The sequence below is a fragment of the Anas platyrhynchos genome, chromosome 11, assembly GCF_047663525.1.
Source record: "Anas platyrhynchos isolate ZD024472 breed Pekin duck chromosome 11, IASCAAS_PekinDuck_T2T, whole genome shotgun sequence".
Lineage (NCBI taxonomy): Eukaryota > Metazoa > Chordata > Aves > Anseriformes > Anatidae > Anas > Anas platyrhynchos.
The window spans coordinates 11,691,522-11,960,366 of NC_092597.1; the positions used below are offsets into that span (position 1 = coordinate 11,691,522).

General features: G+C 39.9%; 5 protein-coding genes across 13 annotated transcripts in view; 3 read left to right on the forward strand and 2 right to left on the reverse strand.

Annotated features, from left to right (window-relative positions):
- The first annotated feature begins 2,062 nt into the window (after nt 1-2,062).
- On the forward strand, nt 2,063-4,806 carry ISL2 (ISL LIM homeobox 2). The gene is made up of 6 exons (XM_027465610.3): nt 2,063-2,250; nt 3,171-3,360; nt 3,459-3,715; nt 3,834-4,117; nt 4,212-4,382; nt 4,462-4,806. Exons 1-6 carry the CDS (start codon nt 2,193-2,195, stop codon nt 4,576-4,578), a joined length of 1,077 nt encoding a protein of 358 aa, XP_027321411.1. The 5' UTR covers nt 2,063-2,192; the 3' UTR covers nt 4,579-4,806.
- A 1,887-nt stretch (nt 4,807-6,693) lies between these two features.
- Nucleotides 6,694-166,346, reverse strand: SCAPER (S-phase cyclin A associated protein in the ER). 8 transcript variants are annotated; one of them, XM_072043465.1, is made up of 33 exons: nt 166,179-166,346; nt 164,015-164,127; nt 161,123-161,198; nt 158,719-158,836; nt 150,063-150,133; nt 145,690-145,884; nt 136,600-136,700; nt 135,377-135,493; nt 132,690-132,850; nt 127,564-127,823; nt 126,878-127,102; nt 125,144-125,314; nt 124,581-124,656; nt 124,002-124,119; nt 123,572-123,683; nt 122,426-122,566; nt 120,303-120,458; nt 117,014-117,156; nt 114,378-114,459; nt 113,034-113,186; nt 110,630-110,737; nt 95,460-95,596; nt 90,337-90,402; nt 80,165-80,291; nt 61,534-61,649; nt 51,465-51,588; nt 45,910-46,139; nt 40,134-40,289; nt 30,176-30,413; nt 26,952-27,101; nt 11,491-11,682; nt 8,798-8,849; nt 6,694-7,120 (listed from the first exon to the last, which is right to left on the reverse strand). In XM_072043465.1, the coding sequence occupies exons 3-33, from the start codon at nt 161,183-161,185 to the stop codon at nt 7,026-7,028; spliced, it is 4,254 nt and encodes a 1,417-aa protein (XP_071899566.1). In that variant the 5' UTR covers nt 161,186-161,198; nt 164,015-164,127; nt 166,179-166,346; the 3' UTR covers nt 6,694-7,025. The 8 variants fall into 8 exon arrangements, with proteins under 8 accessions (XP_071899566.1, XP_027321394.2, XP_027321392.2 ...); XM_027465593.3 differs by having other exon boundaries at nt 126,860-127,102; nt 166,179-166,327; XM_027465591.3 differs by lacking the exons at nt 164,015-164,127; nt 166,179-166,346 and adding an exon at nt 162,844-162,977 and having other exon boundaries at nt 126,860-127,102.
- Nucleotides 166,347-166,361: 15 nt separating this feature from the next.
- Nucleotides 166,362-178,536, forward strand: RCN2 (reticulocalbin 2). 2 transcript variants are annotated; one of them, XM_027465606.3, is made up of 7 exons: nt 166,362-166,617; nt 166,709-166,814; nt 168,541-168,737; nt 171,128-171,241; nt 172,474-172,570; nt 174,811-174,953; nt 177,728-178,536. In XM_027465606.3, the coding sequence occupies exons 1-7, from the start codon at nt 166,510-166,512 to the stop codon at nt 177,878-177,880; spliced, it is 918 nt and encodes a 305-aa protein (XP_027321407.1). In that variant the 5' UTR covers nt 166,362-166,509; the 3' UTR covers nt 177,881-178,536. The 2 variants fall into 2 exon arrangements, with proteins under 2 accessions (XP_027321407.1, XP_027321408.1); XM_027465607.3 differs by having other exon boundaries at nt 171,140-171,241.
- Nucleotides 178,537-189,542: 11,006 nt separating this feature from the next.
- On the forward strand, nt 189,543-243,485 carry PSTPIP1 (proline-serine-threonine phosphatase interacting protein 1). The gene is made up of 15 exons (XM_005025076.6): nt 189,543-189,985; nt 207,070-207,170; nt 209,909-209,983; nt 221,240-221,274; nt 222,700-222,806; nt 224,736-224,798; nt 225,901-225,999; nt 227,882-227,927; nt 228,788-228,867; nt 232,228-232,326; nt 233,038-233,134; nt 236,206-236,290; nt 237,854-237,924; nt 240,639-240,736; nt 242,444-243,485. Exons 1-15 carry the CDS (start codon nt 189,953-189,955, stop codon nt 242,573-242,575), a joined length of 1,221 nt encoding a protein of 406 aa, XP_005025133.3. The 5' UTR covers nt 189,543-189,952; the 3' UTR covers nt 242,576-243,485.
- Nucleotides 243,486-255,129: 11,644 nt separating this feature from the next.
- TSPAN3 (tetraspanin 3) overlaps nt 255,130-268,845 on the reverse strand; it is a 22,602-nt gene continuing 8,886 nt past the window's right edge. The window contains exons 2-7 of the mRNA XM_027465609.1: nt 266,685-266,876; nt 265,590-265,664; nt 262,403-262,504; nt 261,158-261,310; nt 260,826-260,909; nt 255,130-256,085 (exon numbers count right to left, since the gene is read on the reverse strand). Coding sequence (XP_027321410.1) covers nt 255,993-256,085; nt 260,826-260,909; nt 261,158-261,310; nt 262,403-262,504; nt 265,590-265,664; nt 266,685-266,876 — 699 coding nt within the window. The 3' untranslated portion in view covers nt 255,130-255,992. The remainder of the gene's footprint in view (nt 256,086-260,825; nt 260,910-261,157; nt 261,311-262,402; nt 262,505-265,589; nt 265,665-266,684; nt 266,877-268,845) is intronic.

Sequence of the window (268,845 nt, forward strand, 5' to 3'; positions counted from 1 at the left end):
CTGGGTGGAGGAGAGCTCCTGCTCGGGGTGGCAGGAGGGACGGACGGTGCCTGGTTTTCACTACAGGCACTCCCCTCAATTCCAAGCAACCTGAAGGCGGTTTTCCGGAGGTCCCTCCTGACCCGAACTGTTCGATGGTTTTATGATGCGCTTTCCCTCAGCGTCCCCAAAACGATCCGACAATTGACCTCTTTGTAAAATGGGGTTGCAACGAAATGGTTTTACGCCTCTTGGCATCACCAGGAGTCACTTCAAAGTTTGCCGTATAGCACCTACGGGGCGGTTCAGGGCTTTCAGCATTTCCCCGGCAAGTCATTTTTCAGGGTTTTCGACGGCACTGCCTGCCCGGTTCCTACCCGCCCGGGCACACACCAAGTCCTGCCCCACCGTACCTGCCTGCTGCCAGCGCTCGGCTCTGTGCTCACAGCGCTGAGCCTGCGGCACAGCTCTGCCCGGGGTCAGAAGCGTTTGGCTGGCTGCTGCTGCTGAGCTGGAGGGAGGTTTGGGAGGGCAGGAGGACCCTGCCCTCGAGTGGGAAAAGGGGTGATGCAACACGCGGCATCCCTGCCAAGCTGCTGTGTTCTTAGACGTGTCTCGTTCTCCTATCACCCTGACGCTTTATTTTTGCATTTTATTGTTAGCACACGCAGATCCTGACTCACTCAGGACTCGGTGCGTTCTACCCCGGCTGAGGACACCCTCGTGCACCCCCTTCTCCGTGGGAGGTGCGGGCACAGGCAGGACTGCAGGGCTGTCACCTGTCCCTGGGGGTAACCCCGCTCCGAAGAGCCGGCGGCACATTTCCTTTGCGCCCCTCACCTCGCAGCTCCGCTCTGCTGCCGGCCACCGAGCCACAATGCCGGCAGCGGCCGGACCGCGAGCCCCGACGTGTGCTCGCCCGGCCGTGCGGGTGTGGGCGCTGCAGCCCCCCGGTGCCGTGCATCGCCCCGCGGCCGCTGCGATCCCCTGGCGGTGCGTGCCCCTGCTGGGGCGGGCACCACGAACACGTTCTCCCGCTCAGCTCCTGCTCAGTCGTAACCACTTTGCTTTCAGCACCTCCGGGAGGTCCCAAAGGTGCAGCGGGGGCTGCAGCCAGCTGGGGAGCGTGGGTCAAGCAGACAAACCCATCGGTTTGGCTATCGCAACCCTCCTCTCCCCTTTCCGAGCTCCCGGCGTCTCGTACCGACAGGGCGTCTGGCTCAGAAACAAGTGCTTCAGCCGAAAGCCCACCCTGCCCCTCCGCTCGGAGCAGAGCGAGCACAGCCTGCCCTGCCCGGGTCACATTCACAGCCACCACGCTGCCCTACACCCGCCCGATGCGCGGCTCGGACGGAGGAGGTGGCTGCACGGAGGGGAGGGACGGGGCCGAGCCCCCAGGACAGCAGCGGTCGCGATCCCGGCACGGCCGAGCTTTTATCAAGCTCTCGAGCTGCTCCCGGCAATGCGCCGTGAAGTCTCGGGGAATTTAAAGCCGAGCCAAAGGCCGCCGAGGCGCTCTGCCCATTTCGCTGCTAATGCACAGGAAGCCCGTGGAGACCGGGGGCGGGGGGGTTGCAGCGGGGAGGACAGAAAGCAAAGGGGAGAGCCGGGGCTGCAGGGGCGCCGCGGCGTCAGGTGCAGCGCCGCACCCCCGCTTGGCCGCTAGTCCCGGCCCGCCGGGCGGCTGCCGCCGGGACCCGACGGCGGAACTCGGGGCGGCCCCTGGGGCACCTGCGGGACGGGGCAGCAGCGGGGCCGGGGGCACGGGGCTGGGACGGCGCCGAGCGCTCCGGGACGGGGCGGCCGGCACGGGGCGGCCGGGAGCTGGGCTGCCTCGCCGGGGGGGCTGCGCTGCGCTGCCGCCGAGTGCCGGGTGCCCGGGGGGGACCGGGCGGTACCGGGCGGTACCGGGGGGCACCGGGGTGCCGGGGGGTGCCCGCGGTGCCCGCGCCCCGCCGCGCGCCCATTGTTCGCCGCGGCCAATCCGCGCGCGCCCTCCCCGCGGCCGCCAATCGCCTGCGGGGGCCGCGCGGTGAGGTCAGCGCCGCCCCCCCCTTGCCCCCCCCCAGCCGGTGCGCGCTGACATCACGGCGCGGCCCGGCGGGGCGGGCCCGGGGGGGCGGGCGCGGCCCCCGCCCCGCGGGCAGTGGAGCAGCGGCGGCGCCGTCCCGCAGCCGTCCCGCATCGCGCCCCGCGCGCACGGGGCCGCCCGCATGGTGGACGTCCTCCTGCCGCGGCCGCTCCCGGGCGCCATGGGGGAGCCCTCCAAGAGTAAGTGCGCGCCGGGCCGGCCGGGCCCCCGGTGCCGCCGTCGGGGCGGTGACAGCACCGGGCACGGCTGCGGGGCTCCGAGCCTCGGCCCGGGCGCCGCCGGTGCCGCCGCTCCCCGCGTGCCCCGCGCTGCCCGGCCCCGCGGCGCCGGCTCGTAGCGGGCTGCTCCTGCTCCTGCTCCTGCTCCTGCTCCTGCCCGCAGCCCGCGCCCTGCCCGCCCCGCGCCGCGCTGCCGGTCGCTGCCCCCGTCCCTTCCGCGCCGCCGCTCGCCTCTCTCTCTTTCCGTGTTTCGGTTTTCTTTTTTTTATTTCTCTTTCCGTTTTTCTTTCTTCCTTTCTCTTTCTGTTCTTCTGGTTTTGTTTGCTGCTATTTCTCCGTCTGTCTGATATCTTGTCTCTTTCCGTTTTCGTTTGTCCACGTTCCTGTTTCACCTCTCTCTGTTTTGTTTTTGATTTTCCATTGGGTTGGTTTCCCTTTCTGTCTTTCCGTTATCTTTTATTTTATTTCTTCTTTTCTTTCCTTCATTTTTTTCCTTCCTTTTCTTTCCTTCTCTTTCTTTCCTTCATTCTTTCTTTCCTTCCTTCTTTTTTCTTTTGTTTCTTTCTTTTTCTTTCTTTCCTTTTTTCTTCCGTTTTTGTTTTACACTTTCCCTGCCGTTATTTCCCATTCCGAGGTAACACTTTTATTTCTCTTCCCGCGGTCCTTTCCCTCCCTCGAGTTTCTCCTTTAATTTCTCGCTCCTTCTCCCTCCGCTTTCGGCTTTCCTTCCGTCCTTCCCTTTCCCTGGCCACGCTTCTCCTTCGCCTTTCCTTCCTTTCCCCTGCCCACATTTCTCCTCCTTTCCCCCCGTTTCGTGCCCCCGTTCCCGGCGCCCCGCCGCGCTCCGCGCCGTGCTGACCGTGACCCGCTCGCTCCGGCAGGGCGGCCGGGGCTGGCCCTGTGCGCGGGCTGCGGGGGCCGCATCCAGGACCCGTTCCTGCTGCGGGTGTCGCCGGACCTGGAGTGGCACGTCGCCTGCCTCAAGTGCGCCGAGTGCGGGCAGCCGCTGGACGAGACCTGCACGTGCTTCCTGCGCGACGGCAAGGCCTACTGCAAGCGGGACTACAGCAGGTGACCGGCGTGCCGCAACGAAACCGACCCCAAAAAAGCCCCGCGCCACCCCTCCCTACCCCCCCAGCCCCGCGCTCCCTGACGGCGCCTCCCCGCAGGCTCTTCGGCATCAAGTGCGCGCAGTGCCGGGCGGCCTTCAGCAGCAGCGACCTGGTGATGCGCGCCCGCGACCACGTCTACCACCTCGAGTGCTTCCGCTGCGCCGCCTGCGGCCGCCAGCTGCTGCCCGGGGACCAGTTCTGCCTGCGGGAGCGCGACCTGCTCTGCCGCGCCGACCACGGGCCGCCCCCCGACGGCGCCGCCGCCGCCCGCGGGCCGCGCAGCCCCGCGCTGCCGCCGGCCGCGCACCTCGCAGGTACCGGCCCCCGGAGGGCCGCCGCGGCTCGGGGAGGGCGGCGGGGGACAATGGGAGGGGGGCGGCGGGGAGCGGCGGCGGCGGGGCTGACGGTGCGCGCTCTCCCCGCCCGCCGCAGAGCCGGTGCCCGGGCGGCCGCCGGCCCCGCGGCCGCCGGCGCACAAGGCGGCGGAGAAGACGACCCGCGTGAGGACGGTGCTGAACGAGAAGCAGCTGCACACGCTGCGGACCTGCTACGCCGCCAACCCGCGCCCCGACGCCCTGATGAAGGAGCAGCTGGTGGAGATGACGGGGCTCAGCCCGCGCGTCATCCGCGTCTGGTTCCAGAACAAGCGCTGCAAGGACAAGAAGAAGTCCATCCTCATGAAGCAGCTGCAGCAGCAGCAGCACGGCGACAAGACGGTGAGCGGAGGGAGCGGGGCGGGCGGGAGGGCGCGCGTTGGGGGGGGGGCCGGGCCGCCCGGCGCCGCGCTGAAGCCCCCCGGCGTGCCCGCAGAGCCTGCAGGGCCTCACCGGGACGCCGCTGGTGGCCGGCAGCCCCATCCGGCACGAGAGCGCCGTGCAGGGCAGCGCCGTGGAGGTGCAGACCTACCAGCCGCCCTGGAAGGCGCTCAGCGACTTCGCCCTGCAGAGCGACCTGGAGCAGCCCGCCGCCTTCCAGCAGCTGGTGAGCCCCGGGCGCCGCGGCGGGGGGACGTGGGGGCGGCCGCGGGGCTCACCGCACCGCCGCTGCCCCCCCGCCCCAGGTCTCCTTTTCCGAGTCCGGCTCCTTGGGCACGTCCTCCGGCAGCGACGTGACCTCGCTGTCCTCCCAGCTCCCCGACACCCCCAACAGCATGGTGCCCAGCCCGGCCGAGACGTGAGGCCGCCCGGCCGCCCGCCGCCGCCGCGGGACTTCCGCATGCCTGCGCTCCCTGCATGAGACACCCGGCCCCGGGCCGCTCCCAGAGCGCCGGACAAACGCCTTTGTTTTTTAATTATTCTTATTTAAAAACAAACAAAAAAAATACCTTACTGACGGCCAAAAAGCACCGGGATTCTCGCTGCCTTCGCCAGACCGGAGAGAGAGCCCCCGCCCCGGTTATTTCGTTGCTCGGGGGTTTCGCCCCGCGGATTTCGATGTTTCCTTCCCCCGAAGAAACGCGCCTTTCCCCCGCTGGAGCCCGGCGCGCCGAGAGGCTGCCTCGCCCGCCGCTGGCGCTGGGGACGGCTTCTCTTCCCTGGCTGGAAGGGAAACGAGCAGAAAGGCGAGCATCAGCCGAGAGAACGAGCGGGGAGAGGCTCCCCCGGCGCACGCCTTCCCGCGGCCGCGGAGCCGGCCCGGCGCCCCCTCCGCAGCCGCTGCCCGGCCTCATCTCACGCCGCTGCCTCGCCCGGGGTCGCTGGAGAACGGGACCCGGGACCGAGCCTTTGTAACGGGGCCCCCGGTACTAGTGGTGTTAAGTTATCGGTGGACGGAGGATGGATTGTTTGAGCCTTTAACGAACAAAAGTAAGTTATTGCTATTTATTGTCAGTCAGCGGTTGAATAGTGGGATTAAATATTTTGGACTTAATAAAAAAAAAAAAGTAAAAAGAAAAAAGGATTGAAACGAAAATAAGGGACGGGAGGGCGGCGGCGGGGCCCCGGCCCCGGGAGCGGGCGGGCGGCGGGGCGGGGAGGGCCGGGCGGGGTCCGTCGCAGCCCCCAGCCCCCGGCCCCGCAGCCCCCAGCCCGGTTTTGCCGTCGCGGCCTCTCCCCCCCCGCCGGGGCCGCGTGTTCACGGCTTGGAGGCGGAGCGCCGCTTCCCCGTTCGGGCAGCCCCGGGGCCGCGCCCGCACCTGCCGCGGAGCCGGGCCGCATCGCCTCCCGCCGGGGCTGCCCCGGGGCCGTCCCGGGGCTCGGCGGCCCCTCGCACACCCTCGTTCTCCCCGCCCAGCCGCGGCCGGCGGCCCCTTACCGGCCTCTGCCGCCACCCGCCCGCGGCCCCGGCTCCCTCCCCGCTCCCCGCTCCCCGCTCCCCGCAGGGCGGCCCCGCGCTGCCCCCCGCGTCCCCAGCGCCCGGCGGCTGGGCGGGCGCCGCTGCCCCGCGTCCCCTCTCCCCGCACCCCCCTCACGGCCCCTGCGGCCGCTCCGCGGCTGCCGTCGGGGCTCGCGGAGCGCCCGAGCGGCCCGGGCCGCCCCGGTCTCTGCGGGTCCGCGGCTCCCCCCGCGGCAGGGCCCCCGCCTTCGTTACCTGCGGCCCGCTGGGCGCTGCCGGGTGGAGCCGCGGCCGGGCCGGGTTTCGGCTCCCGAGAACGATCCGCCGGGCCCCGTCCCGCTCCTCCGTGGGCGCGGGGCCGCCCTCACACCGTGCCCGCGGCCCCGGCCCCCTCAGCCCGCGGCTCCCGGGCGGGTCGGGTCCCCAGCGCCGCCGCCTCAGGTGCGGGCCGGAGGCGGGGGGAGGGGGGGCGCCGGCGCGGGGCTGCGAAGCGGGGACAGCGCCCGCTGAGGGCGGCCCGGAGCGCGGCGAGCTCGGCACGGCCCCGGCGGCGCCTCCCTGACGGGCCCCGGCAGCGGCGGCCGCGGCTCTGGGGCCGGGCCGGGCCGGGCCGCGCTGAGGGGGCGGCTGGGGCCGGGCCGCGGGGCCCTGCGCGGGAAGGGCGCGAGGCGCGAGAAGAAAGCGCTGAGGCGGGCGGCAGGGCCGAGGGTTTAATGGGGGGGGTGCTGGGGAAGGGCGCCGGCAGAACATCACAACGTTTAAAACAGCGTTATTAAAGGCTTCCCGAAACGTTAGAAACGCGCACGGTTTACAAAATCCGTATTATGCGGGGCGTATCAGCAAAACATTACAAACGGAGGTTCCTCAGAGCCAGTTCTGAGAAATGCTTTAGACGTCTAGGTAACTGGAAGGACATCTTACCCGCCTCGCTTGGCTGCTTTTTTCCCCTCTCCGAGCCTTGTGCTGCTTATCGTAATTCAAACACACCAACATTTGTAATGCAGAAGTCACTCCATAGTCAGAATAAGTTATTTTATTACAAGACATATAGAACATATTTCCTCTATTGGCAATCTTGGTTCTGCAGTGCAAGTACCACCACATCACAAGGTAGAAAGTACCCAAACCATGACATAGATCCATGAATGAAACAAACTCAAATTATCAAAATTACGAAACAGAACTTGAAAGTATCTACAGTACTTATGATATAAATAGTGCAAATTATATATATCTACAGCATAAGTATTTAGAGTATCAAAAATTTTTCGGAATAGCCTTTTAAAGAAGGTAGTCAGCATGAACCAGTCAGTATTACAATGCCGGGGACCTTAAAAACAAATACACCACTTATTTTTTCAAGAAGAACTGTCGAGCTTCTTCCCAGGACTGCCGGGGGAATCTGTTGGACAGCTCAAGATAATCTTGAGAATTGAAAAATTTTTCTGTTGAAGACAGAACATAAAATCACCAAGTTATTCCCTCTCTAGATAAGATGGCAATAAAACAAGAATAATGAACACGCAGCCAATTCGAGATACTTCAAGTCATTTGCTCCCCCTCCCCCTAACAAAAACTTCTCACATCATGGAGTAACGCTAATGCAGAGCTACAGGCATCGAGGCTGGGCTTTGAAAATGTGGGCACGGGGGCCTGATGAGCAGAGGTGCAGGTTTTTAATTTACTGGGTCGGGCTCTCCGCGGCAGGCACTGCGGCATTATGTATGGCTCTACATACTGCGTGTTCCCAGACCCGTGGGGACCCGCTCAGCCGTGCTTGTGCTGGCACAGCCTGGCTCGGCTCAGCAGCCCCCTGCTCGACAAAGCGCTGCGGAGAAGCTGTGCTCCCCGATTCCCCCAAAGCTCGCAGCAAGATGGCAAGCGCAGCTTGTACTCCTGCAAGCACTGCTGGTGACGTGAATGGACTACACATGCGTGCGAAGGTTTGCAGGATCTGACCCCGCCAGCAGCGTGTTGCAGTGCAGCACTGAACAATGGAGAACTTTCAAATTCTTTTCAGAGCAGTGTTACTGTTCCCATTTTTATTTTTTATTCTTTTTTTGGGAGGGGGAAACAACACTGTCTGTCCTTCACATTAAAGTGATATAATAGATAAAAATAATCTTGCTCATACTGCTATTATTAACTCAGCTTTTTGCAACAGGGGAATGTTTAGAAATTACACTTTCATGTCACCACATAGTCATCTTTGTTTAAAAGTTCATTCAGTTTGAATAATGAAAATAAAAAAGCAGTTTTCCACTTGGATTTTAGATATTTCTTCAGCAGATTCTCATGCAAATGCAATCCTGGAAAGTTTGTTTTGCAGACACTGCACGAGGCTGCTTCAAACTAGAAGGTATAATGTTGACAGTAAAATCACCATGTTTATGTTAATTTTAAATTTTGTAATTTATTTTTAAACACAAAGCTTATGTTTTAGACCTAGAACTGCTTATCTTCTGCCAAGCATTCAGCAATACAGTGGTGAACTTCTGCTTGCTATTAGGGAGAAACAACTGTCCAAGCGACATACTTTACGCAAAACGCGGGTGACTCAAGATGATTTTCCCATCAATGTACTTGAATTTCACATTTGTTCAACAAGTAAGAGCTGTCTTAGCTGAGAATCTTTCAAATGGTTAGTCTAAAATGGTTAACTGCATTTTTACACAATACTTGGAACAGAGGAAAAGCTGCAATTCTTCTGCAAACTGACAAACTTTACAGGATAATTACAGGACAGTATTTTACTAATTTTTGGCTCCTCTGGTGTATTGGTATGGCTCCACGGCTTCTGTAACCTAAAACTTTTGAAGGTAGTCTTTGTGACAGCTAATTAAATGTGTGCACGTACAGGATCACATTTTAGGACAGAATACCACACAGCATTTAATAAAGATTAACAGCCTGAATTCCTGATACTGTGAATAGCAGACTGGAAGCCACACACGTTTTAGTCAAATTTCAAGCTAGGGAGCCTTTCCCAAAACTGTAAAATCATTCTGCTGTATTCCTTTCATGGTGAGGCAGATTGAAAAAATATCTCAGTCACAGTAAAATGTATTATCTACATATTTTGTAGCCTAATTGCTACTATGTTACTTTTCATGGATACCTACCCCTCTGATGAGATAACTGATTATCCATTTGGCCTGAACTCTGTGCAAAGTCCTATGAAAAAAAAAACAAAAAACAATCAGGTATTCAGATCTTGCATCTGAGGAAATAGAACAACTTTGTAAGCATTCACAGCCACCCAAAAATACTAATACATTATGAAAACTGTAAATTATCTGTAAATTAACAAACTGTCTTGTTTGCTACACATCATAACAGAGAACTGCTAATAATTAAATTCTATAATATACAGTGGAGTTCATAACTTTTTTTTTTAATGATACTTTAATACACATCACAGAAAAACAGCTTTTCAGTATCTTCTTTGGAAATAATTATCATGACTTTTTAATTTAAGACAATTGATATAGCTATATTTCTTTAAAACAAGTAGTGTTTTAGACTTGCACTACAGAGCCCAAACACATGCTTACAAAATTGTTGAATGATCCCAGTTTGATTGGTTGTGCTTCCCGGTGACCCAGGAGCCTGAGATCCCGATTCCCTGACAGTAAGTGAAGTTTCTCCAAGGATTAACTCCAGGCAATACTGCGCTCGCTGCTCCTACTGGGCAGGAGGCTGCGTCCTCCAGAGTCGGCAAGGACACCGACTTCGCTCTGAACCAAGCAGGATTATGCAGCTCAGCTGCCCCAGTTCGGAGGGGGTTTTGAGGAGCAGATCTCAGAGTTTAAGCTCTCCCTGAGTAGAGGTGGTTTATTTGACAGGAGATACAATTTAGCACATCATAGATACTTCTAAATATGTATTTTTAAAAAGTATTTCAGCCCATCTAGAAACAGAAATAACAAAGAAAGGATGATGCAACCTTCGGCGGGAGGATGGAAATAGATCTGTTGGCCAGGAGGCTTAACGTGGATAGCTGCAAAATCCAGCAATCATTTTCCTTTGATTTACGCTGCACACATTTAACACACTGTATTTAAGTGTTATATTCGTACACACGACCAAACTTTTACGTAAACGGGACTTCTTTTTGCATTCCCTGGCACAGGAAGAATCTCATTTTCTAGTCACAGGGAAACATTTTACAGACTTTACCAAAACTTCCACTGAAGCAAAAGAGAGATTTGCTTGACAAACTGCAGCGGGTTGAAATAAAAGTGCAGGGGCAAGGCTCTTCTGTGTGTACGGGGATTTGAGCATTCCTTGGTTCCTTTCAGAATCGTTCTTTATGTGTGTGTGTGTGTGTTCAACATTTGGGATGAGATTTTAAAAAGAGTAAAATATTGAGGTATCAGCGAAGCCAGCAAAAACTTGACAGTGTAGAGCCCACGAGGATCTTCTGTATTTTAAGGCAACTCTTCTAAAAGCCTGAAGGAATAGCACGGGGACTTGGCATCTGAGATATAAATACTCCTCTAATTAGAAATCGAATGAATAACACTGACCCTTGCAAATATACTTACATTTTGCTGAAGCTACTGGGGATTTAAATGCCACTATTAGACTAAAGGAATCAAGGTAAATAGCCTTAATTATTTGATGGGGGACACTATTCCCTACTTTTTTTTTTTTTTTTTTTTAAATTGGAACACAAATCAAGCTTGCTGCATTTACTGATAATGCTTATTTTTTGCTACTGCACCTTCTAGAGTGAAATCTGTAGTTTCCATATTAAAATGTTTCAATATAAAAGAGTCAAAGATGAATTACAACTTTGTATTTAAACAGAAGTTCATTAAAATATGGCCAATTCTTCTAATGCTAAGTTATGAAGTTTTCGTTGTCATTTTTAATTTGATATGCAATTATTTTAGTATTGTAAGAAGAAAAAGTAGTCCCACTCAGAAGCTTGATAAGTCAGTTACAACTTAGTTAAGCTAAGACTTTTAGTAAACATTTAGTTCTTATGCCCTCTCCCCCAAATCTGTGTAGCCTACCCTTTGACTAGCTGTAAAGCATTAGGAACGAGTTGGAGCAACATTTCCGTATCAACAACAGTAACTCTCAGGTGACTGATAGAGAGTCCTAAAAGCATATTATTCTGTAATAGCAAAGTGTTTATGAAAACAGCATTTATTCATTTGAAGATAGATGGTAAAATGTATGGAAAGCATGAGGCACACGTGAAAGCTGATAAATAAAGCACAGCATATAAATTTACACAAAGAGAACAAACTCGCTGTAAATCCTTATTCAAAACAGTATTTGTAATGACCTCAGTGGCTTACTGTCAAAAATAAAGATTGCAAGATTAGACCGGTAACATATGTTCTGTGTATTTTCTGCATAAAATATATACACTTCTGTTCAGTTCTCCCTGTAAATCTGATGTACACAGTATACAACTGTACATTTATATATAAACAGATTAACATACAGATTTCAGATATGCTGTATGTGCAGCCCTTTTAAAAAAAAAAAAGTATTTTAAAAGAATTGTCTGGTAACAGTATGATCTACACCAAATCTTCTTTTCACATCCAGTAACTTTAATGACAACAGGATGCTGCAGGCGATAGGGAGAACCCAAACTAAACGGTAACCTTTCAGTGTTTTAAGATGTCTCAAGTACAGGCATCATCTGTGGTTTGAAAAGAGCTGCACAGAATCTTAAAGTACTTCAATGCTGTTTACTTGTTTTACCTAAGGCAAGCGATTTCTATACACACAGCAAAGGTGAGAAAAATGGCTGCAGTCTTCCTGTACACACTGCTCTTACTGGCATAGCTACCTGAATGAACGTGGCGAGTAACACACAGCTCATCTCCTGCTCCAGGATGATCTTGTTCTGGGAGTTATTGTAACAAGCAGCTATTAGTGAAGGGAAGAGCACTTTGATTAAACGAGGATCACTGAAATACTGGAAAGGCAACTGGCATAGCTTCTGCAGCACTGTGGGGTGACGGCCAGATTGTACAATGATCTGAAAACACAAACGTAACAAAATTAGAACACGTAGCCTATCTGGTCTTCTCTTCCTGTTAATCATCAAGAGTGTTGAAGTCATGCTAAAAATATGAGCATGGCTGAGAAGAAAACATTTTAGTAAATACTAAAAATAAATCTTAGAACATTTAGTCCAACTAACTTCTGTTTTAGTGTGCAAATATTATTTTTATTGCAGGGGAACACAAAGAAAATAAGGCTGTGAAACTGCTTTTGCCTGTATCACCAAAAAAGACAGTAAAAATAAGAACTGGATTAATCTGAGTATTACAATACTTTTGTTTAAGACAAAGAATTAAAGCAAAGGCACTGTTCTAAGTTTAGGACTACAAAAAAAAACACCCACAAAAACAAAGATAGAAACAACTGCTGCCATTTAAACACAGTAAGCATATCTTTATTGGAAAAAAAATAAAATATGAAGAGCGAGATCACCAGGACCATAAAAGCCTGATGAAGCTTGCTCATCCTTTACTGGAGTGCTCTCTGGCAATCACAGAGGACTCTGTTTCATCATAGATGTCTGCTACGCATTCTCAGGCACAGAAAAGAAAAGGTGATTGTAAGCTGCACAGCAATGAGTTTCAGTAGAGACTCCAAAAGATCCTCCCATCTGTATTTCTTATCTCAGTTTCTATCAGTGCCATTGACTCTAAAAGGAGAATTGTTTAGATAAATGGGACTGTTGTCATGAAGCAGGCTAAGTTTACAACTGTGTACATCTGGAAAAATAAGGCAATGCTATACTGGTCTCTTGCAAAGGAACCTTTCCAATTTACTTGATATTTTTATAAAGTCTTTGTGATAAACTAACAAAAATTCAAAATCAGATCTGTTCCAAGCAACCTCGATTAGACAATTATAATATGAAAGAGCTGTTTGACCCAAAGTTGGCTTTTCAGCATAGGAGGAAGCTCCTATAGGGCTGAACACTGTAAAACTTAGGGTCATGACTGTAAATTGTACTTGGAAAAACACAATTTTACAGGTACACACCCAGACAAGACTGCATTGAAATTAAAACCAGAAGGACAGAAAGAAGCAGTTGAGACCACAGGAACATAAATTACAGGGATTTACAAGTTTTCAAAGCACTTTTAACAATACCTTAAGAACACACTCTGAGTTGATAATGCATTTCAGTTTAAAAACAAGATCAACAAAGTAATAGTTTGCATTTTTTCAGTTCACCAGCCTAAAAGGCACTGAAAACCTTTCAAAATACTGGCAGAATTGTCTTAATGCCCTTAAAGCCAGGAGGAATTTTTAAGAGACAGACAAATACGTGACAATTAAGTATACAGTGCTCTTTTGAGGAAAATATCTAGCCCACCACGAAAGCATTTGGATGATGCTGAACTTAGCTGTTGGCTACCACGCTTTGTGCTTACTGCTGGAATTGTAAATTAATCACACTGGGTATGATCTAACTCTAGGCTTTTCTATGGCAAATCCTACAGTCAGAAAAGTACTTTGAATCAGTCGTAACCGTACTAACGTAACTACAATTGGTATTTGTACAGGACAGAGTGAGAGAACTCCACTTCTTTTTAATGGCCACTGGACCTGAGGAATAGACCCAGAAAAAGCAGTTTTGAGGACTTTTAATTTTTCATTTCGCACTTCACTTCCCTTACCTGTTCTAGAAATGCCATGGATAATTAGCGAACTCTTCTCAAATGAACAGTGCAGACACCCAAACAGCGCTCACAGAATTACTATTTCATTATCTTTTTTTAAAAAAAAAACTTTTTTTTTTTTTTTTAACTAAGATGTTATCAACATTAAAGATAGGGAAGTTATACACAAGAGCTGCTGATTATTTTAATCTGGTATTTATCACACATGGAATCAATTAAATGAGTTCAGCTCATTGTACTAATGCAGCTACACTAAACCTGATACACTGCATTATGTAGCCTGAAAAAAATCATGAAATAACTTACCCCTCACTGGAAAAAATTCCCAAGCAAATAAACCTCTAAGAGCATATTCCTCGTTTCACTGTCGAGTGGCAGAGAAAGTGAAGTCCAGCACTTAACTGAGCAGATGAACATTAAAGAAAACATATGAAAACCTTGTCTATGAATTTTTTACGTTGGAAAAAGTATTTTTTTTTTTTTTTAAACAGTCACTTCCTTCTCTTTGCTGGACAATTCTAGAGAGTTTTGCAGACCTGGAATACTCTTCTCATAAAATCCTCTCACATGAGATACAAACCCCTTACTGCAAGGCTGTGCAGGAATTCCTGTCACATACTAGAATTAGCTTTTCTCGTTGCTCTCGCTCCAGCCTGAAAGTCAGATATGCCTGTCAAACGTAACAAGATCTTAATTAAATCACTGCATTTCTGTACAGCCAAGCACTTAAGCACCTGCTTAACTCCAGATATGTGCCTAGGTCCCATTAATATTTGCTTGTGGTCTTTTTCCGAATTGTCTACCAAATTAGTAAAAGCTACTCTACTGTTATTCAGAGCAGTTCATTCAAATTGCTGTTTTCTGTATTTTACTTAAAGTGTTGCCTACTATTAATTTCAAGATATTCGTATCGCCTCATTAGTTTTGCCTGTGCTTTGCTTAAAGAAATTGCAAAGACGATGAACTTGCTTAGCCTAGGTTGGTTTTGACCCAACACAGTAAACATTGGAAAAACCTTATGAAGACAGAAGCTACATGCAGGTAAGACAAACTGCAATTATGTTTGTGAAATACTATTTCATGACGAATTAATAAAGTTTTTCTTGCTGCTACCTGCCAAACTGAAGACCATCTCCGGTATGTTTCAGCAGCGGAAGTGGAGCCCAGCAGACGATGAGGAGATGTGAGTAACAGACAGCACATGAGCAAGCACTGGCCAGTGGCACACTCTGCTCTCCACGTAAAAGCATGTCCAAAACGAGAAGTTAGAGCATCTCAGGTCCCTTACTGTGCCAGACAGGCAGCCTTTCCACCGCGTAAGTGACAGTTAGGAAGGGCTGTACACAATGCATGCCACTCTAATACTTGATATTGTTTACTTTCAAGCTTCGCTAAGAGCCATGTTTAGGAACAGCGATCTCCACGCTGGGTCTCTGTCTGAATCTCCAGGTTCCAGCTCACATGCTGTGTTACAGAGCCGCGCTAGCTGACTGTCCAGCACAATGACTGATGTGATGACCTGGGGGAACTTTTTACCGAGCAACACCTCTCAGGGTTGCCTATCTGTTATCTTCTGTCACTCCCACCGGTTAAAGCCTCCCGCAGGCCCCACTAATGTACTTCATCTCCAATAGCCAGAGGCACTCGCCTCTTCCCTACCCCACCCAGCAAGCCCTGCTCCCGTGTGCCTCTCGAATGCAATAACCATCCCCATCCACTGAAGCTTACCACTTAGGAAAGAATGATTCCTGTTGTCTTAAGGTGGAATCCATTTTTTTCTCAAGTTTATTTGGGCCAATATTCACTATATAGTATATTGCTTACACATTGCTGCAATTCTTCTAGCTGTGAAAGTCTGAAGCAGTATAAAAGTCAGTCTTTCAAAACAGGCTACAATGACAAAAGCCAGCAATATGCCACACAGCACTTGAGCAATAAAAAAAGGACAATCAATCAAAAAAATTAAAAGCTCCTTGTAGTATTGGAACAGCAATAAAGTTGTGAGGGGAACTCATCATTTTGCTAGGAGATAAGGCTTCTCCTGCTGCTGAAGCAGTGTTTCTGGCTACACAGTCCAGGTGACTGCTAGAAGTCTTTTCCGTCCTGGATCATGCAATTCTTCTTTGTATGCCCGCTGGGACAGCTCCAGCACCTTTCTTTTCCGTTTTCTTTTCCGGCACCTTGCAAAGCAGATCTTCACAGGACTGAAGACCTTTGCTAGGGACCTAATAAATGCACAAGCATGAACCTAAATAATGTAGGTTCAATTTCCTCTGAATAGCTTAGGCAATGTACAGCTCTTCCCTTTCTCTGAGAAGCTCGCGAGACCCAAAAGGAGCTTTCTATGGATCCTGGAGCAATGAGAATCTGGAAGCTGTGACTCCCTTCCTTGCTCGCAAGGGCAGGGAGATAACCACTTGCATACGCAGGGGAAGTCTTTGCATGAGAACTACCAAGAGAAAGACATTTTGGTGAACACCTCATAATTCTTCTTACATACTGTATGCAATATATAAAACATCTGTCTTGGATTCAATCTTTCCCTATATACCTTTTATCATGAAAAAAAATACTTACATGCCTATGCATAAACTTTTGCCAAAGCTATGCAGTAAAATATTCATAGCTAACAGAATCCTGCTTTTTTGATTGATACACGTCAGCAGCTACATGTCATAATAAATAAGAAGTCAAATCTTACCAACTCAATGGCTAATTTTACAAAAAGAAAAAAATAAACCAAGAAACCTCTAGTCTTTGGAACCACACTAGGGTAGCTGAGTTTATAAACATCTTACAAGTAATAAACAGAATTTTCATTGAGAAATCTGATGTGTCAGTCAGAAAGCTGAGGGATGGGTGCATGTAAAATACTGAAAAAACATTACCCAAATTGAGGTGAACTGGTGATTCATATATTCTTTAAGAACTCTAATATCCTGATTTGACTCATAAGTGAAGATGCTTGTGGCTTGGTTTTCAAGAACTAGTTTAATCAAAATGTTTTTTGAAGATTTACATTTTTTTTTAACCCATGAGGAAGTATTGCTGCTGACAATCCAAATGTTTGTTTCCAAGTTGTAACTTCATACTTTCTACATGACAAGCATTTGAAAAAAAAAAAAAAAAGGAAAAAAGAAACTAACTGAATTATTTAAAATTTGCCAGCAACGCTTCAGAGATTTAGAGAAGATTAAGATCACAGATTGTTTTTAAGAGCTTCTATGCACACACACATTAAATATTATCAGATATTTTGCTACAAGGAACAACAGAAAAAAGAAGGTTCAGTCTTACAAAACGATCTTTTTTACTCCTTCTGTAACGCTCAAGGCCAGTCCAGGATTACTAGAGAGTGGAAGTGGTGATTTTCAGAGCAATATTTAGTTTAGTTCGACTGACGGATTTAGGTTTTCTTGTTTCACTTGGACATTTGCAGCTCTGGAAAAGCACCACTCATGTCATTTATTTCTGTCCATACACACCATAAAAACACAGGAATTATCTTTCAAAAAAGTGTAATTAATTTTCTGGTCAGGAGGAACAGAAAGCCTGCAGCAAGCTTTTTGTCTATGCAACGGCGAAACAAAGAACGGAGAAGCAAGTATTCAGTTGATTCAGAAAGCCAGGTTCTCAAGGAACTAAACTGTGCTAGAGCAGACAAACATCATATTGTGAAATTATTATTATTTACCGAGGACTGTATATACCTCTGAAAAGCTGCAAGACATCAATAATTGTACTAGTGAGCAGCATGTCTAAAATTTGTAAGAGTTTTTGCCATTTATTGTTTCCTCAAAGGTTGCTGGCATTTTTCAGTATTTTTTTTTCAGCATTAGAAGTTGTAGCTCTTGCATCAAATGTAAAGTGAGATGAAATTATCACAGCAACGTGTAATTGGAAACAGGAGAACTGGCTTGAATCTTAAAGTTAAGTATAAAATTTCCTGAAGTGATGGCTTCCTCAGCTCTTGCAGAGAAAACACTCCTAATGAAGAACTGTATTCCATAGTCTCTTAGTAACAAATAACAGTCACTGTCACTGCAAGCTTTTTTTTTTTTTTTTTTTTTTTTAAATGAAGCAAAGCATTAAAATGTCCACTTTGACTGTGGTCTTCTGCTGTAACCTATTTCAGGTTCAGACACAATATTCTCCGAACAATGTGGACTACAAGGCTAATGGTTCTCTAAGGGGCACCCCCTGGCACTTCCACAATCTTGCATGACCTACAGTTCTCAACTTGGACATGGCCATTGTAAACACTTGGCTCTTAAAACTGTACTGTTGGTATGGGAACTATTAATGTTTCTTTTCTATTTATAATTTCTATCAAAGTCAGTTCTAATTGGCACAAACAACTAATCGCTTTATTGAACAAGAGCTGAAATGTTGTGCATCGACTCTGTAACTACAGAGAATACATCAAACGGTTAAATGCTTTTGTTTGATGTCAGGTTATTTATAACTTTGTAAAAGAAATAAGTCTTTATATTAGTAGCCCAGAGTTTCTCTTCAAAGTTAGATCTGCATTATTTCTTTGCTTCTATATAAACAGATCCCATACTGCTAGTATTTAATCAGCGGAATATGTCACCACTTAGGCTCTTCTTCTGTTTTAAGGTCAAGCTCTTTTCTTTCCATTTTGCAAACTCTGCTATTGGCAAGGCTCTGAGCAAAGAATGTTCTAAACTCCTTCTAACATTTATCAGGAACCAGAGCGCCATTTCTACGCAAAACCAATGTTCCAAAATGCTACATTCAAATTTAAAAATAAGAATTTGGTCTATTTGAAATATTTCAGTGTTTATTTTCTTAACAGCACACACAAGCTTTCCGAGAGAAGTTGGGCAGATAACAGAGTTCAGAAATAGCATTTGTCTTCCTATAAACCACATTATGAGTGGTGTCCTTTCAGAGCTAGCTCTATGGTTTAAGAGCACAGTGCTTTGTGGTGCTCTGGGCATGCATAAGAGAAGAAAAAAATATCCGAGCAGTTTTTGTAGAATCATCCAAAGTTCTTTAAACATGCAGATAGGATAACAGCAAATATAAGTACAGTGATATGTTTAAAAATGTAAAAATGTCTATCAACAGTGACACTAGTGAGAAACTGAGATGAAGAAGTTCTTGGTGTGAAACTCTTGAAAAAAATGTCACTCAAAATGATAACCAACAAGGTACCTTAGATAAAAGAACAAAGATTATAGAGATTAAATTCATCAATAAATAAATTTAAAATATCAGCTTGACTAAAAGATGAGAAGAGAATGGAAATGATTCCAATAATTTCTGAGGCTACCTGTGAACTCAGCACATGCCCAGGCTACAGGATAAACTGGTTACCTAACAGCCAAACCAGGAAGAGTAGTAAGGAAGAGCTTTACTTTAAAAACAATGGAATTTTAGCATTTAACATAATGACAATAAAATAAACATTTAAACACGTGAGGTTGTTCTCATGCTTAATGTCAAGCACATACTTAAATATCTTGTTAAATTCAAGGGTAACATTACTTTCTAGAAAAAGTTAAGCTTTATAGCTTCCAAAATAATGTAATGGTGGATTTACATGTTTAAGTGTTGGAATAATTATTTATTTATTTTTATCAGAGAAGAATATTATTATATATCAAATGTATTGTGAAATACATGTATAAGCTTAAAAAAAAAAAATCTACCATGTCTCAGTTCCTTAAGTATGGTTCTGAACACTGAAACGATCAGAACTGGACCTTGCAGCCCTGCATTATTTTTCCAAGAATCATCTTCTCATTTAGATAAGATCTTCAACTTTAAGGATGCACCACTTGGAACTTCAAGCTAGTGTTCTAGGCATGACCCTCTACTCATTTAGAGGTGGAACTCCAACTCCACTGATGAAAATGAAGAATTCTTGATTTGAAGCCTAGAGAGGGAACAGGACCTCAGTCAAAAGAAGTTCAAACTGACTATTGGAAGAGGTTTCTGCAATGATCCTTGAAAACAGATCTAGCTGGGTCAAAAAGGTGCGAGTAAATAAATTACTACAGTTTAAAACACAAAAAAATACTTTGTTTCTCTCAGAGCATTCTCTCTTTTCAAAACCAACCAAAAATCTACTTGCAAATAAGCTACACAGTCTTAGAATTTTTACTACTAGAACATTTTGCTTTCTTGCTTCAACAATAAATGTAAAGGCTTTGTGAAAGTATCTGATTGTCAACTAAAAAGACTGAAACACATGGAGCTACTTGACGTTACAGAGCTGGCTTGAGAAAAAAGCTTCAGAGAGCAAGAAAACGTACTTTTCTGCCATGAAAAATATGCAAGATTTTCCATAGTATTCACTTTTGCAAGACTTAATCCATTTTATTTTTTTTCTTTATATTTCAATATCACTTCAATCAAGTGATACTCATTTATTTGAGCTAAATATGATGAAATAGGTTTGGGAGACTTCTTTGGGTCTCTTGCATGTTCCCACCCATACTGCAGCATCCAAGTACTTGGAACAACTGCCAACTGCTGAAGCCCAAAGCTGTGAACAGAGAGCAGGCTGATGTCCTCTCCGTGTGGGGCCAGCGATGTTCAGGACAGTCACTGTGGTTCTGCAGAGACTTGGAAAACTTTAAGTTTATGGGAGAAGCACAGGGAGTTCCTTCACACATGAGGCAAAACAGACAATAGCTCACAAGGCCTGATTAAAGATTTGCAGACTTTAGACTTTGTGTTCAGTTTTGGTGTGAAATTTAGTTCTCATGGAAAAGAGAGACTGTCACGCTCGATTAGAAAGAGGCAGAGGAAAGACAGGCGTCGTGCAAGCTTGTGCAGGCATCTTTGCCAATGCATCTCCACTAGCCAATGCCAAAATATTCCAGGTCTAGGTCTTTGCTGAGAAGAAAGTGCTTACGCCAAGCTTTATTTATTTATTTATTTATTTATTTTTAAGTGGAGATTAAAAACCGAGGCCACCGAACTCTCTTCCTGATCTGAGATTAGGACATAGCTCTCTGGAGGCTGCGACATTAGCCGCTCACTCTCTCCAGCCCTCTCCTCAAGGCTTTACTTATGGATGACGTATTAAGGTTGCTGGAAGTACTGCTTATGATGACATTGGGAGCCAAGTTTATTCTTTGGTGTTTACAATTTAAGAACAATACAATAAGATAAATCCAAATGCATTAATTTCTCATATTAACTCCTACGTGCTCTCGCTCCCTCTCCTACAGGAATCAGCCAGCCATCCTAAACTGAAACTAAATACAGCTGATTTCATTTTAAGTCTTTGCTCACATTATAATTCCTTCCCTGCACTCTCTAAACAACAAATAAAGAAAAAAGAAATGAGACACATTTTGGAGCGTTAGAAATACAATGGAAACATGAAGCGTGAAACATGCAGTCCACCATGCTCACATCGTATTTTATTTGCTTTGTCATCGATCGCTCTTTAAATGTTGTTGTTCATCAGGAAGCTCAAATAACAACAAAGGTGTCCGACAAACCACCCCTGAGGCACTCCCAATTTTCACTGCTCGGCTGGCGAGGAATGCCAGCTTTTCTAAAGCCATGGGTTCGTTTAGGTAAATTTATGCAATTTGACTATGTAAGACTGATAGAGAAAAAGCATACGTTACAACGCTGTTTTCATTTACTCCATTTTAAGATGGTGAGTTTAATCCTCTGGGGGCTGAAGTGCTCCTAAATGGTAGTCAAGACTACAATTTCACATGATTCACTCACTGAAATCAGCTATTCCACAAAAATTATTATAATTTTTTTTTAAAATTAAAACTTATAAAGTTTTAAAAGGCTTTTTGGAAAAGACTTAACTAAACCAACAAGCTCAGTATGAAATCCATACTCCTAAAAATACCCCCTCTGAAAAAAAAACACTATCAAAATCAGAACTAAGTAATTTCAGACACTGTTTGCTAACATAAGCAGCTATTAAGCACACAGTAACTACCAATTCCTGTACCTTTACTCTCGTGTTGTTTTTTTAAACCTCCACCTATCAGATCAAAATTATTCCAGTCCCAGCCTAGCCCTACAAGCAACATGAATAATGGAGGTTTAATGATGGTCTCCAGTAAACAACCTGCATGCAATCTTTCCATAATATTTTATAACCATTCTAAGTTTCCCTGTTATTCCGGTTTCCAAGTTCCATGATTGTTACTTTTTAAAGCTATGTTCTTTACGCTAACACTAGATGAAGCTGGCCATTTACTGGCACAGTCAACTGCACAAAATAATTTCCCTAAAGAAGACAGCTTTTAATCTGAATTCTTTTTGTAATTGTTCTTTACAACTAGCAGTACTTGTAACCGCAGTTAGGGCACATAATATACGTATGTACGTGATACATTAATCAACTTCAAGTTCATACGCACACTACTTAATGAGGGATAAAGTATTCTGTTATTTTATGTCAGAAATAATATTTGTCACAAGAAAAAACACTAAAAAGTAGGAAAATATAAGCCAGTCGTTTAAATAAAAAAGAGGAAAGAATCTATGTTTGGAACCTTTCTTGGGGACTTTCTACCATATATTTTTGTGATGAAAACAAACAGTAAATTTCACAAACCTTTCAGAATTGTGCCTTCCATCCAATTTTATTTCTTTGAAATTATATTTTTATTTGTTACACTACTTGTGATGTTCTATATTTTTAAGACAGAATAAATTCCTCTCCCCAAATATTCTGAAATCTTACTGGTCCTTGTTCCTGTGAGTGGAACAAGATGGCACACCTGAAACATGCTTTGCAACACATTTTCTACATCTATGTAGCATGGATAAATTTCTCGTGAGTGAATGACACTATCAAATTTAACTCCTGCTAATTTAATGTCTACTGCTATTTTCAACTTAAGGATTATTTGATATTAACACCTCAATTATTTCTAAGCTTACAATGAAAATAATGTACTGCTCGTACGGACACAACTGCCTAGGGATAAAAAGTTTGGAGTGACAGAGAAACAAATTAGTTAAACTACTGCAACTGCAAGACAAACTTCCCAGAATAAAATCCCTTCTTCAAAGACATATGGTTTGCATATCTCTTTTCTTCCAGCGACACTGATTACTCTAGTTAAAGTTCCTAACTGTATCTACAACAAACCCTACCTTTTGTAACAAAAAATTAAAAAGCTGCATATGCATCTCCCTAGCTCTTTTACAGACATGTTAGGTTTTGCAATGCAGTACCGCTATGTTTTAGCTCAACAACTTAGAAGTATAAAGTCCTGTGTACTACAAATCCCAGACGTTAGTGAGATTCTGCTGGAGCATTTTCAAAACAGCGTGTCATATGTGCCAAACAGTGACAAAAGAAAAAGCTCTATTTATTTAAATCAATTGCACAAACGAACAATGCAACTTCTTTTGAAGCTTGTCAGACAAAGCCCTGAGCTGGAAGATCCGATGTCTGATGACTTTTCAAATGCAAAATATTCAGTAAGTGCAATGAATATGGAAAGATTCTTATTCCCAGTACGGCAATGTGAAAGAAGCCAAATCATCTGTCATTCATGTTAATTTAATTACAGGACCACATTCAATTATCCAATATAATATGCAAATGAAGTGAGTTGACAGCACATGCTAATTACAGTCATTGTAATAATTAAATCCAAGAAAGGGAATAAAAATGTAATGAAATAGAAGGATATTTTTAATTAACAAGAACATTTTAATTAGCGACTGCAGTCCTCTAGTGCGATTGGCTTATTAAAAGATGGGACATTATTTTTATTACTGTTTTGTTTTACATCTCTACCCTCAGTATCATGGGAACCATTTTGTAAGTTAATAGATTAAAGGGTGGCCAAAAAAGGGTGACCACCAGTTCCTGGATCATACTTCATGCAAAGCAGACGCCTAATAAAGCCGAGCCCCGCTCGGGCATGATTACAGAAGGCCGTCTCGTGGAAGGCAGGCTGTCTAACTCTATAGTAAACAGAAGTTCACGTGCCGATACAAAACAGACAGCGCGGTTTAGGCTTGACTAATGATGTTGAACCATTTAAAATATTAAAAAAACACTTTGCTTTTTGAATTTTTCAGTTTCATAACTGATTTATTTCCTCAGTGACAGCAGCTGCCCTGACAAGGCTTTATGAATGTTAGAACAAAGAAAAAAAAAAAAAGGAAAGGAATATTACCAATATATTACATGTGGGCAGAGTCAGCAAAATCATAGTCTTTCTAGAATAAACAGAGCGAGCACTATCAAAACACTTGGGAATGCATTCCTTCGCTGTCCATTGTCCTCATTGCTCCTCGACAGAACCATGTGGGTCCGGACCAAAAGCTAACAGTGATAAAACCACGAACTGGAACCCAGCCACGGACACTGCACACGTGTGCAGGACCCACCGCGAGACCCTGCCCTTCCTCGGGGCTCCTGCAAGCTGCACTGAAATAGCAGGCTGGAAGACAGGAGACAGAAAGGAACTTCCTTTTTGTGTTTGCCACTTGACTAACTGTAAAGAGCTTTACAGATAGCAGAATGAAACCAGACAAACCTGAATTACATTCAGTGAGTGGTATATGATGCTCTTGCAAGATTTTGCTCTATAATTGTGAAATATTTAGGAAATTGCCCTTCTATTATTTTGACTGCATAGGGGCAATAATTCACTTAGCTTAAATCACAGTACTACTTCAGAAGGTCAATGTCGAGGTTGACAGACTGTAAAATTTCTTTTTTTAGAAATCTCTCTCTTCTCCGAACTGCAAGTTTTTGAATAATTAACACTATTTTTTCTTTTTTTCCAGTATGCCGTTTGGGATATTTTATCTGCTCATGTTGTTGGACAAAGTCACACTGAAAGCTCTAAATAACTCTGTTCTTTTTTGGTAGTTGAAAGGAATGAAAACTTACACAGCTTTGTAATAAGAATTACAAATGCAGAGAGGAAAAGACCTATTTAAACTACAAACAATTCAAAACAAAAATGGATTTGACTGTAAGAATAATGCGAGTCTGCTGCAAAATACATCAGTTATCGACTCCTTATAAAGTCTGTCCAAATAGTAAATAAAAAGAGCTACCAGGCTCTGTGAAAGTTTGGTTTCATAGCTCAAGTCTGTCATATCTATTTTTATGATGCAGTTCTTTCCAGGAGTTCAAGCCTGCTACGTGAAAGCTTTCACTGTGAGACCAATTTTTTATTTTTAGTAGCACTCTGCAGATGATCCACAGTGAAAGAAAAAATTGGAAGCTCGAAACGTAATAAAAAATTAAACCATAAGGGAATGAGTAGAAAGCACTTCGCCTTTTACAAAAGGCATCATCTTTATTGGAAGTCACAACACTAACAGCACCTGAAAATAATGACCATATGCAAGTCTCCCTGCCTGCCTAGTAGTAAAAGTAAAAATATTATTTTATAAGCTTCCCTACATTTTACGAGTATCTGTGTGAGCAGGACTCTGGCCTTTTGAAACTAGCAATGCTGTCAGGAATAGCACAATCCACTAGGAATACAGCTGTAGACTTTGTATGTACACCTGTGCGTATTAAAGAGTCCATGGTGGGCTGAACACTCCCTTATTACTGTTCATTTTGTTAATTCTCATCGAGACTTGTAATGGAGAAAACTTTCATGAACAAAAATGCTGCTTTCTCAGTTAAAAGCTAGGGAATAGGAATATTAAAACACGAATATCAGAAATTAAGTAAGAAGTATGGCGTGACATCTCTGCAGACAGTACCACCAAAGCAAACCACCACAAAGGACTGCTTTTAGCATATGAAAAGTACTAACATAGCACGGTCGTTTTAACAAAGACCTAAACTTGCCTTGCAGAGCTGCCAAAGCTGCCTTTTAATCTTGAAAATTAACTCAGTTTGGGGGTAGATTAGTGACGGCACATGACCTCAACCACAAGTGCACATGCTGAAGACTCCAAGACATTGTAAAATTACCAGCTGGGAAGGATGCCCACAAACAAACACACGATGCACATACTTAGTCTCTTGCCTGCCTGCCTGCCGCCACCATAGCTCGCTGCTGCTGTGGCAGCGTGCCGGCTCCTGACAGTCGGACCTCTGCCCCAGGGCACGAGTGCTGAACAGTGACAGGCACTACAGTGTGCTCTAACAGACATTGCTGGTAGGAAATCCCTCTTCTGTGCTATTCCTGGCACATTTATAGTTGCAAGTCCTCTTTGCAATGAATCACATCTGTTTATACTTGTGTGCCAGAAAAGAAAATTTGAAACTGCAGAGAAAAAAAAACATTGTATGCTGGCACCTCTGGATGCCAGCACAACTACTTGTGCAGCAGTGGGGATGAGAAAATTGCAGCAGTATCACACGGATTTTCAAAACGATCATGCTAAAAAGTACTGCCCACAGGCAGTCCCTGTTCCTGAGAGGCTCTAGACCGTGGTTTGTACTTTGGGGGCCCGACAGTCTGTGTGCTGGGGAACCGCGCCAGCCAGCCCTGAATGGGATTTGGCTCCACAGGGTAGGAAGGCTGCAGGATCCTCCTTCAGGTTGTGGCCAAAACCACAGAAACATTACTATATAATTATATTATATAATTATGGAATATTTTTGACAGTGTTGTCAGCTTTAAGATATTAGAATGTTCCAATTATAGTCAACAACTGTAAGAACATAACTGGACAGCTTTTCTCTAACCTTTGCTGACAAGTTGAACCACATCTTTGTTTTGCTCTTCAGCTGAAATGAGGGGACCAAGCTCCTGATCCTGACACCAGCCCCAAAAACGCAGAAAAAACGGGAACCAACTGCTAAAAGTTTGGAGAAAGAACGAACCCAAAATTCACAAAACACAATACTCAACTGAATCACACCAAAGATGAAGGTGCTATAATGCAGTTTCCACACATCCAGAGTCAGGCTCACACACTCAAAAACATAGTGCAAGTGCCAACCTCTGCCCTGCCTATCTCCCTGAAACGCTGCATGTAAGCTGAGGAAACCAGACGACTTTTAAGACTAAAGTGTATGAAGTAGTTTTCAAGTTTTGCAACTGGGTTATTTAATAAGCTGTTTTCACCAGTACGAGAAGTCACAGAGTCCATTAACAAAAGTGGACAACAATCAGGGAAGCTAGGTGGGGATGTTTACTGTCTGTTTGGCAGAGAGGTTACTTTACTAGTAGAAAGATACAATGAAAAGAAGGTTTAAATGTAAATGAGCTCTCTGGGTACCCAAGCAAAAGGCTATGTTGGCACCTGAGGACATGCCTTCATGGCAGGCTTGTTGGTTGTCTTTAAAAGGTTGTACTTGGATACCACAGCTGTCCAATCAAGCTGCCATGAACTACATGAATTTGCATGAATTACAAATATCAGTTGCTGATCTCTGCTTATCTTGGCAGAGAGATGCTAGTTATGATCAATGTGAGGTCAGCATTGTTGTCTGCATAGAACACAGAGTTTGCTTGCAGCCATATAAAATTAAAGATTTTTTTTTGCTAAGATGTAACTTCAGCTTCTGTTTTGCAAATGCATATTGTAGTGTTCATTGGAATCCCAAGCGCTGCAAAAGCAGTGTTGAGGGGATTTGTTTTTTTTGAGTGATCCATGACTAAATGTGCACATGATAACTTCTGATCCCATTTTCCATTTGCCTTACCTGATTATCTGTGTTGTTTACAGTAAAATAGCCCACACAAATAATGACTTCATGCAGCAATCTTTCACAGGTATGCTGAGAACAGTACCACAGCAAAGAGCTGGTAATATGGCGGAATGCAAGGGACAGTCCTTCGGCACCCACAATAGACTGAAAAAAAGGCCAAGAAACAGAAATTACAATCTAGCAGTATGTTATAGAAATTATGTGAATCACATATGCATCAATGGCACACATTTTGGCGCATAGTACCGACTATGTTCTTTGTTGCAAGAAGTTTTTTTGGAGGAGGACAAAAACAACTCTCTTATTTCATTCAGTTACACCTGAACTGTAACATTAAAAGCCACAAAGATAAGAATAAATTCAAATTTTAAAGGGATGCAGGAAAATTGGGTTCTGCTTAGTTGACATGCAGCGTAGCATTTGGTCAACCATTTCATTTGACTTACATGTTCCAGGAAAAGTTAATGCTAATAATATTTCCTAGTAAGAAGCAAAAGAAAACAAATCATCTTCATTTTTGCAGAAGAGCAAAATGCGTTTTGCATTAATAATTTGTGCTCTGAATGGAATACAAAGATTAATATGAAATAATGACTTTGCAAACATTTTAAAAACACTCAAATGGAGAGAACATTGAGCTGCAAAGCTTTTTGGGATACTTTTTAGAAGTAGGCAAATTGCTGTAACGTGGAGATTCAGAATTAGATTTTATCTGCACAGCCTACAGCCTCTATTTAATAAACATGTCAAACAGATAGAACGACACAAGGTCAAAGGGGAAGACTAAAGCACAAGGAATGAGCAAGACAGTCTACTAACTCTAATGAAACAGCAATGCAGGCCTGTGAGAAAATTTCTTCCATTTGAGAGTTTTCTTGATTTTGTACCTTGGAGTCTGTGTTTAGTCCATTTACATAAATCCCAATCTGTAGTATAGCTTAGCTTTAGCATACTGAAAGCCTACCCAGGAAAAGCAGAATCCTTGAGAATTAAAACAGGCTCAGCTGTGATTATTGTCCATCTTGCATCTCAAGCATTTTGCTAAGTTAGTATATTTTCAAAATGTAAAGCACCAGACAGTGACCATTTACCACTGTCATGTAAATGCCATTTGTAAGGCCACCCTTCTTTAATTAGGGCTGTCCACTCATGCTCTGACCTAGCACTCTGGGTTTAACCTTCCCTGATAACAGCAGGTCAAAGGGCACCCGAGTTTGTGTATAGAAGTTAAACTAATTTTTCAAGGAAACTATGCTTCCTTTTTAGCCAGAATTAATATCAGCTCAGGATCCTGTGTTGTTTCTCACTACCATCTTTCAATTGTTTAGACTGTCAAATTAAATGAAATATATACTCATGAGCCATCTGTGCTAATACAAACTTGAGAATACCAGAGGCTCTTTTGTTAATCAAAAAAAAAAAAAAAACAAAAACCACCCTATTCTATAGTCCTACTATTATGTGATAAAACTATTCATTGGAGATAACGATCTGACCACGCAAAAAAATACAGTTTTTCTCTCTGCTGTCTGCTGCAGCCCACAAAGTCAGGATGGACAATAATTGGCCTCAGGTGTAGGTTGAGCTTTTAGCACTACAGAAACAAACCCTGTTACTGCAGGGAAACGGATGGCTGCTGAGACTACGTGAGTGCATCCGTCCCTCACAAACAGGATTATGCCCACCCTTCCTTAAGACAGCTCAGCAGATAGACACTTCCCTGGGTGGAGACCTGCATCAATGCACTGAACGAAATCCACTCACACCAGTTAGCTGTGTCACACTTTACACAGTAACTACTACCTTACCAGTTTCTACGTAGAACAAACTAATGCCAACTAGAGGATGCAGGATTTAATGCTGTTGGGTTGTTACACGTGCTCAGCTACAGCGGTAGAGGAATAAATACAGGCAGCATCAGTGGAAGCTGACGTTTTAAAAAATTAGTAGTGGTTTCTGGAAACAGCAGTAGGTTGTGGTATGATTCTGTACAGCCCCACTACCAGCCTACGCACCGTAACCGCCCTGATTTGACCCGCACTCTCTGGTGCACATCTGTAACACCTATAGCAGCAAACAAACTTCAGTCCCAAACCAAGAGCTCCTGGGCATGCTGTAAAAGAGAACTACTCTGATTTAAAGAAAGAAATAGGAGTTAATGTTGTGCGTAAGAGTCGTTTTACATGACACTCAAAAAAACCCCCTCTGTGCTCCATTAAAAAAAAAATCAAAAAAAAAAACACAAAACATCCTGACTGGACCCAACCCCACAACTGCATCTGTACAGACGTGTATTGCTACATGTAAACCGCTTGTTGCTGTAATGAGAGATGCTAGATGTACTAAAAATCAAAGTAGAGAAACATAGACTGAAAGAAACATATACTTTATACGAAATTTTTCACTTATGGAAAGCTCTCACTGATTTTATCACATTTCAGATGGAGTCTGTGGTGCAATTCATAAACTTACAACACATTAAAAATGGAACAGAAACCTGGTCTGATGAATAGTGCAAGATTGATATTGCTAAATGTGTTTTGCAAAGCAACACTTTCTGTCAGGTGCTTTATATTAACAAAACAAAAGCTTTGCCAATTTATCAAATACAGTATTGATGAATTATCACTATGGCAAAATGATTAATTTACCCTAGTAACCTCAGACAGATAAGAAAAGACTTACTTAAAAAAAGCGATCTTTTTGATTTTTATGAATAAAAAAATGAAAATATACATACCCTTTTTATCAAAGTTTTACTTTGCTGAAAAGTTTAGATATCAAGTGATTTTCGGCTTCAGATTTACAATCTTAATAATCTTAATGCAAGCAGCCACTTAGTACAGAAAAATGCAAATTATGGTTATTATATAAGCAAGTCCTCTCTCATCAGAAAAAAAATTGCTTTTGACAAATATCTGTTGTTTTTATTTTTGGGGTCTTATGAAATATAAAAAAGTACTGTGCTGAAAAGTAAGGATTTTTGGGCACAAGGAGATTCAGCATTTCATGTATTCGAGTTTTCACTTTTTGGTTGAATTCATTAGCCACAGTCAAAAGGTAGAAATAACAATTAGCAACTTTGCGCAGGAAAAAACATAAACAACTAATTCATAAACATTCCTTATGTAACTAAGACCCAGAAGAACAAACTAAGTCAAAATATATGCAGTAATTAACATTTTCACACTAAGCAAAAGTTGTAAAACATTTGTTACCTGAAAAGCGGGTAGATCAAGAACAGCAAAACTATTGAAGAAACGTAAACTCTGAATGGCAACCTGGATTGTGTTCTCTGCATAGCTGTCTTTAGGACTTGCTGTGTTTGGATCTGAAATGGTCCCATGGAAAAGAACACAGTACAGCATATGCAAGACTCCAACCAGATCCGTAGACTGAAGAACTGCTGTTAGTCCTGTGGGATCCTGACGTGTATTATCAAATATGTTCCAAGATCTGTCAAAGAAACATTAAACTGTCTGAAAAGGATACCAGCACACACTTGCCCAGGATGCAGGAGTTATAAGCCAAATGTTAGCGAACAAGTAAACTGTTAAAAAGGAAAAAACTGATGTCTAATGTGTCAAGAAACCACAACATTTCCGCAAAATACTTTCAATGATCTGGGCACTGTCTCATGCTCTCTTTAATTACAGTGCAGCTGTATTCTTTAAATATCTTTCTCCACATACTGGTGTCTTTGCTTCCCAACTGGGTTCACGATACCAATGCAAGGCTGTGCAGAAAATCGACAGCCTGGGGGCACTTCCAGAGGCTCCACGCAAGCCCCTCTCTGCAGCCAGCATTTCCTCTCCCAGCACCAGCAAGCAGAGGTTGGAGCACCCTGACACTCTCCCTGCCTCAGGGACAGGCAGCAGGCACTGCAACAGCCTGATACCTATGGAGCAAAAGAAGCTACTCGGACCAGATGATCGTAATTAAATCGTTCTGCAGGAATTGAAGAATGAAGTGGTTAAGGAGTGAGGAAAACACACTACTACTTATTTCAGTCAGATGCTATTACAGAAGTCTGTATAGTAGCAAAGCAAAAGTAAGTATGAAATGCTCAAGACAAACCAGCACAGCTTATGCAAACCAAAACTAGGCTTCTTTGGTATCTTTTGGGCATGCAAGTAAAATAGAGAAGAAAATTTTTGCCTTCCTGGGATATCAGGACAGACAAACTACTCCAGATGCCCTTCACATCCTCACATCCAAAATTCCAAGTGCACTTAATGTAATCCCTCAAGGATTTGTACTGTTCCTGTTTTCTTTTTTTTTTTTCCCTTTTTTTTTTTCTTCTTCTTTCCCCTGCATTACTAATAATCTACAAAATGATGTAAAATAGTCACTAACTGAAGACTAGTCACTTGTTGAAGACTAAGACCTTCACCACTCTGGAGGTTAAACAATCTGTAGAAGGCAGGCAAACACAAAATAAAGTGCACGAAATCATTCATCAAGGTTCATACATTTCAAGTCCTAATCCAAACCCACCGCAAAACCCATGTGAACTTCATTATGGAAACACAGTTAGTCTGTATTGGCAATCAAAGGAAAAACTACAACATTAAGATACAAAGAGCAGTAGCACTGAATATATAGTACATCAAAATACTGTTTTTAAGATGCAAACATAGTATATGAGGTAAAAAAAATGTCAATATCAAAAGAGACTAGAAAGATTGATTCTTTTTCCCATTTTTCTTAAGAGAAAATATAACAGGTGATATGAGAGTGTAAATATTATAAAAGGACAAACCAGGCGAGGGTATCTTTCCCTTTTATAAGAACCAGAAGAAGGAATAGAAAAACAGTAAATATAAGAAGAACTAGGAACAAGACCCACTTTCTAAAATAAACTGTAACTTTGAAGACCTCATCTTATAACAGAAAAGACTGGACTCTCAGAAGACTGAGAATACTCCTGTTGACCAGAATCAGCTAGGAGCTTTTACTTGACCAGAACAGCTCTGTGTGATCTCAGTATTTGCCTCCGAAGCACCTGTATAGCACATCCTGTTAACAGGCAGGGCACTGGTCTCCTCATCCTCACGTCACTGCTCTGATCCAGTCAAGATTCCAACTCAAACCCTAGCTAGGTGGACCGACTCTGCTTTTTGTGATACAAACGCCTGTCTTCAACGGAGCAACCAAACCTCCGCAAGTGACAGGTTTTGGTGATCACCTTGCTCTGTCATTTTCCCATCTTCCAGTGAAGCAGAAAAGGAGGCAGGAAAGCACCACCTCCCCAACAGTGGCTATCGATTTCCATTTGCAATAGATTCCTTGGATGAAAGAGAAAGAGCAAAACCAGCAGAGCAAGATGATCAGCCTGCATTCGGCACTTCACCAAGAAAGGCCTGATACTGACTCATTTCAAGCACAGCTTAAATATTCAAGAAGAGAAGAAAACAGCTGCATGAAGCACACCATCTTTACACCTAGCACAGTAAACTTCAAAGCTAGCATCCATGCATGTTCTTGGGGAGACAAATCTCCTGCAAGGTCACATGAGAGGGCACTGAAACCATGACCAAGAGCCACATACTATAAGGCTGGTGGGCAAGTCTTTTTGGTACCCCAAACTCCAGCTGTGCCCCTGAGCACTTGGGGGGGGCAGTGTTGTTACTTGGCAGCTGGGGGGGGCAGTGAGGAGGCTGACCTGCTGCAGGGGATGGTGGTGAGATAGGAGGCTCAGGAAGGTTATTTTAGAATTCAGGCTATGAAATCTCTTGGCACCTTCTTCACAGCCTTTGAGGGGCCTTCTCAGTCTCACCTGCCCCAAGCCCAGGTGAACACTGTACAGTAAAACAGAATAAATGCTGTTGTACTCGTTTTACTCTATTGGTGTGCCTCTGCTTCCATCACTGTCCTCTCACGTCTTTACATTTAGACAACAGTTGCTCAGATGAATCGCTTCTGATTTTGATTAGTTAGGTCATACACGTAAGGAATGATTTTATCTGGAATTAGCATTTACGGGTACCATTTCTTTTAAAGCACTTTAAAATATTTAGTCTGTGAGTAGCTGATATTACAGAGAAGCTCCAAGTACAGCATCCTCTGGTGACACATCAAGAATTACCTCATGTTCCAGTCCTATTTCAGTGACACTTGTGCTGTCCAAAAAGCCCAGGAAACCACCCAATTACTTCACAGATCTTTGAAAGAAGCAATCAGATCTCAGATAAAATCCAGTGAGAAGAAAAGCAAGGTAAGCACGTCTGTTTTCGAGCCAGCACCTGGGCTGTTACACAAATATCCCACTAGTGTCAGTCAGCACCAGGCGTCGCCCTCAGCCCCACATTAGCGGCCAGCCATTTGTAGAGGCTCAGCTGGAGCTTCATGCGACTGAGTTTACTGTACAGGTTCCAAAAACAGGGTGTTTGTTTAGTGCTGGCGGCCTTCAACAACCAACTGGAACTCCCAAGAATCCTTAAGGAAGCTCAGCCCCCAAACCAGCCATGACAGCGCTTCAGAAGGCACCCAGTGCAGGATGCTCTCAAAATATGTGCAATAACATTCAAAAGACAAGCTGAAGTACAATAAAATTATATTTAAAATTATGATTTTATGCCCCTTACCTCCTGCAAGGGAAGGAACACAGTCAGCTTTTGGTTTCTAACAGTCCTAACAATCCCAGCATCTACTCTGTACAGAATAAAAGAAGTGGAAAAAGTCCTAGAGCTTTGTTTTGGGTGGGGCTACGCTGCACAACAATTTATGATGTTCATTTTCTTTTCCTCTGCCTGGAACCTGCGAGAAAGGTTCCCATGACTGGAAAAGCTTTGACTGGAAGCCCTGTGGTCTTTAAGTGAGTGTGTCTGCATGAAGTCAGCAGAGACGCTTCCTGAAACATCACCTAAACCTGCCAGCTGTGTCTTTCTGCAGATTCCTGCTGCATAGTTTTGATTCCCATTGGCACGGGAGTCTGGCTGCAGGCAAGGAGCTACCGGGGACAGCTGCGAAGGGAGGGCGAGCCAACAGCTCTGGGACCACCTCTGTGCACTCACTCACCCCACTTTGTGTTGTGTGCCTGTGGACTCCTCAGGATTGTTCACTGAAAAATTGGTTCTGATGCCCAGTTCTTCACTCTGCAGCATGCAGTAGCTAGCGTGTGCTAAGCGCCCCTGAACTACACCCAGGCAAGCAGCATGTTTATTTCCACAGTACCACAGGAGAGCACGTCTCCTTTTACAGGCGGTATTTTCTGTATTTCCAACTCAGCTATAACAACATAATGAAACAGAAAAACTATCAGTTGAAAAACAGTCATGTTCAAATAAAGACCCCAAATTATTTACTGTACATGATTCCTCACAAAATTTTTTGCAACTACTTACGATGAGAAGATTGACCGATTTTTCTAAAGGTTAAAGTTAGATTCTTTCAACTCTCACTCCATCATTATTTTTAAACAACTCCATATGAAAAAGCTTATAGAGCTGGACAAAATCCTTTTGCCATTTTGTTCTCCTCTGGAGCAGTGAATGAATCAAAACATACATAAAAAAGTCAATTGTAAAAATAACTCAAAATGCAAGCTTTTTTTTTTTTTTTTTTTTTCCTCCTTTGGAAGAGACCAGGAATTTTAAAGTTACACCACAGGACAAAGTTGTTGAAAAAAGTCATCCTGTCTGCTAGGTTTGGTGGGCTGAAGGAACTGTTAGAAATGTTTATTTTTGATTTTGCCTGTATTACAGTTAATTTGTATATGAACAGGCTACTGGCTCCTGTTGGTTTTAAATGTCAGTTATAATCGCTTTAAGCCTAAATGTTTACAATAAAAAGGTAAAAGACGTTATTCATACCAGTTGTGGGCTTTAAAGTAGAAAAAACACATAAGATGTGGGAAAATAAAACGCAAACCTTTGTGTATGCTTCTTTGAGCGATTTTGGTCAAGTCCATAAAACAGCGGATTTCATACGTTTAGCGGATTTTAAAAACCTTTTTGGTCTACCTCAAATGTAAGCCCAATGAAAACTCTGATAACTGGCAGGACACAGACTGAAGTAAAAAGAAACAAACAAAACCCATACCATAAAAGATGTCACACAAGAAACCTAGTTTTTACTTAACTAAGGCTAAGAGCAGATTCCTATGGATGTATACGTCCTTTTAATTGTCCTATTTAAAGGACTGTACTCTTTAACTGTGTTTGTAATAGCTGCCAAGTAGAACAGTCCGAATGGACAAAACCCCTCCAATTACTCTCTGAAGGGAAGCACGACTTACAGCAATTTTTACATTCACTTAACATAGCTGGGTAGAAGGAAAGGCTTTCAAACTTTACTAAGTTGCTACAGTTCACACAGGAAAGCAGGCAAATAGTTATATTATAGTCAAACAACCTGCAGGATCTAAATAAAATAAAATAAAATAAAATAAACATTCAGTGAAATGCAAGGCATCTTCATTATGGGCTGAGATTATGATCATCAGATTCTACCATAAAGGAGTCTCAGGAGGAATTGGCAGGAGTTTTTATGACTGACAGAAGACGTTTAAGAATTAAAAAATGTGGATATATTCACTCCAGGAAAGAAAGATACTAAACAGTGGTACTTCATTGCTTAAAATACACCACTATTTATTAAAACAGGGATTTAATACAGCTTGATGAGAAACAGCATACTCTGTAGAACAAGCATAAAACTACAATTTCTCCAAGCTTCAATGTACGCAAACTGTTTATATCTGAAAATATATTGTTTTAAAAACTGACTGAGCTAACAAGCAAACCTCTCTTAGGGTATACATTATATTGTTTGTACATTTGAAATATATGCTCCTGATTAAATACAGGGAGCCAAATGGGAACATGGGTTTTCAAAAGGCTTAGAATACATATATCTATTTTTCTGTATTATTAGAATTTAAAACCTATCATCTGTATCTTTTACTTCTACATTCTTTCATTGAGAAAGAGATGCTGAAAAAGAGGAAAAAATAATAAAAGAAGTAGAAAGAAGTATTTAGCACCTGTCAGACTGTTATAAATCCCATTATTAAGCTAGGAATCACATTACTGTGTAAAACAGATGATTTGAAAGCCTTCAGTAATTTCAGGAACAAGTTTTAGTCAGTTTACAGTACTTGCTGGATCTGCTGCCTGTTGGAAGCAGTGAGAAGCACACGCCAAATTCAAGGGGGCTTGCATCTGATTTGCCATTCAGCAGCCAAAACATACGTTATCTGAATTACTGTAATAAAACTGAAAACAGACCGGACTACTTCCTTGCATATCTGTGATGTGACAGTCGCTATTTTCCAGGATAAAACATCTACAGCTTTCTGTTACTGCAGCTTGTAATCCACAACTTTGCTAGCTGTTGACACAGATTTATATGCATCCCAGCACTGTGTTGAGATAACACACAACAGTAACAACTTAGCTACCGTTCTGCTATGACATCCTACTCTCCCAGATTAGTACGGGAGCTTGCAGATGTCGCTTGCATCAACGCAATAGCAAATTTTTGTTTAAGTTGATGCCCCAAGAAGCTTCATGATTTGAAGGCCTATTACTTGCAAGATGCAGCCACAGTTATTCTGTGTAAAGTCTACCAAATGTTTTGCTTTCTTTCAGGTAATAAACAGCTCTCTGCTTTTTCTACTCATAATGGCAAGCGAATCAGTTAAACGTTATCATGGCTGCAATTTTTGAATCATAGCAAATGTCAGGTTCATCTTTAGCTCAGCAAACAGAGATACTGATAATCAGACGTGCTGCACTTTATGAAATCTCACTACACAGAGTAAGAGACAATGCCCTATTTTCAGCTCTCATACACTTTTTTTTTTTTCTTTCAACTCTTTGGGGGAAAAGAGCTCTCACCTCTGTTGCTAGTAATGGACGTAACACAGCTTAAGAAAAAATGAGACATCCAGTCTGAAGCAGCCCGTAATGATTCTCATTGCATAACTGATGAGGGCGTAAAAGTTATCAAAACAAGGTTCATGTGGGGTTACAAGTTACTAAGGTTTTCAACAAATGATCTTTTATAGATATTACAGAGTGTTTAGAAAATGTGCTATCACATCCACTGCAAAGCTTCAATTAAAATAATCAATCTAGCATTTATTAGCCAGTACCAAAAAAGAGTATTTGTGAAGATCAATATCAGTTAAATCTTTTTAAAGACCTTGACCACAAATGAAAAGAAAATTATTCTCCTACAATAAGTAATAACATATATTCAGAATGGATTCCCTCATTTCAATAACTTTTTATGATGTTAAAATTGAGAATCCTCCAATTTATGCTTCTATATTAGCAAGACTTTCCTTTATTGTATCTTACTCCATGATTTTGGACTTTTTTCCCCCAAGTCCACCATGGGAATAAAAAATGTATCTTAGTTTATGTCTCAAAATTTTATCTTCTACTTTATATCAATCATACACCTCATTTAACATTTCACGCTGACATACATATATGATAAAACTTGACAATATTCTCTGTTAATCACTATTGTTATGACATGTTGCCTGCAACCACTCCAACCTGTAGATCTTCATCAATTAATGGAAACAGAATCAGAACAGTGAAGGTCATCATTCTTTTAAAACAAGGAGGTGGACTGTCTGGCATGAAGTTGCTGATACAGACCTGCAGGTAGGAACTTGGCTGAAAACTCTTTCCAGGCTATAAAATAGTTTTCCATGAAGTAAGTGCCAAGCAAACATTGGATATCATTTTAGAGCTTGAGTAAGAACCATTTTGCTAAATTTTGGTGTTTCATGAAATAGTGTTGTGGAGAAGACAGGAAAGTCTGGATTGGCAGCTTTTCCTACACCTGAGCTCTGGAAATACACAATTTGTACCCACAGGGCAGGATCTCTTAATCGTTTAAAACCTGAGTTACAGTATTTAACTTCTGTCCCTCTATGGATAGCCTAGATTAGAGCTGCAATAAAGGTCACAACAGCCTGGTGCTGTCTGAAAGCAAGTGAAGAGGATCACCCAGCATTTGGCCATTTCCAGCTTGTAAAGGATTTCATTGGTGCAGGCACTGTGGATGGTTTGAGAGCCTGGAGGTCCAGGTGTGAACAACTTCCTTGTGAGAAAATCCTAGCAACGTCCCACCACACTGCTAAGATCCACACATGGTACAGAGAGCACCATACAAAAATACCCTAATGCCTTTAGTATGGGATGACAACATTTTATGTGAGAAATAACAGCCTAAAGCAGTCCTATCAGAAAAACAAACCAAATGAATTGTGCAGGAAGAAGTTCCCAACCTGGAAACAGTATTTGTAGGGGATACAACAAAAGATGAATTTAAAATTGCTCTTGCAACAGTGGGGAAAGCCTAATACCAGTGTATCTATTTTGGCAAAACTTCTTGTGCTACAGTGTCAGAGAACTGGTACTACTGACTAGACTTCTCTTCCTCTAGATAACAATATCAAAGGCATTATGAACAGATTGGTTAATTACTCCAATATACAGAGGGGTATGACATGGCATGCTGGTTTGGTGCTGAGGAATGTATCAACTGAGCAGAGATTCAGAAATAGTGCATATTCTGACTGAACAGGCTGCACTGCTTCCTACCGCTATTTGCCACAAATGAAAGAGGCAACGATTTCTCAGATAGAGAGCCCGTCTTTTGTGCTACGGATCATGTACCACACAAAATGCACTACTTTGTTGTGACATATTTAAGAATTCAATAAATTTGAACTCTGTTTCTGACGTATCAACCTGTATTTGGCAACCATTTTTTTCTCCATTTAAATCATCCTGAATACTATGGAGTTACTAACATGGCAGAATTACACTCCACATTCACTTCTTCAATGAGAGTGCATCAGGTGATTAAAGATATTTAAGCTGCCTTTTAAATCAGTTACACTATAGCTTTTGATCTAAAAGTGAAAGGCAACAGTTTTGAAATATGCAAGTTCATTCCTCTCATTTCTTTCCATGCTCAAAAGAACAACCTGGAAACCGAGAACCACCAGCACCTTTGGATAAAATCAAAAGCGTTGCTGTTATGTGATCAGACATCTTGATGTGACTGTGAAGAAAAATGCTCAACCCTCGGAAATTATTTTGCTACAAAGTACAGATGCTCTTGAAAGAAGTACTTGCACAGTGCTGTATTATTTTGGGGTCCAAAGATCTCTAGTATCTTGGGTTAAGCATAGGCCTGCTTCAGAAATTGCAAATATAATATTACTCACTCTTGTAGCTAGAATTATTATTCCTCTAAGAGAAAGATGAATTTTTTTAGTATGCATTTGACTTCTGGCAGTGCTGTCCTGGAATGTAAAATGCCAAGTTGGCAGCTTTCAGAAAGGGAAATTTCAATAAGTTGGGATGGTCTCTTTGGGCTCATATTTCTTGTAGTTCTTTTTCCATGTGCCTGTGTCCCTGAGTTACCAGCAACAACTTTTACCTGCAGCTTTGTTTCTTAATTTATTTTGTATTAATTTTTGTTCTTCAGCACTAGCATCACTTCTCCCTTCAGGCATTCATTGTCAAGTTCTGTCAGCATCATCTTCCCTGAAACATGTAACAGTCTAATAGTGGCAGGTTCTAATGCATGGACCTTGAAGCTCTGAAATTTAGACTTTGACAGAGCCAGGCTGTCCAAGTCTGCAAAATTCCAGATTTGCTGACAGAAATGTACCAAATGCACACTCTCGTCAGCCTCAGTTAGGTTCCAGTAATGTACATTTTGCATTAGAAAATTCCGACAAATCTAGTAATACTTTTCTTTTCATAAAATATCATTCCCTTACTTGCAATGGTATTTTAAAGAACAAGAGCTGAATTTGGCTGTGCAAAAAAACAAATCAATTAAGACTTGATTTTAGTTGATAATATCTCTTGAAGTCCTTAGGACTGGTCATTGAAAATTAATAATGACAAAACCCTCTCTGTAACGATGAGTAAAGGAGATAAGGTTTTTAATTCTCATAAATGACTTACAAGAATCAAGACACAGTGTGGGTAACTGAATACAATTCAGTGGTGACAGGGTGAGCAGAGTGAATTTCCTGCACTGTTTCTCTACCAGTTATTGCTGTGCAACTAAGACGGGTTCTGTTTAATAATCTCACCAGAATGCTCACTTCCATGAACGCTGTGTTGGCAAGGAGTTACACCAGCTGCTGCCTGATGAACATATTAGAGATGAGAGACCAAATGCACCTACCTTCCATTGACAGCAAAACACAGTTGACATATTCCATGCAACACTGCTGTGGCATTTTGTAGAAAAGTTGCTATTTTTGGATTCTCATCAATGGGGCCTTGAACGGAGAGGAAACAGCAACACAACTTGTCTATCAATCCTATGTTCACCACATAACTAGAAACAGATGAGAAATTGTATTAAAAAACAGTCCTGTGACAGTTTTGATGACTTTACAAAGTAATTTCTGCTCCTCTACTATCAAATCATACAAAATGTAGGTTATGATTTCTTAAAGGGTTCAATAAAACAATTCAAATTACAGTAACTTAAAATCTGGTACTCTGTAGCTAGCAGTAGTTTTTGTTAGGAGAACTGTCTGTTGCACGATAATTTATATTATACTGTACAAGAAAGATGAATGTAAGTGTTTATTTTACCATAGTCCTAGAAGGACAATGGAATTTTGCCATAGTTAAATGATTTATAATAGTCTTGATAGCTCTGCAGCAGCACAATTTCTTTTTAGCATGAAGAGTTGAACTTGGTAGAACACACTAACTCAAGACGACAATGATGTTACACAGATAACGTTTTATTGCAATACGTATATCATAACAACTACTGCCCAGCTTTTTTTTTTATTATTTTTTATTTTTCTTTTTCTTTCTAGACTATGTGCAACAGTCTAACAGTCTTTTAGTGCAGACTAAAAGAACACACAGGTAACAACCTCCCACTATCAGGAAGGATCAGAAAGCCTCCTCAGGAGCTCAACCAAAACTCAACACAGAGAAAACCATGTTAGTGACTTCATTTCTTTTTTAAAACAAAAAGCTACCTTTTTCTTTCATATTATCAGAGTAGGTCACATCACCACCCTCTCTGTTGATGAAGATTCTTTGAATTTCTAAGAGCTTGGAAACCCATGCCAAAAATTGTTTGTCCCTGTACACTGACACCAAGTTCTGTCTATACCAGCTATTCTCACAATTGGATCATTATTGATACCACTTAAACAGTGCACACGGGTCTTTTTTTTTTTTTCCACATCACTTTGCTGATATCACCTTTTTCTACCACAAACATTCAGCTTCTCAGACTTTACCCCATCTCAACTGTTCATTCTGCTGACTATGTGAGATCAACTTCCTTTGTGGAGACAAATTTCAAGCTTCAATCACTTCTTTCTCCTGTTTCTTTGTTTTTCCTTGTTTTCCTCCACTCCACTTTTAGCAACTGGGAGAAATCTCTTGTCAAAATCTGAAGAACTGCTTTTATATTCTGCGACTCAATCTGACTTCATAGACATGAGGAACTAGGATTGCTTTCAGACACGGATTTGCTGTTTTTACACTGACAGTCTGTTCTAAACCTTCCTATTATTGATATTATTCCATCCTATCAGCTATTCTACCTACTTGCTTGTCAGCTCCACTTGTTAGAGACTATGGGATTCCCTGGGATGGAAACACCATTGTCTGCATGTTTCTACGACATAAAGTGCATCCTGATGCGATTGAAGTATGGAATATTATTAAAGTAATGATTCTACTAAATAAAGATTCATTAGATCATGAATGTCCCATGTGGCTATACAAATACTAATTAAAAAAATTTTTCTTCCACATATCTTACAGTCTGATTTTGAAAAAACGTGGACTTCTAAGATTAGGGAAGAAAGTCTCTCCACTTTCCAGGTATCCTTCTTGCTCAAAGACTAACCTCTCTTCAGGGCTAGACTTTCTGCCAAAGCTTAACCTGCTGACACAAAGCTTTTAGAAGCAATGAAAGTAATTTAGAATAAAAATACACTGTGTGTAAAGCAAGAAGTCAGTCTGCAATACGAAAGATCCTTACCGCTGCTGAAATACAGCAGTTAAAATAGCTCAGGTAAGTTTGATTTTTCTGTTTAGCAACATGAAAGGCTACTAGCATTAGATTTCTTGCAGGTTTTGATCTAAGCAATCCACCTGATCATACAAGTGATAAACACGCTCTCCAGTACTAGCACAGTGATTCCAGGAACAGAGCTGGGTGTTAGATACATCACAGTCACAGAGAAATGCTGAGTGCTGGAAATCTCTCCGTGATATAGGAGGGGAAAGCAAGAAGGAGAAAATAAAATGCAGCTAACATTGATAGACAATTACTTACAAAAAGGCACAAGTATTCTAGTCAATGCTCTTTTCCTTTTTTCCCTAGGAAAAACGTTTGACTTCTACAAAATGTGTTCATTGTCCACCTTACTTTACACCCACACCTGGATACCAAGTGGTGTCAGCAGCCACTCTTTTAGCAGAGAAGAAATAGCTGCCAGCTTTCAGTCTATTGGGACTACTCTCTAAGGGCACCTGGGTCAATGATAGACACACGAAGCACTGCCTTCCTTGAAGCTGAACATACAGACGAGTGGAATGTCAAAGCTCTCTAATCTATTGTCTCCATCTCAGTATTTTCACCCACAGTAGCATAGTTTCAGTAATTTGGCTACTCTTTTGACACCCAGCATGTAAACAATTGTTTATGCATCAGGTCTAGTTTTCCCATATAGGAGAAAAAAAATTGACTTTCCTCTTTCTTCCCCAATTTTCCTAAAACTCTCATTTAATCAATTCCATAAGGATACACGATACAATGACCTGGAGGTGAAAGATTCTCATTAATAATACAATCTGTCTGTTTTTGACTAGTTTGAAATGCCTATTCTTTTTTTTCGTAATTGCACTATTACCTTGTCATCGTGCCTTTCTTTCTCCATTTATAAACAGATCCCTTAAAGTGCCTCAGGTGAGGGACCCAGCTGGATTCTCACATGTCTTCCTAGCTTAAGGGTATACCTGTGCTTGGCCCAGCCAGTGTCAGATGTCTGTTCAGCAGCAATATCAATAAGCAGACCTCCCACCCTCCCATTCCTAAATGGGGAGAATACAACATCCTGAAATTTCACACTCTTTCAAAACCTGTTTGGGGAGAAAGCAGGCTACATAAGAACAATTAAGTTTTAGAGGTCACTGGTATCTATGGCAACTGTTTGTTTTGCTTTCCTCCTCCAGCTGTCCTTTCTTGTATCCATCAGCATCACACCAGACTTTGAAAAGCCTGAAAATTCTTCCTGTGTCACAGTTTCAGTAGCATGCCACCAGTATTTCACTTCAGAAGGCTGAAGATGCACTGATGACTATTTATATTATTTACTACTGAAATGATACACTTTTAGCAAACAGTATATTGTTGAATAATGCATTTCTTACTTTACTTAATAGGCATTAGCGATAAGCAAAGGGATTTGTCTTTAGCTTTATAATGCCTACACTACTTAATAAAATCATAACAAACCCCAAAGCACACTCACAACCACGAACTTGATTGAAACAGAAAAAGAATGGATCATTTGGGTTAACCGTGACACATATACACTGGAAATTCAGTGAACAGGAGCTTTCCATGTGAAGTTGCTGTGGGCCATGAGGCTGTATATAATTCAAAGACTTTAAAGTCGTGATACATTTATTATCATGACAGAGTATAAGCAGCCTTAGAAATGTATTCTGAGCATCTGCTAACAAGAACAGTTTTTTTTTTTTTTTTTTTAAGGGTTATCAGAATAACTACTAGCAATGAGAAATTGCAGGAATTTAGGATACATTAAATGCCACAATGAAAAAGTCAGTCTATTAAAAAAAGTACTTGGTCAGAGTACCTTTTTTAAAAAAAGATCTATATAAAAGTATCTAATTTGTAGAATTTGATGCCACAAGAAGTCATTCAGGTAAATATTGTAGTGGGGTTCAAAAATAAATGGGCTAGCTAATCATACAGCTTTAGGGTGTTTGCAGTCATGCTTACCAAATTTTGAGGTAATACATTAGATTTCAGGCATGCAATCTAATTCATGGGTGTGAGATCATCAAGTGTAAGTATCAAAAAGGAATGCTACAATTTCTTATCGTCAAATTTATACTTTAGAAATAAGAGATTTCAAGATAAAGTAATTTTCTCACTCACTTTTCTGCAGTACTTCAAGAATACTTTACCTGTAAGCTTTACAGTCATGATGTATTTTATTTTTATAGCATCCCTGTATGCTGAGGAGCTGGAATTACCCACATTTTCCATGTAAGAAACAGAAGCACAAACACACTAAATCTATGTATGTCTTATTTTGTGTATTTGAGAGACCTATGATCTTGTTTTAACAGTATTTGGCATTACATAGGACATCATATATTCTGAAGTATAGCTCCCACTGACTTGCTGTTCAACGTGCTCAGCACTACTGTAAATCAAATCCGGCTTTCAAGTTAGGATTCATAAATTAGTGAACATGCATAAAAAGTTTAAGAGATTTTGTGTAGCACTGCATAGGAATGTTATGTCACACAAAGGATTCAATCCCGTTCTCAAACTCAACATTCAACAATCAAACAGAAGTCTACATTTTTCCTTTCTACCAACCTGATCTGTCTTGCTAGGTACTCTCCCACTTTAGCAATACAAGATGCAGTGGTTTTAAAATCAGTTTCCCTAATTATGTATGAGCTCTCTCCTCCTCAGGAGCTGTATGAAAAACTTCATGTGAAAACTGTATGAAAAGCTGTACTCTGAGAACTACCTGAAAAGTAGCATCTAAAATCTAGCCCCAGCTGTACTGTTGATCTAATACAAAGATATTCTCTCTACCTTCAAAGCCTGAGGGAAATTCCTTTTCAATGCAGGCAGCTCATGAAGGCTTTAATTACAAACTTGAGTATACCAAATTAAATAGTTATCATGGGGACAGCCACAAGTCAAAATAACTTTTTTTTGTCCAGGTTCAAGTCTTTTTTTTTTTAAAACCAAAGAACTAGAACGTTTCAAGTAAAAATGAGCAAAACAATGCATTTTCTTTTACTCTACTACTAGATTCACTGAGTTATTTTGATTGAAATTTTACTTAAGGCATATCCTTAGAAAGGAAAATTGCTATTAAAATATAGATCCGTTTTAAGAGCTGAAATCAAATTATAGAAATTATTGGGTAATCTTTGTAGCAGGAAGTACATATTGTATGGCAAACTGACATGAAGGCATGCATGTTATCCAGAATCACAAGGGGAAAGGGCATACAGTCAGGCACAGAGAATTCAGAGAAAATATGGAAAAAAGGAACCTGACTCCATGCTAATCGGGGAAGAAACCTACAGAAAGGACACAAAAAGGAAAAAAAGTATAGAAACCTAAATTATTAGGATGCTATATAAGCCATCCAGCAGCTAAAAATGTTAGGATTAACAAGGTCTGTGGAAACCAAGAAAAAGTGCAGAGTATGGAAGAGATTAACACTGGGGCTCATTTTATTTGTCTAATGGTTTAGATGAAAGAACACAACTGAAGTGATATTTGCTACTAGGACTAATTCCAAACAGCCTATTGATGCACAAAGAACTTCTGAAAGCCAGTGTAAATAAATTCATCTATAAAATGTCACTCAAAAAACAATGCATTTTTACCTTCCACAGATATACAGTAATCCTGATATTTCTCCATGCAGAAATATAGAAATATCTCTTTTTCTGCATGAATATAAAACTTCAGAACTAAAAGATTTCTGGTTTTCTGTATTTGTCTTAATTTTTTGAAGAACTTTTTGATTGAGAATTTAGCACTTCACTAGACTGACTTTTGACTACACTACACACACACACTACTTTTACTAACTTAAGAATTAAAGAAGTTTGTTCCTTTCTTAAATTAATGTAATTTTAATCCTCTGTAATAAAGTAGGATTAAAAACATTTCAAAATGTTTTTTAAACCTGATCAGGTCTTGGACTCTGCTGTTGAATGCTTCCACTTGTGAGGATTTGCTCTTCACTTCCTGTATTATCTTCAGTGCTGTAGAGTAGTTGTTCCCATCTGGGAAGCTGGAGATTAGGCATCTGAAAATCATGGCAGTTATCCTCAGAAGTCCTGTTGTTAGACCTTCGAACACCTGCTTATTTGCACTTCTTCCTGAAGTAGCATTATGGTCATCTGGAACATTAACCTAAGGAAAAAAAAAAAAAGAAAAAGGACAGCTACAATTCAGTAAGAATAACCAAAGTTCATAGAAAAGCACTAAGAAAGTTGCATATGAGTACAGCGAAATTAAGTAGCATATTCTAGTAGTACTGAAAGACGTTTAAGTATTTCAGGTAAAAGAAAAGGTCTATACTCCTCTAAACAGGTACTATCATTTGAAATCATAAATCAATTCAAAATAGCATTTAGTACATGAGAACTGAATGAAGCTTTACAGTGGTAGAGTATTTCATCAAAATGTTTTTTGTACAATATACATACAGTGAATTTTTGATAAGTCACTAACAAAAGATTTTTTTTTTAAATAACCGAATAAATGAACTAATGAAATAGTTGATTTTGAGTACTACATTGTGTTGTCACAAAGACATATGTCTAGGATACAGAAGTGTTGAGTAATAAGAGAAAAGATTCCTCTTCTGTGGAAGGAACAGCCTTCACTGTTGCACAGCCATCCCCTGCTTGTCTCTGGAAAAACAATGTACCATTAACTGGTTACTCAACATCCCTGCAAAAATAACTATTTTGGAAGACATACGTTCTTGTGATAGACCAAACACATCTGTTGTTCTTCAGAGAAAAAGGCAATACACTTTTTGGCAATAGGAATGATCTTTGCAATGAGATGTAATCCCTGATGGACTTGTAGCATTGATGAGGCATATTGGAGAATGCAATTTTTTTCCAGTCTATGAAGAGGTATTCAGTTAGCTTCCACCTTATGACCATTGCACTTGTCAATCACAGATGATAATCACAGATGAAGCACAACACGCAGCTCTCACTGAAGAGACCTCAGAAGAACAGAACTTATTTTTCCCTAATCACTAGTATTTATCTAGAGCCCACTGTTAAAACCAGCAGAGATGTTCAGATGTACAGCATGTAAATCTGAAAACAAATCTATATGCAGGATCCAAACACCTGTGAAGAAACCCTTGTGGAATGTTTTTTGCTTGTTTTCCCCATTTCTGCAATCCAAGATAATTTAGACCAGCTGAAACTCTGCCCTGTTAGACGAACAGGGAGAAACCTCCAAACAGTAAGCGTGGTGTGTGGGGAAGCTGGGCAGTTTTACAGAGAGAGCACTGGCAACACAGCTACATCAATCAAGACACAGGGGTCCCAGCTACGTTCACTGTGCTTACCAGCGCTGGACTCCATGTACCAACAGACTTCCTCGGAGGCAATTTTATAAGAAAACCTGAGACTTTCCACACCATAACCCGTAATCAGTATCGGCTGGAATTTTATTTTCATTCCAGGTTGAAATCATTTATACCTGCTATATATGCGAGTGAGATCACAGGAAATTGTTCCTCCCTGTATAGGTATCAGTAGGGATTTGGTAACACTTGGTGACAAAGAACAACATGCACATTTCTTTATTATTCATTAGCTCTGAGCCTTCTGTTGGTACTTAAAACTCATTGTAGTAGTCTGTTCCTGGTGATAAGCCAAGTGAGCAAGTGAGAAGTCTTTAGCTGCTTATTCAAGTTCAATAGGAAAAATAACTAAGTCACTCCACTAACTTCTGCTGAGCAAAATAATTCATTCATGCCTAATGATTCCAGTTGCCTGCTGAATAGATGGATTAGGCTTTGTAAGGTATCAATCAATTTAAATGTGGCAACTTTGTACTAGGAACACAAGATCTTAAAAACAAGGCTAACAAATGTTATTCGTTGCTTTCTCACCTATGCTAAAAAAAAAGTATTTATAACACATTGCTTAAAAGATTTAATAATATCTTGCAGTAGGCCGTTCCGGTTGCTGTAATGAATATACTGTAAACAGATAAAGTCTGTTTTTTCACTTCTAGTTGGATGTATGAGAACTCTATATTCTAAATATAGAATTCGTAGTTAGATAACTTCATGCTTCAGTATAAAACTTCTCCTCCTAATTTGGAAAATAAATAGATACGACACAGTATAATTCATTACTTACTACAGATCTGTTTTTCACATTTGACTTTTGGGGAAAAATGTGTATATTGTGGGTGTATTAATGCAAAGTGAGAACAAATGCATTTTTTTCTGTGGTGTTATGTCAGAGAGGAGATAAAAGGAAATACTGTTTTACAGAGAATAGGAGAAATTGAGCTTCATTCCTACCTTATTTTCCCTTTATATGAACTCAATGAGCAACAAAAAAAATCAACTCTTACTGAAGAAGTAATTAATAGAAGAGTATGAAAACCTGTCAAGATTTATGTTCAACATTAACTGGGATGCTTGGAAAAAGTGATGTATTACTGCATGTTGATGATTGTTTTGAGCAAGAGGGTAGGAAATCATAAGATGTAATAGTATAATTGTGAAAGCTTTCAAGATCTGATTTGTGTTTGTTGATTACGACAGAAGTTAATGATATTCATAGAAACTATTGTTTGGTTTTGGATAAGTAAACACTAAAACACTCCCCACTTCTATTTAGAAGGTTTAAGAGGTTTAACAATTTAACTGACAAATCTACAAGTAACTACATACCTAAAATGACCTGTCAAGTAAATTGGTATAAAGCATGTTTTAATTACAAGGGAAACACAGGAAAAACATAACCAGTGTTCAGTCATCTGACACATTCAACATCTCATCAGTACTTTACCATTTATGACGACCACCCAGACTGGACATCATCAAGACTCTTACTTGCTTTAAATCAGTTCTTGACACAAAAGGCTCTGATGACCAGATTCTCAGTTCTGGTACAGTCTCCATAAAAGAGTTCAGTCATTCAGCAGAGAATTCCTCTTGTGCAGGGAATCCCTTGTTTGTGCAGAGCTGCTGTCAGCTCTTCAGCTGTGCCCAGCATCTAGGACTTAACCCGGCAAGATGCTGAACAACATGGCCCCAATCCAGTAAAGCACTTAGGCACACATTTAATATAGCTAAAAATGCTACTCCATTCTGACTCATGTCACCACAAGCACTCCTGTATATTGATGTGCCTTTTTTTTTTTTTTTAACTAACAAAAATATACAGTTTCCAGTTAGCAATGTAGAGCTATCACTGAAAACTCATTTATGTTTTTATTTTTCCTGTAGACAGTATAATCCTTCACAGCCATGAATCCTTTCAAATATTGAGCTGTTAAACCTAAATGGAAAGTTCAAGTTTTTTAAAGCATTCAATTGCTAGTCATCACTGGGCTTGCCTCAAAAACATTCTGGAAAGTGTATGCTTTAAAAATAGTATTTACAGGATGTTGGACTTTCAGTGTAATAGCTAGTGAACAGAAGAAATGGAAACTGCATGGGAAGTCTACAGGCTTCAGAAGGTACGGATAAAGCTTTCACTTTTTTTTTTTTTAATACAGTTGATTTTCTATCAATGATCCTTTGGTACCCATGCTCTCATTGGAAACCAAAAATTGTTGTTCTTCAAGTAGTATTTTATTTGAAGAGAAATATATTACACCTGTGTAAAGCAAATGAACATTTTGCCACCAATGAAAAATGATTGTTTTAAATCTGATTCTTTAAAATGGATAGCCCTGAGTTTTAGGAAGTGAAGCTGACATGGAATCATATTTGGAGGCATAAAATAAAAACTATAATCTCCTTATATTACTTGAAAGTAAGGTTGATACTTGCTGCATTTAAGAATATATTTAAAGCTTTTTCAGAACTTGAATCTTTCTGTATTCAGCAAATATTAGCACAATTTGTTAAAACCTTGCAAGTGTATGTTCTCTTTTTTACTCCCAGTATTGCTTGTGGTTTATTTTCCCACTGTATGTAGGAAGATACACGAGAGAGGCAGCACCGTACAGCTCATTAAACTCTGAACACTGCAGGCAGTTAAATGCTTTGGGGGGGGAAGGGGGTGTCCTTTAATATTCTGGTGTTCAGAGTTTGATCCAATTAAAAGAAGTGCTTTCCATCTGTCCTATTCTTTTTCTTAAAAACGGAAAACTCAACCTTGATGTGACTTCTTACATTTTCTAGAGAGAAATTGGAGTTAGAAACGCAGCACTTTATTTATTTTGACTTAAATACATATTTCATAGAATTATGAAGATATCCCAGTTCAAGGGCCAACATTGCCTGAAGAGAACATAAGAGACTTTATGTGCAGGAAAGAAAAGTCCACTGTGGATCAAGGGAAACTTAAGGCTTTAATTACAGTTTTGCTGCAATTCAATGGTAGTGTTTGGCAACAGACTGAGAACAGCTTTAAGCATAGTAAATTTCTTTTATGCAGTATTTCTGGCTTCTCAGGTGGCCAAGATTTTCTTAGAAACACCCTCTGTATTTTTTCAGAAGAAGGACTGGTCATTTGTGCAGTGCTACACCGAGAAAAGGGAAGGTGTCTGGCATCAGAATGAATCTTGTCACTTGTGAAGTGCTGAAGGATTTCATCTCTTGTGTAATTAAGCACAGAGCCTGTGCTCTGGCTCACTCTGCAGAGAGCGAGCAGTGTTGTGACTGGCCCAGCACAATACACGCACCTTTCACTAAGTATATTTGAAATCTAATACCTGGAATCCTCTTGGAAAGATTTGGTGAAGAACAATGAGCTGGCAGCTACTTAGGGGAGAACGCACAGGTTGCATTCCTGTTTTCTTTGTTTGTGCCAAGGACCTTTGGATTATCTTTTTAAAGTGTTCATCAACAGTCCTATGGCTTGTTGAGTCTAACAGCGTCATTTGAATTATTTAAAGTACGTACATAACTTTTCAATTAACAAACTGCTTGGCTCATGAAAATACATACACACAATTTATAAGTAGAAAACCAAGACTAAATATCTTATGATGAGCAGGTCACTATGAATTAAAAATGAGTTTTCAAATAAAATATTTAATGACATTTCAAATTAAATGAAACACTGGAAAATTAAAACTTCCACAGTCAAAGAGTTTTGCTATTTAAATATGTCAGTAAATACATATTCAGCAACATATTGAACTGACTTAGGTTTTTCAGTATTGAAACACAGCAGAACTGGACACACACAGACAATTCGTAACATTCTGTACTTCAAATACTGCTACAGGGTGAATCAGAGAAGAAAGCCCTGAAAGGGGTTAAAGTTGGAACACTGTCCACTCACTGGAGTTCCTGGTATGTATGCTTCTGTAGAATTTATTAGGAGAAGCAAATATATCTGTTTGTATAGAAGTATAGCACATACAGCTTACCAAATACATACAACAAAAGAATCTTATTGTTTTAATTTCAGGTTTTATTCTCATGCATCCCCTGGAGCTCTTACACTCCAGGTACTTTAATATGTTTGTGAAACACACACACAAAAAGTCTAAATTAAAGTGCTTACATACCGTCAACTGGTGCATCAATAGGTCCATTAGAAAAGTGATCTTATTACTGAAAAGAATATAGGTGCAGTTTTCTGTGCAATTACTACAGGTGAGGCCATAAGCATTTACCGTATTGCAGAGTGACCTAAAAGATCAGGAGTAGAGAAAAAAAGGATGTTACTCTTTTCTTTGGTCAATTAAGAGCAAATAAATGGAAGACCACCACAAAACTTCTTTTTTAGTAACTCACATTAGTTTTCTTAAACTTGGGTTCCACACAAAAGTAAAAAAAAAAAAAAAAAAAAAAAATTACATGAATTAAGGGGAAAAATGAAACTTCAATACAGTAAAGCCATACTAGGCAGGACTCTTGCACTGTATGGACTCTTCCATATGCACGGTTTATATCTAAATAACATGCCTTGGAATATATAAATTTGAAAAGCCTGAACTCTTGTGATATGTGCTAATTTAATTTATTTTCATAAGTATATTATGAATATATATATATATATATAATATATATATAAGTATATATATATTCATATGCATTCTCATTAAATGCATGCAGGCATTCAGAGTAGAAACCTAGCAAGTAATGGGCATGCTAGAAAGACATAACAAAACATAGGAAATCAGTTGATATTCTGCATAATTTGGATATGTAATATTCTTTTTTTTGTGGTTTATGATTGTGCCACACACAAGTAGTCTGTGTATGAGGTCCCTCTCCTAGCACAACCTTCTGAAAAACACCTGAACGAAGGAATTCACAATACTCTGGGACAAGCTTCGGAGAGAAGCTACTCTGCAGCGCCCATAAATAAACGCAAGGAATGGGGACGATTGAGTAACTTGTACTGAGTAAGCAAAACTGAGCAGGTGAAGTTCCTGTACAAAAGCTTCTACTGACTTACTATGAACTGCACAAACTTGAAGCGTTGGTGTGCACCTTTGATAGCATCACTTGACCTACACCTGTAGCTGATGGAAGAGGTAACAGGTTTGCAATGAACTGGAAGTCACAAACAACAAGGAACCGACAGCTCCAGGTGTACAAACCATGCTCAGTTATTCTCTGCACCACTTGCACTTACTTCTGCTCAAACTGAAATGCTCTCTGAACAGAATTGGTAGGAAAGCTGGGACCAGTCCTATAAACGTACTCCTAGAGAAGATAAATCTGACCAAGCATAACACCATTCCAGAATAAACACAATATCCATTTCTTGAACTTTGCTTACCACAAAAACTATCACTATTATTATACAAATACACACACGCTACACAAATGCATCATAAATATAGACAATAATAAATACAGAGAGTTAGCAAATCAAGCCGTTTGTCTAAAGTAAACTGAAAGGAAAAAAACTTTTTTTTTTCCTGGACATGTCAGAAAAAGTTCAAATAAGCTCCACAGAAGAAAAACTGTGAGCACTGCCAAAAGGTCCTACAAAAGTGGGACCACAACAACTGACAGGTGGCTGTACAGGAGTGATCAAAGCTGCTATCTAATATTACAGCTGTGGACTATTGGAACTTATTTCTTAAGACAGAGTTGAGCGTGATGCTTTATTTTTGCCTGAAACTTTTCCTTTCATTAAAACCAGGAGGTTATTTACATAATAACTGAGGATGGCTGCTTTAGTGACTGCGGTGTTCATTGGTGTGGCGCCTGATTACACAGTGTGGGTCCCCAGAGCTGAAATAGAAGCAACTCATATGAAATATATTGCATTTTGCAAACCAAGAAAAGCTGCAAATGCTTAGAGGACAGAAAATTCAGAGTAAACATTTTTCATGTGTATTTCTGAAATGTCTTTTCTTCAACTTGAGAAATAATTTTGAATTTACAAAGGAAGCACTACTTTTGCTTTGATCTATAAAAATGTAAGGAATGTTTATACTTTTCCTTTCTTATAATTCTGAGTATCACCATATTACCAGTTATATCCACTTTACTGTACTGGGAATTAATTTTACTGTTCCGCCTAATTAAATCAGTTTCAATCTGCTGTTCACATGACTTGAGCACAATATTAAATCATTATTTATTGATAAAAGGCAGGTTCATTTTTGCCTATTTCACCTGATTTTTTACCCTGCAATGATAACACCCATAAAAATTCAATTAGCATGCTTCATAGGCAATTTTTTAAACCTCCCTTGCAACAAGAGTCTCTTTTCCTGTCCTAACTACATATTTATTTCACTTTTCTCAGTAATACTTTAAAAAAAAAATCATTAGGCACCTCCTTTAACTTTTTATAGCAGATGATTCCCCTGGTTGGGTGGCTGTTTGCCTGGTGAGAAAGATGGAACTGCATCAGTAATTTTTATTTTCAGCTGAAAAGAAAATCAGCACCTTTTGTTTTATGAGCCATTCTGAAATAAAGATGAATCCTATTTAAATATAAACATTGAAGAGTCAAATATGAACTTGGTAAGTTAACTCATTTTCACAGCACTGCAGTCTGTGAGTTGATTTAGTTAACTCCCTGCAATGTTTTTTTCTTTTTGCTATATGGGGATTTTCATAATTGCAAAAAGGGCCATTTATTTTGCATTTGAAAACACTGAAACTTCCCACTTACACACAGAACAAATTCAACTGTAATAATGCATCACGCTTTTCTATTTCCCAGATGAACCTTATGTCAGAAAAGGTATTTGAATTTTCAGAGACTCAAGTAATGGTTTTGAAAAGGTGCTGTGAGCAAATGGATGTCAAATTAATTTTTCACAACAATAAAGAGGGTTCTTTTAATTGATAACGTAAGCTTGCTAACTACAATTCATCTAAACACAGTCTGATCATAGCACGTTCAGAGCTATGATTCAGTTCCACACTTTTTTCTAAATTCCAAATTGGAAGTGTCAGCACAGAAGCAGTCCCCAGGTGGTTTGCAGTGTTAAATGGCAGATTACAGAGAGCACAACTAATTTCTTTACTTTAATCTTATTAAGGACACAACAGCTGTCAACTGTCACCATTTCTGCACAAGGCCTCTGAGACAAGTGCTGAATGCTGTGAATGTCAAGCAAGAACTTTATTTAAATACCAGTTAAACTCTCTGGGATGGAAAACTGAAAGCAGGCAGTCTTTTTTTTTTTTCTTCTTCTTTCTCTCCTGTCTGAAGTGAATTGCTCTGAAGTACAAATCCCGTATCTCAAGAGATGCAAAATTATTTGAAATAGTAAAGGGAGAGCCTCACACGTAAAACAGCTGTTTATCGATTACCAATGTTGCTCTAAACTTCGTATCACACCCGCAAATCAGCTTTACAGCTATGTTAGACAGCATGCACACTTGAACCACAGAAGTCTACCCTCCGATTTAAGGTTTTCCTCTAGAGTAAATCCAATTATAAAAGCACTCCTGATGGTAAACAAACTTTGATCCAATAGAGAAATCTGTCTTAAAACTAGACAAAAACATGCATCTGTGTGTTATTTTCATATTACGTGAATACAATGGAATTGTAAAAGGTTTCATTTTAATCAACATCTCCAAGCTAGATCTCAGCAGTACATATACGATTTTCTTTGATGCCAGCACATCTTCACTGCCAAATTTACCTTATACAAACAAGTTGACAAATCTTAACTTTTATTCAAAATAAAAGCTCGATTTTGCAATTAAATAATACAAACCTAAAAGGTATCAAATTTAGGATGTGTCAATGCCGTTGTAAACGGCTAATTCTTAACCACTTTGAATATTACTAGGCACTCTGGTGTGGAAAAAAGTGAGCAGTGTTGGTATTTAAAAGCAGATTGAGACCAAGTGAGAGGCGAGCTGTTACTGAAAAAGAGCAGGCACAGTGAGTGCATAGTGGAATAGCTAAAAAATCACCAAGGTAAGAATGTGAGTTGAAACAAAAGTAAATAAAAATTAGTTTGAATGTAAGAAGTCTTGTACTTCACTCTTGGGATCTATGATACATTCAGAAATCCTCAAAAGAACTAGAGGCTCATAATCAATTAGTATTTTGCCTATATTTCGCATTATTTACAGATGCCTGATTAAAAATGTGCACCATCTGCAAAGTCTCATCACAAATAGTAGATAAGGCAAAGCTCAGCACCAATTCTCCTTCAAGATGCTTCCAAAAGCAGATCATAGATTCATCCTGAAATTTTACTTTACTTATGAAAAAAAACATTGCATGACAAGCAATAATCAATTCCCATGAGTGTCTGCAAGTATGACAGAATCTGAAAGGCTTCCACAGAAGTTCCCCTGTCCCTGGCTTATCAATTATTTCATTGTAGGATTTGGCTCAAGCCAAAAGCTTCGTAACAGTTCACAAAGCCACTTTCAACAATAAAACTCATTTCTGTATTGCATGGTAAGGCAATATTGCTTTGTTCTTGAGCTCTGTGAGCTTGAAATCCAGCTCTGAGACTGACAGCAAGAATTCAGCCTGCAAAAAGACAGATGCTACAGGTCTCAGATGTTGTTCTTGCAAAGATGTCATTCTCTTTTGAGCACCTTTATGTCCTTATACCTCTATATTCTAGTCATCAGTGAATGTTTCTCTAGAGGGAATAACCTTAGAAAAAGAAAGCTTCTTTTCCACTTCAGGTTAAAAAAAAAAAAAAAAAGTGAACAATCCTACAGAACTGTTTGAATAGTAACAGCACAAGTTACTTCCTTTAATGTGTGCTTATAAAGTAAAAATTACAAAGAATGAGCTAGAAACAGTTCTCAGCTCCCTATGACTTTTACTGGGGAAAAAAACAACACAAGAGTTTATAACAATCCTATCCACAATATTATATAGGTGCTATTTTCTACTTTTTAAACATCTAATTATGGTTCTACCTGTGTTACCGTGATAGTATTTTGCCTTAAGTGAATGATACGAGAAGCTGCATGCAACATCATAATAAAGACAGTTTCTGTTATGTCTTAATTTGTAATAGAAATCCTCCTTTGTTCAGTACAACTACTGCTAATTTGTATTTAAAGGTGCTGGTTACCCAAGGAACTCAAAGTACTTTTACAAATGAGAAATAAACAAATCTTACAAGCCGAGTTTGTCTGCAGATTTGTTACAACTTTTAAGGGCAGTAATGTAGCATGGCACTAAGCGGATAAATGAGTTGCCCACAGCAAATATGCAAGCAACAGGGGGGACAAGAATTGTGTTCTGGTCTTGATCTTAAATCATGAAATTGTTTTGCTATGCAACTCCCATTTGCTTTTCAGTACATGCTTAAGAAAGATATCAAAAGTCCAAAACTCCTTGAAATTTGGTTGTACATTGTTTCTTTTTCTGTGGAGAACTGAGGAAATTTAGGAAAATTACAAAATGCAAGTTTAAGAAATAAGGCAGCTGGACACTAATTTGTATATTAACACCAATAATAAAACCTACTATAATCCATTGCTTTCTCTTATTTTTTTTCAGTGTTTTCTTTGAAGGGAAGAAAAGCTGTCCCAATACCACATGTATCATATGTCTTATAAATGTCACATCTTTTCACAGCATTTGCTGTCCCGCTGGCCTAACCACCAATCTGGACAGTAGTACAGAACAGCAGGCATATTGTTAAATCTTTGATAATAAAGCTTTATCTTGTAGACATGGGATTAAAGTTCTGAGCTGCACCATACTGCCAGGATTTTGGAGAAAGAGAGATGCAGATAATAGCCCACGTAATCTCCTCACCTACTTGTAAATAGCTTAACCTTACCACAAAACAACAGGCATTCCCAATTTAAGATGAGTACACATGGCTAAATTTTGTATGAGCACACAGTTTTCAGAACAGCAGTGTCCTTTAGCAAAGCATAGCTGGCTAAGGGAAGCCAGGAAGGCAATTAATGAAAAGTGTTAATTTAACTTGTTTCGCCTTTAAGCAGAGAAAACTGGTACTTCTTTAGATTCAGAGTTTAAGGAGTCAGGATGTAAATCATTTTAACACAAAGGAGAGAAAAATGTCAAACTCATATCAAAAAATAAATAGGCAATACAAATTATTTTCTTAATTTAAAGAAGCCTACAGAGTCTGATCAGTCTCTGTTTTTGAAACTCCTTCAAACATTCGGCATTGAAAGAAACACATTTGAAGAACCTGTCAAATACTCTCAGTGAAATTACTTTCCATACTAATAAGCATTAACACGCTTTCTCCAAAACAGCCACATTTGGACCCGTTTCAAACTGTTCCCAAGAAGTCACAGCCTCTGGAACTACTGCTTGCTCTTGGCAGTTGAGTTGCAGATTCTGCACAAAATACACTCTTCTATATGGGAAAGAGAACCACGGAAATCAAGCACAGAGGGTCTGCATCGCATGCAGCAACACCAAGTTCACTGCGATACCTCTAGCATGCATTACACATGTATTTTCCAACCAAGTTTTTAATTAATACCAAAAAAAGGTTTTGCTAAAATACTTCCTCCTTAGAAAAAGCTAAATAAACGTGCACTGCATTAGAAATTTTCAAAAAGGATCTGGATGGAAAAGCAAGAAAAAAAACAGTATTCCTGAAATCAAACGTAAGCTAAAAAACTACTGTCTGATAAACCTGCATTTAGATCAAGATTCTGTTTTAAATTATGTGCAACCTGTACATCCTCCAAACATACTTCTACATCTACAATACTTTCAGATGGTTACAAAGCTCACTGTTTGGTTCTATTTTCACAAATACCATGAAACCAAAAAGAAATACAAATCATACCACCCAAATAAAATGAATACTAAGGACTTATGATACACGGGACTATTGAGAAAAGTGTGTAACATTTTCTTCTTTAAAAGTTTAACATTTGTTTAATGTCCAAACTAAAGGCCAACTAACAATACTGTTGGTTGAACTCTCTGTTATTTCTTAAGAAAAAAGCATTTGCAAACAGAATGCATTATGAGAGAGTAATATTTCATTATATCGAAATATTTAAATCAAGCTCAATGCATCAGCTGCTGACAGACCGTCTTAAAAGGCCACTGTCTAGTTGAAATTCTGTTGCCTTAACAGACTTTAGTTTTACTACATTTTTCACCTTTGCATGAAAAATACAGTTTATTTATACCCATATAAAGGAATAGCTAGGGAAGCAGACATATCCACAATTTCCAAAGGTGAAAAGTATCAATGTACAGAGGATTCACACAAAGCATATGAATTCCATTTTGTGATTTCTAGCAGCAAACACCACAGTTATTTTTTCAATAAAGTCTTTCAAAATTTCTATAATGTAGTATGGTTATAATCATTAATCTCTTTATGAATTCATCCACGTGTTCTCAATTGTCTATAGTGATTCCTATATGGAGTATTTTTACTGCTACTTTGCAGCACATGGTCTTGAGAAGTGGCAATAATAAAATAGAATACGAGGAGTCTAACAAATATGAGTGGCAATCATATGGAAGATAATAAGGGGGAAAGCTTATAAGCAATAATTAGACCTACAAACCCATGAAGTGCAAACTGCATGATAACTAGGAAAAGCTTTTGTTAAAAAGTTTAAGTGACCTGAAATTCTATTATTACATTTGAAAACTTCTATTCCCTTATCATTTACATATGTTTTCATCCTCACATTAGAACAGTATAAGAGGATGAATAGCAATGTTTTAACAGTAAGCTCTATGGTATACGTTAGGTACAATCTCCCAATTAGGGAATTGTATTGACTCTGATTTTGGTAACCGTTTCACAGGGGAAAAATGCCATGTGGAAAAGGTATGACAAATGCTGAAAATGTACTGCACTGGACATAAGCCCTAATGTTAAATTTGTTAGTTTAAAGCTAATTGTACACCTCTAAATTGTACTTCTCCAACACGTCTGTTAACAGTCAGAGAAACAGCTGAAGTTTGATACTGGCTTCCATCACAAAAACTGTATGCTGAAAAATTAAAAATCTGCTACTTTTATTTGTATGGGTCAAAGACCCAACAGGCAAATTCTTAGTTTCATTTATAAGATGTCTAAATAAAATCTGTCATATGCCCACCTATTTCATTTACACCTCTGCCCTTTTATTTCATTTACACGCTCCTGCCCTTGGCAGAAATGGGACTGTCCTAATGGTGCCTTGCCGTACGCTTCACAGATGGAAAAGGGCACACGGCTGCAGGCAGGTTTTGCAGCTGCAGCACTAAGAACTGGAAGCTCTCTCTGAGCAGCAATACAACACATGAAAATCATGGTAAAAGTGGAACCTGGCTCATTGCAGGTCTCTATGCTCTTTGTGCATTGCCTACAGAACAAGGGCTCTCATTAACATGCTGAAGAAGCTGCTGCTTACTGCTAAATGACTGCATATGTTCTCTTAAAACAACTTTGCTTCAGAGTCTTTTGGGACATTTGTACTGATTCAACGAATAGAATGCTTTTCATATTTTTCAGAATATTAGCATTTAAACACAAACAAACAGCAGATTTTTTTTGTTCGTTTCAGGCAATGTAAAGTTTCTGTTAAATTTTCAAAGTGCTTTAGTCATTCATGCTAACAAGCAAGGCATTAAATTGGAAGGATGTAGTCTGAAAACATAGCTTAAGCTAACACCCAATAGCAACCGAAATTTTGAAAATGTTTTCCCATAGTTCATAGAAAGGCAAGCTTTATATTTGAGTCATGAATGGAGCAAACCAAAGGTGCTTCACAGCCTTAAGAACAGCAGGAAATGGAATATAATAGCATTAGCTCTACTGCTTTGCTTCTTCAGGAAACAACAGTAGATCTACTTCGCATGTTGCACTTGTTTATAAAAACATCAGTAAGTAACTTATAGCAATTTTTTAACATGCTCTCATGGCAGGAATGAATGAAACTGTATCAACCGCATTCCCAAAACGTGAGCCTTTCTGTTTAAAATAATTTTATTCCTGTTTATGTTAAATTTCACACAGTGCTTAAAAGAATATGTCACTAATTGCAAATACAGTACGTCTCACTATCTGTAAACAGCTGATCTTAATTTGAGGTCTGAGCTCTGGCAGAAGATGATCATTTGGTAGTCCTCCAAGTCACAAACACTTTGGTCAAGAGGTCAGTATAATTACACCGTTATTTAAATGCTTCATTACAGACTGAGTAGTATTTTTCATTCTCCCAGCAGTTACTGCTGAGCTGCTCACTGTAGCACTAATTCACAATCACTCATCAGTGGAACTGGCTAGACCTGCAGGAAGTGCATTCTGCATGGCTTAATGGGAATGTGGGAATTTTGTTCTTTTTCACGAGCAAAGATAGGCTATTAAGAGCACATTTTTTCTTAAGTGTTCTTTCCTAGCACTTTACACCTGTCCCATAACATATAATGGACACTACAGATCTAAAACCACACACTGTATTTGTTAAATTCAAATAATTAGAATATTAAAATACATTTACAAAGAAATGATGACAATGGTACACAACAGAGTATCTCAGGCTTGGTTGTTCTTGTACTAAAAATGTCGCTAACTCTGCTCTGACAGACAGCACAAATGGGCCTCTAAATGTAGACAAACTACAGTCAGAGATTAGGGAGAAAAAAGCATGCTTTTCCAGTTATCAGTTTTTGCAGGTATTCTGTTTAGTCACTACCTTTTTTTTTTCTCAAGGATTAGATATTTCAACCCTTCTGTTCTCATGTGCATAAAAAGGGAATTCCTCTAATCCATAAGAATTTGGATTTAGTTTGTAGAAGCCCTTTCAGCCAGCAGTATCTCAGAACTCTTCACTTTAAAAGTAGTCAGACTACAGTGAATTAGAAGCTGTTAGAAAGAAAATGTAAGAGATCTTCCACTAGAGATCTCTACATATCAACTTTAAAAGATATGTACTTCCCCTTTTATAAAAGGTAGCCTCTTCTGTTTAATTGCTTTCTCTTTTCTCATTTTGTACAATTGAGGATGCCATTGTTCAAACATATCATGGCTAGAAAAAAAGTCACAAAGTTTGAAAACTAGAAGTAGAGTGGAAATGTCTTTCACCTTCCGTGGCAGCACAGAATAGAGCATGCTTTTTCTTTGAAGTTCACCATTGGACTATGAGAAGAAGCACTAATGAAGCAGCAGATGTGAAATAAATATTCTAGTAATATCAAATGACCAATGAAGGACTGCTAATACTTACTTAAAAGGAACCCGTGAAATTGCATTCAGGTTGGTGGGAGAAGTAACTGCTTGAAGAACATGTTCAAGAGCCGTCAGTCCTCCTGCAGCCCGAAATGCTATTTGATCTGCTGTGTTCTAGACAAACACAAACACAGAAGAAAACCAATAGAAATTAATAAAATTCCTGGATATGACAGATGACTGGAAGACTATTGTCCTGAGTTTTCATATCAGTGTAGGAAATCCTTAATATGTGTGTTTATCATGTTGAGAACTTCTGAAAAAGAGCAGTGAAATGCCCGTGCACAAGCAAGAGTATTTTTAGAAGGCACGGGAGTTGAATTTCCCACATTACTTTATCAAAGACAACACATCCATACTATGTACTATATAAAGATAACACTTATAAATGAACACTGTAAGAATTTTCAGTAATGGCAGAATGTTTTAGGGATTTCAATGAAGTTAATCTTTACCTGTTACTGTTATTTTTGTAGCTATACTTCAATGCTTTTCATATGTTTTAATGAATACGGACAGTATCTAGATGGGTACTTCCTCTTTCTTACAAACTTTTTTGAAAGGAGACAACCACCAGACTTGTTCCCTGATTTGTTCTAAGTGTGCATAAAATCACTTGGACAGATCACATTAAAACGTGAGTGCCATCATTACGCTGATGATACCAGGTTTCATATTTCACAGCATGTGGACCCTGCAAATTCAGTCCTTGCTCTGGAAGAAAGTCTGACAGCATCACCAAGCAGAGTGTTATTTTATCCTTAAACCTTTAGTTTTGTACAGTATTTTGCTAAAACACAAGTATACTTTGCAACCCCCAAGTCTACATTGTAAAGAACTTCCATTACTACTAGCTTTCTATCAAGCTGAAGTGAGTTTGTAATTTCTCCCAGTTTAGTATCATTCAGCTTTAATCCCTATTATTCTCCTCTCTAGATTACTTAATCAGCATTTTGACATGTAGCTATCGTGGAAATAAATCCCTAAGTATGCTCATGAAAGGGGTGGGGGTGGAACTTAAATAAGAGGAAGAAACACAAACTGGAAGCAAAGCTGGGAAGGATCCTTGAGCAAACTGTTCACCACGCTTACAGAGGTCTGTAAAACTGCCACCCAGAGATTAGGAGCATGCTACTGATCTCACTGGCTTTTGGCATGCTATCAAACATATTTATCTCCAAGGGTCCTTTCTGGATGGAGAAACCCAAGAGCTTTTAGCCCATTTATTGAAACACAATGCCGACTACAGAAATAGCTGCTGGCACACGGTGCTTGTGAGTATGTGCCAGTACGCATGCGCCACGCAGGCACCCTTCTGCCAACAGCCCCTGCTGCAGGGACAGCTCCTCTGCCTGGCCTTGGGTCAGCACAGGTGATGGGAACTGCTGGGAAAGCATGCCCCAGCCACAGAAGAGCAGAGTCACTTGAATATTACATCACTCATGTTTTCAGAGTAAATGCTGTGTGACTGTGCCATCTGAGAAAACAGTGAAAAATGCACAGGCAACTCCTCAGGTACCCACAATACGAGACCTCAGGTAGAAGACAAGCTGTGTGTAAGGAAAGAACAGTATTAAATCACCCAAGGACTGAAAAATATTGCCATACTGTCCTGAAATACAGCAGCCAAATAAATTCAACATGTTTTTAAGACATCTGAATTAATTTCTACTTGAGATGGTTTTCAAATTTTGAAGTATTTACATATTCATCTGAAGAAATCTTTCTTAAAGCATAACCACATGAGAGCAGGATATCTTATTCAATTTGTTTCTAACATTAACCTACATCCTTCAAAATACGATCCAAATTCACTTGATGTTCTGTAGTGTTAAAGCTTCACGTTAGCTGATGCGTAGTAAAACATTAGAAGTAGGCTGAGGCATAGAAGTTACTCAAAGCCCTTGCTCAATAATTTTCTTTTTTAAATTGTATGCAGAAACCGAAACCTGTTACTAATTGATGCTCACTTATCATTCTCTGTTGCTTTGTATTACCCACTGACCTGTATGAATAAATCAAAGATTTCAGTGTGTCTGAATGAAAGACCCGTTTGGGTAATTACAACTTTTACTTTCGTAGCAGCAAAAGCACCGAGCAGATCAGACACCACATGAATATGAAAAATGACAGATCCTGTCGCGAGATAACATTAACTCCCTGCCTGGAAGAGCACAAAACAGCATGGCACATTTTTGCTGCCTGAGAGAATTCTCCAGACTTCCAACCTATTCTCTTGAACTACTTCGCTAGATGCTTATGAAACTGTTTCATAATTTCACTATAGAAACTGTTCCTTCAGAGTGGCCACACAGTTAGATCAGGAAGCTTATTCAGCAAAGGCAGTCAATACAATGAGGCTTATGTGTGTTGAACATTAGAAAAGATATTTAAGTTTGGTTTTCAAACAGTGAAACTGCTTTGCCTTGCTCATGCATACTTTCACAAATACGTAACTATTTTAAACAACATTTTAAGACAACCTGATTGCATGTATAAAAGGATTTCAAAGCTCTAAAGCTACCTTGTCATGCAGGAGAACAGGGGCAAAAGAACATGTAGGGAAAAAAAATGATTATTACTGTCATCTAAGCATTTCTTAACAGAGATTGGAGAAGGCACAAAAGCCATGCAGATGCCACCTAAATTTGTCTTAACCATTAAAAAAATAGCATTGGAGATGTAGTAGTCAGAACAGATGATGCTGCACTCAAAACTAATACAAGAAAAAAAAGTTGTTTTCTTTGCTTTTGTTTTTCTTTGCATCATTGTAAAATACAGTAGTCTTGTTTGTACAGGAGGAAAGTCAACACAGCTAACGTGATATTAAGTGTGCATTTGTGATTTTTGGACTACTATACACTTGTCATTTAGAGCATTCGTTAACTAACTTCAACACAGCAGTGTATGAATCACGTAGCTCTTCAGCACAATGTAGGCACATTAATGCACACGTGGCAAACTGAACAGAAACGACAATGAACCATGTAACAATATTAGGGATTAATTATGAACTAAGCATTTTAATAAAGTTTTAAAATTACTCTTTTCTTTTTAAAATCATGACAAACACTCAGGAAAGCTCCCTGCACACTCCCACCAAGTGCGGCTGATTTACCTGTTACAACACCTTAATGGATTTGAATTCCCCTTTTCTCCTCTCCTATGGCTTGAGTGACAACTGACTAATAGGATTACAGGCTCCATTCCAATAATACAGCTCAGCAACATGCCAGCAAAAAATGACAGCCTAAACCTGAATTACATGGCCTGGGAATCCATCCAATTATTAACTAAAGTAACTGTTATTACCTAACCTAATCAAAGGAGAAGCAGCTGTTAATCTTTGGTGGCCTGCAGTGTAGTAGCGGTCAGACTGGATGAACTGTCTTTGTACTTGACTCCTCTACAGACAATAATTACGTCCTTTGTGATCAGGAAGGAAGGGCTTCCTAACCTTCCAGACAGAGGCAGCAGATGGGGAACAACTGTCTGTGTGTTCATTAGCAAGACAGGGTGGATTTTATCAGGGTTTGGCATCTGTGGCACCTTCAGAAGCACCACTTACCCAATGATACCAGTAGATCTGGCAAAGTCAAGAACTAGCAGGCCTAATACAGAGCTCAAAAGAACAGTTTCATCTCATCATCTGACATTTCACAAAGAAAAATAAACACAGCAAAAACAAGTCATTAATACATATGCCTCACAATATCCAATTACTCTGCTCAGATACACAGGCAACAGAAATACGTAAAGGGCCAGTAGTGCTATTACTTTGCTGGGGTTTGATTCATTTGTTGAGGTAGCTGGATAATATAACTGTACGCCTTTGAAATAAAATCAAAACAGGAGAAACATCTTCGAGTTATTTATACATTTCAGTGGGTACACTAAGTAACACAGAGCGAAGTAAAGTGAACATCAATTAGTAACACTTTTTGATGCCTACATAGAATATTCCAGGGCAGAAGAAAAGCCAAAACTGCTACCCTGCTCTGCTGTTCCTGCTTTAAACAGGCCATTGGACAAACTGGAAGGTTTATCAAACAAGCTTGGAGGCCAGAGAAACCTGTCTCAACGTGAGACACTATGGAAGTACAATCTATTGTATGTCAGGGAAAGTAAAAATATGACAGGATCACCGGATGGAAGCACCTGAATGGGAAGACTATTTCTGATAATGCACAGTAACAGCTGGTATTTAGAAGTCGAGACTGGATGAATTCAGATAAGAAAGTGATTTTTTTTAATGCCAAGAGTAATTAACGACTACCATAATATACTTAGGATATAGTCGACACTCAATCATTTGAAGTTTTTAAATCAAACCTGATTATCTCCTAGAAAAATATGATCCTAGTTAAATCATAATTTATTAATTTGGTGAAAGAGTTATTGGGTGAAATCCAATGTCCTGTACCAAAGTACTCACTTCCATACATTTCGCCTGTTAAAGTACTCTTATTATTTAATATACAGAGAAGAACCAGAAATAATGCAGACCTTTAACATCCAAAATGATTTCATGCCAGCTTTAGCATCTCTGTTCCATGTAACTTCAGCACTTCTGTTTGAATATCAGCACCTGTATCGGAAATCTTTTCAAACTACCTTTAAAAATACTGCTGTGCAAACCACCCCACAGACAGGCATCCATAATCAATATTCTGATGTTGATTAAAAAACATTTTCCTTCATCATCCAAAAGAACGCATTCTGCTAGTCCCACCCTGTATGTGTGAATAAAAAACTAATCTGAAAAGACATTTTGAGGAGACCTCAGGAACTAAAACTGTTAAGATGGAAAATATTTGTGAATCAAACCCAAGTACTTTGAAACTTTGATTTCTATTTCTAAAGAACACACTGAACTTGTGTGACTATTCTGCATTTGTTAAACTGTTTTCTGAAGGAAGAAGTAAAAACTAATTAGCAAAATGTAGTTGAAATCCATCTTTAGAGTGTTCTTCTTTCGTTTTCTTGGGTGTTTGAAGATTCTTAAATGCCAGGGGCTAAGAAATACAGTTCAAAGCTGCCTTGGGAAAAGAAGCCAGATAACTGAATCCTGGGCTGGATCCTCTTTTTTCTATTTTTATTTATTTATTTATTTATTTTTACCTCCTCCCTTTAAATAAATGCATCATTGTATCTACAAGCACATACAAAATCACAGATACATTGGTCAGCATATAAAGTCCACACTCTTGTCAGTCCTCCAGGAAAAAGTGTATTTAGTAAGAATCACTAGAGAGAACATAGCAAAATAATATTTTCTACTGAAGTACTCAATTTTGTTTTCTGTAATAATTCTGTCTAGTGAAATCAGTACTACACTAGTATAATAATGCCCTATTCACATGAAAAATCTTAAACTGGTTTTCAAAATGAGTGACTTGACCTACAACAGAATTTCAGGCACTGCACATAAGTAGGAAAAAGTAAATCTGAAACTAGGTGTGGGATTCAAGTACAAGACAAGACTGGCTTAGCTCATCTGTGTACCATTATGGGGAGGCATTCATTTGCATTAAGGACATCTAATAGGCATTTGTTCCAACTCCCCCTTCAAGAATTGCTCACGTGTTAAGGCACCCAAGCTCCTTAGGTTATACTACACAATGCCACAGAAAGGAGGGCTTGAGTAGTGCTCCTTTGCACAAAGCAAAGAGCAGAGCTAGCTGATTCTGAAGCCTTAAAGATAAACCAGCTCCTCTAATTTCTGTGTTTTCATTCCAAAACAACTGATCTCAGCATCTTCATCTAGGTGAGGATGCTCACCTAGCATCTGCTTAGATCCTGAGATGGTAGGCAGGTAAATCCAGGGTACCTTGGTACCTCCCTGCATGATGTTCAGTACTTCCACACTCCCCTGAAGAGCTTACCATGCAGCCTCTTAGCCATTTGGATAATACTGTTTTGGTGGTGACTTTTTTTCCCTTTTCTTTTGTTTTCTTTATTAATAAGCTCTATTAACTGCAATTACATATATTTAGCATAAAGGAAGAAAAATACATAGGTACAACGAGAAGAAAGGCTGAAAAGAACAGCTGTTGCTACACCACTGAAATATAACAATAAAGATTAAGCTTTCTTTGTTTTCAAATTAAATGAAAAGTTAAAAAAAAAAAGTCATTTACTAGTATACTTTCTATAAGCACATTATGACTGTCATAGATTACAAGCTACTTAAAATCAGTCTAGGTCTGTTCTGAAGTCTGTCTTGCAAACACTAAATGTCACGTGTTTATAAGTTTAACTTCTGCCTATGCACATTCTTTAATCCATACTTCTATTTCCTAATGTTGTTCCATATTGTAAGGTAAACCATACTGAGTAGGGTTCCTTTTTGAATTACGGCATTATCCTATTGAGGAAGATGAACCTTATTCCAACAATCTTCCAAGTTCTGCAGTTTCTTTTCAGTTCAACAGTAAAATCACAGAGAGGCACTCTATTAATGACTGCGTTGATGTTGAGGACAGGACTGTCACAATCCTGTTTGTGAACTTCCACAACCCAGTGAAAGCCAAAAAGCAAAAACAGGTGAACGTAGAACAGTGAACTCCACGTTATCTGTTTAGCTGCTTTCACTCATTCTAAGGAGACTAACCAGAAATAGGCAATATTGTTTGTGAAAATAAGATGTACTTATAAATATTAAGACAGCATCGAGCATTACAGCACTTGTGCTTATTAAAAATAAAAATGTTTACTCTATTTATAAATAACTGGACATCCAATGAGTGTATTAATTCAAAGAAAAGCAAGGATAAAGGTTCAACCAGCAACAACTGCTCCTAGATCTCTATGGATGACTCAGTTAGCTAGGGCCATTTTGACAGTTCCCAAACAAATATACTAAGCACCACTTGTGATCTTCTCCTGTTCTCTCCCAGGAATTTTTTGGATAAGAAATTGTCCAGTGAATAGAAACGTTGCAGATCTCTTGCATGATTGATTCATTCTTAAATCCCTATTGCTGACATTTCATTATTGAAAACTTTTGGCCACAGGAAAGCAGCAGTGACTCCAGCTGAACTATGAAAACCAGTGCAATCCAGCAAAACTAGAGATATTAAAATTAAATGGGAGGAGATAGAGAGAGGGAGCTACGGTTGTTTGTTTGAAGACCTGCAGGGCAGTCAAAAACTCTTGAATTCTAAATACAGCTTTCACGCTGATTGCCTTGGGTACTCTCTTGTAACCCCTTGGACTATTTGCCCATTACCCCATCCACACAACAGTAACAGAAGACTGCTGTGTAGATAAAAAACATGGGTTTGCAAAGTATTTCAGACGAGAATGCACAACAAAAGGCATCTCTAGGTGATATGGTTTCAAGTCAGAAGTGGAATTTAAAAAAAATTGAGCATGTGTGTTAACATATACCAGCAGACTAAATGAAATAAAACCTTCAGTTCTTCAAAAATATAAAAGCACAGAAAATAATTACTTTAGCCATGATCTCTATCTAAATTGGCACCTGCTCATTAGCAGAAATGCCTAGGGGATTTTCTTACCACCAAATGCTCACTGCTGTGCCTGCACTCAGTGCTAGCACTGGTACAACTGCATGGATGCCCCTACCACAGGCAGACAGATCGGGTGCAGGAAAACACAATATGAAGAAAATAATTAACTGTGGTTATTTACTCTGGTTTTATGATATTAAAACAGATCTCTTGTCCTGCAAATACTTAATGAAGAAATGACTGCATATGTTGGAATGTATTCTGATACAAATGGACACAGAAGAAAAAGGAGCACCAGACCGGACAGCAAAAGGCCCCAACTAGTACAGCGTTAAGTGCCTTGGAAGCTAACAACATCTAACTGTGTATCACAGATTCAGAAATCAACACAGCAGTTTTCAGTAACACACTCTGCAGAGTAAGTTACCCTCCCAATAATCTTGGAATAATAACAGTGCAGAGCTTATCTGTGAATTGAACTTGCCTTGTAATACCATTTCCAGCAAACAAGTTAAAAAATAGTCTGTGGCTGACCTCTAGTAACAAGTTCCTATTTATATGTTCATCTTGAGAAAAAGGTTAATCCATAGATTACAGAAACTCCAGGCAAACAAATTATTGATGATATAAAGCTGCCTGGTCCAACTCGCACGAGGCAACACACATTTGACCTATTGACTTCTTCCTGGCAGTGACAAGGAATGTCTGCTTGGGCAGAAAATGCTGTCCTAAGAGCTCCTCCTGTGTTTGCATGCATCTTGCTCTTTGAACAATAGCCACCAGGGTGTAGCTACCCTGCCCACCACCACTGCTGGTCGGATGAGTTGACATTTCTGCAACTAGGAGTAGTTTGTACCACACGGAGTTAAGATGGCTGATGCAGTGTGATACACCACACTTCAGTCTCTGCAAGTTGCTGAACCTTTTCACACCATGTGCTTCTGGCAACATGCTTCACTGACGCTCAGAGCTCAATATTCACACATGAAGAGCTCCTAACCTCCCAATTAAAGGCTTTATAGTGCTGAATTCATTTTGAGTAGGGTTACTTAGATCTCAGGTTTTCCATCAGTTATATCCATTTGATCAGATGCTGAGTTCGTGCTCTGGACGCAGTATTCTGTATTTTCCTAAGGACAGCTTTAGCCTTGATTTACACTTAGAGCAAAGGAAGCATAAATACAGAATTCCCTGTTATGTTCTGTGTTCACAAAATTACTAGATTTTTGTGGTAAAATACAGAGATCCAAGGGCCTGAATTCTAGTTTTAGCTGGTAAAAAAAGACTTGTGTTTAAGTTTTAAAATTCTATCCACTTCATAAACTTTGGATTTTGACTTTAAATCATTTTTAAACTGCTGTAATTCAGCTTTAAATTTGATTAATGACTTCCCTTCCCCAGACATCACAGCAGGCTGAAACTGGCTACTGCAGGAGTATCCGAAGTTGAATACAACTTGTTGAATACAACTTATATTCCACGGGCCACAGGCACACACATCCTGCAAAACAGGGAGCAAGACAAAGCTTATCGACTGTGCTGCCTCTTGTCCCTAACCAACCTCACCCCAATCCCTGCCAGCTGGCTGATTTAAGGAGGGTATTTTGTATCTTAAAGAAGAGACAAATAAAAGGTAAATATCCTCACTGTCAAACACCAGCAGCCAGACACTTGCACTTTTTCAATAAAGGACCTTCCAGGCCCATGAAAGAGAGCTAAATCCACTTGCTGATTTTACACAGTAAAATCAAAGGTGGCAACTCTCAGTGCTTTCTTCTTCCTCACTGATATAAATCCAAAAAGCAAGGAACTTGCCCTTTACGCTCAGCAATTGCTGTCACTGTGATTATGGTGAATGCCTTTAGGGCAGAAAGTAGGACTCTACTGATACAGGACTACAGAAAAAAACATTTAAGTCTCACACAAATCAGAATAAATATGGCTCTTTCAGAGGCATTATAACTAACATTAACTTAGTGTGATCTCCTGGATCAGATCACCACAAGTTTCTATCTTAATTTGGTGTCCATTGCACCAAGGTAGAATGAGGCCAATACAGAAAAGGTGACTGCTTCCCTATCCTATGGCACCACAAAATAATCCGAAATATTCCCCAAATTTATCCTCATTTCATGTTTTGAAATTTGTAGTTTACCACTTGCTACAAACACAGTATTTTTTCAAACAGAAAATAACTTGATTTTTATATTCCAAGAGAAAATATTCAAATTATTCCAGTAATTTCAGCTTCTGAATATACTACCAAGGAAAATATTTGGATGTTATGACTATGATACAATCATGAACTTTATGACACATAAAACAAAACTATTACAGATATTTGACCTGCACTGTTAGTTTTTATTGAAAATAAGAAATAAATTTAATCCAATCTTCAATACAGAACATATAATATGTTCAGCTAAAATGAAGCTTGAAGTTTTAACTTCTGATTACCTTTAAAAGTAAGAACAGCAATTGTTTTCATTAAGAACAAAGCCCCAGAACTTGGATGAAAGCAAAGAAAAAATTAAGACAGAATTTATTTTTTAAACACTGTGGCTACTAAATGCCCACTGCCCAGCGTAAAAGAAAGCTTTTTGCTGTAAGCGAATGAGCTGCGGATCACAATCTTTGTATGGCTGCGAGCCAAAAGACACATATCATGTCCCTGAGCGAAGGCAGCAGGTTACAACATGACAGCATCAATGGCCCCACAGGGTCCCGCTGCGGTGCTGCAAGGCTGGCGGAGGAGCGGGCACGGGGCTGGAGTCAGGGCACATCTCGTCCCAGTGCCCTGCATGGGCCGTGCCAGGGTCAGTGTGGCTGTGGCCCTGTGGCACTGGCCTGGCAGGAGGGCGCAGGCAATGGCTGCTCGGGTACCAGAGGCTGGCTGCCCCTCACCTGCTCTAGGGAGTAGCTTCAGGCATACATTACTCAGCTACATGCCTATGTAACTGTAGGTGTGTGCCACTTTGCTTTGTGTTCATTTTTAATATGAACACTGTGCATGTTTTTTTTTTTTCATATGAACACCCTAAAACGTGCAGTCAACTTTAAAGTCCCAACAGTCTATCTCCTGTTTACCTGAGTAAATATTCCATATATCAAAACCAGGAGGCCTGCTGCTCTAAGGAGCTGAGTGGGAAACGAAGCTGTGCAATTTCTAAGCCCACATGTGTAGTGTCAAAGGACTGGCAGGAGCTGCTGCCAGAAAGGCCGAGGTATGCTCTAGTGACAGAAGTACCCCCACTGAACAACACCGGGGCTGGTTTGTCCCATACAAGAGTCACCAATGCCTGAGTTCCTGTTCTGATGATAGCCATAATGAAGTTCAGTGCACTTTGAAAATTAATGGGGAAACCAATTTAGCAGGTAACACCTCTGGACCTAGAAGTCGCTTCAGTATTAACTAGATTGAAATCTCATCTAAGCATTTTTTCTTCCAAACCAGAATTTGACTTAGATGTAGAGCTTAGGGATATGGTTTAGTAGAGGACTGGTTAGTGTTAGGTCAGAGGTTGGACTCGGTGATCTTGGAGGTCTCTTCCAACCTAGATGATTCTGTGATTCTGTGATTCTAAATAGCGCTGTGTTACTTGTAAGGATGAGGGGACGTGCCGTTGTTTCTGCCCGTAGTGTCCTCTAGTGGGGAAATGGGAGATGGTAAGTAAATGGGAAAACAAAGCTCTGCATCGCAAGGAAAAAAACAAATCCCTTCAAGGAGAAAACAAATTCCTCTCAATCACAAAACACCTATAAAAGCCTGGCATTTTGACTGAGCTTTTCATTACTATAATAATGTTAAAATGTCGAAGTTTAAGTAACTTCTGAAAGATTCACTCAGACTGAGAAATTACGTAGTCGTGAGGCTGTTTACAGGAACTGGCTGAGGTGCACTTCTTGTGCTCACACACCACTGTGCCTCTGTGTGCACACATACATAGATGTGAGATCACAAAATACTGATGGTGGGGTATGAGCTGGGTTACGTCATATGCCATGACTTCAGCAGAATCCCTGCACCAGTCATTTTCACCATTTCTCACATACAATGTCCTATGATGCTCATTGTGATTCACCAATTTTTGCCACCATCTTATTACCAGCTGACCCTTCAATGCTTCAAAAGCAATTATTAATTCTGAAGAAATTAATGAGTCATTACTTCCCCTTCTAACACTCCTGCTTTCTTCAGAGATAATCATCATCCTTGTCCCTTAGTAGTCTAACTAACAAAACTAAGTTAAATCAGGATCATTCATTTTTAGGTTAAAAATTAGGCTTAAAATTTTCTACTTCTATTTCATAATGAAGAAAACTTTCAACTGCGAATTAGAAGTTAAACAGCAAGCTATGATTTGCACACTCTAAATCTAGGCTAATTTTTCTGAACACATAATCTAGCATAAAATATACTACCTTGTCATGTTACTTTTGCTTAGCAATTCTAAATTCCTTCAAGAGTTTGGTATCAAATTGCAGTATCTTGTCTATTATTCATTCAGTGATTATGTGGAGCAATGATGCCATATCCAGTTAAAACATACCCAAAAGTAAATTAAGAAAAGCTTAAACATACATCATTGCCTTTTCAGCTGGTCCGGAATACTTCTGAAAAATAAAATTCAGCTGTTAAATTCAATGTCTTTCAGTCCTTTTGGATGGCTACAGTACTCCGCTACACTACAAATAGGCAGCTACCTAGGTGCCAGAGCCAGCTTCACAAACTACTGCAGCATCAGAACCAAATGTGGAAGAGACAGGGAATCACAATTCTTGTGTTCTTACATGGTACCCTAAGTACGTAACATTTGTGAATATTTGCTTCTAAAATCTGTTTGTCTGCATATACGCACTTTACACACACACGTACAAGAACAATTTTAAATATTCGTGGGGAGGATTTTTAAGAAATTTTTCGCAAATGGTACAAAAGCTTGCATGTTCCACTTACCATTGCCAAAGAGCTGATACACGGAGCAAAACCAGTTTTTAATCTTACTGTTTAAGTTTCTGGTGATTCAGTTTCTGTTATTGGGGAGGGTGTGGGGGAGAAGGACGAGCTGGACAGACAGCTCAATGTGCCTTCCAAAAACTGGCCTATGAACCTTAACACTGGCTATGGTCACCATACCCAGTGGGCCTGACAGTTTAGAGAACAAATCATAAATAGGCACCCTTACTGTGCTGCTAAGGCCAGCCATTTCTGACAGTCTTTACAATGGCATAAACACTGTCTCCCTATAGTTTGCATTTGAAAGTTACCACAAACATTTTCCTGAAATGTAAACAACTGACATCATCTAAAAATTGGAAAAACAAAAACATTGCCTGGCACTAAACAAACCATTAATGGTCACCAGGAGAGTACTTTTTCGAAGTTACAAGCATTGAGAGCCTTTTTAAAAATAATAAAAGTATTGAAACAATTACTAGCTGAGATTCACACATTTTTGAGTTATAAAATCGCATCTTTCCTAAGTGAATGCATTTCTTTCCCTGAAATCCCTTCTCAGGATGAGGACTATTCCAGCTTACTAAAAATAAATGCCGAGAAACTTAGTCTACTGAAAAGCAGCTACTGTTAGAACTGTGCCAAGAGAGCTGAAGAGTAGGTATAAGCACCATGAATGTGGCTCTATTTGTTGTAAGCCTCCTCTTCTATCCACTTCAGATCAGTTTTAGTCCCATACTTTAATAAACTAATTTGCAGTATTATTTACTGCACCTAGGATACCTGAAGGAATCCAGGACACACCTATCATCAAAACAATACAAAATCCTAGTAATTTTATAAACATCAGAACCATGGAAATCTTGCTTGTTAGGGCTTTGTGCCTAGTGATAAGTGTGAGCTTCAAGCTTTAACATTTGCTTAGGCTGGGACATTTATAAAACCCCTGTTCTTCCCCTGTAGCTCTCTCCTCAGCAGCACATCTGTAGGATGTTCCCCATCAAATCACTTAGGTTAGAGGAATTGTATAACTTGCGTTGTGATAAATACCATTTTCAAACTCGTGGTCTGATGAGAAACGTTATGAAAAAACCTGCAGTTAAGCAGATTAACTGTTGCACTTGAATTCCAAAAATCCTGAGGTTCCCTTTGTGATCATACCAAAACTGTGTATGTCACATTCCCAGTCAAGAGGATGTGAGATACATTAACAGCTTGTCTCAATGTCACAGATATGTATTGAACACATTTAACAGCAGTGATCTAACTGCAGTGTTTTAGCTGCAGCTGAGCCAGGTGAAAAGGCTGCTGCCCTCGGCTGCTTGTCACCACGCTCCTTCCTGAACGCAGCATCCAGCATGGTCCTCAGAACAGTGGGCTGCGTCAGCTGCAGTACCATGAACATTTTAAAGTAGGGCATTTAAAAACTGTATCAAAACAAACTAACCAAAATAAACCCCACCAAAACAACACAAAGCTAAAAACACATCAGGGAGAATTTTAGGGAAGTGATGTGTCAGCAGGTCTAGGAAGACCATCTGAGTGAGCAGCAGTCACCTCTGACCCAGGTCAGGTTCATAGCCTCAGAAATACACATACTGCAGGCAGCAGAACACACAGCAATTACACAGTAGAAAACAGTGGTTTTGTTTGTTTGTTGTTTTTAAATCAGTAAAGACCACCTCTGTACACTGAAGAAAATTAATGATGTAAACATTAACAGCTTAATACTGTATCTGTGGTCACACTGATTTCAATCTGCTTGTTTCTGAATTCCCTATTACAGGACATTTCTGTATGAGTGCTCAAGTCAAACTTGAGCTGTTAATCCTGGGCTCCCTGCATATCTGAAACACACTGCTGCCTTTGATAATGGAAGATTAGTTCTGTTGAAGAACGGTCATGTATAAACTCAAAAGCAGAAAAAACTGTGGCAGGAAAACTGTTTTAGTCCTGCAGTTCTGCCTTCTTTAAGAGGCTACATAAGTTTTTGTCAGCAGTGTTTTGTTTTTTGTTTGTTTGTTTAAGCAAAGGCACATTCTTAAAGAGTATTTAAGATCTGATAACGTTCAGTTTAAGATCTCAAATAGTCCCACGTGACAATTTGCCAACATCAGGCCATGGCATTTTGGTAACGTTTGCATGCATTCTGCTATTGTGTTTGTGTGCACGTTTTTTCTTTGTTTTGTTTTGGTGTTTTTGTTTAATATTTTTTTAAAACAAAGTACAGGTGAAAGTGAATACAGCTTCCTTTCAGGATTTCTGCCAGAAAGGATGAGAGACTGCACAAAACCTAAGGACTGCCTTCCAGTAACCTAGAGCACAACCCAATCAAAGCCTTAACACAGTGTATGCCAGATCCAGGGACAGCATACTGGGCACATACAGCGCCATCCAGCTTTGTACCTCTGGACTGATGTCACCAGCAGAAGCAAGGATGCATTCCAAAGGGGCATTGGGCAGGAATCTGCTTAAAATTGGAACAACATTGTGGTTTATGACTTCATAGCACTGTCTATGTTGATTTAATTAAAATGCATGTGTGAACCACAGGCTGTGGGCAACTAATGGCCACACTTCTTGTCAGATCCTCAGAATCTGCACTTCAACAACCTGAGTATCTAGAGAATAGGCTGATGCAAAACCCCTTTAAACTATGAACAAACGCTTCCTGCTGTACTGGTATTCTGCTCTTCGTAAAACAAATCTTCATTTCCCCAGGGAGCTAGCATACACTTTTTTCAGTCAATGTAAGCTACTAACAAAAGAAAAATTAAATGTTACAGAGTATTACTGGTGGTGTTTTTTTTTTTTTTTTTTTTAATCAATTTTATTTGACAATACTTGTGCATAACTTTTTCTGAGTCTGAAGAATTTCTAGTAAGTGGCAAGGATCTATTGTTGTTAACTCTGTCCTCCCTTAGGGCAATTCTTTATTCAACCCAGGCCATTAGCAAGGGTAAATCACTGTTATCAGCTCACACACACTGACAGCTTGTGTGGTTCCCACTCCCCCATTCCTCCCCCTACATTATGGTATATTTTTATGCTCTCCAGGGAAATTCAATTAACAGTGTCAGTCTCCTCCTCTCAGTCAATGACTGACAACATCAAGATTCTTCTCACCGCCCATTGACATGTAAGATGTGTCTGCTGATTTCTTGACTCACAAGTTAACAAGAGAATTACTATCCACTTCTATAAATGACTACCTACGATCTGTGCCGTAAACACAGTGACAGCTATTGCAATCAATCTTTCTTGACCTTATCGATTAGGACACTCAGATGTAATAAGACTTCTCCAGCAGAAGAATAATGATTTGAGGGTAAAAATCCAAATCAACAACAAATAATGTGTGTCTATCACCAAATTTACCTTTTATTTCCCGACTGCAGGCTCAACAAGCAGTAACATTACAAACAATTGATGATTAACATTTAGCTGCAATTCATGTCATATTTAAAAGAATCTCAAGAAGCTACAGTTTCCTGTAAAAAAAAAACTACAAAAACTACACAAATAGATAAATCTTTTTAGAGACCTCATGCAACAACGGATTTTCTATATTTTGAAATAAATATGAAATTAATATTTCAGTAATTAACACAAACACTGCACAATTCAAAATGTTGGAAGTCTTTCAAAACTGCTATTAAACTTGATCAGCAACTCAAAGTAACTAAAATAACACACAGGAGAACAGTATCCCGGCACTGTTCAGGATTTAAAAGTATATGCTATTAGAAGCTGTGTTTCACACTGAGTAAGCTGTGAAAACTTTCAAGCATGGCACTTATTTTTACAGAAACTAACTCTGAACCACAATGATGAAACCCCCTCCTCGGATTTTATTAACTTGGTTTCTCTCAGTACTAGTTTTCAGGATGTCGTGATTACAGATATGAAAGAGATCTTTTCTAAGGGTCAATGAGAGAACAATATAACCTTCCTTTGGAAAACTCAAATACGGAGGTTCTAACAGTGTAAAATGTTGAATTACAAGGCAAATCACTATGCCAGCAGGCCAACCGCATTGAAATAACAATAAAGATGAAAATTCTAGTCTCTCAATTACAAAAATTCAGCACTTTACCTTAAAGCAAGGCAGGCTTTATAAGCACAGCACTTAAGAGAAATTTCAAAACATAAAAACATATGATATATTCGCATACCACCTCAACCCTCCACTGAAGACCAACCCCAAGAAACAGGCTTAGCAGTGTTCTGGGAAAGCACAACAGCTCTGTGATGTGGGACCTTCCTGAATTTCTGGTTGAGGAAAAAGGATGCCACCAGGAACAGCTGAGGCACCTTTATGCATACTCTAACCAAGCACATTTACAGAGGAGTGAGGGAGCTCTCATTTCTCCTGGCATGACACTGCCAACTCCTGTCTCAAAAGCACCCCCAGAGCTTTTCAGTTCTTTGGTGCTGGGGGACATGGAAGAAGTCTTAAGACTCAGTCCTGTGAAAACTTGCTAATTGGAGTGCAGAGTTAAAAGACTTCTAAAAGTGTAATTACATGGCTCAAACCATTAACAACATCCAGTGAAATATTTAGTACTAAGATGACTATTTAACCGTCCTTTCATTTGTTCTACTGCAAAAGCATCCTGAGGACAACAGGCAGAAGGACAAATTAAAGTACAACAGATCAGACAAATCACTTGTAAAATATTTAGCCAGCTAAATAAAAGCTTATTTATAATATAGTAATTATGTTTATAATAAACCTTATTAAACATATAAAATCAAACCATGATAGCCTGAATGTAATGAGAGTCTTATTTTAAAATAGTATTAGGCCAGATCTGTAATTTCAATTAAATCAAACTACCAACTTATGTCAACTTCTGTGCAACTCTTACACTGTGAATAAGCAAAAAGATCTCCTACTTACTCTTAACTGACCACTTTCCTCCTATGGGTGAAGTGCAAGCCATTGCAGCTGTAGGAAGCAAGATGAGAACAGAAAAAAACACAACTAGCCAGTCTGGGTTGCAGCCAGACTCAAAATATCTTTGAAATACCACAGCAAAAGCTGTTCTAATATGTGCTGGGTCTCCTGGCAGAACAGAGCTGGCCTCCTAATTAGAAAGCTCAAAATCTTCCACTGGTTCCTTTGGTTGTACCAAGAGGACAAATGGCACAGGATAAAGAAGTGTTTATCTTCACTTTACCAACCTTCCTCTACTCCTAAGTGCAACTCCAGTTATTAATGTAGGTTGGTATATGTTAGCACAAACTGGGAAATGAACAGCACTCACTTTATTATACAGAATTATGTCTTTTACTTTACATGCATGTTTTTACTAATCTTTACACTTCAGTAAATGTAAAACGAAAACCTATTTGCCACAATCTAATATAACAAAGTTAAACTTCATGATACCCATCACAGAAATGTTCAAGCTTGAATCAGCTTTTATAATTCCAGAAATACAAAATCACTTGCCTGGTCTCATAAAATTAGCTTAAATTCTACTTACATCAGACGGTTTTCTAAAATACCAGAGAATGTAAGTGGAAAACAATCCATGCCAAATCCACTTGTTTAAATGTTGTTTACTTGTGGTAGAAGCATAGACTTATCTAGAGTTACTAACAGATCAGAAATGATGACACTAGAAATCCCATGTAAACAGACTAGGAAATTCATACAATCCTGTCGTTGTTTGATTTAAAAAAATGATATTCATATTCTACTAGTAACTAGAACACACCATACTGCGTATGCATCAAGCTCATAGCAAGAGTCCTGAACCTACCTGATGAAAAAAGTATTTGAGAAAGAAGAAAAAGAAAACTTGCACTGTTTTTCTCTTCAAAGCCTCCTTGTCATTAAATTTAACATTTAAATAAAAAATTGAATCCTGAAGTACTGATACCTAGTAACACATGAATTCCAATACATATTTATAATTACTGCATTTTATTAGGTAACTTCTCAAAATTAGTAACAAATGCATTAATTAATGCACAATGCTAGAAACAGAGTTCTCTTGTATGAACAGAGTTCTCTGTTCACTTAGACAGTTGAACTCCCTTCAGATACACTCTGAAACTTCCAAGCTTCTACTATAGTAGTCATTAGTATTCATCAATACACATCTAAAACATTCCCAAATCCAAATTGATCTTGAGGACAACACAGTTTATAGATTAATCATGTCAGACAGTAATAGTCACAATACCTCTTTTTCCAGAATACGAGAGATCTCTCCTAAAGTCCGGTCCAGAGCAGAAACCTTGTTGTTTGCCAACAAACCGCTATCCTGCATCTGGAGGTGCTTGAAAAGGTCTTTTGCTAATCGCTGTAACCTTCATGAAACAGAAAACAAAGAGCAGTTAAAACAACAAAAAAGTCTCCAAATCATGGAAAATTTCATCTTTGTAATGATACTCCAGTAAATACATTTCAACAAAACAACAGCGAAAATCGGTGTAAAAATATCATCTATACTGAACAGCAACTAAAGTGTGCAACACAGCAAGCAGGCACTGTCAGCTTTGAGTGTCTATGACTTTTCACTATCAGCTGTTCTAGGGAAATGGTATGGAAATAATGTGAATGGTATAGCCATAAAGGCAATTCTTCATTAGTCCTACGTTTATTTATTTATTTATTTATTTATTTGCTCAAACAAGTTAATTTCCCTATTATCCCTCCACAGTTTATCCTGCTAGTTTTTGTCAAGGAATCACAGAATGGTTTGGGTTGGAAGGGACCTTCAATCAAGATCACCTACTTCCACCTCCCTGCCAGTAAATAATTTATTCCTAATATCTAATCTCAATCAACCCTTTTTTAGTTTTAAATCATTACCTCTTGTCCTATCACTACACTTCCTGACAAACAGTCCCTCCCCACCTTTCCTGTTGGCCCACTTTAGGTACTGGAAGTCATCTTACTTTTCAATATGCCCTTTTCCTCCATTGCTCAATTTTTCCTGCCCACTTACCCGAGTAGTTCCCTCTTGAGATGAGTAAGAGAAACAGAACAGCAGACTACTCGGCTAATTTCTTATAGGCATCATAAAAGAAATAGCTGTTCAGGTTTATTTGAACACGTGAAAACTAGTGACTCTGCAGGCTACCTCAGAAAGGGCATTCCATTAATGAGGGTCAGTAATGAAGCCAAAATGCAGAGGTGGGAGAGATGCACATACACGTGGATTCACACTCATTTCAATTTTACATATCTACCTCTGGGCTATGCTCTCTTGTTGGCAGTGAGGAACAATACACAGTTTCAAGGCACCACTCATCTCTTCCTGGAGTGTAAAATAAAGCACACTCAATACATTTTTCCTTGCCCTGAATATGAAATCAGTAACTAGCTCACATGTAGACTTCTATATCTGTAGAGGCATTATAGGCAGGTGATAACAATGCTAAACAGGGTCCCTTACCATGGGATTATGAGAAGCGGTGAGGAAGTATCAGTCAGTACTTGCCACTATTTGCAAGCCACTGTCTTAGTGCTACTGGCAGCTCTGCTGCACTTGCTGGACCTTTAGTTTGAGCTAATAGAAAAATTTGTACTGGAAGTGGAAAGAAGCTGGTAACTGAGCAGCATGAGAGAAAGAAAATACTGTCGTGACTAGAAGTAAATACAGACCTACAGGAAAGATATCAATGTTTATCATAAAATGGGACATCAGTGTGAAAGGGCCAGAAAGCAGTCACAAAGTGACGACAGAGTAACAGGAAAAAAAAGATTGCCTTAACTGTTCTAGAGGTGAGACAGGAGACAGAATGGCTGGAGAATGAACCACAACAGTCATGTGTTTAATAAAAAAAAAAAAACAAAACACAACACAAAATACAGAATATTCATTTGGGACAAGACTTGAACAGAGTTTCTACTTTATCAGTGGGAAACAGGTACTCTGTATCTTTTCTTTAAAGAAATTAAGAGATTTGTAACAAGCTTTCAAAAGACACTGGAAATACATATATGTTTTGAAAGTACAAATAAAAATGATTTGCAGAATTTTGTGTTTTGGACTTATCATCATCTGGTCAGCTGACTCCACTAATATTCAGCCTGTGGATTTTTCTATGACAAGAAAAATAAAGGGGTACTAAGGCCAACAAAATTTTCTGCACGGTTGTTTCCTCTGTGGAAAATGAAGTTGGAGGAAACACTCTGTCTAACACAGTAAACCAGGAGCTAAAATGGGAAAGAAAATTAGAAGCCAAATAACTGCAGGACTTTGACAATAAATCAGATGACCGCTAACACCGCTGAGCTTAAGGAGTGGATTGTAGCACTGATGAAAAACTGAATTGCTGCAGTGCAGAAAGACAACCTAGAAGGTAGGTATTTCAGGTATTCTTGTGGGGTTTAAAATAGCTGTTTTCTTGGCAATATCCTGGTGCGTTAAACAAAAATAAAGATGACTTCCCTTGGAAACATCTACCCAAATTCTATGATTAAAGCATTTATAAACAACAAAAATAACCACCAACATACTATACTGTGTGCAACTCCATGACAGAAGATGGCAAGACAGGTTTCCATTTGCTCCATTTAACATCAGAGGAATGGAATTCAAACAGGATTAAGCACAGAGGCTAAAGAAAGGGACTTTTCCTAATCTTAGTATTACAGAGAAAATAAAAACTCTTCTCCTACATGACAAGTCTGAAACCTCTTTTGATGAGACAGAAAAGATGTTTCATCAGCCATCAGCATACAAAATGTGTGTGGTTGATCAAGGCATTACTAAAAAGGACTTGAATAAAAAATAATTGTATTACATTGCCTTGTCTGTTCACAAGTTCCCTTTCCCTTCAGTCTTGGAAAGAGCTTTCATACATACTGAAATTCCTGTCTTTCCTCATGCACCAGTGGTCACATATTGTTGTGAGAACAAATAAATACTTCATTTTGCATCACGCTGAAGTTAGAAAATGTTAGAAAAGTGAGAACATATATCCTCTTTTGCCAAATAATACTTTGTTAATTTCTCAAGCATTTCCCTTTTCTCCAAATTAAGATACTATCTTAAACCAGTTTCTTCTTCTGGAATGATCTTCACTTACAGAATTGACATTCTTGAGCACTAATAACAAACTACTTAATTATTGGAACATCTCTTCTTTCCAGATGCTGCATTGAATTTTTCTCTTATACCCATCCCAAGATTTGCACACGGTCTAAGACAAAAATATCTAGATTTCTTAAATGATTTTATATGCACAATTTTGAAAGCCTATCTAATCAATGAAGTAGAATTGATCAGGTTCTTGATGTTTTCTTTGCTGAAAAGCTTTTACCAACAGACAAACTTTGTGTTTTCAGCATCAAAATAAGAAACATGAAGAACAACATTTCCAGTTGTGCTGCATTAAAGAATTACTTCTTACATCTTCGTATCATATTGTACGTTGGTCTTCTGCCAAAAAAGGGTAAAGTATGCTTCATGATCATATGGGGAAGAGATGGGAAATAAAAAACCCTCCTCTCACTGAGTGAGTCTTGGAGAAATTATTTTAATTTAATATCCTTTACACTGACCTCTTGGCAGCATCACAGAGAAATAAGAATTATTTTCTTTAAGACTGTTTCAAAGGACTAGAAATCTATGCAAGATGACTTGTACTTGGATATAGAATTAATCACTGCCACAAACAGATCTGGAAAGAGAACACCCTTTGTTCATATAGTAGATTAATACATCATGGTATCAACACCTGCTTCAAGGACTATGAGGAAATATTGCTGAGTCCAAATCCAAACATTTTTAGAACAAAAACTTAATTTTCACTCCATCTCAGAATTTGCATTCCTCCAAGGTTTAATGTGCCATGGAGGGAACAATAAGTGAGTGAAAATTTATTTGGCTAAATAAAAGGGAAAGTTAACATTTATGCCTTTTTATCTAAAATTATTTACATCCCACTAATTAAAACGTTATAGCATTGCCTCCAAAGAAATAATTCAGAATGTGGAAGAAATATCCTAAAAGACATAAGGCACAGATTGGGTTTATAATGTTACACTCTGATAAATAGCATGTTCAGCAAATACAAATACATGATTGGGTCTTTTTGCACTGCAAATAGAAAAATGATGGATAGTCAAAGGTTTATAGAGAAAATATGTAAATAAAGTTACAACAAAGTATTGTAAAATTAAGGGTTTGGTTTTAGCATAGGCTAAATATTTCTAGCAGGCTTAATATATTTTATAGACTAAAGGAAAAAGATCTCTGTCAATATTTATAAGTCACATTTAATCTCAAAAAAAACCCCAACAAACAGAACCACCAAACCACCTTGAAATAACATCAATGTATTTCAGCACTTCCCCATTTAAATCCATGATTTCTTGGCTGCGTGCTGAATGTATGCCCGGAAGGATCAGTACAAGTGGCAGAGACTGGTTATTCCTCCTGTGCGCTCCTGCTGAGGGCGGCCAGATGCCAGCTGGACACACAGCCCCAATTCTTGCCCGTGCAGCGTGTGCCTGGAGAGAACTGAGAAAGTCTGTGGCAGTTCCTGCCCAGCCCAAACCCGAGTTATGCTGTATCCTCCTAAAGCAACATACAGCCCTGCACTATTCTGTACTACCCCTGCAGCAAAGTAACATACTCAGTGGCATACCTGACACATTCTAATTGCTTTAGGAATGCAATGGAAAACACCACTCTACTTAACAACATAGCTAGATGCCTAAATATGCAGCTTTGTACATCTTCGTTAGTCTCAAAAATGGAAGCTACCTGAAAACTGGTGGCAAAATTGCTAAAAAGATTTGCTGAATTAATTTCATTTGCTATAAGAATGCTCCAGCAGTTCTCTGAAAATAGCACCTGCCGTCCATCCAGAGACCAGATATTTACCTTTGTTTAAATTTAACTGAATTTTATTTTATTTATACTACAGCTCTTCTATAGATCATACAGCTGTTTAAAAACAAATTTTGCACAAATATTTCCAGTTTCAGACATTTTTCCCCACTAATCAGTATTGTGGCATAATATTTTATAACAGACTCAACTGTAAACTAGACTACTGTAAACTACAACATCCATTTGTTTTGTGAACACACTGATATACTGCACACACACACACACACACAAAGAAAGAACTATGTCATTGAAGGCATTTATCTTTGAGGCTCTGCAAGAACAAACTCCACACTACATTCCTGACTCCTCTTTTTGTATTGCAGGACTTTCTCAGAATAGTGGTTCTTTCAGATCATCTGAAGTGCCCCCTTTTTGTAGTTTAAAAAAGGAGGAATTAAAAAACACATGAAAAAAAAAAAAACACAACAACAAATCAAAACAATTCCTTCATGAATGAGAGGAAAAAGTGGCTAAAGTATTAGATTAGGGAGGTTATATTTTTATTTTAAAAATTCCTGCAATCCTGCTAACTCCCATTAGGCAATCTTTCATTACCTTACCTTCCCTGCTTGTATTTATGGATTACATTTATGCTTTCCTAACTGCAGACTGCTTTAACACTCAAACATACAGCTTTTGGAATAACAGATATTAAATAAATGCAACCAACACTCTTACTTTACAAAAGCTTTTTCCTTCCCTTTTAAAAACCTGCTCTGATGGATACCAAAGGATGCTGCAAGCAGAAAGAGCATGCATGTTTTGATGGGCTAACTTTGTGGACTGGACACTAAATAATTACCTTCAGATCAGTTCCCAGAGAATCAGAATTAATACCACAAATGCATCAAGTGTCCACTGGCTTTTATAAAACAACCTAAGTGCAACCAATGACCAACCAGCTAATGAACAGTTGAAAAAAGCCAGGGAGCAACAGAATGGCCATTCCCAAATGAGAATGAGTGCAGCACTTTTTCTTGAAAGGGCTTTCTACGGGAGATTGGTCAGAGAGCAAGACATCAAGCAAGTAAAGCTGCATTTGGATCTATTTTTTTGCCTACATTAAGGAAGAAATTTTTTGGGGTAGTTACTAATTCGAAAACAAAACAAAACAGCAAACAAAACAGTTTCAGGCATCTTCCAGAACTGTTTCTAGAAAAGAAACACGTAAAGCCTTTTACAATCCCCCTCAAGAAGCAGTATATTCCGTACTCAAACTGGAAAAGGCACATATACCATGTCTACCAAAGCAAGATAAACATTCTCTGCTTTTTGATATTTGTATTATTTGTGAGGTTTAGAAAGCACTTGAATCACTGCTTCCTCAGTGAATGTTTTTATAAGCCCACAAACCATACACTAACAAGAACTACTGAAACAATCTAGGAGCTGCAGCAGGAAATCAGTGGTCTCATAATATTAAGGTGGCTTAATCTTAAAGGTGATCTAAAAAGGCTTTTTACCTGCCAAAGACTAATTCTGGGTTCTGTCTTTCTTCTTTAACAACTGACATGGCTAACAACTAAAATCAGATAAATTGCATTCCATAAATTGTTTTAGTTGTTTACAAAGACATAATCAGGGCTAGGAGGAGTTAAAGAAATGTGACATAATCAAGGAAACATACCAGAAAGTTGCATTTAATGATCTCATTCTAAAATTAGTTTGCTTCTGTTAAGTGAACAAACACATCTACCAACCGTGTCATGTTTTAAATGGAATTTTTTAATTATTTTTTTTTCCAATTCTAAGCTCAGCCCACTGACAAAAAGTTGTTTCTTTGTTCACTAGTAGGCTTCCACCAAATTTGAATACATCAAACCTTCCTTCCAAATAAAGAAAACATAGTGGCATTTGTTTTGACACAAAGAACACATTTAGCCTTCTTAGTTTTTACACCCTTTACCCTGTATCATGACTTTTCTCATTAAATTTGCAGATCTTCTCAGAGCACATGTTGGATAGCTGTTACAACTCCTAGTATTGGCAAGGATTTGCTCTGTCTCAGCCAGGTACAGTAGCAGTTAATATTAGCTCATAGTAGTACACTGTGTTCTTGCTAAAAAGGCAACTGTTAACTATTTTATAGCTTCTCAATACAATAACATTTCAGTAGAGATCTAATACTGTTTCAGCGACTTCTTGTTATTTTTCTTAGTTAAGTAGGATCCTGTACTTAGTTCCGTTAAGAAAAATTATTCTTTCCTGTATTCATTTGTTTATCCACATAAACAGATATTGTCTGGTCTTAAACTCGTAAGATGTCTTGTCCTCTCACTCTATCCTTTACAAAGAGAGAGAAGGCTACTCTTCACTTCCATACTTCCATTTTATATTATCTTAGCTTTATGATGAAAGCAAGCTACAACGTGGCCACCACAGTAGTTTATTTCTAACAGGGTGCAGCCCTAACAGGTGCTGGTGCAGCAAAAGGCATGCAGTGCTACAAGCAGCCAAGATATGGACCATGTGGATCTACTGGTGATTCTACTTGCACTTACCCTAGGATCATCACTTTGAAGGGGCTTGTAACTCCAGCCTCCCTGCACTCGGAACAGGGCCAGAACTATAAACACCCTCAGAATGTGAGACAGGGCCTCCTTACCTCAGTGATTCATCCAGAGGCAGGATGCATACAAGAAATGAAGAACAAAAACGATCTCACCAAATGCTATGGTTGCAAAATACTGCAACAGGTTACCTTATGGACATGTGTGCTCAGAGTGCAACATGCAAATTAAGTCCTTAGCTGTAATTACATTTCAGTTCTCATATTTCTTATTTTTTAGATTATGTCAGAATAAATGTGACACTGGTTTCAAAATAGAAAAATCAATCCACTGACTGAGAAAATAAATAAAAAGTTAGGAGGCAGCCAAAAGAAGGATCCACAAACGTATTTGAAACCTCCCCATATTACACCACCTACTCCATTCAGATACTGAGAACATGCAGGAAAGTTAAGGATGTTCCAAAAACAGATGTAACAAAGGAAGGCAATAAAAAAAAAGCAGGTGAAACAGAAGATTCTGCCTGAAAGTACCTTAGCATTTCACTGAGAAATAAAAACTATAGATTGAGTATTAGTCAAGATATAACAAACAAAACAACTTGCTTGAGTTTCTGTTGCACTGCTATTGAAACAACTGAACAAAGCACGTCACTGATGATAATCAAAAGTCAGAAAGAAACTAACATGGAAAAGCTACAGCTTTTCAGTATTGTCGGTTGCTTGAACACACCACATTTCTGCTGACAACTAGAACCTAATGTTTTTATTTTCTGGTAGCAAAGAAAAGCAAAAAATAGAAGCTACAAATTTAGAAGTCCTAATCCACCATGAAATTAATCTTGAAAATTGAAGTGCTGATAATTAAGAAATAAAGCCAACAGAACCTTCTTTCCCAATGTGTTTACGCAGGTGTGCCATCTGGTGGAGATGTTTCATTTTCCTATGTTAAACCTCAACAACGTTTTTGATTAAAACACACACTGAGATTCAGCAGCAGGTTTTCAAACTACTAAAAAGACTACGTGAAAGATACTGTTTACATGTTAGTCATACAAGCACCAGGGAAGCCTAAAAGAAAGGATCTGAACATCTTAAACAACAGGAACTTCTAAAAATCACTAGCTTCAAGTGTATCAGCAATTTACAAATGACGGAAGCAACAAGAAAACATACAGAATCTGGTACAGGTTATTACCTCATCCTGAAGACAAACATCCCCAACCCAGAAAGTCATCATCATTTTAGGATGATGGTATTTAAATCCAACTGTTGAGCCACTACAGCCTGACTGACCTTCCATAGACTTCTTGAGCACAACTGTAGGAATGGTTTACCACCTGCCTGATACCCTAACAAAGAACTGTATATGGATGCCTGAGGAAAACTAAGAACAGGGTAAACATACATAATCCTCTTTACTAATCCTTTTCTTGCCCCCCATTTTCAGTTTAGGAATATCTAGAGCTGGATGTTGTGTCCTTGAACTGCTATGCATGTGAGGTAAACTTTGAGCATCTTTCTGTCGATGAGTTCTGTATATCTAATTACACACAACACTAAGAACCACTGATCTTCATCCCATGCTCCCTCATTCTGGCCCTTGGAGGGACAGCAATCAGTCACCACCCATCTTTTCCATACTATTTATGACTTTGTAGATCTCCGTAACATACCTCCTTTGTAACTTTCTCTCGCCATTGCATTTTTCTCCAGAATGAGAAGTACTCAGTCCCTAACAGAGAAGTTATACCAGAAGTTATTGTTTCCTTTCTTTCTCTCTGTGAACTCTCAACAATTCCAGTATATCTCTTCTGAGATAAAGCAGCAGAAATGCACATGGCATTCAAAAGATGCAGATGATTTGTACATAATGACATTCTTTATTTTGTTTTTGCACCTGTCTAAATAATTTTAATATAGGATTTGCTTTAACTGCTAGGAGTACGGAGCTAGTATTTTCTTGGAACTATGTATCACTTCTGTAGGTTCAAAGCCCATCAGTTTATATGTGAAGGTAGCATTGAGTTCCTGTGTCCCTGACACTGTATAGCCCTTCATACACAGTGAATTTCACCCGCTGCTTTACTGCTTTGTTACTGTCTCTCTTCAAAATTATTAGTCAGTATCAGCTCTTGTCCCTATTATCCTGAGTATCTTCACAAAGTGGCCAAACAGTGCCATCTCACTGTTTGCCCTCTGGTCCAAGTCCTTGTGACTACGTTGAACATTGTAGGACTGCTGAATTCTACCAGTAACCTCTCTATTTGGCAAAGACTGATCAGGCATCTCCACTTCTTTTCAGTTTTTGAACTGATTCCTACTTACGCCAAAGCTATACAGATTCCTCTAAAACCTTTGGCAAGAAAGAACTTGTCAAGAACTTTTTGGAATCTAAATATTCTGCATCTTTTGCCAAACAGCTTCAATGCAATCACACAGAAAAGGCTGACTAATTTTCAGTTTCATCCTAAGGAAGAGAAATCTGTCAGTGATAATTGCTTGTTTTAATTTTACCATCCACTGCCTTCATCTGTGCCTTATCTTCGACAATAAATAGTCTACTCTTTACAAAGCTCAATGTCAGATTAAGACACCTGTGCACTAAAATACCTGGGTTCACCATGTGAACCTTTGTTTCTGACCAAAGGGAGGTAACACAAATTTTTCAGTTCCATAATTCCAGTACTGAACTTTCACAATCTGTGTTGAAGAGTACTAAGCTGGAGCCTTCTTGCTTCTAGGTAATAAAGAGATAATGTATGCTCTCTTTCTATTGTATCTTACATGGTTTAAGATATACAGTGCCTCCAGAAAAAAAAAAAAAAGGCATTTATAACATCTGACCTTTCGTGTTAGGAATTATCTGTAATTCAATATGACAGTACATTCCATATTGAATGGGAACCTTACCACACTCCACTGGAAATTTCAGAAGCACTTCTGCTACAGACAGGAAAAAAAAAGTCTAAAATACGTAAAGTAAAACGCTTACTTGGCTTTAAATGGGGAATCGGAGACGGCATTTTTTGCTTCCATCAAACTCTCATATTCCTTTGCCCTGGAGGAAGAAATATTAATCATTTATTGACTATCATCTAAAGCATACCGTATGGAATATCAGCAAGATAATTCTAGCCTTTGCAATTTTTCTGTTCCATAATAAGTCATGCCATTTCTGACAATTCTGCCTTACCATAATGCATACACATGTTTAACTACTAGTCACTAACAACTAATATTTATTAATACTATTTAGTATAACATTAGTACACAAATGGTGGATTTAATTTGACCTTCAGTATGGTGACAAATGTTAAAACACCATATACAATAACAGGGAAAGAACTGTAGAAACTTACTTCATTATAAAATTAACTCATTTGTCTAATGAAAATATTAGTAATTTAGACAGGTGGTGTAGATCAGAATACTACAACACAGACATTATAATTAACAAATTATTTGTTTTATTTACAGCTATAGAGGTATTTTTAATGAAATTAATGTCCATTTTATAACGGTATGACCCTTGTTAGGCATACAGCACAGAAATAAATACTTCCACTAACGGCTCTTTTACTGTTAGAAATGGAAACAGGACCTATAATCACATACCTGTTTAGACACTTAAAATCTTATTTACACTGGCCATATGCCAAAATGCAGGAAGACAGAGACAGGACTTCTTTTTCACCACTTGTTTTGACTGCAACCAGCCTAAACTAGCAGGTGAAAATCATCATCAGCTCATCAACCAAAACAGGACTCAGAGTGGTAATCCTGTAACACTTTATAACATCCCCCCAACTTCATGAAGTAAAACTAAACCACACACCACAGTGACAAGGGAAAAAATAAAATTTCAGAGCCAGAGCCTTGTGAAAAAAACATCCAGCAGACACTAAAAGCATCTGGATGTTAAAAACATTTGATCCATTGAAATTGCTCTTTCAATTTTTATTCTGAAATGAAGACCTCACAGATACAACACAGACCTCTGGAGCCTTACGGCAGAACTGCTATTCAAGTCTGTTGAGGTTCTGTTCTCAGATGAATGAGTAGCACCTCATTCACAGCTGGGAAAACTCTTCACAAGTCAGGACTTTGGCAAGCTGTACCCACACCTGAAGGAAACCTCACTGTCATGCTGGACTAAACCAGATATGTGATTTGTCTCTACCAGTGGCACCCATAAGAATCCCCAGAGGAAGGTGCCAAAAGTCCCTCAAGACAGAAACAGAAAACATCTGCTTCAGGTCAACTTTGACCCATAAAAACGCTGTTTAGTATTAATTTCCTAAGTATTTTGAACATTAACCATTGTTATTTGGCATTCTTGCTAGCTTTACAAACATCCAACTGTTTTCTTTTCTTGGTGGTTTGTTTTCCGAATCCAAGATTTTGTCAATGGCTTCCAATTGGAAATGTGTTTTATTGCTCCACTACAAAACACCAATTTAGTAAAGATTTAATTCCTAATAAATCCTAAGCATTGATTTCATTTACTATTGTATCAGGTCTTTCCTCACAACTTCTTAAAATAAACATTCCCAGCCTTTTTGTCTTTTCAACTTCTCTTCATGAAAGCTATTTTTTTTTTGTAACCTCATAATCTTTTCCTGTATTTTTCTACTTTATCAAGGTCCTTTCAGCTAGGTGAGACAATGTTCTACATCATTTTTAGAAAAAAAATCATCAACATAACACAGCAACATGACATTTTGATTTTGGCTGTAACTGCAACTGTTCAAAGGTCTTTACTAATCTCTAAGTAACAGTCATTTTGTTCCTAGGGTTGAGAGTGCTCATTTAAAACCTAAAAGTTTCAGAAATAGTTCACTCTTTCTCTCAGATACACATACTTCACACTTCTTTATATTCTCTCTTCACCCAAGATCAAGTTTTCCAATGCCACTCAAATTTTCCCTCAGCTTGCTTAACCTAAACAACTTCTGCCACATGCAAATACTGTTACATTAGTACTAGTTCTGATTTGTGGATCATTAATAAAGCTATTAATCACAAGTGAATTTAGTATTAAACATGGAGGTGAGATTCCCTTATTAACCTTTTGCCTTCCTTCCTGTCTCTTAGCCAGAAACAACATATTTTATCTTTGAGTTTTGTACAGACGAGTCAGTCAAACATGAATAATCACCTAAAATATCTGTTACCAAAGAACATGACAGAAGTGCTTTAAATCCATTGCAGAGCTTATCTCAACTGTATGCACTTCCTACTTGGTAACTCCACCTTTGTTGCTGGGGGTTAGGTTTCAGCAGGCCTCAGTTTGCCATGCAGGCACCAATGTATTCTTCTCATAGCAGCACATGTGTGTTAACCTGAGATAATTTATTTAGCTATATATCAGTTGTTACCATGGCATCAGTTTAACAGCTTAGGGTTATAAATATTATTAATAAGACTAACAAAACTTCTCAACATATCTAATAACCCAGTGATGACAATTTGTTCCCTCATTCACCTTTGCCCTTTGTAGCTTTCATATTGTTATATTGATTTAGGAGCAAGAAACTCAGGAGAGAAACAGGACCTATTTTAATGCAGTTAGTTATTTCAAATTTTAAATATCACAGCTTCCTCGGAATGGAAATGAATGTGTAATTTCAAGCCATCAGGTGTAGGAGGGTTTGTTACCACTACTTCTTTAGAAGAAGAAGAATAGTTGCAAATATGTGCTAAAACACAGCTTATAGATAACCACCCACAATAAATTATTAGGGACTTCATATATTCCATTTAAGTTCTCAGTTGATTTTATAGAGTAACTCCCAGCAATCTGCTTGTATTACTGTTCAGATTGCTGAGCAGAAACATAGTAGACACACTCTAAATTATTTAATTTAGCGTTTCATATTGTAATTGTGAGATTATTACTTTAACTGCTTTAACAATCATGTAATATCCCAAAGGGAAGGGACCCACAAGGATCACTAAGTACAGCTCCTGGCTCCACACAGGCCCACCCCAAAATCAAACCTTATGTTTGAGGGCCTTGTCAAAATGCTCCTTGAACTCCAGCAGGCTTGGTGCTGTGACCATGTCCCTGGGTTCCTGTTCCAGTGCCTGACAACGCTCTCACTGAAGAACCTTTTCCCAATATCCAGCCTGGCCCTCCCCTGTCCCAGCTCCATGCTGTTCCTTCGGGTCCTGTCGCTGTCCCCAGAGAGCAGAGCTCAGCGCCTGCTCCTCCGCTCCTCTCACGAGGGGGCTGCAGGCCGCCATGAGGCCTCTCCTTGGCCTGCTCTGCTCTGAGCTGAACAAACCAAGGGGCCTCAGGCGTTCTTCACGGGCCTTGCACTCTAGGCCCTTCACCAGCCTTGCAGTCCTCCTTTGGAAGCTCTGTAATAGTTTTAGGTCGTTCTTATATTGTAGCGCCCAAACCTACAGGCAGTACTTCAAGTGAGGCTGCAGCAGTACATAACATAACGCTTTATCATTTTCTGATTACAGCAAACCTCCAAACATCCAAGGCCGTAGTTGTCATTACTAGGCCTATTACTATTACTCAACTGTCAATTATACTAACTGTAGAAGACTGGCAAGCCTCGCATGGTTAAAATTAATCTCCTAAATGGATTTTATTTTTCCTCATCATTTTTTTGTTTGAAATAGAACAAACTTTGTTCCATTTTGCTACTGGACATCTTTATTAGTAAGCTTTTTTGTTAACGTTACATGGTATACATAAATTTCATGGTGAAATCGTCAATTTAATGTTCTCTTCAAGGAGAGCAATGAAAAGTCAAGTCACTCTTAGTCAACTAAAAACAAGCTTAAAAAATGTAAATTTCATGCCTCTCCAATTTAATTCCTCCTAGATTTTGAAACATCCACTGTATTTCTCATTAGTACATCTTTGTAAAATGATGTCTGCTTTAATTAAAATTTTTATGACAGCTATGCTGACTCACCCAGTAGTCTGAAACATCAGAATTCAAAATGTTCCAAAACCCTTTTTCAACACCCAGTGCCAATAACAAACTATTATTTGAACTGTTACTCCTAGGTCTGACAAACCTTTGACTAAATTCAACAGAAGCAGGTCTTGAGAAACAATTAAAATTGGACCCAATAGCTGCATTAATTCAACAGGTAACATGAATGAAAATCCACCCCGAGAAATTAGAAACCTGCAAGAACTTACTATCCAAATTCAACAGTGTGTTCAAATGTGAAGTTTAGACACTAAATTTGATCATCCAAAGAGGAAAAAAATCAGAAATGATAAAAATTGTAAAATTTTGTATTTCTGAAGATTAATGTATCATTATTAACTTTATTATGAGCTAACATACTAATTCATTTTTACTTTTGCTCTAAAAACCTATACTTTTTTTTTTTTTTCTAATCTGCAATGCTTCCTCCTTAAAAACAATACAGAGAATATATGTAACAATGCACTTTACCACCTGAGAAATATTTTTAAGAGATAACTAAATAATATAACGTATTTTTAGATTTAAGTATTTACTTCAGCTGGGGTCTCCTCAGCTACAGATTGACACTGCAGTTCATGATATAATGTCATCTTGCATATCTTACTGATTTGGAGATGTCACTTTTTAAGCTAATAACAAATTACAGGTCTGACAACTCACTTTCCATTTTAAGATATTTTTAACTTTCTTTCTGTTGTGACAGGCAACAAAAAATGATTAAATTTAGTCATGGGATTTGACACTACAGCAGGCTGACTTCTATTTGTTGATTACTATTGATTTTCTTTGATACTTCATTTAAAAATCAATAGCTAGAAAGAAAAATAGGCATGGTTTACACAAATTTAAACATGCTATTGTATGCTAGAAGATGCTATGGTTTTGGCAGGGCACTGGCATCCAATTATGAGAAAAGCTCTTAACAGGTGAAACCAAGGGCTCCAGATCGATATTCAGTTTTCTTTCTCAATCAGAGAAAGTGGCCATAAATTAGGCTCATCAGTATTATTTTCAGGACACTCCCAAAGCAAATAACTTATTTTTTCTTTTTTTAAGCCTTCCATGGCACTCATGCTAAAGGACAAAAAGTAAAGTTCAGAATAAAACTTAAAACAGATAAACAAACAAACAAAAGAACAATAGCTTTTACTACCTGGAGTTCATCCGTGCTTTTAACTTTTTGGCTTTCTTTTTATTTTTTTGTTTTTCCTCTCCTTCTTTCAGTGGTTCCACAGGAAGAGAACTCTCAATCACAATATCCACAATGTATTTTTTCAATGACAGGTGCTCCTGCAGAAAATATTGAAATATTTAATCTTACAGTACATGGTAGTGTTTATAGTGTTTATAGATTACCTTCCCAGAAATAAGTAGTGGAAAATACTTAACAAAAGGTGAAGAAAATTAATAAATGTAAAACTAAATTTTAAACACTAGAAACACTTCCTCTGTTTATATTCCAGAAAAATAACAATACACTCAAGACAATTACGAGCTAACTACAAAAACTTCAAGTGAAAAAAAAAAACAAGACTTGAAAGAAGAGGTGGCGGACAATAACTGAAAAATGCAGTTACCTCACTATTTTACTGGAAAATGTTACATACTCTCCAACACTAAACTCTTTATCTGCAGAAAAATAGGAAAAAGCCTGTCCTAAGGTTAGAACAGAAGTACCTAACTGAGGATGACCATGTACTTCTAAAAACAAGAAACTACCCTTCATTTATTCCCGTTTATTCTGAGGTACTTTCAAGCTAGGTTACCCCAATACAGTTCAAAGTCTACTTTTGAAATAAATATTTCTAACGTTGATGTGAAAAACTGAAAAAGCTATTCCCCTGGAGTTGTCCCCAATTTGGATTGACCTATGCTACCTATGCATGGACACTTGAATCCTTGTAATGATTCCAGTGACCAGCAGGCTGCCCAGAAACTGCACACTTAGACAATGTAAAACATGCCCAACACCTCTAGAAACACTGGTAAACTGCTCAATACCTTTTTTTTTTTCCTCAGTTCCCTCAAGCCAGAAATTTGCTCAAAGCACTTGATGCATCAAGTTAGTTTTCAATGGCACAGAAGAATTTCTACTCTTGTCCTTCTAGACATACTTTCCAGTTTAATGTGCATTACTTAATTTAACCTCTTCTGAACGGTGTACTCCAGATCCTTGTCAGTGCAAGAAACTTATACTGATTTAAAGATATAAACATTAAAAGTGACCCACTTAAACCACTACAACATCCTCAACTAGTCCATTTCAGCTGAAAAATACGTGGCTACAAAACCCAACTTTATCAGGTTCATTTTTATAATAACAATCAAATAACAAGAAGCAAATATTTTCATGCCAGTTACTAGAATATACTTACTACATTTTTAATATAACAAGGCTTATATTTGTTTTTTTTTTTTAAATAATACTGAACACATTATGAAGTATAAGCCACCACTGCTCATTAGGATAATTTATGCTTGAAAATTAGTGCCACAATGAGAAGCTGTTATTCTTTTTTTTTTTTTTTTTTAAGTATACTTGAAATTCAAAGTAAAAGTTGAACTGCTAAAAATTTAAAGACAATATTTTCAGAAAATAAACTTTTTTTTTTCCACTGGTCCTTTCACTGATTCAGGAAAGTATTATGCTTGTTGAAAACAAAATAAATCTTTGTGAAATTTCCTGGAAAAAGACCTTTTAGTTTTTGTAATGCATTAGAGCATGATATAACCTAGCAATATATATTTGGTCAAAATAGTAATTGAAATTTCTATCTTAAATCATATGAATGCAAGATGAATACTGAATGAATATCAGACATAAGAAATAAAGTATAAAAATCTAAGCAATTTCTGAGACAGTGCCTTTAACTTGGCTATACTGCCTACCCTGTCCAACTCCCAGTATATCTGAGTATTTTCCCCCAATTTATTATCCAAGTAATTCAATGGAAACTGTATTAGTCACATGAAACAGCAAGTCCAACAAACTTTTATAAGAATTTTTCCCGTTAGTCAGATCAAACATTTCTTCCCCACTAATACTATCAACATCATTTTAGCAAGAATTGCTTCAAGGAAAACTTTCTTAAGGCATCTCAGAAGGCTGCCCCCTTAAAGCATGACACAGTATTACAAGAGAGCAACACACCCCGACATCTGATGAGTTAGTTCTTAACCAGTTCAGAGATGCACACATTAACACGCAGTGCTGGTTACAAAGCTCCAAGTTACTTCTGTCTCCTCAGAGATGAATACCCCAGTTGAAAATAGCAGTCACTGACTGAAACTTCCTTACGACAAACATAAACCTTGTCATGAGGCTCAAACATCACAGGCAATTGATGGTTTCAAGTTTTTCAATATTAAGAAAAGAACAGACTTTCTCAGAGCAAGCTATGTATGATATTAATCAGGTACTAAGCTTCACAGTACTTAGCTGCTGGCATTTTGAGGGTGTTCACTTATTCAACAAGTCTAACAAGATGGGATTCGCATGCACCCCTGAACTAGTACCCCTCCACAGGGTTGTTTCCTAGCAGTTTAAATACATCACATCCTATGGGTGTGATGAAACACTTAAAAAATGATCATGAACATTAGAAGAAATGTTCTATATCTTTGTTCAACAGTGAAACTGATTTTTTTGTTCATCAGGTCTTCAAACTATTTGCTGTATCCTTTGAGTGACAGCCAGAGCAAAATGAGGTTAATATTGCCCTTTGAAATGGACACCACGTGAGAAATGGGGCAGAATGTCCTCATTCAGGTGCAGTCAACTTGCTGTCTTCATGCTACACAAGAGCAACAGCAAACCTGTCATCAGACTTCTGACAGGCAGAAACGAGGAGTGAGACAAAGCCTTGTAGTATCCCTCAGCAGACACTCAGATCTGTTTCCCAGTCTCATCCGTGGCTTCAGAGAAGACTCACAGAGAACCACAGCATTCAACAAGCACATTTCATTTATCAGCCTGGGAGGGCCAAAAGAGGTCTTGCTGTCAATACCACAAAGGGTGGTTACAAACCATTTTGTTCACGTGAACTTACTTTTGTGAGGATGTTTCTCAGAGTTCTCAGCTTTCAAAGTGTGGCAGTTTGAATTAACATCAGACTTCATACATACAGCTCCTGAAAGTTGGACTAGAGTAATAACACCTTGTGTCACAAAGCCCATCACTTTTTCAACATACTGATCAAAGCACAGGACTATCACTGCAGGCAGATCACTACTCAGGTGTGAAACAAGTACACGTATAACTAATAGCTCAGCATTGAATGACAACTTGAGTCTGGGCAGATGGCTGCTGCTGATATTGTGCTTCGGTGCAGTGCAGAAATATTTATTCCCAGGTATCACAAAGCTCCTACTCGTTATCTGGAAAAAGAAAGGCCTTTAAATCCCCTAAGCCATGTTCAAGTACTGTGTGTTCAACCCTTCAAATTAAGTTCATGAATGATTTGATTTGCATAATCATCGGCCAGACAAGTTAACGTACTAAAAAAGTAATTGCTCTAAGTGTATGAAAGTGAGTCAAGCCAGTACACTGCTTAGACAATAAACTAACTTCATCTTCTGAATGCTTTTATTTAAGCAACAATTTCATCACTGTGTTTTGGTTATTTTTCTCTCATTTCTAATATAGGTAATGTAGAATAACTAGGTAATCTATTCACTTCTTCCTTAAAGCTTTTTACTTATTTAGAATTAGTATTATACAAGTAAACAGTAAATCCAGTAAGAAATATTAAGACTAATTTACCCACACCATAGAGGCATTCTGGGGTTTGGTTTCCAGACAGCATGAATGCACATTACTGGTCTGATTCTGTGCTATGCTGAGCACATTCTGACAGATAGTTAATTACCTCAAACCCTCAGATACTAGTAAACCATCAAATCTTTGGAGATGTTAGGCTATTATAAATGCAAAGCTGTATTATGTAAATTCTCTAATGAAAGCTTGCTATTAAGATCTGTATTCACACCTACCACAAAATCAGGTGATTTTCTCTGCTGGTGTAGAAACCAAGAAACCACAATCTCAATAGTTATGCAGATTCTCAAAAGCTTTGCTTTCAACAATGATGCAGAATATAGGACTAACCCAGGAAAACTACTAATGCTAAACTTCTTTTGATTCCAAAAATAAAAACAGAACCACAGCTCACCAGTGAGCTGTGATGGTCATTAAGTATCAGCTTTCTGACATCATTTTTCATACTTGATAACTCCTGCTTTAATTTGCAGCGTTGGTATCAATTATACTGCAAAGTAAGGTATTAACTTTCATGAACCTAGAAGAATCTACACCACAAAGTGGCAAAGTTGGTCTGCTCTACACTGTGACGTACAGCTGCAAAATAGGGAAAGAGGAATTGAATGCTGGTATATTTCTTCACAATGGTCTGTACAATTCCCTCTGTATATTCTTGTATGGTGGTACCTTGATAATGCAGTAGAGTAGAAATGCTCCTGCTACTTCCCCCCAGTGTGGTGAATTAGTGAATGCGTTCACCTAAATTAAAGGCTATTTTTGAAAACCTTAAAGTATACTGTACCTGTTTCTGAGGAGGAGACTCTCTAACTGTTAAAGCTTATGATACATAAAAGTAACCTGATAAATACATACAATTTGATATTTAATGGTACTCTGTACATATACATGCTAGTATTTGAGGTCTTTAAGAATTGAGCCTTACAAATTTTAAATAGTTTTAATATAACACTGAAGATCTCTTTAAATCAAAATAAATAAATTTTCTGTACAAAATGTCACTACTTCATTTACAAGCAAAGTGATAGAAACTGACATGAAATGCACATGTAAAACTGCAGCCTCAACACAGCAGAGGATAAAAATAGATTATTTACCAAAAGCATCTTTGCTTTTCCTCTCCTCTTCCTGCATCTCAACTGTTTTGACTTCTAGTCATTGAGAATCCTGACACTTTCCAAATGCAACAGATGGACCTCATCTACAAACTCCATGAGAAACTGAGTTGCCAAAACCATAATATAGCTAAAACTAGTAAGGTCACCCATGAAGTCACATTCTTGCCGGTTATTGCTTAGTCCCATTCAACTGTCTGAAACAGGAAAAGCTACCCAGTTCTTTTCCTATCTTAAAGATGATAAATTATAGTTGATGAAGCACTTCTTATAACCAAACTTTTCTCTATACACCAAATTAAATCTCTTCGTTATATGACAAGCTTCAAGTCCAAGGATTAAAGAATTACTATTATTATTCTCTAAAATCAAGTAAAATTTTCAGACTCCAAAACAAACATAATTGAAAAGTTTTTCCATGAACACTGCACCAAATCTACAAAATGGTGAGACATTACATAGTTGAGTACACCGCACTTTAGACTGGACGAGGAAAACCACACCATAAAGAGGATTCTGAATCTTGGTGATCTATCCAAAATACAAGAGATGGGGAAGAAATTTTCTAATTGACTCCCTCTTCCTGCAATACCCATTCACATGACCAATACTCTTGTCTGCGTCCTGATTACAGCAACACCACCCATGAGTCTGACCTTGATAGAAGAAATGCTGCATATATCAGTATTTGTCAAACCAGAACACAAGCAACTCCAAAAATTATTTTCCTACCCAATCTCTTTGACACTTCTGTGTCAAGGCTGCTATTCATTTGCTAAAGCCTTTTCCTAACCCTGTCTCTGCACATGATAGACAGTTCATAAAAACCTCTACATTACCTACAGTGTTTGTCCCTGTTACTGCCACATTACATTCTCCCATAACCAGTTTTCTGTTTTCTCATTCTTCACACACTGGATATCTCAAAAAATTGCAGTCTTCCCAACTTTTTCTTTCACACCCTCACTTAAAATTCCTTAATCATAATCCATAAAAGTCAAAAGCTACCCTCTTGAATGCCAATAACTGTTTTCTTTCACGTTTCCATATTCGTCTGTGTCTATTTATTTTGCTTCACCTATTGACTGTAACCCTTCCTGTGATGAGACGACATTTTGTCATGTGGCTGCAGAAGAGATGCCAAGTCCAAGCTGCATACGTCTGGAGCTGCGTGCGTCAATGTACGTTATAATTTGACTTAAAGCGTGTAAGCTCTGTACTTAAACAGTTTTCCAGCATCAGAAGATTATAACATAAAATGCTTCATTACAAGAAAAAAAAGCCTGTTCTTAGATTAAGGATAAAATTAATACAGCAACACCACCAAGGTATTAAAAAACTATGGGACACTACTTTTCATTAAAAAATAGCAAACAGGGAATACAAAGAAACATTTTCCAATAAACACATCTTAAGTCAGTATATTTAAATTAGTGGTAAAATCTTACCGAACTACAGAAAACAACCAAAATATGAACTACATTTACAGTAGCACTATTAAATTGTGATGGAAGATGTGCCAAACTGAATTCTTCCTAAAAAAGTTTGCTCATTCTAAAATTAGGAGTGAACATAACACCAACACTTATTTTTCCTATCTTTTCTTTTTAAATAAGCCTTGTCATCTTATGAATTCTGCCAAGGATGAGATTGTGTAGGTAGGACAATATTATAGTAAGCCATCTGGATTTGCTCAAGCTGAGAAAAAATGACAGTCTGGCATTTGTTGCTGTAGGGCAGTCATAAATTAAGATCCTGTATTCTCTTGAGCACACATTGCTCCACGGTAGCTCTCATGAAGCACAATATTCTCCCTAATATGTAGCAGTAGCAGCCAGGGAAAGAAAACACTGAAAATCCTCCCATCTGAAGCTAGTCAGGCATGGACAGGAGTTGCCAGGATCATCAGACAGTATATCATGTATTTTCTGCTGGTTTCTGTAAGCTCTGGAGGGACCTGTGCTACCACAAACTAGCACTGCAGTTAGATCCTGCTGTACAGCAACACGCATGTCAAAGCTTGACCCTTCCAACGTTTAGCCCATTTTATATGAAAAATGACCCAGTGCTTCATTAGCTATGTTGCCGTTTTGTGTCAGCTAACCAATTCATGTAAGTGGTAAACCCATTTGGCTATTGGACTTCCACCTCCCCAAAAAATGAGCCAAAATGACCTTCTTAAAATCTGAAAAGTTTATTTTTTTTTTTCTCTATTTCTTTTCATTCTCATTCCCATCTACATTTCTGGGTCCTGGCCAGGACTGAAGCTGAAGTGACAGAATACCCTAAGACTAGTTATTCATATTATTTTTGTATTCTTTCCAACCTTGAATTCACAAGTTTGGAAAGAAAAGGCATTCTTGTAAGTTTTCTAACCCATTTCTGCAGACCAAGGCAACTCGAAAAATATCTGACACTAGCTATTTATTGAAATTTGATCTTCAGAACTTCCCAGCACTTTTTGGTTTTCCTCTCATATCAATAATAAAATAATACAAATGAGGAAGATTATTAAGAAATACTTGCAGTAACTTAGATCACATCTTAATTGATGTCATTCATTTACCACTTCAATGAAAAAGTCAACAGCAAACTGAGTATTTTGTACAACTGTAAGCTACATAAGGCATACATTCTATCACATCTATAAGCAACTATTCTGAAGCCCATATATATCTTTCGGATTAACTCGCAGAGTTTCTTTACCTGTTTCAAAATAAACAATTTTCTGTAACTGCAGAATATAATTTTAAAAGGTTTTTGATATTTATTACCAGTGCCAGGAAGAACAGCTTCTTACTTGTATATAATCACTTAAAAGATGTACTTGCCAAATTGTGAGGAAATTTTTAAAGGTTCAATTCTAAATCACGTTACCACAGGAATATTTTTTCACGATTTTATTACATGCTTCAACAAAACTCCTCAATAGTCTCATTTTTTTCCTCACAGCTTAGGACAGTATTTAATATAGAAAACAGATGCTGAAGTAAATTGAGTTATATCAAATGCAAAATTCAAATCTTCAACGTTATAGCCTATGACAGTCATTAATGCTGAAATATAATTGTTTGAGATCAAATATTGTTATAATACAAGTGATGATACAAACTCAAACACAGGAAAGATTCAAAATAAGGAAGGTATTTACCTGTTACCATTCATAAGAATTAAGACAAGTGTTTTGTATGCACAGAAACACATACAAAAATTAATAGATATTCCAACATTTTCTCAAAATCAGTATTTTAATTATTCACTCTATTTCTGCATTAGAATGTGCTTTAGATGATCAGTATAGAATCACAGAACCATTAAGGTCAGAAAAGCCCTCCAAGATCATCAGAGGCCCAACCATCCCCTTACCATCAATGTCACCCACTAAACCACGTCCCTAAGCACCACATCCAACCTTTCCTTGAACACCCCCAGGGATGGTCCCAACGCCTGTTTGCTCTTTCCGAGAAGAAATGTTTCCTCATTTCCAACCTGAACCTGGCACAACTTGAGGCCATTCCCTCTAGCCCTATCACTGTTTATCTGCGAGAAGAGGCCGACCCTTGGCTCCCCACAGCTTCCTTTCAGGAAGAGAAACAGGAGAGCAAATAATTGTAGAGAGCAATAAAGTCTCCCCTGAGCCTTCTCCAGACCAAACAATGCCAGTTCCCTCAGCTGCTCCTCACGGGACTTGTGCTCCAGGCCCTTCACCAGCTTTGTAGAGCATTAAAAAAAAAAAAAATCATACAGAGCGTTAAAAAACTTTTTTTTATACATTCAAAACTGAAGACTGACCTTTCACTATAAAAGTTTTTTTTTTTTCCCCACTCACTTCTACAGTTTAAAAATATTTATTTTTTTAAAAATAAGGGACTACTTTTTTAGTGTGTCCAAAGTAAATACTATTCTTACCGCTCACACTGACTGTACTTTTAGTCACCTACTTGCCCATAAATTCAATGATATGACAGCCTGCCATTAAAATATATAGCAAATAATGTTCTGAACAGTAGGTTCAGATATTCCTTGTGACTTTCAATACCATTCTACTTGTTATTTCAAGCTGTGGGAGCAGAAGGCAAAGTAAAGCTGTTTCTTCCAAGAGAGGGAGAATTCTGCTCACTGGACATGAAAAGCATGGCAGAAAGCTGGAAGGCACTGATGTTGTCACCTGGCTGCAAGGGCAAGCAAGAGAAAGGGGAAATGGGAGTACAGTTGGCCTTGCCAGCAGTAGTTTTTTTTGCTGGCTGTGAACATTTGAGATATCAAAGCCAAAAGGAGGAAGGGTGCAGCTGTTGGCAATGATCTAACACAGCCAATAAACAATTAATCATGTAGATTTTTGCCAAGAAAAACACCACTTCATAATATATTAAATGCAAGAAGCTGTTGCTGCTGAAAGTACAAAAAGCTAGTCGATGTATGGAGTACTGAGAGATCTGCAAGCTGCATCATGGATAGAACTTCCTAATTCCCTGACAAATCATGACAGTTTCTTCCAGGCAAATGCATCCATGGCAGAATTATGAAGCCCAAGAGATCCTGTATTGAACGGACTCCAGTTATCCAACAGGTATGAAAGGTCCATAAACAAATTTGGACCACAGATGCTTGGCCTAATTCCATTCCTCTAGCCACATACAAACCCTCTAAAAGAGAAACGAAAAGAGAACATGAGGCTATATTGGTCTGGGCAGGTTTTACTTGTAGGTGATCTGCACTTTGTTTCTACTGAGCAACAGAGAAGACAAATGGGCTACTGTAAACAAAGTTTTGGAAATATCTTGTCTAGATTAACTCTAACAGCACCCTGTGCACTGAGCTTTTCAAAGCTTGCACCTGCTGCTTCCCTCTAGTATATGTGACTGCAAACGCATCCTCCAGAGCACTGTTCTCCAGTGTCTCTGTGAAGGCTCCTCTTACAACCTTTGCACTGGATGGAATACCCAGCACTGCAACTGTCATGAGTTTTATCCCCTCAAAGAAAAAAAAAATGAAACAGTAATAAATGGTGGCTGGAAAACTATAATCAGATGCCAAAAAAGTGTGCATTTGCAATGGAGCCTATATTAACTCTGCAGGTAAAAGAAACAGGAATCCTGTTCAGTATTTGATCAGGGTGTAGGTACCGCTGCATTACTCAGAAATTAGTTAAGTACGATATACCACCAGATCTGAGTCAAGGTCACCCCCTTGTATTGCAGTGTTGGTATCTGATCACTGAAGTCATAACAGATGTTTGAAAGAGACTGGAGTGCAAATACACGGCAAAGTAAGACCCAAGCTGCACACCTTCGGCACACAGAGCTCATAGCTGAAAAAATCAGAGCCACATGAAAGCCTTTGAGTAATTAACTACGACAGGAGAGCTTAAAGCTGAATGCTGAGAACTTTCATTAGCTTAAGTGAAACTAAGTATTAAGATAGCTAAAAACACGCTTAGCAACACAATTCAAGCTGACATTTAACATACATGTGAAAGTTCAAGAGGAAAAAAAAGATATATTAATCTTATATAACAATTTTGAAAGACCACAGACCCACAGCAATAACTACACCAAACCCCTCTATTAGATTAAATGAAAAAATTGGTCATCTTTACTGCTATCTTTTTCCATTTTGCTTAATTGTATCTTTTGGAAAAGTTAGACTAGGAATTCATAGGACAGCACTGTTCATTTGTATAAAAAGTGGAAAGCACTGATTCAGAAAGAAAAATGAAAAGCATTTTTCCCGTTAACGTTAAGGCTGAAGCTATAAAACAAAGATGGATAATTTAATTTTTAACAAAAACCTAAAGGTTAAAAAAACAGCAAAGTCCAGGCATCACACATTCTCTAGACAAGAAAATCCCTTTTAAATACAGCAGAAAAAGAGGAAAGGTCAGGCATGAAAACACTCCCACATCTCTTTCCTTCAGTAATTTCTTCTGTAAAAAATACTGGAAGCAGCATACAACTTTGAGAAAACAGCTTGACTTCTTAAAGAAAAACAACCCCACACCCCCAAAAAGCTTTTAGGAATGAAAACTACAACATCAACTCGGCTGGTGTGCTGCACTAGCTATAAACCTTACATGGCTGCAACAGAACTCGAACCAGCACAGTTCTGCTTTTCCAGGCAGCCTCTTACCACATCCTGGCAGAAGAACAACCTTGCCAGTGTAACAGTGTCCGTACCAGGGGAACGCGCCAGAGCAGTTCGGCACATTGTAAATCAGACCCCACTACAATCTAGACAGACCTATGCCAGAAATCTTTTGCACTGCAACCCCAGCCAGCCTGACAACCCACACAGCACAGCAAGCTGTAGTCCATCGGGCTGATTTTTTCTTAAAAGGTATGTGGGTGGGCTCCACCAGCCATGCCTTTCTATAAACCCTCACATCTTAACACTGTCAATCTTCAGACAACTGCTTCTCTCCATCACAGGATTGTATTTTCATTTGACCTGATCTCTAAGAAGTTCTTTATTTCATCCTTATCATGGTAAAACAGTTTTCCTCCCTGATAAATAAAAGCACACATTTTTCACATATGCAAACACAAATTCATTAATATTCCTCCATTAAACCCCAGCATTCAATTCATACAAATTAACCAAACCCCTGCCAGTTACCTATTTTGTTCGTTTTTTAGAAGTACCCTTCACTTATTAGAAACATTCATAGACTGCATGGAATTACATGATTTATACTCTTAATGTCGCCTAAAACCATGCTATTTAAATGACAGGAGATAGAGACAAGAGATAGGATAACAGTTCAAAGAAGGAAGCTAGGATTACTACTGTTAAGAGTACTTCTCAAAGCAAACTAGGATAGACAAGACAGATAAGGAAAAAAAAGGAAAGAGGAACATAAAAATGAATCCTTTAAAAGCTACAGGTGGGAGCAAAGCACAGAAGGTCCCCGAAGAGACCTACTCCTCAGTCTGATCAGGTAGCGTATGTTGTCCTACGGCTTTTTGAGTGGGCACTGTTTCAGTCATGTTAGTGGCCTTTGTATGAAAAGCCCAGTGTCTCCCACAGGCTCTGATTCAGCAAAAAAAATTAGTCATAGCTTGATTCCAGTGCCATCGATGAAACCAAACTGCACACACGGTTCACGTATTCTGCGAGTAATATGAACAGTAAGGCAGGGAGCAGGAAATCAATAGGATAGAAAAAAGCAGTGTAAAAAGAAGGTAAAGCTGTAAGTTTGGTGGAACAAAAGCTGCATTTAAGCGGGCCAAAAACTACACAGAGCGGGAATGTAGGCAGGACATTGTTACCGCCCTGAAGATAATGGTGAAATGACACGGGGCAATGACAGCACTGCAGATTTCAGCAGCGTAACAAAAGAAAGACAAATCCTACCTTGTTGAAAGAGCTTTACCAGCTACCTTAATGTATGTATTTATACGAGACTGAACTAAAATTAAAAGTTAAAAAAAAAAAGTGAATAGAAGTTAATTTGCTTTCATGTGATAAACACAGTTTCAAAAGCAACAGAATTTTGCTCTAAGAGAAATCTCAATCCTTTTCAGCTGGAGACTGATAAATCCCCAAAAGAAGAAAGTCCCAAAAGCAGAGATAAAATAAAGCTGTCACACAGTCGTAGAAACGACTTCATATTTTTAGTATCTCCATTCATAACAAAACTATTTTCCACATTTCACCGAACAAATCACATTTACACGTGAATTCATCTTATTGGTTAAGAACTAATACTACCTGTCAGTACTTGCACAATATATGCTTAATTCCAGAACAGGAAAAATTGCTACAGTATAAAGCATACTTTTATCTCTGAAATTGTTAAAGAACCTACAGATAATAGCAAAGGAAAAAAATCTAGAATATAATTTTATTTTATTTTTTAATCTGGCAAGATTAACTAATTAGCACCCACCTGGCCTAGAAAAAAAAAAGTGTCAGTACTGTGACTTTTAACTTTTTGCTTACAGACAAATCAACCAACAGAACCCCTTACCGTACCAAAGCATACATGTATTGTACAAGCAGGCACTTAAATCAGCTCCCAAAGTCTTAAGGAGCTATTTAAATCTTACCTTCTGCATTACAGATATGGACAAAACAAATACATTTAATTTCCTTCAAGCAATAATGAAGAAATTCTATGGCCAGATTACAATAAAAGAATATTTCTTTCTAGGCAGCTACCTATTATGCTTAACAAGCTTAAAACAAAATGAGTCAAAGATCAAGAGTAAGTTATCTGAGGTGTCAAGTGCATAACGTTAAAGGTGAAATTTTATTAGGTCAAAGGTGACATAAATAAAATCTTTTATGTCAAAGAAGAAGGGTCACAGACAAGACGTATATAATCGAAAGACATCACAGATGACAAGCAATAACTTTAAGTACAAGTGTGTTCTCACTACAGATATCTTCACTGATTAAAAAACTGAAAACAGTGATGAATAACTAACCAAATATATTACAGTGCTTCACTGGACTGCAGTTTTACTTCTACATGATACTCTTGAAATTTGTTTTAATGTACTTCAAAACTTACATAAAGTTACTGAGTGCTTTTACTTGTGGAGGAGACAAAGTCTGATATTAACTGCACGTGCTGAATAAAAAGGTACACAAAGCAGATTGCTCTGAGAAATAAAATAGCTTTTCTACTACTTTACAGTAACCAAACCTCTAGCATGCATGTCTTACTTCTGTTCCTTGAAAAGAGAAAACTGGGGTGGGCGTCAGGCCAGGGAAATGTCAGATTACAATACAGTTCAGAATTGTATACTCAGACAATTTAAAACACAGATACAAATTAAAATATACATACATACACACACACATATATATACACAAAAGAATGGAAGTATTGTTATGTTGCCAGTATGTCAAATACTACACACCAACTAGATTAAGGCTATTTAAAATCTGCTTCTGTAATTGTCAGACTGTTCATTCAGTTAAACCGTTCTCTCCTTTTACTCCTGCACTAAGAACTCATTCGAAAAGTCTCATATGCTGAACCTTCATCTTGATCTCAAGCTCACATTGCTGAAAAAGCAGCGGATTTAAGCATATGGTGTTGGACACGACAAAAACCGAGATATCTGTGCCCTCTAGTGGAATTTCTTTTTTCACCAACTGGGACAAATGCAGCTGTTATAAGATGATCCCTGTTTCTAGAAGACAGAAGTGTTAAGCTGCCAAATCTAATCTTGCAAATTGCATATAACTACCCTCAGAACAAAGAAAAAGTTCGCCTTTTTCTTCCATATTCATCTGAGGCAGTGGAACAGTAAGAACCACTCAGAAGTGGTTAGCTAGATACAAATAAAGACTAGGTAGCTGCATGAAACCTCAGTGTTACCAATTGTCCACTCCTTGGTGCATGCATAGACATGAAAGAATTCTGGGAAATCTCACAGCTTACATTTATTTCTAGGAAGCTAGATGCAGTATGAAGGCTTCTCCCTTACATCCAACTAGATAAACCCAGTACCTAAAATCAAATTCAAAACAAAAGAAATTCCACTAACCACTCTAAAAGAGCAGAAAAACAGAGAAGTATGTACTTTCACTGAAGTTAGGAAGGGGTAGGCAAAATGGCAACTCCACAGAGGCTTTCAATTTTTCCAGTGATAACTGCCCCTAGGGATTTCAGTACCTCAGTGATTTAACTTTCCAAAGCTTTTTGAAAAAGAAAAGAAGGTACTTGTGGCAGTGATGAGCTGTAAAGAGAATATTTCTCTAGGAAAATAGTAACAAGAACCGTGCAGGAAAGAACAAGACAGCAAGTACTTTAAGTACTGAGCAGTAATATCTGAATGGTTGGAAACCTGCTGCAAAAAGACAGTGCGAGATTCTTTACTTCCTCCTCAAAAGCTATTTGGAAGAAGCAAAAGATAAAGGGAAAGGAATAGCTATGGGATTGTCCAAGATGCTAACAAGTTAGACGTGGCCAAGGTGAGATAATAAATAATAGCATTTGAGTTTAAAGGAGACTTCTATTTGTTCTAGTACCTGGAAGGTTCATCCTCATGGATAAGCTATTTTACAGCTTTACTGAAGTGGGTTTTATTTAAAAGCAGTGAAGAATATTTACTATTTGGAAAGGTATAAAATGAATGAAAATAAAGACCACTCATGGAACATAACACATCAGACTTTTATGACAAAAAGATAAATACAGTGATATGAAAAATAGCTTTGGATTAGTAGTAGAGCAATTAGTCACAGTTTTATACACAGTCTATTTCAAACAGAAATTGCCTTTAGTATTTGAATCCACTGTTTGTTTCATTCATTTTCATTAGTATACTATACCCAAAAAGGCACTGTTAAACCCATGCTAACACAAACAGTTCCATTCCTTCATAAGAATTTTAAAGACTTTCTTAGGCTACTCAGCTGGACGGTATTATAAAACCAGAAGGAAATTGAAATAGTAAAAGTTATTACACAACATACCACTTCTTCATCTGAAAGCTCCCGTCCTTGTATGCTACTGTTTTCTCTCACAGCTTGTTGGTGTTTTTTCCCTTTAATGTGGCTAAATAGGTATACTTCCGATGAAATCTGTAATGACAATGAATTATTAGTGACTTTTCTCCTCCCTTGATAATACTATCATCTATAAATAGCAGTATTTTACATGTAATATATACTAATTTGTCAGAAGTAGGTTCAGAATCTGCCACCTAATGGAAGTACTATCAGTTACCTTTAACATCTTTACAATTGTATTTATTTATTTTACTAAAAAGAATGTTTTTTATTTTGTCACATAGAATTTCATCACAAATGTGTTAGAACTACCAGGTTAACTATATATTGCTCTCTACAACTACCTCAAAGAAGGTGGTAGCAAGTTGTGGGTCCAGTCTCTTCTTCCAAGCAACAAGCAGTAGGACAAGAGAAAAAGGCCTCAAGTTGGGCCAGGGGAGGTTTAGGTTGGATATTACGAAAACTTTCTTCACTGAAAGGGTTGTGAAGCATTGGAACAGGCTGCCCAGGGATGTGGTTGAGTCACTATCCCTGCAGGTCTTCAAAAAATGTGTAGATGTAAAGCTTAGTGACATGGTTTCATGGTGGACTCGGCAGTGCTAGGTTAATGGTTGGACTGGATGATCTTAGGAGGTCTTTTCTAAACTCAATGACTCTATGATCCTGTACAATTGTTAACTGTTATTGAAGGTCACCTGAAAACACTTAACTGACAAGAGAGCAATAAACACCCTGTCACCAGTAGCAAGTTAAGGGAGCAAACTATGTTGATAAGGAAAAAATGATGCATTTTTTCATTTCTGAAGAACTATTTTAAGGTTATTTCAGCACACCATTTTCACTGTGTTCTCATTAAGAACACAAACTGTCTAGACTTCTTCACAGCAATTAATTCCTACTCAAAGGCTGGCATAGCTGCCTATGTATTAACCCACAGGTTTTGTTTTAACGTAAGATGTGATACAAATGCTGCAGCTTAAATGGTGATACCAGCAACAAATTGGCATAAAGATGAAGCACATAGACAGGATTTCAAAAATCCATAAAAGCAATATAAACAGTGCTTTTTCTTTTTTTTCTTCCTTTTTTTTTTTTTTAGTGCACAGATGAATCAAAAATACAGTAGAACAAACACCACTAAGATTCAAACATGGCTCTGTATCTCAACTTTAGCAAAATCACACTGTTTTTCTTGTAAATATACACAAGTAAAGTTCTTTGTAATGGATTTCTATATTCTGAGAGATGGGGGTGTTAACCGTGTCTATTTAAAAACATCTATCCTAGACTTTGTGATCTCTCTGATGAATAACCCAGAGAACTACTATATTTTATGTTGTTCATGGCCTGATTATGGCTAAACTTTACAAGTTCCAATTACAAAACCTGTTTTAGAATAATTACATCAGTAAATTAAGTAATTGTTGAAAAACAATCAAATAGAAATAAAAAAAAAAACAAACAACCCGAAGCAGCACATTCTACTTCATGTAACCATGAAGAATTCCAGCTGATTGCCAATGGAGTAGACTTCCGGGTTTTCAGAGCTCAAGCACAGAACTTTATCCCTCAGCCTAATTCACATAAACATCTTTATTTTAAATTACATAATGATTTGACAGCCAATTTGCAGTATAGTAAGAGACTTTAAAAAAAAAAGCCTCCTTGGCTTCTCATCTCATTTTGACTTCTATTTGACTTCATACAATGAGCTTTCATTCGGAAAGGCATGCTAAGTGAATGTACAAGACTCCACTCTGCTGAACCCTCAGTTTCTGTTCCAGCACTGCCTGAAGTGATCCTGTGTAATCTTAATTAATGTAGCAATTAAAGAGAAATAATGCTTATATAATTTCCTAGCTAAGACCTAAGATTTTGTTCAATAATGCCTGGCCTATGCAAGTCAGTAAAAACAATTATCAACATGAACTGATCTCCCTCCTTCCTACTCAGTGACTGCACGTCTCCCTCTCTTCACCGTGCCAGGAGCACAAGAAGAGACACCCAGTTGAGACCAAACATCTCAAGAAAGGTCTGCCAAGCAAAGTACCTGGTTTCTATAACTTGCTTTATGTCTAGCTTTTAACCAGCTTCATTTGATGATCCCTAATTTTTGCTTTTCTTAGAAAAGAGAGCTAGCAACTGTGTACTGTCCACACTTTTCTTCCTGTGATTCTACAATTATTTCAAATCTTCCCTAAACCACATAATTTATAGACAGAAGAATCCAAGCTAAGATGCAGTTTCTCAAGAGCAGAGCAAGGACACAGCACTTATGCAGTACTCTCATCTGAATGAAGCATAATTTGTAGCTCCAAGGCTTAGGCTAGTCTTGCAATTCTGAGAGCAACCCCTCTGTTCAACTTACCATTACACTGCATAATGAGCACTGTTTTTTTCGTTCATATGGTGTAAGTTTAGGAGCATAATCAGTATTAGCATGTCTTCCACTGCTTAATTCAGCTGCTTTCTCTTTTCTTTGTTCAATTTGTTCCATGTGTCTTCTAATACTTTCATCATGCTGAATGCAAAGTAACAAAAGCAAAGAAAAAAATGGTATGAAACAAAAGGTATTAAGCTGTCCATAGAAATACTGTGAGTTACCAGTTGGGGTTAGGCATTAAGTCATCACACATCAGAGATTTAACATTCTGCTACGATTTAAAAATCAATCAGCACTATTTTTGTTTTATAGGTGATTATCAATTCATAAATTCATAATCTGACAATTTCATTGAACTTCATAGAAATTCGCCTATTTCAAACTCTTTGGTAAATCTTTTTTGTTATATGTAACATCTCACTTATTCTGTTTTTATTCTCAATTGAACACTCCAGAAGTGCACCTATCAAGGTACAGCTCCCTGGATTCTTTCAGGAGGCTCATACACTTAACCCTCAAGAGAACGGAGCAAATTTTTAACTATTATTTAAGATCAGAGACTGGGGCATAAGCCTGTATTTAATGTCAAAACTGCATTTTACAACAGAAGTAAATGTACCTAAGATCATAAGAACAGGATCAGAGGTAATAAAAATATTAAAGTGAAAAAAATACTTGTACACAAACAATTCTAGAATAAAAATTTAGATAACTTAACAAAACGTGAGACTTCAATATGTAGCTCTACCTCAGAACCTTACAAATACGATTTATCATTTCAGAAATGTTTACTTTTCTCAAAAATAGTGGATCATTTCAAAATTTATGATACCTTTGTTCCCCACAGCTGAATGCCTGACCTACAAGGCCTTATGCCTCTTTCATGAAACCACTGTAGCCCTCCATGGAAGATGCCACGCTCTTGATGGCATCAGTTTCAGTACCATTAGACAGGACCTTGCATGACTGACTGGCAAGTCTTCACTGAACAGTGTGAGAGTTCCTAATTACTAATTTCCCTCACGATTTAACTCAAAATTACGTGTACTTTCCAAGGGAAGTTGAAGTTTATTTGTTCTCACATTTAAAGCTCTGAAATTAATGTAATTCAACAGAGCTCAGTCCTGTTCTTTCCAAATTACACAGTGCACATTATACAGCAAGGTCCTGTTTTTAAGCAAAAGTATGAATAAAAATCTATTGTAAAGTTATGTAATTTGGGACACAGAATACTGTAACATCTGTACTAAATAAAACATACATACATAAACTATTTTACAGAAATTCTACATTATTGATTTATTTTTCAAGTGTAGTATGTTTTTATACCTTCAGCTGAATCTTCTTCTGCAGTTCTTCCATGGCTTCTTGTTGAGCTGCAGTAAGAGCTGCCAACCTCTCTTCTCGATCTCTAACCAAAAGATAACAAATATAGGGGGAACATTTTAGTAATATAAAACATGCATTAATATTGACAAGTTAATGTTTGAAACGGAGAACAAACGTCCCAAAAAAATGAACCTGAAGGTGGCTTAGTGGAAAAGACAGAACAGAAAGCACTTTAGTTAACACAGAATACAGATGCTTTATTTTTGATAATTTAATAAAAGCAGGCACTTGAACCTTTGCAGCAGTACCTGTGAACATGCTTTAGAGAAACCAAGAACAATGGGAGTTAACGTAAGACTGCAAAATAATCTTGAATGTTGTGCCCTGCCACCATTAGTATTCTGCAGTCAATGACCGTTTCCAGTGAACTAAAGGGGAGGAGTACAATGGCAAATCAAAGAAAAACATGCAGCAGTAAGGGCAGTGTATTTTGTAAAAATTATGATCACTGAATGTTTGAATATATAAACATACAGAGAAAACTTTGACCAACACCAAATGATACCAGGTATCAATAAGATTGATACCTAAATTGATGCTCTAAAACATTGCATTTCCAAATGTTCTAGATACCTAAGGATAGCAAATCATACTGTTATCTTCTGTACAAAACTGAAGAGTCAGGAACTGGTTTTGTTCACCGTACCTCTCTGCACTACATCCCCATCCCCAAAACCGAATCATGCCTCAAACATCAGTTTTCCACTTCTAGGAATCCTCCTTCCCATCACCAGCAAAGCGCCAACACAAAATATAAAAGCCAACAGGAAAGACGACAGGGAAGGAAACAAGTTTAACTATATATAAACACTAGGCAAACTCTTCCAAATACCACGGTTGTTGGGGGTGGGTAGGGGGGAGAGGAGATGACAGATGTGAAGCATTGTGTACTTTGTCTAATCTCCCAAGGAACGCACAGAAAAACTGAACTACAGTCTTTGATTTTGCCTTTAAAGAACTACTCCCTCACACCGTGAGCTAAAACAAATCATAACTAACATGATCCAAACCCAAAGCCTATTTTAGTTATTTCTTTCAGTATACATTTTAAAATACTTGTTTAATCCTACAAACTATGACAAATTAATGACATTAATCCAAAGCATGCAATGATATTTGAAACAAAATTCTCAAGTTTCCATTTATAGAGCATCAATATTATTCTTGCCCAGGCCCTTCTGAAACACATACTTAGCACGATTAGCTTACATTTTACACTTTTATGATTTCTATTGACAAGAAAAAAAAAATCTGTGTTAGGGATTTCAATTCTCTGGAATATAAAACACTCAAAAATTACATCTAAAACCTTACTGGAATCAAGTTAATGTACCATAAGAGCAGAGGGGTTTTAAAGTCAGTTTTAAATAAACTAACCCTTTCATACACATGCTTTAATCACCACCAGATGCACATTTATATAAAGCTTATACTGAACAAACTTTAAGCAGATATTTCAAAAATGACTCACTGAAGCAAGTATCAAATCTTTGGGATAAGAGTCAAATCTCAGCAGAAGGAAAAATGAACAAAAAAACAAACAAATAATACTTGCTGAGGTTTCAACAAACTATGTTGAAGACAAAGACAGAAGGGACAGTACAGACAGCTTCCTTTCAAGATCATCTTCTCACTCAACTTCTGAACCACTGCACTTTGACTCCTGCTCTAACAGTACCACATCAGAGAAATCTCGGGACTGTTATTAAGGAGACATAAGACTCTGAGGCCACTCTGAGGTACCAGAATCACCGGATTATAAGGCACCATACACACATCCTTTCCTATTCTTTCCCAGAAATTGAAAAAAGAAATAAAGGAAAGAGAAAGAACACTATATAATCAGCATCTGGCAAAGAAAAACAACTGCAAGCACAGTACTGCAGTAGCAAATACAAAGCAACTGAAAACTAGGTGCCACAGAGCACACACAGCCCAGTGCCACCCCCTAAACCCAACAATCCATATGCTTCATTCTCTGTGCACCTAGCATTCAGCTCAACTAAAACAGAGAGAAGAGCCCATATGGAAACCCCTTTGTGAACTTCTGATTATGGGCATAAACATAAAGCAAGTAGTTCATAGGCAGCAGAATTAATGAAGCCTGATTTCCCGGCTTTATGCTTTACAAACGTGGCCTCTGGTGTCTACAGAAAAGGTGAACTCATATTGATGCCAGTAAGTCCAAAAGTTACTGAAGAATGGAGGAAATGGGGAACATGAAAACATTAATCTTGCTTCCTTTGAAAACTAAACTAAAATATGAAAAAGGCAAATTGTTAAAAGGTCTTGTTAGCAATAAAACTAAGATGAAGTAATGTTAACAATATAAAATATAGCATAGGATGTTATATTGCGTATGTACCTAAGGAATACAAAAATCTATTACAAAATTTATGAATACTCACTTGATTTCTTCTTTCTAACTATTCATCAAAAACATCTATTAACGTTACTTTTTAAAATACTATGCCTGTAGGCTGAAGAAGGCACTGTTGTTAATATAGAGAACCTGCAGTCTGCCTGAAAGAGTAGCAGTGAAGGACAGGGACCCAACAAAATTATGGCAAAGTTACCTTGCTCTTTCCCGTGCTGCATCTTCCCGTGCTTTTTCTTTCTCTTGCCTCTGCTGCTCAATCCGTGCTTCTTGTTCTTTCCTCTTCATCAGCAGCTCTTCAACTCGGGCCTGCCGTTCTGCTTCCAGGGCTCTTTTGCGCTCCTGGTTGAAGAAAAATAAATTCTAACTTATCTTTTGCAAATATAAGTATATTCACAAGTTTGAACATACACTGAAGCACAGTTGCATGAACTAAGCTACATATTAACTGGCCATATATTTTGCTCAGACTGAAGATGACTGTCCACTAGAAGTCCACCAAACTGATCAATGAGAATATCTGAAAAATATTTTGAACATCTACAAGGACATATGTGACACAGAAACAAAATATGCTCCCATAGAATATTAATACTTAAATCATGACTATTAAACAATGATTTAAATATTATTCAAATGTTGTTATAAAATAAAATGGATTTTTGCAGTATATTTTTGTTCTATCATTGAACATGCAATTCTCCCACTGCTCAATTTTTACTTTTTTCCAGACTTAGAGTTCTGAAGTCATGCATGGTATTGTGAACCCGACAGAATGACAATTTGAAACAGCAACAAATGTAAAAAAAAAGAAAAAAAAAGTACATTTGAAAACTCATACTCTAAGACATTTATGAGTAGGCATATTGAGTTAGTTGAGTGCTACTGAAAGGAAATACGACTACTTGAGTTAGCTGAACAGTCTGGAGAGAGATGAATATTTTACATGTTATTCAAATTCTCATCTTACAGTAAAATTAGTCTTTTGTATGACAGATTAAATAAAAAACAGACACTTCAATCTATTTTAAATATATACTTCTTGCATCATCTCCAGCACTGTAAATACTCATCACTGTTCCAGCAAAAAGCTATCTTCCTTTAAGGCAACAGTATGAGGTTTCATTAACACAAAGCAAAATTTGCTGGAATGATAAATGCTTTTACATGATTAGATGAGGGCCCTGTACTCTTTAAATATTAGCTTTACAAAAATTTAGACATAAAAAGAAGAATACATTAACCTTATATTTCATTTTCGTCAAGAAATGAAGAACTACAAAAATAATTGAACATTTTTGTGTCATGCAAAGCATTTTATGTTAACGATGCTAACTGCACAGTATTGATTTTCACAGGCAGTACAGCTTGAAAATTGATTATCAAAACTGTGGCTTTCACAGTAACCATACTTTTCCCAGTGTAAAGTTTCACTAACAGCACTGCATGAATACATTGATTTCCATCTTAATAAAACAAATAAGACAAGATACAGCACGCTTTACAACCATACTATTAAAACAGGCAAGAATACAAACTGTTCTATAGGATACACCCAGTGCATCATAAAAAACAAATGCCATTTGTGCTGAACATTCCTTACAAAGACCTTTAAGGTTGCATTTGAAAATGGACCAGAATGGCTTGCACTTTTTAAATTAGGTACCAGTGTCACTCAACAGAAAAGCACGTAAAATGTGGATGGAAAAAACAACAACAAAAAAAACCTGTAATAGATCCTGTAATTAAAAAATTAAAATAAGGCTGATGGAAGAATGGGTTTAGAGGTGTGAACCTGCAGAATTTGGTGCCAAAAAGAAGCAACTAGGTTTTACTGAATAGATCTGTGAAATACCTGAGGCTGTCAAAGACACCGTTCAGGCAAATCAGCAGAAGCAGGCTAGGCTCCATAGGTACTGACACAAGACAATTTTTAGAACCGTTGTGATTCTAAATGATGTAGTTGTACGTATAGTGAAGTCCCTCACTGTTACAGTACATTCAAAGTAGTTACATTTACAACGTAGTTTGTTATGTTTACAAAGTTACGTTTACAAAGTAGTTTAGGTTTATGTCTGATGGGGTTTGATTTTTTTTCCTATAATTAAATTCATACTTATGGCTCAAGAACTCATATGATTCATTTTCACAGAATCATAGAATATCCCGAGTTGGAAGGGACCCATAAGGATCATCAAGTCCAACTCCAGTTTTTCAGTTTACTTGCACTTAAGTGGAATTATTTGTTCATATTTATACTAACTGCTAAATAAGTTGTTATACCAGGAATGGGTCCAGATCCACAACAGTGAAGGAAAAGCTCTCCTGTGAGGAGGACAGCAGGGGTAGATACAGCATACCTTTACATTTAGGGCTTTGCTTAATTGTTTCACAACATGTGTATGGAAAAAGCATAGCAGGAAGCACTAGCTTAATCCTTGGTATGGCAGAAAGGATATGGGCAGGTAAATTTGGTGATAAATAGAATTTAGTACTGAAAGCTTGTCTGAAGTGCTTGTTCTACTTCAACTACAGTACAGCCTAATGCCTATGTAACCTAAGAAAGGAGCAGAACTGTGGCAGAGATGAGAAAGAATTAAAAACACCCCAAGACCCACGAACTCCAGAAAAGCTCCATTCTAGAATAAGTAACTACAAAAAACAGGCTCCCTGGGGCAACAGGCTTTTTGGTAAACCATATGAAAGGTACGTTTCATCAGTAATAATCAATCCCTGGAAATCCAGGAGCTTTTAATAACAGATTCTTGCTCAGGAAAAAATATAATTCAGTACTTCTGGGGTACCTTCTGTCTGTTTTTGCTTCTGAACAAATAAGGTCAGTAACATGTCACATTTTTCAACAAGAAGATAGAATCAGGTGGTAATGATAAATAATAAGCCCTGAAGCAAACTCAGTTCTCAGGTCAACTATAGTTGTGTTGATCTCAGAAGAGTTCACATAAGAAAACATGTTTTGGATTCTAACATAGAGAATAGTGCCAACAAGTGGCTGCTTGAGGTTGGGAAAATTTAGCATTGGAATTTTTACATTCAAATTAACAACAACAACAAAAGAATCAAGGATTTCAGGAACACAAAGACATTTCTGTTATAGTTTTCACTGATCCTGTAAAGTGTATGAAAATTATGACATCACAGGCATATAAGATACATTTTTCTGTTTTCTCTCAAAGTTTCACATGTTACTAAAACATGATTTTCTTATAATGGAGTAACTTTTTTAAAAAAAGAAAAGTTTAAGACAAGCATGACTCATCCATATGACCTTAGCTATGCAGACTCTTTTTTTAAAGGAAATCCTTAAGACTTACTTTTCTCCCTCCTGGTGCTGAAACATAGTAAGGCAGAAACACACTCAAGTATACTCTCGAGTTGAGCAATGGATTTAAGACAAAGAAACAAAGACTGCACAGCCAAAATTGGAAACAAATGCATATTTCCTTGTCAACCTGCAACTACAGATATACCTGAACAGCTTCATCACGTGCTTGCTTTTCCTCTTGCCTTCTTTGACGCTCTTCTTGCAATTCATTTAAACGTTGTTCATATTCTTTTAATTTATTCAGCACATCATGACGTTTGTTCTGAGCTTCCAAGGTGTTTATAAATGCGATTTCATTTACCTGCAAATAATCAGAAAGTATAAGAAAAGATCTGTGAAGTTCAAGTTTTATTCTCAATGAATTCCATCCATTTGTTGATTACCCATTTGATAATTAATTTGATGGGTTATTTCTCCAGAATTGTCTGTAAACCAATGCTCAACCAAGCTGAACATAGGGCTTTGTCTTTTTCCTACTTTTGTTTGCTCCCCCCTTTTTATTTATTTTTAATAAAACGGATAGTCCACGGCATATAAAACAACAAAAAACAAAAGGAAGTTGAATTATACCAGAAATCAAGAAACACTGGGTAAATGATGGGAAAATATTCCCAATCTTCTCAAAGAGACTTTATTCGTCTATTCTCTCCAATTCACAGAACGTGGAATGCTAAGACCCATCTGTATAAATGTGTAACAGGTAACAGAATACAAAAGGTCTTTCTATTTAACTCTAACAGTATGGGTATTAACTGAATACAAAATGTGAGAATACATGTACTGTGAATAAGAAAACTATTGAGGTCATTATCTTAATATTAGATTTCTTACTAATACAGCCTATTTCATAAAGACAAGTACTATTTTATTCAACCACAGGTGGACACTGCAATACACAAGAATAAAATTTAAAAAAATCATACAAAAATGCTTACTTAAAAGTACTTTAATCAATCTACTACAAATATCAAAGAATATACTTTTCTACTGAGGTTCAGGAAGGTAATAATTCTTACCAACTCCAGGCTTTAAAATGCAAATGTTTTAGAAATTTATATGGATCTGGAAAATGCAAACTTTATTTAACTTATCTCTCATTTATCAGTTTGCTGCTCAATTTGTTTGAATCCACAAAAGACATTAGTGGAAAGGATAACTGTCAAACAATGACACATCACAGAAGTTGGAAGGCTTTGTTGTTGGTTTCTTTTGCTTTAATGACTACAGAATGAATTTCATAGCTCAGTAAATAGTTAAGCACTAGGAATTTGGATAAGCAAATATGCAGCAACGGTTATCATGGCCTTTCAGCTTTACTCATCAGCTACTATTTCTCTAAAGCTTTTGACCCAATTAACCCTTATTTCCATAACAAAAGAATCTCAAAAGGCAGATCTTACACAGTTGAACACAGACAATACCAAAAACGTCTGTTTAGCTGGGGAATTACACTAAGTGTGGTTTGGTTAATATGATTATAGAAGTCACACCATTGTAATGACATAATAACGAAGGTATATTAGACTGAATTAGGTAATCTGGAAACTACTTTATTCAAAGAAACAGGAAGAGCAAGTGAGAAAGCTAAATCAGCTTTGTTGTGCTCATCACATAATAAGGATGAACAGCTGCATCACAGCTGGGACACATGCTCATTATGTAATTTTAGTCATAAGAAGATACGTATTAGTGTTTATCAGAAGAATATGATTTAAGCAACCAACAAAATAAAAACCATTCATTGCTCACCTTACAAAACCAGGTATTGAAGCCAGAAGGGCAGTAGCAAAATACTTGTTTTCTAGTAATTGTCCTGTGTTAACTGTAGGTTTCTATTTATTTCCAGCTATTTAACAAAATTAGTAGTACAAACCACAGCAGGAGAAACTCAATGAGCTCTCCCAACTTTGCATTCAGCTGGAATATCATGAGATCTGCTACCCTTCCAGGAGCACTGTTTATCACCAAAAATGCCTCCATACTCACAGTGAAGAAGAGCAACAACGCTATCAGCTCTTTATTTCAAACCATCTTTTCCTCCAGTACAGCCCACCATGATAACAGGTCTAATAACAGGCTCATTAATTTTAAATTAATTTTAGGGAAAAAAACTCCCTTTTAGAGATTGACATTTATCTGTTTTGCATGTGACACATGCCCATACCTGACTTCCATTATCCTTCACAGTATATTCCAGAGCACTCCGCGGTACAGAACTTAAAGAAATATTATCATTGATTATTTTCCCTTTAAAACAAAATAACTTACCTTAGCTTCTTCCTCTTGTGCTTTTTTCACAATTGCTTGTAGCTGCACTTCACGTTTAAACTCTGCATGGAGTAATTTTTCCTCCATCATCCTGCGTCTTTGATCTAATAACTCTTCTTTCCATTTCCGTACATCTTTCTCCTATATGTAATTACTGAATTCATTACTAATACAATAACTGGAAATAGGCTCAGAATTTTCTTATTTTTGAAGCTTTATTTACAGCAATAAAACATTTTGATGCCCTATACAAACCCTGCACCCAGTTTAACCCAAAGTGCACGTATTCGCTAACTGCTTCACTGTTAGATATGCTTTACAAAATTCATTTCAGTAAATTCTGATCCTCTAAAAGTAAAGTATGCAAGTAATCATAAGTTAGACTTATAGGATAATCAAGGTTGAGAAGGAACTTAGGAGATCATCTAATCCAATCTCCTGCTTTAAGTACATTCAACTATGGGGTCAGACCTTATCGCTCAGGAAAACCTCCAAGTATGAAGAAGACACACAACCCCTGAGTAACCTGTTCCAATGCCTGACTGTCCTCACCATGAGAAATTTTCTGCATGTATCTGACTAGAACCTCTCCTTTCAAAAAAATCTATGCCCATTGTCTCTCAACCTACTGCCATACAGCAGTGTGAAAAGCCTAGCTCCACTCCCTTGATAATCACCTTATAAGTATTTGAATGCCCCCAGTATTGAGTCCCTCAATCTATCCATCCACACAAATAAGCTGATAGAGGGAAGAAAATAAACCAATACAGTATTGTGCCTTTCATTAATGAACTCTGAACACTTTTTTCCATTTCTTTGCTCTATTTTCCTTTTTTTTTTTTACTGTAACCTTTGGCAGATCATCCGCATCTTCTGAAACATGTATATAGCCCACATCACAACAGGAGAATTGATCTAGAATGAGATCTTCTTGTTTTGACGTTAACAATATAATTATCTTAGTTTAGAATAAAGCCATGTCCTTTCTGTGACGCACAAGTCATCTGACAAAGCCACGTGAACTCAGACTCACAGGAAAATTTCATTCTACTCCAAGTTTTAACACCTAACATTTCTAGATCACGTGGGGAAAAAATGTTTTCTGAAAGGCAGCAAACTGCCTACTTTGGTTTACAGAAGGCTTACCCTTTCCATTAATTTTTGAAGCTTCAGCGTCTTTTCTTCACGTAACTTTTCTCTCAGCTGTTGAGCTTTCATCTGTTTCTCTTCATGTTTCTTTTTGGATTCTGCTATTGTTCTTTTAATTAAAAACACAGCAGAGCAAAAACCAGTGAGACAACATCAGCTGACAACACTGCAAACATTTCTATGACATTTTCAGTAAGAGAACATAAACAGGCCACTGGACTGCAATTAAATGTAAATATTGTTCTTCTAGTCTTCAAATATTTATTTCATGGTCAACTAGCATGAACCTAGTTCATTATGAAAATAATACATTGATTTATTTAAAACTTTCCACCCACAGACTTAAAGTAGATTCATGAGCAGTTTCATACAGCCATGAGCTTGGTTGTTTTCACTGCTCAGTCCAGACAGGTAACAATTCTAAGACCTTTTGCGTGATGGTGACGACAGTTTCTCGTGCATGTGTATTCCATGGCCAGGTGGACGTGCAGGCTCTTCTTCCACTCTGTCTCCCCAAGAATTACTCTGGCGCCATGACTCCCGGGCTATACATTAAGAAACAGACTTTTATAATTTAAACACACTATCCTGGGAGAAGTACAATTAATAAGGCTTTGGTCCTCCTCAAGTTCCCTCTCAAATGGGTTGCCTTCAGCCTAGGCAAGGTGCAAACTCAGACTGAAGAATCTCTAATCCCTGCGCATTTTCAATGCTTGATTATTTTACTAGACTTCTAATCAAACGTTAAGACAAAACTGGATAACAACTTTTAAAATTCTAATAGAGACATGGTAGTAGAGAGCTAAAGAATGACACACAAAGCTGAAAGATAGCTTGAACACAGAAGTCCATCTTTCCTAAGGAAACAACATCAAAAATGACACAACTTGGAATAATATTTAGATGTTAGGGGCATCTTCCAAATTACATAGGCATAAGTAAAACAGACATTTTTCTAGATTTTGCTGACATTTCAAGTTAAACACAGTAATATATGAAAACGTACCTTCATAATCTGCCAAGACATCATTCCAATCCATAGACATACCGCAAAAAGATATGCTTCCATTGCCCATACTAGCCTGAAAGTTAATGATATGCACAGTAAAAACATAAAATTTAACACACAGACAGACACATACATTAAACAGTGCCAACTCGATGATATCTAACAATGTTTCCAAATTCAATTAGCCATCTCAAAGATGCTGTTCCTGCTGATTGTGATAGTAGGTAGTAGACACTACCACTTCATCAGGAGTAGCTCCTGTATGGCAGCAGTACCACACCCCAACTCTCCTATGTTCCTACTCAAAAGCAAGCAGCACGAAAATGAGGGCAACATCAGAGGCTCTTTATCACTCAGCAGCGCTGTGCTGTTGAGTTTACTAAGACTAAATACTCCTTAAGACACAACAGTAACTACTACCTGACACTATGTACTTCCATTTGCATGTAATACAGGTTGCATTAACACACAAAGAAATGATTAACAAATTCTACATTAATACTCTGCTGACATCCAAGACAGCTTAAAGTTGGGTACTTTAAAATAAATCAAACACTCACAGAGAAATCACTATCATTGTCAGTCTCAATATTAATGTCATTGTTTTCCTCTGCTTCAATCTCTCTAGTTAATTGCTCTTCTTCTGCAATAGCACTAGCAATAGCTTCTTCATTTGCCTTTTCCAGGCGATCTGCCAACTCTTCTTTCTTAGCAAGGACTTCTGCCATAGACTGTATAGGAAACATGAAACCAAGAAACACCCACAAATCAGATCCAGGCACAAAAAAGTTGTTTTCAGACAGTTAATATGAATTGTAGGACATTTTGTTCAACTTCTGATTACCTGTAGATCCTTCCTACTATATTTTGTCAACATCGCATGTGAATGAAATATAAAAAACATTAAAACTGTTAGCAATTATCAGCTAATTTAAGGGCTAAATAAACCAATAATCATTCACACAATTCTTAATATTTTATACAAATGTTGTCATTAAAAGCAACCAAGACAGTTTGTCTCTAATTTCTATCTTTTAAATACCTAGCCTTAGGAACTAAGCAACGCATACACTGAAACACTGACAGCATGTGCTGTTCTATCTTCAGAAAAGAAATCATGCTTTGAAGTATTATTTAGAAGGCAAAAATGGACCTGCAGATAACCCGTATCTAGAAACTTTACTGTGCTTAGTACTACTAAATCTCAGGCTATGATTGTTTTTCAACATGAATGGCAACATAGTTGGTCAGGAATGTTAGCCTGAATGTGCTGATTGTCGTCATCTTCTCAAATGTCCAGTAATAACTAGTTCATTTCCACTCTAGATACCAAGCAATGTGCCAAAATGCACAAATCTGAATTTAATACAACTTAATCTGGATTAGTGAAATGCTTCCAAGAGAAAAGATCCCAAACTGTTAGCATCCTGAACTGTTAATAATTGAGAATCTGAAATAATGTTAGTAGATGAGGTGCTAGAAATCAGATCTTTCTAAAAGCAATCAGATACCCAACTTGGAAATTAACATCATTTACAGACAAGACTATTGCTAGGTAAAGGGAAGGTGATTCACAGGAAAGTTCTGTAAATCACAATACTAATATAGTTTCAAGATATGAAAAAAAAAAACAAAAACACTAGACAATTGGATTTTATGTGGCCTGTCTGCGACTCTGCTCAGAGAAACCCTGAAAAGCAGACACATCGAAACCCACAGAATCCAACAGACAGGAGAAGACATTCTTTATAGGAATCCACATTAAAAGAGAATATTGACTTGACATTTGTTATTTCAGAACAGCATTTGTCATCATTGCTAGTTGTATGGGAAGACTCAAGAGAGCAGTTTAGTTAGCCTTAAAAGGTAAGGAGGTCTATGTTTGTTTCTAACAGAATTATGACATCCTATGTCTTTCCAGTTTGGATAATTAGCAAAACTGGAGTAAGAATTTAATAAGAAACTTACTATTAAATGACTGATAATGTAAGGAAATGAGAAACTATGGCAACCATATGTAAGAAAAAAAACAGTCAGAGCACACTAATACTCTTTATTCCAAATAATGCACTTATATATTTCTAATTCCAATTTAGAAACTTCACTGAAATTCAACCTATAAGGATGTGTGCAATACATTTTTTTTCTACATTAAGTCCTCTATAGACTTTTTTTCAATTTGTACAAGAGGCTAACGCTAAACACTGTGCAACACAGAATGAGAAAATTAAGGCTTACAGTTAGTATTTACTCACAAATCTTGTAAGATTTCTTACCCATCTGGCAGCACTCACATTTGAAATATCTGAGGGATCCATTTCAGTTTCAGTTCTAGCTTTTTCTGTCTGAAGTTGGTCTACGTCATCAGGGATCACAGAGGAAGCTTCATTCATCTGGGGAGTCGCTGAAGTACTGTCAGTATTTGTGAGAACTGGAGGCACCTCAGAAACTGTTTGTAAGGAATCTTCTTGCGAGAGTGTGCCAGTGCACCCCGTATCTTCTGATGTGTGTGCTGTGAACTAGTTGGAGACATTTGCAAGATTAATAAGGTAATACTGATTTTTGAAAAGTCACCAAAGTGAAAAGGATTTTAACAAAATACCTGGCATCCTTGCAGTGAGTGATATAAACAACTCCACTTACAAAGATTTCCAGTGAGTCATAACTTTGCAAAAGTTGGATCTTTACCTGAATTGCTCTTTGTATGAAATGTGCCTAATGATGAGTTCTTGGAAAACAATGGGAAGCCTGTCCAAAGCATTGTAAATCATATGGTTCACCTTATGATTTTTAACTTACCTATTTGTGCCAACATATTAATGTGTTCTCACAAATCTAACTGAAATAAGTCATCATTTTCAACCCTCTTCTAATCTGTTTAGTGAATACGAACTCTTGACAATACTACCTTCAGAAAATTCTCTAAAGATAAAGCTGCAAGACTTCTTAAAGCAAGAAAATGGTTCAAAATTTTACTGACCTGAGTCCTCTCAGTAAGAGGATGTTCAGACTGATGTAAGGGGTCTTTCTGTGCAAGCTCTGTGCTTTTGGATGCACCATCGTCAGAGACTGAACTTCTACTCTTACTCTCCGATGGTGGCGAAATGACATTTTCTTTGTCACTGTCACCTCTGGGCTTCAGTGATTCTGCAACTACAGGTTTTGTTGACAAAGCCATGGATCGAGATCGAACAGGCCTTCCACGCTGAACTGTTTCCCAGCCCTCTGCATCCTTTCGATCTACATTAAAAAAAACCACCCCGTTATAAACAACTGTTTTACTACAGTATTATGCAAGTTGTGTGATAAAAATGTTCTCTTTAAAAATAAACACCAAAAATCAATGGAGCATTTTAAGCAAAGCTTTTTACTTTCAAGTGCTATCAGTTTCACAAAGACTGAACAACTCTCTTTGTGGATGGCACCAATTCTCTTACTGCTAAGTTACTTATACACATAACCAGGTGAAAAATGACACGTACTTAAGCATTTTACATCTACACTGCTAATTCACCAGATGGCGTATGCAGCAACAGTAACATTAGAGGCCTTTTGTGAAAGCACACATCTCTGCAAGTACAGACGTAATTGCAGGTTTCAATGAGGAAAGTGCAGTCCAAAAAGTGGTTTACTATTGTTCCAGAGATGGTTTGGGGTTTGTTTTGTTGTTGTTTACTTTTTTTTCCAGTTGTTTCATTCTGATATTTAAAATACGTTAATCAGTGTCAGGTTTGAGGAAATTTCTTCTTCCAGAAATCCAGCAAGATTACAATATGAAATTAGAAGAGTAGTTTTCTTCCATTTACTTTAATGACTGGTTAAGTCATCATTTACTCTAAGCTGGCTAAGTACAACTTTCTGACCAACCTTTTTAATCTCTAATCTTGATGTACACCCACAACTCCTTCAAAATTACATTTGTCTGCCTGAATTATCAGGTCTTAGGCATAATATGAGCATATCTAGCAACTCAAGGTAAACCTCTTCTCTGTATGTAATATTTCTGTAGCCTCCAATTAATACCACCATGCAATTTCTCACACATCTTGAAATGACTGGAATTCTTTTGAGACTTGATGATAGCTCAGGAGTAGAAAAGCTAAGCTCACAATGTCTATTTGTAGAAGAAAAGCTCAGGTGACCAATGCCACAAAAAGAAGCCTAAATTTAACTCATTTAAATCAGTTTTAGTTTCAATAGATACGATCCTTTCTACAATACCCACTTTCACAAAGAGTATAAACTCAAAGTATCTCAAAATTTAGCACTTGAATAAACAGTATGGCACAATAAATCATGAGAACAGGTGTTCTGTAAAGAATCCTAATTTTCAAAAAGCGTAGCTCCATCTTTATGAAAAGCACGATCAATCTTTTTATTTTAAAACAGTTAAGAATAGCAATGTACCGCAAGTTTACAAAACAAAATATTACAATTTGGAACTAATCTATTACTCAAGGGAGAGGCAATAAAACATCATCATTTAATAAAGTACTGAAATTATGGAAGAAAAAAAGAAAGAAGAGCTCAGCATAAGAATAAAATCTAAATGGCAAGCAAAACTCAAGAATTAGCAATTTCCAGGCATGTTTTTACAGAAAAATTTGCAAAGCCAATACATTTATTGACACTAGATCATGTAGCTCCTAATCTGAAGCAAGGGTAACACTCATTAGGGCATCATCCTCCCTTCCATTTTTTTGCATACACCTGGAACTCTTTTCATATAGCCCAGTAGCCATCTCCACAAGCTAAGTATCACATAGTGAGTTTGACTACTTGCCGAGTTTTGTTAATGAATAATTTATTTGACTACCTTGATCATTCTCTAGTTTCTCTTGAGCTTCCCCATCCCTGCTTGCTCTTGTGTTACAGGGAAGTGACAAGCCATCTGTTATCTTGAGGCCCTTACAGCCACCAGGGCCTTATCCTTCCCAGGTTACTCCACCTGGAAGCACTGGCCAAGTAGCCTTATCAGCAACATCACTAAAATAAATCTAGTCAAGTTAGTGCAAAACTCTTAGGAGTCCTACCTTAGGAGATGCGTACCCCTTCTTAAAAATTTACTTGCAAGTAATATACTACCGTAGTGTATTTGACCTTCCCCATTCATTATTAAACCTCAGCACTTTTTTTTTTTTTTTTTTTTTTTTTTTTTTTTAACTCTAAGGTAACATTACTGTATCTGAGAGGCACTTTGGAAAACTGATTATTTGAGAAACAGGAAGCAAATCCAGAAGTGTATACTCAGATGAAACAGTTACAAGATAGAATACATGAGAGCTGGGAAAAAGAAAAATAAAATTAAATGTATCAGTCTGTGAAGTAGTGAATTTACAAACTATAATAAGAAGTGGTGAGTTAACATGCAAGACTTTTTAAAGATGTAAATTACCAGACTACTTTTAATGATTGCTTATAAATACATATGAATTATTTTAAAAAGAGAATTACTGTAAATTTTCAAAAGAAATTGGGTCTAAGAATTTGAAAACCCAGTCAGGAATAAAATGCTCTTTTCTGTTTGTGATGGCATTTCCTCAATTTGTTCTTAATTCATGAAAGTTATGAGTTCTTCCATAAGCCCATACTAGGACAGTTACTTTAGAGGACCGTATGTCCTGCAAATCTGAAGTACTTGCTACATGACAAAGAAAATCAATCCACAACTATGGACATGAGCAACTAATATGGAAAAAACAATTATTAATTAAATTTCAAGTGCAAATGTGGAAAAAACACATTCAATATTTCTGGAAAGTGCACATTTTCTTAACTGCATATTCTCCTGAATTACATACTAACAACATACAACTGTTAACTGTAAGCGCTGATTCCCAGTCTTAACACATTCTAAACCAGTATCACCCATCTTGCCTCTTACCACTGACACCTGGGAATTATTTCCCTGGTAAACTATGTTTCATTTTGTAGAAAAAAATTAAGACTGAAATACAGACTTATTTTTTTTAATTATGAAAATATTGAAGGTAGCAATGTTTTTAATGAAGGAAATCAGATAAGATGATATAACTCCCATTTAAACGTGCATCCAGAAAAAAAGAAAAATCATTTAAAGAAATACCTGGAGAAACCGTGCATTTTCTCTCTCCAGTTAAAATTGGAAATCCTATCAACCTTGAAACAGATACAGTATCATACTGCTTGTCCATTTCACAAAAACATTGTGAGGCTTAATGGTAACACTGTTTGAAGCCACTGAAGAAAGTGTTTTAGGCAGATCTTGCCACTGGAAACCCCAACTGGGCTTTAGAGTAGCCAAGAGTGCATTATAGGATAGCAGGAGGAAGTCTCCCACAAGGCCTGAACATACCTAGCAGCTGTGCAGAGTGCATTAGCTGGTGGACAGGCAGAGCAGATGATACACAAGCCTCATATCTACGTCAATAATGCATGCTCCAGTCAGCAAGATCAATTTGATTTTACTCAAGAGATTCTACCCTCCATATGAAGGAAAATGCACTCCAAAAAGCATCTGGTTTCTTTTATTAAAAAATTGCAATTCAGCCATGAGAAAATCATTGAAGTTCTCCAGCGTTAGAGATAAGAGATTCTTAATAAACAAAGTCTCTACAAGGAATGACTGTTACTTCTATATGTGAAATGTTTCAAGTCTGACTGTTATAGTACATTTAAATTAAAAATTACTGAAAGCTTACAGGCCAGTACTATAGGACCTAAATGGTTTTGCTCTATTTGGAGCTCATCAGCTTCAAGTAACAGCCATTAACAACACACAGAACAGGGATTCTTCAGTCCTTTAAGTTTCTAAAGCTAACATACGAATAAGGTCTTTTGTTTTCCTTTTAGCCTCTAAAGAAGATGTTATCCATATGGAAGAGCAGACTGCTTTTATTCCCTGCATAGTTAATGAAGTTGTCCATACTTTCATCAGACATTCTTGTGGGTATTTTAACAGCCTGTAGTCTGCCACTTTAGTATGAGAGATAATCAATAGAAAAAAATTTATGAATAATTTCAACAACACACAGAAGTCAAAAGTGGAATTCAACTTACAGTTACAATGCTGAAACTTCAGCAGACTTCTACTACACTCAAACCAGCTCACTGCAGCTTTATAGATCAAGATGTTGTTACACAAACAGCACTGATCAAATCCTATCCAAACAACCACTTCTGGAGTATGGTTTTGATTGTTCTTTCCAAGCATAAAAATCTGCATGCTACTGACTCAATTACATTAACTTGCAAGACACTTCAACAAGATTTTATCTCCTTCATATATCACGTATCTGAAACACCATACAGGATTTCTACTACCACTGGATTGAATGTACCACTATGCTAATACGTATATTCTCTTCCAGTATTTTCTCTCTTCAAAAATAAAATTTAAAAGATTGTTCACAATTTCATCTGAATATTGATTTCTACACCTTGCCTGCTGGTTTTGTAGAAAGTCAACAGGTCCACACATGGAAAAAAAAATGGAAAAAACGCAGTTTTCAAAATAATATCAGAGCTCCGGTGTGTGCAGAAGTTGTCATCTTGTATTCAAAGAAAGAAAAACCAGCCACCGTCACCTGAGTGTAGTTCTAATCATGTTGTCTCCCTGATCACATAAAACTACTTTTGAGCTCTTTTACAGAATCCTGGACACGTATTGTTGTTCAGAGATGATTTTTTTTTCTTTTTTCCCTGGAAGTCACAGCTCTTTGTTTTCTCCTATGATCCTGACGTCAGTGATGAAGTATAGAAAACATACACAGAGGTTTCATGCAAAGAAATTTTGTACCTCCGACTCACTCTGTTAGATTATCAGCTTGTGACCGAAGATTCTTCTTGGGGTGTTATGCACTAATGTTTTAGCAGATCAATTTATAGTTGCTGGAAGTATATTAGCATGCTACCTATACTCAAAAACACAACTTTGTCTCAAAAGTCTCTCTTAGCTATCACAATGATAATGCATACCTGCAGGAATATTTTCTCTCCATCCTTTATTCCAATTTTAATATTGTGATACGCAAAATTGGACTTCATTTTGATTTGAAAATAGGTAACATGCTAAACTAACTTTATAGCACGTGCTTTGTGAAAATAAGCCATTTAAAAAAGACTTGCCATTTTTTCGTGATGACTTCTGTGCTGGAGTTGGCAGGCAGGTTGGCGGTGTTGCTAGCTCAGGATTAGCAGCTTTAGTTCCATGGTTGGCTTTTACCTTATCAGCCCAACTTACACCAGAAGGAGCCAGGCGTGTTGCAGAAATCGTCACTGATGGGTTCCTAAATGGAAGTCATAGCTATCATTAGTGTCTAATCAAAGAGCACAATGGTTCATTACAAAACTTTTTCTCATTACATCCCTTATTTAATCTTGGTCTTTACTGACTTAGATTGAGATCTATTTCCAAAAACTGGAACCTATTTTCTCTCTCCCAAGTTTTCAAAATCTGTGTTCCTTGAACATTAAAAACCTCAGTAGATGCCTTAATAGAAAAATCTGTACAAAATTCAACTCATTAAAAAGGTACACATAGCCACAGAAACAAGGACAGAGCAACAAATCAGCACGCGGAGGTATCAGGCACTACCTTGATAGCCTCTTACTTATTTCCAGTCACACTGACGTCAGAAGGAGATACCAAGCAGTGCTGCAGCTGGAGAAAAATCTCCATGTGAGATTCCTTATATGTAAAAGTCAATGAAACCAAATTAACAGGAAGCTAACTTCTCAGACTAAAATTTATAAATGTCAAGAAGCAAAAGTAACATGCAACACCACAGTGATGTAGAAACAGTTGCCACAAGAAACATCCTCTGATACCAAACCGTAATGTCGTAACACTAAATGTCTGGTGCCTAGTTACAGCCAAGTATAACCGCTCTTCTATTGCGTCTTCCCAACTCCTGCCCAGTCACACCAGTGAACTGTACAGAATGGGCTGCAACCATTATGAATATGAGTAGTCAAACTATATGTACAGAAAGTCCACTGAAGTGCAGGTTTAATTATAAATGTAGATGAGACAAATCCATAATGTACTTTGTTTCACTAGACAGTTAAGTAAATAAATTAATACATCTATTTTCTCTTACCTCCTCCACAGAAATAAACTAAGTCTGGAGAGCCGTCCTATTAACTTCCAGAAAGACCTAAATGACTCTGCTAAACTTTGAATTTCTGGATGGACAGAACTGTAATGGTTTTTCATTTTATTTTTTTCTTTTGTCCACCACTTAGAGCAAAACCACAATACTTTATTCAAATGAATGCTACCCAAATGATTTTTATAAACTTGAAAACATTAACATCCCTTCTGTTCAAGAAGCATCCAGTTCTTTTCAGTGACAAGGTTCACTTTATCTGCACCACAGAACCAATTTCTCTTCCAAACTTTATAATGCTGAGTAAGATGGTCCAACAAATCCAGCTGCGTCATTAGCTAAAGCAAAGATAAAGATTTGGAGATCTTGCGAGTCTCAAGCAAATATGTAGAAAACCCCTACATAACCAGACCACTCACTTATTTTAAGCCAGTGGGATATCAGGTGGTTGTATTTCCCATTTTTATCAAGTCAGCCTTCCCATTTTTATCAAGTCAGCCATCAAACAGCTATAAAGAATAATGCCATGAAACTCTAGCTAGTTTTTACAATCCCCTCTGATCCTGTGGGGATGCAATGCAACGTGAGGACATCAGAAAAAGAGGCCAACCAAAACCTCAGGCTGCATTAGGTTACTTAAGTAGCTACAAACTACAGTAGATATTTACAAAGCAAGCTGTATACAAATGAATAGTAAAACTGTCAAAGACCAGACTGTAAATAGAAAAAACTTAATGGAAAGACATTTTGCTGAGCTTTTTTTAATAAAGAGCTTTTATTTCCTCCATACTCAAATTTTTCGTTTGACTGCTTGCACATATTTTCCTCCAATCATCATGTATCTAAGCAGAAAACCTCTCAAACACTGTCAAGTAGGTATTAATGCATACAAAAACACTAGCACTGTTCGTGTAATTTTTCCACCAGTTTGTAATATCTTCATAGATTCTGATATTCAAATTTTAAACACAACTGAACACTCAGAGGTCCTGACCAAATATTCTAACGGATCTCTCAAGGCCACTGTCACTACTTACGGTACATGCTCTAGAACTCATCAATACTGAATGAATTAATAACGCAGTCTGAGAATGATTTAGATTGGACACGTGCTCTCCAGAATTGAAACAGCACCAGACAGTGCTGCTCTAAAATGGTGCTTATACATATTTTTGTTGAGCTCCTTCCACAGTCATTTTCATTATAGCAAAGTGAAAGATGTGCTATTCTAGTATACAACATGCTCTATACTTAAACTTGTATCAATTTTGCTGTTCAGAGTCATAATAAACTCAGTTTACATTCATTCCTTCTGATCAATACTTGTGCATATTCAGCTGGCCACTTGCATTGTTCATACAGGTAATTTTAGAATTACAATTACACAAATTTTAACCTTAGTTTTGTAGAAGGAAAGGATTACTAAATAGGTAACATGAAATATACCAACTGGTCATTCCAAAGACCTGAACATAAAATGCAATAGTTAAATATGTAATAAAATAAGTTAAAAAAAATTAAGTCCTTGATAGTTTTTTTTCTTTACAGAACATATGCTTTTCTTCCACTAATGCAATTGTTTGTAGGTATGACTTAATAAATAGCAAAGCAGTATATTGATTACTACAGAAAAATGCCACGTTCATTAACTCAGCTTCAAATAAATCCTTACTTTAGCTTTAATAGACTTATCTGTTTTCATACCCAAAATTTAAACTTCTTCGAGCATTTGACGTCACATTAATTCTATCTGTTGAGGGACTTGGTATCACATGGCGTCCGGGAGACATCTTCTTTACTTCCCAGGCTAGTGAAGTAGGTCTGCAAATTCAGGAAAGAAATGGTTAAAAATAAAATTCTCAATAACTATTCCTCTGTCACCTTACCATGATCTGTAAATGCTCTATAGTATTATGGAATACTGCTGAACATAATCAGGCATCTTAGCAATTGTTTCCACACCGAATCCAAACCATACTAGCCAGGCTGAGATCAAAAATCATTCACTTTTAAACTACAACACTTACTTTAAATTTCAGTATGGGACCAAACATTAAACCAACCAGTAAAAGGAAAATGACTAAGGGTAGAACTGGAAATACCCTCTAGTTCTAGTGACTGTAGCAATGCACATAAAAAGCCCTGACAAATCAAGAAAGGAACCTACGTTGTCTTATACCATATAACAGACCATTTGATAGTATTTAAATGCAGCTTTGTTTAATATATGTAACAAATATCTCCTGGTACAGGAGAAAAAATAAAAATAAAAAATGAGAACTAACCCAATATATCACCATCAACTCATTCTATTACACCACTGATGTAACAAACAATCTGCAATAACATTTACTGATAAATGTCTACTAGCAAAGATAATTGAACAGGTTGAATTAATTTAACTGCTACTAACATAAAGTATTCTCATCCAAAGAGACAGAGCATGAGATGGAAACCAGAACTGCAGTTTTATTATGCCTCTACTTTTTTTTTTTTCCTACTTTTAATTCTTGCTCTTGAAGCTAATCTGATTACATGGAAATTACAACCGGCAATTAAGAACAAAATCAAATTTGTAGAACCCACTGTTAGGGAAGAAGGGTTTAAAAAAAATCACATAAGTGACTTTAACTGTGCCTTTTTTAAGGCACAAATTGTGATGATGTAAACAGCTTTACCTTTCTAATACCATCCTTCCAAACTGGCTTCCATTTCCAGCACCACTATTCCTTGATAACTCTGAAAGGCAGGAAAGAATCCCCACTACATCCTCACATGAATTACCTCCAAAAGAAAAAAATTCTTCTGGGTTCCCTACAACAGCTATTAAAAGTGGTTCTATTTGCTAAATGGCTGCTGCAGAATGACTTTTATCATGAGTCTGCATTTTGCATATAGATAAGAGAAAAAAATAAAAGTCTCATTACCTGCTTTGAGCATCAGCCTTTTCTAGTTTCTCCTGTAGCTGTATCCAGTCAATCAGCGCTTTGAAGTCCCTTACATAGTTATCAAGCATCATCAGGACTTCCTGAAAAGCAACCATTACATAAACCTTAGTATTTCAAAAACAGTTCCTATGACCCCAAAAAGAGAAGTGAGTAGAAAGTAGGAAAGTTACTGGCCTGCATCATCTTTCCTATCAAAAATAAAAACGGGGGGGGGGGGGGGGGAAGCACAAACAGTTAAGATTTTTATGTGAACAAACATTAAAACACTAATTCTATCAAAAACATGTTTTCCAAGATCTTTCCAAGCACCAACATCTAAGGACAGAAGAGAAAAATCTGGCAAGAAAATAATTCCTAATATACATAGATACTACTGTTTGAGGGTTGGTTTGTTTTCTGTCAAAATCATTATCCTTTAAAATACTTCATCCAATAAGTAAAATAAAATAAAAATGTATACATCCTTATAGACCTGTGGAAGAAAAAAACACACTGCTGGTGATTCCTCTGTCTGCAGAGTGAACACCAAGTTACACAATAGCAACTGTATCAGATGGAGGGGATTCCTTCTGAAGAATCCAGAAATCCTTGCATTAGAAAAAATTAGTTCTTGAGCCCTGAAGTACAGCCAACTGTACCTTGTTCCTATGGTCTTTCAAGAGTGCAGATCTTTCAAAGGGGGCACAGATGGATGCCCCTGTGCTCATCTGGGTTTGTGACAGACATCCTACTGCCACATTAGATTATCAGCACTATTATACTGATAAAGGAACTTTAAGGAGAATCTCATGGCGCTATTTTGAGAGACAGAATAGAAAGGATTGCTGCATTAGATCTGGTTTATAAAACGACTGCCTTTGACAAAGTTACTGCGAAATAGACAAGATGACCTGCAAAATGCCAAGCTTACATTCTCCTCTCTGATTAGTACACATTAATAAGTGAACAAAAGTCTCTAATTGCAAATCCTCCACTACAGAATGATTACAAGCCCAGACCCTACAATTGCAATACCCGGACTATTGGTATTACAATCTTGACCATTACAAACCAGTTAGTTTTCTACCATTCTAAAAGTTATTTTTGAACTATAATGAAGTTGCTGAAGAATTTACCCATTTTTACGTGAGTTAATCACACAAAAAAAATGCATTTGTGAACATATTGTATGGCTTGAAAGATTTATATACTATAAAATAATACAACTGGAAGAGATCTTAAGAGCAACCTACTCCATCCCATAGCTCTTGGGCAGGTTTAACCATTCCCTGTCAGAAATGATGTAGGTGTGCTGCAGTTTCATTCAGAACATTGCAACATCTTGAAGTTAGAAGAAGATTGCAAATTATGTGTTGGTCTCTATCACACAGAATAAAAACCATTAGTTAAGTGTATAACTAAAAATCTTAAACAATAAAAAAAAAAACAAAAACATTTAAAACAGTAAGAACTCTACTACAGTAAAGCCAACTAATCCCTATTTTTGTAGCATCATTTCCTATTCGCTTCTAACAGAAAAAGGACCTTTTATACATGCAAAACTCTTTTCTGTTCAAAACGTAAAGATGATTATTCATGTTGTTTAACACATGCAAGTTTAAAAGCCAGCTTTAGTTTGCACAGAAGTATCCTTTTAACTAGGATGTACGACAGACCTAGAACATATGCTGTTTGTTATAAAGGAGAAGTCAGAAGGAAGTCAAACATAGTACCACTGCTGATCTGAAAGTTGCTCTTTGTTTTGAAATACTCCACAAAAAAGCAAGCAAAAATCTTTCTTACAAGGCAGTTAGTTTACAACACTAAAATAATTTGCATGTTAAAGTCTGCTCCAAAAAATGAACAAGTCAAGTATTTTAGCCAGCTCTTTTTTTTCTCCAGTTTTGCTAATAAAATTTCAGCTTTCTAATTCAATTCAAATACATTTCAGTTAGCCTACACTAAGTTGTGCTGACTGTTATTAACAATAAGGGCATAGAAAGCAAAATTTAATTCTGAAGCATTTATTTTTCAAGTCTGCCACTGAGATATTCCTCACAAAAACATGAATCAATCTGAATATGAGTTATATTTCTGAAGTAAGCTGGCACATGAAAAAACTACAATAAATGGCTTACCCTATTTTAAGGAATGTTTAGCTGCACATTATCAGAAATGATCAGAGCAGAACCATGCAGCTGTAATCCGAGTCATGTTTTACGAACAAGGGAATACAAACAAGACAAGCAGCTGGAGCGGCCCCATATTCACTGATGCACATCTTTCTCCCTACAGCTATGAGGGCCATTTTGTCAGGCAGGATGAAGCAGAACAAAAGTGGCTCTGAAAGCGCCGTTACAGGCATCCAGATAACTACATATAGATGTACAGCTAAAATTACCAATTAGTTTACCAATTGGCTGCAACGGATTCGATTGGTTTGTAATTAATTCTAGTTACTGGCGCATACAGCAGGACGGTTGGCGCCATCCCTTTGTCCTACTGACACACAATACCGGCGCACGGGGCTCTTGGGTCTTGGACATCAATACAGCTCTCTAGCTTACCTGCAGTATTGCATGTAGCAGATATACCCTGTGGTGCTGAAGCAGTGGAAACTCGTACCACTTGAGAAGGTGCTGACAAAAAGGAACCTTTATGGGGTAGAGTATGGCTGCACTAGAGTCAAAACAATTTTAAATCCCATTATTTTTCAAGGTCATATCTATCCCACACAATTTTTAAAGAACCAGTTCAAACTAAAAAAGAAAGCAGTACTGTTAAAAAAACAGCTAAATGCAAAATCAGTGACACACAACTAAAAACACACAGAATACAGCTCCTGTTTCCTCCATCATTCTGATTCACAGCCCTGCACATTAAAAAGCTTTTTTCTGTGCATTTCCTTTTCTCCAGTTCGCAACTATTGCTTCAGCTTTTATGTACATACGTATATTTAAGTTGTGCTTCACACTCTTCAGTTGATCATATTAATGCCTTTCCAATCAGAAAGGCTCTCTATAAATAGAATAGCTGTATTAGAATAATCCTGTATTCCTGAATCAGAACCATCTTGACTTGGGTCCTAGCCAGGTCGATTATAGCCTTTAAAACCAGAGGTTCACTTTGCCTGGAAATCATGCAGCTGCTTTGAAACTTCACCTTCTCCACTTATCCTCCTATTCTCAAACAAGGAAGGGGAAAAGAGAGAGAGAGAAAAGCACAGAAGATAGCATGTTTTTTAAGTCACTACAATTCTAAATTGCAGAAAGTGTGAGAGAGGAACTTAGTCACCACATCTGTACCGCAGCTTATTCTCATGGATAGAAATATTTTACTTTACAAATTAAGCATGCTTTGTTTAAATTATCTGTGCTGAATATTTTAGATTATGTATTTAGCAGAATAAATTCCATTTTCATGTACTCCAGTACATTTTAGCTGGCAACATAGGTTCCTTCTTTCTTTCAATTTATGTTTTTAATATTAATCAGGTGTTTTAGTAATTCAGTGCAAAATGGCTTCCTTGTAGATTCCTTTGTACTTGGAACTACAAGCACTTAAAGCCAGCTCTGGGTTAGGTTAAACAAAGATGCATATAAATATACGAATATTTATGTATATAGATAGCTGAAGGGAGGGTGTCAAGAGGATGGGCCCAGACTCTTTCCAGTGGTGCCCAGCAACAGGATGAGATGGAATGGGCAGAAACTGAAGCATGGGAAGCTGCATCTGAAAATGAGAAAACCCTTCTGAACTGTGAGGGTGACAGCACTGGGACAAGTTGTCCAGAGAGCCTGTGGAGTCTCCTTCTCTGGACATATTCAACACCTGCCTGGATGTGTTCCTAAGAAGTGTCTCTGCTATGGAAGAAATCTTCCTCCAGATGTCAGAGGACACATGCAAGAACTTAAAGCACACAATTTATTTACACAAAAGCAGTATATACGTTATTAAGCACAAAGGGCCAGGAATAGGATCATCCAGACTGCCAGTCTGAAGAGATGGTGGCTTTTAGTAGCTGGCTATCTATTCCAAATCTGCTCTAAAAACAATAAATTATTATCCTGAAATACCTCAACCACTTCCATCTGTGAGGCTGAATGCCCAATCACTACCTGATTTTCCTATCCCTTACTGTTAGCTTCAATGATTTTCATCCATCTGCAGAAGATGACAACAATGAAAATTTAAGTGTCCAAAAAGGCAGGAAGAATGGTTCCAGAATAGATTTTCACTGGGCATTGGCTGTCACAACACAGCCACAAGGTATTTATTTAGGAAGAAATATACACATAACTCTTCCTGAAAACTTCACTCTCAGAAAAAGCATTTTCTTTAAAACAAGAGAGAAGCAGCAGACTGCTGTACTCCTGATGTATTCCAACTGCAGAGTTAGACCTTCTCAAATAATATGAGAATGTTTCAAAATGTATGTTCCATAAAACTCTATTGATCTGAAAGACTCAGTCTTGCGAGAAACATAAAAAGAATTATACATGTTTTAAGACATAAATCACTGTCTTAGGCTTTCAGGGAAACTTGGTTTTACTGAATAAAAAGAAAAGATATTCCATCATACAAAACAGACGTTACTTCATGCTGAAATTCTCCTTCTAGCTGGAAATGTTCCCCTAGATATCAAAAAAATGAATACCGGGTTGTACAGATGTCTTAAGTCAATGTCCAAAATGGTTATGAAAGTGACAGAAATACAGTAAATAGATGACACTGATAGAGACATAATTAGCATTGATTAGGTGTAGAAAGCAAGAGATGCTGAGTAAACAATAATTAAAAACAAACAAACAAACAAAAAACCAACAACCTCGTATTCTGCACAAGTTTGGTTTTGCTTCTGTTTTTCCAATTCCTTTGCAAAGCCAAGATATTTTTCACTCAGAGTCAAAGAAACCAGGACATTCTAACAAGAATAATGTATCTAAACAGAACACTCAGAGACCTGCGTAGAGGAAATAAGATGCTTCATAACCCTTCTTGGGAAGGGTTTTCTTGAGATCTGCAGCACTACAAGGAAAGAATGGAAATTCATGTATAACAAATCATTTCTCCTCAAAAGTCAGAAGTAACAAACTCAGATTCTGTATTCTGCCTCCACCACCACTTCCCTGGCAACAGGTAGATGCAGCTAGAAAATTGAAATGTACGAAAAGAAATAAATAATATAAAACCTTATCTTCCAAAAAGTAAGATGGACAGGGTTGAACCAGCTCTTATGAGTGAAAATGCAGTCAAGATCTGGTCTGAATTCACTTGACCATTATACTGAATCTTTGTAGATTCCTTTCATTGAAGTTAGGAAAGCCTCGTGTGTTTTTTTCTTCCTTTAGCTCCAACACATTTAGAAACAGTTTTATTTTCTTAGCTGTCTTGAAATCCAGTAATCAGCATGGATTACTACGGGTCTCAGTCTGCACGCAAAGAGATTGAAATCATAAGAATTAGCATATCCTGAACCAAAACCAGCCCTCACGAAGCATTCTCAGTGAGAGCCCCTAATGAAACAAGTTCCTCTCTCCTTCAGGGAGGCCTTCAATCAACTGAAACTATGGTAAATCACTCACAGATATCCCCCTGCTTGGAAGACCTTCACTAACGTTGCTTCAGCTGGTTCTTCCACGTAACACCGCCATACAAAATGTCAAGACTTAAGGAAAAGGCTTTACCTACCTCTTTACAGTGTATCTTGTACTTTTTCCATTTTGTAGGAGGGCACAAAAATCTCAAGAAGAATAAAACTTTTTTAATTGAACCATACCCAAAGTGGACTGATTTAACAATGTATGTGAGCATTACAAACAAGGAGAGAAAGTATCCTGCTCAAAATCTTTAGAACTATACCAGTAAGTAAGGGCTAGGTGGAAAGATAAAAGTTTGTACAAGTATGAAGTAATGCCAAACAGAAATTTAAAAAGAACATTGAACTAAATTTTTAACATCTTGAAAAGCAACTTTTTTGAAACAAAAAGCAGCTGAAGCCATTAATTCATCATGGGAGGAAGAAAAAGACATTCATTGAATTTCAAGTAGTTGATACTCTCCTAAACTTAAAGTATCCTTAGCTACTGGATCCAGTTGCTCAAACTCTAACACATACACACACACACTTTATGCATATATATATAACTCTTCTCCCTGTTGCCAGTTGCTGAGACACCTAAGACCATCAATCAATTGCAGAAGTTCTGTTACATTAACCAAAATTCCACTGGCAATGGAACCTGCCTTATTCCATCCCCAGATAATTTGGGGCTTATTTCCTTTTAGGAGACAGAAAGAGATGCAAAGGGTACTTGGCATTACTAGTATTTTTGTGCCTAAGTTCACCATCCAAAACCACAAAATACTAGGTAATAGAATTTCATGTAAAGATTAGACATAGAAACCTAGCTAACGTATAAATATCCAGTGCATTCACATTTTGAAATGCCCAAGGTTATAGACAGATGTATTAGACTATAGCTCATCACTGTCAGATCTATTAGACTACAGCATCACTGGACAAACTGATTCATGCAGAGAAATACTTAAGCTTGGGGATCCTTTATTTCTTTTACAAATAATTGAACAATTTTTGTTATATCTTTATAAGCAAAGCAACAAAGCCGTATCTATGCATACAGTTTGGGAGTTCTCACAGTTAAATCAATAGCAAATTACCACCTACAACAGTGCCCAAAGTTGAGAGAAAATACACACCACCACTGCTGATCTTACACACACTTCCACTGTTTGTATCCTTACCACAAACCTTTCATCTGCATTTTCAACCACAAGCAGCCACTAGAGCCCTTTCCGATTTGGGAGCATCAAACATTATCTCCAATGACAACATAATCAATACAACTATACCAACTGTAAGACTACAAGGGAGCAAAAAGTACAAAATCAAAAATGAACACCTTTATACCAGGTTAATGGGAAGGTTTTAAATGCCTGAATTTGTCACATTTCATTTTTACAAAGATCTTTTAATATGACCTTCATACAACTGCAATGTTTAAATAGAACAGCACGTGCCAAGACAAAGTTGAGGAGGTATCACTTAGTAGTTGAAATGTGATTTTTTTTTTTATATCACAGATTTATCTAAACAGAAAGGATTCCTTATTTAATATTGTTTCTCACGTGTTCCGCAGTAAAAATAAAAATAGTACTTCATGAAGAGTTAGCAAAATATTCTGTCAAATAAGTTTGATAAGTAAATAGAAAAATGTAGCAATATGGAGTTCTCATTTATCAAAATCCTCAGCTCTTTACTTACAGCAGAAATACATTAAACCATTTTCAACTGAGCTGAATCGTCTGTTGGTATTTTTTTGGTAACATTTTAACCGACAGATATTTTTACACACTATAAAAAGTTGCCCCCCCCCCCAAAAAAAAAAAAAAAAAGTACATAGAAGTAAAGCTATTACGTTCTTATTTGTAGCATGAGCTTTAATAAACGTCTGTAAGCAGAATTTCCATCTTAAAATATTCAGGAGACCAGTACTGCAATACTGAAAATGGAAAAAGCCTAAGAATGACCTGAACTCCTCCTGTCCAAAGGCAGGGGTGAGTACTGATTTACATTTAACAGCAATCTTTAAGAGAACATGTCACAAACAAAAGACCACGTCACAAATGAATATTCCAGCTGCTCACTTAGGGCACGTTCTTTGTGCTAAAAAAGAAAACATCTTTTAAAAGTAAAAGCAACACAAATGTTATACAAGTTTTACAACATCTAACACTGGAAACCCTTGTTTACTCATTTTTGTTTTTTTCCACCCATGTTTAGCAAACAAGTAATCTGATGCCCCTGGATACACACATCATCATCCAGTGCCTACGAAAATGAAGACTTTCCACTTAGGCTATGTAGTATCTCCATCCGAGAACAGATCAAGTAGCATGATTAAAATGCTGAATGATATCTAACCCCTAAAATATGTGATAATGATACAAACACACTTCTGTTCTTTCAGTCACAGAAGTTTAAAATGGTAATCTAATTACAATGCAAGGCTGACTGATTTTCTTAAACCAAAAAAATTCTTCAGCGAAGTTTCCTGAGCAGGAAGACAGCTCAGTAACAACATGTTAAATTGTGTTAGAGTAACCAACGGTTTGGAAGCCTCTAGCTACTGTTCAGTTTTCAAACCTGCTTTCAATGAAACCTACTTGCACGCTAATCTCAAAGTCAATTTGGCTGTGCCTGATTACAGTAGAGAACTAGATACGTATGATAAGAAAATGGTTTACTTAAATTGATATAATTTTTTACAGTGATTAGATAATCGTTTCCAGAATGTGTTGAGTTTTCAGCTATGTTTAATATGAAAACCAAAAAAATCTTAGCTTTCACAATTCTTTGAAAGCGTATGCTTCTGGCTTCTATTAATGCTTGAAACGAACTCCATTTCTAAAAAGTAAATTATATTTACTAAATGACAATGGTCTTTCTGTGGATCTACTAGAAAATCATCATAGTCTGTGCATATTTTATGTCTTATTACAAATACAGGCTATCCAAAATTAGGAAAAACACCTTACATTCCAACCAGACATTGTCTATGCTTGACCACTCATCTCTCTCTTATCACCCCAGAGTGAATTAGAAGAGTGATAACTAATTCACTGAAACAAGGGAGTAATGTATAATTAAAGAACTTAACATCAAGCCAAAGAAGGGGAAAAAGGCTAAATCTCAACAGTGCCACCTACAGTAGGGAACACGACGGGGAAAAAAGGAAAAAAAAAAAATCAGCATTCAGCTAGAAAAATTAATAAAGTGAGAACTTGATAAGACAGATATTGATTTAATTAAAAAACTGAGATCTAACAACATGATTACGTGTCATTAAGTTTCATACACCTTAAAATAAGTCACTGCCTAAAATGAAAGCATCTTCTTAAATCTAAAGAAATATACCATCAGTTTTACTATTTATAAACCTCCATTATATAAACGCATGAAATAACATACTTCTGATGCTCTAATTCCTTACTGGATTTTTTGTAAAGAGTAAAAAACAGCAGTAAGTGTCATTTGATAATAGGCAGAAAGAACAGCTGAAAGCTTACCTTGCATTCTACTACACTCTGATCCGATTCACATGTAACATAGATTTCATCAACTGCCCGTCTAAGATTGTCAAAAAGAAATGCCCAGTATCGAGCTCGCAGATCAACTTTTCGAGGCTGTCTTGTTTTTGTTGGGCTTTTGTCAAAGTTTTTATCTCCAGCTGCTGCAGTTAATTTACAGTCTATGGTAGTGTTCTAAAGAAACAAGATACAAAGGAAAAGGAGAACAAACAGAAGTACAGTAAGGGGTTGGGCTTCTGTGCAATGCATTTTTTCAAACATATTTAAACATTTGTAAAGATGACATTTTTCCACTGAAGACTACAGCATCCCACTGATTTAAGTTTTTACAATAAACTTTTTCATCTTAAACAAATGCAACCGGTATTTAGAACCAGTTGGTTTCTTTACCATTTTAACTCGACATTCACTTTGCACAATGCATGATATTCTCATTTGCAAATGATAAAGTTACGTTTTCTGACTACATACATACCCCGTAGTACTCAATGTGACAAATACGTACATCCAAAGATGAAACTAAAATTTTACTAATAATCAAACCAGCAATGTGTCATCGTAGTCAAATTACTACCAGGGCACCACATACAACTTAACTGTTTTTAAGCACTTGTTCTAATCTGTGAGCAGTAACATCAGAGAAATGCTTGTGTGGCTAGCCCTTTGCTTGATATGTTATGGCTACACTTCAGAGAAGATGCCAGCATCTTCTCTGACGCTTGAATCATCAAGAATGAGTTACAAAGGGAAGCTTTCCTACTCGAGAAGACTACTTGCACAAAGATTTCCACTCACCATACTGCTAACACTGCAAGCTCAATTCAACCTTTGCAAATGCTGTGCCACTGAATCAAGTTGTTTCTTATGCCAAGTCTGAAATTGTCCTTATGCTGCTCTAAGTTGTAATTTAACAGCTTTTCCTGCAACAAACCTGTTGTTTGATTTTCAGTGTTAATATGCAGGCTAATTGGTTTAGTACTACTTTGCTGCACAGATGCAGAGGACTGCCAACATGCTAAGTGCTGTGAGAGCGGAGGGAGAGCATCCAACTGTCTGCAGGAAAGCTGGCATAGAGAGGGATCACAAATACCTGCTTGGAAGTACCACTATGTCACTTCAGTGTTATGTATCCACTCACCTTGTGTCTTCAGCTTAGTCACATGAAGACAGCTACTCCTTGACGGATACGTGCTGTCACCCATCTACAAATTGTATTCCAAAGGATTCTGAAGCACGCCCATTTGGCTGAGAACACCAAAGCAGACCTTGGCCCCACGACACTGAGCTTATTATTGAAATTCTCCCATAACAACAAAAAAGGAAAGCTACCGTGCCAGAGAAGAACCTCCAGGAAACACAACATAAATCCCAATTGCGTACCATTTGTGATAGAGGTATTGTATTAACTACATAGCTACAGTAGTCTGCTTTTTGCCTTTGTGTGTGCAGGAAAAGATGCAAATAAAATTAGAACATCAGGGCAAATTTAACCCCTATTTATCATCTATAAAAGTAAACTGCAACTTAAGTCCAAGTTTCCCACATACCCAAAGCAGTGCTGTGGAGGTAGTCAGAAGACACAACGTAGTCACAGAAAGCTAAATAACTACAAAGAAAAAAATGAGAAAAGATTCCTGCCTCCTCCAGACTCAGTAAAATAGGCAGGGGATTATATTCACAAACCATTTCCTTCTCTAGTAGTTGTTCTAGTTTACTTTCCCAGATGGGAAGTACTTCGGTACTCCTGTTGCAAAACAAGTCTGAAGCAGTTCTAGTTTATGAGGTCGACCTCTGTGGTGGTTTTACTGTATGGGCTGCTGCAGGGAAAGTTAACATCCCAGCCAGACACAGTACAACCTGAAGTCCCACCACAGCAACCAGGACACTTATTTTTGCAAGATCTGACACCTCGCTGTGTTTCTACTAAAATACTGAAGGACAATGAGAACAGTAAGAACAGCTGAATCACAGAACATTCCACCGAACATCTGAGTCACTCCAAGTTCAGCCACGTATCAGAGAGTCAACTCTCCAACAAGAACTCAGAACAAGGCACATATTAACTCATTGGTAGATTATGCTTTTTCAGAAGCCGTGCCTCCAAATCCCCTGCAGGAGTAACTCTTCCCTAATTTGAAACAGGAGAACATATGCCAGCAGAACACCTTTGACAAGATACAAACCACCAAACTATAAAATGTCTTGTAAACACAATCGCGGAAGCAGGAAAGCACTGAGTTGGTGGTTAGGCAGTAGAAAGATTAATTAAAATTCCCGATGCATGTCAGTTCTAACATTATGCATCTGAATTTGTCACAGCCTGGCATCTGCCACTCAACGAAACAGAAGGGGACTTTGAGACAGGAACCCAAATCATGTCCATTTTTTGCCACATCAGTCTCCAGATCCTCCACGAAGATCAAACTCCAAAAGCTATTTTCAAACTTAACTAAGTTTGACTGGCACCTACTTTACTGAAATGCAAGCCATTGCTAACTCAAATTTAAGAGTTACAGCTGACAATAACAAAGACTACTTTTACCATAAAGACACAACTAGTATTTTATACGGACTGCATTAAACATTCTGTACAAATGTTTAATGCAGGCACCAAACACTACCAGGATTTCTGAGTTAATCTACACATTGTTCAGCAGAATCTTTACCTGCAAACATCCTTCTGAATGGACAGCTTATACAGACATGATCTAGCAGACCTACCCTGATGCTTGTCCTCACTAAGGCAACAAAACCCACTCAAAAATGGCACCGATTCTGACAGGCTAGTTCATACTATCCCACTTGCACTAATAGTTCAAAAGCTTCAACTGCAGAAAATGTATGCTGCCTTTTAAGTTAAAAAACATGGGGATAGTCTTCCTCACATCTCAAGTAACTCAATATGGATGAAGAAAGTGATTAAAACTAATTATTTTTTTTCCCAAAAATAATTTCACTATGTTGCCTTGAAGTTCTGTGAAGTATGAAGTGTGTATTTATTCTCGAGATGCCAAAATTTATTGAAAGTAGACGTGCCAGCACCCTGGTGAGAGGAAGATGAGGTTTACAGGATCATATGAGAGAGTTTTTGTACATTTATGTTCTTGAGCCTAGTGTCCCATTTGTATGTAGAGGAAAATGAAATCTGAAGGCTCAACAAAAGCAAAAATAGAAGAAGAAAGCCACCATTTTAAAGCACTATTTAGTGCCGAAAATACAGTAGAAAAAGAAGTGCTGGATGCCAAATTAAAGTGCCAAGATACACAAGCACGCAGCAGTCCATTTCAAACCTTAATTGGGCCCACTAGGAATGCATTATGTTCCTGCAATATAGCTTTAATACAGCAGTCCCACACAGAGCCACTGACTAACAATAAAGTATTCTTTTGAAAACACAGTATTGACGTAATCCGAAATGACTCAAACAGATGGAACTCCTGCTGCATAGCACATTACTCTTATCCAAAAGGTTCTGTGAGGGTAAATCAACTTGGAGCCCCAACCACCTCGTTAAAATACCACCTTCACAGAATAAGTAAACTAGGATACTAGTAAGATACTAGTAAGAAAGGAGGGACAAGTTGCTAAACTCATCTGCGAAGTTAACATGCCTATATCTTAGGGATGCAAACATCCCTACAGAAGCAGAACATCTTTTTTCAAAAAAAGAGACCAGCTTCTATGTGCTATATTGTCAAAATCTGAAAGGCTGGCTCAAAGTATTTGACAGCTGAAGACATACTAGCAGCTAAATCCATTAATCAAAGAAAAGTAATGGTTAAAATATTAAACACGAATAAATAACGAGGTATTACTTTATTAATATAATAAAATTCACATAGGAAAAACATGAAGAAGCGCCCTTTCTTCTTGATACTTGTCATTTAGACTCGTTTCTCAGTTGGGACTCTGAAACTTTACTCACCTGGACTGATTTTTTTCTTCCCAAAACAGTATGCACTAAAACTTTAAACAAAAACTTCTCAGCTGTTAACACATGAGAAAATAAAGCATTTCCTTAATTTCGGAAATTTGGCAGAATGGTAGCCTTTGTATAAGCACCACACTTACAGGAAGAATTAATTGATTGTTGAACCGCACTGGACTTAAAATAACTTTAATGTCAAAAAGCCACACATCCAGAGGCTAAGAAATGCCAAAAATAAAGACTGAGGAAGGCAGTGAAAATTCTGGCATTTTAAAACTTCGGAATGCTTGACTTTGCAACTCATATCCTTTGACAATACAGTATGTGCACTTTTGTATATGTATTATTCAGCAAATAATGTATCAAAAATCATTTTTATGTTGTAAATTTTATGTCATAATCACAATAAAAAATGAGCAGATACCTGTTTTGCAGTCTTGTGTGTTCCTTGAGTCACCCTCTTTGTTTTTCCGCCAGCTTGCCATTTGGATTTTCCTATGGGAGAAGCATTTTTCATCAAAAATAACGCTTTTCATTAGATACAGCATTCTAAAATGCACATATCACATCTTGTGATATACTGACATCGGCACAATTAATAAGTTTAAAAGTTCATAAAATTTTACATTCCAAATATATATTCAACAGTTCAGAATGAGGATGATGCTAGAAGACATACAGAAAATGAAAAAAATTGAGGAACTACAGACCTTATTCAACAAGGATAGCCTACTTGCAAATGCTCAGTGCCACTGAAAATCATATCACTACAACCGAGATGTCAGATATGACACCAGTTTTCTATATACATTTTTAAAAGTCTGCTCTTGAATGATTGTTTAATAATAATGAGATGTTATTACAGAATTAAAACAAGAGATATCTTTCTCAGAAAAGAAAAATAAAATCATTCACTTTTTCTGGAACTGTTCTAACAACCCTACCAGTAGATTAAGATATTTTCTGCCAAGAAAGATGGTGAAAAAACAGAACTCAGTTCTGGATTTAGTTCACTTACAGTTAGGTAGGCAAAAAAAGAGGGAAAAATAAATAAAAATATTTCCAAAGCATGAGACAGTCTACTCAAGATCTCTCAAATTTATTCTCAAAAGCACTTGTCTGTTGCTTATATGAAACGCACTTAACAACTATGCTTCCAAGATCAGTTTAAAAGCCCACAGTTAGGATGATTTCTCAATGTTGTCTGGGGCAATTTCTTAACTTATTAAGAGTTATCTTTGCAAGGCTCTAAATTTCTGTTCTCCTGAACCAACGTGACACACTTATATTTAATCTTTGATATCTGCTCAAGAGTAATTTCCAAATTTGTTTATTTTTTTTATTCCTCCAACATGAAAATCAGAGCATTTAATTAACAAAAATATAGTGTTTTGTCTTACTTGCTCATGACAAGAGTACTCTCTAGCACAGATCTAAATAAAAGTTTCAAGATAATTTAGCTTGATGAAGCCAGGCAAATGAATGAACTAATTGAATATAGTCCCTTCACAGATCACGGAGATCATTCCTGAATTTCAGAATTGTTCAGTTTTTAGCAGTACTTAGGCCAGATTCCCTAACATAGTCCAGCTGTTTTACATTGCGCTGGTTATGTAAAGCAGCTGTAAACCTGTTTTAATCAAGCAATTGTCCAGCTGGTTTGCATCACTGGCTGTTCTAGGGAACAAGGTCTTTAATTTTAAGGCAAATTAAAAATTATTTGCTTGATAATGAATTTTTGAATTGCTACATTAGTGAAAACAACAGGTACAAATTAATATATTGAGATCAATTTAGCATCATTCAGGAAAAAAAAAAAGATTCAGCTACCAAATGTATTAAAACTTCTTATCAACTAAAAAGCTTAAACCGTGGACAAATTCTATGTCATGGTTATGCTAACTGAAGAATTTCAAGCACGTAAGTCTCTACTCTGAAATAATTTACATTCTGAAAAATGTAAGAGCTGCAATGCTTACATTTGAGTGCAAAGGCACACAGAACTTGCAGTGAAAAGACTTACAAACAAATACAGGTGTGTTAGAATTAAGATGACAGATGGATAAAAAAGAGAGTTACTGTCCCTAGATTCTACCAAAAAAAAAAATAAATAAATATAAATCCATCATCTACAAACTGGGAAATGTCTGAACAAGTCACCTGTAAAGATAAAAGCAAGTTTTCAGGCACCTTCTGTGTAAGGCATACATGTAGGGACAAGAAAACTCACATAAACACTGTGTGTTGTGGACTTGAAAGCAAATAATATGTGGCAAGGACTAATTTTTCTTCAACAATTAACAAAATAAACAAATAAACAATTTCTTCAAGGTACGGGCCAAGAAGTTCTGTCTCTCATCAGCAATTAGAGTTCCAAGCTTTTCCCTCTTTCTGCTAACAAATGCCTCTGGTTATTAGAAGATTACTTCCTTTCTGCTTTTGTCCCTCTATATTCACAAGCAGTGACGACAGAAGCAATGTTCAATGGTTATGGATATACTGTGTGTAACTGTACAGTACCAGCACTGCTAGCCAAGGCACAGGGACGCAGCAACATGTGAAGGGCATTACATATTAGGCTTTTACTGAATTTTAAGGAAAGAACAATAGCGACAAAAGCTGATCATCTCATTAGCTATTAAGTTGCCAATATGAAATATATAAAGCAGCACAGTTTTGGAGCATTCAGGGAGCCAGTCGTATTTTATACTTGAAGTCCATTTCCTCTGTCTGGTAATTAAATATCAGACACACCGGGTTTATGATTTGTGAAGACTTCCTGTCACAAAATGCTGAACTGTTAATATCTCCCAAAAAAGGCTACCGATAAACTATTTTCAAAAGCCTTCTGTTACACTAACAATCACCCCTCACATCTCTGTTCTTTTTTGATGAGAGAAGTGTGAAAATCAGCTTTATATTTCTTAAGAGCTGCAGCCATCTCTGTTCTGAGACAGACATCTCTGTTGTTTCACTACCTTTGTTTATTATCTGATCTTCAACAGAAATTATAAAAATTTTCAATTTTCTTTCTTTTCACCTCTCTGGAAAAATCTGAGGACACAACCGGGTGATGAACCATTCTTTTCTTTCCCTCCAGTTCATACACATGGCACAAGCGATGTACTTTGTCACCTCTCTTCCTCCATCTAAGGAGCAAGGTCTATACTGCAGGACTAGTCCTACATTTCACTGAACTGTACTCCACAATCTCTCTTACTAGCTCCAGCTGATGCATTTTTCCATCCTGAGAAACATTTTTGCAAAGATGAGGCATGGATAAGACCTGGTTGTCTGAAGTTCACTTCAAGTAAGACAAAGATGTTTCCCTGGAGGAAGCAACTGGATGATACTGATTACATTCAACCCCTTAACTGAAAAAACATACTGAAATGCATAATATTGCTATAAATCAGTTCTTAAAAGTTTATATAGTAGTAAATACAATTTTTCTAACCGTACAATGCAAAAGAACTGGAGAAACTACTTTCAAGGATGGATATAGTTAAAACTCTCCATGTTTTTCCATCCCAGCCTGAGTTACAGCAATGAATTTTGTATGGAATTTTTTTAAAACAAATTACTGTCACAGTCTCAACCAGAACATAATTGGCTCAGTATTCATGGAGCAGCACGAGACTGTATCCCATTCATTTCAACAAAGTTCAAGGTCTGAAACTAAGGCGTCTTCAAGAATACCTTTCCCTTCACATTATATTCTGCCAGTTACAGTCAGATCCAACGTTGCTAGCGCTTACACACAAGGCTTTCAGTCATGACTCGTAGACCTCCTAGCTTGGCCAAAGAGAGCCAAGCTTCGTCTTTTTCATCACACACTGCAAAACCTACTTATTGCACCAGGCTCTTGCTAAAGGAGTGGATTATTCTGCAGGCTCTCTAAAGTGTGCCAGGTATCTTTCAACCAATAAAATGTGTTTCCTTACACTGAAACACTTAATCTACAAGCGATTCCTACATGTTGAGAGCCAAAATGATTTTAAACAATTAAGGGAACAGTTACAAATACAAGATTTTCCAGTTTTTGACACATCCCTTAAGTTATAAAGGTACCCTACATTTTGTTAACGTTTAGATGTCAAGCTTCTGAGACATTTTAACTGTCACTAATACCATGGTTTAGATTTTGTAAATAAAATCTGTGTGTGGTGCATAGCAGCACACAGCACCTCAAGTTTCATGCTGGGCATATCAAATAATTTAAAAGGAAAAGCTTCTGAAGTCCTCTACCAGAATGATCACAGCTTTCCGAAGAGGGTAAGATACAACAGGTGCCTGTAATGGGCGATTTGTGGCCATGGATTTGGAAGGCCAATTTTAATTTTCGAGACAGAATATCATACTACTTGATTTTTTTCACAATTCTACTAGCACACAAAGTCAACTGCATTGTTAGTCCATCCAAAAACACAATCTGCTGCAGATTGATGAATTCTGTGAAGGAATACCTGAAACACAACAGATGAAACGTGTTATTGTTCAATACCTCATCTAAACTGTTGTCATCATGTTTTGAGGTGGATTTTCTCATGTCATCGATCTGTATTCATAACTAGAATTTCAGATCTGATACAAGGGTGCATGCTGCTCCAACACACGTTACTGAAGTGCTACCTACTGTTCCAGAAACTTCCCTCCTTCTTATGGTATTATTTCTTATTGACAGGAATTAAGTATTTCCCTTAAGGAATTAGAAGGTTTGGATTGCAATTCCTGTCATCATTGCCCTCTTATCCATGTAAAATGCTGAAGTCTTTCAGTGAGAAAGTTAAACAGCAAGAACACAAGCAAATAAAGAAATCAAAAAAGCAAGGATACACAAACAGAACAAATGAATCCAGCATTTTAAATTTAATAAGCGTGTGTAACACTAACATTAGCAAATGGCCATATCTTCACTGTTTCTGCAGAAAAAAAAATCATCCCATAATTAGTAACAATATGTAATATAAAATGTTAAATCTCACACTATTTCTGCCAGTGCAGTATCTCTGACCACTACCAGCAGGAAAAAAAACAAAACAAAACAAAAAACAACAACAACAACAACAACAACAAAAACTCTAAGACAAAATTCTGCTTTGCATTTAAGTTGCAGGATCGGCTGAGGCTACCTGAACCTTTGGCCTGATTTACACAGCCCTTGAATGAGTACGAACTGTCCTAATTCATAATATTGATGTATTGTTCCTCTGGGACAAAATACATATTGAAAGATCAGCATAAAATGAATCAGAGCTCACTGACACCAACATATGTGCCAAGACAAGGGTCAAGAGATAAAGGATCTGGCTCTGCCAGACTCTCATTAGCCACAAGTTCCTTTCCACAGGGCATTTTTCCATCAAGCAATTATCACCACATTCCTTGTGCAAAAAGCTCAATATATGATTTACTGAAGAAATTTTAAAAACAAGAAAGCATCACTGGCAAAAAGTTTAAAAATTACAGTGGTGCTAGTAGGCTCAGAAGAAGGAAATGATTATAGCTACTTGAGTTTTAATGCCACATACAACTATTTAAGGGCAATATCTAAAAAAAATAAATCACTTCTACTTTCCTCATGCTGTGGAAGAAAATGTTATACTCAGAGCAAACATTCTTCTATAATTCTCATTTACCAATTTTTCAGGAAGAAGTCTTCCTTGAAACTATCTACAAGAATAGCACAAGCAAGGTAAAAAATGTAACAGACTAAACAAAAATTGAACTAACTCACAAATAGCTCAAAACATACTCTGTGTTCCTTTCACCTCTACTCATTCACACTGCTACCTTCCCCAAAAGTAAAACGTACTATAAATCAGAATCTGTAAATACTTTAGGGCCCAATTCTACTCTGCTTAAATGAATCACAGAATCACCCTAGGTTGGAAGAGCCCTCCAAGATCACCTAGTCCAACCTCTGACCTAACACTAACAAGTCCCCCTCCACTAAGCCATATTGCTAAGCTCTACATCTAAACGTCTTTTAAAGACCTCCAGGGATGGTGACTCCACCACTTCCCTGGGCAGCCCATTCCAATGCCTAACAGCCCTTTCAGTAAAGAAGTTCTTCCTAATATCCTACCTAAACCTCCACTGGTGCAACTTTAGCCCATTCCTCTCCCACCCCCCAAAAAAGAAGCACTGACACAACCCCTGAGAATTGGCAAGAGCTGTTTATTGCTGGGACATCTTGCAGGCAAACCTGCGGGATGTCTGTGGTGTTTGGTAGCTCCAAGCTAATGCTTGTGATGGAGCCTGAGCAATGAGTAGGGGGCTCGCTGGGCACTCCTGCGATGCTGCTGGTGCTCTCGGATGGCAGAGCACAAAGACGTGCCGCAGTAGCCCCAGGTCTCTTCTGGCTGAGGTGGACCTACTTCCATCCCTTCTTCCACATCTGGTGGATCCAGCTCCATGGGCTCTGTGGTGTTGGGCAGAAGGCTAAGCCAGTCCTTGCCCGGGACTGCCCAGACAGGATGCCTTCCGTCCGGAATGTTCTAAGGCCACGGGGCCAAACCAGGGGATCGCCCAGTCCCACGCCTCGGACCCATGCCACCGTCGAGTTGATTTTCATGCATGGGTCTGATGGTGCTGTCTGGTTTACAGCCAGTGCTGGGTCCCGCACCAGGCTCCAGACCATGGGCACGCCTCTGCTCCCCACGGCTGTCTGTCTCATGCTCCCACCTTCACCCCACGTCACTGTTGCTCCTGTGGTAAGGCCCAGGCCCCCTGTCGCTGAGTGTCTGAGGGCCAGCCTGTTGCCCGCATCATTGTGGTGCCACTGGTACCTCCTGTACCTGTCTGTAGGCTGGATGCCAGAGGTCCCTCGGGCACTGGTGTCTCTTGTGACATCGGTGCTATCCCTGTGCCCATGACACCTCTCCTTCTGCTCAGGTGCGTTCCTTCTTGGTGCTTCACTGGACAGCATGGCTGTCCTCGCACACCAAGAGACCTGCTGCTTGCCTGGCTCTCCTGGTCTCCTTCCTGCCACACGAGCTGGCAGTCAGAGGGCTGAGATGCTCAGCGAGTGGTGGGCCAGCTGCAGTGGGCCTGTTCCATAGGGCCCACAGCAAAGGCGGGGCAGTGGTGGCCACTGCGACCTCAGTGAGCCTCTGCGATGGAGCGGCCCACGCGTGGCCAAACGCGGCTGTGTTGGGAGCGGTCTGGAAGATGCCCTCATGTGGACAAGGAGGAGGTTGGGGGGGCTGAGGGCTCCTTTTCTGGGGCTGGCTCCCCTGGGCCATTTGGCTTGCCAGAGAGAAAGGCTGCCCCTCAGCCGTGGGGACTGCCCTGCACCTCCCATCCTGTGCCCTGGTTCCAATAATACCAACATACTCGAGAATGTGTAGGCAGTTTTAAGACGAGTAAATAAATAAATTCATCTTCTGGAGACTGCTACACGTGATCCAAATCTGTGTTCTACTGTGTGTGTTTTGCTTTGGCAGATTATGGTTAAATCTTAAACTGTTTCTCCTATTGTGTCACATCTTTCTATCTTACCTAAAAAGAAACCATGGCAGCTTCATTGGTTCTGCTTGATCAAGAAACCCATCATACACTTCTTGACAACTGGATGTTGTTTCATTTTTTCTTCCTACGTAAAGCTAGGAAAGATGCACAGTGCATGTTTCTCTGCTGACCAGCTAGTGCTTACTAGAAGTTTCACTCTACAACAGCCCTGAGGCCATCTGCTTTGGAAAGGCAATCCAAGGCACTTGGTAACTGGGACCATGCTGAAGTTTACTTCAGGATCAGAACCCGAAACCAAAGCTTGTAAATGCGGATACTTGTGATTAGGTTTATAATGTTTAGTTGATAAATACATGCTTACTATCATCCTACTTGTCACTGTTAACAGAGGTACAGCTCTGCATTCTCAGCTGAACACAATTTCCTTGATGAAACCCATACAGATGCCCACACACAGACAGCTGAACAGGTTTTCATGAACTTCATTCTCTCATGTGACTTCAGACCTTTCAGCTTTAAAAGGAAGGGAAAAAAAATCACAAGTACACCTCCGAGCATAAAGCAAGCCACAAAGACATTTTAAACTTCGCTTTGGTTTGCTGCAGACAGAAGGTTAATTACTTTGTAACACAGGCATAACTGATCCTAGAAATATTTTTTCCACTGGCCAAGTCACAGAATAGCTGAGGTTGGAATGAACCTCTGGAGAGCACCTAATCCAACCTCCCTGCTCAAAGCAGGGTCAGCTACAGAAGGCTTCCCAGGACTACATCCAGTAAGGTTTAGAGCATCTTCAAAGATGAAAGTTGCCCACAGATTCATCGGGGAACTTATTCTGGTGTTCAACCACCCTCACAGAAAAACAAAAACAAGCCCCACCACTTTTAGACACTCCTGCCCAAGTCTCAAAAGCAGCAGCACCCCCACAGGGACAGGTGAGCTACAAAAGAAATTGAGATGAGGGCCTCAAAAACAGCTTTCTGACATCTGGAACAGCTTGAGCAGTATGAAAATCCAAAGTCAATTCCTGTCTGCTTAAGCCATCAGGCCATGAGAGAATACTACAACAGTAACAAAATTGTTCTGAGGACTCACATTACAGAAAGCTGTCCCCAAATATTCCCTTTCTTAAAGGCTCTTCACAGATGTTAAACAGAGACTGAAGTGATAGTAAAAGAAACGACTGAAGTTATTTGATTTAGAGCACAGAGAGCAATTTGTTGGATTGCTCTAAGCCATTCCTACCAATCTGAAACCCCAAGTTACCCAAGACTGGCTTTTAATAACCTTTTCCAAGCCCAGTATTTTAAGATAACATTATTATATTACATAGGTATCTTGATAGTATCAGCAAGACAGGACAGTCTTAGATGTCTGTTACAGAAAAATAAAGAGTTTATCTGTTACTGAACAGGTTTTATAGTGAACTGTCAACCGCAGGGTATACATTTAAAAAAAATAAATTAAAACTATGCTATGGACATGAAGCATAACCTTTTGTTTAAAATGCAAAATCCTACATCAGAAACATGTTTCCATGCAAGCAACTCCAATGAACAAAGGGACAGGAGATAAAAAAAGTTGGGGGAAGACAGTTGAATACTTACCATCATCATCTTTGTTTTCCAGTGGAACACTCCATGCGATTAGGTTCCTTGCTGTACGTCCCTCTTCTGCAACTATTTTCCTCACTTTATCATGGCTATTAGAGCGCTGGAAAGAAGCCTGAAAACAAGAAATACAGGAACAGAAAATGTGTGTGTATGTATATGTATACAGGTACAAATTTTTGTTTTGGTATGTTAATTTCATCCAGTATGTGGTTAAACCATTCAAAGGGAGTTTGCAGATAACTTATTTTCACCAATTGTTCAAAATGTACTTGTTTTCACAACCGTTTTTCTATCTGATAAGCAGACTGATTCATCAAAATGACATGAGTTCCTACCCCATTGCTTGGAATGGGTGTCTACGCCACACTTTTTTTTTTTTAAGCTCCTTTTAACTCATCATCAATTCCATAAGAATATCACAGCAGACTTTAAAATGCTTTATTTACCTTGAGTTAAATAGAACTAATTAATCTAGAAAAAAGCTACATAGTACCAAATACATGTGCTAGATGACTGAAAAGAGCCTGAAGACAGACATAGGATTTATCAGAACCATCTAAAATAAAATAAAATAAAATAAAATACACTTCTGTTTCAGAGAAGACAAGAACCTAGAAAGTATTTCCTGGCAACTACAGTCAGCTGTTTTTACTAGAAAGCTGCAACGATTCACAGAAAATGAGAGGCGCTGAGGATGAACTTCGCTTACCTAGGAAACACGTTCTTTGCACTTGAAAAAGATACCATCACAAGATCCTTGAAACCAAACATGTTAAGAAATATTTGTATCAGCTGACAGATACCAACTAGACAAAATCTTGCCTCTTCTAGACTGCAAGTTATTCCTCAGAAATTAAACTGAAACAAAGCCAAGCTATATACCATAATGTGAAGTCTATACACAGCGATAGCACAAAGCCACTGAGCAAGGTATCTTTAACCCTGACAAACTTACATAGATCTGAACGTTGTTTTACACACTAATGGACTGATTTTATTCTAGTCAGAAGACGCATTCCTCTTTTCACTCTTACCATCATATGACTCAAGCCTGCAAGCACTTTGTTATGCACGTGCACTAGCACATCTTTGAAAGAAAATGCCGTAAAAATGAATATAGCAGATGAGTAGTTATAATTTATCAGGATGGTAGAAAATGCAATAGAAACAAAAAGCTACTTTTACTTGAATGCTTATATAGCAACGTTAGGCTAAGTTTCTCTCATTCATATGCCCTCAATTGCTCCTTTCAAAGCTGCAGTGTGCCACCTAGTGCCCCACTGAGCCACCTTGAGTTATTACTATGTAATAATAGAAAAAACACAGCAGAACTATTAAGTGGACTTTTGAAAAAGGTGATGAATAAAAAAGCAAATTTTATGGTTTGATCCAAAGAAACTCAAGCAAAGCACATGAATAAACCAGATCTACACTACATTGGTTCTAGTCTATTCTTGTTCTATCTAATTGTCTGTTCTCACTAGGAAATTTTAGTAAGTGACCATTTCTTTGAATCATGTTTGTTTGGGGTTTTTATTCCCTTGTTGCTTAACAAGAAACTTTTCATCATCAGAGAGTTAAAGACTCACAAATGTCACTTAACTGTTTTAAAATCAGCTTAACTACTGTATAAATCCCTGATATAAATACCTATGGTACCTTCACAACTGAGTCAAACAATTTTGATTTTTCTTAACGTCTCTGAAATGCACAAATGTCTTAAAACAAAATAAGAATGTTCACCTGCATTTTGCATTAATTTATCCTCAACTAAGAAAAAAATCACTCTCCTTACCTGGAAGTAGAGATAATATAGCATCCTGCTGCCAAAAATGGAGTAAATATACATATAAATCTTTCCTCATTTACTGGATCTTTTGAATCCTCCACCAGCAGGCAACATTCACTCTGCATGATCTCTACAGCTTTCCTACATAAAACTACTCATTCTTGACACACACAGGGAATTTGAAACCATTTGAATTTTCTCTTCTTCCCCATTATTTTTACAGTTATTTTCCATTCCATTCTCCATCGGTCCTCCCATCTTCCAAGCTTATTACTTCTACCCCTTTAGTTTTCTTTCACACATTTTCCGCATCTCAGACTTCAAGTTTTCTGAATCTGAGCGCCTAGGGTTTTGTTTTCAAGACTGTCTCTAACAGATTCACATCTTTCTTTGAGACACTATGTCCAAAAGCAGATACTAGTACTTCAGTGAGGACTTTTTCAGTACTAAAAACTGTGCATAGATTATTCACATCTTACAGATGGTACTCCCATTTCAACATCTCAAAATGACATTTTTTTATTTTTGCCATATATTATCTTTTCATTACTTATGATATAATAACAACAGGTACGTATAGCATACCAGTACAGTAGCTGAATGACTTACCATCATGTTATAGCCTTCCTCCATGTCAACGGGCTCATTTATTACGTTTTTGGATGACCCCATTGAGTTTTCATATCTGTGTCAAAATAAATGCAGTTGATCAATTTTACTTAAACCATCTATGAAATTAATTTTAGCTTCTTAGCAGCATCTATGTCAAGGACATCTAACGAACATTTCAACATTTTCAGAGGACAGTTATTATAGAGTATTTGCATAACTCCTTAATAAAAACAGCCCAAGAAGAAATCAGAACAGAACGGTCCCATAGAAAAAATATATGCACATGTAGTAAGATAGTAAACAGTACAATTAATTTTATGGGGCTCCAAAACAAATCACTGCACAGACTGCTAAAGAATAGTGGAAGGCAACAATGATCTTTCCTGTGACAGAGGACTGAGCAAACTATTTATAGGTTCAAAAAGAAAAGTGAATCAGAGATACTAAAAATTCATAACAGATAATTAGCAGTGAAGCAAAGTAAACCCAAAAACTTCTGTTCTCAAAAAAAAAGAAAAAAAAAGTGACGGTTCCTATGTAAGTTAATTATGATCAAGTAAATAATTTTAATCCAGTATTGAACTAGGGAACCACTGCCAAAAATGGAGAAGTACACTGGATTAAATGTTTATAGGTTTATCACAAAAATCCACAATTGCTGTAACAATGCTAAAATAAAACTAAATCCTTGGCTTCAGGGTGGAAATAAATCCCAGCCAGCTTCTGATTAGAGCAAAAACTCTCCTGCAACAGTCCTTACATATTTTTAACATTCAGATGCTAAACAGAAGTTAAAAGCACTTCTGAAGTTCCAAAAATTAGATCAGAAAACAAGATTAACGTTTTGCCAGATCCCAGGGGAGATTTTGTTATTGGTTATTATTGGTACTGCCCTAACCGGGATGTTCGCTTGCTCTCAGATTACAGCTACCACCCCACATGTTGCTGAGTTTTCTGAAAAGCCAACAGCCAAAACCCATGCCCACAAACAGCCAGCTGTTACGGTTTGCACTTGTTTGCATGCCTTAGGACAACCTCCTGAGCCTAAGAAAAAACACTGAAATAATCCACACTTGGTTGAAGGAAGCTGAGTTCTTGAAAACAAGGTCCCGCTGTATTTCAGCATTACTTAGGGCATGAGAAGCAAAAGGAGCCTTCAGCCCCGAGCCGTCTCAGCAAGCCGCTTGTGACCACCCCGCTTCGCTCGATTATAATCGGGGTGTAATAAAAGCTGGCACAGCGAGGTGCGTATTGAAGGGGAAAAGTCGGGCCCCACACAAACTTCCCGGGAGTGCAGGACACAGGGATCTGTTAGAAGGAAGGTGCGCAGAGAGGGGAGAAGCTGCCAGCCGGCGCGCTGCAGGTTTACTGGCACATCAGGCTGCGCAGCGGGGCTTTCCCTCAGCCTGAGGAAACACCCGGCCCGCCTGGGGCCCCCCCTCAGCCCGGGCAGCCCCCGGGCCTCCCCTCAGGCCGCAGCCCGGGGCAGGGGCCGGGCCCCTCGCCGCAGGGCCTGGGCGCTCCCCTCAGCGCGGCGCCCCCCGGGCCGGGCCGGGCCGGGCTGCCTCAGGCCGGCCGCCCCCTCAGGGGCTCCGTGGTTGCCTGTAGCAACAGGCCCCGGGGGGGGGGGGGGGGGGGGGGGGGGGGGGGCTGGCCCGCCGCCATCTTGCCCCGCCGCCGCGCCCCTCCCCGGCCCGGCCGCGCGCTGGGGCACTCACGCTCTCCGCCGCGCCGCGCCGTCCCGCCGCGGTGACGTCATCGCCGCCCGCCGCCTGGCCGCCCGCCCGCCCGCCGCCCTGCGCGGCCCGGGCCCCCCCCCCCGCAGACAGACACACGCACACCCCGCTGCTGCCGCCCGCGCATGCGCCGTTCGCGCCGGTGAAGGCATTGCCCGCACCTGGCTGCCCGCACCTGGCTGCCCTCAGCCCGTCAGGGAGCGCCGAGGGGCGGCGGTGCCTCCAGCTCCTCCTGGGGGACCAGGAGGCGGGCACAAACTTGCGGGCACTAATAAATAATTATGTACATACCCTGCGCGTATAGGCGCCCAGCGAGATTGTGCCCTGGGGTTTGGCACTGCTGGGGCACTGGGCTTGAAGCCGGGGCCTGGGCAAGCGGTGAGGAAACGTTGGGCAAGGGCACTGCTTAGCCAAAAGGGAAGGCAAACGGGGAGCGGTAGGAGTGCCCAACGTGTAAAAGTATGGTTGGGAATGATCCGTTTCCTAGGGGATAGCAACGATAAGTAAGAGGCTGAAATTCTACCCGGGATGATTCCGGTTTCCATTTGTAAAACAGTAAACCTGTAAAACTGTAAAACCAAGCATTGGTATGGGTTGCACGGGAAATCACACGTGCCTCAGCTGCTGTCACAAATAGCACAACCACCTCTCAGGAATGACGCACGTAACTCTGGTCCTGTGCTCAGAGCTGAGCCAGATGGCCTCTGGAGGTCCCAGCCCAGCCCTGACGCTGTCCTTCAATAACAAGCTCATTTATTGTGCCCGGGCAGCTGTCTGAGTGTCCCCAGCTGCCTCTTTGGGCTCCTGTAGCTGAGCTCAGCACCATGGTACAGGGCTTCAGAAGCCTGTGACAAATCCTGGTACCCTGATTTGATGCCAAATCAGATACTGCATCAGAAGTGTCCTTTCATAACCTATTTCTTCACATATTTATAACTGCGCTAAGTGCAAAGAAGTAGAAAAATAGGTCTGTAAAGTCTGCAGAGTCTAAAATACTTCAGGATAATTTGTGAAGGAGTTATTAATAATTAGAATGCTCACAATGTTGTATTTGGGTACTACTAAAGCAAATGATGGCCATTTTGAAATCCAAGCACATGGCACTTAAACACAATTGTCTTTAAATTGTTGCTCAGGTTGGTTTTTCCCTTACCTAAATTCACCTGTTGAAAGCCAGCAACTTTTAAAATGGAAGATGGAGGGATAATCTCTGCATGCAGCTCTTAGATACTCTTCACCATCTTACATACAGCTTATAATGTTTACCTGTGATGAAAACAAAATTAGGATATGTCAAAATTGAAAACTGTCTAAATTCACTACTGTGGATACACTTACTCTGAAAGAATATAAATGACTTGCATTAAAGAAAATCACAGCTCATACAAGTTGAGTAGTGCTTTATAAAATTAAAATGTAGAAGTGTAAAAAAAAATGTAGTGAACATGAGGCAGATAGCTTCACCTGCAGGAAACAGCTGTTAAGGAATGGCACTTTCCATTTCTGGACAACTGCTCTCATGCTGACAGTTTAAGAGGAACAGATTTATATTTGCTGATGTTTTAGAGAAGTGGTATCATGGCTTCAGTCAAGTCATTAGAAGGAGGCACAAATGAGCCAATGTATTGGAAATCTGTGTTGAATGTGATCTTCTAACATTAATTCGTTTGTGATTGAAAAAGTAGCTCCAAACAGATTTGTGAAAGACTGTATGCAATTTGGCTAGAGGAGAGATTTGTCAGAAAAGTCAGAAAGTTCAGCACATAAAAAGCTTTTTGTATGACATGACTTGCATTCTGTTTTTAAAATAGCATCACTAATACTCGCTTTTTATTTGCAAGTTACAATAGCAATGCATTTGCTATGTACTTGGTTAAAAATATCGAGAGAATGTAAGGCCCTCTTTCATTTTCTTACATCCTTACCAGAACAATCTCGAATTTATGATATGACTGGGTAGCTGAGTGCTAGGAAGTGTCTGGACTGCATTTTGACACAGGCAAACTACGGAGTGAAGAATATGATTTTCTATGCTGTCCTTCTTGCTGAACTTCAGCAAGTGGTGGTTGGGTGTTGGTTTTGTTTTTTGTTTGTTTGTTTGTTTGTTTGGCTAGTTGGTTTTGCTTGCTATATTATTCCAGCTATTCTTATTCCCTGCTGCTATCTTCAGTCATCTTGGCATGTGAACATATTGTTAATAAACTAATAAACTTGCTCTGTGGAGGCTATTACAGCTGTTTAGGCACAGATATGTATAATCTGATATGTATAATCTAATCTGTATAATCTTTCAAGCCTTGAGATATGCAATAAAGAATTTATCTGGAGTGTTAGTAATGCACTGAACAAAGAAGACAAAGTATCTTCAGTACTATTTTTGGAAATCAACCAAATCTTATTTTTGTTTTGATTGCTTATACGATTTGCTTTATCTACACAAACCACAAGCAGCCTGACTTCGCTCACACTTTGTATATATGATTTCCATAAATACTGACAGGAAATTTGACATCTAAACCAATAAAGCATATTAGACTTAAGTCACTATTATTTATTTATTTATTTTAAATGGAGAGACATTTCTTATACGGTCAGGAAATTGCAGTAACACATTTACTGATTTATTACAATATTGTAGTCTCACATCTCCCAAATGAAGTGTCTTAGCTCTTTGCAGTTAATAGAATTTGAGGTTAACCAGGGAGCAGTACATCGCCGTCATCACCGAGGATGAGGGACAGTACACCAGACAAAGCCCCATTAATTGAGGGCTCTACGTGAACACCTTAACATCTCCCTTTCTGGAATTCCAGATAAGCTGGTATCACTTCTTTCTGTTTGAAAGAGGACTTCCAGAAATAGACTAATCTTGAAAGGAGAAGTAACAAATCCAACACCAACCTTATGCAAATCTCAATTAAACCACTGAGAGTGATTAATTTGACCTCAGTGGGCTCTGGATCTGAGCAAGCCCAATTTCATGTGACATCTCTCAGTTACAACGTTCCTGCAGAGCCCCCCTGATCATTTACTGGACATAATTTTAGTTTGCCTGAGTGGTAAATGAGCTTCAATTTATTTTACAGCTTTTCTTTCTATTACCTGTGCCGAACAGTTATGACCATCTGTATTGATCCACCTTGCTAACCCATTTATAACGCACTTTTCCCTTTGTGCTGTGTGACGGTCAGCTCAGGCCCACACCAGGAGCAAGCCTTCCCCCTCTCTGAGAGCAAACCTCCACGCTGCCGGCTTCTCGATGACCTTCACTGCGGCACGGCTGGCTTAAAACAGCCCCGAGCTCTGACAAAACTCACCCCGGCCTGCCAGGCTTGGCTGATGCCTGAGCCGAACCACTTTCTGGAAGTGAGAAACCGCCGACCTATGCTGACAGCACTTGGTACCTTCCGCTGCCGCGGCACGGCACGCCTGGGCGGCAGAGGCAGGACCAAACTTCGCGGCCCCGGCCCCGCGACGTGCCCGACCCCTCAGCCGGCACCGCGCCTCGCCTCGCCCCGGGGCCGGCCGCTCCCAGCCCGGCCCGGCCCCCAGCCGGGGGCAGGCGGCGCCCCGGAGCCCCCCGCGGCCCCTTCCCTTCCTTTCCCCTTTCCCCGCCCCTCGCCGCGGGTCCCCTCGGCGGCGGGCGCGATGCGGCGGCGGCCGCTGCTGGCGCTGGGCCTGGCCCTGTGGGCGCTGGGCGCGGCGCTCGGCCAGCACCGCGCCGACTACGACCGGGAGGCGCTGCTCGGAGGGCAGGTGGGCGGCGGGCAGGGGGCGGCGGGCGGCGGCCGGGGCCGGGGCCGGGGCGGCCTCGGCGGCGGCTTCACGGCGGTTCCCTCGCCCGCAGGAGGAGGCGGAGGAGTACGCGCGGCTCAGCCCGGAAGAGCAGCAGCGGCGGCTGCGGGCCATCGTCAGGAGGATCGATGCGGACGGCGACGGGCTGCTCAGCAAGGGTAGGGCGGGGGGCTGCGGGCTGCGGGGAGGGGGTCGTGTCCGGGCGGTGGGCCCGGCGCTGGGCCTCGCGGCAGGCAGCGGGACCTCTCCGCAAAGGGAATCGCCTCGAGAAGTGTGTCAGAAATGCCGGGAAAAAAAAAAAAAAAAAAAAAAAAAAGGGATATTTCAGTCCCCAAGGATTGTGTTTCCCATGACACAAGCGGTGAGGGCCATGGAAAGCAGGCAGGAGAGCCCTTCCCACCTTCCACAGCAGCAGTTTTGTAGCTGCACCTCTCCCTCGCCTCTGAAACCCCCTGGAATCAAGTGCTTTTTGAAATCCTTTTTGTACAACTCACAGAGCAAGGAAGAGGTGAAGAAGGTACCTGCAGACATAACATTGAATGCATACGCTTGAACAGCTGCTGACACGGAGCCACGCTGTGGGATCATACGTGCTTTCCATCACAATATAGCATCAAATGTCATTTCCCAGACAAAGGTTTTACTAAACTAGTAAATTCAGGCACCATCACAACACTTTCTTCATCTGATTGTCAAATTCATTATAAAAATGTCTGTTTGTTCTGCTGGAGCTTAACAAAAAAAAAAAAGTAAGTGTCTTGTGAACGTGCACACAGAGCCAACAGAATCCTTGTTCAAACTCCAGAACCGTGATACGTCGTTGACATGATACCAAGCATGCAGTAAGCTTTCTGGGTAGGAGGAAGAAATACAGTTCTAAAGATAACTTCAACTCTACCTCTTGAATGTCTTCCACTGGATGTGCTGAATTTATTAATCAGCTGCACACTTGGTTCAGTGTTCCTGTACCTGACTGAGCAGAGGTGAGGTACTATGTGACTTTGTCAGGGTGGCTAACTTGTAAAATAAACAACAAGCACTTTGCAACATGAAGGCTCTAGGAGAAGAGGTCTAATATGTTAAAGTGCAGAAATTCCCTCTGCACTCAGTCCTGACAATACATATTACATCTGGTTATGTTCTTAGTGTAATGGAAACTGGCTTTCCCTTCCCTTCCCAAAGGAAAATCACAGCGGAATGCTTTTTTACACTAAGAAAATTAGAAATTGATGGGAATGGTGATTTTTGGATACAAATTTACACTTAGACTTTTCTGTATTCAATTACATTTTCATAAAGCTCTGAAAAGAAAGGTTAAATGATCCTAGAGTCGGATGGCTTCAGGTTTGAAAAGCCCTGGCCACATAATCATTTCAAGCTGACATAAATGCCAGCAGCCACCGAAAGGGGCAGGCTTGCATTGTTCAGGCCTCAGTAAGCCTGAAACAAGGGTAACTTCTCAGCTGAAAACCAAGAATCTTCCTTGCGGGATAAGTTCCTAGTTGATCTAGTTTGCTGTGCAGCTGCATGAACACTCCCTGTAATCATTTCTTCTTAACCACTTCCTTTGTGTGTCAGAAGGATGCGTCACCCTTCTTCTGGCAGCACCAAAATACACCGGAGTGAAGTAACCATCTAACTCTAGCCTGAGGGAATCAATAGGGAAACAGTATGACAGAAGACAAACTAAAAGCTGTAGCTGTAGTCTAATCTCTTGAAAAAAAGGCATAGCACAGAGGAAGGCTTTTTAACCAACCTCTTGCCTACATACTTGTATCTGAATTACAAAGTATATTCTGAACTGAATAGACCCGTGGTATCTTTACAGTTTTTATACTATAGATTATTCTGATTTTTGTTTGTTTTACTTTATTATTTTCACAGATGAGCTGAGCTCCTGGATACAACAGTCCTTTAAACATTATGTCACACAAGAAGCTAAGCAACACTTCCATGACTATGACAAAGATGGTGATGGATTAGTGTCTTGGAAAGAGTACAATTTACAAATGTATGATCGTGTCATTGATTTTGATGAGAACACTGTCCTGGAGGATCAAGAAGAAGAATCATTTCGACAGGTAAAATGTTTCAACACAGGTTTCTGAAAGCTGCTCGCAATAGAAAACAATATGTGTTTACTGACAGAACAGGATGGTTAGAGAAACCGTAGCAGCTGGCACATGTTTTAACACTTTCATTTATCTGAGATAGGGGAGTAATTATTGAAAAGTAATGGAGTATTAAACTTGCTACCAACAAAACACAAAGAATGAAACTGTACCTCTTGGGTACATTTTGCTAGCTGGGTGGAGTATAAGTCTACTGGCAGTCTTATCACAGAGCAGAGCATCCAGCAAATGTCTTAAAACAAGATGGCAATCTATTAAATTAGGTCCATGGCCTAACCAGTGTCCTGCCTGTAGCTGGGGCCAGTAGCACTGGTGTTGGTCAGCCTTGTACTCTTCTTTTAACCACCCACCTTGCACTGCTTTATCCACTTTTCATTCATTTCTGAAGTACTTGGTGTGGGTGGTCAATAATGTCTTCTTTTAAATTTTTCTGTCTGCTAGAGATCCACAGAGAAAGCAATAGTAATTCAAACATTTTTAGCAATCCAACCCTAGTACATAAAACTGAATGTATAAACAATCGAAGTTACAGATTAATCTCATATATGCAAACAAATACTTAAGAATGAAAAGAAAAAGGCAAGAGGGACAGAGAAGGAAGGACACCACAAATCTACTATAGTAAAACTTGCTTGTTTTCAAGTTAGACATTTATAAGTACATGTAAATATTTCCCAAAAAGAGAATAAGTGAGTTATTAGACTACTCTGGCCTGAGTTTTTTTTTGTGAGAAGGAGTGCTTTGGTGGCTACTTCTAGTAAAATAGTAGTCTTGAATATAGTGTTTGGAGGTCACTTAATTACATAGCTTTTAAATAAAACAAGATTTTGAATGGAACTACCAGTCAAAATCTGGACCCCATGTTTGAGATGTTGCCATTATATTATGCTGAAGTAGAACTTCTGCTTATTTGTAATTTGTGATGATTGCTTGCTTGGTTTTCCTACTTTCTGACTTCAACCTATATTGGCAAAAGCAAGACTAGCAGCATTGCACCAGCATCATGTGTCAGCTGTCTTCAGCCATACTTATGTAAATTAATGATCCTGCTCTAGTTAAAACGGAAAAGTTGGACTTTGTTACTGATTTAAATTGACATAAAGTAAACATGAATTTACCAGAGGGTGGCAGTCTTGTTCATCACATCTCAAAACACTGAAAACAAACCTCCCCTCAACAGTTCATTTTGCAGTCTAGTACTCTCCCTAGTCAGTCTTTCTGAATTGCGTTCCAATTTAACTCTTAGCTAAAGTCAGCTTTTCTTTAAACACAATTAATTATTTTGCAGAATAGTTAAGCTCTTACACTTTATTTGTTACACGTGGTCTGCATGAGTCAGATTAGCCTAACTAAACTGAGAAGATTCAATAAATAGGATAGAAGCTAATAAGTACAGCTTCAAGTGGTTATTTTGAAAGTATTTGTGATCTCTGGTTTGCTGGCCACTGCCTTATCCAGATCAGAGTCATACTGTTAGTCCAATACACTCAAACATAGGACTCCAAAATTTTCACAGCTCACATCGCATGCATTTTGAGTAGAGATTTGTTATCAGTGGTTTGGGTCTTTATTTTGTTTGAAGAGACTGTACAGAATGCAACAAGGGCAAAGAAGAAGGGTTTTGAACATTTAGAATACAGAAGAAGGAAGTGCAAGACATTCAGAAATAGTAACTTGCCTGTTTATTGTGGATATTACCTCTTTTAAGAAGGCATGCTAATATTTATACTTAACAGAGGGTACAGAAGTGACTTTGATTTGAAATAAATTCATATGTAATGGACAACAGTCTTGTATTAAAGGAATCTGCCTCATCCTTCAGCACTTAAAACGGCTTCAGAAAAGGCAGTTTACATATATGATATTTGAAGACTTTCTTGGAACTGTGAGGAGCCCTTGATGTAAGTGAGATATAGATTCAAAAGGTTAAATGTCCTGAAAATGTAAATGTTAGGATTTGTGATGGCCACCTTAACAGTAATTGTACTCCACTAGGCTAGTTTGGGAATTGGTGACTTGTAGAAGTGGAAGCTTGTCTTTATACATGACTTCTTGGTCTTTTCATCATCTCCCTTTCATGTTTTTGAAGCCTTGACTGAGAGTGTTTCAAATGTTCCTAACTGAAATTAAGGAAATTTTTATGGGATTCTTAATAAAAACCTTCCCTCAATTAAAAGTGCTATTCTCATTGCTCCGGATGAGCTCTTCTTAGTGAAAATGAAACACCAGTATAATACAAGAAAGTAATGTGAAACAATTAATATTCTAATGAGTTTACAGCTAACTACTATAATGTTTTTCCTTTTCATTAAGCACTCTAACTAAATCTGTTTTCTAAGCTTCATTTAAAGGAGAAAAAGCGTTTTGAAAAAGCTAACAGGGATGATGTTCCTGATCTAAATGTGGATGAATTCATTGCTTTTGAACATCCCGAAGAAGTGGAGTATATGACGGTAAGATTTAGGAGGAGGTCTTTATCGGCCTGTGTATATAGAGGCAACATCTTTTTAATGTCCCAGTGCTACAGGAAATGTGCTTTTGGGCGGCCATGTATATTGCTTTTCCAGACCAAATAAAAAATCAGATGGTATGTTGTGAATTCAGTGCTGGAGTTCAGAAGATGGAGCAGGAGTTCAGTGCTTTTCTGGAAAATGTATTTCAAGAACTAGTATGTGTCAAGAAGCGGTATTACACAACTACCTTAAACCTTTAAGATTAGGCTGACATAACTATCTCTAAAATTCTGTTAGGTTAGAAACATATCAGTAAGATTTCAGCTTGAGAAAATTGCAAGTTCAGAGTTCAATTATTGTTAGAGGTATTCACGATAAAGATGTTTTGATGCAGGAAAAAGGTCAAGTGCCAGTTATCTTCACCTTACTTAAAGGGCCACTATGGTCACTTTTCTGGTAGAAAAACACAAACAAACAAACAAACAAAAAAACGTTTTGAAACTTTGACTTTTCTGTGCTCAGAGTTTGGGGGATTATTATTCAAGTCAGGAGCACTGTGGCATTGTTGATGTGTTTCATCACTGCTGTGACTGTTGGTGTCATTCCAGCTCAATACCCACAGCTGACCCCAGTTAAAAGTACACTGCTGCTTTTCTGCAACAGAGTCTTCAGGTTTGGGTCTCTGATGCTGCAGAGCTAACTGCCAGCAGGAGCTCAGTGCAAACATAGCCTCTGTTTGTGTTGACATAATGCTTAATTATGAACAAACAAGAACAACTACAAGAACAGGCATGCTGGTCTCACCGGGAAACAAAGGACCAAGACACAAAACAATTTTTCCAACAACTTCAAAAAGTTACAAAATGCAAAGAAATTAGTACATCAAAAAAGAAATAGGATTATAGTTTTGTGCAAATTCGTGTGCTTATATAGTTTCGAATTATATTTAAGGATTCCAACTCTACATACACCCAACAGATTTGATTTTCATAAAACCTGACATCCTAAACTCTTAAGAATGGATCCATTCTGTGGCACAGGAACCAGTTATTGCACTAGTTCACGTAAAACAGAGAAGCAGATTTGAAATGACATCTCATTAGTTTAAAGGACATTTACTTTCTTTTACATACTTTCTTGTATTTATTGTTCTAAAATGATTTATTTCTGTTTCTCTTGATTGCAAGACTGATAAATTGATATTTTGCCTTTTGTTTGTATGTATGCAAAAGGACTTTGTCATTCAGGAAGCTTTAGAAGAGCATGATAAAGATGGTGATGGATTTGTCAATCTGGAAGAATTCCTTGGTGATTACAGGAGAGACCCAAGTAAGGAAAGGGTTGGGGAGCAGAAACTGAACAAAAGTTTTTGGAATGGGATGAATTGTACATTCCTTCGTTTTCAGCTTTTAACACCTCCACCTACAGGTTCCAAGTGACATTTTCCTGTTGGTCAGAATAATTCAATTTCCTGGTACTGTGCCTTGTAGATCATTATTTCAGTCTGCCCTGCGTGTATTTGGCAGTAGTTTATGTACAGCCCACTGTTCCCCTGTAAGTTACTTCTTTTCCCAAAGACTGAAGCATAATCCTCATCACTAGGTATGTAGATAAAAAAAGATGCAGTTTTGCTAACTGAACGCATCTGGGAAAACAGCCAGCATGCATATAAGGTTAGCCTTTCCTAGTCTTGATCGGCTTAAGGCAGCTGTCAGCCTTGCTGCAGAAGGACTGAAGTCGTGTGTATTTTAAGAGAGGGAGAGGGGAAGTGTAAGCAGTCCCTTCACGGTACCAGGTATTGAAAGCCCATCTGCTTTCGCTTTTTTTTTTCACTCTTGCCCTTCCTTAAGCTTGCTCTATTCCTGTGTTAACAAAAAAAAAAAGAGAGAGAGAGAGATTATACACTGTACTTGACTTGCTACAAGATAGGGCAGAGAACTCTCCTGGTTCCAAAAAGACCAGTGGCTTGATGCACGTGAAAAGTCTGCTTGGTCGTTAAGGAGTGCAAATTCTGAAACATGGAGGTTTTTTTTTATATCTTTTTCCTACTTGAACTTAAAAAAAGCCTTTCCAAGCCAGTCTATCTAAAGTTATTAGAAAGGGATGAAATTATTGTTAGGATTCTTGCAGTAACAGAAGATAGAACAGCTTTGCTATTAAACATTTTTATCAATGATTCAGAATCATCTGGAACTGTAGAAACTTCTTCAGGTTTTCTCCAAATGACCTTCTTCTGCAGACAGTGTTCTTGCTGCACACTCTAAAATGACTAATAAGCTACAAGGTGGGTCTGGTTTCATAACCGCCTTGTGGCTTTGGGCAGCAGTGTATTGCTGAATTGTGACATCAAGAATAACTGAGTTGTAAACTAGGTGTTAGAAAGGAAAGAGAGAGACTTAATCTTTTTTCTTTTATAATAAAACCTAATTATTTTGAACTGTTACTTGTTTGCCTGTCATGTCAAATAATTTCGACTTTCATGAGGTTTAGGAAGTCTTACAATCTGTTAATGTTTGTTCACAGTGTTTATCAGTGGTGAACGATCACTGTGAATTGTCTCTTAATTTCTTGAAGAGTTAGAGACAAGTTAAAAAGCTGGTTAGGTTTCAGAGTGCAAGGTCAGAATACAGGGTAAATATAGACCAGGAATACAAAGAAATACAAGCAGTAAATGGGACTGCTTTGGATATATTCCAGCTATTTTTAGAAAAATTACAAAAAATAAAAACTGTTTTGAGAGCTTACAGTACTGTTCAGAGTCTGTTGAGCCTGCACTAGGTAGGAGCTTTGTCCTCTCTGTTAGCTGTCACAAATGACCTCCCTGGCTGTTAAAGCACAGGATCAGACAGTAGAATGTTAAAATTTTGGTATCGCCTTACAAGTTTCGTAATTGCATACACAGCACAACCCTAGTTCCCTACCTACTTTTAGGACACTTGTTGATTTAAAGCTTTTCCCTACTTTCCTCAATCTGTTAAGTGCTGAGATGACCAGTGACTGAGAACTACAGTATTGCTCACGTTGCTGTCATGGGATACTATTAACATGCTATCTGCAATGTTACTGCTATACAATGGCTATATAATAGGAGAGAGTAATCTTAACCCAGTCAAAGTAAATAATGTCAAATATCTCCATCATCCACTTAACTTTTTCCTATTGGTATGTCAGATGTCCCAATAAGTAGGAAACCATCCATTTGGCAGCACATTTTATACATAGTATGATTTCTCCCCCATTTATTTGATTAATTTTGGTTAACATTAAAATAAACAGCTCAGTTGATTGTAACACGTGACTTTAACGTCCCCTTAGTTCAACTGCAAATTTACAGTCTTTACATTATCTTAGCTTTAAGTTCTGTTTTAATCTATACAAATATTTTAAATGTTTGTGTGTTTTTTTTTTTTTTTTAATATCCTTGGACTGGTCGGTAAGGTCTCTCTTTGTTTAGTGAAATCGCTTTTATGTTATGAGACTAAATTGCATTAATTTGCTTACAAGAAAAGGTGAATGCGTCAATTTTAAGGAAAAGAGTGGTTTTAAACTTGCTAAATGTTTCTTACTAGCTGCAAGGGAAGATCCAGAATGGATACTTGTTGAGAAGGATCGATTTGTGAATGACTATGACAAGGATAAGGATGGGAAACTCAGCCCTCAAGAGCTGTTGTTTTGGATAGTACCTAATAATCAGGGTATTGCACAAGAGGAGGTATGTGTTTTGACTGGTTTAATAATTGCTGTTTAGATTTTATTTAATGCAGCAGAATTCTGGAGGTATCACAGCAAAATGATAGATAAATTCAGATTTACCATATTTTAGTAGTTGAAAATTAATGCTTAGTAGATGTTTGCATATCTTTTTTAGCCCTTTTTTCCAGTTTGACAAAGAATGAAGGTCCCCAGTCTGGATAAGGCAAATGTGATGTCATTTTAAAGTTACAGTAGTTAAAGCTAATGAGGTATACAAATAAAATAAGCAGTTATATAAAGCACAGTTATGAAAACAAAAATGGATCATTCTTCTTCTTACTGGTTAAATTGCCATAATTTGTATAAAAATTGTATAAAAACCTGTATTTGCGTAAGTATAAGAAAATAGACATACTGTATGATTCAAGATTCTGTAAAGCAAACTTTAAAATGAGAATGATAATTGAAATGGTTTAATCAGCAGTAGAATGCCGTAATAGGTTTAAGTGGATTCTCATTTTAGTTGTCTATTTTTTGTAGCAGGTAGTAGAAGCACTGAGCATACCAGACCAGCCTATTTTTATGAACGTTAGAGTTGCTGACGGTAGTAGAGAAGGTTTCTGCCTTTCTGCTAGTAACTACTTATCTTAATTTGTGCAGATCTCTTTCCTTTGCACTGAAGGGTTTTGGTGTTCAGTATGGCAGACACAAACAGGTTCTCCCGTGCCTCCATAATTATTCTTAAAGTTGGGAAACTCTTCAAAATAGATTAAGATAGCTCATCTCCTGTGACTGGACAAGTCATTACTGAGCTCCCACCTCCCTGCTATTTCAGCTCTGCTGATTACAGAAAAAGCAGCTTGGTTAGCATGCAGCACTGGCTGCTCAGGTACCTAACCTTGTAGGAACCTAAGCTACAAAATTGCTATAGGACTATTTTTGTAAATGAGCATCTGTAAGCTTTTGTGCAGACTTTTTTTAAACATCTGACTCTTGAGGGTTGTTGGTTCTTATTTCACAGAAAGAATACTGATCTAACTGACATGAGTTCTGTGTGTTGTTGAGTCTATACATACCTGTTCTGTTTGGTTGTGTTTTCTTTAATCAGTTCTTCACTATTCATTCAAATCTTAGCTTAAAGCAAGGCCATGGTGTACTAATATCTCAGTTCTACAAGGTTAGGGTTTTTTATTTGTTTTTCTAATGTGCTATTTTTTTCTTCAGTTAATGCAAGGGCTTAGCAAAGTCCCCTATCCTAAAGAGAAGGTGGCATTGACTTGCATCATAAATTGCTGTTTGTTTATATTACAGTTTGATTTTGTCATTTAAAAATGGCTTGAGAAATCTGGTAGTTAAATAACATAAAACAACAGAAAAATACTATGCATTCAGTTTTTAGGAACTGATACATGTTTACCAAGATGTTTTTCTTAATACTCTGTTAGCTTTTGCCATGCAGAGTGTTTTTGAAATCTGTTTGGCTGATGTTACTACCTGTCATTTTCTTCAGCCCTCTTTGCTGATGTAGTCAGCTTAAATGTAAGTAATATTTCATTTTTAATAAAGCCGCTAAGCAGTCACATTGAGCCAAACCAATCAGAAAAAGCAGAAACGGAAGGACCCTGTAAATCATCGTATTTGTAGATATTTAGTAAATAAAAACCCAAGCCATGTAAGACTAGGAACTCTGCTATTTCTCAGTAATAACAGCTGCAATAGAGCTGTTGTGCTAGCTTGGTAGCTTTGAGATGTGTAATTCTCATGAATAACATACAACTAAAGTATTCCACATTTTTTGTTTCACTGCGGAATTTCCCTCCTTCTATAATACATAAGCAAGCAAAAAATTGAGAACTGTTGTAACTCACAGTTTCATTTGACATTGTGTTTGTCTTTTTTTTTTTTTTTTTTTTTTTTCCAAAAAGCAAGCTTTGGCTTTCAGGAAATGGGGGAGATCTTTAATTGCTATCCAAAGTTGATGTTCCTATGCATGCATGACTTACCTCATCTGCTGTTGAAAATACAAAATCTTTTCCATGGTTGACATCAAATACTTTCCAGTTAAGTTTAAACCATGAATTACAGTTAGAGAGCTATTTTTGCAAATCATAAATAGATACAGAAATGGTAGCAGAATAGATGCCTCCAGAGCTAAAAGTAACAGCACCTAAAGTTTAAAATGAGAGCTGGAAAAAGATACCCGGTCAGACAGAGGGTTCATTCAGAGATAGAGATAACCGTATCTGGTACACACCTATGGAAGAGCATGCTCAATATGAAGACTGCACTGGTTCAAATCTTAGTTGAGGTCATGCACACCAAGGGCCATAGCTGTTGCTCTGTGGCTGAATGTCCAGAAACAGAAAACACACAGCCTCTAGCCGACCTGCTAAGCTTGCATTTTCTGCAGATCGTATGCTAAAGGTATGTATGGCATCAACTAGTGGATTTCAGAGGCTGCTGGTACTTCCAGGAAGACGATCAATCTTTGCTTTTTTAACGCTGTCTTCAGAGTAACACTGCCCTCAGAGTAAAGCAGTGGGTTTGACATTTATTTTTTTGGTTTAGAATTGATGATGAGGTTAGAAATTTGATATTATGACTTTGCCACTGAATAAAAAAGGCAAGGGGAAACAAACTGAGGCAAGAAAGATTCTGTTCTGAACGTTAATGGCATCTAGCTTGTTACAAATAATGGTGCAGTGGCAGGACTCTGACAGTGCCATTCCAAAAGTGTATTTATAAACGTTCCTACCTATTAACTGTGCACCTGGTGTTCCATTTATTTTAAAGGCTGTTCACCTTATTGAAGAAATGGATTTGAATGATGATAAAAAGCTTTCTGAAGCAGAAATTCTTAAGAACCAGGATTTGTTTCTTAACAGTGAAGCAACGGATTATGGCAGGCAGCTTCATGATGAACGTTTCTACCACGAAGAACTTTAGATTATTTATTTTGTAATCTGTTTTTCTTCCCTTTCTTTCATTTGGAGCTTTTGTTAAATGCACCCACTTTTCAGCTATGTTGCAAGTATTATGCTGTAATTACAATAGACTAATGTTTGTGTAAATACTTTGCATTCAAAATTAAATTGCCCTCCCGCAGACTTCCTTGGGCCTCTTCTAGCTTGCAAAATTAATCTTAAATACTTACTTCCAAAATTATATAGCAATGGGAAAGAAATTACTTAAGGTATTGTACTGTATTGTGAAGAGTTGTGTGACTGTACTTCAACTAAATGGAGAATCTGAATGATTCTCTGAAAGAATTCAAACTACAAAATGAGACTGCTATATTTTCTACTCAGTTTAATTAGGGAGGAGAGTAGGGAAGGTAGGGGAAGATGTTTAGAATCAGTATTAACCGTGTTTTATTTAATACATTTGGAGAAACACTTAGCTTAATGCCTCAATTGTTTAAGAGGTTTCTACTTAATTTTAAATGGTTTCTATGTGTTTTATTGTATTATAATAAAAACTTACTATTTTTACATCTACAGAAAACAATTGTTTTTATGTACAATTCTACAGCATTGACAGTACAATGGTATTGTACATTGTCAAGATCCTCCTCATTTGTTGGATTAAAACTCAAAATATTCTGTCTTTGTTTTATACATTTATTACGTACTGTGGTCACCTGTAGCAACTCCTTGAAATGTGAACAATTTGCAGTAGTGTATTTATTTGGGAGTCACTCCTTCTGAATGCAGATTAGAATACCAAGGGCAACTCACATACACCACGTGAAGGGAACAGTATGTATTCTTTGGCAACATTCTTAAGTTTTATATGCTAAGGACAGCTCCTCGGATCTAGATATTAAAAACGATTAAAAAAAAAAAAGCGTGCATTTAGCATTTTCTGGACATGTTTGCAAAAGCAGTGTTGTTTTTTTTTTCTGAAATTTGGGATATATGGAACTCTAAAGCATCAAGACATCACATAATAGTTGTAATGATAACCTCTAAAAGTTAACTTCAGTTGAAAGCTCCACAATTACCATTCATAAAAGTAAGTAATGTCTCATTAAGTGATTATTTGAAATAACCAGGAAGGTTAATGGCATAACAGATTCTGTTTAGGAAAGTTCATATATTCACTTCTCATCTAGAAAGTCACAGCCTCACAGAATAGATTGTGTAAAATATGTTAGCTTTTATTTTATTTTATTTTTTTAAATTCCCAGGTAACTGACTCCTGTAATGTTTGTGCAGTATTGTTCTTGGCTAATGTTTTCCTTCTTCCCAATTCTGTTTTTAGTAAAAATAAGTGCTGCCTTTTTTTTTCCAATAGACCATCTCTTAATTATTCTCAGAACATCCAATCTTCCTTTCAACGTAAGTGTTGAAGTATCACCATTAGAAAGCTAGCAGTTTTGATTCAAAACAAAACTACATCTAATTTTACTGGATTTTTTAGGTATCCTTATTATAGTGATAGAAATTAAAAATGCTTTTTCAATTTTAGAGATTGCTTTTCTACCCATATTTGTTAATTCCTGGAAAATGTAAGTACAACTATTGCTATGTTGTTGGTTGGATATGATTAAAAAAAGCAAAACAAAAAAAAAAACACACACACACACAAGAAAAAAACAACAGTGTGATTAATTTATGTGTGTCTAGGAATATTAAAATCATTGTTTTCATCTTTGTTGCTTTGAAATATGCCCGAAGTTGCTCATTTGTTATTATTCTTTTTGGCATTTTAAAACAAGTCTTAACAGAGTCAACTGCATACTCAGCATTAAAAATGGTGTAATCAACTGGAAAATTCAACTCTTAAAGAGAAAAAAAGGATGCCTCTGGAAGGATGCCACTATCGTTTGCTCTTTGACTCAGCTTGGAGTCATTTGCGGGATTGCTGTAATTGCAATACTGCATAAACCAAAGGTTATAGCAAGACCAATAGAATACCAAACACCACAGAATGTACACTTCACATCTCAGAGTCTGTGCAAAACATCCAATTTGCTGCTCATTTTAGTCATTCTGTGAGCAAATTGTGTTAGGTAGTATTAGCGCTTAGCTCTCTGCAAGAGAGAAATGGAGCTGCAGCTTTCGTCACTTTGTAGCTCTTAATCTAATTTTATGGGCATAGAAAACCAGTGCTTCAAAAGGAAACTATAATTGTTCATGTAACCGAAATGTGGATTTGGAGAAGTGCTAAGCTCAGTTTCCTAATAATGCTGTATTCTGTTGAATGTTTCAGTAATTCCTAGAGTAAATTAACGTAGATTTCTCTTTTGATTTCTGATAATGGGTTTGAAATTTGACTTGTTTTACATTAAAAGCCTAATAATGCTTTCACGATCTTAGATTTGTGGCTTCTGATAGCTTAATCTAGTGTTTAGGTTGTCAAAATTGGCAATGCACCACTTCTATTTAATGATGTCTATCCAAATATTGTAGAAATTACATGAAAGTGGCACAGGTATTTTCAGGGTTATGCACTGAAAGGGTCTCTCCCTTACCTAGCATTTTGCAACTATGCCGAGAAAGTGCAATGAGATAAGGAACTTGAAACTATTTTACTGTAGATGGAAATTAAATAGAAAACTTTTTTAGTGGGTTAGAGCAGAGATTATCACCACTCCAGTGTGGCATGACATATATATTTATAGAGGGAAGTGCTATGCTGAATCTGGGATCACCGGAGGCTGCTGGAGTCACACAGAGTTACGCCAAGTCTTTTTGTTTCCTGTAGGAACAATTTGTTGTAGTACATTCAGAGTTTCTTTGTATGGTGAAGGCTGGGAGCAATGTCTAGTAGCTCTTTCCCCTCTGCCAGATTTTACAAAAGGTTTTGCACAACATGCAAGCTTTGGATGTGACTACATGTGCTGAAACATGGACAATGTTTTGAGAGAAACAACGGTCTCTTACACTATTGTTCTGGCGTGTTCAACTAGTGCTGTTTTGGAAAAGCCTCCACACGTGGCATCCTACAAGTCAAACAGATCTCTAAAAGGCATGCTAAATTATCATGGTTTTCCTTATCCATCTCTGTACCTACTCCAGCAACACACAGTCAAGAAGACAGAAAAAATAGGGGCCTGCTTGTGCCTGCTTTCTTAGGGATGCAATACGCAGCAGTCTGTGTTTCTGCCTGTCCCACCCCTACTGTAACTTTGATTCTTTTTTGATTTTCTCTCTAATCACAAACCTAACAAACAAAAACAAGCTGCAGGGATATCTTAGTAGCCAAGAGCAAATTCAGCTAATGCTACATTTCACTCCAGTATCCCCTCTGGAAGTCACAGGCTGTCTGATGGCATCACTTCTGCCTTTTTTATGAGCACAGCTCAGGTTGTGGTCAGGTGGGACAGCCCTAAACAGCTGGGCCAAGAACAAAACAAAACATGCAAGCAAACAAACAAACAAACAAACAAAAAAAAAACCACCAAAATTAAACCGAACTGAAAATTTAGCTTGGATTCACAGGAAGAATACAAAGAGATAGAGAAGGCCGAGTGTCACTTTGTCAATAGCTCGTGGCTGGAGGGGAAGAGATGTCCTTCTGAAGGTCCCTCGCCTGTTACACCTGACCTTGCTTTGTAAGCAGTGTGCTGAATATTCCCAATCCAAGTACCAAAGCTGACAAAAGCACTTTGTCTCCATGTAATAACCACTCAGGTTTCTTAGAGGCTGAGATTCTTGTTGGCAAGGTAACCTCATTCCCCAGAGAGGTTCCTGACATCCTCAGCGCCTAACTCAGAGGCAGGTCTGGGGGAATATGCATTAGGACAGCTCTTTGGACAGTGTCTAAGTGAGAGAGACCTTCAGAGGAACAAATACTAGCTGAACTCACTGAAGAGAACAAAATTCCTCTGCTTGTTTCAAAATCCTTCCATTTATAAAATCAAGGATCCAGAAGATTGGATTTCTACACAAACACTGCATGTGAAATGTCAGGTGAAGAGCACAAAGGGAGAATAGTATGACAGCGAGTAGATGAAGAATCAATATCACAGAGCTCAGCTTTGCAAAATTTTTCCAGAACACAAAGCATCTCATCCACTTAAAACGTACAAAAACACATCCTACCGAACTTACAGCTCATCTCAAGGCAAATGGCAGGTGACAGAACAAGCCAAATCCCATTGCTGGTGTAAACAATCCGGACCTCTCAGAGATGCACAACATAATGTCGAGGCAAGAGTCGCAAGTTCCAACAAGGGAAATTCTGACTAGATACAAAATAAATTCACAGGAATGGTGGTGAAAGGGACCAGGAGAGGCTTTTGGAGAGTTCCCCTCAGGGAGTGGTCGGAGCTCAAAAAGGTCCTGGGCTGCCTGGACCAACTTGGAGGTTAGCCCTGCTGTGAACAGGAGGCTGAAGTGGAGACTTGTGCAGACCGTGAGGCACAGATAATCCTCTTCAAAGGGATCCTGTCTGAAACATTTGGCAAGTCTATTAAGCAAGTCTATTGGTTATTTTTCAATAGATTGTAAGGTATTTTGAGTATGCAGCATTTCCAGCTACAAGCTATCCCTTCCTCCCCTGTCTTAAAAACAAACAAGCAAACACCAGAGCTTGCCAGAAGTAACAAGAAAAACCTCTCAATTATGATTTTGAGGTAGAAGTTATTTTTGTTATAACATGTATATATTCCTTCTCTCTGCAGTAGGTAGTGTCCCATGCAAAATGCACGGTGCCCTTCCCACAAGAATAAATGTCACACTAAAGGGTAATACCAACGCAAACCACACAAGAATTTGGTCCCCAAAGGAGAATCCTTTGCACTGCATAAATGCTTCTCACATGGATGTGTACTGCAACGCCTCTGAATGCCACTAGTGTGAAGGCATAAGGAGACACTTGGTTACAAAGAATGTCATTTTACCAGCCTATCTGATCTATCAAAGTGAAGATATTGAGAAACAATCCACAAGGAAATCACTAAAAAAATATTTTTATAGTATACTTCGAGAAAAACTACTAATAATTGTTTCAACATTAACAGCAGTAGAAAAATAAGAATGAGCAATATTAAATATTAGCCAGAATCACTTACAGAGCCGAAGTGTGATTCAGCTGATCAGTATTTCTGGCATTTCAGGATTGCAAATAGCACAAATGCTACAGACGCTTTACCCAGTCCCCCATTCCTCTTTCTAGCTATAGTAGTAGCAGTGTGTGACAAGGGGGAGGAGGATTACAGCTCTGACTGGGACTCAACGGCTAGCTTGTCAGAGCTGTGAATGTTACATTTTGTTTGGAAATTAAAACAACTACACCTTAGTATTTCAAGCAAGGTAAATAATAATAAACATACAACTAATTTAGCTTAAAAGTTTTTTTTTTTTTTTTTTTTTTTAATTGAAGATCTCTCAGATGTTCATTGCCGACTGCTACAGTTCTGCAATTCTACTCAGCAAAAAAGCGTATTAAAACTTCCGGGGATGTTTCTAAACAAGCAAATACACAGAATATTTGCTAAACATGCTAAAGGAATCAGAACTGTTGCATCCCATGATGCTAAGCAGCTCACCGTGTTACTAAAGGAGTCACAGTTTGTACAAGGATTGCCCTGCTGGGGATGGCATTGACCTGCTTTCTTTCCAGAGCTGCAGCATGCAGAGCCCTTGCTGGGAAACGCTCTTTGGCGCTGCGAGCACTGCCTAGCTGGTTAGCAAAGGAGTAGTGATTTCCTTTCAATTAGCAGGACTGAGAAAGCAAGCAGGTTTGTAAAACATCCAAAAAAAAGAGAGAAAAAAAAAAAAAAAGAGAACTAAAAAGCAGCTCTTCACAGCTACATCATGCTGTGACAAAAAGGGGAGAAAGAAACCCCAATCTTTTCATTTTCTCTCCCACCACCTGGCTATACTTCTCTCCAGAGAACAACCGGATACCTCCTGGGACATAACACCTCCCCCCCCCCCCCCCCCCCACACACACACACACTTCTCTGTGTCCTCTTTGAAACACTTTCAGGGGTCGGGTTGGTAGCTAACCGTGTTTAGGTATGTAACACGCACTGGAGGACCCCATTTCTGTGATACAACCAGTCATTTTAGGATATATGTGGTAACATGATGTTAATTTTAGAGGAAATCCAACCATGTGCTTCTAATTATGGAGACAACTGTTATTTTTTATTAGGTAAAACCTCAGGGCCTGGTCTACCTTTCAGTGAAGGCCTCCGTTTGAAACCACCCCGAGGCAATAGATATTAGTTAAGAAAGCAGCGCGTGCAGTCAAGCTTTATGTTGGCAGTTTTACAGCAGCAAAATGGCAGCAGGACTGTCTCACGCTGAAGCAGTGCTTTGGGAAGGAGGGTCAGACAGCTCCTGCCAAAGGAGATGGGGGGACGAGCTGATGTGGCGGGGCTCAGGAGCGCAGATCGCTCTCCACCCACCACCACTGGGTCTGCAGGAGGCACGTGGGGGCTCCCTGTCTGTTTTCATGGGAACACAGCTCGGCTCCTTGCAGAGGGAAAGGTGACTTTTTATTTATTTATTTATTTATTTATTTATTTATTTATTTATTTATTTATTTAATAGGCTCACTTGTGGCTAATTTCAAGGCCTTTGACATTTCCTGCACTGAATCTCAGCCTGTACGGCAGCAGCCCGGCAGCTGTCACACCTGCACGCTGCTGCCGTGGTTTTCCTCTGGGAGCGGTCTCATCATCACTGGTGTTCTAGGGCTGAGCAAGAGGCCAGAGACTGGGCTGTTTCCATTTTGAACATGACTAATACAGCCATCATTGTGAAGCTGCAGCTCTTAGATTTAATTTTAGAGAGGCCGTAAGGACTAGGCGAGGTGCCTTCTCTTTTCCAATCACAAAGAGTAATTCAGAGGGACTGCAATATACTTGAGGGGTTTTGAAAAATATAATTAGTTTAATATCCAAATTATGTGGATATTCAGCACCTCTTTATATACTACCTTAACAATTTTCATAGACTTCCTTATCTTTTTTTCTGTGTAGAATGAAAGGTTTACTGTCTGTACTGTCGGGCTACTTGAAATCAGAAGCACAACTGTTAAGAAAATCTTACTGGAAGCCTTGAATGAGTACAATCCAGCTTGCAGATGTTATTTTTGTGTTTTAACTACTGTCGGGTCCAAACCTGCTCCCCAAATCCCAAATAAAAAACTTTGCTCAAAGCAGTATGCAGTTATTAGAAGACAAATGAAACTTTCATTCAGACGCATGCCAAAAATTGAGACTTTCTAATCTGAACCTTTCAAATATAAAAAATCTGACTTCTCATTGCTTTTGACTCCAGAATAGATTAAATGGTACATTCTGTTGCCACACAGTTTCAAGGACTAATTTGATAGATTAAGCAGAGTATATTATTGCTGAGATTTAAGTATTACTTTTAACAAATAAAAACCAACTTCTTTCCCTTACAGCCTTTTCTACTCAATTTATTATGAACATATAACATGCACTTAGAGAAAATTTATCAGACAATATGAAAGAAGACATGAAAAAAAAATGGATACATAAATCCAGAGAGTATACAGCACCTGATTCTTCTTATTGGCAATTCACCTGAAGGCATTGTGGATATGGCTACCCTCAGGTTAATGCATCTTCCAGGACAAACATGCACTGATGGATTTTTCTTACAGATATCAAGCAGGAATTGCTCAGACATAATCAGATTTTTTCTTTCTTTTAGTGTTTTTATTTATAAAACACAGAGGAGTACTATTTCCTTAAGTGAGAATAAGAAACAGATTAAGGACAATATTCTCCTCCAGAAACTGCACATGTGTTTGGGAGAAGGTGGGTAGATTTAGGGCCACAGCTGGAACAAAACAGAGCCAAGTACCCACTGGTTAAAGTACCCAGGAAAATGAAAAACAAACAAACAAACAAAAAACCACCCACAATAGGAATTATGTTATAAGATCAAAATGAGGGATGCTGAGGAAGCATCACATGAACCCCCCTGTGAAACCTCATGGCTAGCCTCCCTGGCAGTGTGGTGTCTGTGGGAAGGAAACCCCAAAACCCACATAAGGACACAGCAGAGCATTGCCCCGCTCCCATGGGACCCTCAGCCCCGATGCAGAGCCCTCCTTCCTGTAATGGAGCATCCTCTACCTTCCCATCCCACCTGCAGCAGCAGGAAGGTGAGAGGTGAGGTAGCCTTGCCCCAGAGACAGCTCTCTTTTCTCTCAGGTCTCACACATATCACTATCATTTTTTCCCCTGGCTCTCCTTTTGTACGGGTAGTTTCCATATAGAGGAATGTCAGTGCTAGTCAAGGCAGAGCACGTAACGGCAAGCACCATCAGCAAATGCTGTGGCTGCAGAGGATGATGAATGCTTCGTTCTACCTTCACCTCGGCTGCCATCCATTTGTGACCCGCAGGTCTGGTTACTTGTGCTACCTACCGTTTGGAAAGACATTCAGCACCACAAACAAGGAGTGTCAGGTGCGAAACTCCACCTTACATGTGTATTGGTGGTTTTTTTCCTCCAGTGCCTGGTGCCACTTTAATCACCTTGTGCCCAACAAGGACGGTCGAATCACTCTGCTATCCTGAATGTTAGGGATCCCCCCACTGAAACACAATTCTCAGCCAAACGCTGATACCAATGAAAGGAAGCGACAACTCGACCCAACAGTCTCCTTCTAGATCCTCCACACACCATTGTCATGAGAACAAGGGCAGGAGCAATAAAGCAGAGTGGTGTTAATGAACAGGAAAAAAGTGTGGGGAGTTGAAGCACTTTTCAGAGGCAAAATTCCTGCAGTTCCCTGGCAAGTGAGACGTGTACCCACATTGTGCTGGAGTATGTGCTTTGGTTAGGCTGTGAGTGCTGAGAGGCTTTTCAGGGAGACAGGCTCTTACTTGTCTTGCTGTGGAAGTACAATCATTCTACTGACCCAGTCCAGTGGTCTTTTTCATTTTTTTAAGAGAATCTTTGTTTTCTGAAGCTTACATAGCTTTTTGTTTCCCCATTACTACTTCCCTTCACTCACTAAAGAAAAAGATGTGTAAGAAAGATTCCATTCAGAACGGCACAGAACAGCTCACTGACTCCTACAGACGTGGGCTCCCAAATGCCTCTGTGACTCCAGGCCCTGCTGCCCTGTGTGTGCTTCTACAAGGTTAAAGCGAGACTTATCCTAGAGGATATCGTGCTCAAACCATTTGAGAAGCTTCCTATCCAGCCAGGCACTGGCACAGCTCCCAAGCTCACTGAGGGCATTTTTACTTTGGAAATCCCAAACCTGCTCTCAGTTGCATCCTGCTAACCAGCATTTGCAGTAGTTCAGCTCCGTGTACATTCAGTTGATACCTACTGCAAGGCATTTATGAATTCTTTGCTGTTCTGGCTTTGGGCAGAAAAGGAAAATCAAAGCTCCTCACGGCCAGTTTTGGCAGGATACCCTGGGCTCTGCAGGCTGCTGTTGGTCAGCTGCAGCATGCCCTGAGCCACCTGCAGGGGTATGCTTTGGGGTGGGGACCAGCTGAGGTCGTGGAGGAAATGAGCTGAGCATTTGGGGTTGTGGACTCCGTGCAGATGGCAAACAAGATGTCACTCACACCCTGCAGCTGCGAAGCATGGCCACCTGGAAAAATCTCCCTGATCAGTACTCCAACCCCTTCCTTCCCAAGCCTCCACCTCTAACACTGACAATTTTGCCACCACCATATGCTAGAGGTTTCAGTTTCTTCAGCTGCAAGGGTGAGGTCATTTCTTTCCTCCCCCAGAGCCTGGCTGCCCCTTCTCGCTCTGAACACAACCCAGGTGCGCTGGGACAAGTGGGCAGCCCTGCGGTCACAGCTCAGACCAAGCACCTGCCCAGCAGCTCAGAGCCAGGGACTCACAGCATCTTTCAGACAGCTCATGGAAATGCCTGGGCTAGGAGAACGGCTGCTCAAGGCTCTTCTGTAGACAACAGCAAGAGAGAAACATCCACGGAGCACAGCTACCTGCCTGTGCTGGCAGCACGGTGAGCAGGGTGAATCCCCAGGTGCTGTGCTTCCAAGGGAGGTTACTGAGCACCGCTGCTGCGGTTCAGAGGGACAGGCGGGGGGCAGAGGCCAGCAGGAGCCTCAAACACTGAACTGGCTTTTTGGTTCAGGGCTGAACGAAAAGTAAGGAGAAAGCAGCAAATCGTTCTGAACGCCTGAACTCATCTCTCCATTCACTTGATGCATATTCTATGAACCCCAACAGCAGCAACTATCAATTTCAAAACAAAGCTGTAATTTGGAAATAGTAAGATGACGCATTACATTTTAGAAAGACTGAGACAAAACATCCTTTAAAATATCTTTTCCCAACAGATCAAGTGTTATGAGCAGTGCCCATGTCCTCAAAACACACTCTTTTCAGGCAGTTTTCACTGTGAAAGCAAGCTCTGCTCACTCCTCAGCAGGGACCCCCTGTGTTTCTCTTTCTCCCTCCCTGCACGGTGATGTTTTTTTCCTGCCACTCACGACTACCAAAGCAGTTTCACACCCTGCAAACTCTTTGGCCCTCCTCTGCTTGCACTTCATTTTCCCTTTCTGCCCATTCCTTGTGCCTTGTGCTGCTCCTCTTCAGACCCTGGGGAAGGAGACGCGCCAGCTGTGCTGTCCTGCACCCAGCCATGACAAGTTGCTACTTCCATGGCCACTGATAACTGCAGGCAGCTGCTGCTGCAGATCTCTGAAGAGATCTCTGTGTCCCTCTAGAGCTCAGGGAAGCCGAGAGGCGTCCTTCCCTGCTAAAAACCTGCACATGCGGCTTGTGCTGCACGGGCACTAAGAAAGAAGAAAGACCAGCAGCATCAGTAGCAATGCTAATTAGCTACGGCTATTAGTCCTGACACGTTCTTGGTGGGGAAGGATCTATTTCTGCATAACAAGTTTTTTCCTTTTCTTAACATATAAAAATATCAGTGTGTAATTAAAAATAGCGTACAGAATCTTTAAAATCTCCTAGGGAGAGGGACAAAGTCACTTGGAGGATGGGTATTTTGAGGAGGGTTTCAGAGAAGCAGCAGACATGTTACACATTGTCAATTCTTTGCAGCTGTGCTGTAATGAATCAGTTACCTTATTTAACTGTTGGAAAGGCTTCATTTCGGTGCTGCTGGGTGCGGTGCTGGGCATGCTGCCAGTTCTTGAATTTGCTCGTTAGGCTTCACTTCGGTTCCTTGTACTCTTACCTCTAACTCTTAGCACAAGTGTTTCTAGAGTTCAGATTTTACTTCTAAATTTCAAATGTCTTGCTTATTCATAGAAACATTTACATAAGAGGATGCAAATCGGAACTTTTCTCTCTACACACACACAAGTATCTCTACTCGCATGTTAAGGCACCTGCACATTTAAAACGTCCTTGGTTTAACCAGCCCTGAAAAGCATTTTCAGTTGCAGAAGGCAGCTTTGCAGCCCCAGTTCCCATGCACCAACATACAGGTCCATGCTACTCCAGGAGGTACTGGAGAAACGTGGCACACGCATACATTTCTTTCATTGGGTTTGCTACTTTTCCTTCACAAGACCAGAGCGTTATACAGCAGTTTGACTCTAATTTCCTCCCCAGTTTATCTTTGTATTGTGCTGGTTTCCTTTGCATGTTAATTGCCCTCTCTCCTCCCATAGCCGATCAGATCAAGCCACTGAATCAACTTTTCTTTCTCTTTTTCTACCCACTGCTCGCATGCACACATGGCAAGGAGCAGACTGACACCATTTGACATCTCTTTGCTTCCTCATTTCAATATTAACTGTTTACCAGAAGAGAAACTGGTTTGGGGGTAGGGTGCTGAGTGCATGCATGTCTCTGTGTGTGAGCAAGAGCTTTTTTTTTTTTTTTTTTCCCCTCGGTACCTCCGCAGCTATAGGTCATTACACAGAGCTACCTGAAACTGCCTAGTGCTAGTTTTCACCAGCCTGAGCTGAGAAGACATTTCTGTGGATGTGCTCCCCATCCTGCCTGGGCTGGGGTACAGCAACAACTGCAGGGCTCGGTGCTGCTGCTGCTGCTCTTGTCTGAGAACCGACGTGCTGAGGGATCCCTTCGCCCTCCCCAGAGTGAGCGCAATGACACAGCTGCAGTTTAAAGATGCGTTTTGGGTAAGTGAGCTTTCCCCCCAAGTTTCCTCTATCGAATAAGTCTGTATTTAAATATCTTCTAAAATACAACCTGGCTCTAAATACACTTTGGAGCTAACTTAATCCTGCTCTGTCTTTTAAATTCATCCAAATTTGTCTCCAGGCAAAAACGTACTGCTCAAGTGTTTGATGGTAGGCAGAAGGAGACACTGTAAAGAATTACATCCAAAAACCAGCAACTTTTCCAGTTTCTGTGCTAGGTCCAGCATCTGCTTTTGAAGGGGACGTGGCTTTCTCTGTCTCACAGTCCTTAGAGCGCTCGCTTGCAGCAAGTCTCAGGCTTAGGAGTGGCTCCTCTTAGCAAGTGAACTGTTACTAATTACAGTCTGAATTCTCTAATGTTTGCTTGTAAAATGCAACAGCATCAGCAAAGCCAGCCAACCGTGTGCCAAATGCTGTTGCTCGCCCACCTATGGAGTCTGTGCCCACTTTTATGTGCAAAAGGGCATGCATGAGAGTGTGTAGGCGCCCAGCTCCCCTACAGCAGCACAGGTGGAAAAACTAGTAGTGGTGCTCGAGAACTCACAACTGGCTTAAGAAGTGTGAATACTAAAGCATTTGGCTTCCAGTTGAATAACCTTTGGGCACCTTGTTTTCAAGCTCTTCTTCTGCAGTTACAAGGTAAAAAGACCATAGCGGTTTATCTCTTGGGTAATCTGAGGTTCCCCTGCAACTGCTTCTCATGTGAAGGTTTTAAGGGGAAGAAAAAACCAACAGTGCAAAGTTGAGTAAACCAGGGTGTTAAATGGTTGCCTCCTGTCTAGGCAAACATTTCTCCAGCATCTAGAACTGACTTAAATAAGACATGAAGACGTACAAACTCTTCCCACCATGTTCCTACCAAGCTAATCAGAGCAGACTCTTCTCAGGATATTTTCTTTCCATGCTTTCTTTCTATTCTTTGAATTTCTATCCTTTGATAGAAAGAAAGGAGATTACCACTTCCTTCAGGGTAATCTCTCCCAGTATAAAACAGACAGACAGACCCAGGAAGAGGTTTCAGAGCAGCATTTTTCTCTAGGCTCCTCCAGGAAGCCAGCCCTGCCCCCACTGTAGTACCAGGTTTAAAGAGTTTAAAAATAAATAGTAATGGGGAAATAAATATGGTGATTTTGATGTTAATCCTAACTGTGCCAGAGCAAACCTCCACAAGGTTCTCGCCTCTTCTTTTATACAAACTGCATGGTCAACACACAGAGTAAAACATAACTGCAGCCAAGTGCGACTGCGAGAACTTCAGCTTTTGCATTTCTCAACTTCCCTCACCAGTGTGCAATCCAAATTTTAGAACTGCTACATTTTGTCAATTTACTTTCCAGGATCTTGGTCTTGAGCTAGAATACATGAGGCATGCTTCGCGGAGCAGGGGTAGGGTGATTAGCGCCTCTTGACAATCTGGCCAGGCCAGTTCTTCATGGCTCCTCTTCCCCAAGCTTCTCTCCTGTGCTTACTCATGCTAGCATGAATATAATCCTAGCTTGCCTTTGAAGCTACCACCGGCTTTAAAGGAAAGCATCTTTGTTTTTAATATTGCTTGGCTCGGAACATGACATTACTAAGCTTGATGAACAGGGCAGATTTATATCCAGTTGTGCTATGGTAGTTTTAGGTATGCAATAAGAAGTTTTCTAAAATGAAACCTTTCAGGATATTGCACAACATGGCAGAAGAGTACAGCTTGCCCCCAAAATCACAAGATCAGCAATTATTTTTGCATTCATAAGGTTCTGTTATGCCCATTAGTGAGCCAGAAATATATTTGCCCAGTTTACTTCCGTGAGCAATGATCTGCTTTATTAATTTATACCATGAATGGAGCCTGTCTCCATGACTGAAAAAACAAGAAGTGCATTTACGTCACAGCAGATCGCTCCTTACGGGCTCCTGATCTCTGAGCCCTGCCTAAGGACACCACTGCACCCTCTCCCAAGAATTCATCCTGGTGATGGATACCCAAGCATCAACTCCCTGCCCTTACCATCAACTTTTGGACAGGCAGAAGTTTCTTTAGTGAATATCACAACATAAAATATGCACATAAATCCAAAAAGCAGCAGATCCTCCTTGACTAGCATGGAGCTAGACTAGCCTGGGAAGGAACTAGATCATACATGCTAGTTCCTTCCCAGAAGGAGCTCCATTCATTTTTCTCTGAAGTCCCTCAAACTTAATCATGCGTGCTGCCTTTCCAGAGAATGCAAACTGTTCCTCATAGCTCATAAGAGTTTTAATATCTCTTTCCACTATTAAATGTAACAATGACAGGACTATTCTAAAACTTTCACACTTCTGCTATTTTTTTAATTGTCAGTGTTTCATGGCCTGGGCTGAAACCACTATATTTTTAATTACTCCTTTTGGTTTTATTTCTTGCACACACACTGTAATGATTTAAGTGAAATTCACTTAAAGCATCCACTAAGATACACTTCTTAGTGAACGTTTCCTATCCTCAGTTAATATTTTTGGAAAATATTAATGAGATGAAAATGTGAATCGATTTTGATAGTGTAACACATTAATAGTCTGCTGGAGTACTGCACAAATGCAAAACATTACCTGTCTCTAACATTGCATGAGATGGGTAGGTAAATGCCCAGGTCAGTGGGGAGCCCGTTCATGGTACCACCTGAGTTTCATGTTAACAGGCTTAAGACAACAGGAAGAAATAGGAACAACATTCCATTTTTTGTTATAACAAGTATTAACCCAGAAAATCTTTCCTTTTCTATCACAAATACTTTATCTTTCTTGATTTCCCTCTCTTCTAGATAGGCACTCGCTGGCATCATTTACTGGCTTTGTCTTAGCCACCTGAGAAGGTGGAATGAGGAAGATATTCAAAGGAGGCATTTAATCTTTGGCAGGCCCCAAAGTGCCCAGAGCTGAGAGAGAGCAAAGCTATTCCCTTTGGCAGCTTGGACTCAAAATCAAGTGGCCAAGTCAGTTCTGAAAAAGTGTCATGGAGCGTTAGTGTGCTTGGGAACTTCAACAGAGCTGTAAAGTGTGAAGTGCTCCTTATTTCTTAGGTGTGAAATGAGCTGAGGGCTTGTGGATTCTCCTAGCTCAGATTTAAAAGCATGCATGAGCTGGAGATATGAGCCAGCAAATATGACACAGGCCTTGAACTTGAGATAACAAGAATTAGCTGCCAGTCCTGCTGCAGACTTCTCTTTGCTATATTCCTTATCTACAAAATACCCAAGGTCATGCTCAGACACCGCAGTCCTGAGAGCCGTGTAGGTGTTTAAGATGAGCCTGATACAGACAAAGATGCTTTTAAAATCTTTCTTTTTTTGACTTAAGACTATATACTACATCACGTTTAATGCAAAACCTACCTTGTAGTTGAACCTCTCACCTGTTCTGGTAGCTTTTTGCATAATGATGCATGTTATACACCCAAAAAGATGTAACTAATTTTATAAATAATGTCACTTATTATGAGGGCAGAACCGAGCGCCGGCAGGGAGGGAAGGAGCCACCGAACCTTCTGTGCTGGCATCTCAGCTTTGCAAGGGGCTCACCCTCTGACTTTCACTTGGACTGCACTGTACTGGTTGCAGCTGTCTTTTCTACATGAGGCAAATTAAATGAACAATCTCACCACCCACTGGAGCACAGACCAGACCCTCTGTCAGTATGTATCACATCTCTCCGGGCCACAGAAAGTGTGACTAGAGACGGGTGCATGGGCACCATCACCATGTCCACAGTGGCCCTGCTTACATCCAGGGCCTGTCCTCACTAGTGGATGTGTGTGGAATGGGGGACAAAAGGGGAAACAACTTGGAAAAGTCCAACTAATTGCCCAGCCTAAGTCTGTGCTTGCTGTGTAGTCAACTTCATCTCCATGGGAGATGCTGCTCCATTCCTCTGTTGCATGTTATTTCCTCCTGTGTTCCCCTGTAACAGAAAATATCCGACCTGGGCAGGATGCTTTGCTCACTGGGGCAATGAGGAGCACTCTGCAAAGGGAGTTGCCATCCCAGAACAGTCCCTGAAGCCTCAAGAAATCACAAGACAAATACTTGATCAGTTCTTGTGCCTGCGGAAACACTGGTGTTTCAGGAAACACGTCTGAGCAGAGCACAACAATTAAGATGAAGCTCAAATGAATTAATACTCCCAGCTCATACATTGATAACGAGGCAAACACACTCACAGCTTCTTCCATCACCACATCCCTAATATGCTACCCTAGGAGGGTGTGTGAGGAAAGCAGTTACAGCATATTCAGGCGGTTCATTTCCTTGGTGATGAGCTGAAACGGAGGGACTGCAGTTTTATGTTTGCAGCTTCTGGTTGTATGCTTAGTCAGTTACGGCCTGAATGTGGTGTATCAGGCTGAGCATCTTCCCTGGCAGGAGAAGGAGCACTTGGGGCAGAGGGAGCTGGCTCCAAGGCCTTGGAAGTCTTTCCAGACCAGGTAGATGAATGGGTTTGTGGAAAGCTCGTTTTAGGTGAAATGAATTTGGTCATTTCTGATTAAAAACAATTAGATTGTTAGGTTTTATTATTTTTTTTCTTATGACCATGCTGCAGCTGAATGCTTTATCTAGAGGATTTAATGGCTTGAAATGGGTGATCGATGCTGCCCCAGTGACAATTTTGTTAATATTTTTACAAAGGTGCGTCTACTTTGTTTTAATCCCTCCTGCTCTGCAGCAGTTGTTTAATTTTACTTGGACTCAGACAACTGGAGAATTTCTATTTAGGCCAGCTCTAACTGTGCCAGGGGTATGCATTTTTGATACGGAAGAGGTGACTCAGAGATTCCCTTTTCACTCGCACACACAGGCAGCTAATGAGCAGCACACCGAGCCGAGAGGGTGTTTGTCACACGTGGTGCGAACCAGATCCTGTGGATCTGCAGCAGCACCTCAAGCATAGACCAAAGTGGGTGCCCTCTGGTTTGCTAAAGTAACCCGCAGAGGTGAATTGCATTTCAATACCTCTCCCCCCTAGAACCAGGTGATTCATTACCAATCCCCTTCCTCCCTTGAGACTTGCACTGCCCGCAGTGCATCAAGCAGTCACACCACTTCTCTTCTCCAGAATTTAGTCTCTGACCAGGGACGCTGACCCTGTGCTGCTTAGCAGACAGAGTGGAAGATTCTGAATTTCAATCCAGTTCTGCTTATTCCATACTTGCTGGGAAGGCAAATTAGGCCGCTCACAAAAGAGATATTTTTTTGTTATCCTTCAGCTCCATTGAGCACAAAAAGACCTTTTTCTTTTCTTATTGTGCTTTCATGCCGTACTGCAGCAGGATAGATTCTGGCTGGCAGATGGCGTCTAGCTTTTGTAACAAAACGTTTCTCAGCAGCCACAGCTCAGTAACCTATGAAGCTCCCTGTGTTGTTCAGTAAGAAGCTGGGGGTTGAGGCTGAGATGAGGTGAGAGCCGGGGAGCACAGCTCTGTACTGGGATCCCTCAGTGTGTCAAGGACAAGAATATAGGAAAAAACAAAAACAACAACAACAAAAAAAACACATTGAAAATATGCATCCAGATCCTAAAAGCTTTCCAGTTCACGGAAGAATTGCTCCTTTACTATGAATAGAGCTTACTGCTTCTTCAAAGTGGTGCAAAAGCACCACTCAACAGGACTGAAATTAAAAATGTGAACTAGGTGAGAACTGACCAGCAACGATCTGTTCTGGCTGGTTTAGAGCTTCTATCCTTCCATTCAGTGACAACAGCAAGTAAATAAGTAAATCCAAACCTTTTCTTTAAAGTACCGGATTCACACAGTATGATGCTATTTTGCTGCTGCTCTCAATTTTGTCCTAATCAATTCCTAAAAAGAAAGAAAGAAAGAAAAAAAAGGTGGAATCAAAGGGGGAAAAAAAAGGTAGATGAAAGCTATTGGGGGAAGAGACAAAACGGGAAACAAAGTATCCTGAAGTCTCATTCTCCCCTTACTCCCCACTCCTCCACAGCAGTGACAGAGGCTGCCGTAGCAGTTTGAGAGATAAATTCACCTTTCTCCTGCTCTCAGGTGCTTTTTCATGTTACTGAGCATCCCAGGGAGTCCTGGCAAAATGAGATCATGTTTTGAATGCTTTATCATGCTCAATGTAACAAAAAGGGGGGGGGGGGGAAAACAACTCATCCCTATGTGGACAGTGTGCTGGTGTAGGCAGCGGGGTGGCTCAGTCAGAGCCGCTTGATTCAGAACAAGTTTCTCCTTTACCTAAATGTGAATGACTCATTTCACTGTTGTTTGTTTGTTTTCATCTTCATCAAGACATGAAACATGGACTTTTACATTTAAATTTGCAGGGCAAGAAAACTATTTCCTACCCTGCTGTAGAAATATTAGCCATTTGTTTCGTACAGCAGAAGCCCATGAGAAAACAAAATGCTCCTGGGCAGATAACAGTGAGGCCTTTTGCAAGCACAACAAGATTTCCGTTCTTGCTGGTTAAAGGACAAGGCATTTTCGAGTGAACCGACACCCCGTGCCTGACAGCGGGGCTGAGGTGACAGCTTCAGCCACTCAAAGGCCTCAAAAGCTGCTGTAGCCATGCTGGTGTGATCCCTCAGCATGCACCCGCTTGTATAAATCTTGCCCATTTTCTATGCCCTAGGAGCCTGCTGAGGAGAAAGGAGATGCATCCAACTAAATACCCCATTGATCCATCAATTCCTACAAAAACATTATCAATCCCCTTTTTATTTTTTGCATAAAAATTAGAGAAATTAATGCAACTGTGAGCCAACTCAGAGAAATGCTTCCCAGAAGGAAACGCAGCACTGGTAGAGTTGTCCTGCCTGAACAAACATCTAGAATTTACTTAAATTTTACTTAAATAAAATCCTCTTTTATGAATTTCTAAAAGCCTAAAGTTGATTTTCACAGATCACAGAATCACAGAATTTCTAGGTTGGAAGAGACCTCAAGATCATCGAGTCCAACCTCTGACCTAACGCTAACAGTCCCCACTAAACCATATCCCTAAGCTCTATTTTCATCTCTCAGATTGCACAATTCCCTAGGACTTGGTGATACATCATACTAATGGATCGTAAGAACATGTTGCATCATATTGAGTAACAGGATATGTAGAAAATGATTATTTAAGCAGCAAAGATCTCTTGTAAAATGGAAATGACAATATATAGCTATTGGAATAGTCCTCACTAAGGAATGAACTCTTACAGCAGAACTCTGGGAAGATTTCCTGAAGCTTAACTCCCCTTTATGCCAGGAAAGATGACCAACAAAATGCCCTTTTTTTTTTATTTTTATTTTTATTTTTATTTTTATTTTTTTTATAAGGGCCACTGGAAGTGTGGGTGCAGCAGCACGTCATGCTCAGTGCCATTTCAGGACTAGCAGGAAACAAATATAAGTTTTCTAAGAGAGGGAGGAGAAAACCACATAGCTCTTTTTAATTAAGTGATGTACCAACTAGGCAGGTCTGGCTCCAGGGGCTGTGGATGACCTCCTGAACAACTGTCGCTGTGCCTGAGCAAGTCAGGATTGTTTCACGTCGCCCTCTCCTTCCCCCCAGTGCTTGCAGGAGGAGAGGAGCTCTCTTTGCAAAAGAGACCTGGAAGCAGAAGAGCTAAAGAGGAATAGAAACAAAAATAAACTCTGAACATTATTCTGCATAAAACAGAAGTATCTTCTGCTTTAATATTCCATTTCTCCTTATTTTACTTCCAGTTTCTCTTGTGTACCTACTATTATACATTAAGAGACTGAAATAACATCTGATCTCAAATTCAATGTGCTTATTTATCTGGCTCCAGAAGGCACCACGGCTAAACGGTGCTGTGGTTCAGCCCCCAGTTAGGAAAAGAAGGTGCAAATGCTCACAGCAGATCTTTGTGTTGACTCCTGGGAAGAAGCCACCTTACTTTGTGGATTTAGCCTATGTCCAAAGTCATCACATCACAAAAAAAAAAAAAAAAAAAAAAAAAAGTAAAAGGAATGCCACCACCTCAAGCCTGTGTCAAATAGCCACATCAAGCTCTGATTTAAAGCTAAGGAAGGATGTGTCCCATTGCTCACTACCCAAGGAAAACCAGAACAAAACCAAACCCATAAAATGTTGCAATCTTTACAAAATTCAGCTACAGTTTTTCTTCCTTAAGAAACTTTGTGTACTCTCAGAGTATTACTTAATTATGGAATTAAGGAGGAAAGTTGAAACGGAGGCAATAACCACAAGCAGAGCCCTTCTATTAGACTAGAATTGGAACAAGCCTGTTGGAACAAGCCTGTTCCCTGTGTGCCATTAATTTGCCACCCAACAAACCACCTGCAAAAGTTAAGAGGGTTTTGTGCAGCAGTCACTTTGTGGGTATGCAAATAATGGGGTGACTATAACATGAGAAAAGCCAAACTACAAGCCATGACTACTAGACTGCCTTACTTCCAAGCCATGGGCAGTCCGGGAGGCGGGACAGCAGGGCAGGGGCTCAGAAAGCGGAGGAGCGAATCCCTCTTGTCAGCAGAACCCTGAAACAGCCATTTCCTGCTCCCTGAAACCCACCCGTGGAGTCACAGAGCAAAACACCACTGGGAAATGACGAGTTTGCTCAATGCCACCAGTTGTGCAATACTGCCATGCAGTTTGTGCAATATCACAGAAGCATAGGATACCCCGAGTTGGAAGGGACCCATAAGGATCATGGAGTCCAACTCCTGGCACCACACAGGTCTGCCCAAAAGTGTACACCATGTGCCTAAGGGCACAGTCCAATCGCTTCTTAAATTCAGACAGGCTTGGTGCAGTGACTACGTCCCTGGGGAGCCTGTTCCAGTGTGTGACCACCCTCTTGGTGAAGAACCTCTTCCTGATGTCCAGCCTAAACTTCCCCTGACTCAGCTTAACAGTGTTCCTGCGGGTCCTGTCACTGGTGATTATGGAGACTTGATCGGCTCCTTCCCCTCCACTCCCCCTCGCGAAGAAGTTGCAGACCGTGATGAGGTCCCCCCCTCAGCCTCCTTTTCTGCAGGCTGAACAGGCCCAATTTCAGCTTATTTCTGAACGCCGTAGCTTCTGCAGAATCGCAGTGTAATGAGGATCTCTGCTTTCATTTTAAGCTCTCCAGCCTACCTCGCTGAACGGAGAATGGGAGCTGGCGCTCTAGCAACTCAGTAATTAAAATGCTACAAGTGCAATAGTTTTTCTCCCCCTCTGCTTTTCAAAGTGCCCATTCAAGATATGCATCTATCTTGATATGCATCTATTTCATCTAAATAAAATTTGCTCCCCAGGAAAAGTAATCTGCATTGCAGATTCAAGTAACAAAGACAGTAGTATGACTGCAAACTAAGCTTTATGTTAAAAACTCCCGAGTCAGATCCTGAAAAGGTTACAGAGAAGACCCAAGGTAGCCCTCTACACCTGTAGTGAATGTTTATGTTCCTGCAGTGCAAAAAGTGAGTTTACAAGCAGGGAAAGAAAAGTTATATATCCAGCTCCGGCCACCTACTCTGCATTGTTTTTTTCCTCCTTGTATTATATACTTAAAAAACAAACTTTTTTTTTTTTCTTTTTCCCTAATGTTTGTATAAATTCTGTAGTCACATCACACCAGTCTCCAAAGGCACGAACAGCCAGTTCCTTTCAGCCCATTCCAACCACTTGCAGACAAGAGGAAAAATGAGCTCTTACACAATAATGCATTAGACAGTACAGATGTACACTTTAAACACACTAAAAGGTTTGTTATCACATGAAAGTTTATAAAAAAGGACTCGTATCACACCTAGCATTGGTCAGAGGAACCTGCTTTGCTTACAGGCGTCTCCTGTAACATCACTCTTCTGGAGGCTGACCACTGTCCCCATTTATGTGCTCACCAGCACAGCTTTTTTTTTTTTTTTTTTAACCAGCATGGCTAGTTTTTCAGTGGCTAACACAGGACAAGGCAGCAGAGGGTCAGGCTGCAAACCTGGGGTTTTGGTATGATAAAATGCTCTTTCCTGTTTCACCAGTGCGGAGCAGATCTAAGACAGCATCTCATGTAACTGGAAGCAATACCTAACAGCTTCTTATTGCACCAGGGCAACCCGGAGCCAGGCATCCTTCCTCGGTATCACCCCATGCAGCTGGGTAGAGCTGGGACTTGAACATCAGATTGTGATCAGAATAGTGGTACTCATGGCTATCCCATTGTATTTCACGGTTAGGGTAGCCTATGTGGCACAGGAGGAAACATTCTAAACTACAGACATGTAGCATATTATCATGTGAATCTATCTGTAGAAACACTAGGAAATTGTCAAGGATCCCAGAAAAAAAAAAGGAAACCAAACCAAACAATAATAACAAAAAAAAAAAAAAAACACAAAACAAGTGATTCACTTGCAGTGAATTAACCTGACATGATAGGAAACATGCAGCCAAATGTACTTTGAGACCATAAAGTTTGTTTTTGGCTGTTGACTACCAAATCTGCCTGCTGCTCTCCTACAGCAAATATTAAGCCCGTAGAGCACTCAAAAAGGAGACCAGGAGATCCAGAGATCAAGATCACTGTTTGAAAGCAGTGCCAGTGTACAGTGTTATAATTTGTTGATATAACTCAGTAAGAGCAACTTAGGTTCAACCCAGGACTGAGGTATCGTGTACTGTACAGCTGTGGACAACAAGGATTTATTTCTGATGGTTGGAGAAGACACTGGCAGAATGATGCTTGTTCAAAACTCACCTGCTCTCTCTGAACTTCCTCCTCACAGCCAGGAGTTACTTCATTTCTGAACCAACAAAAATGAATTTTAAGTTTTTGTTTTACAAAAATTGTCATGAGCTTACCTTAAGTAGGCAGCGTAAGTTATGATGCAAAAAAGGTTGGAAAAAAGATACTCATAGCAAATTCAGTTTCCTTTTTTTTTTTTTTTTTTTTTTCCCTCTCCATTTTGAAAATCTGTATGAATGCCTTATTTAGAAGATTTAGCAACATCTGTCATTTTCAGTTCAAACTTTATAATACTTGATAAAAGTCTTGGGTAAATACCATTAAGAACAAAGACAACAAAGACAAGGGATGCACTAGAATAGCTAACTATTAAGGTATTAAGTTTTTTTTTTTTTTTTTTTTTTTTTTTTTTTTTTTTTTTAATATTTGCAGATAATACATTTCAATTCCCAAATGAAAGACAGGCAAAAAGGATGTCTGATGGCCATGCTGAAGGTGCCACATTCGTACTGTCACTGCTTGCACTAGGCCCACCTTAGATGAGCAAACCAGGTAACATGCAGGTTTTGGTGCAACCTTTAACACTACGGTAGCTCAGAAGCATCGTGCCACATACCAAGCAATGCACCAGGAGTCTGCTAAGTCATTATTTCCTTTCCAGCCCCTCTTCCCAGCCAGGACAGGATAGCCATTTGCTGTGTTGTGTCCTGGGGGTTACTTTCCCTGTGTACCAGCTAGGACACAGTTCCTTGCAAAACCAAGCAAGCGGATGTTGCTGGAGGAGCTGGAGGAGAGGCCTTTCTTGTTGTCAGCTGGCACTGCAGCTACCCTGAGCAATGCAGCACATTCAGGTGGAGCTGCAGCATCCATTCACCACACAGGATGTAGAGCTCCAGCTGCAAAGCACTTCCCTGGGGAGATGCTGAGCTGCAGACAAGCCAGCTTATCCTGCAAGAGCAGGCAGAGATATCCATTGTGGCACGTAAATTACCTCTTAATGAAGTTCTGGGTGGGTAAGCCAGGTCACTAACAAAATGCTCCAACAAAAACAGCCCCAGGAGAGGAGCCCACAGCTCCTACAGCAAAACTGTAATGGCTTGAGAAATTCACATCACTCTCTGAATAATAGCAGGTGGACAAAAAAGGTTGTAGAATGGAGGTAGTGCTTTACACTCAAGCCCGGATGGTTTTGCTTCAGCTCAATCCTTTCTAACAGCTATTCACCAAACCCACATTTTAGTTACCAGTACAGCATTTTAGTCCTTCCTACTTGATATTATTGCAGTAGCACCCTTGTGATATCAAAACAGATTCATGCTCTTCAGAAAGCCTTGCAGCCTCATCTCTGGAGGGAAGGGCATTGCTCATTCCACTGGCAGGAAGCAACTCTCAGAAACAGGAGCAGGAGATGAAATGCCCCCTCTCCGTTAGCTGTGCTTCTCCTGATGAGAAGAAAAACCCTGGGCTCCAGGGCAGAGACAAGGTGCATGGGAATTATTAATGGAAAAATCTTGAACAATACAAATCTGCCTGCTACACAGGTATCCCTTTGTCAAACACCTTCTTACCAGGGATTACAAATCTGTTGGACAACCCGGATTAACTAATCCTTTTTATTAAAGTAACAATGCATAAATTCCCTTTCGTAGTCACACATGCTTTGACTAAGTGGGATCACTTTCTTGGCAATGAAACAAATTACTGCTGGTGATTTGAATCACTCTCTTGAAAGCATCTGTCTCTTTAGATTTGTTACAAGCAAATGATGTTTTACACATTTAATGAATATACTTGTTATCTAATTAGAACTTTTTTTCTAGTTTCTGAACAACAACAAAAAAATAGTCCTTTGACTTTTCATTAGTTCTTATGATCACCACAAAGTCCCAGCTGAGAGGTGCCCAAGCACCAACTGAGTGGGGCAACTTTAACAGCCTCTACAAGAATCAGTTGATGCAAATGCTAATTACAATGCAGAATGGTAAATGGGAAGTAGAACAAAGGCAAGACAGCTTATCAAGGCGAAATAGTTGTTTAACATGATATAATCTCGCTGTCTTGACAAAGAAAATGTGAGGTCAGTTGTACTGTTACACAGGAAATCCTAAAGAAACCAGAGAAGAAAAACAAAACAGGACTTTGCACAGACACAGCAGGAGAACAAGAAGCACAAAGTAGGTGAAGGGCCTGTTCTGGAGGAAGGGTTCTTGAGAGCTAAGGAGTGAGTTTATTCAATATATTCTCTGAAGATACTGGCATAAAACAATAAGGATGGGCTGGGAGCAGCTGTTGTTGAAACAAGTGTGTAGAGTTTATTGTACTGGAGGTGTCTGATAACCTGCAAGCCCAGGGTAACAGAAAGCAGCTACAATTATTGTTTTAATGCAAAATGTGCAAAATCAGAGTCAGAGACCAGTAAGAAGAAGGTCCAATGTACTCTGGGACCTCACTAATTGCAGTGGCAGGAAGAGGAGGAAATGGCAGGAGAGGAGGAAATTTCAGGTATATCAATAGATCATAGGTAGATCTGTTAGGTGCCACTGGGATTATTTGATAGTGCAGGAAGGCAGATATGACCCTCTGATGCATCAGAAGTGTTTCTTAGGAAGAAGACATCCATGCCATAGTATGAAGCACCAGCTAGCATCACAGGAGCGGCAGAGTAGGATCCTTGCTCAACAGGGATTTATTCAGCCTTGGGCAGGTACTACAGAAACACAGAGGAAACAATGGAATGAGAAACCAGTGCCATAGGAAGCAGCAAAGGGGGTTTGTCTGGATTCAATAAAAGACTGGGAGATGCTGTAGGTGTACAACATATTAAGGAAGAAAAAGAACCAGTGAAATGAAAGGGAAATGTTTGTGTGAGAGGACTTACATGTAGGTCTAAATGCCTGTGTTGTGGTTGGAAATTACAAACCAACATTGTAGGGTGAGAGCATGTAGCAGCCTAACCTTGTCCAAAAGTGGTCTGCCATCTGTCTGTGCTTTCTTTCCCTCCTTGCTGAGCCCGTGACATGCCAGGGGCACGTGCTGTTAGGTGGAAGCCCCATCGGCTCCCTGAGCCAGCTGCCCGGGGGCCGAGGCAGTCCTGCTTTAGGGTAATGTCAGCTGCTGTGTTGCTGAGATACAGCTTCCATGTTCTTCAGGAACACATTGGGAGGACAATAAGGCAAATTTTGAGATGGTTTCCCCCAAGTGAAGAAAGATTAAATGAGATTCAGCTGGACACCAGAAGTCCTTTTGAGACCTGCGCTTAGCCAGAGCCAAATGCCCCTGTAAGGGGCAGCCACAGGGACAAATGTTAAATGAATGTCCCCGGCAAGGCCAGATGCATCCCTTGGAGGAGATGCCAGCTCATTCTTCTGTGGCTGCAGCAGCTCCATTTTGAACACATTCAAACCTTACTCCTGCTAGGAGGCAATGGCCAGGAAGCAGAGCAGTGAGTAAGGCACCAGCTATTTTGTGCCTTATGAATGGTTCCCAGAGGTACAGCCTGTGCTGTCCTTTCATCACCGCATTTGCGTCAGTCTAAAAGAGGTGGGGGTAAGACACTGAGAATTTTAGCATTTATTGTACAGAGAGATATGTTGAACAGGAGCAGCAAAGTAACATTAAAGTGTGCTTATCACTCTCCATTGGTGCTTGTAGCAGTATGCCCAGCTACTGGGGTGATACAAACCCATGTGATATTTCCAATTACCTCTGAGCAGCATTTCTGGGACAGGGAAGCTGTGTACACAGCCACGGGATTTGGCTAATTGGATCTGAAAATATGCAATCAACATTTTCGGGCTGTGAGTTTGCTGTGGAGGGTCTCACTGGAATGTTTCTGACAGGCAGAGCGAGCAATTAATGAGGGGTTTTAGAGGAGCAATGCCCTCTGCCCTTGGGATTCCTCAAAAAAGAGAAAGAAATAACGGAGTAGGGAAGTAACAGTCTACTGCCTGGGTATTATTAAGAATCTTCCTCATTTCCTCCACGAATGGCAAAAACTCACTTCTAATTTATTTCACAATAGGATCCCTCCTCAGGATCCGCATTCTAACTTGCCCTTAGAAACATTAGGAGAACGGATGTTTTGTTTTTAAAATCCTGTTGCCTTAGGGCTGATTACACGCATCAGATGAGCATATGTAATCCTATCAGCTTCCTGTGGTTGCGACAGTGCTAAGAGGGAATCCATTTGCACTCTCTCCATCGCCTTTTATCTACGTTATTATTTTGCCTGGCTCTATAGAGCAGACACTTTGATGGTAGAGGCATTTGACTATGTCTCATGTGAACCATTATCCCACTGCCTTTCCTTTCTCCCCGCTGCACATGACAAGAGGGTCTATTAGGGAAGAAGAAAATACTGTCATCAAGAAACTGTAGCACTGGGAATATTGCTATGACCTGTAGGATTTCCAAAGATTGTCTGCAGAACTTTTCCTAAATCTTAATGATGCAAAAACCACTCTCAGCTCTACAAAGCTGCACAGAAGCCCTGGGGCAGGGGTGAGTGGCACAGACACAACCGTGCCTGCCACCCGCCAGCACGTGGCCACCACCATGCGTTGCCAGAGCTCACCCTATTTCTCTCCACTGAAAGCACTGAGGAAGCAAACCAAAAGCTCAGGTGTCCAACTGCTGCTTGCCGGGTGATCCTTCTGGAGACCCAAACTCTAATATCTGTCTTCTTCACAGTTGTGGTGGAAAGCAATAAGCAAATACACTTATTAAATTATAGCTGCTTTGAAGACAGTGGATAAATGCATAAACCATATTCAGTTCGTATATAAACACCTACATATAAATTGCTCGAGGGAAGGACCACATCCATTCTCTTTATGGCTACAGAGTGCAGTTTTACCATAACACTGTAACATAATGCTCACCACTATGTCTTCAATAACATTATCACCATGTACTGATTAACCGAGGCTCTCAGTGTAAAAATGGCTTGTCCCAGTCCCACTGCAAGGCAGTGGGAGGACTAGAAGGAAAACAAATCCTCTCTGTGCCACATTCTGAGCATGTCACAGCTTTATTGCCTTCCTCTTCTGCGCTCCCAGCATTTCCTCAGCTCAGCAGCACCAGCTTCTTTGTGACTCTGATTTACCTTTGAGGCAGTGCAAATCTGAAAGTTAGTAAAATTATTAAAGAAGTGCAAAGCTAATAGCCTAGGCACTAATTATTTTTCTTCTCACTACTCAGATTACTCATGCATTTTTGTCTGAGGTGCATGGAGGTATGCTCTGATAGATGGATAGCATGCACAGGGATAAGCCTGGCACAGGGGCTCACAAGCTGGGGAGGGAACTGCAGTCCTAGACCACAGCAGAGAAACACAGCCCCAAGCAGCACAGAGCTCTGTGACAAGCAGGAGATGGGAGCCCTGGCTTTGGGGCAGCAGACTCCACCCAGCTCCATGACCTGGTCCTCCAGGGGTGTCTGCCTGGAAATCTCACATCACCTTGGCTGGCTCCTTGTGGGATCATGGAGCAAGACAAGCTGCAGTGCTCTGCTGCAAAAATACCCAAAGGCACATGCAAATCCCACGTGTTGCACAGGGGATTAGGCAGTGAATGAGAAAGCAAGGGAAGCTGCCATCCTTGGACAGTCTCAGAAATACACATGTTCAGTTTCCAGCAGGTTCAATGTCCAAATTATCAGGCTCTCTGCATGCTTATGTTCTACTTACAAACAAACCCCAAACTTGTGTCATGTTGAATTTACACCAACCAGACCAATTTCAGCAATGACAAGAGCTGTTACAGGTACAGCAATCCCCAAGGGAGGCATAGCAGCACAGGAGAACTCAGCGTTGTCTGACAGCAAATGGTGTCCCTGTGTTACACACCATCCCTCTGAAACAACCCACCACCAACCAGGTGGCCCAGCCACTACCTCGTGGATTGATGATATCCATCTGAGCACAAATTCCTTCACCTTTCCACTTGCACCTAGACAGCACATTGCTCTCCTGTGGCACTGAGCTGACTCCGACCTCTCATGTTAGAAGACAAATGGGAAGAGGAGCCACTCTACATCTCCGCTGTGCAAAAATCCCACACTCAATACTAACCATGACTTCCCCCAAAAGACAGCTTGCACTGCTTTTGGCACAGCAAAAAGCGCGACCCACTTAACTTTTCATCATTAAAAAAAACAAAGTCAATTTAAACAGAGATTTTACAGATTTTCCTCTTGGAAAAACCTTGCCCATAATTTCTGCATCCTTAGCCCTGTCCCAGATGCCATTTTTTGAGGCAAACCTAAAGGTCCATATGGATTTTCCAGGAAGCTGATTTGTTCAGATGACTGACAGTAGGTGTCTGGTAAGCCTGCAAGCAACGTGCACAAACGATCTCAGCTGCTTCTCTTTCTGTCTTCAGTGCAAGGAGTTCACCTTTCACACTGGCTATGAGGTGCTTGTGCAGCGACTGTTGGACGGGAGGAAGATGTGCAAAGACGTGGAGGATTTACTTAAGCAGAGGTAAGAAAATTGGAGTGGGAAAAAAAGAAACAAAAAAAGTGAATAGCTTTCATTTTGTCTCCTGTTTTGCATCTGGAAAGGCATAGTAAGCAGTTTCCAAATTCAATAATGATCCTAGTTTACACGGAAAAACCTGTTTGAGTTGAATCCTAAAGTGGTCACAACAGCTGAGTCAGGGACCACGCAGTCACCTGAACCAACGGTGACCCATTTCTGGTCCCTGTGCTCCTCAGGGCTGTTTACACAGATCTAAGTATAAAGTAATTTCAGGCAAAGAAACAAAACAAATGAGAATTTGGTGCTTGTTATATCTTATGAAGGAGGAGACAGAAGGTGAGTGATGGAAGTGAGCAATGAGAGTGATTATCAACATCCTAAAACTAGATGACTTAGCACAGCTTTTTGCCATGCCTTTTTTTCCTAGCCTTTTTACATGATTTGGAAAGGCAGACAATCAACGGAAGCCTGAAGGATACAAGGAGAGAAGAGAGGGGTGAAAAAATCAGAAATCCAGAGCTCCACTAAGGCTCAGGTGGTTACGGGTCCATAATCATATGGTAGCAGAGACATCCCAACAAGAAGCATTACTAAGTTTACCCTTTCAGTGGGGAAAAAATGACTTGCACTTTTTTTTTTTTTAAGAGAGTGCTGCAGCCACATGTAGCACTTCAGTTTCCTGTAACTAACAGGAATGGGCCACCCTTCAAATACAGACAAAGCTACATATGATGCTATCAGAGCCCCTTCCTAAGCTTTCAGAACTGCCCACATAATTCACACATCTCACCACACTTTGAGTAACAATGTCGTAGTTTATCTGCATCCCCTATGTGCCTCCAAGGTGCCCTCAACAACAGCTATGGACAGCTAACGCTTTTGTGGGTGTGAAAGTACATATTACACAGCTGCTCTGACTGCTTTGCTATTCATTTTTGTACTTCTGACTTAGAAAAAAGATCTGAAATTTTGGTTCTGTTTTAAAGTGGCTGAGTTTCAACAGTTGCAACATGCAGCATGAGGCACATACTCACGCATGACCTGTAAGAAAGCCCCCACGCTGTGAATTACATACCCAGCAGGTGATAGTAGAGCAGTTCATCACAGAACTGTCTCCTTATGAATATCACTCTGCCTTCATCGATCACAGCCTCCTTTTTCCTCTCACGCTGCCCCCATCTTGTTTTTGGGTTACTTTTCTAAAGGCTTCTTTTCAAGCACTGGGACTTTCACAGGGATGTGAGCTGCCAAACTGAAAGCTCATTATTTCAGACGATGAAGAGTCTCCCATCAAAATCCAAAGCTATCTGAATTGCTTTTCTCTTGATCACATGTGGAAGCATATTTTATTGCCACGTGTCACAGAGTCCTGAAGTCACATCACTCTGATGGTGGCTTAGCTCTGTTTAAAATAGCTCCTTTGTGACTCATAACTTACCGAGATGAGAGTTGTATTGCAGGCTTCGGGCAGACTGCACTGCAGCGTGCATCTGACGCTATACAGAGCCGTGCTTCTGCTCAAAGCCTATCGGAGGGTTTTCTGCGAGCTGCGGGACAAGGTTCTTTCTGTTTGTGGTGGAGGCAGAAAGGGCTTTCCACAAAGGAAGAAAAAAAAATAAAAAAAACATGTAGAGTCATTTTGAGCACCTGAAAGCTGCAAGAACAAGTGTTTCCATGAGGTTTTACACAACCCCAAAACTTCCCAGTGAGCATGCATATGCCCATATGTTTGTATGAGCACGTGTGCTAGGGGAAGAGGAAGAGGACAAGAGACAGGGCACTAAATACAGAAAGAAGGTGTTATTTGTAGCTTATTCTTGGAACTTTGTCCTCAAATCATTCACAGGAATGATGTAGGAGGAGGACAAAGCGTGGGATGAATCCCTGTTCCTAGAGGCTGCCTATGTCAGGGATTTGAAGCCAGAATTTCAACAAGGAGCCCTGCAGCAGGTGCCTCAAGTCCTGACAACAGCTGCTTTGGCTACCCTCACCCTTTATCAGCTTTCTAACCAGATCTTTTGCTCCCAAATACCCCTGCCTGATCCAGAGGAGGGCTGAAGAGTTTGGGGAGTGAGAAAGAGGTCATAGATTAGATTTACATTAGATTTAAAGCACAAAATATGTTCCAGCTGTTGGCTGCTGCAGGGAAACCTAGAAGCTGTGTGCAAGAGTGCCAGAAAATGGGAAAGGCAGCACACCAAGATGTGAGAAGATGGTGTCAGCCTCCTGCCAAACCCTGCTGACCCAGGCTAGTCCGGTCCCACACGTGAAGTTTCAGGAACACTTAACGCAAGAGTTTTGTGGGAGCTGGCCATTCTCTTTTCCTGTAATATACCCTGTACAAAGCCAGTTGCAAACCTGCAAGTGGGATTTCACCAGAGCCACCAGTCCAGCTGGCCACAGCACGAGGTGCTCACTGCCATCACACGCAGAGGGACAGGCGAATGGGGAGCCAGATACTGTCAGACAGAAGTGTGCCCAAACTGCTGCCCTGTGGCGGCACTGAAACTTGTGTTAGCACACCATAGTCTAGTCAAAGCCACGAGGATGAACAGTTGTTGTCCCTCATTTCTTCCACAAGTAGTTCACCCCAAATATTTTAGAGTTAATTTAGAGAAATTAAAGAAACTCTGTTTCTTGTGTTTTGTATCTCAGCTGCAAAGGTAGAGTTGCACAGGAAGAGTTTTGTTAACTTTATGCTGATTCCACTAGGAGACACTGAGAAATTTTTCTTTTAACAGAGCACAAGCAGAAGAGAGATATGGGAAAGAGCTGGTTCAAATTGCCCGAAAAGCAGGAGGACAAACAGAAATCAAGTAAGCAATTCTTCTATTTTTGGTACAAATGTAAGCATTTTGGAAGCAATGTCAGACACCTGCTTTGCTTATGAATGGGGTCATAAGCTGCTCACTTCAGCACTTCATGGTGCTGAAGAAAATGGGGAACACCAGGGTCCTTCAAAACAAGACTCAGAAAATCTCTTTGGGAATTGCCAGCAGTACACTGAGAAAATTCTTAATTTCAGCACTGCTAACAATGTTTAATATTTGCTTCCAAGAGCAAACTGAGCGATGGGGAACAAGGAAAAGGAAGATGTTGGTAAATGTTTCAGATGCTGGCTTGGCTAACCCTAACCATAACCTCATAGAGACTGACAGAACAAACCCAAAGCACAAAGACACCAAAAATTACCCTCTGCAGCAGGAAAAATGCTTAGCTTAGGAATACAATCTTTAAAACTCTTTCAAGGGATTTTACTTGAGACAAATCAATACAGCTACTGAGATACACTAGAACGACATGTTTTTCTCTGTCTCCAGTACTACTATTTTAGATCATGTATAGATTGTGTTGGGAGAGGACGATATATGTTGGCACAAAATTTAACTTAATAAACACTGCTGATAAACTGCTACTATTATTGATGGTAGCAGCAGTAATGAGACATTTGGTCATTACTGTAACAAGTAATAACACAGGAATAAAGTGGAAGAGGATGAATATTTGGGGTCATAGAAGACACAACTGAAAGAGACCTCAATCTAAACAAAACAGTTTTATCAATTGAGGGGCCCACTACCCTCACCCACCCCACAGCTCATTTCTTAATCACCCTCTCCTTTTTACATCTATTTATCACTTTCTTTTGCTATAAGCATGGTTTCCTGCTCATATTTCACTATAAAACTTGACCCCAAATCTTCGGACCATCATGACATGCAAGTGCCAGGCAGTCACCTGTAGCACTTGCCACTGACTTGGTAGCGCATCCAGGCTGATGGGGAACTGGTGCATTAATCCAAGTGCTGGTAGTGGAGAGAGCACCGGGGCTCACTCCAGAGCACATGCAAGCCTCTCTGTTTCCCTCGTTACTCCATCTCCAACTTACCCTTGAACAACACATTACAGTATCACAGAGGCATAAGGAGAGGTATAAAAAGGTACAAAGAGACACCTTACTGGTGTCTCAGTACAGAGACTTAATCAGATAAAAGGAAATTAAAATAACAGGTTAAGGATAGATGGCTTCTTTCCAAAGCAAATGATAATATTAGCAATTGGGGATTACCAAAAGGCTCCACCTAAATTTCCTTACTGGCAATTCAGAGCAGGCAGAGCAAACACGTTCAGAAACAGAGAGCTTTGGCTGCTCTTCTGTGACTTAGTGGATAACTCACAGGTCTGACTTTTCCTAAGGGATTCTAATGGCTTGATTTAGAGGCAGAGGCAAGCCCCAGGGCTGGGATATGGATCCTTGTTCTCCTGAAGTTAGAGGAAGTTTGGAACCAAGCCCAGCTCCAGTTTGATCCAGCAATTTTATAGCTTGGCATAGAAAGAAGGCTGAATATACCAACAAGGCATGTTACAGAGCTGATTTACTGTGTTTCCATAAACGCATGCCTGGCCTGGGTAGGGACTAGCACTGCAGTGATATATATTTTTTATTTTATCAGAGCGAATGTTTCATAGTACTTATTTCTGAAGCACTTTGCTTTCTCTCTTTCAGCATCCCTCTGGTTGTTTAAGGGGTTACACAGATAGGCAGTGAAAGACTTTTGTCCAGAGTACACACTTTAAAATCAGAGAAAAATGAAATCTATTGAGGACTGGAACTATTCATGGATGTGAAGTATTTGGTTTTAATGCCTTGATATTTTTGACCTGGTGTGCAGTTTGTTTGTTTAGATGGCATACATTGCTGACAGCAGCGCTGCTCCCAGGGTCAGTCCTCCAGAGAGACTGGAGGCAGGGAACTCACCTTCTACCCTTAGTAAGAGCTTGAGAGGTTTGTCCTACAAGTAGCCCCCTGTGTTGCACCAAGTGCTTCCTCTTTTTTAGGGTTCCCTATTATTCGATAGCACAGTGAATACTAGTAGTATCACAAATACCTGACAGGTAGTATTACAGATATCTGAAAGGGGCTATTCACATCTTTGAATGTATCTTTGGGTAGCAGTATTTCTCAAATGAAGTCTAACTAAGGTGTTGTGCAGGTATGGATACCTAAAACTTGCATTCAGCAATCACCAGGAAAAAAAAGCAGCTTCCTCAAACCCCTCCCCTTCCTTTTTTTTTTTTTTTTTCCTTCTCAGAATTTTACAGAACTCCCTATGCCATGCTATATATCACAGAGGAGCAAGAATTATTATTTTTAGATCACTCACTTATTTCCTTGATAATGCAAAATTATCCTCTGGTCTGAATTTCAGTCACCTTTTAAGTATCTCAGTTGCTAAAGGTTTCTGTCACTTCTCCAGGAAGTCATTTCACATTCCAGTAGTTCTCATTATCAGGAAGGTGCCTGCCTGCCTTTTAAAAGGTTGATAAAAAGAAAGAAGACAACTACTGATAAACTTTCAGTGCCAGAGAACTCCCAGAAAACCTTAAGGGAAACGACTGCAAAGACAATTAATTCTGCTTAGCACATTATAAACAACTGCTGAACCTAATGAATTGGCTCCAAAAACCTCCCATCCCTCCAGCAGGTCAAATTGATGCTCTGGAGCAGGTAGGGAAAGCAGCACGTGGCAGAAGCAGCACAAACCTGGGGTGAACATCTGCCCCTGTCTAGCGGTCCAGGCAAAACATCGGTGGCAAACCCATGCTTTCCTTCACCCCCAGCTTTTGTTTGGCCTGTAGCAAGTTGCTGAATTCATCTGAATGTGTAAATAGTTTCTGCTACCCATCTTTATTTACTGAAATGTACAGATGAAGAAAGGTGCTGCTGACTCAAAAGACGAGTAGTAGGGAATGCTCACAGAAATGCAACAGCAGCGCTGGGACCACTCTCTGTTGCTCTTAGTAAAAACGTAGGTGACAACAGACATTGGGTTTCCACCCGTATACTCTCCAGTGCTTGTTCTTCCACCATCACTACAAAAGTTTGGTATAGAGGAAGGCACAAAATGTGCTGCTGGTAGCCAGGCTGGGTGCCTCAATAGGATGAGGAGATATTGGGGACCTGTCAGCAAGCTCCTGATGGGGGAACTGACCCCTCCGGCCCCAGCCCCAGTAGTGCTCGGCAGAGACAACTACGGTCCAAAACTGTAGGGGGACACTTTACTACTGCTGATACTCAGTAGTGAAACATCTGAATCTGGGAAAAGGTCTGCCTGCACAGTCCTTGGCACTAGAACTATGAGGAAGGCACTTTGACCTGAGAGCTAGCAGGGCATGAGTTTTCAGCGCTGCTTACCAGAGATGCAGTTTGCTGCAGTTGGTTCCTCACTGGTCCTGTTCTAACTGCTATAGGAAATGGCTAAGTTTAGCCTACAGCTAGAGAAAATTTTCCTACAAAGCAAGACAGGGAGATGAGGAACAACTTTTTTTTTTTTTTTTTTTTTTTTTTTTTTTGAATTAAAAAAGCAAAGGCAGGACTTCTAAAAGCAGTTGATGCTGGTTACCATGGGCACGGCAAACAAACACTGCAGATCCCATCTCAAGAAGTAAAAGTTCCCTGAAAGTGCTGCCTAACAGCCAAAACAAGCATCCATTCAGCCTAGTTTAAGCAATTTTGGGCATTCTGTCTTCTTGCCCTTGCTTCAGGCACTGCAGCTGGTAGAAATTATTTCCGACAGGGAAGAGAGATATCCCCTTTTGGCACATGGCACAGACCTAACTCAGCAATTGCTGGAAGCCTTGGGAAGTTCACTCTCAAACACAGAAGGAGACATACACTTAAACACAAGTTCCATACTGCAAGAAGGGTCACGCATGCTCAGACCAAAATCTGTTCAGCCTAATATCCCGTCCCTGGCACCAGATCTGTGTGGAAGGGCAGAACAGACCAAGCATATGAGAAAGTTTCTCCTAAGCAATCTGACCTTAACAACTGGTGGTTCAGGGGCTGCCAAACCAGCAGCAGCTTTATATTGAATAGCCCCCAGCAGAGTTTTCTTGGGCCTTGATCATATTTGAAATCCTGAAATGTTTTAGCATCCACTGAATCTCCTAGCAAAGCAACGCACTTGCCTGTTACATGTAGAAGTGCCTTTTTTGTTGTTCATTTCTAACCTGCCTCACCACACTTGCCACGTTAGCTGAGACATCACAATAGAGGCAGGTTAGCATCCTTTTGGCAAGGTTTCTCAAGGCGTGCCTGTGGTGGTAAGCTGCAGTCCCCCTGCTTTTTGGTCTTACACACACACTGAGTACCATAACACCATCGAACACCTGGAAAAGGCTGGCTGCTTCTTTCAAGGCAATCACCCGGCTGTCCCAGCGCAGCTGTGAATGAGCACTGTATGTGGAAATATGGGAAGCTGGGGAGTCTTAGGGAAAGTGCTGGGAGGAGAACAGCTATCTGAAGGGAACGTCCCTCCCTTCAAATAGCAGTGCAGACGTAACTCTGGGGTGGGTCAGACCTAGGGAGGGACAGGGCAGAACCTGAGGAGTGGGAAAAGCGTGAGGATTGCAGCAGTCAAAGTAGGAGGATGGACACTGCCCAGAAACAGACCTCTGGAGCTCACCTATCAGAAGTCAGGGTTAATGGGTATTTTAAAATATAAAGTAGAAATGAAGACATTTAAGTTTAAAGCTCTGTTAACCCACTTTTTTTTTTTTTTTTTTTTTTTTTTTTTTTTTTAGTTTATGTATTGAAATTTCATAGTCTCTAATTATCCAAGAAATTATGAGAACGATGATTACAAAGCTATAGCTGTATATTCTTGGCAAAGCACAGGTTATGCTGATTTCCAACAGGGGAGAGGGAACTACATATTATGAAGTTTAAACTGCTGTATCTTTTTATAGCCTCCATATTCTGCATTGCACACATGGGAAAGGATGCACAGGGAGTGAGGATTTTCAGCTGAGTTACAAACTGAGAACAAATTTGCAAGTGTTTACTGGTAGCGCTCCCAGTAACAGATGATTCTCTTCAGAGCTCCTACCTTTCAGAGGAAACACCTTTCAGGCTGCAAGGTGACTAGGAATTTCCATGCAGTAGCTTTGGGTAACTCTTCAGCAGAATATGAAAAAAGTATACCACAGAGCCCAGTTTTCAGACACATCTTCTGCTTCAGCCGAAACAGAGCCTCTGGGATCTCAGCTCTTCTGTAAAGTAATCGATGTAAACACGCGGTAGCTGGTTAAATCTGCCTCGTCTGACAACTCCTGTTTTTGTCATTTGTCCTGCTTGTCTCTTCTTGTGTAGATGATTTCCTATGTTTTTCCTTCCTTCTTTTCGACTAACATCTCCTTCAGACCTTGAGAAAGGGCAGTTCTTTCAAACCTGTGCCTGCTCTGACCTTCTCCACAATGCCTGAAACAGAATATTTCAGCGAGCATGGGGTGAGGGCACCTGTAACGAAATGCCAAACTGCTGTTTCCTGTGTATAAATATAGTGTGTCTGCCACATAACATACACAATCCTCTGTATTATTCACACAAAGCAAATATTTTTAAACTGAGGCTAAAAACCTTTTGGAAGGTCACATTCTTCCATGGTTAAATATTTTCCACTCAAAAGTTCTGAACCTGCACAGAGTTTATACACTCACACTCTCATATCCTGAACTTTCAGGATGCTGTGAAAATAGATCCAGGCATGTGCTTGAAAGAAGTGTGCCTCTGCCCAGTTGTTAAACCCAATCTAGACATGCTCTCTAGTGATGAGGACAGGCATTTTTGAGCAGGAGATGGAGAAATTTAGTCTTATGTGAGAGGTACATGAATTGTTTCCATTGTTTTACCCATTGATTGGAATGCCATAGGTCATTCTGCAGTCACAAGGGGTCTGTTTGCTCTCTTGTCCCAGCAAAGCCTGGGGAGATTTGTGCGTGCTCCCAGCAACCAGCCCTGAGAATGATGGTATCACCCTGTTCCCATTCAGTCCGGGGCTGCTTCCGCTTCTGACACTTATCTGAAAATATGTAAGTAGCAACAGCAAAAGACGCATGCAGACTTACCACAGCATTGGAGGAACTCTCCCCATCTGTGGCTATTTTTGTGAAAGACACGGTCCATCCCACCTGACACCGAGCCCAGCCTGCTGCACGCTACAGCCTCCCCTAATGGCTGGCTACTCATGCTGGAGCCTTGCTGCAGCTAACTTGTAAACAGACAAAAACCTGGGCTCCAGCAGACAGAAAGGTGCTGCTCAGGCCTTTTCTCCACTGCAGGTGGTTTAAACATCACACCACAGCTGGTACCTGTACAGAAATCTTTCTAGTTGCACAGGGTGGTTTTGCCTTTCTGCTTGAGGACAAGAAGAAAACATCCTGGCAAGCGATGTTAGATGTGATTCTGGCGTGCAATACTCTGCTATGTGCCTGGCATCAGGCTGGGTAGTGAGGTGTTATCTCCCTGGTTAAAGAGCACAACTTCCCCCTCCACACCCACACTTCCCTCTCCTCGACCCTCCCCAAATCCATCCCTGCAGAGACCCCCCAGGTGCACAGTGACTGAGACTTTTGGACTTGTTTCTCCCCACTTTGTTACCGCCACTACACTTCACAGAAAAAGTGTTGGTAATACCACCTTAGGTCTATCCTACATGGCAGGAGCAAGGACAGATGTTAACCGTGGCCTCAGAGGGGGCAGGCAGTGAATGGGTTTCTGAGGCAGTGGGTGAACAGGACGGCTGGAAAGCGCTCTGCAGGCAGGCTGCATCTGGCAGAGACTTCTCCCAGCTTCAGAAAGAATGTTTAAAACCAAAACAAAACCCCAAAAACAGTAAGAGCAGAACAGTGTAGATTGGATTGATGTTAAAATGTAAACTGAGCAAAAAGGAAGACTGGGTTATTTTAGAGGAAGGTGGGGTTATTTTCCACTTCTATTTCACCAAGCAAAGATAAAAAAGAAAGAAAATTTAAAAAGAGCTGTGGTTTTCCGGTTAGAAGAGCTTATGTTTTACTTTCCTGTGTACAAGATGTAGAGGGACTCTATGAATTACTCAATTAAATCAGTCTCTAATTCAGTGAGGAAGCAAAGTACTGAAAAAAAATGCCCAAGCCAGCAAGCCTACGGTTACAAAAGAGCCATTCACCAGGGTATGTAGTGGCCTCAGCACTGCCACTGAGAGCTCTGCTGAGTGCATCTCTGGTGCCATAAAATTCAGCCTGTGGTGACTCTGAAGAAGGTACCAGAGCCCCATCTGCAGTGCATTTCCTAGCAATCCTGGTGTCACACCAGGCTGCCCAGCACAGTCTTCCCTCCAGCAACAGCGCAGCTCCCCAGCAAAAGCAAGGTCCAAGAGACCAAACAAGGGGAAGCAAACGCTGAGAGCAGCTGGGACAGGTTCAGTTTTAAATGTTGCCACCCATGCTGTTCCAAACCCTGTGCTAAGTTCCCCTCCTGGACTGACTATAAGAAGATTTTGCAGTGAGTGAAATGAATTTATGATCAGACGTGGTGGTTCCCCGCTACTTCTCACACTGCCAAGCGAGGCCCCTCTTCTCAAATACAGGATGCATTTCCTGCCTTGAAAACAGAGGCAAGTTCTGCTGAGAGAAAGAAATCAAACCGAGCTCTCTAACGATGCATTCCATAAATGCCTATCCTCTTAGAGGAGAGCCACAGGGACCTGCGGTCAGTACCCTAGGGAGATTGGGTTGCCAGGTAAATTTGGACAAGTCTGCTTTGGAAAGGATTTTGAAACCTACAGAGCTAAAAATGCTAAATAATGAGCTTTACTGCCACATGCTTGCATTCTCTACACCTCTCCTTGGCTGCCCAGTTCCTCTAAAAGCTGTTAGTCTCCTTCTACCAATCCACTTGGAAAAACAAACACTGAAAAGTGCATATTTTACAAGAGCAGTTCAGTTCTGCTGTGCTCGAGTCAGAGGATACTACAGTACCAATATCTCAGCCACTAGATGGCAAAAATCACCAGAGGTTGCTGCGGAATGGCTGTCAAAATAGCTCTATCTGTTCCCCATTTTTCCAGGTTCAGGTTTAATCCTGTCTGCACCTGAAATTCATTTTGACAAATGTAATCTTTAAATGTCCAAGGGGGAGCCTTAACAAACAAGCACAGCAAATTCGTGTCCAACCCTATTTCACTGAGACGCCCGCAAGGGGCTGCATGTAAAGATGCCCAAAGGTGTCTTGTCCTTAGCTGGGGTGGTTCAAGTTTTCCTGAACGGGCATGGAAACACCAGCTATAAGGAACTTAAAAAAAAGGGGGGTGGGGGGAGAGAGGGGGAACTGTAGTTTTCCTTGAATTATTTTCAGCCTCAGGTTTTCTAATTTGGCTAGAGAAAAAAAAACAAACAACAACAAAATAAATTACTACCGCAATGCCAAGCAGCACAATATACTGTGAGGATAAAGCACCGTGTAGAAGTGTTCCTAAGAGCAAGACATCCTCATTTCGGTTGCTTTGGAATCAAACTCTTACCAATCTTATTAGAGTCACACCCCACAGAAGGAAGAGGCAATAGGTACTGTATATACAATGGTCCCAACTGAATTCAAACCCTTACATACGTCTGCTACATGGGATGCTTCCAGGAAACTCTCCAAAGTGCTGACATTATATATTTCACTGGCATAATCTGAGCATCTAGCAGCAGAGAAAAAAACTTTTCTGTAGGATTGCTGCTGCTGCAGCCAGCACATCCCTGCAGCCCAGAAAGCATAGAGGAATACCTGAAGGATCTGTGGGTCAAGATTTGATTTACTTGTCCTCCCCCCCACATCAGCTAGCACAACAACATGGTTGCTACTCCAAGTGCCACAGGGATGAAAGATCTGATTCACTGATTTCAGAACGTTAATATAAAAATGGGGAAGGAAATGGCTTAAATCTATTTCTGTCTTCTTAGGGACTGTGGCCTTGCCCTAACCAGCAGCTAAGGAACTGCCTGTGCAGATCTTTTATGCCAGGAGCAAAAGGCCACTTAGCTTAGTTGCTATTTCTGAAATAGCAACTAAAGACCATGTGGGGGCAAATGGGTGTCCCCAGCTCATAGCCAGGTGCGTTATTATACCAGAAAACCAGCAAAACCACCTTACAGAAAGCCAGCAAAAATGAGAGAAGCTTCCTGTATGGCTTATCATGATCTACTCTGGTAGCTCTGATGTCTGGAAAACAAAATAAGCAGCAAAATGCTTTTGTCCTGGATATGTATTGATAATGATTTTTTTTTTTCAGTATCCATTACAGCAGCTTTTTCAGCCTTGCCATAATTCAAATCACCAATATTGATGAAAAAATCTCTGAAAAACAGATTAATATGTCACACAAAAACAGTGCGTGCAATTTGCAAGTGTCCTCTGTTTTTAAAATGTCAGTATTTACCTATTTCTAGCACGAAGTTGCTAGCATATTTCCCACATCCCATTGGACAGTCTGTAATAAAAAAAAAAAAAAAAAGGAAAAATATACTTATGGAATAAAATTAGCTTAAGTTTTCAAAATAATCCTTTAGAACTTTTAGCAGGGGAAAAGCTAACTCAGCTACTGATATTCAACTTGGTTTTTGATTTCAAGTTTTTAATTAAATGAGCTGTAATTAATCCTGTTTTTTTCCATTGTGTTATGAAAATTGAGTTTCCATCAAAGTTTCCACTCCAGACTCACTTTGTGTGAACAAGGGTACAGAAGGAAAGGTGACTGAACCTTCAAAATGACTGAATATTGTGAGGATGATAATCTGCCACCAAAAAAAATAAATTAGTTTACCATAGTTATTTTCTTGAGAAGATACTGAAAGAGTCCAACAAGTAGATGAATACACATGTTTTCTGGCTGAAAGCCTTTTCCTTATATTTCCACGGACAGATACGAAGCTAGATTTGGAAGCACATTGCAGGGCAGCAATCACTGGGGACAGTCCCAGTCTTTCCCATCCTCTGTGCACTTTTCTTCTGCCTGGTAATGTGGTCTTGCTACTTGGACAACCAGCTTTGATTAGGAAACAGATGTCCACATAAATTAACACAGGGCAATTAGGACGCTTCACACATCTCCTAAGCCTCCTGGAACACCCAGGAGATGCAGGATTTCCCTCCCCATCTGCAGTCACACATGGCTGAGGAGTGATCCGCATCCTCTGCTGGGCTCTCCCAGTAGCCAGGCTTCAGCCAAGGAGATTTTGGAGGCTTTTCCCCTGGCCTCCTGTCTGGGGCAGCTGGGCACACTCTGGAGAGCCCAGAGCTCTTTCCCTCCTTGCCTCTGAAAAACCTCAAAATCACCACACCCACTGTCTTGGCTTCTGTATATGCAAATGTCCTTCCAGCCTGCGAACTCGGAGCTAGAGCTGATTAAGTTGAAAAGGCCCCTTACAGACTGTGCTCTTTCCTCTCTTGTCACCTCTATACTGGTCTTTCTGCTGCTTTCTAAAAGGACTCCGGTTCACCAAAAAACAGGACATCAGGTGAACTACCATTACCCCTTTGCATCCTCCTGCAACTCCCCACTGCAGGACTGCTCTCCTCGACGCGCGGGTCCACCGGAGGAGCAGTGCCAGCTTCTGGTCACCTCCACGCTGTATATCACAGCCTGAGGCCTCATTTTACAGCACGGGTTATTCATGTTGTGCTTCTGGGATGGTCGGGGCCCCTGTGAGCAACACTCTCACAGCTCTCAGCGCCTCGTGTCCTTCCAAGGACGGCGAGCTGCACCACACGGGGGTGCTAGGAAAGCGCAGGACGGAGATGCTGCACAGCGGAGCTGCTCCGGCTTCAAGGGTGACCAAGTAGGAAAAATTTGCTGGTGCTGCATTCAACACAGAAGGCGGGGCTGGCTTCTCCCTACCCTTCGGGCTAGCGCTCTGAAACCCAATTTCCCTTGACCATCTTTATTTCACTCAGTTGACTTGCATCCGTTGGCAACATGCAAGAACAGAGAGATGTCTGTTAGCGCTCAGTTACAGATACAGATTAAAAAAGAGGGTGCACATAAGGAGCACTGCAATTCTTTGCTTCATGGAGCATTTTATTGCGTTTCCTAGTGGTAACAGATTGATGCTATTGTGTCTCTTAGCATGGGCAATTTTTATCACAGGACTATTAAGAGCTTTTTTTCCTGGGTGGATCTTTTGTTTGAGGGAAAGTTTTTCCTCTAGATTCACAATCCACCCTTCGAAGCCTATGTTAACAAAGCACACTTGTTTTTGTCTCACAGCACGCTGAAGGCAGCATTTGAGAGGCTTAAGCAACGTAAGTATTTACATCTTTCTTTCTGACCTGGGTTAAGACAGACACGTGATTGTGCTTGCCCTCTCTGGGGTTTTTCCTTCTCTTCCCCCTCACACTTCTAACGTTTCTGTCCCTGTCCATAGTGGGGAGAGTGGAGGGAAAGGGCACTCATTAGAGTCCTTCTCCAAAGCTGGGCATCAAATCCAATCTCTGGAGGCACAGAAAATCACTTGTTCCTCAATCTGGTCCTACCTGGATAAAATCACATAACATTAGCAGTGTTCCCAGCTCTACAAACCACTAACATCAAAACAGTGTGCTTGCTTACTGTGCCCAAGGCCGAGCTAAAACCTTTCACACAGGAAGAGCACCACCATAGCCAATAGGACCCTGCACCTGGGTACTGGCACCTGTGTTTGGGATAACAACACCCTTAGAAAAGCAGCTGGTGAATTAAGGTATTCTTAGAGCTTGGGTGGGGGAGTTCAACAGGCTCCAGGGAGACCTTACAGCGGTCTTTCAGTATCAAAAAGGGGCCTACAAAAAGCTGGAGAGGGACTCTACCAGAGAGTGTATGGACAGGACAAGGGGTAATGGTTTTAAACTAAAAAAGGGTAGATTTAGATTAGATATAAGGAAGAAATTCTTTACTCTGAGGGCAGTGAGGCACTGGCACAGGCTGCCCAGAGAAGCTGTGGCTGCCCCATCCCTGGACGCATTTAAGGCCAGGCTGGATGGGGCTTTGGGCAGCCTGGGCTGGTGGGAGGTGTCCCTGCCCATGGCGGGGGGGTGGAAGTAGGTGATCTTCAAGGTCCCTTCCAACCCAAACCATTCTGTGAGTCTATAAGTTTTGGAAAATGCAGGGCTCCATTTCAGAGCCACCAAAGCTGACAAATGCAGAGATGTTAACCAGCCACTTCCAAGAGCATCAGCCAGGTGGCCTGAAATTCAGCCCACCTTAGCTGGCCCTTGAAAATCCTCAGCTTGCAACCACCTCTGATGATGGTTGTGCAAGGCTGGAGGCAAATGGAATATCCAGTGCCATAGAAGGGGGAAAGGCAGACTCCAAGGGGACGATGGGCATCAGTTCCCTCCTTCCCTCACCCCACAACACCTATGGCTGGGGTAAATGGGGCTGTGAAGAAACTCAGCCAGCCTCTGCATTTGCCAAGGCTGCTCTGAGTGGGTGCTCCAGTTCTGCAGCAAGCTGTTGTGCCCATGTATGTGCAAGCATTGAGAGGACCTGCAATAAGCCCTGTTCAGGTTGTGTGAATCCTCAGCAATGTCAGGCTCCCTGTGTTTCTGCATGCACTTTTTTTTTTTTAAAGGCTGCTTTGCTCGTGGCAAATTGTACAGTGTCCACATCTCAGAAATATCTCCTGAAAAACGTGACTTTACATTTAAAGACCTTACCGCTGACTGCATATCAATTCTGATCTGCTTTAGAAATTGAAAGCGTTGGAAATTCTCACATCCAGCTGGCAGTCATGCTGAGGGATGAACTGAAAGGAATAGAGGAGTTCCGAGAAAGACAGAAGGAGCAAAGAAAAAAGGTGAGGAATCAGCAAAACTTGGAACCATGTTGGGTCAGCGGGCCATACTGATGACCTGCCTCCAGCCATAGACTGGGAATAGTGCAAAAGATGATAAAATGTGCCCAGCGTGTCCTGTTCACTCCATGTACTAGACTGTGGAGGAACGACTTTCTGAGCCCAGCTACAAGTTAAGTAATTCTCTGAACTCAGGAAACAGAAGCTTTAGTCACTTCCACTGTCTCTGTGTAACTGCAGATACTATTCTTATCCCCATAAGAACTTAATCCCTCCTTTCCTCTTTTTATACCTGCACTAAGTACCTTGCTATGGCATGATCCTGCATGATCTCTAACATGCACTAAAATAAACACAAACATCTAAAATCATAAATGATCGTAATTAATAATTTATGATCATAAATTATCACAAAATCATTTTAAATTCATAAAATGAATGTTATGCTGAATGCAGCATACATGCTGAATTACAGATACTGGGAATAGCATCTAGCTGATGTTATATAATAAAAATCAGAGTATATTTAAGGCTTTTTCATCCTCTAGGGTCTTATTCAGCTCCAAGTCACTTGAAAAAGCAGCTCTTCACAGAGACAAGTGGTCACTTACTCCTCTGGTTCCACAGGCTTGAAGACAAAGAGCTGACAGTCACTTAACACTGAAAACAATGACTTAAGGAGCAGTAAAAATCAAATATGCAGTCCTTTGCCAATTTCAAACAAATGAAAATATATATGGGCAGTGTCCAATGCAACAAAACTCGTATCTACAACCCAGACACACAGGAACTTGGAGCAGCACAGAACCGAATACGAGAGTGGGTAAAACCAGCTCTGCTTCTGACTGTGCTGCTACTGAGCTCTGAAGTTCACAACAATCCGATAAAGCAAATTACGCATGCAAATACAGACAGTGTGCACCTCAGTCATCTGCATTCCTCTCCCACACCCACACTTCACTACTGGGATCCACAAAGAGAGAGCTTCTCTCTCCTTTTGAAAACGATAAGCTTAATACTCAAATGGGAACTGTTATAGGGGCCTGGGGAAAAGGTAAAATCTCCTTTGGAGTGTCAGGACCCCATTGCAAGCTGTTCTCTCTGTCTAGCATTGGCTGTGAGGAAGCCAACATCAGACATGCTAGGAGGTGTCAGTATTTGTGGTGATCTCACAAAACACTATTTAGTGTTTGTGCTGGCTCTGCTGTAGCTGCTTTCAGGACTGTGCTGTTCAGCCTGATGTCAAGCAAGCCTCTGGGTGGCCCTGGAGGGAGTTTTGCTTGAGCAGAATATAAAGATCAAAGGACCAGAAGTCCCACTGAAGAGAGCCAGCCCCTGCCAAATAGGAGCATATCTCACTGTCACACATGGCTGGGCACACCACAGTTAAAGCCATAAAAGAAAATTCAGCGCTGTCTTCCCAGTGTTGACCAGATTATGTCATGGAAATCATATTGCAGAAAGCAAAAATTTGCCAGAAGCAATTGAATATAAATTATAGAGAAACCGTTTGAGTTCAAAATGGACATGTACCCTTGCTCACATGGGTGAGACATTGGTTTGTTGTGCAAAGACACGAGATCAAGCTCTTGAGCCAGCAGATGAACTCTGCTAGCAGAGCTGATGGGCACTGTGACTAGGTGTTATGCTTAATCTCCTTAAGCGGGGGGGGGGGAAAGAGGCAGAAAATGAAGACCTGCATCTCATGCTATTAATGGAAACCACTGAGGCAGAATTACCTTGGATTTTTTTTTTTTTTGTAACCTGATACTGATGCTCCCTGTGTCACTTAGAAACCTGTCAGTTATAAAAGCAGAGTGAGGTAATCTTCCCCACAGGCCTGTGGCTCATAGGAAGACTCTGACAATGACTTTCCAAGAAAGGGGGAGAAGTCCAAAGAAAGAAATGCTCACTCCTGTGTGTTTCTTACAGTACGAGTCTGCAATGGAGCGCATGCAAAAGAACAAGTTGTCCCACTATAAGAAAACAATGGAGGTAAGCAAGGAGCTCCTGTGCTGATATCTCAGTGCAAACCAGCTCCAGTCATAGACAGGGTGAAATCTGTATCACGTGCACCTCCCTGTGAAGAAAAGTCAAGAATGTGTGTGTGAATGTAACTGTGTAAGAGCACAAGTGTGTGTGTGAGAGAGAGAGAAAGAGGATGTGATTCCTGCCAGGAGGAGAGAGCTAATCTTCCCTGCCAAATGCTCTGAAGAGTCCAAAACAGACACTCAGAAAGGAATTAAGTTAAATTCAAACAGGATTTGACTCTTTCTAGGTGAAAATACTTATAGGAGAAAATGTAATTCCCCAGTCTGTGTAAATAGCATTTTAAAAAAAGTGAGGGAGTCTTACAAACAGAAGGTAACCTCTCCATATGGAAGTCTCGCAGGTACAGGAACTGCAGCCTGCTGGGTTTGGTTTCCAGGGGGCAATTGGCTCTAAGGAAAAATCGTTGCAGACCTATCGGTGCTACAGCTGGAAGGGTACTGACAACTTGTATTTAAATATGGCTGTTGTACCAAATGAAGCTCTAAGAGAGCTCTTTTGGAGCAAATAAGGATTTACTTGGCTTCTGAGTACTCCCTTGGGGGGGTTACTTGTGTGGGGCCAGATCTGCCTCACAGCTTGGAGCAGCGGGCAAGACACCCATCGGCCACCCGATGCTCCAAGTCACCCTGGGGAAATGACAGCCTGTTCCCACCCGTACCCTGGGGAGCTTGTGCTCTAACCTGGGCTCCGTGCTGTAGCTCAGGCAGCTGCCTGATGCACCAACCTTGCTCACTCCGCCTGCACACCCGTGTGGAGCAGCCACGGCAGGAGATCACCTCTGCAGGGAACTGGCTGAGGCTGTACAGAGAGAACAATTTCAGGGCTGTAAGAAGAGGGCCTGATTTATGCTGCTAGCATAAATCTGACTTTTCCATTCTATTTTTAATAAGCACCTCTTTATGGTGTCACAGGGAGTTTCCTCCTTTGTCCAAGCCTGGGCACTGATTTCTTCCCCAGCATGCAAAAGAGAAAGTACCTTGAATGTCAAGTTGGAAACAACCCAGCTCTGTTCCCTACCCTCACATATGATTTCATTTCAACACAGTCAAAGAAGACGTACGAACAGAAGTGCAAGGAGGCGGATGAGGCCGAGCAGTCCTTTGAACGGACAAGCGCTTCAGGCAACCAGAAGCAAACAGAAAAGGTACCTTTGATGACAGACCTTTGGGGTGATGCCTAAAAGGGAGAAAGCTGGGGGTTTCTTTTTCAAGGTTCAACAGACCACAGTTGAACAACTCATTCCACAGGGTGCCAGGTGTTGCTTTCCTTCTAATTAACCCATTAGAATCAAAATTAAAATGAAGCACCTTCCCAAGGAGACCTTCCTTCACCTTCTTCAGTAGGGCTTGGTAACCCTGATCTTGTCCTGTGATAGATCAGGGGTTTTAAAAAGGCAGGGGAGGAACTGAGTTATCTAATTAATTTTATTTATCCCAGGCTATGATTTAATTGCTTCATGAGTTCTGAAAGCAAACTGAATGAGATTTTTCTCCAAAATTATTCATAAAAAAAAAAAAAGAAGCAAGTCAGAAGTATGTCACACAGTTTAGTTTTGCCTTTTGGTCGCTTACATTTAGTAGGCATAGTATCTTACATTAAAACACATCTATTTCATAACATTTTTCTTCTTATGGTTAGTTTAATTCCAAGTAAATTTACAAACTCAAAAATAAATCATTGGAAATTAAGGCACTGCAGTCCTTCATGGCATCGTCTGCTACTTGTAGCTGTCAATTTGCTAACTTTTAATGGGAACGTTTCACAGCAGAACAGATGGAGAAAACAAAATAAACGAACTCCCTTTGGCTCAATAAAATCAGTGCAGTGTAAGCAAAAAGGATCAAAAATCATCTCAAGGAGTGGGGAGATGGAGGCTAAAATCAGCATCAGAAGTTGACATTTTATTTCTAGCATTCCCTTATCTTTGATGAGCAAAACCTTCCAGCTTAGCCATGAAGAGGGGATGAAACCCTGGCCCTACTGAAATTATGCCAGAGCTCTTAGCAACCTCGATGGCATCAAAATCTGACCCAGCTCCTTTCGTGCAGAAGAATCCCAGGGTGCTTCATTGCCATTATTTCCACACACATGCCAGCACATTTGAAATGCACAGGGGCATCTCACAAGAAACGTTGGCTGTTTAATTCTGCTCAGCACTTGCAAACAGTTTGGGTCAGGACAAAAATAAGAATGAAGCTTATGTTCCCAGCCTGCTACACATTTTCCAACCAGCTGTGATGAGGAATATGGTCATGAGAACCCCTACCTGAGCATTGTCTTGAAGGGCAGAAAGGGAGAATGTGTTATACTGATGTCTAGAGCTGTGCTTTAATGTACTGTCTTCACCATCTGTGCAGAAAGACCTGGGAGAACAGAGCTGTCAATAATATCTGTATTTTCATTTGTTTAAAAGCTGAAGACTAAAAAAAAAAAAAAAAAAAAAAAAACCTGCTTAGAGTGAATTTAGAGTGAATTTTGCTTTTAGACTTCTGAGTTGTTATGGGAAACAGACTGGCATTCGCAAAGTGTTTCAAAGGCTGTGTTCTTTTCATATGTGTATTATATGAGGAGCTTGGGAGATGGAGATTTTTAACTGCCATTTTTTCCTGCTTATAAGTATCTATTAGAAAAGCACGCTGGACATCATAAAACAGCAACTTGGCCAGCAGACACAAGCTTCAGGCTGGGTCATGCTGGCACTGAGCTCCTATAGCAGGCATCCCTGAATGGACTGGTATAAGTTGCCAGTTTTCCCCTGAAGCCTGTAACTTACAACTACATCTGTGAAATTTTGGTCCTTTCTTCTGCATAATCCATGTTCAACAGAACAGGTGGTTGGACTTGATGATCTTTGAGGTCTTTTCCAACTTAAATGATTCTATGATCCTGAAGGCAGAACAGCCAAGAAGTATTTGTACTTTGAGCTTTACCTTATGAGGGGAAGGGGAGGAGGCAGAAAAACATGGGGCTAGGAGCAAAAAACCACAGCAATTAATTTGGGGTGTTTCTTTCTCTTCCTGTTTCAGAGTCAGAACAAAGCCAAGCAATGCAGAGATGCAGCAAATGAAGCAGGTGATACTCTATTTGTCAAAGAACTATTTTTTTTCTCAGCAAAAATCTACCAGCACACTGATTTTGATAGATCACCACCCGAACCACCCAAGCTAGCCCTGTTTGAAGTCAGGTTTCGTGAAGTCACCTATCCAAAGACTAATGGGCAAGCTTCCAAACAACAGCAAACCTGACAGACATTTACTTTCACTTGTGGACATGCAAATCTCATGCTGTCATTAAAGGTTTTATAGAAGACTTTCTGTAAGGACTTCACCCAGGAAAGAAGAGCTCTTCTTTAAGCAAGTTTGAAAGCACAATGACACTCAAATTGCCCCAAACCAACCCAAAACAGATAGAGAGGCCCCAGGTTCCCTGTACACGAGCACGGTAGCTTGACTACCTTCTTCAGCCAGAAACACTGTACGTGTCCAAAAGGATGTGGCCAGAAACACCTGAGCCGGCTCATGAGATCAGACTTGTCACTCACTGCTCGTGTAGAAGCTTGCACTAAATCACAGGCTCTACCTGACCTGCCCAGCAGGGAAAGAGCCTAAGGACAGTCAGTGCCTAGGTACGACCCAGGTTCTTGATCTCTCATTTGCATCGTCCCTGCTGTAAACTTTACAGATGATCTACAAACCATGCACAGAATCCTTAGTCTACCATAAAGTTGCAAAGAAAAAAAAAAATATATCTCCTTGCTGCCCACCAGTTTTAAGCTCATGTAGTCTTGTGATATACTTTAAGGCTGTGGTTTGACAAAGTAAACATGGCAAAAGCCACAGCAAAATCCTAATGGGAGAAAAAAGAGAAAGATGGTATCATTTTTTTTTTCCCCCTAACTGTTGGGTTTCTATTATGTGTGTCTGTGTTTACAGAGAACGTGTACAAACAGAACATTGAACAGCTGGATAAGGTCAGGACAGAGTGGGAGCAGGAACATATCAAAACCTGCGAGGTAAACATTGACTTTTGCAGCAATATATTTGTGTGCTCTTTATTTTATCCTAGTTACAGTTATCGGTCTAAGACTTGAGATATTGTCCCAAGGGTTTTGCTGTTTGCTATACACCAAGTCTCAGCGTAAGAGATGTCTTTGCAAGAATGCTGCAAAACCTAAAGTAGATTTAGACATAATTGCTGGCTGTCTCACTTGCCTATGTGCCCTTTGCTTGCTCAGCATAAGTAAGTAACTACACAGGAGGGAAACAACTGCAGAAGAGCAGTATTTGAACTGGTACAACCCAGTTGCAAGCTTTTCTTGCCTGTTTTCAACTACATTACTTAAGAACCCACTAGCTTTAAGGATGGTTCTCTATCACAGCCAAGATAAGACTGTTTCTCGAATAACTGCTTTGTGACAGAATGCAATTCCAGTAGAAAATGAACAGGAATATATGAAAATTCAGTTTTAGCTTAAAAGATACATTCCAAAATGGAGACAAAAAGAATTACATTAATCGATGTTGTGGTTTAAATTACGTTAATCCATGTTGTGGTTTTAACCCTGCTGGCAGCTGAGCACCACAAAGCCCTTCACTCACCCTCCCCCCTCCCTCTCTGGGATGGGGAGAGAATCAGGAAAATGAAGCCTGTGGGTTGAGATAGAGACAGCTTATTAGGACAGAGTAATAATAATAGTAATTATAATAGTACTACTACTAATACTGTGTACAAAACAAGTGATGCACAATGCAATTGCTCTCCACTCACTGACCGATGCCCAGCCTATCCCTGAGCACCCTGACTAGCCACCCCTATATATTGCTCAGCACAACCCCATGTGGTATGGAATACCCCTTTGGCCAGTTTGGGTCAGCTGTCCTGGCTCTGTCCCCTCCCAGCTCCTGCTGTATCCCCAGCCTGACTGCTGGCAGGACAGAGCAAGAAGCTGAAAAGTCCTTGGCTTAGTGTAAGCAGTGCTCTGCAACAATTAAAACATCAGTGTGTTAGCAACATTCTTCTCATCCTAAATCTAAAACATAGCACCCTACCAGCTACTTGGAGGAAAATTAATTCTATCCTAGCTGAAACCAGGACAATCCATTAGAAGCAAAGGAAACATTCTTTTTAGGTAACGTCTTTCAAGAGGTTTTCAGAATAGCTTCTTACTGTAACACAGGACACGTTTGAGGGTTTGTTCTCCTCCCCCCCTCCCTTTTTTTAAAAAATAAAATAAATAAATATATGCATATATACATATATATCCCAATGTTCAATGATGATTGAAAGTAAAATTTTCTTGTCAAGCTAAAAAATAATGTATTGTAGCATTCTGAGAGCAAACATATCTAAGCTGCTCAGAATCTTTATTTTGCGTAGCATGTTATATCCACCTGCATTTTCTCTGTGCCTTGGAGTAATCTTCCAACTGAAAGGTGATGGCTGGGGGAGAAGTCTCTGTTTCCAGTGTGCTGAGGATGGACACAGAGATTTGCATTTGGTTCGTAAGTTTTGCACAATTTATAGGAACTGGTTAACATCCAAATCAGCCACACATTTGGTCATAACAATCCTTCAAATTCATTTGTCTGTCTGATAAACTATGTTTTTGCTATGTTTACTTGCTTCAGGCTTTATTCCCACATAAAATAAAATGCCAGGAGAATAGCTTTCCTGTTCTCCATTTCCTCTTATATACTACCTGTCTGGGAGCACTAGAAAGTCCCATGGCTGGCACCGCAGACATTCCATGGAAATTCTGCCAAGCCTTAATTTTCCCAAGATGCACATTCTCCCCTTCTCAAAAAGCCAACAAACAAGCAAAACATCCCACAACCTGGAACACTTTATTTCTCCCACATGGCCAAAGCCTTCATAGCCCACAGGGCTTCTGGCCTGCCCACCGCCTAGTTCAAACAGCCAGTCATGAAGGAAAGGCATTTTTAATCCCTTCTTTAAACAGTGCTTGTAGGTTGAACTGGCAGATTTCTTGAGACCTACTGAAGTACTAATGAGTACAAAAAGGCAGCTGAAGATCCCAAACTTCTGACTGCACAGCAGGGAGGAATCTGGAAGCACTCAGGTTGCTGAGGTCTGTAGCTAAGCGCTAGGCACCCGCAGCCTAAAAGCCTGCCTAGCAAGTGGAAGCAAGGGGAAAACCTTTATCACAGGGCTGTGCCATCTTCCCTGGCATGAGAATCCCTGGTCCAGAAGCAGTCTGTTACACAAGCTGGCAGGGCACGAGGGATATGTCTAATACACCCTAATTTGCAAAGGGCTTTACAACCCTGAGTCACTGCACTTCTCTTTGCTGAGCTGCATTTCCCGACTGGACACCATGTACCTGGAAAACTCCCAGCTAGCTCTCTGCTATTTCAACAGCCCTCCAGGGGCTGTGTCTGTAGGCTTTTTATTCTGCGTGGACATCGAACTGCTCCTTCTCTACCCTTCTGGTTCTCTTTAAAAGCTACTTCTCTCAGAAACTGGTCCTAGCACCAGCTGAGTCTCCCTTGCCTGAATCCTGACTTTTTTTTTTTAATCTGATAAGATATTCAATGGCAGGCAGCTCACCCAACTGAATGTTCTGCTGAATATTGTATACATTTATGGTGTTCTGGACATAATTACTAGCAAATGGAAGGGGAAACAGATGGCTGGAAGCATCTGAGCTTTTCACACCTCATAGAAAACCAAAAATTGATGCTCTACTTATAACAGTATAACTTAGATATCTTTTTTTTTTTTTGAATTTATTTTAAGTTTTTACAGAAAGTTCATCTGCCTCTTCTCCATCTCAGTTCACTTTTTTCCTCTTTGTTCCCTTTCACTCTCCCCAAATCTAGTCAGCTGTACAATATGAGAAGAATCAGACAGATGACGGAGAGAGAAAAATGTAAAATGCCTTCTCTTTACCAGGAATATAACCTTAGAAATTTGCAAAGGCAACCCCAGAGAGCCTCAAATAGATCCAAAGGAGAAGCTTGGAGAGGCATTTTAGAGAGCAGAGCTAGATGTTTTTGGCTCCACCCCTAAGATATATACAACCCTTTCATGACAATACTCTACTGATCTGTTTCACATCGTTTCAGTGCAATGGGCAGACACGACCCTGACTCTGAACTCCTCAGCAGCACTCAGCATTCCTTTTCCCTTTCTTTTTGTCTGTAAAACATAACTTTACTTTGGTGCAAGCACTTTAACCCTTGAGTACAAGCAAGTAGATGTAGTTCCTCTAGTAGATGAAGAGAGGTCCTCTATGCAAGATCCTTCAGAGTGGTTTGCAGGTTTGCCAGCTGGGCACAGAGGAGCCCAGCCCTGTCACTGCAACACAACTGAATGATTACTGTGATGCTACCTCACGTCTCTTCGGCTGCAGGTCTTCCAGCTCCAGGAGTGTGACCGCATCACCATCCTCCGGAACTCGCTGTGGGTTCACTGCAACCAGCTCTCTATGCAGTGCGTGAAGGATGATGAGGTAGGGGCACCTGCCGAGGAGCTTCACATGCAGAGGAAGAAGTGCTAGAGTCCCTTAGCAGCACAGCTCTGGGCTGGCCTTATCTGCACTTGTTGTCTTCAGCAAAGTGGCTGTTGTGCTGTTCTGGCAGGGAGAGGGGAACTCTTCTCAGTCAAGCTCATTCCCTTTTGCCCAGATGCAAAACAGATACACACCTGGATTTAGGCAGCCTGTGGCACACATGCTGAGTGTGCCTCCTCCCCTCAGTTTGCTGGGGAATGCCTCCAAATACCAGACTACTCGGCTGAGTATATTTGGGCTCAGGCACACCTTTCAGAAAGGCATCTGGCCATGGGCTCAGAATAGGAAGACAAAGGATACATCACTGTGTTGGTGCTTTGCTTTTTCCCCTCAAACTTTTTATCTAGTTGGAGGCTTGTGACTCACATCCTAAAAAGCGTGGGTCATACTCCTCACTCAAGTAGCTCTGTGTTTTAACTCTCAGTGGTTGGTTCCTGTCATTAATTTATCTTCCTCTCATAGAAGGATATTCAGAACACAAATCAACAACTGTGTTTACAAAAATCGCTGTACAGGGGACAGACCAAAGAACCATCCAGATCAGACACGTACCAAGAATAGTTTCTTTTAAGGGGAAAACTATTAGAAAATCATTAATTGCTAATTCAACATGAAATGTTTAACATTACATTCTTGACTTCTGTTTTGTAGTTGTATGAAGAGGTTCGGGTAAGCTTGGAGAACTGCGTTGTAGAGTCAGACATAGACTACTTCATTAAGACCAAAATGACGGGAACACAACCTCCAGGTAATTATTCCGATCGGTCTCATCAGATGAGTCATCCGCTAGCTTTGGGCTGTGGCAGTGCAGCACTCTCCACTGGAAGCGAAGGCAGCTGAAGGAGCCTGCTCGCTCTCCACTCTGGCTATTCATTCCCACCCACTGTGGCTCACTTCCCCCTCACTGTGCTGTCACCACTGCACGGCAAGCGGTGTAAGTGGGATAGCTCAATGATCCACATTAAAAATAAACCTCCCTTCCCCTCCTCCCCCCCCCCCCAAAAAAAAAAAAAGGGAGAGGTCGGCTTTTGTTTTTTCAGTGATGCTTATTTCACAGCACAGCTGAACTCGCACCACCAAGGAGGTGGCAAACTGCCTTGCAAAATAGCATCCTCAATTTCCTGCAGTGGTGACAAGTCAGAGCCAAATTATCATTTAACTGCACTCTGGTGTCCCCTCGACACAGATAGTGCCTCTTTATTTGTAGCACAGAGAAAGCCAGGCCTGGTATCCCATTTTGTTCCACCTGCCTGATGGGGAATAACCTCCTTCATCCCCGCAAGAAGTTGTTTGTATAGGGGCAAGCCCCTAACTGGGGGAAACAATGAAATTGGCTTTGCCCCAGCGTGCAGAAATGACTTGAAGTTCATGGGCTGTCTCTTCAAGGCAAATGAGCCTCTTCATCAACTTCAGTGATCAAAGCCTCTGGGCAGAAACAGAAAGTGGGACAGGTAGTGCTAACAGCAGTTGTAAAATGAAAACACGCTGCTCCGGGGTAGCAGTTCTCCAAACACGCCATCAGAAATGAGCCACCTAACATTTCACCTGACCAAATGCAAACCACACCTTACTTCAGCAAACAATATCCGATATTCACAGGCTGAGTGAAAGCCTGCACTTTCCTGCAGTGCTGCAGTAAACAAGGATTCACAGCCTTTGTCAAAGGACAGAAAATCCCCATTTCATCACCTCATTAGCTGACAATACCTATCTATTCTGAAAAGACCTCCTCTAGTCACTTATTTTTTAGCCCGTGTACAGATACCGTTTCACTTCCACTATCTGCTACAATATTACACCGAGATGTCAAAGAGAACCCCCCCTTAGCGTGGACTTGGGAGTCTCAGCAGAGCTCATTTCCTTTCAGAGCAGGGAATAACCTATACTGGCATAAGAACATTCTATACTGATAAAAACCTTCCACGCTAGGGATTGTACAGGTACAAACATCAGTAGTACAAACACCGTCCCTTGGGGTCATTATCTTGTATGGGAACAGCTCAGAGCCCTTGGATTCCATCAGAGCTCAGAGCTGGCAGCAATTATACGCTAGCAACTTCTTCAGCAGAGATGCTTGCTGTCACTCATCCAGCACTGAGCTATCTAAGGCCTGTTTTTCACTCAGCATTTCTGTCATTATATCCATAAAAATTAAGAATTAGCATTTGGAAGTTTTTTTTTTTTTTTTTTTTTTTTTTTTTTTTTTTTTTTTTCTTAAAAACTAATAATGTAGATGCTGGTGCATTGGATGCCATTTTACTGCTATTCACTAGGGGATTTAAATTTGACTGCTACAGGAGCTTTCACCTAGGCAAAGCTACATTTTCACTGGCAGAAGGGAGAACTGTGCTTTGCAATGGTGTAAAGCAACCTCTGTACGAAAAAAGATTTGTAATTCTCAGCTAGTTTTTTTCCTCCTGTGTGAGATTTCTCATTCTCCGGTCGCCTAGGCAATTTTCTGCAAACAGTTCTTGGCTATGTCAAGACTCATTTCTAATAAAAAATAGGTGGGAACAAACCTTCAGAGCTTTATGAAAGGCAAAGAAACAAGTGATTCTTGCTTTTATTTTTTTGCCACCTTCTAGCGGCAAAAGGTGACATGTTCTGAAGTAACATCCTGGTATCTCCACAGCTCTGGCTAATGGGTCTGCCCTGTAGCACATGGTGAGCTGTTGATCTGATATATTATTTGCAAAACGCAGGGGGAAAACTCACATGGTTTTGCATTGTGTAGGGGTAGACCTCTTGGTTTCTTGATCCTATTGCTCTCTCCCCTCTTCCACCTAATCTTAACACAAATTACAGGCTAGAAATGATAGCAGGTGACGGTCTAGAAGGTTCAGAGACAGAACCTTAAAACGGTCAGAAAACTCCTTAAATTCTGAGAGTTTTACTTGTAGGGACTCTTCACACTCACTAGCTGCACGTGCCTGCTCTGCTTATGGCCTTGGCTAATCCAACAAGTCCAAGCTCAATGTTTTTCTTAATTAACTGGTGTCAGAAGTGAGTTAATCAGGCCTTCTGAATCAGATTTGACTCATATTTATTTGTCTGTAACACTGAGAAGGCAGAAAGGGTGTCTGGCCACCAGCTCTAAGCAACTGCACTGGCAGCTATGAGATGAAAAATAAATCTGTAACTATTTCATCTTTGAAGCTAGACTTGTGAATGGTCTCAATTGCACCCTAACAACACCATAGGGGGAAGTGAAGGAATGGTAACGTAACTGTGTTGGAGAGAGGAAAAAAAAAAACATCTCTGGGTAAACAGCAAATCAGCTCTCAGGAGGTGGAGGGGGAGATATGAAAGGTAGGAAGACACTTAAGTACAAGCACAGACCAGGAAATTGCTCATTATTGCTGCTGGTGAAAACATTCAAAAACTTTCCCAGCTTCAACAGAAACTCCCAACTCAATACATTAAGGAAGAAAAACAAAAACCACTGTAGCCAACTGTATTGGGCTCACAATGACTGTGCTCTCTTCCCTTAAAGCTTTGGCTTTTAAGAAAACAGATGAAACAGTCATGGAGTAAACTGTTCTAAATTAGGGTTTGCCACCACTGTCAGAATGGTTATTCAGGACCTTGATATGGTCCTGAATTTTTACCAAGGACGTATCTGCATACAATCACTTGAATGGCTTTTGGCAAGCCCCAAGTCCCTCTGAGCTGCTCCAAACACGAGACAGGCGAGTGCAGATAGATGTTGTGTTGCATTTTGCTCCAACAGCCCCTGAACTGCTGCACTGTCTGCTGCATGCTGGTAGGGTGAAATAGGTTTTGCCTGATTGAACATCGCTTTTTGTTGCCCTTTTGCAGGTGCAATAGGATATGAGAACTACTACAGCAGAGAACCAAACAGAGGTAACAGCAGCCCAACCCAGTCTTGTGGGATGATGAAGAGGTGAGCGGTACATTTTTGTTCTCATAACTGGTATTTCTCCATTGAAACACAGCAGTGTGTGATGACAGGAAACAGGCCCGGAGAAGTTATTACTTCCTGCATTGTGGCAAGAGGCAGCCACATATCAATAAACATAACTCAACAGAAGAAGTAAACCTATTACAACCGGTGCCAGAATATTTTTACTATGACCTACTGAGAGGGGAGACAAGAGGACATGTTCCTAAAACAATTAGCTGGCCAGTGCTGGAGAGCATTCACTTATTTCCTCTTTCCCAGTGAGCGATGGCACATAACACAAGAACGCTTTGTGCAAGGAAAGGCAAACATGAATCTTGCTGGGAGCGAAGGCTGGGGAGGGCTGTCTTTCCCAGCAATCCCCCCCCACTGAGCAAAACAAAGAACTGCTCTCTGCATCTGGACCAAAGCAAGAAATACTTAGTGGAATAACTGTGATGATTAGGGAGGCGATTTTTGTTTTGTTTTGTTTTTCTTATCCATTTTTTTGCTGGTAAATGCTGTGACATGAATGCAGTTATATCAGCACAAGAGCACAATAGAGCTATTGGTTTAAATATTTTATACTAAAATGGCTAATTTAAGGTGGGAATGGCATCATATTTAAAGCAGAGGAGCTTTGTATTTTGACAAGCCTTATTACATGGCAAAGACAAGGAGCAGGCTGTGTTCACCCATTTAAAGCATGGTCCAGGCTTGTGAGTGGGCTGATAAGGTTTATACATAACATTATGGTTTTCAGTGGGAACAAGATTTTCTATAATAATCAATTCCAACGCTGCATCCTATGTAATTACAGAAGCCAATTGTATGGCCATTTAGAATACAACCATGCTCTGCATGGACGAACAGCCTAGAGATACTTAATTTGTATCAGTTTATCAGAAGCTGTTGAGTTTTAATGTCCATTTTCCTGAAACATTGACCACTCACCAGGTGAAAAATCAACTCCTTTATATACATCTTGAGCACTCAATGCTATTGCTATCTGTGCTTGAGAATCTTAAGCCATATTCTCACTTTGCCTCCAGTAGCTGTCCAGTATCCAGCTGTGATACTGAAAACAACTAGGATAAATTAAAAAAAAAAAAAATCACTTGCAATTTCTAGAAAGGCTTGTTATACAAGCTTTGTGTTTTAAATTATTTTATTTTTCTGTCTGCAAATGAACAGTCATTTCTCGTGAATAACTGAAATTCTCATCATATCAATAGTGTGAGGCAACAACCGGAGTTTTGCCTCATGAGCTTTTGGATCCACAACAAAATACTACATGATGCATTTTGTGCGCCATTTAATGATGGCTGACAATTCAACAGGTTTAGTATTTTTATGATTTTTTTTTATAAATATGTTTTTAGCTGAAGATAAGTATATCTACAGCATAAATGAAAGTAGCTCGCCACAGGAAGAGGTAACATGCACTCAGCACCACGGCAGATGGAGGGAAGGTCAAATCAGACAACCAAGACTTGCAAAGTGTAAGAAACACTCCTACCCAGTCCTGTTCACTCACTTTGTCATTGTCTTCTCTTGGCTCTGCAGATTCTCTGGACTACTGCACGGAAGCAGCAAGAACAATGCTGAAAGCATCACTCCTTCAGCCCCTCCTCTTGGTATGCCTCCTCAGGAAGTACATTTACCAGCTGTGTTTGTTTAAGATCATTTTGCTAAATCAAACTTTGATATGTAGCAGAAATGGTGCAGCACATGTTCACATGTTGGTAGACAATACAAAGAGTAGCCTGGAAACTGATTTAGTTCAGGTTTGTGTTGGGCAGCTTTCCTAGTTTAAAGTGCCAAATCAGCCATGTGTTCTTAGGGTCGTAAGATCTTCAAAAGCTCTGAGTAAGAGTGAACTGTACACTCAGACCAACACAGTCCAGCTAAGAAAATACTTTTCTCTAAGCTTGAATATGCTACCTCTAGAAAGCGCAAGGGGGTCCCTAAAGTTTTTTAAACAGATCAGCTTCATGCCTTATGAATGCAAATATTCATCTCATTTCACAGTTAGATTGTCTTATCACAATCTTTGCAGCCAGGCATTTACCGGAGGACATTTAAAACATAGTATTTGGACTACACAGAAAGGAACAGCTTATAACATAGTTATTGACTTGATTTAAAACAAACATTTTAACTGTGATTCCTGCCTAAAGGAAACAAAAAAAGTTGCTTTAAAACAGCTTTGAAACCTGCCCACACTTTGTGAGGCGTGCCTTGCCTGCTTGGGCACCCGGTAAGGGAGCCCAGACTCTCTTACTTGTTGCGTTTGGTCTCAGGCAGGGGAGACCCTCCAGCACTACCCAGCACCAGCTGGACCTGCCAGGCACCAGCCGCTTTCCTCAGCATGCAGCAGCATCCACACAGATACAACCTGGAGGCATTCAGCCCCTCGCAGAGCTGTGTAACAACTGCAGAAGGAAGACATTACCAAGAACTAAACAGCACTGCTATATCACATGCTGGATTTAACAGTAGCTCTCGACTTCATCCAAGTGAACAGTCAGCATCTGTGGCAGCACCTTGTACTCAGGCCTGATAAAATAGTCTCCCTGTAAGTGCATAAAAAGCCCTGCTGGTTGCCCATCTGTCATTCAGATGTTACGTGGAGCCCAAGCAGACCTTGCTGCACACGTAGCATGTTCTAGTCGTCATGCTTTGGGAACCCCCTGGCTGGTAAGATGGCTTTTTCACCTGGGCTGACATATCAGGCTGTGAGCATGCAGTTAGAGCCTGCCTTCCCCTTCACTTCTAGCCAGGCCCTGTAGATTAGAGCTGTTCAGTCCCTCACTGTTCTCCTCACCACGCAGTCCTTCTCAAAGCAAAAGCGAGCTTTGGCACAGCTGAGGGGGAAGGAACCCCAGTACATGCCAGAAGCAGCAGCTCAGACCCATTTGGAGCACTGAAGAATTGAAGCAGACGGGGATGACACAGCTGAAGATAGTCATTCCTTCTGAATTTCCTTAGGCTAGGGATGGGAAGGGACACTGTTTACTGGTCAAGGGCCTCAAAAATGGTAAGTGGCACCTGCATTCAGCTCTTCTGCCTGCTCCATGGCTTGTGTTTCAAAATCTAAGAAGTCAGAGAACTGATGGTGCTCCTGAGAGCAGAATAACTACACCAGGCATCTGTTGTGGGAAGGGACAGGCAACTGGCTGCCCCATGTGCTGCAGAGCACTGTCACCCTGCTCACACAGAGGAGTCACACGCAGGGGGACCTCTGCTCACCTCCATGGTGGGAGAAGGTTCCCAGGTAGACGCTGGGAGGAAACGTCGCTCTCCCCTTCCCAGCACTAAGCCAACATTCTTGATTGTGACTATGTGCAAACAGAAGCATTATGGTATTTCTCACTTGGTTTTGACCATTTTGTTATGTTGCTTTCAAGCAGAGATGTGTATTTAAGGACTCTTCAAGGAGTTAGGCACACACTGAGTCCGTCTTTAAGTCCTGCAGTATCCTGCTGGCACTGTGTGTCCAGTACTTCAGTGGGGGCTTTTCACCTGGAGACCCAACTCTCATGCTCAGTCCTGCACCCTAAAGCCATTTCCAGAGCAGTCCTTCAGCCAGATCTAAGCTTGTAGTTGCACTCTCACTGTCCAGGGGATGCAGAGTACACTAGGGCAGCCTCAGTGGGGATTGTTGTGTTAACACAACAGCATCGACACTAGCTAGGCTTTGGTGGTTCCATTTTGCTGCTGTGGTCCCAGCACCAGCACTAAAATGAAAGAAGAGACCCAGGTGCTGCTTTTCAGAAAGGCCAGCTCTGTCTCCTCCAGAATAACAGGAGTTTTCCCTCATTATGACAAGCTAGGTTAAAACAACATCTTCCAAAAGAAATATGTTAGTGACAAACAGCTACCTGGAAACTATATAAACTAGTGGAAAACATCTGATGAGCCATCTCAAAGGAAAAAGAAAAGCCCCATGTGAATCTGCTAGAATTTTACACCTCTGGTAGCAAACATTTTAAACCAGTTTAATCACAGCGTTTCCTTTTGGGATTACTGCGATTGTGCTTTAGAAGGGTAAACATTTTTCCCAACCTGGATGAAGCTAAAGCTATTTTCTGGCCTCCCACAAAGCTGAATGGGTGCATTGTCATCCAATCAATGGGACACAGTTTTTGTGCAGGATTTTACCTACACTTCATGGCAGCTTTTCTATACATGTACACCTCCAGGCAGAGAACAGAGACCCTTGTATTTGTGAACTCTTGCATATGATCCCATGCATTTCTAAGCAATGGAACCCTTTATTTGTTTTCTTTCTTTTTTTTTTTCCTCTCTTCTCATTCCCCCCCCCCCCCTTTTTTTTCCCCCCCAACAGAGAAAGCAGATGGGGTCTACGCATCCATTTTTGTAAACGAGCAAGCAAGAATCACATCATCACAGGACTACAGAGTACTTTATGACTACACAGCCCAGGTAAGTAAAGGCTTCCAACTAAATATTTCATACAGTGCCAGATTTAAAACAGCTGACATTGATGCAAATGTCTTGGAAGTGTTAATTCTGTGAAGGAGGTGTTAACTCCACTTGACAGATGGGGACACAGAGACTTGTTGGTGAAGGTCACTGGCCAAAGGCCAGTTGTTGCCACAAATCACTAGGCTATGTTCTCTCAAACATTTTTTGCAAGTGAATACATATTAGCATGCTATACCATTGCCTAAATCACTGTTGTGTTGCACTCTCATTTTAGAGATACAGGGAATTGAAGGGACAAGGAAAACTTTCATTTTCAGGTGGTGATGGCTAAGTAAGCAGTATTGAGCATTTCGAACTTACATTTGCTGTGAAACGTTCTCCTAGGGAAGGTGGCTACAGATTCCTCACATAAACTCTATTGTGGCTTTACAGCAGAAGAACGTGTGACAGATGCTGATTTCAGAACACTTCTCCATGTGATCTCACTTATTATTTGGAGATTCCTGCTCCAGTTTAACACACTGGGCTTTAACTGAGGTCTCCTTCCATGCTGGAGAGGACCAAATCCCCATAAACTATAGTGTGTCCCTGTACTTCAGTGGTGCAAGCAGCAGAATCACAGTGGACTGGATCTATGTCTATGCACCAAAAGACAACTACAAACAGCAACCTGCATCCTTAACCTGGATATTAAACTCTCACTGGCTTCAGACCTCTCTAGGCCTAATAGCATTAGTAAAAATCACAACACTAGTGGGCAAACCACTGCATCAAGTATCAAACAGGAAAATACATGCTTCTCACATTTACATTTTGAGCTGCCCGAAGGAGAGGTAACGTCATCATTCCTATTGTACAAGTTACCTTCTAAAACAGCAGAAATGACAAAAACCCCTCACCTCCACTAAAATCTGAGCACTCGAACTGAAGGACCCAGACAGTTAGACTGCTCAGGTCCTTGATGCATCCTGCCTGATACCTTACTTCTGACAGCAGCCACGTTTCAAAGGATGGTGCAAATAAAACCTACTGCGCATGGGACATGTGGGATAATCTGCCTCCCCTTTCCACCTTGTGCTTTTCACGATTTTATCCACATCCAGAGATAGCTCCATGCCCATAAAAATGAAACTTGAGATTCTTTCTGCATTTTCCTCAGGACTGGTTATAAATGTTTTTTTATTCACATGGATTCTTGCTAAACCATTAGCCTTCCCTAACGGGACTTTCACAGCTTGATTACCTGTCAGCTTAACGGCTCCTCCGCTGGTCACCACTGTTCTGCATTACGGGAACTGAAAGACCTATTTAAGTCCTGGATTAGTGCAGATACTCTTTTTATCTCCCCTGGGAATTAAGCCTCAAACTGTTTAATCGAGCTACCCCTGCAGACTGAGGGAAGGTCACGGCTGGCTGGGTTAGGACAGTCGCATTAACCCCTTCCAGCCTTCTGCCAGGATGCACCAGCCAGGCTGCTCAGGAGGTGACAACAGGGACGCTAGGGAAATTTCTGAGGATCTTAAGAAAATAGCCAGCTCCATAATTGCTTAATCCTTCACTGTCTGGTATTTTGAGCTTATTCCCAACCAAAATGACACTGACAGACTCTCAAAGAAAGGCAGGGTCAAAACCCCACCAGATACATGCTTGAGTCCCCATGTGCTCTCAGGCTAACCATGTTTTCTTTTCCCTGTCTCCTCTCAGAACATGGATGAACTGGACATCAACGAAGGAGACATCGTAGCTGTCATTGAAGAAAGCGAAGATGGCTGGTGGACAGCTGAAAGGAACGGGCAGCGAGGCTTTGTGCCCGGTTCCTATCTCGAAAGGATTTGATGAAGAGTAGTCCCAACCCTCAGACTGAAAATATTCTACTACTGAAAACAAAGAGCATACATGGCTGCTGCAGCTGACCAAGGGCAACCCATAATACTGTCCTCTACATTACCAGTCAGGAGATAACCAACTGACCATGCTTTCTTCTTCCTTCCTACCCTGACCGTCTCTACCCCGGCACCTTCTGGCCTACATTGTCTGCAAAAACTGTCTCCACCTCAGTGAGATGAGGACTTGGGTTTCTTACAGAGGCCCTTCCCACTATCTGCACGCTGTGCTGCCATTAGTGTTACAAGTCTTGGTAAGTCTGGGAGAAAAATCCTGCCTAGAACTTAACTACACTAAAGGAAAAAGAACAAAGAAGTAACCATGGCTCTGCTCTGGACTCTGGGACAGCAAAATAAGGACAGATGATGAGCCCAAGGTCTGCTTTTGTCTTGGTTGGACAGTTTCTCTGACACTTTGCTGGGATTTTTCATGTTTAAAGGAAGAGGCGAAAGATGAAAAAAAAAAAAGAAAAAAAAGAAAAAAAGCAGCCTTCCAGCAGTGCTGCATTGCCCTGATCTCTCTCCTTTAAGTATGGCAAAGAAGTGCCAAGCATTCTCCTTCCAACTTCGCTGTTCACTTGGCTGATCCTTTCCTTCTTCTCCTCCTCCTCTGGCCACAGCTTTTTCAGTCTGACTATCTACAGCCTCTGTACCTCCGGGAGAGCTGGCACAGACCTGCCCTGGTTCCTTTCCAGTTCCTTGTAATGTGTTTGCTCTACAACAAACCGTCTTTAGAGCAGCTGCCTTGTGCAGGTTCATTGTACTTCACAGATTACTGCTCTATCAGTCTTACTAGTCTAGTATTTAGGAATGTTTCCAGCCGCCACTGTACTTATCATGAGATCATTAAATACTTTCTACCACTCCTCCTTCTTCATCTTTTATATATGGTTAAATACATATATCAGCAATTTAATCTGAAGCAGAAAGCGTTAATTCTAGGGCCAGAATGACCTTGCTTGTAAAGGTTTCAGATCTTAAAATTGAACTAAGTCAAGGAAAATGTTAAACTGCTGCTCAAAAAGGCATGTAGCAGGGCGGAACTGTTAGCTAAGACAACAGAAAGAAACAGGAATATAGACAGGAGGAAAAGCCACAGCGTTCAATTCAATTGTCTCAAATGAAACACAGTGAGGGTCAGAAGCACTTCCATTATCTTATTATAATTTCTTGATTCAGAAATCAAATAAAACTTACTGTAGCCCCTTTCTCTTTATTTTCCTGCAGTCCTTTGCATAGCACTCTTGTCCTTCCCACACTTCCCCAAGCTATTATGCAGCACATCTGCATCGATGCTGAAGGGCTCTTAGTACCTCTCATTAGAAGAGGCTCAGAGGTACTGCAGGGACTTGATTGGCATTTATGGCACTAGATTATATGAAGAGTAGTGCTCATTCAGGCTGAGGATGTCAATGACAAGTTTCTGTGAATATATCTGAATTGAACAGTGACAGAAAAATGGTCCACAACAGCCTTCAACTAGGCCACCACATTGTAAATGGCTGCTGCCAGACAACTATGACAGTTCCTTACATACAGCGTGAGAGGAAACCTGAAGTATGAGGGATTTAATCCATTTGCTTCTTGAGCACTGAGTCTTTCACAAAGAGAACTGTAATAAATGGAAATAAAATGATACTTGAATAGGTAGTTATTTGGCAGATGATCTTAATTAAAGAGGAATAAAACCTTCCAAATCTATAAGATGCATCTCGTCTAACTATATACGACACGGACTCTACTGAGGCTCCTCATTTCTCTGGGGCCCAGACGGTCTCACACAAGAGATGGCAATACCCAGTCCTGGTTTCCCTGAAATCCCATTACAGACCATCTTTGCCTACACATCCCATATGGTCTACATCAGCTGACAGGCAGCTACTGGAACAGCGACTACTGTTTCTACTCCATCAAAGCAGTTCATATTTTTGCTATTTAATTCAGGGAACTGGTTTCGTTTCTACCTATCTTTTCTTCTGCCAAGTTAATACTGTTGCATGAGGCTATAGATATTTCAAAGTTTACCCACTGTTGCTGCATTTGGATCCCACATGCTAATTCCAGACTATTCAGGAAATGAAGAAGCAGCAGCAATGTTTGCCCATAATTCAATTCCTCTGCTTTACGCTGAAGAATGTGCCTGATCAGTAGTTACCAAGCCATAGCTATGCAGTTTGCCCATCAGTGTGTCAGCACTTGTCAGAGACAGAACAAAGATACCAAGAAATGCCTATACCCTCTTAGTACACCCACACTTTGGGTGTCATCCACCCCAGGCAGGAGGAAAAGAAGGAAGGTCAAATGTAGGTTTAGCCCTAATAACAATGTCACCTCTCCAGCTTGGTAACACTTTGGTAACAAAACTGATGCATTCATTTAGTTTTCAGGTGAAATTGAAACGGACGGTATCCAGTGGCAGACATTCTTAAACTAAAATCCAACATTTTTGGTTGAAAATCTGTTTTGACGAACACTTCTGATAAGCCTCTACCTCCACCCTGACTACCATTTTTTGGCAAGGATGTACCAAGCAACACTTGTAGCCAGAGTAACAGTGGCACACAAAGCTTTGTTCAGTTAACTCTTAGTCAAGATAATTCCTAGCATGCTTGCGATAAGCAGACTACCTCTTTACTTACGCTGCTTGTGCTCTAGATGGGTTTACACACTAGAACTTGTTTCCAGTGAAAACGTGCTTTTGCCAGCTGCTCTGTAAGGGAGGAGCCTAATTACCCCTTTACAGCCTATGACTGGTCTTTACATAAAGTTAAATTAATTCAAGCAAATTTGCAATAAAGTTACTGAGCTGTTTCTGACCAAGCACTGCAGGGTAGGCTTCACCTTGCACAACAAACAACAAAATATTTCATGCTGAACAATTTCAGACTCGTAACCTCTAGAAATTTTACTAGGCCATAAGAAACCCGCAGGCTTCTTCTTTCCATTAAGAGGGACAAGAAAGATTGGAGTCATTACCCACACAGACCACAACAGAAAAGAAAGGGACTAAGGTTCACACCTGCTGCTCTCCTCAATGGATTTTGCATTTGAGCAATGAGGTCATGAGACTGCTGTAAAGAAGTGTAGCAGCAATCTGTTTTATTTTTCCTTTAGCAAGAGCAAAAATGCTCAGGTTGGAAGTAGGCCCCCAGACCAGCAGCATCCTTAAACCAGACTCAGATATACATGTTATTCTCCTTTACCATGTTGTTATTAAGAAGCTGGAAAGCCTGCTTAAATTAATATTTAACCAACAACACCCATGCACAATTATGAAATGCCTGTAAGTGCAGTGTGAGGCCTATCTCTGCACAAAACAGATTTTAGCTCCTGTGTGTGCCATTAATAGCTCGCAAGCCCGTTGTAAAAACTGGGTCAAACAAAGCAGCATCAGACTGGAAACACAGGGATCCCCGATCCCCAGCTCTGGGATAGCCAGCACAGTCAGGGCTTAACCACAAAGAAAGGACCTCCTGCTTAGCTTGCAGGTCCATTGCTACAGACAGACAGCTTCTGGCATTGTTTACAACTACTCAGCTGAAAGAAAAAAACCACAACCCATCCTACATTAGAACAGTCAGCAACACCAGGAACACAGCAGCTGCCTGAGGTTTTAGAGCGTTTGTCACCTCCTTAAGGAACCTGGATTGAATTTTGTATTAAGAATAATCCCAGCATGCTTCAGCTAAAGCACTGACAGATCACATACCTGAGAAATAAACAGCAGCAACGCTTACCTTGGATTCCTTCTTGTCTTGCTTCTTCAAAGGGTGCATTTGAGGTCTGAGACTCCTCTCCAGAAGTAGTTTTCTAGGTGAATGCTTCATAGTGCAGCTTACTCACTCCCTACTGAATGCAATTGAAGTGGAAACACACAGATGCCAAGAATAGATTCATTATAAGCCAGGCATCAGGTGATATCTGACTGTAGCTTAATTGAGCATTTAGTAACACCTAACCTAAGCACTGGGGGTAAAGAATATGCTTGTTTCTCTGGTACTATGAAATCTCTTGGCTGCATGGGTACTAGCTGGCTTAGAGAACCCAGGATAGTCTACATCAGTAGTCCATAAACACAGCCTGCTGCACTGAAAGATTGCTGTTAACCTTCACAGTAGACTAGCAACAACTCTGCACAGTATAGAACAAACTGCCAAGGCTTGAAAATCAGCCTCTGCTGCTCGAAACTACCTGCTCTCCCCGTGCTTTGGTGCTCTCCAGCTACATAGCTACTAGTGTTTCATGTGACCTCAAGCACAAACTTCACCCAGTGCTAGTGAACGAGGAGAGCAAGAAAGCGCCCCGAGCTTGGCCTTCACTCCTCAGATCCACATCTCCTTGGTAGCATGGGGTTATGGGCAGGAGTGAGTGGCAAGGCCTCAGAAGTAAATCAGAGATGGCTGTTACAAAACAAAATTAAAAGTGTGATTAGGGTCAGTCACTGCTATCTACCAGCAACACTCACCAGCCTCCTAAATTAACTAGAGTTCCCATCACAGGTGTTTTCTGTAGTGCAGCTGTGGTGTTGAGCATGCTCTCTGTAGGGGGGACTAAAGGAGAAAGGATGGCTGAGGAGTTGCTCCATTTCTCTTCTGTTACTAGGAAGTACCCTGTAGAACATTGCTTTTAAACTGTTGGCTTTTGTGCCTCCTCCTTTTTTTTTTTTTTTTTTTTGAGGAAGTAGATAAAGGCCATGACAGGCTTCTGGAAAGTAATTGCTAGGAGTCTGCAGGGGCTGATTGGTAGGTTTCTATAGTGGGGGAAAAGATACTTGTGTGGGATAGATTTTGGAAGAGGAACAGAACTTAGTGTCCTGCTTATGACTGGGTTATTAACAAAATGAAAACGCCCCCTTGATAGAGGTAAAGCTAACACTGGGGACAGAAAAGTACTTTTAGTCAAACTGCTTGTTAGTGATTATCTGATTTCAGTGGCCAACTCACATTTTGGATGACAGAAGCTCAAGGTCACAGTTACCTTCAGACTTACGCACTCCTGGCTCACACCCAGAGCCAACTGGATCAGTTTCTGGAATGGCCAGATAATCATACTTCTATCACATCAGCCCCTGCACATGGTACAATGTTCATCCTGTCTTTCTACCAGCTGTTGTAGGGCTGATGACACCTGACCTGGCAAAAGCTGCTTGGTGCAAAGAGAAGAGCAAATCTACAGCCTGTCACTGTTGTGTGTCATGTAGCTGCAGCATTTCTGTCTGGCACAAGGGCCCCAAAGCCAGATTTACTGTCTCACTGTGTGCTGACCCAAGGCATAGACTGAATACTAGTTTTAGATATAAAACTCTAATAGAAACCACTGACATCTCCCAGCTATCCTTCAGCAACATCAGGAGAAATCAGACTTGACATGCCTGAAATTTCTAAGGGGAAAGACAAAACCCTTCAAAACCAGTGGGCAAATAGAACTGGGATTTAAACGTAACTATCAATTTATAGCCCAGGGTTTCCATATAACTTCTGGATGATGAAGAGGGTATAAAGACAACTGCGGTGGGGTAGAGGGACAGGTAACATATCCTAGGGGGTTCTGTGAAATCTGAAGGAATTTTACTTATCAGATTTAGACGAGCCAATGTTGTACAGATTTGAAAACATAACACAGATTTGTTGCCCCTACGATAATTCAATTAAATGACCAAATCATGGGCAGACATAGAGAAGTAACCAGCAGGTTAAGTGATATTATACTGAGAGAACTATAATTGCATCAGTGGGGTTTTGACAACCAAATCCCGTTTCACTTGACAGAAGACAATTGCTGGCATTTGTTGTAGCCCCTGTCTCATGGGCTCTGGACACCTGGGGAAGCTGAAGAAAATCTAGCCTAAACTTAAATGAAATTTCCTGAGTGGGGGATTACATACACTTTGATTGTTTGAAGAACCCATGCTAAACCCCTTTAAAAACAAAGAAACAAACAAAAAAACAATAAACCAAGACAAATGTATTTGCTTTGTGAAGCAAAGGTGCCTTCTCCAAAGCCTCACACCTCAGTTTACCCATCCATCACAGGGAGTTTGCTGAGTATTTTGACATCATCACCTGACAAGCCTTCTGGCATGCTACGTATTTGTGATTGCTGAGTCCCAGACTCACTCTGAACAAGTGAGCAGTGGGTGGTGGTCAGATCAATATTCACAATAAAAAATCTTGTACAAAAGGACAAATCATGTTACATACACACTGCCATTGCTTGATTTGCAGTGATACCGCATGGCTTTTGGGAAGGGGGTTGCAGACATGAGATAACATTCACAGCCAACTGTAGGGAGCAGGGGGAGGGGGCAGAGTACATTCCCCTCCACTTCACAAGGGCACAAATGCTCAACAGCTGCATTTAAGGAAGAATTGTTCTGAAATTTGAAACTGAGAATGGTCTGTGTAGGAACTTCTTGGGAAAGTGATGAACTTTAACCTTCCCAGGATAAGAGCGTTAACAGAAGTGTGAAAGGGAAAGCTTTCAATGGACTGACAGACATGAGAAATGCTTTGTCTTTAGAGCAGGGCGGCACAACCCTCCTTGTGTCTAAACTGCTGTGAGGAAGTAAGGCATGGGCAGCAGTGACTTTGTTCTGCTAAGTGGCAGCTACAGGTTTTACTGCCATCACTGCTCAAGTCTGGGATTCAAACCCAAAAGAGATGCCATCTTCTAGAGGTAGAAGAAATGCATCCTCCCACTCTAGGGTCCTGTGAAAACCCAGGTTACCTATCAGCATCAGCCCTAAATTTATGTTTTTCCCATCTTGTGTCCTATATTCTCAACACTCCATTTCTTGATGCTGACACCTTTGATTTCCACCCACGTGTTGCAACATTACCAGGTTAAAACAGCAGCTTTTGTGCTCTTAAATGGATATTGCACTCAAAGTGTAAGAGCACAGTGCGGTGCTAGGCTGCTCCTAGCAACAAGCATTGTTCCAGGTATTGGGCATTCTCCAAATCCTGAAAGTACCTTCCAGGAACAGGGCTGCCTACTACTGCTATAGAACCTGCTAAGAAAAAACCTCATCTGTAGCCTGTTTGGTTGAGGCCTGGGTACAGATCTACACAAGGCAATCTTTACCAAGGGCAACTTATCCTTCTCTAGCAATTGAGAGCATTTCAACGCTACCCCACTTCACTTGATTTGCTAGCAGCCTCATTCAGTGGCAAGCATTATTTAATATCTACTGCTTCTTCATTACAGGTGAGAGAATGAGAGAAACACTTCAGAGTTTTGCTCAAAAGCAATTTTCCCTGACTGATTCTGTTCTTGCTTTGGTCTACAAAGACTGCTTTTGCATGCAAGGAATCATAGATGCTCTCAAGCACCTCAAATGTCAGAGATTTGCTTAAGCACTTAATTTGCATGTAGGAAATGAGTTCTAGTTCTTCAGTCACAGCATAATTCTACCAAAGGTCTGACAGCAGCTCATCCTGGGAAGAGCTCAAGTTAATCTCTGAAATGGGCGGAAGCCCATTTGGTCAAAGAGGCTGCTGCTCAAAGCACTACACATTGAAGACGAAAGTAAAGCTGTTCCTTCTCCAGAGTGTCAACAGGAATAACTCTTGTGACCCCACACTACTATGACTCATCAGTTGCAACCCATTTTTGCAGGCTTTCCTCTGGCAGAGAATTTAATCTCATAAAGCTTTGATAGGAAACATGATCACTCAGGAGAAGCTGGGTAGAAGAAACAGGTGAGAGAAGTAAGTGTTATCCATTGTGGAGCACTTAAAGTTTTTGAAACTTTGCAGTAGTCATCCTTGGCTTGCTCTGGTAGGACAAGCTAGATCACCAAATCAATCCCTGTTAAGTTGCCAGACTTGAACTATTATTTGCATGGTTCAAGTGGTTTCCAAAACCTGGCCATGCTTTTAGGCTGTGGGTTAGCTGCACTTTACATCCATCTGCAGTGTAAATACATCAGATGAAATGCAGCTGGAGCCAGGGTCCATACATGGAGGGAACGACCACCATCAGGCACATATCCAGCAGAGGCTATTGCAGCCACACAATTACAGCCAGTTGACCACAGCAGGACAAATACAGATTGGGCTAAGCATGCATCATGAAACAAACTGTCATAGTGAGGAAGTAAATAAACAGGTGGACAAAATGTGCATCCCACATTTACCTCTGGTAACACAGCCAGCTGTCAGGATGTTATTAAAACTGCCTGGGATGTAACATATGTGCAAGCAGCAGCTGCACAGCTGTGCTTACCTAGCACTTTTTTCATTCTAGCAATAAGTAGCCTGGGATTAAACCTTCCTTTTGAGCAGTAATCCTAGTGATACGCTACATGGAAGGAAACATGTTACAGGACTACTTTAGCATTTTTTGGAGATGGCCCTTTCACCTGGTAGTAGGAGAGAAAGGCAAAGTTTGTACCACTGCTACATATGGGTACAGGTCTTTTTCAGGGCTGCGTGCACACAGGCAAATCCTAATGCTGTCATATCAATATCAGATCATACCTAGACTTCCCAACAAAGCAGCAGAATAACTTTTATGTATATTGTCACTGATTTTTGCTCTCTCCTGAACAGTATCACAAAAACCAAGCTGAATGAATAGCAAATTCACAAAAGACAACCCTACAAAGGAAACAAAAGATCACTGCTGAAGCAGGCTATAAATATGAGAGAGATTGTGAGACTAAGGGAAACAGGAAAAGACTGTTAGGATCTCATCAACCAACAGCTGTGCACAGCCCTTAGCAGCCAAATACCATTGCTACTTTATAGGCCACTGCATCAAGCTCAGCAGTTTGTCAGGTAGGGGAAGCTGTATCCTAGCACTATTTCAGACAAGCCTTGATATCAGTTTGCTTTTAGCAGCTTCCCAAGCATACAAAACATTTTAAGAAGATGCCACCCCAAAAAGACTTCCACCTACTCAATGCAGCTCCAGAGGGAACAGACGAGCTATAAGAAGGTACAGATGTACAGCAAGGAGAATATTAGCAAGCTGAGACTTTAAAAGGAGATTTGGAAGTGGAAGTCAGCTTATATGTGGAAGGGGAAGATGCTCCAACCACTGACAATGGCAGTGAAGAGTGAGAACTTCAATACAGTTTGGAGGTTCAAGTGGCAGCCTGCTAAGCACTGCATTCACACAACTACGTGCATATACTAGAGGATGCAGCGCACAGGAAAGACCAGACCTGCTGCACTCAGAGACTTCTAGTGCTTTTCAGCGGGATTTTATCTAAGGCTTAAATTTCTGTTGGTACAAGCTCCACTAACTCTTTATTGCAGAGGCTATCACTATATCTGTTTTAATAAGTAGTCTCTCAAATGTCGTCTGAAACTCCAAGTACAAAAAAAAAAAAATCAAGACCTGTCATCCTCCCACTACCAAGACAGATTTAGTTACTTTTACTAACATTAAGTAGCACGTATCAGGCCTTTCTTTTCCCAGTTAACAAACCCAAACCTGACCATACTTTACAGGACTACATGGCTTGAATGCAGCTCTCAGACTCTCACAAGCCACACATTGCACTTAGAATCATAGAATCATAGAATATCCTGAGTTGGAAGGGACCCTTAAGGATCATCAAGTCCAACTCTTGACACCGCACAGGTCTACCCAAGTTCAGACCATGTGACTAAGTGCACAGTCCAATCTCTTCTTAATCTTCTTCTTCTGAAAGTAAAGCACAGGACTTGCATGCCAAAGCATTTAAAAGTAATTCCAATAGCAGCAAGAAGATAGATTTATGTGAAAGAAAGAACAACACTCCAAAGGCAATTCTAATCTCACATTAAAAAGCTCTGGTTCACATGAGGCTCCCTGCTGCAAGCTACATGCTTGTGTGCTCCATGGAGCACCTACACATTCAGTCTTTGAATAATTTCTTGTGCAGTTTGCACAGGGACCTCATTTCCTCTTCAGCAGAAGGCACCAGACCCAGGTGGTTTGGATGAGCAGCCATTTCAACTACGCAGCTATGGTGAAGTAAATATACTGCTATTTGAAACTGGAGATTGAACTACTGTCAAGCAATACAGAGCAGATCTACCCACGCCCCTTAATGAAATCCCAAACCTTTTGCTATCTGAATCACCCAATGTGGTTAGTATTAACAGTTTCACTGGCTGAACTAACAGTACAAGTAATAGATGCTGAGAAGTGGCTGGACTTCATAGATGGCCTTATCAGTGTTTGACAGTGCAGTGAAACATGACAGTGTTATCAATGTACTACAGTGTAATCAGTCCTACAGAGCTTCTATCAAGTCTACCAATGGGGTACCAAAAGTCATTTATTAGTTCTATATTTCCTATACTCTAAGATCTTACTGCAACAGATCCGATTCCTGGTAGACACTGCGTAAGTCATAGCAGACAAAGTAAGGGGATAAAAACACCCTATTGTGTATTCAAAAAAAGTACACAGAAGAAACCTCTTCGGAGCAGTCAACATAACTGCATTCAAAAGCTCAGCAATGTGACATTCAACTTGTCAAAAAAAAAGTAGAATTGCCTTGTATCCAGCTACAAGATAATTAAGAGGAAACACAAACAGGAATTCCTAGAATGCTGCACTTTTAAACTACTAAAACATATTGATGTTGTGCCTGGAAGAAGAAAGCAAAAAAAGTTAAGTGATACTGAATTTAAGGAGAAATCAAGAATTCAGGTTTAAAATGTTAATGAGCATGGTGCTCATTCTCATTACTCAGCTTCAACTATGTAGCTAGCATACACAGGAAAAAGGCTGAGAGAAAATGATAGAGGATCACAGTGCAGACCAGAGAGATACTGAGCAAGACAGATCAACATGTAGCTCTGGTAGAACCTACACTGCAAACTACAGCACTATTGAGTAAATCAAACTGGCTGTTACTGGAAGCAGTGAATTTGTACTTCATTAAGCACAAGCTATTTTACAGTATTTTTCTCAGTAATATTAAGTAGCTGCTACTAAGCTGTGTGCTGCCATACCTCAGTTCCCTTTAATACTTGAGCTTATTTTAAGCTAGTAGTTGAGTTACCTTTGTACTGCACTGTAGATTCAAGTCCAGTACTAAACAGGATTCAACAATAACAGCTAGATAAACTAGCAACTGAACATCTACCATAAAACACTTCCATCCTGCTCACACTAGTTTACTTTTTTCTTAGATGGACAAGAAGCTATTTTGTTCATTATGACATTGAAGTCAATATTGGAAAATACTGGCTTGAATGTTTACAGGAGCCTAAGTTGTTTCCATGCAACTTCGTTTAAGGAGTTGCAAACCAGGTAACTAAGAAGAAAATCTGCTTATCTAAGTGTTACTTGGCAGACAGACTTGTGCTGTTAAGACCTTTCCACCATGCTCTAACAATAACACAGTTTCTTGCTCAACAGCAAAAGCCACCTAGTCTTGTTGAGATGGGGGTCTTTGACTCAGGTGAAGACTTTTCAATGCAAACCTTACTTACACTGCTCAGCAATAAGTGAAGCAGCAAGGCATAGAGCTTCAGCAGCTCACTTAAGAGAAACAGCTCCTAATAGCATGCTTTTTCCCAAAGGACAGAAATCTGGTCTTCTGCTGTCAGAGCACATCAATAGTTTGTTAAGAACACAGTTTTATTAACAGTAGCACACAGCCTGTAATACAGTAATCTGTTTTAAAACCTGCCCTGGTCTGATTCTTACAACCCAGGGTTATCTCAGTGTCATTAGTCTGGGATCTTACCAATCATGTGTAATATATGGAATACAACATGATGCACATAACCATCATTCATCCACTCTCCTGATATTTGATTGTTAGCAGGCTTATTTCCCACGTCCACTGAATTTAATACTAGAATCCCATGAGGACTTTCAGGTTATTAACCCACATATAATCCTAAGAATGAAAACCTAATAGCTTATTATCTGCAACCCACATTTGGAAATTAACACAGCAGCCCACAAGCATGCTTCTAGAGTACTGAAACATCTCTAAAACTTAAATCTCTCAGGTCAAATTGGCCTTAACATCATTAAGGAAAATCAGAATTCCCTTTTCCTAAGTGATATTTCTTTGGGTATCTGAGAACATTACATTGTCATCAATTTGGTGGAAAAAATGTACTTTGCATGATAAAGCACAATCAACCACAGTAGAAGTTCTTAACATTCCTGTCTTCTGCAAAGAATGTTGTAACTGAAACCACTGAAAGCAGAGCAGTGACTAAGTATCTGAGTATCATAAAACAGATTAATGTGTAATTAAGACTCAGCAGTTACAATATTCATCCCCCACTGCTGAGAAATGACAGATTCTTCCAGAATGGTATTCACAGAGTGTTTCCTTTCCACAAAGTTTAACTGTGTTGTACTGATTCTCTAATATTGTTTCAAATAAAAAAGTAATGTGACAAACAAGCTTCCACCAAACCTTAAATGACCTCACTTAGAGATCTAAGACAGATGCTTTGATGCATGACAGGTTACACTTCCAGCACATGAGGATACCATTTGAACAGATACATAGGAATCTTAAACAGAAAACCAGACATGTTTATAGGGAGGATATACAGAGATTTATTTAATCAGGTTTACTATTTACAGTTGAGATCACTTTCACATACTACTTCGCTACTCGACATGGCTACATTATTTCCAAACCAGTTTAAGATCTACACTCTACAGTTCACTCAACACATAAAACTGCTCTTCATAGAAAAAAATGAAATATTTCATTATAGAACAGTAGTGCATACATTATACTCCTGAAAAGCCAGCTCATATTTTAAAACACTAATGCTTGAAAGGTTTGATCTCTGAAGGTCAAAACTTAGTCTTATGTACCTAAAATTTTGGTTAGTTTTTTTGTTGTTTTGTTTTTACCATTATATATAAAGTTTACTGGACTTAAGTGTTTTTTTAAAAAGTGACACTGGTGATGGGCAAGGTTAAAATATTTTTCAAATTGAATACAGCTGGCTTTTTTATATATATATTTTTTTACAACTTCAGCCAAAGAAGTTCCATGTAGTGAAGGTTTAACAAATTCTCTCTATACTCAAGAATCAGTCAGTTAATGCTTAGAGGTAATCCACCAACATAGGCATACATCCTTTGACTTTCATATCAACCAAATCACACTTAACTTGCAAATGGTTCTGAAATTAGAAAGTTTACTAGCATACTAAAACATTTAGATACATGAATAGCTGGCTAAAACAGTGAAAGTCACAGGTAATTATATGGGTGTGTGTAAAGCTGAGTTGTTTTGCCCATCACCAGTGTACAGTACAGCTCTCCTCATCTGTGAAAGGTGCGCTTTGACTAAGCTTAGGGCAAGAAAGCTATTGCAGTAAACCTGGCCCATTCACCTTCCACACAAGTGAGATAAGATTGAACCACGTTCCCATTCTCTTCTAGGCGTAGGTTCCGCCAGTGATGAGAAGTTCGTAAGCAGGATCCCGACTCCTTCTACATAGTACTATACAGGCACACAACATGCCCAGAAGCTATGGAGAAAAAAGAAAACAAGCTGAGTACAAAGAAGGTACTTCATGATTTAACCTCTGCACAGAAATTGTCGGCATGCTTCATTGCACCATGAATGTCCATAACACATGGCAACAAATGCATTGTTCTTGAAAAAAGCTTCACTTCTTGCTGCAAAAAACAAGGGCCACAAACTTCAGCCTTAATTTCTTGAAAGATCCTAGACATGGGTTTGGTCAGCAACTTGGATGCTGCCTCAAAGAATTCAGATGGAAAAATGACTGATTTCTTCCTGAAAGATACAGCTTCAGATACTGCATGTGTTATGAAAGACAATGAAGTGAAATTCAAATACATGAGCCACAGCTGTTATGATGAAAAATAAAACAAGAAGTTTCATTTTATGAAACTGCTCCACCTTACTTCAAATGCTCAGTGTGTTAGTAAGCTATACTAGAAAATTCAAGGCCAATGTGAATTATTCACTAAAAGTGAATTTCTTGCCATTGAAATCTCAGAGCTGTAACTATGCAGGCAAGTTTGCTAGGAATTTAGTGTTATGATCACTTGGTATACATTTATAAGACCTGAATCAAATGAATATGATCAGGGATTCAGGGTATGATTTTAGGAAGGTTGCATTTTTTTGAGTAGATTTTTTTTTGGGGGGTAGGTATAGACTTACTGAAGTTTAGTGATGTGTTCTGAAGTCTGCAATCATTGGCAATAGCTTCTAGTGATGTAAGAAACTATCTTGATTTCTTCAATATGCATACAGGGAAAAAGACTATTCACAGATAGCAGTATTTCAAGATGCTCCTGTCATAGCTCTGGATTATAAAGCATCACCCAGGCAGTAAGCTATTTAAAAAGAACATGACTTGAATGGGAAGCACAAAAGAATTAAACTGGAGACCAGCCAACCAAGTGTAAAGCATGATGTTTTGTGAAAACACGTCACTTGATGGGAAAATTATTTTTTAAATGAAGTCTGATGCAAATGTCACATGCGTAACAAATTTCAGAAACCAAAGCTTAACTGAATGTACATGCAACTTGGTACTTCAGCATGCTGAAAGATAAAAGAAGTTTTTAAAATCTTAGTTAAGTCTAAATAAGCAGCGATTAAGAAGCATGATGAAATTTTAGTCCAAGCTTTGTGTTTCCTGGAAAGTAACAAGATGTAAAAATTAAAAATATTATTTGTATTTTTTATTCTTTGCATTGGATCTATACCCAAATTCAGCTCAGGTCCAGAAATAGCCTATTGGGAGTAACCTAGAGTATGGCCCTTCAGCCTACTGGTAAAAATGAAATCTTCCTTTACTTTCAGTTAGTACTTGGATGGTTCCAGTTTGCAGGCTAACTCCTATAAATGCTATATGCATTATGCTCATGTCAGAGTAATAGGAAGAACTGAGTTACATGAAAAGCACTCTTCATGGACAGAACCCTTCCAAAGGAAGAGGTAGCATCCACAATTAGAAAAAAAAAAAAAGCTAGACTTGCAAGATTTGTGTTAACTCCCTGTGGCTACAAACCTCTGAAGAAGGGTTGTATGCTACAAGCACAAAAACTTTTTTATGCTCATGAAAACAAGATAAAATGAAGAGTGCTATACAAATGTCTCATTTTTTTTTCCATTAGTCATTCTAGCCATGTATTTCAAATAATAAAACTAGTTCCATCACATTTATAGTTATTCACATATAAAGAATCCTGGTCAATTGACTGAAGACATCCAATTTATGGAGTTGTGTAAAATCCAAAACAATCAAGTACTCTAGCAGACTTCTATGATCAGTTTTTGGGTCAATATCAAAAACATTTATACACTTCAGGAGGCTAGCAAGCATATTCCTGGAATTCACTGTGAGCACAGAATGGGCTCCCTAGTATTTTCTTCACAGAAATAATTCAGCATATAATTTTTAAAAGATGTGCTAGCATTTCTAAAGCCTTCTTTAAGCATTTGATTCTGTATCTCTTCAATCTCTACTTAATAATATTGTAAACAAAATCTTTTAGAATTCTGTTGAGGCCTGATAGATGAATCTTTTAAAGCCTGAACAACATCAAGGAAAGTTTAGACATCTCCCACAGTCAGCGATGTTTTTAATTTGCCTGCTAGCATTAACCATGGCCTATCTTCTTTTACCACATTTATTTTTCCTTTTTTTTTCCCCCTCAAAAAACTCACTGGCTGTATAGATATGCCAAATTTAATATCTCACAAATTATCGCTAACTACAGAAGATATCTTTAAGTATGAACTTTGCAGCTCATCAAGCAGCACTTAGCGTGCTGCAGTACCTTTGCTCCCTTCAGGTTGCCTCCAATTTATTCATAGTTCAGAGCTGTCACTGTGTTTTAGACAAAGGAATTACCATACACTTCAAGAGTAACTGGAACACAAACACACCAGAAATTAATTCTATGCAAAAAAGACTGAGTTTTCCCACAAATTAAAATCCTTAGACAAGTTCTATTCTCATCTTCTCAGTCTTTTCATTTTAAAGAAAGTGGTGAAAGCTAGATTTGCTTATTGCAAACTAGGAGGTAAATTTTGAACAGTCTTACCGCACTGTGTAACATACAAACTGAAAATCCATTCTGAGCGGACTCTATCCAGCATTTCTGGGAGTGGTAATAGAACTGACCAAAACAGATTATTCTTCCTCTGCAGGACACAGCCTAGGTTACAGGCCATTTGCTGAAGTTTACATTTTTATCTACGTGGCAATTATCCTGCAGCCTATTTTGCAGAGAATCATGCTATGTACATACTTCAATTCTGTATTCCAAATAGGAGGATGTCATAACTTGCATCCTAGGTTTTGGGAGGCAACAAAAAGAATTGTTTGAATGTGATTTAGTATTAACTTGTCTTAAACTAAAGCCTTCTTAAAACACGCCAATTTACAAACATTTGAAATGTGGAGCAAAGATACAAGAATATGACCTCCGATAGACTTAAATCTGATTACCACTCAGTGAAAATATTACTAGACAGAAATTTCACAGGTATTCCTAACACCCTGTACTCTATTTTATTCAGTTGTCTAAACCAATACCACAACTTCTGACACATTGTTACACTGCAGCAAAGAAAGAAATTGCTTTGATATTCTTATTTTCTTCCAAGCTGTTTATCCATGCACTTTTGCCAATAGCTTGATTACTGACACTTGGAGACAAATCAAAGCGTATCCACTGCAGAAAGTATAAAAACACCATGCTTGCCTAGAATTGATGACCCAGGAAGAACAGAAGGACACAAGCGGTCAACATTTCCATTCTACTTGTGGTAGAAATTCTGGTCCAATCCCAAAGAGGATTACAATAGTGCTGCACTTTAGAGTAGACCTATGGATCAACCTGCAAACTTCAGCATTGGGAATAATGCCTCATTCTCTCTATTTAGCTCACCCAGCCTCATAACATACGTTTTCTCATACATAAAAATCTGCCACAGTAACTATGGTTGTGGAAATACCTTCATTTTAATTACAGAAATATTTCAGTGTTTGAACAGACTAAATAGATGTATTGCTTTAACAGTTAAAGTTTTAAGAATGATAATTTTAAAAAATCTTCCTTTGGAAGACTAAGCAGAGATGTCACCAAATTTCAAACTTCGTATCTGAAGAAATCTGGTTCTGGACCATTCAACATTACAGCATACACTGTTACCTATGATTACAGCCTTGCAGTGCAGCACTGAAATAGAAATTTGGCTATTTTCACAAAACTGTTTGCGAAGGATTATTTACTTACCTTCAAACATACAAACCAGCTCTAAAGCTGGTTTTGAAAATTAAAGTGCTTAAGCTTCTCCATTCAACAGGAACAATGTTTTCTGAATTCAAATGCTATTAAGGGCATAAAATTACTTTGAAATCAGTTTTTAAATCCCTTGGGATTTCTCAGAGACCATAATACTGACACAAACTGAAAATATGATTAATGTACTAAACCTGCCTGATTAATGAAGGCACAAAATTCTGATTGTACAGAAACGTTTAAGAGACACTGTCATATAGGTTTGTTTTTAATCTTAGTAAATAATAAATAATTAAAAGTAAATAAGTAAATAATGAGATGCACATTAGTTTTATTTCCCCAGTTACTTTTTATGACCAGAGAAACTACAACAATTTGGATTCCTATGAGAGACAGCCTTCATTCAATTTTAAGTAGCTGCTGTCTCTAGCTTAGAGCTTTTTTTTGTACAAGTACAGCACCTTCAAGACAATGCAAAGATCAACCCAACAAAAGCAGAACATGCTATTGAAAACCCTGCCTTATTTTGTGGGTGTCAACATTGTACACATGCCATGAAGCATACTTAAGCTGATGTACCTCTAAAACAGCATGAAGCACAAGCCATCTGTCTCAAAGCTGTAAATTAAATACTATACAAATTCAAGTGTTAAATGCTTTCAGAGCACATTGATAGATACTTGATGCTTACAGATAATCAGTTTTCAAGATGTAGCTTATTTACATTCTAGTTAATTACTACTGTTAATGTCCAGCTGCCTTCAAATCTAACAATGCACATTCTTCTCACAGTAGTTTTTAAACCAGGCTTAGTTGAGAAGTTCTGTGTTAAGGTGTTTAGGTCCTTTTGACTGAGGCTCATCTGTCTCTCAAACCAAGTACAAACCAAAGCTGTTGACACCCTGTACATAACTGTACTAACCTGGACAGCAGTTCACAATTTCATTTGAGTTCATAAATAAAGAATATTTGCTTACCTGAATAGCAGCAAATGCTAGTGCTGCCCAGATGACATACATCATTATCTCTTGAAGCTTCTTTACAACCAGAGCCTCACAGCCCTAAAAAAAAAGTAGGCTTGTTATATATCCTTCTGGCAACCACATTTAGATACACAACAAAAACCCTCAAAAGCATCAAACAGGGCACAGATATAAAAAGTTTTTCTTTAGATGACATATTTATTTCCTATTAATCATAATTCCTTTCACCCCAAACTTTACAGTTCCACTAAACAGAAAATTAAATGATTGTCAGCAAAAGCACAGGACTTGTACTTTGCTCTAAGTTCATGTTTTGGCTGTCTTACCTCAGAATAAAGGTCCATTGGACGGGTCAAACTGCCAGTACAATTGCTGAGAGCTGCTTTGCAACAGCTAAGTGGAACGCTGTTGTTCTTAGTTTGCTTAAACCAGATAGTGTTCTCCCAGTCTGAGTAGTTATGGATCCCACAACAGCGCAGCTGAAAACATACAGGTAAAGATTCACCATGTTTACCAATCATGAAGTTGGATGAGACAGTTCTAATTGCAATACCAAAACCATGGACATGTTAAGGTTTGGTTGACTTTATTACTTCAGTAACAGAAGTTATTTGACAGCATTATCAAAGTAAATCATGGACTGAACGGATTATTAAGTGGCCTGCAGCCTTAAGTCATTTAAGTCCTTAGAAAACAGACTGGAAATGCCTGTTCTTGGGGAACATTCGATGAGCCATTTTTCCTTTGTGCCCCCAAGACAATAAAAGTTATATTTACTGCTCGAAACAGCTCTATCAATAAAGTTTATGACAGATGCTTGAAAAAACCTACACTCTCTGGATGTAGTCCTGGCATGAACCAGTTTGTTCCTCTCACACGACTTCAATGCAGAATTGAAGTTCATTTTATATGGCCACACAGACATGTGGCTATGCGAAAGAGGAAGCCTTCAAGAATGAACCAACTGAACATAAATACAGTTCTGTTCAGAGCTGGAGTTTCATATGTACAGTACAGTCTCAGAGGTACCGCCCTAAGGATTAGTTTATGAGCCTGTCCTTCTTTGTTTCAGGAGGCAATTTAGGCAAAGTATTGTAATTGCTTTCAACATACTAGATATTTAATATACAAATATTAGAATTTTATTGATGCAGTTCGAAGAATGTTGAAAGCTCCTGCATTTTCCATAATTCCCCCCTCCCCATCCAGCAACTCACAAGACTAGCATTCAGCTAGACTCTAGAGCAATTTTCTTCCCCAGAAGGTTCTAGATGAAACTGCACAAATAAGAGCATGCTGCAAAATCCCATTGCAGAAAAACAGAAGTACTAAATATTTGAATACAAATACTGATTCACTGATAACCCCCACAAAGTACACCTTCCCACCAACAATTTCATAATTTTACTAATCATAACAGAGTGCAGTTATCTATTGACTGCTGCTTACTAAGTTTGTCAGAACTGCTGAAGATGTGTCACAAATAGCCGAGTAACATAGCACCTGTGTTTTATGGACAGAAAGGACTGAAAAGCTCCAGTAAAATTATTTCATGCATCTGGCAGTCTCACCTGCCTCTGTACGTAGTCAATGGCACGACTGGCTGCATCAGGATTTGTCCCATTGTATCCATTGTATACTTTCTGAATGCTGTGATCAACTTCATCCTCCACCTGCAAAGCATTAGCAAAGCACCAGCATTAGCACACCAACAAAATAATTCCACTACTAATTACAGAACTCAAGAAACCAAGACAACTTGCTAGTATCTTAAAATAGCGTGCTCTGGTGGTATAGCTTCTTAAAATTATGTCCTGACTTTTGCAAAGATATCATGAGCTTACAACCAAGAAAAAAATGTGCAGCTACATTTGGTAAGATTTTAGACAAAGTAGCTTCGCAATGCATCTCAGAAAGGAAATGATTTCTACTATAACACCATGGGCATAACAGCAGACACTGTGAAGAGAAGAGCTCTCTCTAAGACCACATATTCACCTTTCCACTTTCTAGTCCTTGAAAGTTGCAAACCAAAACCAGCATAACCATACAGGCTAAGTCGTTCTGTTAGGAACCATGAGGATATCATTAAGTCATGTGGCCTGTTCTGCCCCTTCTGATCAAAGCACTGGAATTCCCAAAGACCAGCTCTTTTGGCTCACTATTCTAGCTTACAGTGACCAAGGTCGCTGTTCAGTCCGCCACCCCCATGCTTTCTGAGAAATGTTGGTGGCAGTACATGGTACATAGCAACAGCTACTGGAATAGCTCCTAAAGCTACTGAAGATGAGTCAAGCTGCTAAAGATGCTGTCAAGTACATGTGTTTAAAAATGGATGCCACCCAGTAATCATCACTTGTCCCCCCAAAAGACTTCTGATAATTCCCACTTCAGAGGAAACCTTACTAGAGCCTTTCAAGTAATAAGTTTCAGTATAAATTGTTCCTTAAATGCACAGGAAATTTGGTGTTGCCAAAATTTGGTACTAGAGTAAGATTAGAAAAAAAAAGTCAATTCAGGGCTGTTGCATTCAGTGGGAATTATGTGCAAAAAATGTTCATCTCAGAACCAAACAGGAACCAAGCAAGCATGTTCTTTAGATCACAAGTTATAGTAGGAAGATCTTGCCAACGGATCGTTGCAAAGAGAAACTGTTTGAAGAGAAGAATTTTCTGCAACAACAGCACAAGCTTCATTTCCCCTCACAAGAATGCTGGTTATCTTCACATGCAGATCTGTATCAAGACATGACTTAAAGTCAATCTAGCCTTTGCAGGCAGCTTCTTTCAGACCCATTTGAAATCAGTTATGATTTAACTAACGGTTGTCCTGATTTCAGCTAGGATAGTTAGCTTTCCTCTTAGTAGCTGGTACAGTGCCATGTTTTGGATTTAGGATGAAAATAATGCTGATACCACAATGATGTTCTATTTGTTGCTGAGCTGTGCTTACACTAAGTCTAGGACTTTTCAGCTTCTTGTATTGCCCTGCCAGCAAGGAAGCTGGGATGCACAATGCACAAGATGGGAGGGGACAGAACCAGAACAGCTGACCCAAACTGACAGAAGGGATATCCCATACCGTATCTCATCATATGGTATAATTCATATGGGGTGGCTGGCCAGGATGGGAGGGGACCACTGCTCAGGGACAGGCTGGGCAGTGGTGGGTGAGTAGTGAGCAACTGCATTGTGCATCGCTTGCTTTGTACATTGTAGTACAATTATCATTTCTCTTCCTTTTCTGTCCTATTAAACTGTCTTTACCTCTACCCAAGAGCTTTTACTTTTTTCATCCTGATTCCTTCCCCATCCCATCGGGGGGAAAGAAGCGAGGGGGGCAGTTGTGAGCAAATGGCTGTGCAGTGTGTAATTTCAAGTGTGTAATTTCAGACAGGCTTGGAAAGAAAGATATATGCATCTTCTTCTACATGCTCTGAATCCTGTTAACCAGAGATCAGAGAACTACTTCTCTGTCCAGATCAGAGACATGGTAATTGCTGCACTACACTGTAGCACACCAGCTCTGCATGTATCGGAGCAGAAAGCAATCATTCAAGCTGTCATGTAAGAACTCAACATGCTTCCCTTTCTCCAGGAAGCATACAGCTTTCCTCAATTGCTTCTAAGGACTACTTGCACTACCAACTAGAGTCCCAGCTGATCAACTCTGCCAAGATACTTGAAACCTAATGCAGACTGTGAGAATGTATTCTTAAATTAAGTATCTTCAACAGAACATTCCTGTTGAAGCAATCTATTCTGTAACAAAGATTAATAACACACAGATAAGGGTCTTCTTGTTAGCTGCTTATTTGAAGCAGTTTTCTTTCAGTTAACAAAAAAGGACCAAATTTTTCCTTTATGCTTGACACTGCTTCTTCCAGAAAATGCAAGCAAGCAGGACTGAACTATGGAGTCCTTTGTTGCTTATATAAACGCAGATGGGCTAAAAGAAGGTCAATGGGGCTTTAATTCACCTTGCTATTAAGACAGGACTATAATGCCATCAAAGTATTTCACAGCTATAACTTTTTTCTGCTGATTTTTTTCCTGCAACATTGACATGCAGACAGATACAACAGTTGGTGAAACTGAAAGCTAAACTTTTATTTTCTTCAAACTACATTGTGGTATCTCTAATGGCACATGGTATACTTTTACCACGTTATATTGATAGAAGCATATTTAATTTCATTTTTCTGGCCCTGTTTTCTGAAATTCCATTAATAAAACAGTGGGAGAAGTCAATTTCTTTAGCCACACCCCCATAGCCGTTGCCAACAAGCTGCATAAAGCTAGACAGTATACATTAACACATTCAGTCTATTTGGCTTGATTATTAAGCAGTGTTAATTCATAGATGGTAAGCCAACATTTAAGCTAGGGCATATTGTTTTGATATGCAATATGTTCAAATACTGTGTAACCTAAAACGTGCACTTAGTCAAAAGCATAAATAGGCTAGAAAGCCATCTGGAAAATTGGAAGGTACTAATTACCTACACTCCCTTGTAGTGTTCGATTGTCATTGATATGTTCCATGCAGGTTTTTTTCTTTCCCTCTGAGAAAAGCTGCAGCTTTGCTTTCAGGAATATTGCTGTTCTAAATTTTAAGATACTGATCTCTAACAGTTTTCCCTTAATGAATATCCATTTACAGTTTTGCAATCACATACAGAAAAGGCTGAAAAGGCTACACCTCTGTATTTTGGTCACAGTTTACAACAAAACATTTCTGAAATTGAGAGGTTATTACCTTTGCTCTGTAGATGTATCCAAGAACAACCACCACAACTTCAGTAATAAAAACCAAGAGCAGGATGATCACAAACTGTAAAATACAATCCAGGATATTTATGCAAATAATTTCACACATTTTTTCTAAAAGTCTCAATATAGCCTTTGCTATTTATTATACGTCTTTTAAGGTTTTAACTCAGCAACTAACCTAAAGCAGGCAGTTAAGTTGACCAAATAGGTCCAGAAGTAACTTACTTCAAGAAGCTTTAATGCTCATAGTTTTACCAAGTAATACAACTTAAAACTGCCTAGCCAGGCAAGTGCTGATCATTAAGACCAAAAAAATGTAAATTGAACATTTTAACCAAGTGCTTTTTTCACTCTTATATTAGATAAATAGGACTGCTACAACACACAAGTGACCCAGGCTGTTACTAGAAGTTGTAGATGGATTAAGGAAATGTTTCTTCAGATTAAGCCCTGAAACAACTAGCAGCAATAGCAACCTATGCATTCATCTTGGTATGTTTATGAACACTTAAACTGTTAAAGAAGCACACACAGCATCCAAAAGCAACAAAATAGAGACAGTTTAAAAGCTCTCTCTCTCTTCTCTCCCGCCTAATACACAAACTGAATCTGTAGTTAAAGTATTTGGAAACATATGACAAATTCCTCAAAACTAAGAGTTCAAATTAAGCCATACAGAGAAAATTTAGGCATCACAAGCACCCCCAGTCACTCTCAGTGCAATACACTTAACACTAGAAGGCTCCTGGCTGGCTCATCCTTCTCCTTCTGCAATTTTAGCTTTTCAATCAGAACAGATAAATGAGATTTAATTATCTAATTAAGTCATAACCATTTTTTTTTAAGATGTTCACTGTTCTAACAAGTTGAACTTGAGTCTTCTGCTGCCAGAATCAGCAAATTCAACACCATCATTCAAAACAAAAAAAAAAAAGAAAGAAGGTGGTCAGAACAGAATACAAGGCCAACATTTAAGACAATAAAACAAGACAAAAAAACTTTAAAAACTGTATTTTACGGAATCAATTAAAGAGGAAAGGAACAGATACACAACACTCAAACACCATCATACGCAACTTACTGTAGCAAGTCCACAGCGACTTTCTCGAATTGTGGCACAACACCCAATAAGTCCAATAATAAAAAGAAGTGTTCCCACAGCTATGATAATAACTGCTGGAATGAGCGTGTAGACGTCTTCGAAGAAGTGATCATAGTCGTCATATGTGATGAACACATAGGCTCCCACGTAGCACAGTATGCCTGCTGCTGCCTATAATAGACACAATAACTGTAAGTTTATTTGAAGACTAAACCTTTCTGCAAGGCTACTTTGCAACAATTATTTTATCAAATAACATGAACTAGTGCTTTTACCTTTTTTTAAGGCATCATCACTAGATTATAGCACAGGTTTGTTCAGAATACCTCAAATGGAGACCAGCCAATTCCAGCTTCCAAACTACATTTCATCTAGGCAGATTCAGTTTTGACTGCATTATGGAAGCCTTCTGATGCATGTAGTTAAGAAATGAGGGTAACCAAGCAATGAACATCAAAATCTTGCTCCCTTTTCTTCTCAAATACTTCCCCTCCTGTGCTATGAACTTAGCTTTTTACACTTACAAACTAAATAATTTTGGTAACAGGATTTCAGGCCACTCAAACAGCAAGCTGTTTGTAATTGAACAGCTTTTCAGAACACACATGCAGTTTTTACCTGCCATTTCCTACTACTTATTCCTCCACTTTGCCTTCTGACTACTACCTATGATTTAATGTTAGGACAGAATGGATATATGCATTGTAGAGTAACTTCTGCTAGAGGCAACAGCTTTTTTCCAAGTAAAAGACACCAATTACTGAAAGACTGAATCAAATACCTACATACAGACTTCTTAAACTGGAAGTTCTGGCAGTGACTTTCTAAAAAGAGTCATTGGATAAAAAGGTCTTCTGTTAAACATAGAAAAAAATATCACCTCAGGTTACTACCATTTAATAGCAAATAAGTCCTGGAGGGTTATACGGCCTGAACCAAATAATGCCACCGTTGCTACAGAGTTAAAAACAATTCTACTATCCCTTAAAATGAAGCAATTACATTCTATTGGTTTGCAGTGACAGACTATATCATCAGAATGCTTCATGTTACATACTTCCCTGGTGTCACAATACATACAAATCACACTGCCTTGCTAGGCTGAGCTAAAAACAGCACACTCAGAAGATGCAAAGACTAAGCCATGATCTGGGGAATTTAATCCTGCTATAAAGAGTAGCATCTCCTTTACAATCCAATCCACATCCGAGGCACAGAAGTATATTCAGCTGGAATATCATGCACTTCAGCTCTGACCCGAGAAAGCATACAGCAGGCTGCCTCCCTCCTGCCTTCCTTCCCAGCGGTTTTGTTACAACCCCTACCCATGTGCTGGAAAGAAGAGGGCAGACAGATGTGCACACCTAGCTCCAGCAGTTATACTACTATAAGGCTGCATCATACTACAGTAGAATCAAAGAACCAATAAATAATTCAGACCAGAAGGGATATCAGGAGATCATTTAGTCCAGTTTCCTGCTCAAGGCAGGGTCAACAATGAATTCATACCGAGTGGCTCGAGGCTTTGTCCAATGTCTTGGAAATCTCTAAGGATGGAGACTCCACAGCCTCCTAGGCTGTTTCACACTCCTCAGTGTGGCACAGAACAAGAGAGGTGATCAGAAGACTGGTGCCTACCATTTCAGCACTGTTTGCTACAATTCATATTTAGTCTGCAATATTACTGCAACTATTTCCCACAAACAGCACTGCATAAACACTGCTAGCATAAAGCCTTACATACAAAGAATCCTCAGCAGCACTTTGCTATAGGAACACTAGCTCAAAGAAAAAAGAATTAAGAGTGAGCTCAGAAGTGCCTTCAGTTCTGTGTGGATCTGAACATTGTATTTCTCCTCTACCTTTATGTATGCAGTGAGGGTAAGCGTGTATACTCTGCAAGAATCTCAAAGCATCCAGAAGGCTCACACTCATCCAATAAAAGGTGCTATAGAGATACAAAAGTAATGAAAGTGAAAATTAAGTCAAATACCAAAAGTGAGGCATCACCAAGCAAAAAAAGGAAGTGAGCTAACTATTAAGATTGCCCCTTTGCACAAAACACATCCAATTGCTAATCCAACTGTGGAAATTGTGCCATGTTAGGTACAACATGGCAAAACTCTCTATAAGTACATTA

What these genes read in the sequence shown, in the direction of transcription:
- SCAPER (XM_027465591.3), bottom strand. Translation starts at nt 162,884, where the DNA reads ATGACGTCACCGCGGCGGGACGGCGCGGCGCGGCGGAGAGC. An exon ending in GCTCATTATGCAGTGTAATG is followed by an intron (nt 110,738 to 113,033) that starts GTAAGTTGAACA and finishes TTGTCATTACAG; the next exon opens with ATTTCATCGGAAGTATACCT. An exon ending in ATTTCACGGGTTCCTTTTAA is followed by an intron (nt 51,589 to 61,533) that starts GTAAGTATTAGC and finishes CTGATCTTTTAG; the next exon opens with GTCACTCTGCAATACGGTAA.
- ISL2 (XM_027465610.3), top strand. Translation starts at nt 2,193, where the DNA reads ATGGTGGACGTCCTCCTGCCGCGGCCGCTCCCGGGCGCCATGGGGGAG. An exon ending in CATGGGGGAGCCCTCCAAGA is followed by an intron (nt 2,251 to 3,170) that starts GTAAGTGCGCGC and finishes TCGCTCCGGCAG; the next exon opens with GGCGGCCGGGGCTGGCCCTG. An exon ending in AGCAGCACGGCGACAAGACG is followed by an intron (nt 4,118 to 4,211) that starts GTGAGCGGAGGG and finishes GCGTGCCCGCAG; the next exon opens with AGCCTGCAGGGCCTCACCGG.
- PSTPIP1 (XM_005025076.6), top strand. Translation starts at nt 189,953, where the DNA reads ATGACACAGCTGCAGTTTAAAGATGCGTTTTGG. An exon ending in ACTATAAGAAAACAATGGAG is followed by an intron (nt 224,799 to 225,900) that starts GTAAGCAAGGAG and finishes ATTTCAACACAG; the next exon opens with TCAAAGAAGACGTACGAACA. An exon ending in TTTATGACTACACAGCCCAG is followed by an intron (nt 240,737 to 242,443) that starts GTAAGTAAAGGC and finishes GTCTCCTCTCAG; the next exon opens with AACATGGATGAACTGGACAT.
- RCN2 (XM_027465606.3), top strand. Translation starts at nt 166,510, where the DNA reads ATGCGGCGGCGGCCGCTGCTGGCGCTGGGCCTGGCCCTGTGGGCGCTG. An exon ending in AGGCGCTGCTCGGAGGGCAG is followed by an intron (nt 166,618 to 166,708) that starts GTGGGCGGCGGG and finishes CCTCGCCCGCAG; the next exon opens with GAGGAGGCGGAGGAGTACGC. An exon ending in AGGGTATTGCACAAGAGGAG is followed by an intron (nt 174,954 to 177,727) that starts GTATGTGTTTTG and finishes TTTATTTTAAAG; the next exon opens with GCTGTTCACCTTATTGAAGA.